Source organism: Rhinolophus sinicus, linkage group LG04 (genome assembly GCF_036562045.2).
Source record: "Rhinolophus sinicus isolate RSC01 linkage group LG04, ASM3656204v1, whole genome shotgun sequence".
In the NCBI taxonomy this organism is placed as follows: Eukaryota; Metazoa; Chordata; class Mammalia; order Chiroptera; family Rhinolophidae; genus Rhinolophus; species Rhinolophus sinicus.
This window is the reverse complement of record NC_133754.1, coordinates 184,949,485-185,195,312: the sequence shown is the minus strand read 5'-3', so window position 1 is coordinate 185,195,312 and position 245,828 is coordinate 184,949,485. Positions and strand designations below refer to the sequence as shown.

General features: G+C 52.2%; 2 protein-coding genes across 15 annotated transcripts; one reads left to right on the top strand and one right to left on the bottom strand.

The window, feature by feature from the left end:
• Window positions 1-81,785: 81,785 nt before the first annotated feature.
• Window positions 81,786-215,004, top strand: RAPGEF1 (Rap guanine nucleotide exchange factor 1). 13 transcript variants are annotated; one of them, XM_074331226.1, is made up of 28 exons: window positions 81,798-81,925; window positions 107,208-107,285; window positions 146,783-146,922; window positions 147,506-147,619; window positions 152,101-152,279; window positions 156,480-156,636; window positions 167,909-167,997; window positions 168,621-168,773; window positions 169,251-169,374; window positions 169,815-170,004; window positions 171,132-171,632; window positions 176,831-177,033; window positions 181,201-181,359; window positions 193,267-193,539; window positions 194,389-194,481; window positions 196,166-196,254; window positions 198,718-198,829; window positions 200,578-200,653; window positions 203,429-203,513; window positions 205,378-205,470; window positions 206,370-206,555; window positions 207,316-207,400; window positions 207,541-207,635; window positions 208,841-208,919; window positions 209,027-209,128; window positions 210,384-210,481; window positions 211,656-211,784; window positions 212,387-215,004. In XM_074331226.1, the coding sequence occupies exons 1-28, from the start codon at window positions 81,865-81,867 to the stop codon at window positions 212,535-212,537; spliced, it is 3,894 nt and encodes a 1,297-aa protein (XP_074187327.1). In that variant the 5' UTR covers window positions 81,798-81,864; the 3' UTR covers window positions 212,538-215,004. The 13 variants fall into 13 exon arrangements, with proteins under 13 accessions (XP_074187329.1, XP_074187328.1, XP_074187331.1 ...); XM_074331228.1 differs by lacking the exon at window positions 107,208-107,285 and having other exon boundaries at window positions 81,786-81,925; window positions 181,204-181,359; XM_074331227.1 differs by lacking the exon at window positions 107,208-107,285 and having other exon boundaries at window positions 81,786-81,925.
• Window positions 215,005-228,298: 13,294 nt separating this feature from the next.
• PRRT1B (proline rich transmembrane protein 1B) lies at window positions 228,299-241,988 on the bottom strand. Of its 2 annotated transcripts, XM_074331223.1 has the most exons (5): window positions 241,798-241,988; window positions 233,512-233,580; window positions 232,894-233,372; window positions 231,943-232,086; window positions 228,299-230,913 (listed from the first exon to the last, which is right to left on the bottom strand). In XM_074331223.1, the coding sequence occupies exons 1-5, from the start codon at window positions 241,805-241,807 to the stop codon at window positions 230,764-230,766; spliced, it is 852 nt and encodes a 283-aa protein (XP_074187324.1). In that variant the 5' UTR covers window positions 241,808-241,988; the 3' UTR covers window positions 228,299-230,763. The 2 variants fall into 2 exon arrangements, with proteins under 2 accessions (XP_074187324.1, XP_074187325.1); XM_074331224.1 differs by lacking the exon at window positions 233,512-233,580 and having other exon boundaries at window positions 241,798-241,987.
• Between the last annotated feature and the right edge of the window lie 3,840 nt (window positions 241,989-245,828).

Below are 245,828 nucleotides of genomic sequence, written 5' to 3'. Positions count from 1 at the left end.
ATAAGTTAAACTTTATCATAGGTGTGTATGTATAGGAAAAAATGTAGTGTATATAGGGTTCATTACTATCTGCTGTTTCAGGCATCCCCTGGGGATCTTGGAACACGTCCCCCACGGATGGGGGGGGGGGCGACCATAATAACATTTTGTCTCATTGCTGCACACCTTTGTGAAGACATTTAAATGGCAAATGGACTGACCTGGGCAGGACTGCAGGTGCACATAGCTCATGCAAAGTGACAACAGTATGACCAGCAGTGACCAAGCGGAGCATGTGTAAATGACAAGGACGTTGTGACTGCCAGCTGGCTGTCAGCACACATAAGAGATGTTCACATGTGAAAAAATAGCCCTCTGTCAATTGATGAAACCATGCTAATGGTAAACCACGTTGTAAGAAAGCTACTTGGATTGTTAACTGTTTGAACCCTGATTGCCGCAAATCTAAGAGGGTCCCCCGGTACCAGCGGTTTCTCTGACTCTTGTTTTCAGTAGAGTTCAGAGCCTTGGGCAGGCAGTAGCATCTACTTAGAATTTAATGGCTTTCTTTTTGTGTGTCATCTTTAGTGATAACCTTCTATTTGTGGCAAATGACACCTGTTCCCTGTTTATGGCGGTGATACAAAGTTTCCATTTTAAACAAATGTATTGAGGCAAAAAGGTGAGCCCATGGAAGAAAACTATTAAATAAAGAATAGTGCAGGTAGAGTGTGGCCGTAGCAAAAAGTGTGACCTGGGTAGGCCAGTGACTGGTGGGGACACGCGGGCCAAGGCCTGAACTCTGGCCCCTGTTCCCAGTTGCAGGAGACAAGCCCCTCTCCCTCTTTGGAACCCCATTCCGTCTTCTGTAAGATGCGAGGCTGATAGTCCAGTGATGGTGAGGGAGGAGGGCGGTGGGGCTTACAGGTGAAACAGGATTGTCTGTGAGATGCGAGGCACTGAGGCTGGACACTGAGTATGTGGGTGATGCCTGCTGTTCTGTTTTTTTAACTTTCCCTAAAAAGGCGGGTAAAAATACAAGGGTTGGGCCGGTCAGCCTTCAGGCCTTCCCATCGCTGACAACCTCATTCTTCAGTCCTGAGAGGAGAAAGCCGAGAGGGAATGCTCTGAGGTCTGGAAAGGTGAGAGGGCGTGAGGGGTGATGGACTGCTTTGCCAAATCTCCAAATGCTTGGTGCTGAAAGGGGCAGACGTGAGGGAGACTGGCTTTGTGTGCCCACCACTAAAGTCCAGAGAATGTATTGACCTGAAGTGGGCAGAAACAGAAACTGCAGGTGGGCTGGGCTCAGTCCCAAGGGGGTAGGCTGTAAGTGACGCCAGAGGCCTGCTATGCTGTGAGCACGGTCGCCGAGCCCCGGAATCATCGTTTGGTGCCTCCCGCAGAAAGGGCCGTGGCCGGCCATGCATGTGCCATCCAAACGTCATCTCAGGGCCAGACGATGAGGTTCTGTGTAACTCATTACCCTGCCACTCAGCACCTGCTCTGTGCCAGGCGCTTCACATGTGTCGCATTCCATCCCAGATGGACACATGGTGTTTTCCCTGTTGTACCTGAAGAGGCACCTGGAGGGGGACACACAGCCGTAAACCCAGGGGCTGCCCCGTCCCCAGAGCAGAGGGACTCATGCCCGCTCTGCCAAGGTGTTCACACCCAGAACTGCCCGAGCCGCCCTCTCGGCCCAGACTTGGCAGCTCTGTCCTGCCAATGCGTCTCTGCCCCGGAAAGCAGTGATGCATTTGCCCTGTCCCTTCTGCTGGCCAGGTGACTGTGACTTAGCAGGACAACTGGTCGGAACCAACAGAAGGGAATGAGGAAGTCCGTGAAAGGCTGTCCACATTTCTTTCCTGAACTAAACTGGGAAGTGGCCTTTAGGTACCGAGTGATGCTTTTACAATTCACACCACTGACGGAAAGCTGCAGGCATGAAATGATGACCTTTGCGTGTTAATGTGCAAAGTTGGCGTCACATTTAGAGTGTCAGAGTGTGGGCCTGATCCTAAGTCGAGAGCCTTTTAAGGTCACCCCAGCTAGGAGGGGGAGGGACGTCAACTTCAGCCACCAGGCTGCTCGCCAGGGCTGGAGCCTCCACCAGCTTGAAGGGCGGGAGGCATCGCTGGGCGTTCTGGTCCAGAGCAGAGGACACAGTGTGATGACGCCCCTTGCTTCTCTGTGCCCCCCTTGCTTCTGTATCCTCGCTGGCATGCTGAACGAGACTCGGTGAGCTTTCATTGTCCTGCGTTGGGCAGGAAAAGGGTGGGCCACTTCCGTGCCACTTGCCCACTGCGTGACATGTGCCTCAGAGGTGAGCCCAGGCAGAGGTCTGTGAACAAGCCTGCCAGCCTCCAGCCCTCCAGTGCGTCTGCTCAGGAATAATTAGGCTTCACTTTCTAGAACAGGCAGGTTTCTTTCCCCGTCTCTGCCAGCCTTCCCCCACCGCCCCACCCTCCTGCCCTCATCCCCAACCCAGCTCCTTAAATTAGTGGAAAAGAAGCTCAAAGAATCACTTTTGAGTTAAATTTCAAATTGCAAGTTGGCTGCTCCCTATTATTAATACTTGGAGAGAGAAACCTTAAAGTTCGTGGGCACATCCCAGGTAAAGCACCATCCTGGCAGCTCTAAGATGATTAGTTGCTCAGGAACACCTCCTGCCTGTCTCGGTGCTAATTGAGTCTGAAATTTCAGCTGGAGATCAGCCATCCTCGGGGACAGTGATGGTGTGAGCTGTGGTTTGGCGCCAACTGAACAGGCAGGTTCTGCCGGCAGCAGGCTCCGTCTGTGTCACGCTTCCCGCATCCCATAGTGACAAAACAGTGGAGTGTCCCTCAGGGCAAGAAGGTATGGGGGAGCGGGGAGGACAGTCAGAGGCCACGAGCTTGGGAGCCAGCCTGGGACGCCTGCAAGCTTTGTCAGCCCCCACTTTGCAGAGTACACTCGTGTGCATTGTTACCGAATGCGTAGCTCATGGTCATCTGATTCTCAGCTCTCATCTCAATCAGAGGCTTGTTCTCTTCATTATAAAAGGAATACATGTGTTCCCTTTATAGAAAATTGGGTAATGTGGATAAGCAGAGCAAAGAAAATAACATCCATAATTCCCACTAGCAAGAGATAATTACCAGAGAGCTTTGGTGTGTGTCCTTCCAGACCTTCATATGGACGTATTTGTGTGCATACATTGCTTGTAAAAAAGAAGGTCAGACTGTGTACTGTTTTGAAAACTGCTTTTTCCCCCCTACCCCACTGGGCAAAGATTAAGCTGCTCTAACACAGAGGCCCCAAAATGCAGTGGCTTAAAGGATATAGACACTTACTTCTCTTCCACTTAAGAGCTCCAGAGGGAGTGGTTCAGATCAGAGGCCTGCTCTGCTCCATGCGATCACGCAGGGATCTGTCCCTTCTATCCCGTTGCACCGCCATGTGACCGAGGTGTGATCTGCACTGTGGAAGCTGAGTCACAGGCACCTTCCGAGTTTTTAAAAGGGAAACATGCACGGGTGTTTTACGACCAGACCCCACACGGGCACGTGTCAGTTCCACTTGATCTTCCTTAGCAAGACCGTAGTCACATGGCAGGCCTAGCTGCAAGGGCTGCTGGGGAATGTGGTCTCCAACCGGGCAGCTGTGGGTCTAATGGAAATCCACTGTGGAGGAGACGAGAACGTGTTCTGATGGATGACCGACAGCCTCCACCACACGACGTGGCGCGAACTCCTTCCTCGGGAGGGTGTGGCAGTGACGCAGCCCTCAGGCTTCTGTTTCTTTATTCCGTCCGTCCTTGGGTTTTATGTTACCATGGCCTTCCACTGTTTGATGATCATAACTTAGGCAATGAATCTCGTCTTGGATTTTTTAGGTGTTTTAGGTGTTTATTTTTAAATAATTACAGATTCATAGGAAGTTGCGAAGACATGTAGAGGGAGGGCCTGGGAGCCCTTCACCAGCTTCGCACAGCTTTAGCACAATCCCCAAACTGGGAAGCTGACACCGGTACAATGAACAGAGCTAATGCAGACTTCATCAGCTACGCACGCTCTCATTTATGTGCCTGTGTGTGTGTGTCTGCGTGTGGCTCAATATCACGGGTGTAGCTTCGTGGAACCACCACCACCAGCAAGATATCCAGCTGTACCGTCACTGCAAGGCCTCCTCACACTACCTCTGTGTAGCGACACACATCCTCTCCCCACCCCTCACTCCTGCAACTGCTAATCTGTCCTCCATCTCCACAGTCATTTTATTTCACGAATCACACGGTGTGCATCCTTTTGAGGTTGGCTTCTATCGCTCAGCGTGATTTCCTCGAGGTTCTTCCAAGTCATTGCGTGTATCAGTAATCCATTCCTTTTCATTGCTGAGTAATATTCCATGGTATGTATCCCCTCACTCTGTTTAATCACTAATCCGTTGGAGGATGTTTGGTTGTTTGTGATTTGTGGCAAAGCCGTTAGGAGCACTCATGTACATGTTTCTACGTGAAAATAAGTTTTCACTTCTGTGGGATATATATGCCCATGAGTGTACTTGCTGTCTCATATAGTAAGTCCATTGGTAGTTTTACAAGGAAATGCCAAGCTGTCGTTTTACAGTCATGCCTGCAGTGTATGAGGGGTCCAGCTTCTCCACGTCTTTACCAGCATTTGGTTCTGTCACTGTTTCTGATTTTAGCCATTCTGGTAGGTGTGGAGTGACAGCTCATTTTGGTTTTTGTTTCTATTTCTCTAATGGCTAATGATCTTTTCATGTGCTTGGTTATCATTTGTGTGTTGTTTTAGGTGAAATGTCTGTGCGTGTCTTTTGTCCATTTTCTAATTGGATTGTATTTTTAATGCTGAGTCCTAGAGTTCTTTGTATATTCTGCATATAAATCCTTTGTCAGGCAGGTGATGTGCACATATTTTCTCCCGATTGTAGCTTGTCTTTTCATCTTCTTAATGGGGTCTTTCTCAGAGTGGATGTGTTTATCACCTTTTTCATTTATGGATTGTGCTTCTGTTGTTCCATCTAACTGTTGGGTTTTAGATGAACTCTGCCCTGCTGGTAAAGCATTGTGTGCATGTGTATTATCCCCTCCCTCCCTCTCCCTCCTCCCTCCCTCTCACTCTCTCCTCTCTCTCTCCCTCTCCTTCCCTCCTTCTCCATCCTCTCTTTCTCCCTCCTCCCTCTCTCCTCCCTCTCCCTCCTCCCTTGCTCCCTTCAGTGTGACTAAAACATCGGGTGGGTGAGAGGCCCTGGAGAGCTCACTGCTGGGCCATGGTCAGGGGAAGTTTTTTGTTTTCTGTCCGGCTGAAGTTTACCGTTTTCACACTGTCTAGCATGAATAGCATCGTGACTTGAATGTCACAGTTTACGTGGCTCATTCCACGTGATTTAACTCCTGTTGTGCGCTGTCGTCGTCATCTCCCCCTCCCCCACCCTGTACTCAAGGTCAATGTCTTATTTTGACCTGAGACATCGTTTTTGATTCTGGCTGAACGTATCCTGACTTCAGGACTTGCAGAGTCTGCTGTCTGCCTTCCAATAGCCACACTTCCGTTCCGCCTTCCTAAGAGAGCTCCTTGTTTGAGCCTGGGATAAAGACTTCATATCCCAACTCCTTTACAATTGGGAGTGGCCGTTGACCTATGACTCAGGTTATGTACAGCTGCTGGGTGGTGTTCTTAAGGGGGTGGTGAGAGGAGGGAGTTCTCTTCTGCCCCTGCCTCCTTCCTGCTGGCCGAAGTGTGGGTGTGACGGCTGGCCTCACGCAGCCCTCCTGGACCATGAGGCAGAGGCCACAGGCTGAGTGTGGTGGGGCAGCGAGGTAGAGCTCTGGCTCTCTGGTCACTTGGATATCCATCCCTGGTCTTCGTATATGTGCAAGAAGACTAGGCTATCTCATTTAAGCCACCACTGTTCTGGGTTTTCTGTCACATACAGCTGAATTTGACCCTAATGGGCACAAGGATACCCGATGGAAGTTGGGTTTGTACAACAATCCTCCATCTGAGCTTGTGTTCCTGTTCCTTTCTCTCACCTTGCTGAGGAGCTAATTGGGAGTTCCAGTTAATTGTCGTTTTCTGTTCTTGGGTGCGGTGTTTGCCTTGGTGACACCCACGGCCCCGCGATGCTTAGCGCGCTCCCTGCCTGTGTCAGGTTGGCCGCCTTCCCCAAGATCATTAACACCCCAGTTTCACCAGCCTCCTCGGAGACCCACGTGATCTCCGTTTCTGCTGCTGTTTAACACTGCTGAAGGTTATTGAATCCATCTTTAGTCAAGAAAAGCAATTTAATTAGCGTGTTCCTGCCTCGTGCAGAGAAAGTGGCGGCTCACGTGCTCTAAGTTGTAGTCAGCCCCGTGGCGCCCCGTCTCCTCCTGGCCGATTTAATTTCTGGGCCTGTGCGGGACAAATAGAACAGGCTCGCTTTCTCATTGTCTCCTCCCTGTCCCCTCATACATTTTTCATCTCAGCACAGCACTCCCGAAACTCCTTCTGCCGTGTGAACGGTATTGATTGGCTGAGTAAGCCGTCAAGTCGCAGCAAACAGCCTTAACTTTTTAACTCCGGGCCCCGCTTCTCTGCCTTTCCTTGTACCACGTGTTCCTCTCTTACCTGTTAACTGGCAGAGGGTTTCTCCACATCCTACCCACCACTAACCTTTCTTCTGTGGGTTTCGGATAATCGGAAGATGAACTTACAAGAAACCAGGTCCTCGATTTAGATGCGACTTCCCCTGAGTAGACTACCTTGGGGTTTTGGGGGGTTTTGTTATCAAGCCCTAAAGGTCTCCTCTTTCAAGGACCTGTTTAAAACCAAACTCTGTATTCGTTATCTATTGCTATGGAACAGATCCCCCGAATCTTGGGGGTTTGAGGAACAGACTTTTACCGTCTCACAGTTTCTGGGGGTCGGAGATTCAGGAGTATCTGTTTTCGCCTAATGGTTCCACCTCAGAGTCTGGAAGTTGCAGTCAGATGGCAGATGCCATCATCAGAAGACGACTGAGGTGGGGGACATGCTTCCACACCCGCGTGGCTCCCGAAATGGGCGCTTCCACAAGACTTCTCGTGTCTGGCTGGCATGGCAGCGTGCCCCCCTAGGGTGAGGGGTCCCAGAGAACAACAGGACCCCACAGTGCCTTTTCCGACCTGGTCTCACATGCCATCTCTTCTGCTCTTTTTCTCGTCATTAGAAGGAGTCACTGAGTCGGGGAGGGAATTACACCCCACAGTGGGAAGGGCACGTCAGGAACTTGGGGACATAGTCACATATCACACTCTACTTCCGGACGCAAATGGACGTGCAAAATATATTCACCCTCTCCCGACACCCCCAAAAGTCATCCCATCACAGCATCAGCTCAAAGTCCTGATCTCGTCGTCTAGGTGAGGCTGAGGCCCCCCGAGGTGGTTCCTTAGGTGCCGCTCCTTGAGGGCTGTGCCTCTACCTGAAGACCTGTAAGAGCACAGTAGTGTGGCCTTATGTCCACCCTGTAAAACCCACCCAGTTGTCCCTTCGCTCCTCCGGTGGCCTGGGAGCAGGAAAGGGAGATGGGTGCCAGGTGTGGAGGGAGTAAGTCACCAGGGGAGGAGCTTGCTGCTGAGCATGCCCCGGAGTGATGTCAGTGTGCGTGGATCAGACCCCACCAGCTGTCCCCCAACTCCCCGGAGGGGCCGATTCAGGCTGGAACAGGGAGACGCCTGTGCTGCCAGAGGAGTTGGACTTGGTGGATTTCTGCCGCTCCCTGCCCCATGGACGGCACAGCGCGGCTGCCGCTTGCCCTCTCTGAGGCCCTCCTGAGGTCCGCGTGAAGGGAGGGCGCTCCTGTTCCGGAAATGGAGCCAGAGACGGGGGGTATCCTGTGCAGGCCTCCTGCCGTCCCCGAGGCCGCCGGCGTGTTCTGGACCACCCACGTTTTCCTACAGAAAAATAGCAACGGGGCTTTGCCATGGGTCTGCCCATGACCAGCGGCTGCTCCCCGGGGTCTCACCGGAAGCATCTTTTCCTACCCTGAGGCGGTTCCCCCAAACCCACACAGATGCGTCCCGTAACCACGTCTGCGTCTGTGGCTCTTCTCTCCCAGGTGCGTGCAGCCCGGAGCAGTCCCTGCCCTCCAGCCCCCTGAGCAACCACGGATGGTTCTCCGACCATCACCCAGCAAGATCGTTCACAGCCAATTTCAAGGGAGGGCTGAGTGGAATTTACTTAAAGCACCAGGTCCACTTAACATAGCTTCCGCCAGGCGCTTAGCAGCAAAGTTCTTTGATTTTTGCATTCGCGGCCTTTCTCACCATTACTAAATACCAAGATATTCTGGTCCCAGTTCCAACTCCCCCAAGCCCTGATTCATGCAGTTGTGTGAGCCGGGGAGTATGAGCTGCCACCCGTGAACTTGGATGGGCGGCATCAGCGACAGGAGCGCCAGGCGAGAAGCTGGCATTTGAGCTCAGGGAAAATTTGGCTCTGCAAACATCGCCATCACCCAAAGTGAGACATCAAATGCCACACGTGTGACCAATGACATCACCTCCCATTTAAACCATTTCTTTTTTTTATTTTCTTACCTCAATGTATGTACATTTCTAACTGCCCATTCTGGCTCCTGGGCTATTAGGGTCTCAGCCATTTTTAGGCAGCTGCCCAGGCCCTCCCCTTCCCAGATTTTTTACCCGCTTTTTGGACATGTCACCTTGTTTTGGCCTTTGGTGTTTCATTTCCACCCAATTTTGAATTCATCTACTTGTCTTCCAGCCTGATATTTGAGTTGAGAAGGGCTTGATGATGGTGATGGTGATGGTGATGATGGTGGTGGTGGTGGCGGTGGCGGTGGCGGTGGTGGCGGTGGCAGTGGTGGCGGCGGCGGCGGTGGCGGCGGCGGCGGTGGCGGCGGTGGCGGTGGTGGTGGTGGTGATGCTGGCGGTGGTGGCGGTGGCGGTGATGGCGGTGGCTATGGTGGCAGTGGCGATGGTGGCGGTGGTGGTGGCGGTGGCGGTGGCGGTGGCGGTGGTGTAATAGGACATTCTTGGAGGGCTTGCCGTGTACCTGGCACTATGTGAAGCCTTGCTGCAGGCTGACTTCTCTGGAAGCAGGTGCTGAGATGAGCTGCAAGATGTTGGTTAGCAATCAGCATGTGTGAAGGGGCGCAGGAGGAAGCAGGACTGGGCAAAGGGAGTAGCTGAACCCTGATCCTGATGGGGTCTCAGCCAGCCCAGCGGGGAGCTCGGGACGAGCACTCTGTCCATGTGTCCCACGTTGGTCCAAGCGGCGGGACCTTGATGCCCCTGCTTCTCTCACTCACTGGATGCTGACTCTCCCTGAAGGACATGGCCTGGGTGAGGAGGGTCCCTGCAGCACAGGCCCACCCTGGAGGAGCTGAGAGCTGGCGCCTGTCTGCTGACCACACTCCTGCAGCCGGGGGCAGGTCCTTGCTGCAGATGATGTGGGCAGCACCTCTCCATGTTCACTCCAGGCCCTTTGTCTGCATGGTGCCCTGAGGTGCTTCTGCAAATGACACAGCAAGCTCAGAGAGGTTGTCACTGGCCAAGGTCACACAGCTCTGGGGCTGCTGCATATCTTCCTGGCTGCAGGGCCCAGGTTCATAACCACCACCATGTTGCCTCTCAGACTGAATACGTGGGATTTTGAGGATGCGATTGAGGTGCTTGCCGTGCATCATCCTTAGAAGCAGACACTGTGCTCTGTGAGCTCCTGGCTCCCCCGGGAGAGCAGTTTCAGTGTCCTGAGTTTCCCTTCCCACAGAACAGGCCAGCCAGTGACACCCCCTTCCTTCCTGGGTCACGTCTTCGTTCTGCTACAAAAGCTGGGATCCTAGGTCCCTCTCTGCTGCCGCTTCTGGGACAGGTGTCACGTGGGTCTTCATCTTGCCTCTAGCTGTCAGACCTTGGGAAGGAGGGAAGGACCAGTCATTCAGGGCCCCTAGGTACCAAGATGTGGGGTTTGCTGAGACCATCAGGAAACACGACTGAAGAGGCCAAACCACGAGAAATGATCCCGAGGCTGTCCCCGGGGCCACCAGCCACCACTGGGGTGGGCATCACATCTGTAGGCTCATTTCCTGCCCCTCCAGCCACCCGCTGTTTATTACAGGATGTGAGTTGTTACGGTGATGGGAGGAGGCTGTGCCTGGGAAAAACAGTGTCACATAAATCTGTGCGAACTTGATGCTCTGGCCTGGGCCCTGGCGAGCGCAGTAAACGGGAATGGGTGCTTTGTGGGTTGCGTGGGAGCGGGGGTTCACTACCCGGCTCAGGGACCCCAGGCTGTGAGTCCTGGAAGGACTCGGCCCTTCCTCTCACCTCCTGCCCCGCTCTTCCCCACCTCTGCCACTCTAACAGCTAGGGCAGGGCTTGTGCCTGACTCAGCCAATCGGAGGTTCTGGACTTGGGGTGAAATGGAGCAAAGATTCAGGGCGAATTGAGAGCGGGCATCTGGCAGCCCCAGCGTCAGTCCAGGGTGTCGGAGGCAGCAGCCTGCCCAGCTGTTCCTGGGGCGGCCGGGCTGTGGTTCCAGCTGCCCCACCAGCCTCGGCTCCTGCCATTCTCTATGCCTGTGGGTTCTGGGAGCTTCCCACACCCCTCCAATCCCACCCTTTTCTGTGTAAGATGCCAAAGTCAGTTTCGGCAGTTACAACCAGGAGCACCAGCCGTCTGAAAGCAGGCACTCCTTGGGGGACGCCGGACACACACGCCTGGACTTTCTTACCTAAATCAGCTGCTCGGGCCAGAAGTTCCCTGTCGAGAGAGGCACGCCAGCGCAGGCTGGGAGACTCCTGGACAGGTTTGAGACCTAGATTTTGTGCAGATTGAACAAACGTGTTTGATACGCGTTAGCTGCTATTGTTTTAGTGTTGCTATTGGTTGCGGCTCTGACAGTAATTGGGTATCAGTGTAAAGCAAAGCACCCCCACTGTTAGCCCAACCCAGTTTTGGTTTCCAGGCTGAAGAGGGGTCGTCCTTCAGAGGGAAAGAGGAGCGGGGCATATGGCAAAATCAGCCCGGAGTCCCCACTGTGCCTGCCTTACGGAGTGGACAGGACTGGAAATCTTTAAATCTTGGGTGACCTCGAGAAGGTGACAGCCAGAACGAGCCCTGGGGATAGAGGGGACCATCTGAATCAGGGGTCCATGGACCCCAAGGGTCTCTCTCAGCTCCAAGGCTCTGTGACAAACAAGATGGCATTGTCAGCAAACTTGTGTGATATGGGGGGAAGGTCTACATCCTCCATCAAAGGGGTCCAGGACCCAGAAGGTTCCACACCCCTGGGATGAGAGAAGAGCTGCATCTTCTCTAACGGGAAAACATGGCTGTTCCAAACAGAAAGGTTCGCTTTTACACTTTGAAAAGCTGAAGGTCGAGAAGTGCGAATCCTTTAGTCTTGAACACACTTTCACACGTTCTTCAGAAGCCCCAGCTGGTTTCTCTTCAGGCCTTTCTGGGGTTTCCGCCCCTTTCTGGAGAAACCTCAGCCCTTGACAGATGACGGGCCCTCTCCAGCCTGACACAGCCTTTCTTCTAGTGAAGTCTTCAGCTAAAAATACCTTCGTTTGTAAGGACTGCCTTTCCCTCTGGAGCCTGCGTTTCTCTCAAAGCTTCTTCTGACAAGTCTGCTAACTGGTATATTGATCCCCCTCTGGCTGGAGGAGGGCCGGGTGACACCTTTCATCTGCCCTGGGGCCACTGGGCTTGCGGCATTCAGACAGGACTGGAAATCTTTAGGTGATCAAAGGCGGCTCATGCTTGCGAGGGGGGCAGTGAGAAGAAGGTGGCAGCCAGAGGAGGCCTGGAAGAGAGGGAGGCAGCCAGTGTCGTGGGGGAGATGGGAGATGCACCCTGGGCAGCAGTGGTCAGGGTGAGCGAGGATCCCCTGGGGCCAGACAGGGGACTCACAGCTCACCTCTCATCAAGGGATGAGAACCCTTGATGTCAAAGAATGGACAAAATACTCAAGATGGGATGTGGCCATCACACAAGAATTAAAGCATTAAGAAGAGTAGGAGGTCCGCAAATGTTTTTCCTTCTGCCTGAAGCCACCTTGTTTTCATCTTCCTGTCCAGTGTTGCCCTCAGCTTCTGGTGATGCATTGAACTATTGGTCCCGATTCCTCCCCTCCTGGCAGCAGTACTGTGTGTCCTCACCCAGGCCATGGCCGCGTGGTGGGTGCAGTGGACTTCCTCCACCTTCTGACCTTGGACATGGCCATGGGACTGGCTTCGGCCCGTGGATATTAGCAGACCCACCGTGAGCACAGGCTTGAATTGTGCTTACACAGTGGGGCTCGCCTCTTGGGCTTGGGTGATCTACCTTGAGAAGAGCTGCTCCCAGAATAAACGCAGTAAAGCGGACCTGGATCCACCCAGCCAGACAGCCAGAAGCAGAGTCAGATGAGTGAGATAACCCAGGTCAGCCTGCCTGGAGGAGACTCCTCACTGTACCACTTACCACCTGTCCGTTATATCAGGCCAGCTACTTAGATGTCCTAGGCCTCACCTATAATATGTGCCTGATATTATAATAGCATCTCACAAATTAGCTAAGGTAACACCAGCACCCAGACAAATGCCAAAATATTAATGACATAACATAATAGAAATTTATTTCTCATTTATTGTTCTGGGTATCTATTGCTTTATTTAAAAAAAAAAAAAACTATTTTGAAAACTGTGGCTTAGAACAGCAACCATTTATTAAATCTCATGGTTTTGTGGGCCAGGGAGCAGGCAGAGTTTGGCTGGGTGATCTATATTCTATGTGGCATTGATTGACATTACTCATGGTATTCATCTGGTGACAGAGCTTGTCTGGAGGGTTCAAGATGGCTTTACTCACCAGCCTTCCTTAGTATAGATGCCTGGAAGGCTGGCCTCTACTGGCCTTCTCCCTCTCCATGGGGTCTGTGGGCCTCCCCATGTGGTCTCGGGTTCTTTCCTTATAGTCTCCGTGTGATCCCTTGAGCATGGTGGACACTGTTCACACAGTGGTTCAGAGCTTCAAGAGTGTGCGCTGTAAGAGACAGGAAGTGGAGTGGGCCCAGAGATGCACTGGTATCATTTCCACCATTTTCTAGTGGTTGAAGCAGTAACAAGCCACTCACTTAAGGGGAGGGGATATAGCCACTCCTTTCGGTGGGAGAAGTTCTCAGAATTTGTGACTATCTTTAATCAACTACACTCATCAAAGTGCAGTCAGCAGCCAGCTCTGCTCCACACAGTGACTCAGGGACCCAGCCACAAGGGGCTCCATACAGTGACTCAGAGACCCAGGCTAAAAGGTACTCTGCTATTTTCTATATGTAGCTTCCAACATTGCCCTGGTGTCAACATCCAGCTGGCAAATGCTGGAAAGAGAAAGCAGGGAGTTCACAAGGAGGGTTTCATGAGCCAGACCCAGTAGTGACATATATCACTTTCACACACATTCCATGACCAATTCAGCACATGACTCCATGGATCTGCAAGAGAGGCTAGGAAATGTCATCCAGCTATGTGCTGAGAGGAAACGGAGCGACTTGGCCAGTCCACCAGTCTCCTCCCAAGGTTGTGTGAGGAGTAAATGGCTGAATACATGAAAAGGGTGCCTGGCACACTGTCCGCAGCCCTGCGTGGCCCTCCTCCACACCTCTAAACGCATCTGCATACGCACAGGCCATGCATCATGGTCCGCATCACTCCATGGTTTGTTGGGACCTGGGGGTATCTGCCCACCCCTGGCATCTTCAAAGGGGAGCATCTCCCTGTGCATGCCCCCCCTTTGTATCTCACAGCCCCCCCCCCTTGGTCACAGCTGAGGGGACAGAGTGGCCAGGCCCCTGCTGGTCACTGACCCGCAAAGTGACCTGGTATGAGAAGCTTTGCCTAGATTGACTAGAACAACCAGAGAGAGAAAAGTTGAAAAGAGGCAGAGAAAGGTGGCCATGAGGTGGTGTGTGGGACCGGGAAAGGCCAGGAGCAAGCTTGAGCAACAAGGAATCAGAAACTGCAACAAAGTAGAAACTGAGCTACAGACAAAAGCTCTAGAGAAGATGGTAAAGACACAGGTGGTAGCAGTTCTGATAAGGAGACCAAGAGACAGTGGAGACATGCTCATGGCACCCCAAGAATGTGAAGACCTGGCCACTGTCTGAGAAGCCATCTTACATCCCACCCTGGGCATGAGCCCTGCAAGGTCGCTTGGTCCTTATGAACCAAGAGCAATGAACTGGGTGTGGTTGTGGCTGGAGGGGTCCTCGCCCTTGCTCAGGCCTTGGCAAACTTTCTGTAAAGAGCCTGATAGTAAATGTTTACAGTTTTGCACACTTCTGTCGAAACTGCTCACCTGCAATCATCATGCAAAAGCAGCCATAGACAATGTATAAACAAACGGACATGGCTGTGTGCCAATAAAGCTTATGGACACTGAAATTTTCATATCATAAAAGTTTCACAGGCCTAGAAATATTAATTTTCTTTTGGTTGGTGTTTACTACTGTTTTAAAATGCGAAAGCATTCTTAGTTCATGGGCTATACAAAAGCAGGCATTGGGCCAGATTCTGCCTGTAGTTGCCTGGCCCCTGCTGTTAGTTCCTAAGGGCCGAGGGTGCCATTTTGTTTGGTCAAGGCACCTGAACCCCCTTCCTGAGTCTGCAGAGGCCTCCCCCTTAGGAGGCAGAGCCTACCTTCCACCTTCAAAGCTAAACATAGCAGATGTGGCCCAGACTCAGCCATTGGCAGCACCCACCCCGACTTCGACCGGGGCAATTGATGAGAAGCGAGGACCTGATGATGGGTGATGGGTGATGACACTCCAGAGGCAGGTGTGATGGTGTCCAGATGGCAGTGGTAGTGAGGGGCACCCACATCACATGCTTAGCGCCTTCAGTGTCTTCAGTAAACCATTGCTCCTCGCTGTGGTTCTTCCAAGCTCCTAGAAAGACCCTTCTAATGAACTCATTCTGCTTAAATCAGCAAGAAACAATTTCTGTTGCTTACAAATAAGAACCCTGTCGGTTGTTGGAATTTCTCTTCATGGCCTTCTCTAGTGAATTCCCAGGGCAATAAAATGTGCTATAAAGTTCTTTTTTTAATAAGATTTTTAAAAGGCATTGTATTAAATAATACATGTTCATTATTTTAAAAGGCAACAAATAAAAAATACCACAAAGAAGAAATAAAATTCCCTCATCATCACAGCACTCAGAAGCATAGTTTCCATTTTGATAGAAAGCCTTCCAGATAGAGACGGATCTTTTGCTTCCCAAATATCAGGTTATATTATTATATACCTTGTTGTAACTGGCTGTTTTACTCACCAGCATCCTGTGAGCATCTTTGAACGTTAATAAGCTTATGTTTATATCTTTTTAAATAACTGCCTAGTGTTTCATCATATACGTGTACCCCAGTTCACCCCACCAGTCCCCCATTAGGGGACATGTAGGTTGTTTTCAGTTTTTCATTACTAGAAACAGTGCTTGGATGAGATAATATTACAGACTGAATTGTGTCCCCCCACCCCCAAAATTCATATGTTGAAGTCCTAACCTCCGTTGTCTCAGGATGTGACTACTGGGAGATGGGTCTTTACAGAAGTGATTATGGTAAAATGAGGTCAGGTCAGATGGGTGGGCCTTAATCCGATAGGATCGGTGTCCTTATAAGGAGGAGATTAGGGCACAGGCAGACATACTGATGGAGAACTACATGAGGACACAGCATGAAGGTGGCCGTTGGCAAGCCAAGGAGAGAGGCCTCAGGTGATACCAAAACTGCTGACCCCTTGGTATTGGAGTTCCCGCCCCCAGAACTGAGAACATCAATTTCTGTTAAAGCTGCCCAGTCTCTGGGACTTTGTTATGGCAACCCTGGCAAGTGAATACAGTATGCTTTTAGCCAAAACTTTGAGTACATTTTCAACTTTTCCTTAGGCTAGAATCACGAATATGGGATTATTCAATCAAAGCATATGCACACTTTAAAGACTTTTAATTTCAAAATAATGATAGACTTACAGGAAGTTGCAGAAATAGTATGGAGTCCTGTGTAGCCTTCTGCCAGCTTCCCCCAGTGGTGGCATCTTGCATAACTACAGTGCAATACCCAAACCAGGAAATTGGCACTGGTACAATGCTGTGAATACGCGACAGGCTTTATTCAGTACAGTGGTAGGTCTTGTGTATCTTTCCATAGATGAATCCCTCAGTATTTGATTTGCTTATGCTATTGCAAATGTTATTTTCTATTTTGTTTCCATTTTGTTTGTTTCTGACATAAGGCAACTGAGTATACAGACTTTGTTTCCAGCAATCATGCTAAATTCATTTATTAATTCTGGTGGTTTGTTGTAGATTCTATTGGAATTCCAATGTATATGATGCTATCATCTATAACTAATGAGTTTTTTTCTCCCTTCTGTCTTTATACTTTTTTTCTTGCTTTATTGCATTGGTTAGTGGTACCAGGACAGTGTTAGAAGAAAAGTGACGATAGTGTGAAACCTGGTTTCACTTCCAGTCTCAGGCTTGGGGAAGGGAAGTTTCCTGTAATCTACCATTAAGTAGACTTGAGCTGTAGGTTTTTAGTATCTATCTTTTATTGAGTTAAGGATGTTCCCTTCTAGTTCTGGTTTTCTAGAAGCTCTTTTTCATGGATGGTATTGAATTCCAGCAAATAATTTTTCCGCATCCATGAAGTTGATCATATTTTTTTCCCCCTTTGTTATGTTATGATTGATTTTTGAATGTCAAGCCAACCTTGCATTCCTGAAATAAATCCCACTTAGTTGTGATATTGTTTTCTTTGGTTTGCTAATATTGTGTTAAGTATTTTTGTATCTATTTTCATGAGAACAATTAATCCATAATATTCCTTCACTGTAATGTCCGTGTCAAGATTTAGTATTAAGGTTATGCTAGCCTCATTAAATAACTGGGGAAGTGTCCCTTCCTTCTGTATTCTCTTGGAGATTTTGTGTAAGTTTGGGGCTATTTTTTCGTTAAATGGTTAGTAGAATTCACCAGTGAAGCCATCTGGAAATTATTTTGTCAGATAGTTTTAATTTTTGATTCAGTTTCTTTAATAGATAACTGTTTTTTCTTGTGACAGTTCTGATAACTTGTGTTTTAAAAATATTTGCCTGTCTCAGTTAACTTTCAAATTTATCAGCATGAAGCTCTTCCTGATGTCTTCTCCAACTCAGTTAAAACATTAGACCTCCCTCCATATGATTCCATAGGTTTCTGTATGATTATCAATATTACTGCATAATATCTCTGCCATGGCACTTGGCAAATTATATCTGCATGTCATGTATTCGCGTATGTGTCTGTCTTTGTCACCTCCCCTGCCCCCCACTGAGCTGTGCACCCCCCCGCCCCCTCCCATAGCAGGGACCAGATGGAGCTCACTAACTAGATGGGACCCATCATAGGCACTGCTGAACTGGAGCCAAAGTGAATGGTTGAACTTCAGGATTTCATGGGCAGCCCCCCACTGGCTGCCGACGCGACTGACTGCTATTGAATGAGTCTCAGATCTCTTTGAAACGAAGCTTCCCAGTGCTGTTCGCATTGAAGTACCTAAGGCCTCCCCAGGTCCACCCAGCCAGAGAAAGTCATTGATAGATTAGTTTGAATGAAGATTAATCAATAATTTATGCTGATGTTTTTCCTCATGCAGCAGGGAGGCCTGTTTTGATATAATTTGACAGGGTCAGGCACACCTTGGTTTAATTAAACCTGATACAGATAATTAAAAGGAAAAAAATGCCGACCAAGCCACCGGCGATTGGTTTCACAAGACGGACTCAATCTGCAATCGATGCAGAGGGAACGAGAAGCAGGTGGGGGTGTGGAAGGAAAGTCCAGATTCAGCAGTGCCTCTGCGTGGCAGCCCTGACACAGCACGGCAGATGCAAATACCCTCATTGGCATCTCCTCATAATGCGGCCTTTAGGAAGCAAGCCGTCCGCACGCGATGATGGATGGCTTTGCTGGCAGGAGCGAGCGCCATGTCTGGAAGCCAGCATTGCTGAGGCCTCCCTGGGAGGGGCTGGAATGCTGAAACTGACTTCCTCGGAGCAGCCATCAAAAGAAGCAAGTAGAAATTAATGACTGTTGTCTTCCCAACCAAAGGGAGAGTCTTAGAACCTGGTGGAGAAACGTCATCAGGGTGAGCTTCTCGGCGGCACTTTCCGAGTTGTCTACCCCCCAGGTTCTGAGCAGGATTCCCCTCCGCCCTTTTGTTCTGTTCTGTTAGAGATCCCAGCAGAATCTTGTCCAAACCCTTGGGGATCTTGGAAAGCTCCTAATGAAACTTTCTTTCAGTTTCACTTATATCCCCTCTGTCCCGTGGACATGGTATGAATCTTTGAGGAATCAGGCCTGCAGTAAACTCAAGTAACCGTGCAATCCAGAATGGTATCTCTGCCTGGGGCCACTGAGATTTGTTGCTGGGTCAGGGAAGTCATCCAACGTCCTCTTCCCAGACGACAACTTCTGGGAAGAACTCAGGGTGTCTTCAGTGCCACCCAACAAGTTTGCTAGACGTGGCCAGACATGTCTCTGAGCCAGAAGTCAGATACACCTCAGGTAGCAAATGAGTAGCACACAGAGCTCCCTCCCATTGCTGTGTCCATAGCAGACATTGCTAATCCATTCCTGCATGTTCTCGTGATGGTGAACTCAGCCCTTCCTGCCCACGTAAACCAGAGGAAGTTCCAAGTAGTCGGGGAGGGGCAGAGGAGGTGAGCACGCATTTCCCTAGGGCCCCTGTCCAGACTTTGGCCCAGAGACATGCTGCATTGGGTAGGGCGGGAGGGAGCTGGGAGCAGGAAGGTTTCTGCCAAGGTTCACGTTTGGTATTCTGGAAGGAGATCACCTGCCACCCTGGGTAACCCCGTCAGAGGAAACCGAGCAGCATGGTGTGGCTGGGAAGGACCTAGTGAGCTTTCCTTGGTCACCTGCAGCTCCCGGCTGGCCCAGACGTGCTACAGAGGCCCCCACACGCCTGAAGGTAGCTCCAAAGGGGATGAGGACCCTGCAACAGAGGCCGCAGTGGTTGGTGGAGGCCAGGGGTCACATGGAGGACATGGAGGTCCCAGTCATGCCTGCTCGCCAGCATCCATCCCACCTTCTTTGCAGGCAGCACCTGAGGTTGCTTTGGGGCCCTCCCAGGCACAGACACATTTATGCCGTCTTGGGGCTGTCATTGGAGGCACCCCCTCTCCTGGCCCAGGGCCCCTGCAGCTGCCTCCCACCACCCCCTTCCACCACCAGCTTCTTCACTTTAGCTTTTTTGTTTGTCTGTTTCTCAATTTAATTTTGTTATTGTGGCAAAATATGCATAACATACGATTTACCATTATAACCATCTTTAAGTGTATAGTTCAGGGGCGTTAGGTATATTTACACGCTGTGCAGCCATCCCCACTGTCCATCCACAAAACTCTTCATTTTCCCAAACTGAAACTCTGTCCCCACTAAACACTCCCCATCACCACCCCAGCCCATGGCACCCACCGTTCTACTTTCTGTCTCCATGGATTTGTCTACTCTAGGGACCTCATATAAGTGGGATTACACAATATTTGCCCTATTGTGTCTGGCTTATTTCACTCAGCATAATGTTCTCATGGTCCATCCATGCGATAGCAAGAGTCAGGATTTGCTTCCTCTTTAGGGCTGAATAACATTCCATGGTGTAGATGGACCACAGTTTGTTTATCCATCATCTGTCAGTGGACACGTGGGTTGCTTCTGCCTTTTGGCCATTATGAATGACGCTGCTGTGGACATGGGTATACAAATGTCTGTTTGAGTCCCTGCTTTCAGTTGTTTTGGGTATGTTCCCAGGAGTGGAATTGCTGGGTCATATGGGAATTGTGTTTAATTTTTTGAGGAACCACCATACTGTTTTCCACAACAGCTGGACCAATTTACATTCCCATCGGCAATGCACAAGGGTTCCAATTTCTCCACATCCTCACCAACACTTACTAGTGGTTTTTTTTAAATAATTGCCATCCTAGTAGGGGTGAGATGTTCACCATTGCTTTTGATTCTGTGAGCCCCCATTTCCTCCCACAAATTCTTTTTTATTCTTCCTGATCGTCGCCTGAGCTGCTTTCTGTTGCTTAGAACCCAATACCCCTGCCTGATCAGGAGGGGAGACTGTCACATGCGTCTCAACCACAGGACCGTAAGGAATTCATGGGAGCTGGCACTCTTAGCAGCGGCAGCCCCTCTTGTGTGCAGGGCCCCAGAGGAGGAGTGGGGGCTATGCACATGCTCAGAAGACCCCTGTTCTAAAGGAGCACAAGGCTATTTGGAGAAGCAGCTGTGTGCCAGGAAAGTGATTCAGCCCACATTTGGTGAGCACGAGGGTCTTGCCAGGCACTGGGGTGATAAGGGTACAGATTTAGACCTGGTTCCTCCCATAGTGAAATCCACACTGTAGCCAGGGAGGTGAAGCAGCTAAAAGTGGCCTCGCAGACAGTGCCCCCCAGAGGGATGGAGCGCCGAGGGGCCAGAGCACAGCTGGGCAGCCTGGCATGGAAGAAGGTGGTCTCTGAGTCACCCAGTGACCCAGATGCTGATCTGGACCCAGCTGGCCACTCCCTCGTGTGGGACCCTGGGAAGGTCACTTCCTCTGAGTTTTACTTTCCTCATCTGCTAAACAGGAACATCCCGTCCAACCCAGAGCAGTTGGAACGTGGGGACCGTGGGCTGCCGCAGCGAGCCACGCGAGCCACCAGTGGTGCTCTTCCGGTGTCCGATGAGAGAGTCCCAGGGCCCAGCTGTGCCCTGAGAGGAGGAGGTCATGATAGCCGTCAGACCCGGGCAGTCCTGTCCCTACTGTACCTCGCGCTGCTGTGTCTCCTGCTGAAGGGGGTTAAGTGGTGGCCCCTGAAAGATGTGTCCACCCGGAATCTCAGAGTCAGCCTTATTTGGAATAAGAATCTTTGCAGACATAGTAAAGAAGGACCACAAGGTCTTCTTGAAGGAGGGTAGGGCCTAAATCCAGTGACAGGTGTCCTTATAAAAAGAGGAAAGACCAGGTACAGGGACACAAAGGGGAGACGGCCGTGTGAAGACAGACACAGACTGAAGCGATGCATCCTGGGAGTGCCGGTGGCCACCAGGAGCCAGGAGAGGGGCACGGAGCAGACCCACCCTCAGAGCCTCCGCAAGGACCAGCTCTGGTCTCTGATACTGTGAATCGACCTCTGTTGCCATAAGCCATGCAGTTGTGGTCATTTGTCATGGCAGCCATAGGACACTCCTGAGCGCCCTCCGGGTCCATGCCCCAGCCTTCCAGCCTCTCCCAGGGGCAGTGGTGCCCAGCGGCCACCCCCCACCACCACTCCCCTGGCTTTGCCCTCTCCTGCCCTGGCCTCCTCCACTCGTCCAGCTGTCGGGGCCTCCTTGTTCAGAGGCCAGGCCGCTGTCCCCCGTGGCCCACTTGCCTGGACCGGGATGGGGGCCTGGGCAGGGAAGACCATCTCGTCAGCTCCACAGGAAGCTTGTGATGTTGTGGCCGAAACAGACCCAACCCAAGGTGTCCTTCTCATGACAAACACGGTGCTGACATTAATTATTCACGAAGAGCATCTTGGAAGGTGCTCAAAACACACGGGCCGGTGCTTTTTGTTGTTTCCCCTCCCCTGCCTTTAAAGACACGTGTCAAATCTGCGCCTGGCAGAGAAACAGAGATGGGCATCTGGGGAGGGCGGGGAGCAGAGTTCCCACGGGGCTCCACCCGCTCCCGGCCACGGGCTCCCAGCGCGGCCCCATGGCCTGGTATCTGCACCCAGAAAGGGCTGTGGACTGGCCACTGGGACCTTTGATTCGTCCCTGACTGGGTGCTGACGGATTGATCTGGCACCATCCATAATTCATGAGCCCCCGGGCAGCTGTGAATTCCGAGCAGGACGTTTCCCCAGTGCAGACCAAGCTGGTCTGCAGAGAAGGGTTTGGGGAACTGGGTGTGGGAGTTGGGGGCTTGTTCCTCTTCTGTCCCCCACTACTGCCACCCCCAGGAGATGCTAACGGAACTGGGGTGCTGAGCACCTGTCCACGGTCTGCCCTCTCAGAGATAAGGACGATGGGGTGTATGCCCCATTGTCCCCTCCCGTCAGGCTGAGCGTTCTTCCAGATGGCCTGCAGCGTAGGGGCTGCACCCCTGAGGGGCCCCTCAGGCCACAGTTCTGCACACACGACCAGCTGGCTGACCTTGGGCAGCTCACTCAGCCTGCCTGGGCCATGCCCTGCCCCTGTAGAAGCAGTGTTAATAGGCTGTTCCGAAAAGGCGCTTCCCCCTACAGGCGAGCATGTCGGCTGTCAGCTGTCACTGTTGGAGGTGATTCTTCTAGCGAATCTCACTGTAGTTTTCACTTGGCACCCTGGGGGGGCTGCCCCACTTCTTGGGGTGTGGCCACAGGCAGGATCTCAGGAGCTACTTCACGCCGGGACTGGATGCACAGACCAGAATCCAAACTAAACAGGAACAGACCCACCAGCAGGTGGAAAAAGCCTTTCAGTCTCACGGAGTCTGGAGATGGGTTCCCAAGCCCAGCGCCCTCCGAACCACCTTAGACTTTATCAGGAGAGCCCTGGGCCTCCCAGGGATTCCTCCTCGGGGTCGGGGTGGCCGGGAATCCATGCAGTCTTCCCAATCATGACCCAAGTGGCCGCTGCCTGGCCAGAAATGGCTTCTTCAGAGGCCACCGCCAGATTCTCTACAGAGGACGTTCCTACTGGAGTCTGGCTTGAGGCGTTTTTGCAAAAACAATTAGATTGTCCTTGTTTTCCCAGTATTTCTATTTGGTTGGAGGATATTGATTTTTCTCCCCCTCATGGTATTTCAAATTGCGCAAATAATACACATAAATGTTTGTTTTCTTTGTGCTTTTCTGTACTTAAAATTTTTTAACATTAAAAAAAGTAATATAGATCTCATGCCAAAAAAGACGTGGAAAATAGAAAATCAGAAAGAAAGCTATCCATCAGTCCCTCCATCCAGAGGTATGGCCGTGAGAGAGTGAGTTGGTCTGGCCTTCCCAGGACTGTGCTGACTGAACAGACACCCTATTTTATTGTGTTATGTGTTTACTGTGGTAAAATCTGCATAACACAATTTACCATTCGAACCATTTTTAGGTGCACAGCTCAGGGACATTACATCCATTCACACTTGTGCAGCCACCACCACCGTCCATCCAGAACTTTCTCATCTTTCCAAACTGAAACTCTGTCTCCATCAAACATGAACTTCCCAGCCCACTCCCCAGCCCCCGGCACCCTCCGTTCTACTTCCTGTCATATGAACTTGACCACTCTAGGGAGCCCACATAAGTGGGATCATGTGGTGTTTGCCCTTCTGTGTCTGGCTTATTTCACTCAGCAGTGTCCTCAGGGTTCATCCATGTTGTAGCAGGCGTCAGGATTTCCTTCCATTTTAAGGTCAAGAGACATCTCCTACTTAGGAAATAAAATGGCGCTGTGTGGTACCGACTGCGCTGTACCCACTTCTTTTCACACAACATTACATTCTCCCATCAGAAACTGACACGTACCTTCCTTCTTTCCCCATCCCACCCCCCCACACACACACACCGTTACACACTCCTGGAAACAGCCCTGCCTTGGGAGCATGAAGCCCCGTTCTTCTATGTTGGTCCCCAAGACCACCCCCAGGATCGGTGACTCACTAGAAAGGCTGACAGGACTCAGCATATCGTTTATTACAGCGAAAGGACACAAAGCAAAATCGGCAAGGGGAAAAGTGGCCAGGACAAAATCCAGAGGAAGCCAGACACGAGCTTCACATAGGACGCGCTTAACTCCCAAAACGTGCTGTGACAACACATGTGAAGTGTCATCCACCCGAGGAGTTTCATGGGCACCAGTGCCCAGGTGTTTATTGGAGGCTGGTCATATAGGCGCCCCTGCCTAGCACGTGCCAAAAACCCAGACTCCCCAACGGAAAGCAGGTGTTCAGCATAAACCATGTGGTCTGCCAACGGTTTTGGCACAGCGAGCTTTACTTATCCTTTAGGGAATGGTGGGAGCTCCCCCAAATCCGAGTTCCAATGCCAATCCAAGGCCCACCTTGCAGCAAGCCTTTCAGAGGCCAGTTGTCTCAGGCCGGCTGCGGTAACTCTTCTGCACACACACACACCAACGTCCAGGATTTGAAAAGTCCAAGAGTTAAAACAACAATGCCTACTACTTGGCCCCCGTGGGCCCCGCTCCACAGGCCCACTGAGGGGCGGAACAGCTAGCTGCATGCTTACCCGGCTGGGTAGGGCTGGGACGGTCGTCGTGCTATTCCTGTGAGTTAGCCGTGGATTTGGAAGCAGGGAGAAGTCTAGTGAGGACACGCAAGACCTCCACCCTGAAAACCACAGCATGTTACTGAGGGGCGGGCGGGGTCTAAACAAGCACAGGCAGACCTCCTTCACTGTGCTTTGCGTGTTTTACAAGTTGCAGGCCTGTGGCAGCCCTGCGTCCAGCAAGTCTGTCACTGCCCATTTTGCAACAGCACTTGCCCACTTCGTGTCTGTGTCCCATGTTGGTATTTTACTCTCACAGTGTTTAAAACTTTTCCGTTATTATTATATTTGTTACGGTGATCTGTGATCAGGGATCTTTGTCAAGGCTCATGATGGTGAGCGTTTTTTAGCAGTAAGGTGGTTTTTAATTCAGGTAGTACATTGTTTCTTTAGATAAAATGCTATCGCACATTTAATAGACTACAGGACAGGGTAAACATACCTTTTATAAGCACTGGGAATTCAAAATATTCATGTGACTCAATTAATTGCGATACCCGCTTTGTTGTGGTCTGGATCCGAACCTATAGTTATCTCCGTGGCCTGCCTGTAGAGGAATATAACACGTTCATGAAATGGAAAACTGCAATACTGTAAATACGTATTTCCCCCAATTAATATCCAAACTCAGTGCAATCCCAATCAAAATCCCAGCAGGTTTCTTTGTGGTGAAAATTGACAAGCTGATATACAATTTCTACGGAAAGGCAAAGGGCCCAGAAGACCTTGAAAACAAAGGGAACAGCTGGAGGACGAACACTTCCAGATATCAGACCGATTATGAAGCCATAGCAATAAGGATGGTGTGGGTTGGACACAAGGTTAGACAAACAGGCCTATGGATCAGAGATTCCAGAAACAGGAGCCGGTCCCCACAACACGGTGAAGAAAGGCAGCTCCTGTGTGTTACACTTAGAAGTAAACAGAAATTGGCGTTGTGGGGAGATGGGCATGGCTGTGGTTACCATCGCCCACCAGGCCCCATCTTCTTGATTTGACATTGTGACCTCTGACTGGCAACCTCTGAGTCACCTTCACCCTTCCCCATGAGGCCTCCAGGAGAATGTATTTGTTCCCAACTGCAGTGCAGAATCGTGCCAACAAGCCAGTCAGTACCATGCTGCCAATGGATCACTGTGCCCCCGTCATCTGCCGCATTATAACGTTCTGGCAATTCTGAAAGTCTGAAACCTCCTGAGACCCAGTGCTGGCTCAGGGGCCACGTCCAAGACCAGGAGTCCAAGAGGGACCAAGGGAAGGAATTGGTAAGACCCTGACCCTGCCTCTAGCTTCCTTCCTGACCCGGGGCTGCAACCAAAGCCAGGGCAGCCCTCCTTCCTTCCCCACCACCCCCAAATATGGGTCAGAAGCAGAGGCTTTAGAAGCCAGAGGTGCTCATCCCAGCTCTGCCTCTCACTGGCTGTGTGACCTCAGGCAACTTATGTACCCTCTCTGGACCTCCATCCCTCACCTGCAGCATGAGACTTATAGCACCCATTGATGGGCTTGTGCAGAAATTAACTGGCATCACTTAGCACAGAGCTGGCACAAGGTCAGCCCCAGCACATGGCGCCTTGCACTTACTGTCACTTAATGTCATTATTGTCTTTCTTACTCTTTCCACTTCTAGATATCACCAGTCTGGATGAGGACTGTGAACTCGCCTTTCCTCGGACCTGCGAGGTAACGCCAACTAAAGTAGAAAACTGGTGTCTGAGATGAACTTGCTTTTAACCAGCCGGATCAGCACAGCTGACCAGGTGCAGCGAGCGATGTGTTCACTCACGCGTTCCTTTCAGTCTCCAACACACATGAAATCCACACTCGCTATTCAAGGACCTGGGCGGCCTCCCGACACCCACAGCGGGTCGGTGAGGAGCACCTCCGCAGGCTTCATAGAGGAAAATTTATTATCGAGGTCTTGAGATACAGAAGCAGCCCGAGGGTGTGGTTCGGGAGCCAAAGGCAGCTGCATTTCACTTGGCGCTTATGAAAATGATGCAGTAGATTCCGAATGGCCCTCCTCGTGTTCAGATCCCAGGGGACTTCTTCCAGGATAATACGGACCAGCTCCAAAAGCTGTTCTCTGGAAAGGTCGATTAAAAACCCCAGCATCCTCCCTGCTGCAGTTCAGGCTAAAACCCGAAGTACAGAAAGCTTTGAGCACCCAGGGCATCACCGCTAATGACCGATAGGCCCACTGCTCAGCTTCCCAGAGGCTGTCACTGTGCCATAGGTCCCTGTGAAGTCCTAGAGACTGCAGCTCTAGGACCAGTGGGCCTGTACAGCCCCAGGGAAATTAAAGTGACTTCTCAACTGCCAGGGCAGGAAGGTGTCTGTCGCCTCCAGGCCAGTGAGTGCAATCCATCATGGAAACGAGGCAGGCAGGCTGCAGCTCCCTTGCCCACACCCCTGGCAGACATTGCTAATCGATCCCAGTGCCCTTTCCCACAAAGCACAAGCTTGGTTTCTGAATCCTCTTCGCTCAGGGCTCCAGGCAGCCAGACCGACTGTTGGGAGCTGGCCAGTGAAATGTCTGCCATCCCCAGTCCGGGCAAAGGAACCTGGTTTCCAGCCCCAGATCGGCCCGATTAGCCATGATCCCTCGAGACAGTCATTGAACTCACTGGCCTCTGTTTTCTGGTCTGTAAAATGGGGGTGAGTGCAGGAGAGGGACTGGTCGTCCACCAGGCTTCAAAGGCCCCCCCCTCCCCTGGTGTGCAGGGAGCACTTGAGAGCCCGCTGCCACCACTGCTGCGTGGCCCCGGGCCACATCCAGGCCTCTGTGCCTCCCGAGCTGTGATCATAAAATGGGAACAGGGCCAGGCCACCTCCCTCACTCATGCTTATTATTGGCCAAGGCGAGGTCTCTCCTTCCTCCAACCCCCATCCCTGTTGCTTTTCATCCTCATCTCGCTGGTCTGTGGGCACGGGCAATGGGGACCGAGACACTTGCTCCCCCAGCTCTGCCCTCATGGTGCTCCCTCCAGGCCAGGTCCCACTCAGCCCTCCCTCCACCTGTGGGCAGTGGCGGGCTCCCTCCTGCTGGGTGTCGGCCGGATGCGCCCTGCACCGTTCCTGGTCTGAAAGTGCAGGAGACATCTGCAGCTGATGACTTCCCGATGCCTGTGCCCAAGAGTGCTTGGCAGCTGCCTCTGGGTCAGGGCCAGGAGCTCCCGCACGGACTAGCAGGCTGGCCAGGTCACTGCTCCTGCAGGCAGATCCTGGAAAATTCCTCCCCTTCCAAGATGCTGGGTATCAGAGCTTCCCCCACCCACCTCCATTCCCTGATGCTTTGGTCGCCTGGACTCACATTCTCACTGGCCAGACCCTCAGTCACAGGACTGCAGGGGCAGCCCTGGGAGGGGTAGCTTGGCTTTTGGAGAAACAGGTTCTGGGATTGGCCTCGCCGGGCCCCCACTCTCTCTGGGAGCCAGTCCAAGGTTCAAATATCAGGTGTGTCCTCAAAAAAATCAGACTGGTAGGAGCCTCAAGCCGCGTTCCCTCGGCCATGTTGTTGGAGAGACAAGGGTTTGGGTCTAATGAATTTGTGGAACACACTGCCAGCCCTGGTACTGAAAATAAGGACGAGAGCCGCGGTGACCGAGCACAGGGCCCAGGTTACCGGCTTCCCAGGAGGCCCATAACCCTAAGCACAGCCCCATGGGATAGGAATTCTCACGGGTCCTCACCACACCTCCCAGAGGACAAAACTCAGAGGGGTTGAGAGGCTCGTCCATGGTCACACAGCCAAGGAGTGGAGAAACGGGGCCTGAGTGCCTTACCTTTGGGGACACTGGCTCCTCCTCACTCTCCTTCCTCGCACCATCTGTCTTCACCAGAAGCCATGAACTCATGGGCAGAGCAGCCTCGGCCTGAAAACGTCCTGCCACAAATGCCAGTCCTCAACTGTCACCATTGGGGCCCAATTCTTTTGGCTGCTGGCTTCTCTTGTAGCCATACTTCCTCCTGCTGGGGTGAACCCTTTGCGTGACTTCCCTGCAGCAGGAAGGGGATAGGGATCCTTTCCTAAGATTAGAGAGAAGTCTTCTGCTTCTAGAAGGCAGGTGACGGGGCCAGAAACCCCCCGGGAAAGGCTCCCAGTGCAGGGAATCTGTGGGCAGGAAGAAGGGACCTGAGACGCTGAACACCCTGTTTTGTGCCAGGCCCTTGGAGGGCCGTCTCCTGCACCGCGCGGATTATTGCCTCCAATGTACAGCTGAGGAGACTGAGTCTGCAGCAGTCACGTGAGCCGCTCGAGACGTGCTGCTGGTTAATGTCCCCGCTGGACACGTCACCGCGTATGGTGAGGGGAGAAGAGCAGCTTTGGGGGAGCCCCGGGCTCCCCAGGAAGAGCTCCTGGCAGGCGTGGGCAGGCGTGGGCAGCTGTGCCCAGGAAGGGCTTGATGTCCTGCGAGGAGCACAATGCCCCGTGTCCTTCCTGAAGGCTCTGCTGGCCTTAGGACCGGGAGTGGCCAGTGGGTAGTGACGGCAGCTGCTCGCAGAGTCTTAGGGCCGGAGTGGAGCCACTGCCACCAACTCTTCCTGCAGCCCGATGCCATCCGGGTCTCCACAGCCCCCTCCCGCAGCTCGCGGCAGCTGCCGCGTCAGACGGCTTTAGAGCAGCCAGGAGAGCTGCTGGGCAAGAGTGATCGGGTGTCCAGGCCTGTAGGGTCGCTGGGCGCTGCTGCCCACCGAGCCCACCCTGTGCCAGGCTCTGTGCAGAGGGCTCCTTGCCCTGCGTCATCTCATTGACTCCCCCCACTGGCCTCTACAAGGAACAGATGACAGAGAGGTTGTGTGACTTATTCAAGGCCACTGCTAAGCCAGTCAGTGGCAGAATGGAAAGTTGAACCCCTGGCTGGGTCTAGAAACTCTCTCTAAAGCATTGAATTCTCTTGTCAGGAATTCTGGCCACTCAAGTCGCCTTGGCCTTTGCTATGGCAGCGTCCGGAACGGTTTGGAGTCGCTCTCCTTTGAGAAAGGGTTTGTGAGAGCGCCTGTGAGCCTAGCCTTGTGCTGGCCCCTGGGGATAAAACGGTGACCGCGAGAGTATAGTCCGGCTCCAGGGACCCTGGCAGTCAGGCCCATCTCCGGTCACGAGACAAACAGTCCCAGTAATTAGGGTGCCATTTTAAACTGGGAGTCACGCTCTGATGGAAAGTGGTGAGAGTGCAGGGTGAAGGGCCCCGGGTTGCCCTGAGGTCAGGGAAGGCAGGAGACATCATGTCTGGAATCAAGAGATGGGTCAGCAGCTGGGGGAGGGGAGGGGAGAGCCGTGGGGCAGAAGGACCTGTGGTGATGGAGGATTCAGGGAGTCACCGGCCTGAGTGGCTGCAGGCAGCCGGGGGGACAGGGGCCTGTGGGACAGGAGACAGGCCCCGGGACCAGGCGGCCGGGCTGTCATAGAGCATGGGGAGGGTCGGAAGCAATGGTGTCACCGGAGGTTTGGGGTGGGGGAGGGGCGGCAGGATGAGCTCATTGATTAACTGATTGTTCTGCTAGGGCTTTCCCCTGATAGAAGTGACCGCCACGTCCTGTGGCCCTCTGCCCACTTCCTTTGTTGACAGCTGGTGTTTCTGCTACCAGGGGCCCCTTCTTGGTAGTTCCCTGTGCAGCTGCGGCCTGGGACAGGCCCCTTGCTGTCTCCTTATTGCTGTAAAGCTCTGTCTGAGCAAAGCTCCTGGGCACTGTGGCAACTCCTCCCCCTAAAGGAATCTGCTTGCTCTTTGCTGAAGTCTGGCCTCTGGGTGGCGCCTGTCCTCATGAGCGTCGCATCTTCATACACACAGCCTCCCACGGAGAAGGCAGGGTACAACCCAGCAGCAAGCGTGCCTCCCCAAACCCACCCCCCACTCATAGCCGTGCAGCAGTTTGCCTGGCCTCAGGGATCCCAGGGACTTGTGCAGTCCCACCAGCTGGGGTGTGGATGCCTTCCCAGAGCCTCCCCACTCCCCCGCAAGAGACTGAAAACCCACAGGTGACCAGTTCCAGGGATGTGCTGCCTCCCTCCCTGGGCACTTGATCACCATCCATCATTATTAATGACAGATGTCAAGCCCTGTCTTCAGGGGGCCTGGAGCTCTGTAGGGGAGATGTCCAGAGCAAGAAAAGCTGACATCACGATGGGCCATGTGCTAAAACTGCAACAGGCCCAAAGCGCTGTGGGAGCCTCCATGCCAACCTCGAACAACTTGGTGAAAACATGCCTTTCTGATATTTAGCCGATACTCGTCTCCTGGTCACTTTCTGCCTCCTGACACTCATTCAAACAGCGTCCAGGCTCCTTGGCTGCAGGATTCTTGATTCATTCTGGAGCTGGGACCCACAAGGGCAGGCAAGAGGCCTCTCTGCCACCGAGGGAAAAACAGAACACTCAACAAAACTGGTCGTCAAGCAGATCCACACTAAGCTACTTTGGGTTTTTGAATTGGCCAAGGGCCTAGAATCCGACTGGCAGGGATGGAGCAGACAGATGGGATCCTATATGAAGCTACTGACTCATTCAACTTAGAAAGTGAAGAAAACCTTATTAGTCAATGTTTCCAAGGGCCGAGACTTTGCAGGAAGCCTTCTCCGGCCCAGCCAGCTGGGGCTGCCTCCCTGGCTGGCACCGCCTGGCACCACCGGGCCCTGTTGGAGGCTCCTGTCTCCCAGCATCTCCACCAGGTACCAGCTGGCCCCATTCTTGTCCCCAAGAGCTGCTGCTTCCTGAGTCCCAGGGGTTGCTCTCTGCCCACCAGCAGCCTGGACGAGGCCGGGGGTTCCCACAGCCCTCCTCACAGTCCCATCCCTGAGGTGAGAGTGACCTGTTCCAGACTGAAGTGTAGCCCCCAAAAATCCATGTCGGAGTCCTACCGTGTTTCCCCAAAAATAAGCCCTAGCTGGACTATCAGCTCTAATGCGTCTTTTGGAGCAAAAACTAATATAAGACCCAGTCTTATGTTATACATTATATTATATAAGACCGGGTCTTATAGTAAAATATGACCAGGTCTTATATTAATTTTTGCTCCAAAAGACGCATTAGAGCTGATTGTCTGGCTAGGTCTTATTTTCGGGGAAACGGTAACCCCAAGTACCTCAGTATGTAACCTTATTTGGAGACAGGTCTTTATAGAGGTAACAGAGTTACAGTGAGGTCTCATTAGGGTGGCCCTAGTCCAACATGACGTCCTTACGAAAAGGGGAAACTTGGACCCAGAGACATGCACAGAGGGGAGATGATGTGAAGACACAGGGAGAAGACGGCCATCTGTAAGCCAAGGAGAGAGGCCTGGAACAGATCCTTTTCCTAGGGCCCTCGGGAGGAACCAACCCTGCTGACACCTTGATCTTGAACTTCTGGCCTCAGAACTGAGGCAATAAACACCTGTTGTTTAAGGCTCCCACCTGGTTTGCAGTACTTGGTTACAGCAATCCCACCAAACCTACACGTGACTGGACAGAGCACGGGAGCACGTCGAGTACGAAATGCCTCACGTCGCCTGACACCAGCACACCTGCCATGTCCCAGGCCCTGAGTGGCACCATGCATGGCACCCACACAAATAAGACATGTTCCCTGCGGTTACAGAGCTTACAGTGATGCTTTATATTTGTTTTCGAAGAATGTGCCTTCAGAAGGTCAGTAAGCAAAGCATATGTATTATAAGGCATCATATAATCACATGCCAGAGCAAACACATGCCAGGCTTCCTTCCACCCAGTAACTGTTGAGTGCCTACTCCGTGCCACATGTCAGTTACCTCATTTAAGCCCGTCAAGCGTCCTCTTAGGGTAGTTGATATCCCATTTCAGCGATGAGGAAGGTGAGGCTCAGAGGTGGTGAGCTTGCAGAAAGTGGTGACAAAGCTGCTCAGTGACCGAGTGGGATGCAAATGTGACCAGAAGCCGGAAGCCGGTGCTCAGACCGCACAGCATGCTTCCTGTCTAGACCCAGGGCACCTTCTGAGGACCAGCAGAGTGAACCCCGCCCAGAGCCTGGGCTCTGGGGTCCCCCCCAACCTCTCCCAGGGCACACAGTGTTTCAGATTTGTTCTATATGAAAAACTTGCGATTTTTACAGCCACCGAGCAAATAGAACTGTGGCTTCGTTTTACATGGTATACAGCTAGTTTTACGTATTCTCGACAGTTTCAAGATCCTTTTCCTCTGGGGGTTGGGAGGGGAACATGTGGGTAAACCAGCGACCCTACCCTTTTGGCTCAAAAGTCCCAAGTCCTGTGGTGAGAGTTATATCAAGGTTGGTGGAGACCCTGGACCTTCTGGCCCCACCCTGCTTCTTCCCTCCCGGCCACACACCATAGCTGGCTGCTTCTGTCTACAGGACAATGAGCCTCCCGGAAGGAGAGTTCAGCTTAAGGTCTAGTCGGGCAGAGGGACTAGGAGGGTGGGGAGATGGTGGAGAGCGCACCTGCCCCCATTCAGGCAAAGCTTTTCTAGGAAGCATTGCATTCAATCTCCCCATTTAGAAGAGAGGAAGACTGAGACTTCCTTTGGTTGCAGTGGGAGGTCCTGGCTCAGGCCAGGTGAGGGGCCTCCTGCCCAGAGGTCTAGGTGACCCTCTCACCCACCCCCTGGGCACTGGGAAGCCTCAGCTCCCCATCCCCCACCTGGCCCCTCCTCTTACTTGGTTCCCATTACCCAGCATGCCTGCTGATCCACTCAGGTCAGAGCTGGCAGCTGGAGGCCAGGCAGAGGGGTCACTGCTAACTATATGCTAATGACAGCAGGGACCAATCAATCTCCCTCTTAATCAGGCAATCAATGCACACTACAGGTGTGTCCAATCCTGGCCTGCAACAGAGGGAGGGCAGGGAGGGGAGGGGAGGGGCGGGGCAGGGAAGGGAGGGGGAAGGCAGGGCGCAGCTCCCAGCCCACCCTCCTCTCCACCCCAGAGAGATTCTGCTGCAAATTGAAATCACTGCTCAGGAAAGAACCAAGGGGGAAAGAAAGAAAAAAGGCGGCATCTTTTTAATCAACTCTCAGAGCTGCAGCTGCTAATGAATTCAAGGTTCCTGGGAACCCCAGGGCAAGTCTGGGTGGAGAGAAGCCAAAAGACTTCCACCCTCTGCTGCACTCTTGCCCCACGGCTCCCTCTCAGCAGGCGGGAGGGTGAACGGATTTAAACCTCCGACTGGGGGACCTCAAGGTCTGCAGGTCCCATCTCACCTTTTAGAGCTGGAAGGCTCTCACAAGGTCATGTCCAGGACAGGGCTTTTTCACTGAAGAGGGGGGCGCTCCTCTGTCAGGCTCCCTGTCAGCCTCGCTTTAGAAGGACTATTCTTAAAAGAGGTGCCAGCTTTGCAGGCCATAGTGCCCTGAATTCTCACAGTGCCCTCCTGGAACCTAATTGCTCTGCTTATCCCCATTTTATAGACCAGAAAATCAAGGCTCAGTCGGGATCATGGTGGGGGCAGGGCAAGGGACACAGGGCACACAGCCTCTTGGCCTCCAGATTCTCTTCCCAGAGCCCACAGTGCCTCCTGCGCCACGGTCCACACCCTCTGCCCAGTATTCTGAGTTGCCCTGAGGCCTCCCCACTATCTGCTGCACCTTTTCCCCTTTCACAGATTAGCTTTGGGTTCAGATGCTAAGTGACTATAAAGTTCCTGTGGGGGCAGAGTCCCAGAAAGTAGTTTCCAGGCTCTCGGCCTCACATGGAAAGGTGCTGGCTCAGGTAGTAAATGGCCAACTGTGATTGCATGGCCAGCAGCTGTGGCTAGTTGACCGTCAGCTGTAACCAGTGAGCCATTGGCCACAATATAACTGCTGTGGCTATGCTAGCAGAAGAGAGGAGAGAGGAAGAACGGGGGCTAGCAAGAAGATGGCGGCTGGGCTGGCAAGCGTGGATGGCGGTTTGCGGACAGTGTGGATCCAGCCTCCAGTGAGAGTATAGTGCCGCCAAAGAGAATATAGTGGTATGACTCCCCCATCTATGGCTCCGTGGGTGTTCCTTTTTGGCCTCACCATATCCTGCGTTCTTGTATGGGGAGTGGGAGCAGAGACCCCGCAGACCACCCCGCACGACAAATGGCGCAGCGAGCAGGGTCTCGCGCACGACAGTTCCTTTATTTTCAAAGTGTGAAGGCGCCGCCTTATGGGAGTTGGGTCTTGTTCTGTGTTGTTCCCTACCAGCTGTGTGATTGTAAAGAAGTTGCTGGCTGTCTCTGGACTCAGCAAGCAATGTGTGGCACAGCCCCTTGCCCTCTGTGAGGACTTTCCTGTGCCACACTTACCCCTTTCAACTGATGGGTCACCTAAGACCCGGAGAGGTTAACTGACTTGTCGGTCACCCAGCAAACCCATGACAGCACAGCCATTTGAACAGGTTTCTGCACCGACATGCCGCCATACAACACCCAAGAGTCCCGTCCTCTTCTGCCTGTTCTCTCTGCCACCTCCAGAGCGCCAGATCGGGAAGCAAACTAATAAGCTGGTCTGAGAAGGAACGGTAAAGGAGGCTGATTATGGAATTCATGGCCTGGGAAACGTATTCCCAGAGCAGCTCATTTCAAAACTTCTGCTGTTAAGAGCCCTGTGCCATGGAAACTCTGGGGGGGACACAGGTTCAAGGCCACGCCCATGGAGCGGAAAACATGGGCTTCATTTGCCTCTTCATACACCACCACCTGCCTGGCGCCATCTGTCATGACCTGCCTTCCCAAGAGGCACTGTCTCTGCACAACTACAGCCGGGGCCTTGGCACCCAAGCGGGGGCTGCCCTCAGCCCTGAACGCCAGCTTTCAGGAGAAGCTTCCGTCAGAGGGCTGGGGTTGTAAAGGAGAGAGGGCTCCTGGCCCCTGAGCCCAGGGAACACCTGGCCTTGGGGGAGGGGCCAAAGCGCTAGAACTGCACCGTCCAAGATGGCAGCCTACAGCCACGTGTCACTTAAGATCAACTAATCAAATGTGAGTCAAATTTCAGTTTATTTCAGTTAACTGAAGTTTAATAGCCAGCTCCGCAGAAGCACTAGCCACATTTCAAGTGCTGAGCCACATGTCAGAAACCAGGCCGAGCCTGAGAGCTGCCACCCCAGCTGTCCGGTGCAGACATAGGGCAGCAGAAGGTTCAGTTGGACAGGCTGTCACCTGGGGACATGGGATTCCCTCTCCGTGGGCCTACTTCACTCTCCTCTCTTAGCTGGATCCTTCTGTTTGCCGCTCTGGTCCATGGCCCAACATGGCCACCGCAGCCTTTCACCGACCCTCTCAGCTGTCCCACCACCCAGTTCCTCTTAGATCCGAATCCCAGGAGAGAAACCACGGCCGGCTCAGCCCCACCTGCCTGCGAGCACTGGGTCCCTTACGTGGGCTGCTCTGCCCAGGGTGTCAGGGCTGTGCCTGGGAGCCAGGGCTGCGGGCAGGTGGTTTCTTCAGAGGGACATGGTTCCCGGGGCCGGAACCCTGAGAGTGAGAGCAAGAGAGAAGCGACACAGTGTACAGAAGTGCCACTCCAGGGCGGGGATTTGCCTCTCTGCTGGAGATCCTGTATTAGCAGCAACTGTAGAATATGGGTACTCTTGATTACATTTCACAGATAAGAGACTGAAGCATGGGGGAAAGAGAGTTAAGTTATCTGTGTAGGATTGCACAGCCAGTAATGGACAAATCATCAAGGTCAAGGTCCCCAAGGTGATTGTCCTGAGAGCAAGCCCGGCAGGCTGGCACCAGCGCGGGCTTCCCTCTCCCCACTGTCACGTCTCCTTATTGCTTTATCCTGCCACAAGGAGAGAAGGACCCCCACCACTCTGTAAAAGGAACCTCACCCAGGTCACACAGTTCAAGGTCACCAGTCTGAGTGACTGTGGTCCTGCATGAACCCACACCAGGAGACCAGCCTGCTTCCCAGGGTGTGCAGGGCACAGAGTGGAGAAATGGACTGGCAGCCATGTTCCTGCAGAATTGTAGCTGCTGGGACTGTGTATATCCAGGGCAGACTGCCTGCTGTAGCAAACAGCCCCCAGACCTCAGTGGCTCAATGTGGTGAAGGGTTCTTTCTTGCTTGCGTCACAGTCTAGTAGAGGTTATTGGAAAAGGGAGCCCATGCTCCATGCAGTCATCCAGGGACCCAGGCTCCTCCCAACCATGCCCCAGAGCAGGAGCCAGCAAGCTTTCTCTATAAAGGGCCAGAGAGTAAGTATTTTGCAGGCCATACAGTGGCAACTACTCAGTTCTGCAATTGTAGCATGAAAGCAGCCAGAGACAACACAGACAGGAATGACCATGTTCCAATTGAACTTTATTTACAAAAACAGATGGAGGGCTAGATTTTACCTGTGGGCGGTAGCTCTCTGACCCCACCCTAGAGCCTTGGTGTCCCTCACTGGACTCTGTACATCGGATAAGATCAGGAAAGAGAGAGCTATGGGGGATCACGCATGAGGTTTTGGGGGCCAGGCCTGGAAGTGGCATTCATCGCTCCCACCCACATCCCATTGGCCAGAACGCAGTGGCATGGCCCCATCTCATTGCTAGGGAAACTGGGAAATGCAGTTCTCTGTCCAGGAGAAACAGGCTAGAAGAGTCTTTCTTTCAGTGGGCCTCCTGCCCCTGGTTTATACTACAATCACACACAGATACGAGACCTCCCTCCTTAATCTTTGAAAGCTTTGACAGCAAGAATGTTTTTCCAGCACACTCCTGGACCTATTCCTCTAGTCCGAACATAGAGTCCTGGGAGGGCTGGAAATCCCCAGAATAGACAAAGTGGTTCCCTCTGAGCCCCTCTCGGGGACACCATTAACCTGTAGCAGGTAGAATAAGAGTTACTGACATCCGCCGCCTTCATCTCTGACCTTCATCTCTGGTCAGCGCACTCATTCAGCAGTTATTATTGGACATTGGGGATATAAACATAAGCAAGACTTGGCTGACCCGCCTTCATTCACCCAAAACCTCTGTTCTTTTTTTTGTATTAATTTAGCTTCTTTATTAGCCCTTGAGATGGGCTAGGAGCAGGGTTAGTGGCTTCGTGTCATTCTCATTTCATCTCCCCAACAGTCCTGGAAGGAAGTCTGTGGTAGATTGTAAAAATGGAACTAAGGTTTTACCCCCTCACTTTGCCATGTGACTTCGTAGTTCTCCTCCACTCTCACTCTGGAATCCTCAGGGCACTGCCACTTTCTCTGGGAACAGCCACACTTCCTGGACACAGCCAGGGCTTCTCAGGGCACCACCACTCTCTGTGGGCACAGCCACACTTCCTGGACACAGCCAGGGCTCTCAGGGCACCGCCACTCTCTCTGGGAACAGCCCGACTTCCTGGGCACAGCCAGGGTACCTTCAGGGCTCTACTACTCTCTCTGGGAACAGCCCGACTTCCTGGGCACAGCCAGGGTATCTTCAGGGCTCAGCCAGACCTCTCAGCGCACTGCCACTCTCTCTGTGCCTCTCAGGGTACCCTGCTGGAACAACAGCGACTCACAATCAAGGTGCTTACATATTCTCAATGGCGGCCAGTCAAGAGACAAAAGCAAATATCCCCCAGTTCCACTAACAACAGTTCCCAAACAAACAGTCAAGCGGTCCATTAAATTAGGGATGGAAGGCAATTCCCCATAGTCCATAGTCATTCACCAGGGCTGTCCTGGGGGTGAGGGACGACCTTGACCTCACCCTCATCTCCCACGGAGGACTCAGCAAGCGTTACCTCCTGGGACTATAAGTCCTGCATCCGGGCTGCCTGAGCAGGAACTTCCCCGGCCCACAGGGCTGCAACGACCTTCGCTTTCTCCGGCCTGTGCTGGTTGGGGAACCGTCCACATCTTTCCACCTCTCCACGGGGCTCCATCTCTCCAGCAGCTGCATGGCTTTTCCTGTGCTGGTGGGAGAACCGTCCACGTCCTCCCACCCCTCCACGGGGGTCCAGCTCTCCGGCAGCTGCTCCTCCTGGTCTTCCTCAGACTGGGTGTTCACATGCACAAACTGCTCCACCGTCCTTTGGAGAGCTTTGGCCGGCACCATATCCTGCCGACTACGCCATGTGTCATGCAGGAGACCCTGCTCGCTGCGCCATTTGTCGTGCGGGGTGGCCTGCGGGGTCTCTGCTCCCGCTCCCCATACAAGAACGCAGGATATGGTGAGGCCAAAAAGGAACACCCACGGAGCCATAGGTAGGGGAGTCATACCACTTTATTCTCTCTGGCGGCACTATACTCTCACTGGAGGCTGGATACACACTGTCCGCAAACCGCCATCCACGCTTGCCAGCCCAGCCGCCATTTCCTTGCTAGCCCCATCCTTCTTCCCTTTCTCTTCTTTAGCCACAGCAGTTATATTGTGGCCAATGGCTCACTGGTTACAGCTGACGGCCAACTAGCCACAGCTGATGGCCATGCAATCACAGTTGGCCATTTACTACCTGAGCCAGCACCTTCTATGTGAGGCCGAGAGCCTGGAAACTACTCTCTGGGGCTCCGCCCCCACAGACGTGGTTCCCGGGGCCGGAACCCTGAGAGTGAGAGCAAGAGAGAAGCGACACAGTGTACAGAAGTGCCACTCCAGGGCGGGGATTTGCCTCTCTGCTGGAGATCCTGTATTAGCAGCAACTGTAGAATATGGGTGCTCTTGATTACATTTCACAGATAAGAGACTGAAGCATGGGGGAAAGAGAGTTAAGTTATCTGTGTAGGATTGCACAGCCAGTAATGGACAAACCATCAAGGTCAAGGTCCCCAAGGTGATTGTCCTGAGAGCAAGCCCGGCAGGCTGGCACCAGCGCGGGCTTCCCTCTCCCCACTGTCACGTCTCCTTATTGCTTTATCCTGCCACAAGGAGAGAAGGACCCCCACCACTCTGTAAAAGGAACCTCACCCAGGTCACACAGTTCAAGGTCACCAGTCTGAGTGACTGTGGTCCTGCATGAACCCACGCCAGGAGACCAGCCTGCTTCCCAGGGTGTGCAGGGCACAGAGTGGAGAAATGGACTGGCAGCCATGTTCCTGCAGAATTGTAGCTGCTGGGACTGTGTATATCCAGGGCAGACTGCCTGCTGTAGCAAACAGCCCCCAGACCTCAGTGGCTCAATGTGGTGAAGGGTTCTTTCTTGCTTGCGTCACAGTCTAGTAGAGGTTATTGGAAAAGGGAGCCCATGCTCCATGCAGTCATCCAGGGACCCAGGCTCCTCCCAACCATGCCCCAGAGCAGGAGCCAGCAAGCTTTCTCTATAAAGGGCCAGAGAGTAAGTATTTTGCAGGCCATACAGTGGCAACTACTCAGTTCTGCAATTGTAGTATGAAAGCAGCCAGAGACAACACAGACAGGAATGACCATGTTCCAACTGAACTTTATTTACAAAAACAGATGGAGGGCTAGATTTTACCTGTGGGCGGTAGCTCTCTGACCCCACCCTAGAGCCTTGGTGTCCCTCACTGGACTCTGTACATCGGATAAGATCAGGAAAGAGAGCTATGGGGGATCACGCATGAGGCTTTGGGGGCCAGGCCTGGAAGTGGCATTCATCGCTCCCACCCACATCCCATTGGCCAGAACACAGTGGCATGGCCCCATCTCATTGCTAGGGAAACTGGGAAATGCAGTTCTCTGTCCAGGAGAAACAGGCTAGAAGAGTCTTTCTTTCAGTGGGCCTCCTGCCCCTGGTTTATACTACAATCACACACAGATACGAGACCTCCCTCCTTAATCTTTGGAAGCTTTGACAGCAAGAATGTTTTTCCAGCACACTCCTGGACCTATTCCTCTAGTGCGAACATAGAGTCCTGGGAGGGCTGGAAATCCCCAGAATGGACAAAGTGGTTCCCTCTGAGCCCCTCTCGGGGACACCATTAACCTGCAGCAGGTAGAATAAGAGTTACTGACATCCGCCGCCTTCATCTCGGACCTTCATCTCTGGTCAGCGCACTCACTCAGCAGTTGTTATTGGACACTGGGGATATAAACATAAGCAAGACTTGGCTGACCCGCCTTCATTCACCCAAAACCTCTGTTCTTTTTTTTTTTCTTCTTTTTTTTGGTATTAATTTAGCTTCTTTATTAGCCCTTGATATGGGCTAGGAGCAGGGTTAGTGGCTTCGTGTCATTCTCAGTTCATCTCCCCAACAGTCCTGGAAGGAAGTCTGTGGTAGATTGTAAAAATGGAACTAAGGTTTTACCCCCTCACTTTGCCATGTGACTTCGTAGTTCTCCTCCACTCTCACTCTGGAATCCTCCAAGAGGCATCCTTTGGCCAAAGACATGTTAGCAACCTGTGCAAGCAGAGCTCCCAAATCACTCATGTGATCGGTTTGCGCTCACTTTTGCCCTCTGTCATTGCCATGAAAACACGCATGGGCTCTCCTGATGGAGACTGAAAGATACAGTGCCCAGCCAAGTCTCCTGAGGCACCCCAGCCAACAGCAAGCTGACCCCCAGGTATGGGAGTGAGCCCAGCCAAAGTCTGGGCTTGTTGCATGCCACTGAGATTTTGGGGTGGTTTGTTACGCAGCATTATTGTAGACATAGATAATTGGCACACTCTTATGTCCATTTTGAAGATGGAAAAACTGAGGTAGGAGATGTTAAGTACTTTGCTCAAAGTCTTACAGCTGGTAAATGGCAGGGCCTGGATTTGCCCCTGTATCTCACTAACCACTATACTCACCACCAGACACAAGCTCCATGAAAGTCAAAGCTTTTGTCTGAAGGTTTGACAACTGCTTGCTCCCCTCAACTGTAATGCTATCAGGCAATATAGTAGGTGCCAGGATTTGTTGAATGAGTGAGTGAAATAATCCTGCTTTCAGTGGTAACAACTGGAGCCCTTCTTGCTCTCAGGAAGCACCCGGGGCATTGACTGCCCTACAGCGGGGAGAAGAGGAAGCCTCTGACCCAGCAGTCAGAATCCCCCTTCAACAGGAGCCAGAAATCAAGGCTGACAACAGGGACACATTACCACTCACTCATGCACTTTGTTCTCTGGCAGACCCAGGGGAGCCAGGGGCGGAATCAAAGGATGAGGAGAGAAGGGTTCTTTAGAAAGCCCTGGGTTTTTGATATGCTGACAGCACCTTTGGGAAAGATGTAGAGAAGAGGGTGCAGAGGGACGGGGAGGCTCAGTGCAGGGAGGCTGCTACATGCTACAGGCCAAGATGAGACCAGCTGAGGCCAAAGAACTGCCCAGAGGGACATCCTGGCGGGGGGCGGGGGTGGAGGGAGAGAAGCTTGACCAGGTCCCTTCACAAGCTTCCTAGGTGCCCAGTTCACCCCAACCTTGCAACTCTGGGGGCTCCCCAGAGAGCCCGCCATCCCCTAGCAGAGGAAGCAGTGTTTTCTCGTTGGCTGGAGTTCACACGCATACACACAATTGATTTCCAGTTACCTTATTTTTTCCATTGTGCACCATACTCCAATACCTTTATGATCTCATCATGTTCTGCTTCTGTTCCTTATTGGCATTGCTGTGTCTCTAATTGAAAAGAGATGCAGACGTACGTAGGCGTGTGTGCACCCACCACCAAACACACATGCATGCACTGAAACCCATCCTGCTGGACCGGCTTGGCTCCCTGGGTGGCCTCATACTATCTGGCAGCCTAACAAAGCAAAGCAGCCACCAGATAAGTGGTGTCTGTGGTGTGGTGTCTCCGGAAAAGTCCAGAGCCCTAGTCCCAGATGACCCTCTGGTCTCCGGGAGTCCATGCAGCTTTCAGAATTCTCCAGGGTCTTTCTGAAAGCAGAGAAGCTGGTGCCACCTATTGGCTGGACCCCCAGGAGAGAGGGGGAGCTAGGCCACTGAGTCCTTTTCTAATTCTCTCTGCAGAAGCTTCTATTACAGGCTGACAGTGTCAGCATGCCTTGTATTTATGACTGGTGAACCCGGTACTCATAATGCATAATGCATAGCATGCAGTGGGCCCTCAATAAATGTTTGTGGAAATTAATGTAATTCCTAAGGGACGAGCATGTTCTTAGAGGCGGGGGAAGATTGCAGCGCTCTCTGCTCCATCCGGTAAAAAAGCTCACTGTCCCTGATTCTTGTAGCATTGGGGAGTATAGTTACACCATAAGTAAACAGCAGAACTGGGCTGGTTTCAGTGCGGTTTTTATTTATGGGTCATTTCTATGAGTCAGATGGACTGGCAATTAAGAGCTGGACTCTGAGGTCCGACAGACCTTTGTTTGAACCCTGGCTCTGGTGTCTGTATGGCTTCGGGCAAGTTACTCGGTTCCTGTGCGCCTCCCATTATAATGGTGATAATAATTGGACCTGCTTCAAAGAGTTAGTGTGTTTTCCGTGAGATAAAGCGTGGAAAGTGCCAGCGCAGCGCTCGCGTTAGTGGTCATTCCTGGTGTTTGACGGTGGCGGTGCTGCTGCTGGCTGTTGTTCACGCGCAGTCCAGGGTTGGTTCTCCAGGACAGAGGTGAAAGAAAGCAAGAATCAGGTCCTCTGAGACCCCACAGCTGGGTTCGGGAGGAAGACGAAGCTCGTGGAGAGGAGCTAGAGAAGCACTGCTGGCTGAACTTGGTTCTAAGTTCGGTGAGAGGTCAGAGGAGTGAGAGAGCCGAGTGGATCAAGTGGTCAAGAGAGGCTTCCTGGAGGAGGAGACACTGAAGATGGGCCTTGAAGGATGTGAGGGGTGGGCAGCTGATGAGCTGCTGAGGGGGCCAAAGGCCTGGGCTGAAAGGAGCAGAGTGTGTGCAAAGAGCTACCAGACAAGAGGAAGGAGGGGGAGCACAGACCTCGGGTCTGGCGACGTGGGATGAGTTTGGCTTTCTCCATAAGGATGGCATCGTAAGCCCAGTGGGTGGGGAAGAGGTGCCCAAGTTCCTACAGGAGGGAGCTGTTGTGAAAACGGAAGTACCCGCCTCCAGGAGTCCGGTAGTGGTGTGTCTGCCCAGCAGCTTTTGTCTGCTGTCACTTCCCATTCTCTGTCCCTTCCACCCCACCCACCACTTCTTTTGTCTCCTGGCCCAAAATGCCTGAAAGAAGGTGGACAGGCTTTGACTGAGCCCAAGCATAGGTGAGACAGCTGGGCCTCCAGCGGGGCTTCCAGCTGCGGCATTGGTTCAGCACCATAGACAGCACCCCGGGGACTGCTCTGCCACCACGTTGGGCTCAAAATGCCAGTGATTTCCGTGTCCTCATAAAAGCCCCCCTCTCCTCTGGGAGCTGGTAATGGCTCTCCTCCTGTACCCACTCTCAGACCTTCACTCTTGGCTTATTTTGTATCTCATGTTCTCAAGGCGTCGTTCAGTCTCCTAAGGGGTCAACCTGATACATCTGCTTCCTTCATTCCAGAAAGGTTTTCCGAGTGTCCTGCCTGTGCTGGGCAGTGTACTCACACGAGGTCCAGGCTTGTCCGCCGATGGGAATGGGCTGCAGAAGGCCTCTGTGGTGTCAGCTAATGTGCGTTTTCCCCAAGGTCGCCAGAGAAGCAACTCCCAAGAAGGGAATGTCGGGAAAGCCAGGCCATGGAAGGGCAGTTGCAGCCTCCCAGTACCCTGCGCGTTACTGGTCAATGCGAAAACATTCATGCTGTGAGTTCACACTGCTGTTGAGTGTCACTGGCTCTGCGGCAGCCATGGAGGCGGCACTGACGCACCTGGAAACCCTGGGAGGCAGTGCTGTGATACCCTCACTCGACAAGCAGGCCGTGCTCCCCACGCCACACAGTGACGAGTAGCGGAACAGCCTGGGCCCAGGTTTCTGACTCCTTAGCCGCCCTTTCTCCCCTCCATCTCTATAGAACCAACCTCCGATAGTCCTGTTAGGTTGAATTGTCATTTTCGTAGGTCAAGAAATAGTTGAGTATCAGAAATAACACATGGCTCATCTTACTATTTTCTCCTTTGAGAATATCCCTTCCCCTGCCAGGTATCTGCTGTCCCAACAGATTCCAGGCCGCTGGGTCTGGCCAGCAGTGACCTTCCCACCGTGGGCAGGCTGGGAGAGCTTGCTCTGTGGGGGAACTGTCTGCTCAGAGTTGGCTCCACAGAACCAGCCCGACTGTGTGATCCTGGCAGCAGCTAATGAACACAGGTCACAATGTGAAAGAACCCTTGACCCAGGAGGCTGTGTGGCGTGAGCTTGCGGCTCTACCAGAACATTTCTGGAGGGGAATTAATGATGAATCTCGGCAGAGTCACCAGTGGTGGGGAGGAGTGAGGAAAGTGGTGGGGCTTGGGGTGGGTTCCCTCTCAGCAGGCTGTGGGTTCAATAGGGTCCCCCAAATGCATGCCCACTTGGAACCTCAGAATGTGACCTTATTTGGAATAAGGGTCTTTGCAGGTGTAAGTAGGCTCAAGTATCTTAAATGAGACCTCCTGGGTGAGGGTGGGCCCACAGTCCAATGGCAGTGAGCTTGTAAGAAACCGAAAAGAAGGAAAGATGCGCAGAGAAGACGCTGATGTGGAGACGGAGGCAGAGATTGGAAGGCCGCAGCCACAGCCAAGGAATGTCTAGGTTATCAGACACCACCGGAAACTAGGAGACAGGCAAGGAACAAGTGATCTCTCAACGTTTCTAGAGGGAACCCACTCTGCCGACACCTTGATTTGGGGCTTTGAGCCTCCAGAATTGGGAGAGAATCAATTTATGGATTTTTTTTAAGCCACCCAGTTTGGTGGCAATTTGTTACAGCAGCCCTAGGGAACCAATTCAAGGCTCTGTCCTGCTCTAGAAAGTCAGACAGTCCCTGGAGAAAGTGACATGTGATCAGAGACGTGAAGGATGTATAGGAGTTAGTGGCCAAGAGCATCCCATAGCATGTGCAAAGGCCCTGAGCAAGAAGGAGGGCCTGAGGGAGGGACCCAGAGAGCTGGTGTGCTGGGGCGCAGGGGACGAGGTGAGGCCAGCTGTGTCTGGAGACATGAGCAGAGCAGACCCAGAGGAACGAGCATGGGCCCTGAGAGAAGCAGGATGTGCTTCAAGCTGGAGTCTGACAGACCTTCGCCCCATGGGGTCAAAGCCTTGCTGGTCTGCCCTTCGCACACTCGAGGTGCTGGATGAATATTAGATGTTGGGTTCTGTTGTGTGTGTGTGTTTGGGGAGTGCAGTTGGCCACGCGTCTGCTCGTAGTGTGCATGCCAGCTCCCAGGACAGCCTGTCACACCTGCTCCCAAACTGTCTCCAGCCTGTAGCTGCAGCTTCATTTAGCCCTTTCAACACGTTGCCTGGAAGCCCCTCCCGCTCCTGCATCCGTCCTGGTCCTTGGTCCGTGTGAGACAACCCCGGCCCCGAGTTCCTGCCACCCCCTCCAAATTCCTGTCCCCCAGCTCCTCACATTAACAGGGGACTTTCTCTCCTTTGGTCATCCTCAGACTGAATTCAAATAGCATTGCCACGGAGCCCTGTCAGATGTGCCCAAGGAATCCCGAGTCTCCGGTGACTTCATTAGCTCCAATGCCTTGAGTCATTGGAGCTGCAGTGCTTTCTTGTTGCAGCCCCTCCCTCCCGCAGAGGGGGCCTCATTAGCTGGGAAATATGAACCACTTAGTAGTTCCATTAACTTGGTGCTTCCAACCCTTTCATCTCTGCCTTTCTTTCCACTCTGCCCTTTCACCTGATTCTCCGGGCTCCACTCATTAGCCAGAGGTGCCTCCGGGAGGCCACTTTCCCCCTCGCCTCCATGTCTCTCTGTGTCCCCCCTTCCTTACCTCCCCTTCCATTTCTGAACAAAAGGGCTTGGACATCTTGAACCAGGACTCTCTTCTGTAGTGAATCCAGGATGCCCCTGACACGGCGACGTCAGGACCCCCCACACACACCACCCTGGCACCCAGACATCTCTGGGAGTGGCTGAAGTGGGCGTCACGTGTGCCCTGCGCCAGTCTGTCAGCTGCAGTCGCCCCCTGGGGTCTTGCAGGGCTCCTGACCATCTGCTTTCCTGCCCACACACCTGCCTGGAGACCCCTCCTCCCGCCTGCCTCAGAAGAACAGCAGTGCCCCGCCAAGGGGGCCGCTGTTGGGGGCTTCCAGACCTCCCATTCCCAGGGACACAGGACACTCCCCTGGGCCCCTGACTCCACAGCAGCATAGGAGAGGGCAGCCTGCACCAAAGGTCACCTGCTCACCCCGCCACTGCCCCCATCACCACCACCGGAGCTGGACACCCCTCCTACGCCCACTACGCAGGGTTTGCGTTCAGCCCTGAAAACCCTGAGTGAGCAGCTAATTCAGAAGGCCCTGTGCTCAAGAGTTTGGGGAGAGTCTCCAGGCTCCTCTCCCTCAGGCAGTTTGGGGCAGACACACAACGGTCACCACATACCTACTTTGGGGCTCTCTTAGCACGTGAGGTCACTGTGGAGTTTAGTGTGATGGAATGGTGGGTCTGAGTTAGAAAGGCCTGGGTTAGCATCTTGCCTCTGCTGCTTACAAACCTTGGGCAAATTGCTTCACCTCTCTGGACCTCAGTTTTGTCATCTGTAAAATGGGGGAATAATAGCACCCACTCCACTGCGTTGCTGTAAGAATGGGATGAGGTCCTCATGTAGGACCACAGCTCAGTGCCCAGCATGCAGCGCGCTTTGCTGTGACCGCTGCTATCACAGTAGCCTTCGTGGAAAATGGGGGTAGGAGTGTGCCTGTGGACAAGAAGGAGGGGGAAGGTTGTGACCGGCACTGGAGCTGAGCGTCTGAGGACCTGGAGTCTGCATTAGATGAGGAGCATTTGTGTCCCAGGTCGTGGACCAACGGGGGAGGGTGGGCAAGTCTGAGTGTGGCAGCCTGAGTGTGCCCTCCTCTGTTGCACATTTATTGAGCTCCTGGTAGGTCGGGGACCAGTGCTGTCAGAATGCACAAGTTCAAGGGGCGCCATTCACAATGAACTTGAGGGGAAGGGCCTCCCCTGGTGTTGTGCTACACAGCAGCCTGCCTGGGCTGTGCTGGCTGGGCCCTGCTGGCTGGGACACAGCGATGGGCAGACTGGCCCCCAAGCTCACAGAGAGCCAGGGCTGTGTGTAGGAAGAACACAAGATCCATGACCCGTGGCGGCGACCCACAGCCTGTTTCCCAAGGGTTGGGCCCTCAGGGTCTGCAGGGATGGCTGTTCTTCCTGTGTTTTGGTTGGGAGGTCCCAGTGGGTCAGGGAAGTAGCAAGCAAGCTTGCCTACCCCTCACTTACCCACATCTCTGTGAGGCCAATTAAACCACATGCTAATCACCTACACAGGGGACAGCCGAACCGGGGTTGATGTGATCCATTGTGGAGAGGGGGAGCTGTCATCCCAAATCTGGCTTTCACACCCGCTCCTTCCAGGATAGGTATGCTTGGAAGGGGCACGGGAAGCTGAGCTTCACAAGGGATCGCTAAACTGCTACAGAGTCTGGGCACCCATCCATCCATCCATCCATCCATCCATCCATCCATCCATCCATCCATCCATCATACATCCTCCCATTCATCAAATGCTAATGGGGGCTCCTCTGTGCCAGGCGTTGGGACAGACTACTACATGGGCTCAGTTCTAGCAGGGGAGGTAGATAGAAATAAGTGAATTGGAGAGAATGTTAGAGAGTGGTCCATGCCAGGGAGAGGAGTAGAGTAGGGCTGATGGGTCAGGAGGGTGGGACATTGTGGTGGTGAATGTGTTGGAGAGAGTGACTAGGGCAGGTCTCTGAGAATCGAGGTTCTAGCAAAGTCTCAAAGGAGGTGAGGGAGTACGCTGGCAGGATGGGGGTGAGGGCATCCGGGAGAGGGGGCAACGGCCCTCCTGGCTTCACGTATTGTGCCCTGGGGCTGCGGTAACAAAGCACCACAAACTGGGCTGTTCAACACAACAGACACTCATCCTCAGCCCAGGAGGCCAGAGGCCCAAAATGCAGGTGTGGACAGGTTGCTTCCTGCCAGCGGTGCTGGGGAGAATATGGCTTGTCCTCTCTCCTGGCTTCTAGGGGCTCCAGACGTCCTGTGGCTTTTAGACGCATCACTCCAGCCGCGGCCTCTGTCCTCAGGTGACCATCTCCCCTGTATCTCTGTGTCTTCTCTGTTGTGGGTGCTCACTCACGGGTTCTGAAAGAATTCATGAGGCACAAAGAAATAGAAGTCAGAAAGTTTATTTGAGAAGCGAAACACCGGCAGAGGAGTTGCCTGGGCCAGAGTCTGGGTTAGACAGCTGCAGCGGGTTTCTGTTTAGCTGGGGTTTTATATTCTCTAACCAGAATGTAATTTGCTTCGGCCTGTAGTGGAATCTTCTGTTGTGTTCAGCTTTGCCCGTTGGGGTGAGGGAAGGGGTGGTTCAACTTGTTATGCAGCTGTTGTGTCAACTCAAGTTGGAGCCAAAAGGCTGCCCCCTAGGCTTCCCAGGGGCTGGCCTGCCTCAAGGATAGGAGTGGATGTCATACAGATGCAAAACCCTCTCCCAACTCACCAGCCAGGAATGCACACCACCGGAAGTCAACAGAACCATTGAAACCGGTATGCACAGTACATATATAGTAAGCAGAGTCATTGAGGTGTGCTGGGAGGGAAGCGAAGCAAAGAAAAACTTTCAGAAAGTCCCAGGCCAAACCACACTGTTAAATTGAATTACACCAGAGGTTTAAAAGTCAAAATAGAAGCTATAGGGTCACCATTACATTCTCTTCTTATAAGGAGTTTAGGGTCCGTCCTAATCCAGCGTGACATCGTCTGATCTAATTACACCTGCAAAGACTTAATTTCCAAACAAGGTCACACCCACGAATGCTGGGGGAGGGCTTGGACATACCTTTTGGGGGCCACAGTTCAACCCGCAGCCCTTCGGTTGTCTTGAGTGAGGCTTCAGCCTGAGACTGGCCTTGGGGCAAGCTGAGCCTCCTGAACCCCTGGCCACCCTGCAGTCATGAGGAAGTGGTGAGGATGAGGGTAACAAAATTCCTGTTCCTCCTGGTCCTGTGCTAAGTGGCCACATGGACTCAGAGTTCTCAACAGCCTGTGAGGCAGGGCCCGTTCCTGCACCCACAAAGCTCGGGAGACCCTGCCTTCCCTCCCCTTCCCTCCTGGACACAAGGCCCTCCTGGGCGCTGACCCCCCATGCTGACAGCCCGACCACGTCCTGCATCCCCAACGGCTTGTTGGAGATACCATGCCCACCCCATGATTGTTGCCCCTGTGCCTGGAATGCCCTCTTCTCAGCCCCTCTCCGTCTCCTGGATAATGCCAAGTTGTACTTTCCAACTCCATTCGTCACCCACTGGACAGGCTAAAAGCAAGAACTGACAACACCAAATGTTGGCGAGGGTGTGGAGCATCTAGAACGTCTGTGCACTCCGTGGGAGTGTACAGTGGTTCACACTTCGGAGAGTACAGTCTTGACACATGTGTATGCCTGTAAACTCCATGTCCACCTCCTGTTTATATTGATCTGTTAAATCCACAGATCTGTACACTCAGTTTCTGGTATATCTGTGTCACTCTCTCTCTCTGAGCTGTCCTGAGCTCGTGGGAAGGTGTACACACCCGTTAACTCACCGGTCCTCAGGGTCCCCGTGGGCTGAGAGGTCAGCAGCCTCTGCCAGTCCCTCCCCCCAGGCTTGCCCACACCCAAATGCCCCCTGCCACCTCCTCCTTCTTGCCTTGCTGCTCCCTCCCAGCGTAAGGTGTCACATAGAGCTCAGAGATCCTGAGGTTAGGCTCTGGCTCAGTGTTCAATTTCTGGCTCTGCTATGGGACTGTGAGCAAGTCACTTAGTCTCTCCAGGCCTCACTTTGCTCCTCTGTGAAATGGGGTGATATTAGTGCCTGCCTTATCGTGTTGGGATGTCAGAGGGGCAGGCACGGTTTTGCATATGACACACGGAGCTGGGTGCTTGAGGGGAACTGGCCAGCCAGGCAGCCCCTGCATGCGCCAGGATTGCGTGAATTCAGTGGGTCGCCCTGCCAAAGAGTGAGTGAGTCCATCCCCACCCAACCCCCTGCACCTGGGCACCCCCAGGGGCCTTTTCAGCAGGCAAAGAGCACTTTCAGCTCAGACTAAATAGCCCTGGGCTCTTCTGAAAATGAGGCTCCCGCTGGAATCCCAAATACCAGGGAGGAGCTGTCAGCCAGCGGGAGGGGGAGATGCGGAGATGTCAAAGGGCCCAAATTTTCCGTTACAAGATGAATAAGGCGCTAAGGTACAGCTCCGTGACTGTACTCAACACTACCGTTACATACTTGAAAGTTGCTAAACGTACATCTTAAATGTTCTCACCACCAAAAAGTGGTAATTATGTGACAGGATGGAGGTGTTAGCTAAGCTATGGTGGTAATCATTTTGCAATTTATAAGTCTATCACTTTACACCTTAAATTTACACAACGTTATATCTTTTTTTTCCCTTAAATATACACAATATTATATCTTTTTAAAAATAAATTTTATTGGGTAGTAGTGGGGAACAGTGTTTCTCCAGGGCCCATCAGCTCCAAGTCATTGTCCTTCAATCTAGTTGTGGAGGGCGCAGCTCACTGGCCCATCTGGGAATCGAACTGGCAACCCTGTCATTCAGAGCTCGCGCTCTAACCAACTGAGGCACTTGGCCGCCCCACACAATGTTATATCTTAATTATTTCTCAGTAAAGCTGGGAAAAAATTAGCAGAACGTAATTTGTTAATAGAAGGCAATTATTTAAATGTTTTAAAAGATTTACATTTCAGAAAAAGGAAGGGAGGGAGAGAGGGAAGGAGGGGAAGGAAGGAAGGGAGGAAGGAAGGAAGGAAGGAAGGAAGGAAGGAAGGAAGGAAGGAAGGAAGGAAGGAAGGAAAAAAGGAAGGAAGGAAGAAAGAAAAATCAGAGATTGCAGAAATCCCCCCTGACTGCAGGGGAATAGGCAGAAATGAGAACCATAAAAAAGTAAATAGCCAAATGCAGCATGTGAACATCAGTTCTGGAAAGAAGAGGAGAACCATCCTGAATGTGGCAGAGCTCATCTCTCTTTCCCAGTGCGGACAACAGCCCGAAGGCCATCATCACTCTACCAGAGCCCTCAGCCCAGGGCCTGGCCCCAGGCACACCTGGCTCTGAGGAGGGACCAAGGCCCACACACCTGGTTCCTGGCCAGGCTCCGCCCCTTCCTGAAAGCAGTGTGACCTTGAGTAAGTCATGAAGCATCTCTGAAGTGTTTGCCTATTTTGCTCCCAAGGCCCTCCCCAGGGCCAGCACAAGAGGTGCTTGGTACAGACTTGGCATAGAATGAAGGACAGTCCCAGCTGGACTGCGTTCTGTGCTGACAGGGCGAGTGGGGAAACTGAGGCACGGAGGAGCTGCTTAGCGTGACTTCAGTCATAAGAGAAGCACAGAGATGTGGCCCCAGGTTTCACCCCAGAGGCTCAGGGCAAAGTCCCCACGGGCATTTGTTTTCTCTCTCCTGTGTCTACATCACGTCTATTTACCTGCCTCAGAATCATGCATGAAATACACGTTCGGAAGAAATTAAGAAATACAGGAAAATACGAAGAAGAGAGAAACATCACCCACAATCCCGCCACCCAAAGCTGCCCTGGGGTGCAACCATGCTTCCTCAGAGCCCTGCCATGCACGTGCTACTGTATGCCCTGGTGGCACGAGTTACATAAGCGGGATAAACCCCACCCTGGCTTGGGCCCAGACTGTTCCCACAGCAATAATTATGCACATCTTTTTACCTGGATCAAAATGCACCTCCGACGTCCTTTTTACTGGCTGTGTAATACTCGTGGTGTGGAGAGATCCTAATTTAATCAGTAAATCCCCAGTTGGGGTAGAGATCATTTGATCAGTGTTTCTCAGATAGAAACACTGGAAGCAAGTGTCTCTGGCAGGCAGGCATCCTTCTCTGAAACACCCCGGGTGACAGGTGCATGCTTTGCCCGAGGCAGCCTTGTCCCACTGTCAGATGGCTCCAAGGTGAGGGAATCCTTCCCGAGGTGGAGCCCAAGTCTGTCCCCCCAGAACGTGCCCATGTCGATGTCAGTTCTGCACTTGGGGTGACACAGTGTGTTTACCCCTTGGCGTCGGCCTCCTCGTCCCCACTCCAAAGCCACCCGGCATTTTCCCAGCCCACTGCATGCCTGCCCTTTCCACTCGCTCAGTTTGAGAGAAGGGCGCCTTCCTCACCCACCTTAGAAAGCCTCCCAGGTGGGTGTGAGGTTTGCAGGTTTAGAAGTTAAGGGTCCTGGCTTTAGAGCCAGACAGACTTGGGTTCAAATCCCAGCTCCACCACGTCCTGGCTGTGTGACCTGGGAAGGTATGTGACTTGTCTCAGCCTCACTTTCCTCATCTGTAAAATGGGTTTGATAACAGTCCCGACCTCATGGGAATATCACAAGGATTTCCCGGTGCTGTCCTTGTAGACCACTTAGTTCAGGACCAGCTCCTGGTAAGGACGTAATAAATGCAGGTAATGATATTCTAGATGGTGGGCAGTTCTTGTCCGTGAGGATCCTGGGGACAGGCTCAGTGGGGCTGTGGGGGCCTCACCCAGAGTCCCAGCCCTGACACCCCCTTCTGGCTGTCAAAGGCCTGGGACGAGCTCGTCTCTCACAGAGGGGAGGACCCCAGTGCGGCTCGGGGAGGACGGAGGGTTACAGACATGGAGAGCAATCAATACATTATTTAACAGTGAGAATGCAAATGAGAAATTAACGAAGGCATCCCTCTGCCCCTGCCCCCCTCTCCCGTCCCTCAGCCCCCACTCTTTCTTGAGTACGCGATTGCTGACAAATTCTCTAGAAAATATCAAAACAGCCTCAGGCTGGAACCTGCCACAGCGATGCACCATTATTTATTATTGATGCAAAACCTTGACAAGTTCTCTTTTTAAGGAAAGCGAGCAGGGGAGAGAGCTGCAATCTGTGTTTAAAGGGACAGACTCCCATTTACCCTCCCCAGGGCTGGTGGCCACAGGAGCACCCGCACTGCCTCCACATCCTAGCCAGGCAGGCAGGAGAAAAAGATGGAGACTTGAAGAGAGCAGCAGATGGGGAGGGGCACATGCCTCAGTTTCCTTTTGTGTGCATCTTCCACAGCCCGCAGTTAATGGCATGGCCTGTGGACGTTGGGGCGGTGTCACGATGAGGCCAGAGAGCTCTGACTCCTGCCTTAGGCAGTGGATGGGAGGCATGTCTGAGGCAGAGGGCTGTCTGCAATGACCCAGCCTCTCACCACAGCAAGACCCTAAGAGCCATTCTGCAAAGTTGAGCAAGTTCAAAGCTGGTGATTTAAACTTTTTTAATGTGAGAAATACCTCAATCACCCAGAAATCACTGAACAACTTGAATAGTCTAGAATATTGAAAAGAATCAAAAAAAGGAAGCTAAAAAATCCTCTGAAGGAGCTGTTTCAAGGTCACAGAACCCAAGCGTTCAAGTTCACGCATTTGACCCACAGGAGAGTTCCTCCGGCCCCATTACTCTTATTTTAGACTCGTTTCCAACAAATTCTAGCTTTTTTTTTCTTGTCTCCTAGCAGGTTTGAAATGGTGACACTTGGAAAGGGTGAGGGGGACACTGTGACGACAAGACCTGTAAACAGCACAACTGGACAAGGGGGTGTGATGGTGTGATAAGTAGAAGCAGGAAGGAAGAGGCAAAGCGCTGGGGCAAGTGCCCTCACGGGACTCCGGTTTGGCAAAGGAGTCATATGTCAAGCAAGTGGAACGCACTCAAATTTAAAGCAGTTAGAAAAAGCATTTCACAGAAATGGCATCTTTGAGAAATGAGAGCTTACAGACTCATTGAGAATTTCAGAGCTTATCATCCAGGGGTCACGACTGCGAATGCTTTTGTGAGCAGCCAGGTCATATAAATGAAAGAAACAGGAGGGGTGTGGCAATAGGGAGTGGTGGTGACTGTGGCAGGCGAGGGACCAGAGCCCTGGTCTAAACAGACAGCAGGCCCTGAGCTCTGGTCACCCCAGCGATGGAGCAGGGGGGCGCACCGTTGTCAGATCTCCCCATTTTTCAAAAGAAGGTATAAATCGAATTTTAGGATGCAATCTCCAATTTTCAAACATTGACAACTAATTCTTATTTTCCAAAAGAGTGTGCTGTCAGACAAAGCCTGTCTGTATGCTGAGCCCAGCCTGGAGCCAGTCTGCAACCTCTCATCTTGCTGATGAGGAAACTGAGGCCTGGAGAGGTTCAGTGACAGACGTGACCCGCTGCCCGGGTCAGTGGCTTTTAAACAGTTTGGTGCCTTTTCTGAATCAAGCAAGGGGGCTTGGGCCTGGGGCTCATCACAACAGTGGCAGCGTGTCAGGCTGGTGCTAGGCCTGTACACGCTCCGTCTGGTGAGACTTCAGGGAAGCCCTCTGCTCCTGCCGTCGATGCGGCAATGCAGGCTCAGAGGAGTCAAGCGATGTCCTAGGGCCACACAGCTGCACAAGTGGCAGAGCCGGACTGGGGGCCTGACCTGGAGGCAGGAGCATCCCATCCTAGGGGCCTGCGCTGCAGCACTTCACTCTACGAGGGAAATAAAGGGTGGGGGGCAAATACCAAGTGAGATCGTTGTTCTACTGCTTTCCTGTTGCTGCTCTGACTACCACAAACTCAGTGGCTTGCCTCACAGCTCTGGAGGTCAGAAGTCCTAAAATCAAGGTGTCAGCAGGGCTGGCTCCTTCTGGAGGCTCCAGGAGAGTCTGTTCCTTGTTTTTTTTAGCTTCCAGAGGCCATCTGCATGCCTTGGCTCCTGGCCCCTTCTTCCTTCTGAAAGCCAATTTCTCTCTGTCTCTGCCCTTTGCTTCTGTCATCACTTTTCTTTCTCTCCCTCCCTCTTATAAGGACCTTTATGATGACATTGGGCCCACCCGATAACTCACGATGCTCCTTAACTTATTCCGACCTGCAGTGAGTGTCCCTTTGCCATGTCAAGTAACATACTCACAGGTCCCGGGAAGTAGGACACGGACATCTTTGGGGTAGCATTGCCCTATGCCCACAGCTGTCTTCCCTGCAAAGACATGCTGGCCACCACTGAGTGGAGGGCAGGGCAGGGGAGGAGACCAGCGGAGGAGGGCTCAGGAGAGGCCGGGGCCGAGGGGCTGGTACCTCCCATCCTGCTGGCCTCACGCCCGGGGAGAGGGGCTGGGACCTGGAATCCGGCGTCATGGCTCCAGGTCCTCATCTCATTCTGGCTTCGTGGCCCCGGAGAGCTCTGAGAACTCGGAGTCGCCCCTCAGCCGGTGAGCCAATCAGTGGGGTTCCTCGCCAGCTCATCCATTCACTTCATGCCACACACATTGCTCCAGCCCCTCTGGGCCAGGCCCCGTGCCAGGCACTCGGGCGCAGCTGTAAGAGGCAGATGGGACCCAGGCTCGTGAGAACTGTTGGTGTGGCGGGTCTTACGCACATGATCGTGTGATTACAGGTAGGAGAAAGTGCTTCGGGGACATGGACTACCTGAGAAATGAGAGGCTTCGTATGGTGCGTCTTCTGGGGGCTGACGGTCTCTCCTTGAAGAGGTAACAGAAGGAGCTGGAGGAGAGGTGGGATCTCAGAGACGCACCGCGTGCTTCCCCGAGTACAGCGGCCGCGGTGAGGCTCCGCCTTTGACTGACGCACTCGTGTTCTGGGCCGTGAGGGGCTCACTCCCCTCCCTCAGTTGGGCTCTCTCCATGTTTTGGTTCATCTCTTACCTCTCAGTCTGACCATTGGTACCACTTCTCCCAGGGAGAGGCCACTGGCTCTGGGAGCACCTCCTTCACGGGCCTGCTGCCGCAGCTGGGACCCAGGACGGGGTGGGGGGCCCGGCACCAGCTCCTGGGGACAGCGCAGAGCAGGCCCCAGCTCCTCCAGGAGCCCAGGGTCTGGGAACCAGCCAGAGCCCCTTCCACTCTGTGCGAGCCCCATGCCCTGTGCTTGATGGTGGACATGCCCTGGGGAGGTCCCACCCCGTCCCTGAGCCCCTGGCTGCCCATCTGAAAATGGGCCGGGTGGCCCAGCCTGCGTCCAGCTGCTCCACCCTTAAGGCCCTCATTCACGTTCTAAGGGGCCCTCGGGGTTCTCAGGCTGTCTTCCTGGACTGGCTAGCACGCACTTGGGGCACAGAGCAGACGCCCCGCAGGAATGTTGGCGGGAACAGCCAGTGAGCTGCTGCAGGGAGCCTGGGCCTCACTGGAGTTCTCAAATGATGCTCGCGGCTGCGCTGGCACCAACCCCGTGGCTGCGGCCCAAGGCTGCAGGCACCCGGCAGCAAAGTGCCATCCTGCCACGCCGTGGGGGACTCGGACACTCTGCCCTTGTGCGGGCAGGGACACAGCTAGGCCGGCTTGGGACTCCCAGGGCTGGAGCCTTCGCTGGATTCCGAAAGGGCTCCCCACTGGCTGCAGGTTCTCACCCCCCACCCTCCCCACCCCCACCCCCACCCCCACACTTACTAACCAGTGACCTTGGGCAAGTGGCATAAACCTCCTCTAGCCTCCATCTTCTCTTCTGCAAAGGGGGGCACCTGCCTCGCAGCGTCTTTGTGGGGCTAAATGAGATAATAGGCTCGAGTCCCATGTTTAGCCTGCAGTCAGTGCTCGAGAAATGAATGGCGCCTATTAAAATCATTTAACTGCGTTTCAAGGCGGGGCTGCTGCTGACTGGCTGGGCCGTGGGGAGTCCCTCCCCTGGAGGAGCTGGGAGGGGTCCCTGTCAAGCTCACACTCTCTGACCTGTACCAGCTGTTACTTACCTATCACTCCTCTAACCGTCACTAGGCTGCAGGCTTCTGGAAGGCAGGGCCAGCCTGGCCCTGGCTGCCCAGCACACAGTCAGCCCCCGTCAGGACTGGCAGGCAGAGCTGTGCCTTGGGGAGGGGAGCTGGCGCTGCATGGCCATGGCAGAGGCAGGCAATGCCACCCACCATGAAGGGAGGGCGTGGCAGGGAGGCGGCCTCAGGCCCCAGCACGAAGGTCACCCTTTCTCCCAGGTCACAGGTCATTCCTCTGGCAAGTTCAGGGCCCAACTTTCAGAGGAGCCAGAAAAGCTCGCTGCATTTAGGAGCTTATGGAGAGTTTGCTGTTGCTTCTGAAACATCCCTCTGCCGGCATTGATCCTCCTTTGAAAGGTGTTTGCTTCAACAGAGCATGGGGGGGGTGGGGGGGTGAGAGAGAAGAGGACTCAATCGGGCACAATGTGACATCCGTGGGCAGGAGGCTGGGCTCCCTGGGTCTCCAGTCCCGTGACCAAGCCCTGCCATTTGCAAGAGTTTTGCCTCCAGGAAAGATGGCTGAGTTCAAAAAGGGTGAAACCTGAAACCTCCCAGCTTTTCCCTGGGGCCTGTTGTCCAGCCCGTGTCTCCTCCTGGCCACCATTTGGTCTGGCCTCTCCCAGGAGAAGCTGGGGTGGCCGCAGAGACACAGCAAACAGTCTGGGCCCGGCAAGGACCTCTTTCTCAGGGTCTCCTGAGACCTGGCAGTGGCCGCAGCCGTCCTCTGGTCAGGGCTGCTTGACTCCTCGCTCTGCACCCTTCCACCACCACTGTCCGGACTGCCTGGACCCCCAAAACCTGGGGTTGGCCCTTGTACCTCTCTGTGTCTCAGGGGATGGAGTCATCTGTAAAACGGGGCTTTCATGAAGCCGCAGAGTGAATCAACGGGGCCCCAGGGAACAGCAGAGGACGCTGCATGTAAAGAACAAGACTTGGCCACAGGGGGACACGAAGTCTCCAGGGTGCCTCCCAGAGACCAGGAGCAGGAGGCAGCCACGCCTAGCACAGGGCAGAATTGGAGACCTGGAAACCAAGCCACAGGCCCTGGCTCTTTCCTTCACTGAGCCTGGCACAGGTACCCAGGGCACTGTCTCCACTGCCAACCAGGCACTGACCACACTGGCTTGTAACCGCCCACCCTCATGGACCAGCTGACCGGGAGCTCTCGGTTAGTATTAGTTTCCCGTGGCTGCCGTGACAAATCACTCCAAACTGAAAACAGCTGAACATGTATTCTTTCAGCGTTCTGGGACCAGAAGTTCAAGAGCAGTCTCACTGGGCTGAAATCAAGGTTTTGGCCATGGTCTTTGGGAGGCTCCTGGGAGAACACATTCCCTGCTCCTTCAGCTTCCGGTGGCCGCCTGCTTGTGGCGCAGCACTGCCGTCTCTGCGTCCGTCTCTACATCCTCCTCCGTGTGTCTAATCTCCCTCCGCCTGCCTCTTAGGAGGACACTGGGGTGACATTTAGCGCCCCCCCAGGAAACCCCGTGACCTCCTCATCTCCTGGTCCTTAACTTAATCGCATCTACAGAGACCTGTTTTCCCAATAAGATAACATTTGTTCTTTTGCCGTAAAAGGTAATATTTCCAGGTCCCGGGGATTGGGGAGTGAATATACCCCGGGGAGTCATGTTTTTCAGCCAGCCCCAGGGACCGGGTCTTGTTCACAGCTGGACTGCCTGTGCTCACCAGGGCGCCTGGTACAGTGCCTGGCTCAGTAAACACCTGTTGCTGAGGTGAATCGAGTCAGTATTAGGCGGGGGTGGCAAAGGGTTGTCCCCCTGGCCAGACGACAGGGCAGGAATCACAGACACGTGATGCTGGAGCAAGCATTTGATCCAACCTCTTCACTGCTCTCCTCTCTTGAAGCCCAGAGCAGTAGCTACAGGCCCCACTGCAGAGCTGACCTGTGCCCAAGGTACCGTGTTTCCCCGAAAATAAGACCTAGCCGAGCCATCAGCTCTAATGCGTCTTTTGGAGCAAAAATTAATATAAGACCTGGGCTTATTTATACAGGGTCTTATATTAATTTTTGCTCCAAAAGACGCATTTAGAGCTGATGGCCCGGCTAGGTCTTATTTTCGGGGAAACACGGTACCAGAGGGCAGGTTTCTGATGCGGGGGCTCCATGTCAGCTGCACGAGCCTCACAATTTTGCCAGCAAGAGGCGACAGAGCCCCGTTCCCCATGGGCACCACCGGTGCTGGCAGTGGGAAAGGGGTCAGCAGAGCCTTCCATGGCCACTCATGCCAGCCTCCCGGCCACGCTGTCTTCTCAACCGCCTTTTTGTGATTTGACTTTGAATATTGACTGTACCCGCTGCTGGCATTCCTATTTTTCAGTCAGGCTTTTGTTTGGACAATCCTCCCGCAGGCAGCCTGGAGTGACATTCACATCCTGCCAGCCCCACCAGAGGGTCTCCTGGCCACGGAGACAAGCAGGAAAGAAAGTCAGGACCCCGGGGAGACCCCGATCGATGGGGGTCTTTCTTCTGGCGCAGCGGTGGCCTAGCTGCTCCAGGCAGAGGCAGGGAAGGGCTCCATCACCTCTGAGCAGCTGTGGCTATGCAGACCGGGAAAGGAGCCGGACCCCGCAGAGGGACAGGCCAGTGCAGAGAGCTGGATGGCAGCTCAGGCCAGGCTGCAGGGCTGAAACAGGCATGGGCCAGGGACCTGGAGGCTGGGTGTGTCGGCCTCATAGGGCAGTACTCGCTGCCCAGTGCCCTCAGGAGAAAGCCAGGCCCCTGCCACACCCAGCTGCCTATGGTACTGAGTGTAGGCTCCAGGCTCTGTAGTCTGGGAGGCCTGGGTTAACTCCGTGGGCAAGCTGCTCCACCCCTGGGTCTCAGTTACCACGTGAGTAAAATGGGAGAACAACAGTACATTCTGGTAGGCTGCGGGAGGGAAGATTGAGATGATGAAAAAACCTGTCTTGTTGGAAGGGCCCAGTTAGCAGTCATTACTGTCACAATACCATCTCCAGTGTTGCTGCCTGTTACTCTCCCACTTGCACTCCACACTCTGTTCAGCCAGATAGAACTTCCCTCTGCTTCTGGAAGCTTCCATGCTCTTTCGCACCTCCAGGCTTGTGTACGTGGTATGGAATTCTTCATCTTATCTAGCTTCTAGGTCTCCATCTCAATGCCACCTCCTCCAGGAAGCACTCTTGGGTTGAGCTCTCTGTGGCATGCTCCACGGCACCCGTGCTTTCTGCGTCCCAGCACTCCCCACGGTGGAGTCTCCATTTGATTGTCTCTCCCACTGGGCTGGGAGGTCCCTAGAGTGGGAGCCTCTGTCTTGTTCACCAGGTGCCTGAATGAATAAAGTTGCACGTGGCAAATGAATAAGGTTCACAAACCAAGGAGCTCTGTCCCAAGTGTCGGGGGTCATTATGACCGAGGAGGGGCTGACAGCAGGTGATGAAATAATCAGACAAAAAGTCCTTGGAGCCTGAGAGGGGGCGATGATAACTTACCTGCTTGGCATTTTCAGGGGCAGAGGAGACCCGCCTTGGAAAATGTGGTCTGTTCCCAGAGACTCGAGAGGCTGCCTTGCCATGGAAAAGAGGAGACTCCAGGCCCAGCAAACCGGCATCAAATCCCAGCTCTCCCACTTCCTCCTCCAAGGCTGACAGACTCCATTCGATAAAAATACAGACCACGGAGGATGTTTGACAGAATTCAATGTGATGTTTCAATACTCAGCACAGAGTGTGGCACAAAGCATGTGATCCATTTTTTAAAAGCAGCAAATGTTAATATTTTGAAAGATACTATAAATACAAACCTTGTTTTACATATTCTCCCTCAGACTGTTTAGCTGAGCCCCAATACCCAGTTCATAATCCCTTCCCCATGACACTACCTTCAATATAATGTTTTCAATTTATAATTTATCGGGGTTTTTTTCCCCTGAGACAGACATCTCCAAGTTTTGATCTAGAGAATACAATCAACAAAATTAATATTTAAGTCTAGAAAAATCTAAATTTGGTGACTGATGTCAGGGATTTGAATTAACAGGAAGATTTTCAGGTTCCAGGCTCTGCTTGGGGCGTTGTATTTTACACGATTCCCCCGGGCTAAGCAGGGCAGGAAGACACCTCCCCCACCCACCTCCCTGCCTGATGCCCGACAAGGAAGTGACAGTTACCAGCCAGGGCTGTCGTGAGCGGCTGGGACTCTCTTGTCCCCTCCGTAGGCTGTCATTCTAGGGGTCAGAGCCCCTCCCCACGGAGCCCCACCTGGCCCCAGAATCCTCACCACCCACAGCCCCCCAGGCAGCCAGTTCTCAGTCCATCTTCCAGACCCGCTAGACGGGACGCTCCACGCTGTCAGCGTCTGTCCATTTTGTCCGAAGCACATCCCCAGAGCGTGGCTAGAACGGTGCTGGCCCTGGCTGGTGTGGGATAAACAGGTGAATCGGAGGCGGCCAGCAGGGTGGACGGAGCCGTTTGCCACGCCTGCGCAGTGGTGATTTGCCATGACGTCATCGTTACTGCCAATAGATTCTGTACTTCTTCTCTTTGGGTTTTGCTACACGTGCCTACTTATGAAAACTGACGTTTAAGCAAACCCTTAGCAACCTGGGATGTCCTTCAGCAGGTGAATGGATAAGCAAAGTGTGGGCCACCTGACAGTGGTATTACTCTGAGCTACCGACGTGGACTTCAGATGAATATTACTAAGGAAAGAAGCCGACCCAAAAAGGCTGCAGACTATAGGATTCCAGCTACATGACACTGAAAAAAGCAAAACTGTGGACACAGTGAAAAGACCAGTGGTTGTCGGCATTAGACGGGAGGGAGGGTTTCTAGGGCATTGGAGCTGTCTGTGAGCTACCGGAAGGAGGGAGACATCAGTACACATTTGTCCAACCCCCTGACGCGCAACACCAAGGGTGAACCCCAGTGAAAACTGTGGACTTTGGGTGACAGTGATGTGTTGATGTACGGTCGTTCCTTGTAGCACATGTAGCCGTCTGGTGGGAGGTTTTGGTCATGAGGGAGGCTGGGCGTGGAGGCACATGAGACATCTCTGTGCTTGCTGCTGAGCATACCGTGAACCTAAAACGGCTCTAAAAAATAAAGTCTATGTTTTAATCTCGTTTTTGTTCTTGTTTTCTAGCCCAAGTTGGAAAACTTGTAAGAACACTTACCACATCTGTGGAATCTGAACAAATTCCCTAAGTCCACGAGCATTTTGGTAACGGTCCCGGGATGCCCTATGGCTGCCCCCTCTCCCCTTTTTAAAGTGCTTCTCATCATTCAAAATATGAAAAGGTAGAAACAGAAAACCAGTCTCCAATGTGGATCTCCAGCTCTGACCTCCCTGGGAGGCCACCCCTTGGGGCTTCATTCCAGCTCTGTGCAGGGGGTCCCCAGCACCGGTGCCCCCACTCGGTAGGTCCCTCTTCGCATCATGTCACATTGCCTGAGTGACACATATCTGCTTACTTGTTTTCTCCACCAGCTTTATTGAAGTATAAGTGACATGTGTATAAGGAAAGTGTTCTGTTCGATACTTTGAGACATGCACACACATCCGTGAAACCATCCCTACCATCAAGATCGTGAATGTGCCTATTTGCAGCTGAACTGTGTCCTTCCAAAAACACGTGTGTCGGAGCCCTAACCCCCAGGACCTCAGAACGTGACTGGATGTGGAGGCAGGGTCTTCACAGAGGTAATTAAGTTAAAATGAGGTCACGAGGGTGTCCCTCATCCAACATGACTTGTGTCCTTATGAGAAGAGGAGATTGGGATACAGTCACACACAGAGAGACCCCCGGCGTGAAGGCCGCCAGCTACAAGCCAAGCAGTGAGGCCTCAGAGGGAACCAGCCCTGCCGCCATCTTGATCTTGGACTTCCAGCCCCAAAGACGAAATGAACTTCTGTTGTTAAGCCTTCCCTACTGCCTCCAGTTTGTGGTTATTACGGCAGCCCAGCAAACTAGTACCATACCCCTCACCCCCAAAATCCCCTCTGCTCCTGTTGTGGTCCCTCCCAGCCCTCAACATCCCAGACAGCTTTCTGTCACTGTAGATTAGTTTGCATTTTCTAGAATTTGACATGACGAAATTCCCCATATGTATCTTTTGTTACCTGACTTCTTTCACGCAGCATAATTTTACTCTTCTGCATTATCAGTAGTTCACCCCCTTTTTTTTGCCAAGCACTAGCTAGTGAAGTGATATGCCATAGTTTTCAAATCTGTGATGGAGAAAAACGGAGGAAAAGTCTACCCGTCCGTGAACAGATGAATGCATATTTACTTGTGTTTAATCTTTATCTCCCACTCGGAGTGGACACTCCTTGAGAGCAGACCCTGTTTATGGCCATTCCCACAGTGTCCAGGGGCAGAGTCGGTCCTTGGTAAACAGTGACACCTGCATTTATGACGTCAAGGCTCACTGCTGTGGAGGGGACATCCCCTGACACCTGCTGCAGGCCGACCTCTGTCCCTGGGACACGGCCTCCACGAGCATCAGGCTGAGCCTTTGCTCAGTCTCCTGCACACGTCCCTCCCCGCAGATGGGAGGCTCATCGACTCGGATTCCCCCTGCCCACCGTCATTCCCTCCATCCCTGGAGAGCCCAGTCCTGGGCTGGACACAGGATTTATCCTTCTCGGGAGCTTTCCTGGCAGTTCCTGTCCACCAGGAGTTCTCCCGTCGCTCGTGCCCCGCCCTGTGGCCTGGCTGCTCAGCGAGACTCACAGTCAATGTTCTCGTTTATTCAGCTACATTCATTGGGCACCTGCGGTCAGCGCTCCGCTGGGGGCTGGGCCGACGCACACAGAACCCGCAGTCCAGTCAGAGGCTGAAAGTAAATGAATCACGTACCGTCAGCCCCACAGAGATCTGCTATCCGTACCCCGAGGGGCAAGGGTCCTGAGGCCGGGGAGATGGGTGGGGTAACTTAAATTCCTTTGGGGGCTCTCTGAGGGGTGACCATCGAGCGAGCAGGGCTAGAGGAAGGACAACAGTTGGCCTGTCACCATATTTGAAGGCGTGTGGCCCCAGAGAGCGGCCAGCACTAAGAGGGGGGCCCCCAGGGGAGAGGGCAGCTCGGACATGGCCTTGAGGGCCAGGACACAGGTGTGGATCTTACTCTATACCCCCTTCTCCCATTGTTCCTGCTGCATTTCACAGCAGCGCCCAAAGCCAAGGCCACAGTTCTTTTGGGGGGGTGTTGACACGCTTAGTTTTCTTACAACCCCGACCCCAGTGCTCCTAACACTGCAGGGTCCGAGTTAGGCAGATAATGGATGTTTCTGGGGTGATTGATTGATGGTGAGGATTGACCATCTCATTCTCATGCAGGGCAGGGAGACTTGGGCGTGAGGGCACTGCGTCCTTGGACGGCGTATCTGAAGAAGGGCCCGGTAGAAAGCGTGACACTCACCTTCAGAGCTGCGCTGTGGTTGAGGGTGGAAGAGAGTTTGTTGCAAAGTGGTGCTTTTTGCCACCCACTCTGTCCCCAATGGGATAGGGGTGTGAAAAATGCTCTCAGCTGTGCTGGGGTCTGAGTTCACCTTCTTTCTCAGAAACCTGGAAAACTGCTCGGAATGTGGAGTTTATTCAAATAAGATGGGTTTATCTCTGCATCCAAAAGAGAAGGTTGGAAGCACAGACCAGAAAACAGTGATGAAAAAACAAGGCATGTGTACAGGGTGCTGTTTGTCCTTTTTTGTCATGGGAAACAGCTCTGTCCCTTCTCACTTACTAATAACAACCTCTCTTCTACCGGACCCGGTGCCCATCCTTGGAATGCCACAGTCTTCTGGTTGCTGCTTCCTTTGAGAAATACCACAGATCGGGGCTGGGGAAGGGCCAGGTCAATAATATTAAAGAGTGGTCGTGTGGGGAACCCCTGAGGGAAAGGTCAGGATGCCAATCCAGACCGAGAAAACTGAGGAAGAACATGATGGGAGCGAGTGAGGTGATCGAAATTGGGCCAGAAATCGGTAGAACAGAGACGTCAGAGAAAAGCTGGGAATACCAGAACTGGACGTGAGGGTAGGGTGCCTGAAATGCAAGGGAAAAAAATCATCAAACAAGGGAGTCTGCACCCAATAGGAGAAGGGTAATTTGAACTCACCAGCTCAAAATATGAACAGGTTCAAGAAAGGTTTTCATAAAATATTTAGAAGTAGGAGGGACCTCGGGAATTATACAGTCTAGTGGTTTTAAACATTTTTCTTGGTTAATTTTAGCATCTGGACTCTTTTCAATGAATAAAATATGCAAAGCACATAAGAGCTGCTCTGGCAGGAGTGGGGAAGAGGGCCTCACCCCACGGGACACCCCACCCCACCGCCCCTTGGACCCCCAAGGCCTTTGGGGCACCTCCCAGGGGTGTTGATGGAAAAGCACTGACGTCCTTCTACCTCCTCCCACAACAGGGAAAGAAGCAGAGTTTGAGGGGGTGAAGGGAGCCCAGAACGATGCAGCTGATGTCACTGACTCCCGCCAGGATACCAGTGGCACCCATGTCACCTGGGGCGCTGACAGCCACCTGTGCGCACGGAGCCTCCTGCCTTACAAATGGCCCAGTAACTGTGACCAGGACTCTGTGGCCAGACGGCGTGGGCAGGGGCCGGGGAACCCCAGCCGGGCTCCGGAAACTTGGATGGGTCAGCGTGCCTCTCTGTTTCCTCGTCTGTCCAGTGGGAAACATGACAGTAGCCGTCGTGGTGGGCCGTGGTGTGAAGGAAGGAGCCGAGTGCATGCCAGCAAGGGGCAGGACACCGAGCACTAGGGGGTGATGGATGTCACCGTCATTCCCTCTTAGCCGAGCCAGGCGCTTAGGAGGATTGTAGGAGAGAATGGTCCCGAAGCACCAGCTGGTGTCCAGGACAGACCGTGCTTCTTGTTGTAATTGTTGCTACTGTTACATTATCACTAGAATTAAGCCCCGCGATAGACCCACAGAGTGAGTGAGGTGTTGCTGTTGCCATCTTATAGGTGTGGAAACTGAGGGGTTGAATGGATTTCCCACGGCCCCAGAGCTAGTGAGTGACAGAAGCCAAGTGGCCCTTGGGTTTCCTCCCCAGGGCTCAGCCCACCACGCCGGGGCGTGAGGTGGGGAGAAGGGTGGGGAGACAAGTCCACAGGCCGCAGGGAGGTCAACTGCTCCCCTCTCAGTTCCTCTCCCGGCACCGCGGGTGGAGCCGCTGTCCCCACTGTCCTGCGGGGCTGTGCTGCCCTCTAGTGGCTCCGAAGGACTCTGGCCCCCAGCCAGGCCGTCCAGAGGGCCCGTCGTTGCCGGCCAATGTTTCATCCTAGCTCACTGCATCCTAGAGCTGCGGAGATTTCTCACATCGCCATGCTGTGTGGGACGGGCCACATGATAACCCCCACCCAGGACCGATGTCAGCCACTGCCTGAGCAACCCACAGACCTTACCAGCATGGGGGAGAGGGTGAGTCTAGAAAGCATGCTGGGTTAAGGGGCAGCATGGAATCCTTGTTTCGGTGTCTCGGTGCAGGTGTGCAGGTGTGTGTGTGTGTGTAGACCACATGGAGGCAGCATTAGTAGGTGACAAGGGAAACAGAAAGATGGAATTCCAACACATACTGTGTCCTTCGTCCCCTGCAGATCCAAAGCAACACTTAAATGGAGTTTGGGGAAATGCTGGAACTCCTTCCAGGTGTGTTTTGCAACTACCTAAAAGCCAAAAGACAGGCAGGAGTGTAAATTGGGGAAAATATTTGGCGATACCTACTAAAGTTAAGTATATGTGTCCCCTAAGACACAGTAATTCCACTCCTGGGTGTGTACCTGGAAGTCTGGAAACACACACACTTGCATCCACCAAAACACAGGCGCGAGAACGCTGGCGACTGCTTTAGTCAGAATCGCCCCAAACTGGAAACAACCCGTACCCACCGACATCGGGATGGGTGACCGTGTGGCGGCAGGCCAGCCTGTCGCCCACAGTGAAGCACAAGGCAGCAGTGAAAACCCAACTGTGTGCAACAGCATAAGTGAATCTCGTGGACATAATGCTGAGAAAAAGACAGACACGACATTGAACCAAGTCTCATAGACATAATGAGCAGTGGAAAGGCCCGAACTTTCCACTTTATATGAAGTTCCAAAGCAGGCCAAGTGAATCTATGCTCGTAGGGGTCAGAATAGTGGTTCCGTCCAGGGTGGGGTGTGGGAGGTTCTGGTTTAGGAAGGGCATGGAGGAGCCTGGGGTGCGAGTGCACTGAAAATGTCCTCGGTTTTGTCTGGGTGGTGGCACACACGTAAGGATTCATCAAGCTGTGCACTTGAGATTATCTTGCTCTCTCATATGTCTGTTAAACCTTAAACATCTAGAAATAAAGTGAAAGCTGTCTAGCAGGTGGGAGGTGGCAGGCGCCTTGCAGGCCAGTGGTGAGCGGGACTCTGAGCACACGTGCACTTGAGGGGGGGGGCCTCCCTGAGAAGGTCCATGTGAAGCGCAGGCACCGAGAAGGACGCAGGGGCGCTGGCTTCTGTCACTGTTCCCCCAACCCCAGAGGACCCTTCTAGACGACTTCCTTTCTTGGAATGTACTTAGTTGATTTCCTAGTTCAAAGCTGCCAGATGGGAATGTGGCTTTTTTTTGTTCCCTTTTTTCTGGCTTATCTCTGTTTTTACTTTTTTTCTTTCTACAATGAAAGTATTAAAGCTTTGGTGAGTGCAGAAACGGGTTTGTGGATTTTGCGGGAAGGCACGTTCGGTCGTGGGGGACTAAGAGCATCCAAGTCCCGCGGGCTAGGAAAAGGGTGGGGGCTTTTGAGCCCTTTGGCCCAATCTGCCTCTGCCAGCTTCATCTGTCTAGGCGGTAGCAGCCTTTTTATTCATGCAAATGCAACATTGTAGTGTGCGTTCATGACTCATCGTGTTATGTGGTTTGTCCAGTGCTTAACTAAGTAACTCTCCCTCGGTAGGCGTTATAACAAGTTAGAAGGCTCAGAGCGGCTTTGGTGACAGTCCCTTCCGATGGCCACCGGTGGGAGTCAGGAGCTCTACTTTGCTGTCCTGGCCCTTCCTTGACTAGATGATATTCCTCGAATCACCTCGCTTACTTGGACCTCCCTCGCCCTGTCCTTTCTTTGAAGAAGGCTTTGAGCCATAGTAAAAGCATTTATGAGAGTGCTCAGTATTGTTACGCCCACTTTACACCTAAGGACACAGGCTTAAGAGCATTTAAATAACCTGGCCAGGACCACCCAACCCAAGTGACAGCACCGGCAGTCACAGCCAGAGCTCTGTGGCCCAGAATGGAGTTTACCACCAAGCTGATATCCCCTGGCGCTGACTGCTCGGGTCTCTTAGTTTGCATTCTGGCCATGGCAGACTTGTTCCCTTCTAGGAAACGAGAGGTCATGTTTATTTTTCAGAGCAGCAAAAGTGAGGATGAAAAGGATTTCAAGAAGGCTTCTCAGATGAAGATTAAAGGAAATGTTACAGCAAAACTAAGAATGGTTGGTCTTTCTTAAGCCTAGAGCACTGTCTTTTTGTTTTAAAAAACAGGCTAAGGGATGAGTTGATGTATTTGTCTCTTAGAAATTTGGTAAATAAAGAAGGCATACCTTTGTTTCTTATTCTGACACCCGGGGTGGTATGTAAACATGTAATATAATGTTTATCCAGATTTTTATTAGCTGTGCCCTTTCTTAACTTAAAAGTGCGGATTAGTGAGGAGAGATGCCGGTTGTTTGAGTCAAAGGTTGAACCTGTCAGAGAAAGTGTAAATTGACACAATCTTTCCAGAGGACAATATGGCAACACGTGTCAACATTTCACATAGGCATATTTCCTGACCCAGAAATATCACTTCTCACCAAGTTATATACACAAGGATGGGCATAATAACATGACTTGTTATGGTGAAAATTAGGAACAATGTACACTGACAATATGGAGTTTGTCCAATAAAAGATGACATATCCACCTGGTAAAGCACAGACAGCTTTTAGAACCAAGGATGCAGAAAATGATGACAGTGGTTGCTCGTGGGGTGGGGTTGGGGGCACCTACTTTTCTTTGGCCAAATACTTTAGTGATTTAAAAAAATGTTTTAATTTGAGATAATTGTCGATTTACATGCAGTTGTAAGAAATAATACAAAGAAATCCCAGGGCCCTGTTACCCAATGGCAACATTTTGCAAAACTATGGAACAAAATCTCAACTACGAAGCATTTCCACTGCCACAACTATCCTCACGTTTTCTTTGTAGTTACAACCCCTTGTTTCCTGCTCCCACCCCCTTTAACTGCTGGCAGCCACTAAATGTGTTCTCCACCATCGTAATTATTTTATTCCACGAATGTTACATACATGGGATCACACAACATATCACTTTGCGGGATTGGCTTTTTTTATTGAATAATTCTCAGCAGACTCATCCAGGTTGTTGAGTGTGTCAGTTGTTCGTTTTTTTCATTATTGCTGTTAGTGAGTAGTATTTCCTGGCACGCACGTACCACAGTCTATTTAACCATCCCCTGGAGAAGAACATCTGGGCATTTCCGGTTTCTGACCATTATGAATAAAATTGCTATAAACATTGGTGTACAGTTTTTCTGTGTAAACACACATTTTCATTTCTCTGGGATACATGCCCAGGGGTGCAACTGCTGGATGGCACGATGGTGGCATGTTTCATTTTTTTAAGAAACTGCCAAATGGTTTTCCAGAGGGCTATCGCTTGTTACTTTCCCACCAGCAAGGTGTTGCCCGCCATTTTCCTTGTATCCTCACCAGAATGTGGTGGTCTCACTATTTTTTATTTTCAGCCTTTCTGAAAGGTAGGTCGTGGGATCTCAGTGCGGTTTCGATTGGCGTTTCCCTGATGGGTAACGTGTTGGGCGTCTTTTCACGTGCTTCTCGCCATCTGTATGTCCTCATTGGTGAAATGTCTCTTCATGCCTTTTGCCCATGTGCTAATTGGGTTGCTTGGGGGTTTTATTAATGTTGAGCTTGGAGAGTTCTTTATATCGTCTAGATAGTAGTCTGTTATCAGATGTGTGGCTTGCAAATATTTTCTCTCAGTCTGTAGTTTGTCTTTTCTGTCTCTTAAAAGATCCTTTAGATCCAAATGCTTTTCTACTTTTTCCCCAGAAGTGTACTTTGTCATTTGACATTTGAGTCTGATCCACTTTAAGCTAATTTTTCTGTAAGGTGTGAGACTGAAGGTCGTCCATATTGAGGACCATTTGTTTGAAAGGCTATCTTCCCTCCACCAAATTCTTTTTGCACCTTTGTCAAAAATCAGTGGAGCATACTTGTGGGGAATCTATTTCTGGGTTCTCTATTCATGTGCATTTGCTATCTATCAAAAATTAATGTGAAGATATAGATCCATCCTTATTGATATGGAAAAATGTCCATAATTTATTGAGTAGAAACAAAATCTTAAAAAAGTGCTATTTAGTATCATCTGATTTTTGTAAAATATTTTTTTAAAAAGAGTGTGCTTGGGCCGGCCCGGTGGCTCAGGTGATTGGTGCTCCATGCTCCTATCTCCGAAGGCTGCCGGTTCGATTCCCACATGGGCCAGTGGGCTCTCAACTACAAGGTTGCCGGTTCAACTCCTCGAGTCCTGCAAGGGATGGTGGGCAGCGCCCCCTGCAACTAAAAGTTGAACACAGCACCTTGAGCTGAGCTGCCGCTGAACTCCCAGATGGCTCAGTTGGTTGGAGCGCGTCCTCTCAACCACAAGGTTGCCGGTTCGACTCCCGCAAGGGATGGTGGGCTGTGCCCCCTGCAACTAGAAACAGCAACTGGATCTGGAGCCAAACGGCACTCTCCACAACTAAGATTGAAAGGACAACAACTTGACTTGGAAAAAAAAGTCCTGGAAATACACACTGTTCCCCAATAAAGTCCTGCTTAAAAATAAATAAATAAATAAAATAAAAAGGATGTGCTTCTGTATGTGCACATGGGGCCAACTCCTAGGAAAGGCCCTGAAATAGTGTTTTCCAGAGTGTTTCTGGGGGATCCCTGGAGGACTCCAAGGGGGAGACCGAGTTAAACAAAGCTGAGTTCAGGTCTGCTGCCTCGATGACGGGCCATGACCTTCGGTGAGTAGAAGGCAGCTGTTCTCAGGACTTGTGACTGGACTTCCCGTTGTCCCCAAGGAGCATTTCTGAAAGCTACTGATCAGTGTTTTCCTTTGGGAAACTGGCCTAAGGGCTTTCTGCCAAAATAGTAACAGTGGTGATAACAGAAATGTGAGATTTAGGGTGGTTTTTCCTTTCTCTTTTCTCTTTCCTATTAGCTGAAATTTTTTTTTTTACAACAAACAAGTGTTCATTTTATAAACAGAAAAGGTAATAAAGATGTTTGGGTGGGGGTGGGGACAGCAGGTGTCTGAGGACTAGAATGAGGACGCAGATAGCAGCCAGCTTGCAATCCTGGCAAGAAAGCCGGGCTGGCAGGACCCCTGGGAGGATGGGAGAAGCAGAAATTTCACACAGCACTGCCCGCTCACTGACAAGAGGGAAGGGGAGGGAGATGGGGGCCCGAGTGTGATGTCCTTGGGGAGACCTTGCTATGCAGACAAGGAGGCAGCTGGGAGCCGCTGGGAGGAGCTGGTCCTGATGCCACCTGTGGTGGTGGCGGGGGGAGGGGCGTGAGTATGAAGGCACGCCTCACGCGGGAGGCTGGGGTCTGTGACACCTCTGAGACTTGTAGAATAGTGTTTGATTGAGTCAGCTTTGTACAAGAGACTCCTGCTAATTATATCCACAGACCACTCTTTTCTCATTTATTTATGTTTATACCCTGCCGTGTTCTGGGGGTTCTGATTTAAGAATGGCTCACAAGGTTCATAAAATAAGACATGATAGTGCAAAAATAAAAGCAGGTGGAAGAAGAAAGGAGAGTGAGGATGGCCACCAAGTGGAGCCAGTGACAAGGCTTCCTCTTGGTCTGTTTGTCATAATCCAGGTGAACAGGACAGCAGGCACCCTGTGGACGAGGGAGGCCGAGCATGAGCTGCAGCGGCCAGGGCCCGCCATGGGCCCAGCCTCCGTCCTGGGTCAGCTCTCAGTACGTAGATATTGAGGGATATGCATTTGACACTGAAAGGTCAGAACTACCTCCAGTTTCCATTGGTGACACTCAGGTGTCTGAATCGCTGTGGGGACAGAGCTGAGATTTCCCAGGATTGAGATTTCTGTGGCTGGGAGACCAGGTTCTCTTGGGAAAAAACTTTAAGGAGAGAGAAAGCCAATCTCAGAAGTTGACTTTCCCTCACATCCATTAGGGTGGCTATTACCGAAAAACAGAAAACAACAAGTGTTGAAGAGGACGTACAGAAATTGGAACTCTTGTGCACTGTTGGTGGGAATGTGAAATGGTGCCACTGCTATGAAAAACAGTATGACAATCCCTCAAAAAATTAGACATAGAGTTACCATATGATCCAGCAGTTCTACTCCTGGGTGTACACCCAGAAGAGCGGAAAACAGGGTATCAAAGAGATACTTGTACACCCATGTTCACAGCAGCATTGTTACAACAGCCAAAAGGTGGAAGCAACTCGTATGGTGTCCATAACGGATAAATGGGTCAACAATATGGAATATACATACACACAAACAATGGAATGTTATTCAACCTTGATAAGGAAGGACATTCTGACACATGTTGCAACATGGATGGCCCCTGAGGACATTACGCTGAGTGAAATAAGCCAGTCACAAAAGGACAGATGCTGTGTAATCCCACTTATATGAGGTCCCTACAGTAGACAAATCCATAGAGACAGGAAGTGGATGGTGGGGGAGGGGACGGGGAGTTGGTGTTTAGTGAGGACAGAGTTTCAGTTTGGGAAGATGAGAAAGTTCTGGATGGACGGTGGTGGCGGTTGCACAACAGTGTGAATGGACTTCATGCCCCTGAGCTGTGCACCTCAAAATGGAGAAGATGGTAACTTTTATATTATATGTATGTAACCAGAATTTGAAAATTTTAAGAAGACTTGGCTTCCTAAAGGAGGCCGTGTGCTGGGAACTGTGAGCCCAGCTACCCGCTGTCCCGGGGGGTGGGGGGGTAGGGGGGGCTGCCAGAGAAAGCGAGGTGGTCACTGGACCCCTGAAATAGGGATCGCCAAGAAGACAGTTTGTGCTAACAGGCCCCTGCTCTGCTGGCTGCCGAGGGACACTCGGGTCTCCCTGCTGCCAATTGTTCCTGCCCCAGAGAACCAACCACCTGACATCACAGTATTTACTCAGCAAGTACTCATGAAGCACCCACTATGTGCCAGGACTTGTGCACTCTCTCTTTGTGTGTCTTACATTCATTCTCTTAGGGGGAGATGCCCCCAAAAGCAAACAAGAAATTATAGAGTTGAGATATGACCAGAAAGTACACCCCGTAGGATTCCATTATGTAGCAGCCTAGAAAATGCAAACTAAGCCAGAGTGACAGGAGGCAGGTCAGGGGTTGCCTGGTGCGGGTGGGGGTGAAGGCTCAGCTGCCAAGGGCCGAGGGGCCCCTGTGAGTGATGCAAACGTCCTGTGTCTGGCCTGTTGGTGGTGGGTACGTCTGTCAAAACTCAGCACACTGTACACTTTAAATGGCTGCGGCTTACTGTGCAGAAATTGTACTTTGCTGGGTAAAATACGGTTTTAGTTGAGAGGTAAGCTGCAAATTGGTGGGTCCCTCAAAGGTCGCATTTCAGGTGAGGCCTGAAGGATGAGAAGGGGTCATCTCGGCAAGGATGGAGGCGGGGAGGAAGGAGGAGTGTCCTAGGCAAACGGAACAGAATTTGCAAAGGTGCAGAGCCCAGCACCCCAGGTGTCTGAGGACAAGCAGAGGGTCTTGTGTGGCCTGGGAGGCTTGGGGAAGGAGATATGGGGTTGAAGGCAAGGGTGGGGGTTGTACTTTGTGCCGAGGGTGATGGGGAGCCTTTTCATCTGGACATTGACAACATCGGGTTAGGCCTGGGAAGATCTCTCTGGCTACAGTGCAGAGAACAAATTGTGAGAGGACAGAATGAAGGTGGGGGCACTTAGGGCGCTGTCAGAGTAATCGGACAGGAGATGGTCGCTGTCCAGAGTGGGAGTGCGGACAGCTGCAGCGGGGGCCGAGGGGAGAGGAGAGCGGTCGACACTCATAATTGAGTGAATGGGCATTGAGAGAGAGCAGAGGCAAGATGAACTGGGCTTCTGAACTGGGCAACCCATGGCAGGAGGTGACATTCCCTGAGTAGGAGACTCTAGAGGAGAAGCCGGAGTAGGGTCTGAAATGTTGGGTCCATGTTTGGACATTTTGAGTCTGAGCTGCCTCCAAGACAGCCAAGGGGAGGTGAACAGCAGGCCATGGGGTACAGAGCATGGGAGGAACTCAGCTGGAGACATGGGGAGGCGCACAGACGGCGCTGGAACCACGGTGGCCAGGGCCGATCAATTTTCCAGGGATGCTCGCAACACCATCTCCATCCCACATGGTCCTTTTCAGGGAGCTCGCCATGCTCCCACCAAGAGGTGCGGTCCATTGCTCCACCCCCTCAGATCTGGGTGGATCCGTAGGCTGCTCTGACCAGTAGGACATAGGCATGGAAGGTCTGACCAATAGCCTGCTTGGAAGGGATGCTCAGCCGTTTCCAGGAGTGGCCTCTGACTGTCCTGGTAGCTTCTGTTTCCCGCCTCTCAGAGGCCAGCCACCATGTCCAAAGTGCATCTTTCCCAAGACCTGTATTCCGTGAGAGACCCAAGCCGCGTGGAGAGGCCCTGGAGGATGAGGTGCCACCTGGAGACAGAGGGAGGTCAAGGAGCACTGAGACCCCAACGCGTGTCTGAAGAAGCCAATTGATAAGAATCCCACCCCCGCCCCTGGCGGATGCCACCAGGATCAGACACAGGCTGCCTAGGTGAGCTATTGCTGGCACCCAGGCACTGCACAGGTTTAAGCCAGGTTTGGACATAGTCTGTCATTCAGCAATACAGAAAATCAAGCAAGACAGCAGCAAATGGGCTCACTTAGGAGACAGGCAGAGGAATGAGGGATCCAGATGCAGCTCTGCGAATAATCCCAGAGCCAAGACAATATTGCTTCTTCTCCATTCTTACTCCACTCTTTCCTTCTAGCTGGAAGGAGCTCGGCTAGCATAACACTCCTGGCCTCTCTGCCCCTGCAGCCCTGGGAGAAGGAGTGGCCTACCTGGCTGGTGAGTTGGGAAGGAGAAAGCAGAAACCTGTGAGTCAGCCCCCTGCTTGCTCTTCCTCTGGAGCAGGCGGCCTCGGGAAGCAGAGTCTGCTCTGCTCCCCCACACCGAGCATTACAGAGGTAGCCCCACGGCTGTCTGCTTAGCGCCCCTCTCCGGCGCTCTGTCCTGTGAACTCTGGCAACCTTGGTCTCCCCACACTCTCAGCTCTGTCTTCGTAACTCGGGGCGTCTGCCAGGCTCTGCCTCGGTGCCCCTTCCTGCACCACAGGATGGAAACCCTCTCTAGGCATTAAACTGGGACAATTGTAAGGCTCATTTGTACCCATCTCTCAGGGATCACTGTCATTCATTCGTTCATTATTTAACTTTGATCACTTTATGAGGTAGGTACTCATATCCCCATTTTACAGGCATTAGTATTACCCCTATTAGATGGGTAAATTGAGGCTTAGAGAGGTTGTGACTCATACAGGTTGCTTAGCAAATAGCAAGACCAGAACTTGGACCTGGTTCTTTCTTTTGTCAAGGATCTTAAGTCTCTATTACCTCTCCAAGTACGTACCGTAATTATTCCAGTTCATTCTCCACTGCCCAAGTTGCCATATTTCTGGGTCCTACGGAAATACTAGCATGAATGCACACACCATACCAACCTTGACATTTATTGCAATTTTGTTTACACTATTAAAAAACTGGAAACAATGTAAGTGCCCATTAGAAAGGAAACGATTAAATACATTTTGATACATCCATACAATGGAATGCTATACAACTGTTAAAATGTATCAGATTTATATGTATTGGCATGAAAGATGTCGTATGAATCTATCTCTACATAATGAACAAATATATTTAATGAAAAATGCAAGTTGTAGACTGCATTGGACAGGAAGGGCTAGCTGCTATACAAATCCCGTGCAGCTCCATTTCTTGCTCATGTCACAGTCCCACAGGCCTGTGCAGGTCCATGGGAAGGGGTGATGCTCCCAGCCTCCTTCCATCTTCAACACATCGTTACAGCAGAAATAGGAGAGAGAGAGCAGAGGATCTAGTATGGGGGATTTTTATGGTCTGGGCACGGAAGTGGCGGTCATCATTTCAGCCAACATTTCACAGGCCACATGGCCACACCTCACTGCAAGGGGAGGCTGGGAGATGTCACCCAGCTGTGTGCCCAACAAATGGGCTTGGTAAACCTTTAGCCAACTTCTGTCATGCAAACTGATATCTACCATTTAAACCCACTCATACTCAAAAACAAACACACAAACAAAAACTCATCAATGTGTGCATGGATATATTTTTAATAGGACAAAGTCTGGAAGGACATACAATAAACTGTTACCTCTCATGAGCGAAAGGGAGACTTTTGTTTTTATTTTATTTCTCTCTCTCTTTTTTAATGATAGCACATAGAGTCTGTGATTAACACTTAAAGATTTGTAAAGTGATAGATAGCATGTTGCTTTTCAAAAATGACTGGAAGCAAATGGAGTTTAGAATTCCAAATGTTCACTAGGGGGCAGAAGAGATGCGTGTGTGTCTGTGTGTGTCTATGTGTGTGTGTGTGTGTGTACACGCGCGCACGCGCCGCCTGTTTGCTAATTACTGTTTACTACATTTCTTGCACAATTTCCTCATTCAACAGGCCATCTGTAACGTTTACCAAACTGTTTGAGGAAAGGACAGGACCCAGGCCTCTTGCAGGCTTCAGCTGGGGGCTCAGCCACCCCTTTCACCAGATCCTGGAGGCTATGGTCACCTTATGTGTCAGTACTGAAAATACGTCTGTTCACACGGGCCTTTGAGTACCCAGAGCCAGCAGTCTGTTAAACGGCCTGAATGCCCCCTGGTGAGAGAGAAGCCAAAGGTACCTGGAAGCCAGCCTGCTGCCTGCTCTGCTGGGGTCAGTCTGGGAGTCGTGGAGCGATGACCCCGCCATCTCTCCCCACCTTTTTGAGAATGTCCGTGGACATTTCCCCAGTTCAAGATGAAGCCATTTGGGAGGCTGGGGTGTGGGGTAATGCGGGGCCCGCGTGCTCACAAGAAGGAATCATGACGAAAATCTCAGTGGAAACAAAGTCATTAGTGCCATTTAAAGTCACGGAAACATTTGTTTCCTCTATTTGGACTTTCCTGATGCTCCGAATTAAAATGAATACCCCACAACCAGACAGCAGGATGTACCCCCCCCCCCGCCCCCTCGCTGGGATGATTGTCATGGCGGCAGGTGGGCCTCAGAGAGGGTTGATCTGACCGAGAGTTCCCTCCCCAACTCCCCTGAAGCTCCTGGAGACCAGGACCCAGGTCCCGTTCACCTTTGCTTCCTAGTACACTGAGGACGTACAATCTATGTGAATGGAAGGGAGTGGAATGGAATTGACCTGAATTGAACGGAATGGAATGGAATCGAATCAAATCAGATTGAATTGAACTGAACAAAAATCAAGCATCATGTAAAATACTGTGGGGCATGGAAAGATAAGTTTGGGTTACAGAAGTTGTAGTATAGTGGTTAAAATGTGGGCCTGGAGCAGGCTGACTGCTTACTGTTTTTATGTTACTCAGGGGGGTTAAAATTCCCTGAGATGATGGAAGCGTCTGCCCTCCTTCACTGAGAACCGGACCCACAGGGCTCCCCAGCAGCTGTGTGTGTGCTGTGTAATCCCAGCCGCCTGACCAGTCCCCGACTGGACCCGGGCTGGACCCCTGACTAGAGCTGGGTCAATCAGACCATCTCTCTTGGAAGTGGGGTTTGGGGGTGAGCCTCCTTTGTGGGTCTGATGTGTTGTTGGCTGAGATGGAAAAGGAAGGGACCCGGGGGTGGGGTGTCCCTTCCTCTCCCACCTCAGTTCAGACCCAGGGGAGGTATTGTGTTTCTTGCCCTTCCGTTCAACCCATGAGACACCCCCATGCTTTTCAATAAATTCCTCTTTTTGCCAAGCCATTAGTAGATTGGTATCTGAAACACGTGACCAAACACTCCCTGACCTAGGCCCCATCCTCCCAGGGCTACGGAGCACACGCAGCCTCGTTACCATTACTGCTATAATTAATGGACCCCACCTCCTCTTCTGATCTGCAATAAAGATGTAATGAAGCGATTATCTGTGTCCTCAGGGAACTGACTGGTCGGAGTTCAGGCAGGTACCTGTGAACCTACTGCCAACAATCCAAACTGAGGGGAGCCCTGGGCCACCAGCCTCTCTTTGGCTGTGTCTACTGGAGTCTTCCCGAACTGAACTGCTGCTGTCCCAATAGCTGAATGTCTGCGAATGCCAAGAGGAGGGCGTGGCCTGTTTGGAAAGGGCCGTGTCTCTAATAGGCTCTCTGAGCAAGCTCCTGGCCACCCAGTGTCCCTTCCACCAGTCTGGAGAGCCGTGTCGTGGTCATCTGGTTTGTCCTTCCCTGGGATGTTGGGGGTCGGCCGGCAGCACCCAGGCAAGTACTGACCGAGCTCGCCCCCCCCCCCACCCGCCCCGTGTTGGAGTTGGTGCTACAGTACACAAGCCAGACATGGTTCTTGAACGAATCACGCTCTTCATTTTCTGTATCTTGTCACATTTGACATCTTTAAAATCTTGCTGGCCGGGGAGAGGCTGGTCCATCCCTAGAGACAGTTTCCAGCCAAGTCTGTAGCCCCAGCCATCTCCAAGACCCTATCTCCAGCCCTCAATCACACCAGCGCCAGGTGACTAGACACCACTGCTACTACCCAGAGCCCATTGGAATTATGCACACCGGTCAGTCCTCAACTGTTTACTCGGCCCTGCCTTGCCTTCCCCAAGTTCTCCATCCGGCGCTGTCGGTAAGGCGTGCCCCTCCTCTCGGGGAATGTAAGTAAGGAATTCTTTCAGCAGCATTGGCCTCCCCTTGTCGTCACTCAGTCACCTCCATAAATTATAATCTACTGGGTGCAGATGAGACAGTCCCTGCCTGCATACACCAGGCAGTGTCATGAAGGGGACAGACATTAAATGGATACAGGAAATGGAAGAGCTGCTGGGAGGTGTGTGCTATGAAGGAGAAACGTAGGATGCTGCAAGGTTCCCCACTGGCTAAGATGCCGCCATGGACGGCCTTGGGTTTTTGCCTCTGCATCTCTTCCCCTGATGCTTTCAGCATCCACCGTTTCCCAGTTCCAGCTGCTGGTTCTAAGGCATCCACGGCCGAGCTTCCTTGCAATTGGCACAATTCCCAGGTCTGGCCAATGTTCGTATTCTGTCCCCTTGCCTGCAATCGTTGGCTTGGAGATAGCCATGGGACTCAAACGAGGCTAATGAGAGTTTGCTGGTCCCAACCCTGCCACTGTGTAGACGGATGACGTGAGAAGAGAGCTGAGCCAGTGGAGCACTGTCGTCGTTTCTGGGCCTATAGGGAGCAGCGTTGTTCCTGGCTGTGTCCCTGGTTTTCTAGTGTGATGACCAACAAAGTCCCCGTTTGCCCTGCCCAAGCTGAGCTGGGTTTCTGACAGTGAAATCAAGCATCCTGACCAGTACAGGGAGCTGGACCCTCTGGGAAAGGACTCCCTGCAGAAGTGACAATTAAATGGAGAAGCAAAAGATGACTAGGAGGCAGCCAGGTAGAGGGGAGGGGAGAGAATATTCTAGACAGAAAGAGCAGTATGAGAGAAGGACCCATGGTGGGAAGAGCAAAGCTTTGGGGATTTGTTCGCCTTGTTACCTTGTGTGTGTAAGCACCATGATCAATGAGCTTTATTAAACAAGGTCCATGACCTTTATTCATAGTAATGTCCATTTGTAAAGTACTTTATTGTTTGAAAAATCCCTTGTCATTTGATACGTCCTGATTTATTAAATAGAGTTGGTTGTACTTTTATCAACCCCTGGCTGGGCCTAGAGGCCCAGCTTTGCACTTAGGATTTTGGACCTAAAATACTGGCCCTGCTGAGCTCAGAAGCTGGAAGAATTGGGGGCAGCTTTGGGAGTGTTGGGGAGGTGGGTCTGGGAGCAAGGGCCACTTCTGCTGGGCGGTGAAGCTGCCAAGAAAGCTGAGCAATGCCTCTGGCTCAGGGCCGCCATCCTTCAGCTCGCAAAGAGAAATGGATTTGTCAGTCTCTGCTTTGCCTTTCACCCCAAGAGGGCTGGAACCGACGACTCTGGAAATTTGGCTGCCATCTACGGCCAGCTCTCAGTTACAGAATCGGGGAACCCACCAGGGTGTGGGAGATGCAAATCGGAATTTCTTGCAACACCAACCATCTTTTCCTTCTCCCGGCGCCTCTCCCAAATCCTGCCCTTATCACCAGATTATTTACTTTACCCGTTTTGAGGGAAGCAGGAGGGGAAAGTAGTGGAGTTGTTACTTCTTTGTGTTCCATCTTGGGTCAAGAACAGTGAGCAGGGGATGAGAGATTTTCCCACACGTGAATATCCCTTGTGTAACTACAATTTGTTGTTACTTATACTTGCATTATCTCATTTATTTTGACGCCTCAGGTTATGAACTCTTTGGAGGGGAGAATCAACTGTGGCCAGTGGGACCCACAGCACCTAACAAAATGAGTAGCCCCCGCACGGTCTTTGATTCTTAAATCAGTGACTTTTACTGAACTCACCACTATGCTAGAAGCGCCACAGCTGAACTACAGGCTGGAGGATGCCTCGGTCCCCATCCAGGAGTAGAATGAGTAGGGCAGACAGGGGCGCTGTGTCCTAGTGGGTTGGGCCCAGACCTTGGCATGGAGACTCTGGGCCTCTGGGGACACTGAGCCCTGCCTGGGTCACGCCCAGACCTAGCCAGGTGGCTTCTGCCCTCAGGGGGTGCTGAGTCCCAGATGAGGTGGGGAGGTCAGGTTAGGCTGAACTCCTGGCCAGGTCAGCCCTGGCCTGGAGCTTCTGGGATGGCCTGGAGCGCTGAGTCCCGGGTGGGGTCAGGCCTAGGCCTGGCCATGTAACTCCACTAGCAGGGGCTGCTAAAATCCAGGACATAGGAGGAGGGATGGGTCCTGTGTCTTGGCATATTCTACGGGCCAGCATGGGGCTCTGAATCCTGGGTGGGTCAGTCTTAGGTTCTGTCATGGAGGCTAGAGTTTGGAAGGGGTACTGTGTCCCCGGTCAGGGAAGCATGCCAGGCTCTGGGCAGGGGAGGGCACTGAACCCTGGGCAGAGGGTGTCAGTCCCAGGCGCTGGTGTGGAGACTACAGGCCAGCAGAGGGTGCTGTGTCTGCGGTGGGAGAGTCAGGACAGTCTCCCAGCTGGCAGGGGGTGCTGCGTCCTGGTTGGGGTTAGTCTCAGGCCTTGGCTTGGAGACTCTGGCCTGCAGAGGATGCTGAGTCATGGATGATGGTGGAGTGGGGAGTGGGGTGTCAGTCCCAGGAGCTGGGGTGGAGGCTCTGCCCCGCAGGGTTGCTGGTGGGGCCGTCGTTCCTCGCCCTGGTGTGGAGACTCCGGGCCCGCAGGGGGCGCTGCGTCCCGGTCGGGAGGCGCAGGCCGGCTCCGGGCCGGCAGGGGGCGCTGGTCTCGTGGCGGCGCGGCGGATGCCCGGCAGGTGGCGCTCTGGCCGCGGCCCAGGCCCGGCGGGCGGCGGCGGCGGCGGCGGCGGCGCGGCGCCGGCTCGCGGGCCCCTGGAAGCGGCGGCGGCGGCGGCGGCGGCGGTGACGGCGGGACCGGAGGAGGCGGGGCGCGCGCAGCTGGCGGCTGGCGGCAGGAGCGGCGGCGGCTCCGGGCGGGCTGGAGCGCCGCGGGCCGAGCGCACAGGCCGCGGCCGGCGGAGCCCGCCATGCCGGCGCGGGTCTGAGGCGCGGCCAGCCAGGGCCGAGGCTAGCGGCGGCCGCGCCGGCCGGGGGCCCTGCAGCGGCCCGGCCCGGGCCCGATGAGCGGCGGCCTCGGCCTCCGGCGCAGCCCAGACATGTCCGGCAAGATCGAGAAAGCAGGTGAGGCGCGGCGGCCGGCGGTCCGGGCCGAGACCCCGGCCCGCGCCTGTGCCCGCGGGCGGCCGGCTTCACGGGGCGCGGGCCTGCGGGGGCGCCGGGGGCAGAAGTGAAACCGCGGCCGGGCCTGCTCGGGGCGCTGCCGGCCTCGCCTCCGGGGCCGTTTCGGGCGGCGGGCGGGCGGCGGGGGCCGCGCCGCGGGAAGTTTCGGACAACGGCTCGGACCTGGGGAGGCGACGCGGAGCCCTGGCCGCGTGTCCGAGTGGCGGCGACGTCCCGACCCCCGCCGGCGGTCTTTTCCACGGAGGGTCGAGCCGAGCCATAAAATGTCATGTCTACGAGCCCGACTTTGCGTTTAACCCGAGTGTCCACTCCGGTGGCTCCCAGGGGAGCGGGCGGGTGCGCGGCATCTCAGGGCTCGGCCGGGGTTCCCCCTGGGGTCCCGCTGAGGAGGCGCGGGCAGCGGGCGTGGGGCGCCGGCGGGGCTTGGGGCGCGTTGTGCGTCTCCCCGCACGTCTGTCCCTTTGTGTCCTCGGCGTCTGGGGGCTTCCGAGTACCCGGCGTGTGTCTGCTGGGGACAGTCTCCGAGGTGCAGCCCGGCCGTGCAGCTGGGCCGGGGTGAGTGGCCGGCAGCACCTGGCGCGCACCCTGGGGTCCGGGGGAGGCGGCTGCTGGAGGAGCAGCGCGGCGCGGCGTGGAGCCCTGCACGAAGGGCGCGCACCCGGCTGCCCCGAGGGTGGGTGGCATCGGCTTTGGAAGTCGTTTCTGTTTGCCAGGTTGAACCAGGATACTTTTCTGAGATGCGTCCCAGCAGGGGACCCAGAGGTCGCCTACGTTGCAGGCTGCAGTTTAAGCGCAGGAAGGACATTTTTGTAGCTTTTCAGGAGGGTTTTCTATATCCAGCTCTGTGCCGAGCAGAGCATCTTAAATGTAGGGCCCATTAGATGCTTGCAGCGTGTCTGTGAGACAGAGTATGGTTCTGGTTTTCAGGCTCGGGCCGTCCAGTGAGTTCCTGCAGGCCCCTCAGCGCGAGGGCGGCAGGCCGGGCATCGGAGGGCGGCAGGCCGGGCACTGGGGGGCGGCAGGCCGGGCACCGGAGGGCGGCAGGCCGGGCACTGGGGGGCGGCAGGCCGGGCACCGGAGGGCGGCAGGCCGGGCACCGGAGGGCGGCAGGCCGGGCATCGGAGCCGGCCCTCAAGAAGCCCAGTGCCTCCCTGGGGGGCAGGGTCCTGGCTTTCAGGTGCTGCTTCCTGGGTGCTCGTCTCACTGTTGTTCAGCCCCAGGGCCTTGACCACTGGCCACGAGTTGCATCCCTGCACATGTGCTGTTCCAGAAATATCTTGGGTTAATCTGTGAAGCATTTCTCAAGAACCCTTTGTGTCTCAAAGTGGTAGTCTTGGGAAACTTGGGGAATTTATTTTAAAAATAACATTGGCAGGGTACTGTTTGATTATTAGGATATGTTTGTTGTCAAAAACTTGACAACAGTGGAAAAGTAATAGGAGTGAAATGAAAAGCACCTGCCATCCCACGAGCTACTTTTGCAGAGCTCAGACCTCTCAGGAGGCGTTGAATTTTCATTTGCGTTCGTTATTCTTGGAGAGAGGAGGCCTAAGGCCAGTTTGTGTCCTTGGGCCTTCCCTGGACACCTCCTGCTAGGGGCTGTAGTCGGTGCAAAGAGCAGGAAGGGCCTGCCTTTGGAGAAGCTTGTCAGAGGGTGGGAGAGCCTGACCTAGCGTAACTCCTGGGCTGCCAGGCCGCACGCTGCTCTAACAGCCGTCAGGGCCCCCATCAGAGGGAGTGGGGAAGGCTCTGGACAGGACAGTGTTTGTGCTTAGCTCTGCGGAGAGAGGGTAAGGGAACCCCAGGTGGAGGTGGAGGTGGGGAAAGAGGGCAGAGTGGAAGGGGCTGACCAGCAGGCGCTCGGGACTCTCAGGAGGAGGGTGCATTTGGTGAGAGACGGCTAAGCCAGCAAGTTGTGAGAGGTCGGCAAGACCAGGGCTGGCCCGTCATGTGGAGCTCGCAGGAGGTCCGGCCTTCTGGTGTACGTCTTTTGCTGTGATTCACACACAACTGTCAGGAGATTGGAACATTCCTGGAGTGAAGGGTACACCTTCCTGGTGGTTTCTGCTGGTCATTATGCGTGGACTTCACTTTGCATTTCGACGAGCTTTCCCATTGGGGTTTTCTAAATGGGCCTGCTGAGTGTTTCATTCAAAGGAAGGGTCCTTAGGTGAAGTGGGACCCTGTTAGCAAGTGAATAGTCTGGTGAATCAGGAGACTGACTACCAGTAAACAGTCATTGTTACCGGGCTTTGCTAGTTTCTGTTCACTTGAAGCATCAGAATTGCTTACACGTGTTCACAATCTCTTCTCTGGACGTACAAGGAGGCACACTTGGGCTTCTCAGGGTTTAAGGAATCCAAGGGCTTTTGAGTATAAAAGGAAACTCCTTTGCCCGTCCTACAGCCCCGAGACTCTCGCACATTCTCCTGTCCTGATCCGTCCTTGGGGAGCAGCGGCCTCTTCGGGGGAGACCTGTTTGAGTCTGCCATGCTGCTCTTCAGCCCAGTAAATTATTCAGCAGCGCCTGGCTCCGGGTGGGGCCTGCGGGTCACGCAGACGGCCCTCCTGTGAGGCCTGGCCTTTCACAGGGACACAGAAAGGCAGGCCTCAGCCGTGCTGCTCCCGGGTCCCTGCTCCGGGCCTGATGGGGGACCAAGACGGGCTGGGTTCCAGAGGGTGGCAGACGGTCACTTGCCAGCTGGTTGGGGCCTGACCGGAGGAGGAGGGTTGAATTTGGAGGGCCAGGAAGGAGGTTGGGGTGGAGAGGGGCTTTTCTAGACTCCTTGGTGTCGTGCAGAGATAATGAGGAGATAGAGTGAGGGAGCCGGATGGATTAGGGGCCCCCTTGGGTGAGCTTGTGGGCACAACTGGCAAGGAGAGGCTAAGAGGGACCTGTTCTGGGGACCGGCATCAGGGGGAGATGTGTGCGGCTGCCCAGAGGCCCCTTTGGGGGCCAGTGGGCATGGTTGTGGTGCACCAGTTACGGTGCGTCTCAGCTGGCTCACGTTCACTCCCAGCAAACACGTGGCCGTGGGAGAGCTGATACCCACGTGTTCCTGGAGCTTGCGGACCTCTCTTGCTGTGAGTGAAGGTGACAGGCTGGTGGCTGTGGGCTGGATGCAGTCCCGAGGTATGTTGTGTTTGATCCACAAGTGCTCTTGAAGAGAAAAGGAAGAATTGGTGGTCAATATTTAAAACTCAGGAAATCACTCACCAATCTCAGGTTTCTGGTTCTCTTGAAAAAAACGAGAAGCTCTGGTAACTCTGAGTCCTCGTTCCTACAAGGCAGCTGTGGGCTGGCCCCCCACGCCCCGTGCCAGCCACATCACCCACTCCTGTTCCCCACTCGGACGGCTGCACTTGAGTTTACGTCCCCCTTCCTTGTTCACACTTGTTTGCTTTTCATCGGGACTTTGAAAGCTTTGCCCCATTATTTCATTGATTCGTTCCTTGATTGTCAGGCACTGTACGAGGCTCTGGGGAGCCAGTGGTGAACGCGGCAGAGAGTTGGGGGCACGGGCCGCTAGGAGGGATCACATTGGGCTTATGGTGGAGGGGGGTCGGAACCACCTCCACGAGGGATTGAGATCGAAAGTGAGGCATAGAGGCCGAGCCCAGTGAGCTGGGCGCAGCAGTGGGCGTACGGAGAAGGTGGCTTCAGTTTTGTTGGCTGTACTCATCAGAGCCTCAATTATTTGCTCATTCATTCCTTCCTTCCTTCATTCGCTCACTCGGTTCATTCATCAGATAGTTTATCCAGGCCCTTCTGAGGGGTTGGGGTTCTGGTCTTTGCCAGAAATCCTTGCCTCCTCAGCCTTCCCTTCTGTCCGGTGCAGACAATCAAAGTAGATGTCACAAAGGTGTGAATTGCACCGTTTTTGCTTTAACTCTCTCCCCCTGCTCTGTGTTCCCAGCGAACCAGTCTGTCTCGGGGTTTCATCACTTACGAACCCTCTGGCCAGCCCTGCAGGCTCCCTGCAAGGAGCAGGTGAAGGGGTGAAGGGGCGCAGGCTCGCCCAGCGCACCCACTGCCCAAGGGGGGAGGACATGTCTGAAGATGCTTTTATCATAAGTTAAGAAGAAAATTTACATTGAATGACTGTTTTCGTAGTAACTTTTGTTCTTGTGAATTTTCTGAGAACAGATAAAAAGCACCAGTATTGTCACATGAGGCTGCACATTTTTTGGCCTAGGAAAGAGTCCTTGTGGATCAGCAGTCACTGTATTTTGATCAATTTGAAACTCCTCTCAAATTTTACACTTCCTTTTTTTCCCCCCATTAGCAGTCTTTGTGGTCAAACTGTATCCAGTAGACAAACACAACATTTGTGTGGCACCTGGCAGTTACTCATTCACCGGCTCGTGCTGCACATACTGAGTCCCTCCTTGTTGGCAAACATTATGTGACGCCTCTCCCTGGCACAGCGCCCGCAGGAGGCTGCCCCTCCCGGGGTCACAGTCCAGGGTAGCAGCAAAACAGTCTGGAACATTCTGCAGTTTCCAATAGTTGCCGAATGCGTTGATGGGTGACCTCATTTCACGCAACTCTCACAATAGTCCTGAGGGCCGGCACAGGGCCGTAATCCCCATTCTGCACCTGAGGGCAGCTGAGGCCCAGGGAAGTCTGGTGGCTTGCCGAGGGCAGCCCTCGCGCAGGGAAGCGGGAAGGCTCAGCCTCCGACTCCCTGCTGCCCATTTCTGCCTTTACAGAGCGCAGCTCAGCCTCGCCTGTTGCTGGAGATACAGTAGCTTCCTATCTTCATTCTTGTTCATGCTGGTTTTCTTTTCTGATCTTCCTCCTCCCACCTCCCCCAAAAAAGAAAAAAAATCAGTGAAATTGAGGTCGGCCCAATGTGGTCTTTAGGCTGCACATGATGCTACTCATATGAATACCCTCAGCACTACTGTAAGGAGGTAAGAGCGCAAACAGGCTGCGTGTGTTTTTAAACACCAGCCACAGCAACCCCCAATGTTTCCTGGTCCCCGAGCAGCTGTTGGCCGAGGTGGTTTGAATGGGATTCCTTGTAGCCAACAGACCTGATAGGAGGCCTGTAAATAAATATGAGTCATGTATAAACTTGCAGAAAAATCATTTCCCAAATTAGCCCGGATTGGAGAATGCCTTGAACGCAGGGCTGGTCTTGCCTCCGTCCAGCTGAATGTGTCCCCGTTGCCATAATAAGATGACGCACTGGAAAGAGTAGCGGCCTGGTAACGCTGGCAGCTACTGCACCCACACGGCCTGCAACTGGGCGTCTGGCTGCCGGGACAGGTGTTGCTCTCTCCACCCACCTTGCCCCAAAGGCTGTTCCATGATTCAAAAAACAAAACCCACACTTTGTAAATTACTAAGGGATCTGTCGCCCTAGTTTGTGGTCCGTTGTTTTAGACCATTTGACTAATCGTCTGAGACCTGGCGTTGTTGTTGAGCGACTCTTTCCCCTTTCTGGGTCTCATGTTCTCCCCTAGAGCCATAAAGAGGAGGGACTCGAGTGCTTCCCCATTTTGTGTGGTTTTAAAGCAGCAGGTCCCTTTTTACCTACGAAGGACATCAGAGAATGGGTAATGGGGGCCACTCTGGGCTCAGTGAGTCCTCCCCGCTCAGCGATGGTCCCTCAGGCTCCTCCTTGGTCCTCCACCGAACACAGTGTGAAAACCCACTTCCTGGATGCGCTCAGCCTCCTCTACCCAACCCACTTCCTCCAGACCCTGCTTTCTCTTCCTCCAGCAGCCAGCAAATTCCATGGGAAGGCCTCAAATAAACACTCTGGGTACAGTGATATTGTGGAGCTCATTCAGAAACCAAAGCCCCGATTTCCTCTCTGCAAGTTACAAATCAACAAATACAGTCTTAACTGACCGCTGGCTCCTGAGGGAGGGTGCACGTCTGGTCCACCGTCCCATCGCTGCACCACGAACATAGTAGGTGCTCAATAACTACTTACTAATAGAAGGAGTGAATTTACTTCATATTATCACAAAATGAACTTAGGTTTCTGATTCCACGTCTCAAAATTGTCTTGAAATGGAGCTGATTCTGAGTTGCAAATCGCCTGTCAGGATGTCTCATGGTGACCTGGGAGCACGGGTCCTCTGCTCGGGGTGGTTAGTCGGGGCCTGTGTGACCCACGTGCACTGATCAGTGCAGTCTCCCAAAAATGGACGAGGACGCAGAGCTCCAGGTCCCAGCGCGCTGGCGACAGCCCTGGGCCCCGACACTGCAGCTGTGGGCAGCGCACCTTCCCCGACTGTGTAAATCCGGCGTGGGGGGAGGGGTGCAGGGCTGAAGCCCTCTTGGACGCGCATTTGTATCGAACAGTTGTAAGTTAGCCCTCGCCTCTCCCTGTTACTTTTCTCAGTTGGCCTCTGAGTGTCACTTACGGTGGGACAGGATCCCTGTTCCACCTGCTCTCTGTTGATGGAATGACTGTACAGCACACGCTGTCTCTGAGGGGCTGCGAGAGGGGGGCTGTTGGGGTTCTTCTGGTCCCCCCTTTCTTCTTTGTCAAGGGCTCAGGCAGCTCCTCCTCCTTTGCGAGCGAAGAGGCAGTGAGGAGACGTACCTCATGGATTAGAAACCTGGGACCTGTTGGTCCCAGCTCCTCTGTGTCCCCACTTTTTTCTTCCAGTCTGTCATTTGGAAGGTGGATGCTCGTTCTATGAGCCTGAGTCCTGACCTGCAGTCTGGTCTGCGTCCCCTTAAAGCGCCGTCACCGTTTCCTCACAGCCTACACCTTCCTTTCCCAGCAGAGCCTTCTTGCTTTTCACTGGCTTGCTGGCACCACACTCGTTTTACTGCAAATCCAATTTTGTCCTGCCTTTAAAGCACAGAAGAAATGGAGCTGCCAAGCGTAGGATGACGTGTGGCGCTTCCTGGGGCTGGGGACAAAGGGGCGGAGCTCAGGCATGTGCTCGTAGCTCTTCAAAAGTTAATGCCCTTGGTGTGGACTTGACGTCGGGGCTCCCAGACGCCCTGTTCACAGTGGCGGCAGCTCACGGTGTCCCTGAGCAGGACAGTGGTTCTGGCAGCCTGGGAGAAGGAGGGCGGCGGAAGTCCAGCGGAATGCGATGGCTCAGAATAGGCACTTAGCGGACCCCAAACAAGCAAACAAACAACACAAAAACCAAACAACCTCTCGTTGGAAACAGTGGTTGTATTTATTTGCTCGTAATGGGTAATCACATGGCCCTCTCTCCTTCGAGTGACTGGTTGTGACTAAATAGATGGATGATTGTGCCTGGGCCATGGAATAGGCTTCTCTTAAAGCCACCCCCCTTTCCTTTCAGTGAAAAATACACATACTAGTCATGGCTGACTTTCCGTCGGCGCTTGCCGCGGGCCGGTACCAGGCTCTGTCCTGGGTGTTTTCTGTGCGTGGCCTCGCAGCCCTCGCAGCAGGAGGTTCTCATTCTCAGAGGAGGAGACTGGGACACGGAGCCCCTCTTCTGTGTGTGGGACCCTGAGGCCCCGACCAGTAGAGATTGGCCTGTGGTCGTATTCCCAGTGGGGCCAAGCTAGGGCTAAAGCCCTGTCATCACTTCTCACTTATCCATGTTTTCAGTGGCTCGTTCCACTTGGGTAAAAATGAGCCTCCACATTTCCGAGGACCCCTCTACCATGGGAGGCGGCTGCTACACGAAAAGCGCCCCTTGATACCCCTGGCGGGGATGCCTCCCGGCCGCCTGGCTGCAGCTCCCTGGAGGGCCACGACGCCTGCTTCCTGCTGGGTGACCTTGGGCACATTGCTTGATCTTTCTGGGCCTCTGGTGCCTCTGTTGTATTCTGACATGTGACAGACCCATCCCAGAGCCCTTTCTAACACCGATTCTGTGTGCGTGTCGTCTGCGGTGTACAAGGGGCAGTCGGGCTGCACTGGGATGTTCTGTTGTTTTTTCATGGCACTCGTGTTGCTTGGCACTGAACTATTCATCATCACAATAAAACTTACCCAGTCCTTCAGAGCTTTCAGAATACGTACAGACATGAGGGCTTTTGCTGCTGTTTTAGGTTTTGTTCTTTTGTTTGGTTAGCATAAGGTGCTGGAATGGCGCAGCATTTTTTCCCAGTGAGGAGGGTGACAGCTAACGGTTGTTGAGTGCTTCCTACGTGCCAGGCCCTGTGCTGGGAGCTTTGCCTGCAGACACCTGTGTGAGTTAATTAGCTCTATTCGTATAAGAGAAATGGCAGGTATTGTGCCTGTCTGACAGCGGAGGAAAGGGAGGCAGCAGGAGGGGAAGGTCATGGGCCGAGTGAGAAATAGAGCGAGTCGGGGAACTCGGATTCCCTCTGCCTCCTCGGTGTGCGTCCCCTGGTCCCCAGGACAGTCCTGGGCTGGTGCTGGTCCACTACCGAGCTGGCTGGAGGCCCCCTCATTGTCTGGTTGGAGCCTGTGCTGGCCTTCCCCTGGGGCTTTCCAGCCTCTGCACCACCGTTAAGATGACTCCACAGTCTGTCCATAGAGTTATGATTTATGAAGCACCTCTGGTTTCTCAGTTGCAGCGGCGGCCTAAAAAGTGCATTTGCTGAAAAGATTGTATAGGAACCCGCTTTGGATGTGAACAGTGGAAAGTGGCCCTTAGTTAAAATAGCTCCACCCACCCACCTACCCACCCACTCGTCTGTCCATTCACACAACATTGGCTGCGAGTGTGCTGAGTGCCAAGCAGCCTGCCAGGGCGGTGGAGGGTGCTGAGAAGATGAAAGGCATCTGTGCCCTTAGGGAGTTGACAGTCTGGCCACCGCCTGTTCTGTGTGCAGGAGACTTTGATCTAGGCTTTCGTACTTTCCTTGAAGCTCATCCACGTTGGAGGCAGCTTGAGCGCAGGCTGGAGGGCAGGAGACCTGCCTGGGGGCCCTGGGTGGGGACTGAGAGTGTGGGCTGCCGAGTCCCAGAGCTGTGCGTTTGGATCCCAGTGGTCCGTGGAACAGTGTGGACTGTTGGGCAAGTCGCTTTGCCTGTCGAAGCCTCAGTTCCTTATGTGTAAAATGAAGACAATCCTAACAGTGCCTGCCCCGTGGTGCTGGGAGGATTTGAGGAGACATGCACAGGAAGCATCTGGAAACGTAAGACTCGGTGAACTTAGCGTTTGTTCCTACCGAATGTCCCTTGCTGCTCTGAAGTCACCATTTCTTTAAAAATGGACATATGGTAAGTGAAATTCAGACCTCAGCACTTACAGAATGGGAGGTCTCTGGTTATGGAGGTACAGTTGACCCTTGAACAATGCAGGTTTGTACTGCACAGGTCCACTTATGGGGTGTGATCGAAAAATACGGTGAATGTTTAAAAAATGTTATTACAGCAATTACACATGGCCATTATCCCACTCAAAATACTCCCCCCCCCACTTCAAACACACTTACCCCATCGTTCTTGCCACTTTCTGAAGCAGCTCTGGAAATCCTCTTTCGTGAGCGTTTTACTTCATCCTCCATCATGACAGCGCTCCGTGTGACACTTCACTTCTGGTACAGCAATTTCTGTCAGATACAAACATTACAGTGTGTCCTCATCCACCTTATTCACCAGATCTGGCACCGGGCGACCTCTGGCTCCTCCCCAAAGTCAAAATGATTCAGGACATCGAGGCAGCCACAACAGCGCAACTGAAGACACTCACGAAAGAGGACTTCCAGAACTGCTACCAAAAGTGGCACAAACAATAGGATAAATGTGTTCGAAGTGGGGGGGGGAGTATTTTGAGGGGGAATAATGGCAGTGTGTATTTTACTGTAATAAAGTTTTTAATTTAAATATTCACCGTATTTTTTTTATCATACCATGTCATATATGCAGATTTTTCTTTTTGCAGGATTTTTTTCAATAAATGTAGTCATGCGCCACCTAAAGATGGAGATGTGTGAGGGATGTGTTGTTAGGTGATTTTGTCGTAGTGCAACCATCACAGAGTGTGCTTTCGCAAACCTAGCTGGTCTGGAGCACTACACACCCAGGCTGTGTGGGACACCAGCGTTGTCTGTGCGGTTTGTCATTGACCGAAATGTCATGAGGCGTCACATGACTGTACTGTCACTGTATTTTCTCTTATGATTTTCCTAATAGCCTTTTCTCTAGCTTACTTTATTGTAAGAATACAGTGTAGAGTACATATAACATTCAAAATGTGTGTTAATTGACTTCATGTTATTGGTGATGCTTCTGGTCAGCAGTCGGCTATTAGTAGTTAAGTTTTTGCAGTCAGTATACTGTTACGCTCGGATTTTCGATTATACAGGGTGGGGAGTCCATGCCCCTAACCCCTGTGTTGTTCAAGGGTCAACTGTATTTCCTTTCAGGTCTCTCTCTCTTACATTTGAGAAAGTGGAATTCCAGGGAATGGATTTTTGCAACTAAATAGTGAACCTCCACAGAGATCATTTATGGGAAGAGAATGGCATTTCATTTCAGCTGCACATGTGGCCCCAGCGTGTGGAGGTAGCGGGAGGACAGTCCTGAAATATTCTTTTTAAGTCTGTCTGAAGGCAATGGCCTGTGCTCATGGTGGCGGCATGTCTCAGAGCCAGAGCAGAGCTGGTCGCTGACAGGTGTATTTTTGCTCCATCCCAAGAGATACCGCCTCAGTTCCTCTTTGCAGAGGTGCCTCTCAGGATTAGTGCGCCGTCTTTGTTCAGCACTGAAGGTGAAATGACCACAGTACGCGGCTTTTGCCCTGGGACACTTAACAAACCAGCAGCCATTCAAGGTCCTCGCGTATAAGTAGCTTACAAAGTGTGTGGGACGCCACAAGTGGGGTGATTTTAGACCCTTTATTTTCCCCCCATGATTAATGTTAAGATAAATTCAGAAACCCTAACGCATTGTTCTGAATCTTCCTTAACCTGTGCTCTCATGGGCTTCTCTGCTGTTTGAAAGTAAATGTGTGTAGTCTCTGCAAGTTTGTCAGTGCAGCTACCGTGTTTCCCCGAAAATAAGACCTAGCTGGAGAGTCAGCTGAGCTGTAATGCGCCTTTTGGAGCAAAAATTAATATGAGACCCTGGTCTTATGTTATATGAAACCCGATCTTATAGTAAAATAAGACCGGGTCTCATATTAATTTTTGCTGCAAAAGACGCAGTAGAGCTGATTGTCCGGCTAGGTCTTATTTTCGGGGAAACAGAGTAGCTCAAAACACAGGGCTGTTTACACAGAGACCAAAGCCCAGTCAACCTTTTTCATTTCCTTTAATCATTTGGTCCTGGAGCTACAGAACCTCTCACTTAATTAGCATAACAACACTAATTTGTGCTTCTGCCTCAGCTTGTCCACAGCACCTTACAAATATTCTCTGAGCTCATCAGAAAACCAAAAGCGCAGATCAAAAGCATGCTTTCTTTCTTGCATGATCTATCCTTTTTTTTCCCCTGCTCGCGAGGAGCTGTCTCTATTAATTACCCTAAACGTGCAAGGTTGTAGAGTGCACTTTTCAGATTTGACCGAGATGGGAATTGGGCCTGGGAGCCAGACTGCGTTTCAGCCCCGTGTGGCCGAGTCCAAAGTTCCATGGTCCCAGCTTGGGGGGTGCAGTGCCCTGGACTGAGCTCACCCTGGGGCACATGTGAGTCTGTCGCCAAGAACGCTCGGAACTGTGGCACCTTTGGGCGATGGAGAGCGAGCTGGCTCGAGTGTCTGGCACCGCCCCAGACCCACTGTGTCCTCTGAGGCCGTGCCCCGTCCCTCCCTGGGCCTGGAACCTGGAGCAGTGTTCCTGAGCGCTTTCAAGAGCCTGAGGGCTTCGTAGGATCTGCTGGAAGCTCCTGGGACTCTGTCCCCAGGGAGAAAGATGCATTTATGTGTCTCTATGGTTCTACCAACTCTGAATTCCTGCTACTGTGTGATAAATAATAATTTGCAAACACCCCACGTCTTGGAAAGCTCAGATGGAATCTTAGGTATCTGAAATGATCAGGATTTAGTTTCTCCTGATTCATTTAGACTTGGGTTCAAGTGACAGCCAATAATTATACATTCCTGGAGCTTTATAAGGATTTCATGAGACGATGTTTATCAACTGCTTAGCATAGTGCCTGTGTGAATCCAAGGAGAAGCCTTTCCCCTTCTGCATGGGAATCTTTAAAAACGTACCTACAGTAAAACTGACCCTTTTTTGGCTGTACAGTTCTCTGAATTTTAACTCAGCTGTAGATTTGTGTAACCACTACCACAGTCAGGACTGAGACCGAGTCCATCACCCCAGGGGGGAAAAAACTTGCTATCCCTTGGTAGTCAGACCCTTTCCCCACCCCTGGCTCCTGGCAAGCATTAATCTGTTTTCCATTCCTATAGTTTTGCCTTTTCCAGAATGTCATAGAGTGTGCAACTTGTGGAAATGGGCCTCTTTTTCTCAGGACGCTGCCCCTGAGATCCACGAAGTTGTTGTTTTCCTATTGGCAGTTTGTTCCTTTTCATAGCTGAGTGGTATTTCACTATGTGGACATAATCACGTTTATCTGCATAGAATTTGACCTTGGTTAACTAGCGCTGTTTCTTGGAAATGGATAAAGATGGCATTTGACCAACAAAAACAGCCCAGCGTAAAAACTTGACTAGACATCTCCAGAGAAGACACACAAATGGCCAATAAACACATGAAACAATGCCCAACATCAGTAGTCGTTAGGGAAATGCAAATCAGAACCACAGGGAGATCCTGCCTCACACCCATTGGTGGCTACTTAAACACACACACAGAAAATGACAAGTGTTAGAGAGGACGGGTAGAAATTGGAGCCCTTGTGCACTGTTGGTAGGAATGGAAAATGGTGCCGCCACTATGGAAAACGGTATGGCGGTTCCTCAGAAAATTAAAAACAGATCTACCACATGATGCAGCAATTCTACTTCTGAGTACACACCAAAGAGAAATGAAAGCAGGGACTCAAACAGATATTTATTTGTGCACTCAAGTTCATGGCAGCATTAGTCACAGTGGCCAGAAAGTGGAAGCAACCCAGGTGTCCATTGATGGGTGATGGGTAGAGAAATTGTGGTCCGTACACACGAGTACAATGAGTGTTCTCCAGCCTTAGGAAGGAAGGAAAGCCTGCCACCTGCCACAGCCTGGGGGGACCTCGAGGACATTATCACAAGTGAAATATGCCAGCCACCCAAGGACAAACACGGCACTGCTCTGGCATGAGATACCTAAGAGTAATCAAAACCACAGGGACAGAAGTAAGTAGCGTGGCGCTTGCCAGGGGCTGAGGGAAGGGAGAATGGGGAATCATTGTTTAACGTTTAATTAATGTTTAAGTTCCGTTTTGCAAGACGGAGAGTTCTGTGGTTGGATGGCAGTGACAGTAACACAACAGTCTGGAGGTACTTACTACCACTGAACTGTGCACTGAAAATGGTTAACATGGTAAATGTTATGTTATGTGTATTTTACCACGATTTGTAAAAATGTACCATGGATAACATTTTTCAATATTTACATAATCATTTAATCTTACATATCTTAATACAATAAACTACTCGTATATTAAAACAGTAAGAACATAATGGCACATGGCAGCTATTACCGGGCACTGATGCTTGTGGTAAAATGACCTCTGGTTTAGTTAATTATGCTGGGGGCGCTGCAGATGGGTCACAAGTGTGATGATGGGACACCATACTTAGCGCCTCCTTGAATGAAGTCACTCTTGTCATTAAGCACGTCCCTCGAGGGCGCCTATTGGCTGCTGTGGGGCGGGAAGCTTTAAGCAGGGTGGATCCCAAATCCACCGAATTGACCTTGGACCCCAGCTTCTCGGCTGTGCTGGGCCCCGTCAAGGACCCTCACAGAGGGGACTGCCCAGCGCTGCCCTCTGGCAGCCTTTGCTTCCGGCCTGTATCCGTCTCCAGAGATCAGTGCCAGGAGTGCTGCAGCTTGGCACCGAGGGGGTGCTTGGTGCGTGGCAGCTGTTAATGAAGACTGTGAGTCCTTGGGCTTCCGGGGGAGACTGCCTAGACCCCACCGTCAGCACTCACTCAGAGCTGACGTCACAGGTGGCATTTACTCCAGCACTGCTTGGCAGGGTTCCAGGCTATGGCCACGTTCATGAGAAGGTATCATTGACATGGGGGAGGGGCGGAGAGGTTGATCTCTGGAGAAGCAAGATCAAGGCTTTCTCTCAAGATTTACAGGCCGAGCGAGCAGACGGCCCTGCCTGGTCGAGATTGTCCCGGGAGTGTCATTACCACCCCTCTATGAATCTGGGATGGTAGGCGGTTACTGTTTTGTTTTGTTTTGTTTTTTTGATACCATGGCACCCACACATGTAAGACATGTTATTGATTTAATACTTCTCAGGAAACAAAGAAAATGGAATACATTAGCAAGGTGGATATACACTGCTTCCAGAAGTTAAACTGAAGAAATACGCATCTTAGCATCAGGGACTACAGTATGAAACGTGGATTCATTCTTCCAGCTGGTTTCTTGAGCACCTGCTGTGTGCGGTTGGCGGCGGGAGGTGCTGGGGACATGGGGACCAATGAGCCAATGCTCCTGCTCTCGTGGTGCTCGCTGCGATGTGCCTGAGCTGTCTCCCCCAAGCGGGGCCCGGCCTTTGATTGTATTGTAGAGCCCGACTCTGGAGTTTGGCTTCTAACGGAGCTCTGTGCTAGCCTCAGCTGCATGTCTGGACCCCAGAGGAGAATTATTTTGAGGACCACTGTTCATACATAGACTGACAGGTGGGGTGATAATCACGCAGCCCAGCTTTCTCCTGCAGGCGTGGCATCATTGCTAATAGCGCCCTGCCCGTCACTCTCACAAGTGCCTTGGTTTGGATGAGAAAACACCGAGGGAGGGATCGTGTACAACTACCGAGTTCCACAAATTCATGTTGGTGAGAGTCTCGCTTTGCCGGGAGAGCTAACTCAGGACTGTGCGGCCTGCCCAGCGCAGGCCCAGCCCACAGAGGCCGCAGGGGGCCCCGAGTGTGGGTTTGGTCCCATTCCCCTGTGGGCATCTGCCACTCTGTGTGCTCTGCTCACTCAGCTCATGGAAGCATCAAAATCTGGGACAGTTTGGTTTAAACAACAATAAACATACATACAACAACCAAGTTTTTCCTTAGGATCAAACGTTGTTTTCCTTAGCATAGAAATTAACCTGATCTTAAATTCATTTTCCTTGAAATGGCTGGAAAGGAGATGAGTGTTTGTGTCACGTCTTATAGAGAAAGTTGGAAAAACAATTAATTATATAGGAACTCTAGTCTGGGTTAAGTGGGACAGAGATTTTGTTTTTCTTGTTGCTATAGAAAAAAGTGTGGATGAGGGTCGAATTTTTGTAAGAAGTTTCTTTTTTATTCAAGGGATATAGTTGATGTTTAGAAAAAACAGCCGGAAAGACAGGTTAGGGAGCTTTGTGTGTATGACAGATTGGTAACTTGCAGCCTGTTGTGTTAGCAGGATTGATGGCAGGGTCATCTGGGGCCAGGTGGCCCGTGTCCTGAGGACCTGCTGGGTAGCCCAGATGCCGCCCGCCTTCTCCAGTGGGTCTCAAGCTTGGCACCCGCTTCTGACTCAGGAGTCTGGGCTTGGGCTGAGAATTGGCATTTCCAACAAGTTCCCAGGTGCCGCTGCTACAGGTGGGGTGGGCGAGTGGGGTGGGGGGTAACGTGTGCAGCGGAGCCTAGGGCTTGCCCTACAAAGTAGCCCTTGGAGGGGCGGAGCGGGAGGAGGGGTGGTAGCAGGGAGGGTGTAAACACAGCTTCGTGCCCTGCAGCCAGCAGCCCTGCTGCTCAGACTGAGGCTCATCAGCACCGCACCCAGGTGACAGTGGCCTCATGTGACAAGGACAAGAGTAGGCCCAGAGGGTTCATGTGAGTGGCAAAGCTGGCGTGTGGGGGAGCTGGGCTGAAGCCGCTCCCCAGAACTGAAGCAAACCCTCCTGAAGTGGTTCAGTGGCCCTCAGACTAAAGACGATGTGAAAACAAGCCCACGGGAGTGAGAAGAGAAGGACGGTGTTGTCACTTCTGCTGCCAGTGCTCGTGGGAGCAGCATGATCCAGATGAGGGGAGGCAGCGGCCTGCTTAATTAGCTCGGACAGGAAGGCGGCCGGAAGAGGAGCAGTTGTGGAGAAAACTCTCTGATGAAGCGGAAACTAAATGCATATTGTGCCTTGGGATATTAGCTAATTAATTAGGTTGATGTATCAGCCATCACGATTAGCAGGACGTTTTATTTTTTTTTTAACTTTTTTTTTTTTTTTAGATTTTTCCTCAGGAAGGGGAATAGGACTTTATTGGGGAACAGTGTGTACTTCCAGGCCTTTTTTCCAAGTCAAGTTGTTGTCCTTTCAGTCTTAGTTGTGGAGGGCGCAGCTCAGCTCCCAGTCCAGTTGCTGTTGTTAGTTGCAGGGGGCACAGCCCACCATCCCTTGCAGGAGTCAAACCAGCAACCTTGTGGTTGAGAAGACACGCTCCAACCCTCTGAGCCATCCGGGAGGCAGCTCAGCTCAAGGTGCCGTGTTCAATCTTAGTTGCAGGGGGCGGAGACCACCATCCCTTGCGGGAGTCGAACCGGCAACCTTGTGGTTGAGAGCCCACTGGCCCATGTGGGAATCGAACTGTCAGCCTTAGGAGTTAGGAGCATGGAGCTCCAACTGCCTGAGCCACCGGGCCGGCCTCTAGCAGGACATTTTAAAACTTAGCATTTAGAACTTGAAGACCAAAGTCTAAAATTTAAATTGTTTCAAGTTGTACAGTATTCACTTTAGTACTTTGAAAACATGGTGGTAAATGTTTACAAGCATCTTCTGAATTGTCCTCACGTGTGAGTGTTCTCGTAATGTGTGGACACATCCACCTCAGCCCGCCTTTTCTGCATCCTCTCTCTCTTCCAAACTCTCTCAACGTTGGGACGTCCTACGGCTGAGTCCTCTGATCTCTTCCTAGGTGGTCTAGTCCCTTGTCTTGAAATGCCGTCTAAATACTGGCCATCCCCAGATGTGTAGTAAGGCCCTGAACTCGCCCCGGCGCCAAGGACTGCCCACGCACACCTCCACGTGAGGTCGTGAGCGTTCACACGTGCCGTGGTTCTCCCCCTCGCCCCTGCCTGCCTGGCTCCGCATCACCGAAAATAATGCCGTTTTGACCTAGATGTTCAGGCTCGGAAACCCTGGAATCACCCCCGACTGCTCTCACAGCCCACATCCGATCCATCAGTAAGTCCTCAGATATAGCCGGACTTCGATCACTGTCAGTGCCTCTGCTGACACTTCCTCCAGGCCACTGCCATCGTCCCCGGACCTCACGGTACCCTCCTTGCTGGCTTCTTGGTTTTCATTCTTGCCTCAAAATTGCGTAGTCTTCATTCAACCCCCAGTGTGTGAATTAGATCAAATTAGACCTGTTCAAAATCATCCAAGTGGTTTTCCGTTACATGGGGAATAAAATCCAGTCTTCCCCGTGGCCTGTGGCAGGCACCCTGTACTCTGACCCTGCCTCGTTCTTACCACTGTCCCCGGCTGCTGTCTGTCAGCCACACGGGCTTTTGAGCTTCTCCTCCAGGTGTCCTTGGAATATTCAGGGGCACCCCTGCCTTCCCTCTACCTGGAACGGTCATTCCCCGGGTGCTGTAGCAGTACGTCTCTGAGAGCCGTCGTCAGGAGCCTGGGTTCAGCTAGGCCCCCTCCCGCTGCTTACTGGTGTGTGTGACCGTGGGGAAGTCGCTCACCCCTCCTGCTCTTAAAAATCAGTTTTCTCATTGACAGAACGGAGCGGTGTAGGGTCGTGAGTTCACGTGTGGGGAGCCCTTAGGTCCTAAGTGGGGACGAGCTGTTCTGGGTGCGTGTAGCCCCCTGACTCCTTTCGGGTCTCTCTTCACACGGCACCCCAGGGAGGCCGTCTCTAACCATGGCCCCAAGTAGCACTGGCAGCACTTTTCTCTCCACACTGTCCCCTAGCCCCAGCCTTTTGTTTTGTTTTTAACGCGGTGTTTACTTGCTCCTTTTATATGATCTTCACCCTTGTTAGGCAGTAAGCTCCTTGTCAGCTGCTGTTTCACCAGAGCCCGGAAGGGGACCTGGCACAGCGTTGGAGCTCACTGTGCGTGGATGAAAGCACACATTGGCTGTGGGCTCAGCCTCCTAACGGAGAGGGGTGTGCGTCCTAGGAAGCTCGGACAGCACAGCTAGTTAGAGGCCATAATTCGTCAGTTGCTTAGTCAGGTTGGGTGAGGGTCTCTGGAGGGTAGGAGCTGTAAAGCGCAGGAGGCAACATCCTGGAGGCGCTGGGGGTGGGTGCGAGGGGTGGGAGCCTTTCCCCAGCGAGGGCCTACTCTTCGGACACTGTCGTGGCCCCAGCAGAGTAGAGATTGCGGGGCCCCTTGATGGTTGCCCATAGAGTCTGCTGGACCGTTGCTTAGCTGGAGAGGAGGGAGGTGAGATGCAGGCAGGCAGGCAGGCAGGAGTGGGCTTGGGCATGGTATCGAGTCTGGCCCAAGAAAAGGCCCCTGAGTGGGGAATGTGGGGAGGGAAGGTGGGAAAGGTCGCTTGGGGGGCTAGACTCCCAAAGGCCTCGAATGCCGGTCCCGGCACTGGAGCCGTCCCCCTGTAGGTCTTCCAGGAAGCATCAAAAGTTTAAGTGTTTGCCACACATATTTAGACATTCCCGCGAGGAATCTGAATATCATGAAATATGTGGCAGAGGAGAAAATCACTATTTTTGTTCACTTAAAAAAAATAGTTCCTGTCTCTCAATTCCAGGTGGAATTGATAAAATTAGAGGCACGGGCTTTCTCCCTCTCATGTCTGCAGGCTAGATTTAGGTCTTGGCCAGTGCTGACTTTGAAAAGAACAACAAATAAATAGCTTCTTCAGAAGGCTGCATGCTGACTTAGCAGCGAGGGCTCTGCCTGGTGTGGCCTTCCTTTAGTGAGGGGACCAGCCTTGGCCTCTAGTCCCCAAAAACCCAGACACTGTCTCATGGGGCTGCCTTGGAATTTGAGGGGCTGGTTTATCTGAGCCCCATAAGGTGCAGGTGAGGTTAGACCCCAAGAAAGACTGACTGGCTGACCTCACAGTTGTTTCTGTGGAGTGTCCCTTCTGGGCCTACCTGGCCAGGGAAACAGAGCTGCCTTGTTTGGGCCACAGTGTCAATATTCAGGGAGGAGGAGCTCGTTGTTGTTGTTGACACACCCCTGCCAGAGGAAAACGAGCTGTGGAAAAACACCAGACCGGGAGTCAGTGTGTGGGTTCTCTGGCCTGTGTGGAGCCTTGGGGAGATGTCTTTCCCTCCCTGGGCTTCAGTTTCCTCATTTCAGAGCGAGAGGGTTGGACTAGCCTCTGTGGTTCTTAACCTTTCGGAACTCTTTGAAACTTGGATCAAACGCCACGGACTTCTTGGAAGAACGAACACACGCGGTTTGGCCAGCGCGGGAGGAGCCCCCGATGCCCATGAGACGAGGCCTGGCCTCCAGGCCCTGCCCCCGTCGGCCCCACCGCCCCCATTCACGGATGTCCAGCTACGCAGGGCCTTTGCACATGCTGCTCCCGCCCAGAATGCTCTTCACCCCTTCGCTTGGTCACCTCCTTGGTCAGCGTCCCTCGAGCCTCACCCTTGCCTGACCCCCAGATTAGATGAGGTCACCCTGCTAGACGTGCTCCCCTCGCCTGATCACGGGGGTAACTGAGTGATTCTTGTGCGTGTTTAAATCGTACTTGCCGCAGCCGTGACATTCCGAGACTCATAAGTGCGTCTGTGAGTGTGTCCTAGAGAAGCCCCGTCTGTGCTTCCTGTGACACGCTCACTGTGGGAGAGGTGCCTTTGCCTTCGATGATTTCCTCCGGGGCTGGCCAGGGAAGTCACTTCAAAGCAGGGTCTTTTCGGTGTCAGAAGACTGGCCCCGACTCTCTGCCTCTGCTCTGCTGGGCCTGACCTCCAGGCTGGTTCTCCTTTGTTTATGTTCTGGACTGGGCTGGAGCTCCCACTTGGAACATTCCCACAGTGCTTGGCGCTTCCTCGTATTGTTGTGCTTTTCTCTGGAGGGGAAGTGACCAACATCAGACTTTCCTCCCAGCAGACAAATTCAACGCACAGAGCCTGTGTCAGCTACTGGGCACGGCCGGAGAGCCCTCTGGGGTCTGCGGACACATTACGGGGATCTGAGCCCTCATTTCTGTCTTAATCTGCCCCAAGAAGTGAGCTGCGCCTCGCAGGGCTCCCTGACTCAGTTTCTGGTGAAGCCAGCAGTGTCTTGCGTGGAGGAGAGGGCTCTCCGTAAAATGTTCCAGACGCCGGCAGCCACAGTGTTACCCCCGCTATACATCACTTTCCACAGTCAAAGTATTACCGCGCTGCAAGTGCAATTGTGTTTTATCTGCACGGAGGGAATGAGCTATTTGCCGGAACGTTGCAGTGGCTCTTACTGTGATGTGGGGGGGGAAATCCCTTGCAAGGGTAAAGATTTTTCTTTATTGTATCTACCATTGGATGTTCATATATAATGAAATAATAATAAATAGCAACAGTAGCTATGCTTTTACCAGTATCTGCTGTGTGAGAGCGCTTTTTAAACATCACAATTAACCTTTAAACTGCCCTGTGAAGTAGGAGGCAGAGCAGTGCACGTTTTACCCAGGTGCAAGTCAGGTCCCGGAAGTTCAGCTCCTGTCCCAAAGGTGCCCTGCTGGGACGTGCCGCATGGAGATTCCACCCAGGGTAGCCGCCCTTGAAAGCCAGCACCTTCCCACTGCTCTCCTACGTCCTCTGGTCACAAGCAAGCGGCTCGCAGATTCCTAGCCGAGGAGAAGAATTCTAAGTGTGTTGTGGCCTTGACGCCCCCATGCCATCCGTGCAAGGGGGCGGGGTTGCTGGAGAAGGCGACCGTGCCCGTCTGTCTCCTGAGGCCCCACCACCGTTCTGTGAGTTCGTCATTTGGGGCTTGTGACAGTGATGCCTCCAGGGGGAACGTGACATCGCGGTCAAATACAGGCTGATTGAAAGTAGTACACATGTCACAGCATCCTGGAAGCATCTGTGGGGGACACGGGCGTGCGTTGTATCAGTCGTGAGAGCGTTGTCCCAGGGTCTCCCTGCCCCCTGGGGACTGTGAGCGTGTTCACCTTTGGGGATGACTCTGAAAGACATTTTCCACACTGGGAATCGGTGAGGCTTTCTTCAGAACAGGCTGTTCTGTGGGTCTTCCTCACCCCCAACCAGTACACATTTGAATCATTTTGGGAGGCCAGGATCGCCTGAGAAGCGGCTGGACCATGGGGTCCTCCTTTCAAAGCTGTTCTCTCAAGGAAATTTCTCCTTTGTTTGGAAGGTTCATTGGTAAATTAGCTGGGATGCATTTTCTCATGGAAACAGTTAGGAATGTGGGCGCCCCCAGCTAAGAAATGGCAGGCCTGGCCCGGAACCCCGCTTCCCCAGCTGTGTGTGCCCGGGCCTATGAGGCGCTGACCCAAACATGGTTCCTGACCTCAGGGGCTTTACAGGCTAACGGGGGAAAAAGGTACAGGTGAGCCTCCAAGGCCGCGGAACAGCCTGAGCTGAGGGCTGGGGAGGGGGATGAAACAGGGCTCCGCAGACCAATGCCTGGCTCTTGCCGAGAGGAGAGTTTATTTATGAATTAAAAAGTCTGGTTAACGCATTCTAGGGGGTCAGGGTAACTGAGTGTGTGTGTGTGTGTGTGTGTGTGTGTGTGTGTGTGTGTGTCAGAGACAGAGAGAGAGAGAGAGAGAGAGAGAGAGAATTCTCATTTATCCACCCATTTGTTTGTTCAGCAGAGAGTTATTAAGCACCTACTGTGTGCCGGTATTCTGCTAGCCCTGGGCGGCGTCTGTGCCGAGCATTTGGTAAGTCATTGCCAAGTGTTCCTAAGTTAGAACTTTCTTTAGGTGAAAGGAGCCGTTAAGATGCAGGTTTGTAAGTAGAGGCTTTCTGATCTATTGTGCTTTTGCAAATATACTGAACTTTGTGTCTTATGGAAGAAATGAGATGGGATGTCATATCTGGCGTGGGAAACTTGCTGAAGGAAAATTGTTATAGTGCTTAGAAGGAGACTGAAGTATCTTCTGACTGTATCCAAAGGGTGGGTGCTTGTGGATGGGGGGCGCTGAGTTGAAATTGGACGTTGTACCAGCTGTTATGTTTCTGTGGCCCCCTCTGGTGTGGTGGGGCTTTAGGCCTTTGATCTTTGCTGTTCGTGGTTGCAGTTGGATTTAAGAGCTCGGCACTGCGGTGAGGGAGGGGGGGGCTGGCAGTGGCCCTCACGCATCTGCTGGCTTTCCTGCCCCTTCACCGGAGGAGTGAAATAGACATGTGCTCTGCTTCCCCAAGTTAGGAATCTGGGCTCTGTCTTTGTAAATGTGGTTTCTGTGTTATTGTAAATCAAAAGGTGAGGCCTTAAGTGCATGCGGAGATTTGGATTTGGCCTCGTTCATTTTCAGGCCCCTGCAAGATTATTTCTCTCTCCTCAGGACAAGCAGGGCAGGTCCCGTGATGGCTGTGGGCCTGGCACGTGTGACAACACGCTGAGCAGTCGTGTCGCTTCAAGCCAGTCTCTCTGTGGGTCTTTGGGGAATATTGTCTTCAAATTTTACTCTAGTTCTAGAATTTGTTCCTATATTGTACCATCGGACCCCAATAGAACGGAATTCCCTTTGTGTGCCTTTGGCTAGATTGACTGAAGCCAGAAATCGGCTTTCTGAGCTAATACAGTTCCACAGTCTAAGATTATAAAAGTTTTGACGGTAAATGTTTACCAAAGGATTCCTAAGCGTCGGGCAGCATGTAAGCACTTCCATAAACGTTTTCTTTTATTTGATCCTCATTACAGCTGAGGAGCTGGGCCTGAATTATGCCCATTTGACAGATGAGGAAACTGAGACTCCTGTGTTCAGTTGGTAAAGCAAGTGGCAGAGCTGGGACTTGAACCAGGTGGTTGGGCCTCTGGGGCATTCTCTACGGGCTTTTCTGACCTCACACTCAGGGATGGAAGTCAAGGACAGCTTTCCATCTACCTTGACATTTTCTTCCTTTTTACTAAAAGGTGTATGATTTCACACCCTTCTTTTGTCCCAGGAAACCTATTGTTCACAGTTTAGGTGGTACGCCACTTTCTCCACAAAAGTTATTTATTTTCCAGCTGGAGTGGAAGATTGGAGCTTGAGGTTATAAACCCTTAGCTGTGTTTGTCCTCTTGTCCCTTCGCCTTTGGAAACTGAGGTTTAGCTTGCATTGTGATGTTTGCTTGTTTTCCCTGGGAAACAACAGTACTAACAATGACATCAGTGTGTGTTCTTGGAGGGAACTCTTTTCTGATGCACACGGGTCTGAGAGTGAGAACCTTAAAGAGAAGGTGTGACATTAGAGTCTGTGACAGTGTTTCTCGCAGCACACCCAGAACTGGTCCATTTTGAACTTTCAGCTTTTTGATCACCTGATTCCCCACTCCTCCCCCAAGGAAGAGCAGTACTGAAAGTGTTTGGAAATACAGTTCATTCTTGGTGGCGGCTGCCCTCCGATGAGTAATTGTGTGGAAGGAGGGCCGAGGAAAGAGCTTAATATAGACCATTACTGAGACCCACCGGTAGGGTGACGGCAGCCTTTTCTTCTGATTTCCTCCTCTGGAGCTGAACAAGTTTGAAAGGCGGGAGGCAAAGACCTTTCAGGGTAGAATTCAAGTTTTTCTTGTAAGCGTTTGCAGGGCTTGCTGCCCGGTGGCTGGGATGTCCCGGGATGAATCCCCTTTTAGCTGGTGACGCGGTCCTTGGTCGCTGTTCAGCAGAGACACTTGGCCTTCGACGGGCCCAGTGACCCTCTGGCTTTAGAATGGGCAACAGTGTTGAAAAGCAGAAGCCCCTGAGACGAAGCCACCTGTGCCCCTGGAGACAAGGTAAGAGGCTCTCAGCTTCCTCTCCAGGAGGAAGGGAGGCGGCGGCCTTGGTTGGGGTATTTTGGCTCAAAACCAGAGCTAAAGTGCTCAGAGAAACACAGCTTCCAGATTAGAAAGGCTTGCATTTCAACATAGTTTAAAGAAAATTAACTGAGAGGTCTAAGGAATCGAATGATTTCTATCTCAGTAGGGTGGTGTGGCTTGGCTGAGAATTTATTTAGTTCAGGTTGAGGTTTTTATTCACTGCAACATGTGGCTATTGGTTGAAAATTTTTCGTTTTAAAAAATATTCCAAATAAAAAGTTTTATATCCAGGAGTTTGAATCTTTTGTGACAGTTTGGTTTCCAGAATGTCATTAATAGCTTTTACATACATAGACCCTTTTCTTCCAAAGAGTTCAAAGTGCCTTGTATAGAAAGCCTCGTGTGTCTGTGTCCTGGACGCTTGTGCTGTGGAGCAGCAGTGGGTATTAGCACAGACTCCGTGTCTGTCGCGCTTGTGTTGGTGTCAGCTTGGGGGGCAGGAGGCCGGCGAGACCCCAGAGCAGGGCTGCGGCGCTCTGGGAACTGCGGGCCTTGTAACCGTGTCCCAGGGCAGCCTGCTCTTCCGGTTCCTCAGCTGACTTTTCTCACTGTTATTAACCCGGCACATCAGCAGTTGGCAGACCCACGAGGCATGTCAGACTGTCAGACTCTTTTACCTCCACTTGGCAAAAGAAGTGCAGGTTGCACTTGACCTGGTTGCAGGCTAGGCTGGTCGCAGCCGTGTGTGGCTGCGTGTTGGTGGACAGAAAACACAAACTGGAAGGAAATGCATGGACATGTTAACAGTCGGTGTCTTTGTGGTCAGCATGAATACTTTCTTTTTGAAAGGGAAATGTAGGTGGGGGTGCTCATGGACTGGCCAGTGGCAGCCCCTCTGACTTTCTATCAGTCAGTCATTGTCCAACAAATTACTTTGAGAAAGGTGCCCTTGGTGGTCCTTGATCCGATCCTGGTCTGAACAGGACAGCGAGGACACGGGCCAGCTCGGGAAATGTGAATATCAGCTGGGTAGTAGGTAGCGTTTGGGACCATTGCGTATTTTATTACCTGTGGTATGGTGAGGAGTTATGCAGGAGCATGTCCTTTTTTGGATAGTCATGCTGAAGTATTAAGGAGTGAACGGTTATGCTGCCTATAATTTCACTCTAAAATGATTCAGGTCAAAATAAATAAAATGATTCCGGTCAATGAGGAAATACATTCATGTGCGGACATACAGAGAAGCAAAATAGGATGAGTTTAACAAGGGTTAGAACCCAGGTAATGGCTATATGAGGTTTGTTATGTATTCTAATGCACTTTTACTCTTTTTTTTTTTTTTTTGAAAAATAAATAGAAACCAGGTGCTGTTTAGGACCTCATAGTACAGTGCCTCTTGGAGGAATGCGTCTTAGCAGACATGGGCAGGACAGAGGTGAGTCGGAATGCGACGCTGCTTTAGCGCCACGGGGGATGGCATCTCCAGCCACCATAACAGCACTGGTTCTGACCCACAGCACCGCTCTGCACCAGGAGTTTAATATATTTACTGACTTTTGGATTGTTTCTGGTTTTCCTTGAGAGAATAGGTAAGGGTTCAAACTGCTTCAAATTTCCACTGCAAGTAGCTGGAACTACAGGCAGAAGTAAAGAAAGCTTTGTGTTTTATTTTGTTACTCTATTCGGTTGTGTTCAGTGATTTCAATGAGAGCTGTTGTAGGACCAGCGCTGAGCAGGAGGCCTTGGCCAGTGCAGGGCTTTGTTTGCGGAGGTGAGACCCGGGGACGGCAGTTTGCCTCCCACCCCTGAGCCTGTGGAAGCCCTGCCAGGCGCCCGCAGTAGAAGAGTGTCCTTTGGTTCCTCACAGTGTATCTGTTTGTCTGTCTTTGTCTCTAAAGGTTGTTTACACTGTGGAAATGCTATGTTAGAGCATGTGCAGGAACTGGGTTAGTGGATCCACCCTGACCGCCCCCACACGTGGGTGGCTGATGCCTCCAGGGCAGGTAGCGTGCTGTCCGGGTCTGCTGCAGGGGCACGTCCTCTGCGCACTTGCTACAGGCAGCTGGGACGGCCCCAGCTGCCCCTGACTGCTGCCCAAGCAAGTCTGTCGCCTGCAATGGCTGAGCCAGACCGGTCATGCTTAGGAAGGTCAAGCGCAGAACACCATCTGAAGGGAAACGTAAAGGGAATCATTGTCTGCCCTTTAGGTCACTCACATTTCGGTTGCTAAGTCGTACACCTGGAAAGTTGAAAAACTGAAGTGGCAGAAACACGAACCTCACCCCCTCTGCCTGCTGTGCCCCTAAAGAGCGTTTTCCACCCAGCAGAGAAACGTCTCTGATGATTTAAACAGTGCGGGACGTGCCCTGTCTGAGGACCAACATTATACTCTGACTCTCACAGTCCTCGTCTTTCTTGCAGCTCTCAGAAGCCAACCCCTAAGGAAAAAACAGTGCTTTTCTTTTGGTTTTGACAGCAGTGGGGACTTGCACGATTGATAAATCTGAGTCGTCTGTCTTAGTGAAGTTCTAGCAGGCTGCCATGCAAAGCTAGCACGGGAGCAGGACGAGGCAGGCAGCGGCTGCCGGGGTCTGAGCGCGCCTGCCAGAGCTCCGCACCCAACCTGTGTCCGCCTGGGACAGTGAAGTGTGTCATCCCGCATGGCCTCGTTCCCTCACGGCCCTCTCGCCAGGGGCCTCCCGACGAGCGTGCGTCTTAGCTGTGTTACTGCTCACCTACAGCCCGCAGCACGGGGCTTGGCTCTTACCGACCTGCTTGCTGCCGGATCAGAGCCGCCTAGCGCTGCAGGGAGTCCCCTGGTCCTGTGCTCCTCACCAGCAGGTGTGGGGCACTTGGTCTCCTCGTGGAAGTACTCGCTCTGTGCCTTTCTCTGCCTGAGGTAGAGATGTGGGGGATGGAAGTAAGTGCCCCTTCCTCTAGCCCACGGCAATTCTGGATTCACTGAGAGCACATTTATTCATGCTTGTTCACACTGCGAAAGATCGGTTCACAAAAGGACCCAACATCAGTCAACATTTAGTTGATTCATTGACCCAGACACCTGAGAAGACTATCACCCCCTCTGGCCGCCCCAGAAATAATTTGAAGGCTGCTTACAGTGGTCGTTTTGGCTTTGGGGGTTACAGCACAGGCAGAAGTTTCCTTGGGAATTAAAAAGTGCAGCAGTAATTGTAAATTGAATGGTTACTTCCTTCAGAAACCCCAGCAGCTCGGGCCATACCAGCCTAGTAAATGGAAATGCTAATGATTTGCATGTTTGTACACAGTTGACTGTGAGCCAGCAATATTAACCTCCCTAGTGGAAGAGCTGACTATAAAATAAAAGTGTGGGGTTTGCAGTACAGGGAAGGAGACTGGCTGGCTGGGGTGGGTGGGGGGTCTACAGCCAAGGATTTGCATAATTTCCCCAGGCTCCCTGGTTCCTGTGCTGCAGGGGCAGATTTAGAATTGTTTGGATTCCCTGTCGGCCAGGTGTTCAGACTTGCCTCTGCAAGCTCGGTGGCGAAGAAGCATCTGGGGCCGCCGGACCCCGCATGCCACGTCCTCAGTGTCATGGCTTTTCTGGCCAAAGCTGCAGCCGGGCCTGTGCCTCCATCCATTTTCTGGTCTCTATTCCATTGGTTTGGCCCTGTCGTCATGTCTGGTATCAGCCTCTCAGGCAGTACTCACTCCACAGTGTGCGGGCTGGGTGCTGTACTCCAGCCCCCCCCACCCCGGGGTCCCCACCTTCCTGCTGAGTGGAGCGACCCACACGGCTTCACGCTTGCAAGCCTGTGTCCTGGTCTCTACCTGAGATTAATCCCAGCGCCCACCTCGAAGGACTGTGGCAAGAATCAGAGAGATGATTTGTGTAAAGGGGTGACAGCCGTTAGCATCCAGGAAGCGCTCCATGAATACTAGTAATTCTTACCATACACTGCGTCGTGGAAGGAAGCCTGGCTGGGCCAGGTCCTGGACGAGGCTTGTGGGCCTGGCTCTGTCCCAGGCCTAGCTAGCGGTGTGCGTTTGGGTAGTCCCACCTGTTTCCTTGTCTCCATTGAAGGGATCACGTGGCAGAGGACCTCAGAGGTGCCCCTGTGGGCTGTGAACCAGTGGCTGTCAGACTGGCCGCTCGCTTGTCTGCAAGCGGCCCCGGTTTTGCTGGCCCGCGTCACAGGGGCTTTTCGTGGTGTGGAATTTCTTTGAAAACAACCATTGCAGAACCAGACATAACTGAGCTCGTCCTAGCTAAGTGGGGTAGCCAACTGACCGGGACACCCCATTTTCCCATTCTGAGTACGGTAGTGTTGAAATGTTTTCCCCATAATTACGTAGTGGTTAACAGCATGGAATCCTTGCTGGTCTTCCTAGCTTGCTGGTCTTCGGTGAGTTACTTAGCTTCTGGGCCTCAGTTTCCTCATCGTTAAATAGTACCTACCTCATGAGGTGCTGAAAAATGCTTAGAACCGTGCCTGGCACATAGTAAGTGTCCAGTGAGTGTTTATTATTGTTGTTATTTTTAGGTTACATACGAAGAAATTATATTTGATTTTCATTGGAAAGATGTTACATTATGAAAGAAAAAAATTGGAAGAAATCGACAAGATGCAAAGGAGAAAATGCATGTTAAGTGTCTGAATCTAAAGAACCTGAAACATAGTGAGTGAGCAGACGTATTAGCTGTCGCTTGTCTATTTTCCAGAGTGGCTGCACGTGCGTGCATATTTTTCATATAGTTATAATCACGTACAAATTTTTTTCTTTGACTTCATGCCTCTGTGTGGTCTTCACGGCTCCTATAGTGACTGTGAAAGGCCATTGCATTGATGTTCCATAACTTAGCAAGTTACCTGCTGCTGGGTATTGAAAGCATCTCCCCTTTTTCACTGTTATAGGTAAGGCAACTATAAATAGCTTTCGTCATATATAATTGTGATTCCACTGGATGGTTTCCTTAGGATAAGTTCCCAATCCAGGAACACAGCTTTAAGGTCCTTGCCGTGTTGTTTTCCTAGAGGGATATACCTGTTAACATCTTCTGCGCGATGCCTAAATGTGTCAGTTAGCCACAACCCTTCGGTGCTGAGCACTAGCATTTGGAAATTGTTTCTCTTGTAAAACTTAAACTATGTTCATTCACGCTATAGTGATGAGTTACCGGGTGGCATAGGACTCAGAGAAGGGGCATGGGAAAGTCAGAAGTCGTTTTCAGTGCTGTCTTTTTTTTCCCCCCCAGAATTTTTTTTCCCATGGTCCTTTGCGTTAGTCTTGGCTCAATTGCATTGAGGTGCTGAGTTTCTTAGAAAAGAGGCGTGCGACTGGCTGTATTTAAGGCTAGCCGCTTACCACCACAACTTTGGTCTTCTGCCTCCAAGGGAGTAATGATTATTAAGTACTTTAGTTTCCTTACGTGAAAGGGACAGATGGAGCCCAGAGGTGATATTAACATTGTTAGTGTAACGCTTACTGTTAGGCAGCATGACTGATGTCCCAATGCGACGAGTGACCCAACCCTGCCTCTTTACCACTTCTGCTGAAGGCTGAGTCGTTACCGTTTCCCCAGCTGCTTGTACATGATGGCTGCACCCACTCAATTGCTGTTGAAATATATTGCTATTAAACAGCTTATTGCAAGGGTGGTTTGGCTGAGCAAGCGCAGACCATCAGCGTGTTAGAGTGAATGCGATGGACAGAGACGACGTCTCCGCCTCTTTGTTGGCGAGGAGGTTCCAAACCGGGTTTGGATGTGACATAAGTAGGCGTCCGGGTAAAAGCAGACGTTTTCAAAGCAAAGGTTACTTAACATGCTTATGGAATCACAGCCTTGAGCTAGAAGGGAACCGTAAAAATCTTCTAAATTTTACCAGTGAAGAAACAGGCTTAAGAGAAATGAAGTAACTTGTCCCACAGCTAGTTTGTGGCTGTGTGTCTCCTGTGGTAGGATAGTAATATAACAATGAAACAATTATGTATATAATAACAATAGAAAACAATTCAGCATACATATTGTGATTATATATTTTATATATGTAACATTATGCAATACAATCTGTTCAATTCACTGTATATACAATACATTTTGTATATTGTATCTATCCTGTAGAGTGTGTAATACACAGTAATACATGTAATGATTATATGTTGGGATATGATATCACAATAAAGCTGATGGCTTCCTGTATGCCAAGCGTGGTACTGGAAGATCTCTGTACATTTCGGGCTCTCATAGTCGGTTTTTTGTTAAAGATCAGATGTAGGAAATGGAAATCATGAATGTGAAGGAATTTTTCTCATGAGAAATGTGGGGTGTTGTTCTGGGTGTGGGTAAGAAAAGGGAAGGAAACTTCGCTTTGTCATCAGATATTTCCAAATTTAGAACAATATCTATCCCTGCCATTGGCTTTAGGATATGCATTACCCTGGGAACGTGCGTGACATCCATTTCCGTGTTTGGCTATTTCTTTTCCAGCTGCATAGAGGGTGTCACTGTTATTTAATAGCAGTGGCCAGTGGCTACTTTGTATATAGTTACCTCTTGGCGATCGCCTTTAGGGCACTGGATTTTGGAGGTCACTTCATGCTGAAATACTCAGGTGACTGTTTCTAGGGAACTTGTGGTCCCCGGCAGAGGAATTTCCCCCCAGATGGTTCATCTGTGTCAGGGGAAGGCAGACGTCTTAAAGGGCCAGGTAGTGAATGTTGTAGGCTTTGCAGGGCCAAGGGGCAAAATCACGTAGGTAGGTACTTAACCAGCTGAAATGAAACCACTGGCACATGTGAACCCCATTCTTCGCTCGCAGGCCCTGAACAGGCAGCCGGCACGCACTGCCCGCAGGCGGAGGTGTTTACACTGCAGGCAGCAGTTTGCGAAGCCCTGATCTACGGTGTCTTTTTGGTTCCTCTGCTCTCTGCTCTGGAACTCAGAGGCAAGTCCCTCATCAGTTTCCAGAAACATCTTCAAATGTTCAGGCCAGGCAAGGACTCACCTTCCAGATGTCTCATTTTTTCAGTTGAGATTACCTAGCTGAGCCCCACATTTGGGTCTTTATAAGCATAGTTCTCGTCATCATGACAAGACAGATGACGGGAGGTTTGAGGAACCTGGTGCTACTGAACGTACAGGCCTTAAATCGTCTTCCTTGACCATGAAATGGGACACTGCGCTGCAGAAACTCCATACTTTCTATAGTCATTAATTCATTGATGGAAGGACGCTCATTCATTCAACAAGCGTTTCCTGCCTGGGTCCTAGGTCAGGCAGGGCTCTAGGCCCCAGGGGCACCTAACGGACAACGAAGCGCTCGCTGCCCTGTGAGGTGTGCAGTGCACGTACATAAACAAGTAAAGTGTATAGTCTGTTGGATGATGGGCATCATATAGAGAAGAAGGTGGGAAGGGGCTAGGAGCCCCAGGCCGCGCTTGTTAGGTTTACAGAGGATAGGAAGGGAGGGGTGCTCGCGGTGAGGAGTTGGGGGGAGACCACTGCAGCTGTCTGAGCGGGAGCACGGCCAGCTAGGCTGGAGAGCCCGAGATGGGAGCGGCCGGCTTGTCAGGAAGACCGTGAGGCCAGTGTGGCCGGAGTCGCGTGGACGTGGGAGAGACAGAAGCAGTGAGCTCAGGGAGTAGCAGCTCGTGGAGGGCCCTGCAGTGGTTGGGGTTTGAAGGGACAGCCGCTGGGGTTTGCTGAGCGGTGGAGTGTGGGCTGCGAGAGGGAAGAGGTGGAGGAGGGGTCCAGTGTTTGGCCTGCGCATCCTGTCCGCACCAGCGAGGAGAGCCGTGGGGCAGATCGGGGACGGTCAGGATTGTGCGTGGTGCAGGTGGGGTCGCTTAGAGATCTGGAAGCAGGTGGCCATTGGGCGAGTGTAAGAATCTGGTGTTCAGAGAAGAAGTCAAGGCCTCTTTGAGTCTTTGACGTGTGCGTACGGGCTGGGTGAGACTGCCAAGGAACAGTGAGCGAGAGGAGAGGGGCCGAGACTGAGCCCAGGGCTCCGCGTGAGGACCCTGGGGAGTTGCCGTCCACCCTCCAGCCAGGGAGGAGGAAACGCGGGAGGCTGGTGTCCTAGGAGCCAAGTGCAGAAAGGGTTCCGAGCAGGAGGGAGCAGTGGTGACAGACCAGGCCGACTGGAGCCAAGTCACGAGTGCCGAGAACTAACCATGGGACTTAGTCACCTGGTGAGAACCTCAACAAGAAGTGTCAGTGCCATGCTGGGCACGAGACAGGGTTTCCGAGAGCGGGCAGAGGACTGAACTCAGCGTGGATGAGTCTTGGAGGAGTTTTGCTGCCAGACGCAGCCAAGACAAAGTGGTAGTTAGTTGTTGAGGGCAGTGGGGCCAGGGAAAGCTGTGGCAAAGGGGCACCGGTGGCATGGCTGGACGCTGATGGGACCCATCAGTGGGGAAGGAAAAGCTGACGGCTGGAGAATTACTGGACAGGAGAGGAGGAATCGTCCCTGTTTGTCCCCGAGTCCTGCTCTCGGCGGCAGTGAGTACTAACAGATCACCCAGGTATTAGTGACTTAAAATGACAGTTACTTAGCTCATGCTTCTGCAGGTGGCAGTTTAGGCCGGGGTCCCTCGTGTGTCTGTAGTCAGCTGCGAGGGGCTCATCTCTGTGCCCCCAGCACGCTAGCCCGGGGTCCCTCCCCTGGAAGCTGGCAGGTTGCCTTGAGTGTGGCCTGCAGGGCCTCCTGAGGCCCAGAGTGAGAACTGACAGTGTCACCTCCACCTCATGTCACTGGGGAAACCAAGTCCCAAGCCGCCCCGATTCCAGGAGAAGGGAGCGAGTCACGCCCTCCGCCCTGGATGGGAGGTGCCGACAGTTACCTGGCAAAGAGCTGTGGGGGCGGGAGGGGGTTGATGACTTGGGCCCTTTTTGCAAAGAGCCTCCACAGCTGTCTGAGCTGAGCGTCTGCACGGGATCCTCATGGGAGTTCTGTCTGGCCGGTAGCGTTGCCTTCGTCCCGCAGATGGGGACACAGGTCTGTGAGGGTCCGTTCCCTGCTCCCCATCACACAGCTGGCACCCAGACCTTGGTCTCCCCGATGTCCAGATCCCTTCCTGCTCTGTTCTGCTTCCTGATAGTCTTGGTTCACAAGAGCGGACGAGCGTGTCGCCTCGTCTCTTTCCTTGTTAGGCCAGGGAGTCATAGTTTTGTAGATGATTGTTATCTCCTAATTAGAAAGGACCGAGGGAGGTGATTGCCCTGTTGTGGTTGGCATGTCTGCGGTGGGGGATTGCACAACTCTGGATTAGAATCCCACTGGGGTCACTGGACCGTATGTAATTGGGACCTGTTGACACAGATTCATGTGTCTACTTTCATCTGGACCCTCAATGCATCTGACAGTCTCTCTCGTCGTTGGTCAGCTGACTCTCCTGTTCCTCGAAGCAGCCTGACCACACACGGGTCGTCATCACTGTCTGCAAGGTCCCCTCCAGGCTGCTGACTTTCTGTGTCTGCCTTTATCCCTTCCACTCGCTTCCTGTCCCTGACATGAGGGCACCCTGCCTCTAGTCCCAGGTTAGCCCCTGTGCTAGTTTACTCCTCTCCCCAGGACCTGTCATAATCCACATCTGTCTCCTCAGCCAGCGGGACTTCAAGCTTTCCAAGAGCAGAGTCCAAAAGCAGGAAACTTACAGCATTAGCACCAGGGAGCTTTGGCTCTGCCAGTGGTTGTGTGGCCTTGGGCAAGTCATTTCCCTGCATGTTCATGAATCTGAGAAGAGCGGGCAAGTTGAGCCATCTCAGAGACCAGTTGGGGAGCGCGAGGTCGCTATGTCCCCGTAGGAAGACCTGGGCCTGGAGCTCAGTTGTGTGCGCTGAGGCTGCCAGCGCGCCCTGCCTGGGCCCTGCCCTCTCTCTGTGTATCCACAGCCCTCGGGTTTGTTGCTGGAGCAGCAGCACTCTCTGCCCTTCCGCCATTCCAGTGGCAAACCTGTTGACCCCAAAGCTCAAGCAGCTGCCCTTCACTTAGCTCATTAGGAAAGCAGTTGGAGAGATGGCTGGCCTGGGCGCTGATGGCAGTCTCAGAAAAGATCATGTCTGCTTGGAGAGCAGAGACTACAGCGAACATATTTTTCCAAGCTGTCAGGTGCAGGGAGCAGGTAGTGAGTGAGCAGTCAGGTTAGACCCAGCACTGCCTTGCCTGTGGGCAGCCCGGGGGCTTTGCCCTTCTGGAAGTGCCTGGGCTGGGATCCCAGCTCGCTGAGTGGGAGGGAGGGCTGCTGTCTGTGTGATGCTTTTAGCCGGCTGCTGCTCAGGCGTGAGGTTCAGGACACAGCTGGCCCTTGTCCTTACATACTTGGCTGCAAGAAGAAAGAGGCCTGCTACTATGTATCCTGTAACCTGGCGAAATTACTTACTTCCTGTTAGCCTCAGTAGGCTGTTCTGTACAATGAAGGCAGCTAATAACACCTCCCTCATAGAGTGGGGGTGGTGAGGGGTACCTGGCAGTTAGCGTTCCAGCTGCGATTCTGACCATGCTGTCAAAGTCACGTCTCGTGTGTGTTAAGTCATCCAGTCGAGATTTTTCGTACTTTCATGGATACTGTGGATACTTTAAAGCCCTGACCGACCTGGTAGTATTTCTCACTCGTAGTCATCCATTCACCGAGTTTGTATTGATCAAGCACCTACACGGGGAGGCTCCGTTGGTTATTTTCTTTCTGCTCAGGTGATGACGACCTGTTCGTTTCTTAGTGGCTGACATTATAGTATCCAGAGCTGCCATTTGCTGAGCACCTGTTCAGTGGAGGTGCTTACCTGGGGTTCGTGCCAAAATCAGGGCACGAGGGAAGCATTGCATGGTCAAAATTACCCTCGACATCTCAAATCAACCGCAACAGTCTACCTGAGGGGCTCACCGAACTTCTTCTGTGAAGAAGATACAGTAGATATTTCAGGCTTTGCAAGCTGCCCATGGTCTCTCACATGCTCTTCAGTGCCTTTTTCGTAGCCCTTTAAGATGTCAAAACCATTGTCAGTTCTGGGCTGTGGACAAACAGGCGTTGGCCTGCGTGAACAACTTGTGGTAGGCAGGCCCAGGGCAGCCCCGGGGTCCCCCTGGTATTCACCAGCCCAGCTGGAGGCTCCCCCATTTGTATCAGGCTTGATCGGGTGACCAGTAGAAGTGATGGATGGTCTGACCTTTCTGACTCTGGTGGCTCTTCCTTCCTGCCTCTCTTGGGTCCTCTGCTATGGGGGGAGAGGACACAAGGCGAGGAGCTGGGGCGTCCTGCTAACGGCACAGTGTGGTGAGCCCGGAAACGCTCCTGCAGCCCCCAGCAGGCCTCAGGTGTGCGGCCTGGCCTCACCTGAAGTGCCGCTCCATCAGAGCCCCTGACGTGCAGACACTCTGCCTCTGGTCCCAGGTTAGTCCTGTCTGGCTCATGTAAATCCTTCCATCTTTAGGTAACTGACATCCTAGCAGGGACAGCGGGAACGGTGAGGGATTCGACAGAACGCCTGTCTGAGTACGGAGCTGAATCGGCTCCTCTTTAATATCAGGCGTTTGTCCCGAGAGCCATGTCAACAGGTCTGACTGTGGCTGGGGTGGTAAGTTACTGCGAGTACGACGCGGCTCCTCTGGGGGCCTCACGTCCAGGTCAGCTCGTGATCCCCACAGCAGCTCGCAGAGGTCACTGTCGGGGCGCCCGAGCTTCAGGCCTCGCTGGCGCCCCGCTGCGCTGTGGTCAGTGAGGATTTCCGCCCCACACCCCACAGCTCCGGGTGGCTTTGCTCTCTGCAGTGCTACCCAGAGGACCCTCTGTACTTAGTGGCTCATCCAGGGCGGCTGGCCGTGGAATGATGAGCTGGGCCGGTGGGCACTGGCTCAGGGATTCGATCCAGGACTCAGGGGACAGTCTAATCACTGGTGGGCATTTGGGCTCGAGAGGCTTACAGAAGCGGAGGTTGGCAGCCATGACGTGCTCCCAGATCGAGGAAGTCGTAAGTCCGGAGAAGCACATTCATGCATTTATTCAACAAATAATTGATTTTTTCAGTCACTTATGTTACGGAGCTCCATCCCTGTGGGGCTTACATCTCTAGTGGGGAAACTAGCCAATAAACACCACACGCTGCTGAATTATAAAGAATGTGAGAAGGTGGTAAGTGCTGGTGGGAGCAGAATCGGGCATCCGCGTTCCAGGCCCGAGGGGTCAGAGTGCAGAGTGAGAGGGCATTAGGGGCGGCCTCACTGAGGGTGAGGGAGTTGGCTCAGCAGCCTGCTCTGGGACAGGCATTGCAGGCAGGGGCTGGGGCCGTGTGTTCAGGGAAGAGTGAGGAGGCTGGCGTGACGGGAACAGACAGCAAGATCCTCTCGGCCTCGAGGGCCGCTGCAAGGGCTTTGCCTCTGGTCAGGAGAGAGGCAGCAGGGAAATATCTGCCTGGAGTGTTACTAGGTCACTCTGTCATGTGCATCGGGGGCTGAAAGGGAGCCAAAGCAGAGGCAGGAGCCCCCTGGGAGCAGAGCAGCAATCCAGGGAGGGGCCGTGCAGATGGCGGAAGGTGCTTGGTTGGACCTGACCGTATTCTGAAGATTAGAGCCCACAGGCTTTCCTGGCTGCTTGGGTGAGGGTCGTAGGAGAACAGGAGGGGTCAAGGATGGCGCCAAGGTCTTGGGCCTGCGCACCTCGCTGAGGCTGGAGTTGCCATCAGTGCAGATGGGAGACTGGGGGGAGGTCAGAGTTCAATCACAAGTGCCTGGTACCTGCAGGTGGAAACACTGAGGGGAGAGTCAGTTAAGTCCTCAAAGGAGAAAGACCTGCACTAGAGGTACACTTCTGGGGGTCTCGGTGGGAAGACTGGAGCTGGAGCTGTCAGAGCGGGTGAGCCCCCAGAGGGCGTGGCCTCGGGGACGGTGGGGCTGGGACAGGTGAGCGATGGGGGAGCGCTGCTTCTCAGGCCGCCTTCCGTTCTTACCCTTGGTGGTGGTTGCACGTTTCGCTTTCCTTGGAATCCCAGGAGTCTCCTTACATTCTTACTTACCTTCAGCCTTCCTTCTCACTTGAACATGTTTTCCCTGGGTGTCTGTTTCTTGCCACTGAAAGAGCTGGGCTAAAAAGGTGGTATCATCCCCCTTGCCAGGGAGGAACTGGGTTCAGGGCTTAACCTTGGTCAAGGTTCTACCAAGTGGCCCAGCTGGGGTTAGTCGCCACTTCCCTCTGGCTCCTAAGTGTGTGGGATCCCTTTGTCCTTCCGGAGCTGTGGGTGGCTTTTGTGCTGTGGGTGGTGATAGTGTCATTTGAATGGTTTAAATTGTCTCCTGCAAGTTAGGAGACGGGTGAGGCCCCCAGACTGAGACTGTCATTGCTTGAGTTTTAAATCTCAGGGGTCCGAAGTGTTGGGCTGGTAGTTCACTGATTAATTTCTTTTTTCATTTTCTATCAAATATTTGAGTACCTGCTATATATGTGTCAGATACTATGAGGCACAGATCTTTTCAAACCTGAGTTCCCCAACTGAACTACAGCACAGGCTTATTTAAGTGGTGATTTTGTAAGATTTTTCAGGGGTGGTACGTACATAGCTGGAGTCGTTTTAGATACACAGGAGAGAAGTTAATTCATTACATGCACTGGATGCCTTAGGGTCATAGACTTCATTCTCTTCTGTCATGCTCCTTAGCTAAGGAAGGCAGAAACCAAAATAACCCCCAAGCAGATACATGATTACAGACTGATAAGTACTATGAACATCAGAGCTGAGATGGTTAAGTCAGAGTTAACCAGGTGAAGTGAGGTGGGCCTGTGGGAAGGGGGTGCAGTACGTCTAGGTGAGGAAATGATGTCTAAAGGCCCTGAGGCGATGATGGGGGTGAGAGGGGCCGCAGCAGTGGGTGATGGCCAGTGTCCCTGTCTTTTGAAAGCCTGGAGTTTAAGAGCATTGACAAGCTGAAAAGCCTTTAAGTGTTTTAAGTGGAGTGTGTGTGTGTGTGTGTGTGTGTGTGTGTGAGAGAGAGAGAGAGACAGAGAGACAGAGAGACAGAGAGACAGAGATTATATCTGTGCTTGGAAAAGATCCCCCTGACTTCGGTGGAGAATGCATCAGAGAAGCAGAGAATGAACTCAGAGGCTGAGTTACTCCTCGGGGCAGATGGTGGCAACATGGACGAGGGTCGTGGCAGTGGGACAGTCACTGGATACGTGGAAGGTGAAATGGACAGGACGTAGTAGTGGGTGGGGCCTGGGGATGACAGGGGTTTCTGCTCGTTGTATGGGGTGGTCACCTCCCCCTGCGATAAGAAGTACAGGATGGAGCCTGTTACTTGGTTTAGAACAGTGAATTGTGGTTCTTTGAGGGCTTTTCTGTTTTTGTTAACCACAGGACTCACAACTGTTGCTGCTGGTATTTGCATACTTAGTTCTCCCTGAAGTTCTTTACTTGGGGCCTGGGGCTTTCACAGGCCGTGACGAGGGGCTGGTGCCCCAAGTCCATCTTGAGAAGGCTTCCTTGTGCCTGGCATGGCACCTCCAGCCCGTCTCCCCTGGGCAGCTCTGCCCAGGAAGACACCTGCACGTGTCCTGATCTTCAGAGGGGTGAGAGACCCGCTTGTGGCGCATTTTTCTTTCTTTCCACGGGCACTTGGGTTGCTAATGAGATTGTTTTCCGTTTGGGGGTCCTAGGAAGCCTCTGTCCGTGAGTGACTGACAGGCTCTGTCAGAACTGCTGTGTCCGTGTGCTCAGAGGGGTGGGGGGTGCTAACGCTCGCCCCAGGCAGCCAGCGGGGTGCTGTTACCATCCAGCAGCCGGGACCTGGGAGGACTGAGTATCAACCCTGACATGTTACCGCTCTATTTGTGTGAAAATGAACTTCTTTTAAGACACAGGATGGAGACTCGGGGGCTGGGTGGCATGGAGGGACAGAAGGCCCCTGTGTGGCTTTCGGGGTTTGGCAGCCACGTCTGAGCTTGTCATCCTCGGCACAGCCCGGGGCTGCGCACACCCTGACTTCTGAGCAGGGTCCCAGGAGGCTGCTTGTACAAATGCCTGAGGTCCTTCTGCGAGTCTCCTTTGCTTCTAGTTAAAAAGCCGAGGACCAGCTTATTCTTGAGGCACGTAAAAAAAAAAAAAGAAATTGAAAAGAAACACACTCAGTCGAGAACAACAGCCTCACGGGGAGGGCTGAGTAGAATTCCCTGTGCAGGTTATCAGACGGCCACTGAGAAATGATTGGCTGTGAATTGACGCCAGCGGCCAGCAATCCGGTTGAACATAACTAATACTGTTGGTAATTGTGTTACCCTTACGTTGTTTCTGAACCTCAGCAGTTGAAATGTTCAGCTTATTTTCTATCTTCCTTTCACCCGAACACCGTCTGTAGTTTGCCTAATCATAGTACAGCTGTGTAATTACACGGAAGTGCAATGAATGAAAAGTATTGGGGCTGAGAAAGCGTGTACTGGGCCTCATCTGTTACCTCCCTCAGCAAGTGTTAACGAGGGCTTTCTGTGAGTCTAGCACTGAGTAAAACGGACTCTGGTGTCTCACTGCCGTGCCCCGTGGGAGGAGGGCGGTCCACTTCACCTGCAGCCCAGAGGGCTGCTTTTCATGCGGGGTCTCCGGCCTGGTTACCCAGTCTCGGAGGTCAAGGAAGGTGAGGGCGAGAAAACAGTGGTCTCAGCAGAAGGAGCCCAGCATAGTCTAGCCTGTGGAGGGCAACTTGACTTGGATTCCAGGGCTGATTTGACAGTTCTTTTTGTTGCTGCCCGGTTGTGTAGTCGCGTTGCATTTTATAGAGGCGCAGGGCTTGGGTTTGAATAAAAGTCCATAAGGCAACAATTGTATATGGTCGAGGTTACCCTTGAAAATCCCTGTTGGAGACCAACAAAGTCAGTGTTCCTTTCAGCGGTGAAACAGAATGCTGTTTCGTTGCAACAGGGTCAGCAAACCGCCACCCACCACCCGATGGCCAATCCCATGCTCGGCTCCCTGTTTCTGTAAATAAAATTTCATTGGAACAGAGCCACGCCCATCATTTACATATAGTTTGTGCTGCTTTTTCAGGAAGCAGACACTGTCCCCCACCAAGCTGAAAACATCTACTCTTGCTCTGTAAAGAAACCATTTGCTGACCCTGCTTCAGAGCAAATGGAGGAAGCATAGGGACCGTGTTGTAAAAAGAAAATTGTTATCTTCCAACACCCGAATCCTATTAGTGAAGTGAGATGTTCACCACAGGAGGCAGGAGAGAAGTGAGGAAGCAGTCATTTCACCTCTCATCTTACCTCCCCTGGGGTCATGTGCTCATTAGCGAATGGAGAGTGATTAGCCTAAAATATCGATCCTCCTTTCCTTTCCTGCTCCCCGCCTGTCTGTGTCTGCTTTCAAGGGCACATAATGGAGTCCATCTCAGTCTTTGTACTGCCGTGGTGGGCTGATGAGAAAAGAGCAGGGGCCTTAACATGCAGGACGGGGCTTTTCTACCACCTGGAAGCTAAGACGATGTCAGGGTGATTTCAGTACAGAAAAGGGGTAAGAACGTTTCTGAGACACACATTTGCCAGTTAAGCACCCCGAACCCCAAACCCTGCCCTGGCGCGCTCCACGCCATGTTGATGTTGTGACAGGTAATGAAATCTCAAGAAACCGTTGTCCGTGTGTTTACCCGTGATCTGGTTCATCTACGTGTTTGGGAGGTTTCCGTTTTATTTGCATTGAATTGGAAATTCGATTTCGCTTTACAGTAGTTGTGTCGGAGCTCAAGGCACATGGCAGACAGACTCTCAGGTGGCCCTGGTGGTTGCTGTCTCCTGCTGTTCACACCCTTGTCCAGTCCTGCGTGTGGACAGACCCGTGACTGACTCGCTTCGAACCAACAGAAGCTGGCAGAGCTGATGGGCTGTCCTTCCCCGATTACGTTTTGACATGGGGACTGTCTTGCTAGCAGACAGTCTGGAGACACCCTCCACTGCTAGTTTTGGAGAAGAGGGAGACTCCCTGTGTCCAGGAGCTGAGGGCAGCCCCCAGCCAGCAAGAGGCCATGTTACAGCGGCAAGGAAATTAATTCTGCCAGCCATGGGGGGTGGGAGGGGGAGGGGAGGGGCACAGACCTTCCCTGCCCTGCTCAAGCCTGCTCGTGAGACCCCAGCCCCGCCGATAGCGTGATCGCAGCCTTGCAGGGAAGCTGTCTGACCCACAGGAACTGGGGGACAAGAACTGCATGTTTTCGTTACACAGCAAATAGAAAACTAATACAGAGCATGAGAAGCTTCCAGCAGTTCTTACCGGTTCATGGTTAACATGAAACTCCAAGCTAACCCTGAGAAGTTATCCTTGAGTTGTCGCTTCACTTGACCAGACGGGAATATGAATGGTAGCTTGTATACAAGTATTGGGTTAAATGTACTGAAGCTGCTAACTGCACTGCTGTGACTAAAAGAATGTCCCTCTCCCTAGGAGCCACTCCCTGAAGTCCTTACGGGACAGACGCACCACAATGAAGAAAACTCAGATGGTTCAGAAATAACATTGTATATGTGTGTGTGTATAGGACCCCCCCCCCCCCGCGTTTTAAAAGTTAAATCAGAGGTCTTTCCTCTTAGGGTAGACTAGCATATTACTTTTTGTTTTTGCTTTTGCATGTCCTGTGTTTACCTTCTGAAGCAAACTGGAATGCTAACAATGTCCCTCGGTGTTCATTATTTTGTGCCTAAGCAGAAGAGGCTGGCACATGTAGGACCTCTCTGATGTGGTTCCTTGTGTCAAAAAGCTTGATTCTCTGGTACACGCGTATTCTCTCATTTGTACTCACTACAGCCCTTTGGGGCGGGTGATGCCCATTTTGCTAATGAGGATGTTAAATGAATGGTCCAGGTTTTCAGAGCCAGTTAGTGGTGGAGCCAGGCTTAACGGCACTGGGTCCACAGCCCCGTCCCCACTTGGCTACTGCAGAATTTCAGCCCAAGAGAACTTCCCACCTGTCTCCCTTCTGACTGAGCCCCGGAAGCTTGAGCTTCCCAGGACGCTGGCTTCCAGAGCGTTATAATCCACCTTCCCGGCAGCAGCGTGCGTGCCCCCTTCTTGCCAGGAATGAGTTCCCTGTCTTTGACCTGCCCTCTTTTTCCGATGCTTGGGGCCAGGTTGGGGATGGCGTTTTTGTTCACCCCATCCCGTCAGTCTGCTTCTCCTGGCTTTCGGATGTGTCGGTGCCTGCCGGCCTCTGTCGTCCTGCTGCTACCCTTCTAGACCGTATCCAGTTTTACTCTTAGAAAGCCAGGGAAATGGTAAAACCAAACCAGCCTCCCTGTCTCATCTTGGCTGTATGTTTGAATGGTGGGCTCTTTGAAGAAAGACCTTCTGAGGAGGAAGTGGGCTGCCTGGTTCTCCTCCACCAGCCCCACCCCCGCCCTGGGGGCTGGTCTCCAGGCATGTGATTGGGTTTTCTTTTGCACCCCGAGTTCCTGCTAACACCTGTGGGCTCGGATGTGTGTCAGCCTTAATCATCAGTGCTCTGACCGCACTGAGTTTAGGCCTCAGACCCCGTGTTGGCTTGACTGACATCTCATTTCTGCCAGAAATGGCTGGGGAAAACCCCTGTTTCCATGAAGTTCTGGAAGGGTGGCTTCTGTATTAGGTCGTGTCTCCTGAAAACAACACACAGGCTGTGTTAACAGCTTAGGTTACCTGACAGATGTCTTCATGGTGCAGAGTTGCTGGGCTATGGGTTTTTTCTTAATAGAGAGCAGATAGTGAGTGGTTATCTGAAGAACATTACAGGTCTTATAAAACTAGGATTGAAGACCCAGTTTGCAGTGTTACTGTCACGCAGGGTGTCATGCGGGGTCTCAGCTCCCGCTCCCCACATAAGAACGCAGGACATGGTGAGGCTGAAAAGGAACACCCACGGAGACATAGATAGGGGAGTCAGACCACGGTATTCTCGCTGGGGGCTGAGTTGGAGACACAGGAAGCGGGAGCCACACCACCCGCAACCTGCCATCCACTTCTCTCTGCCAACCAACCCCACTCGCTAACTGCAATCCGTGCTTGCAGGCTCAGCCACCATCTTCTTGCTAGCCCCCCATCTGCTGCTAGCGTAGTCACAGCAGTTACATTAGTGGCCAATGGCTCACTGGTTACAGCTGATGGTCAACTAGCCACAGTTGATGGCCATTTACTACCCGAGTGAGCACCTTTCCACGTGAGGGCGAGAGCCTGGAAACTGCACTCCTGGCTCTGTCCCCACAGTTTTACATCCTCCTTGAAATTCCTTCTAGAATGTTGTCCTGGGAAATGGAACCCTCTTCTGTTGAGTTCATGTATTTTCTTTGATGGGCAAAATTAACCCATCTTGTTTACCTTTTCACCTTTGCTACTAGAAAACTTAGGACCAAATGGCCATGGCTAAGTTGCAGTAAATCTTGTGTTCAAGCTTCTGATTCTGTTCTCTTTTAAACTCTTATTTGGTATGTGTTCAGTGTGGCCTAAATAAATACCCACCATTAAGGAAGAAATGGAACTTTGCACATTAGTTCTGTGGTTTGCTTTGACCCTGCTTCTGAGCAGAAGCAGCAGAGTGTGTTGTGTTAATTATTAGGTACATGTTTTAACTAATGTAGACAAGAGCTTGTTGACCTGTGCCCTGAATGAGAACTCTGAATTCTTCTACCCAAAGGAGTCAAGTCCCATGATGTCATTTTGATTGAGGACAATTCCTCCTGACCTGGAGTGGATCTGGGGGACCAGACTCTCTCCTGCAGGAGTGTTAGCGACAAGCTCTGTGGCACATGGGTTACTCATTGACCTTCTGGCCGTGTTTCGTTTGTCCTCCCTGGTCACTTGGACAGAGAGGAGAGGAGGAAAAGCTCTTGGCAGATGCTGTGAGCTGGGCCTTTAGGCACAGGGAGGCTCATTTTAGTTGTTTTTACCGTTACAGTCGTTGGTTGCGTCTTTCCTCTTAGGGTAGAGCATTTTAGATTTTGTTTTTGCATCTGCATTTCCTGTGTATACCTCCTGAAGCAAAATGGACTGCTAAAAATGTCACTCGGTGTTTATTTTGTGCCTAGAATAACATTCAAAACTTGTGAGCACTGACTCACTCAAATAGTTCTGGGAGGAAAGAAAGGTTATCTGTTGCTTTTCTCTGCATTTCCTCCTAGAAGTTTTCCAGTTGATTTTCTGTGCTTATTTCAATTGGACGCATCATCTGCTTCTTTCACCCATGTGATGCAGTAACATTTTATGTGCTGGCACCTTGCGTCTCGGCTTGTATGCAGAACGCCTTATTTGTCAAAGTGCAGTAAGTTTTGGAGAAAGATCATGGTGAAAGAGGCAAGTCGCTGCTCATCCAGTAAACAGCGAGCAAGTAAGCTGTGTGCATGTCCATTGTCATGAAGAGCTTACACTTGTGTACCTGTCACAAAGTGGACTTGGACTTGGTCCCCAGGGGTCCCCAGTGCCTAGCACACAGCAGACACATTGTAAATATTTGCGGGATAAACGAAGTCAGTACAGTAAGTCCCCACTTAATGTCATCGCTAGTCCTGCGACTTTAAGTGAAACAACATTTAAGGAAAACAGTTTTACCCTGGGCTCACTGATGTAAACCAGAATTAAGTTCCTGCGGCATCTCATTAATGTTATAACGAAGCAATGGTGAGCGAAACAACGTATTCGAGGATTTGCTGTATTCTGATGTCCCTCAGTTGGCGAAGCTGTGGTGACCACATGCCCCGGTTTCTTTCTTGGGATTGAGTCCCAGGTAATTGACAACCCTGGGACAGAACGAGAGGACAAGGCGTGTTGTTCCAGGTATTTGGTAGTTACCTCTGCACACGTGCCCTGAACCAACTGCCCATGCGTGACCTGACGACATCTGCTACCCATCAAAGGAAGTGGTTTGTCTGGAGCCAAGTAAAGTCCTCCCGCTGTTTCCACATGCGCCCCTGAAGTCTCCTGAGTATCTCGGAGAGCTCAGCACAGCCCTCGCTTTGTCAGCTGTGGATGGGACACTGCCTCAAGGGGCGCCAGCTACCTGCACAGGTGGCCTCCATAAGGTATAGTGAGTGGGTACTAAGGTCACGGGGGAGGCGCGCTCTCCACAGACCCGGGAATGCCTGGCTCTTTGACTCAGAGCCCTGCTCTTTCCTGTGGCTGAGCTTCTAAGAATCCCTGTGGGCAGCCAGGCTCGGAGCAGAAGCTGTTCAGTTGGGCAGGAAGAGGTTTTGTAGGCACTGCCCACTCACACTTTTCTCTTTCATTTCCTGCCCATTGTGCTCTCGGCACCCGTCATCCTAGCTCCACCTTCCTCGCACCTTCCCACGCTAAAAAGCATGGTTACTGGTGACACTCACAGAAGACACTTTCATGTCATGATTAAGAGAGTGAGCTTGTAGTCACAATGAGCCGCATCTGAGTTCAGGTCGTTTCCCAGTCGCTGTGTGACTTTGGGCCTAGTTATTTTCTCTGAGCCTTAGTTTCTTCATTGGTACAATGGCCATTAAAATTGTGTCTGCCTGTCAGGCCTGGCATAGTAAGTGCTTAGTAAACCCTGGGCTGTTTTAGGAGAGTGTACGTGGGGTAGGTCAGGTTCTGGGCGGTACTTTACACTTGACCAACAGTGGTTGGAAATGCCTCTCTCCCCCCACTTCCTGTGCTCTCGGCAGCATAAGGACAGGACAGCTGCACGCGTGGGTTTTGTCTTGTGCTCATTTCTCTAAGGCAGAGTTGGGGGGATTCATGTTGTCAGAACATCAAAACCACCAGAACACTGGAAGGAACATGGCGTCAGGGTGGCTGGCCTCTCACCCTGTGGGGCACGTCGTTTAGGTTTCCGATCGACTCTCTCATAGCAGGGATGAAAGCACACGCATACCCTGGGCTACACCCCCCACTGGAAAATGGACTTCCCAGCACCATGGGAGGCTGTCACCCCCGCACTCCAGCAGCGCCCACCTCCTGGCCTCAGGGCCCTGCTGCTCTTGCCACTCCCTCAGGCTGCCCTACTGATCTCCGTCAGACCTCCTGAGTCACCTTGACCTTGCTGGCTGGCCCAGGCCTTCCAAACATGCTCTTCCTCTGCCAGGAGACTTTTCCTCAGTCCACAGCCCAACCCCCTCCAGAAAGAAAATGAAAATCTGGCCACTTGCAGTCAGCCTTTGAGGCTTCTGTGCAAACCAGTTTCCTTGCGGGGTCAAGTGCGGTTGCCCCGTGAAAAGGGCCCCTTCTTGGCTGCCACCACTTCTCGGTCTTACTGCCCACTCCACCAGCATTCCCTGCACCTCTCGCAGAAACTACTTGCCCTTGAACCCTTTTCTTAGTCTGCCTCTGGGGAAACCCCTACCAGGCAAGGGTCAAGCATTCACCAGCCTCCCCAGGTTTGGTTAGGCCCCACTTTTGTAGCCGTCATCCTCATAATGGTGGGTTTCGGGTCTTTCTTCCCCGCTCCTTCTAAGTGTTGGTGCCGGGTCTGACGGACTCACTGCTGCAGCCCAGGCACCGAGCATTGAGGGGCTTGAAAGGGGCTGTGTGCCATGTAACTGAACAGGCATCTCCTGCGCAGGTGTCCATTGTCCGTTTTCTCCTGAGAGGAGTAAGGGAATGTGACCGGTCTCCCCTGGCGGCCGGCAGCCAGCTCGGATTGGACTGCACTTGTGGGGAGCCCTTCAGCCTAGGGCCTTGTGGGAGCCAGTGTTGGGGGACATTCACATTCACCTGACTGGGCAGCAGCCGGCTGCTACTACCTCTCCCCGCTCCTGCCACACCCAGGCCAGAGGGACGTCAGGGCCCTTTCCACCCAGGCTGCAGCCCTGGAAGGGAAGCATCGGGCAGAACGAGTGTGTATTCCTGAACCACGCGTGGAGCGCTAGATGGCTTTGTACCTGGGGGGCGGGGCCACAGTGGGACCCTGGTGTAGCCCCAGGTGTGAGCTCGGGTTTACCAGGCTGACTTCTTTGGTAAAAGGTCAGAGTGTCGAAGCCAAACAGTGTTCTGCTAGATTGTGCAGAGGCGGCTGCCTGTTGCAGCAGTTGGAGCCGGCCTTTCCATGGTTGGCTTTGGCTCATCGCTCTCAAGTGAATGTTGGAGATAAAGTCGCAAAGGCCTGTGGGAAGGAAGCCGCCAGACTTTGAGCTTCAGGACACACAGTTCTGTGCTAATATTTTTGTTTTGATGAAAAATTTAAAAACACTACTCTCAGCCACCACAAAGATACAAAAATATTATCACAAAGAAACTAAATATATTTTGATTCCTGCTCCGTGGTGATGCTTCAATTTGTAAAGAGAGTTGGAACCAAAAACACTTAAAAAATGTGTCAAACTCTGTGCAGACTGTACCCTCATTTACAGATTCAATCCACTGACTTTTATGCATTTTTTCAAACACATCCACTGGCTTATTAGTAAGACACACTTAATTCTGAGGACACTGCCTGGCAGACACCAGTTGCGGAACAGAAACTGTCTTTTAGGAGATTTAAGTCATGATGAGTTCCTGATGGGCCCAGGCTTCCTGGAAGAAAATGAAGTGACACATTTTTCTCCATAGTTACTTGGTGCTTCTTAGAAATGTTTGGTTGAACGCCATTGACTTACCCCTGCCCTCCCCTTTCCTTGTAAAGAAGGGGTTTTTGTAGACCCCACACAGTGGGGGATGGGAACATCCTGTTTGCCACCAGATCTGGGGGGAGCCGTGCTTCACGATGCTGGCTCCTCGGCAGATACCTTTCCTTCTCAGTTGATTTTGTTTTCCTATCTAGAAAATTCAAGGCTTTTCATCTTACATGTAAAATGTGGTTGTCATCTTAGAATGTGCTCGAAAGAGTTTAAAGATACTTCCCTTTCCACTGAGGAGACAGTTCATTCATGGGTTGGGGTCAGCGTGGAATAAAGACCGTGGCCCTCCAGCCTCGGGGCTGCCCCTGAGCAGAGCGGGGTCCACCGGGGCCCAGCAGCATGGCGGCTCCTCATCCAGCCCTAAATCGGGACCCTCTGACACCTCAGCTCCTCCCCTAACTTCTGTGTGTTTTGTCCAGCTTTCTTTCTTCTGATTGCAAATATGAATGAACATGCACAGTTGTCTCGCGTATGCTTTCTCAGACCAGACACCCTGTCAGTGACCCTCCTCCTTACCCTCTGGAGAATCTCTGCCTTAGAGCAGTTACTTGAGGGCAAAAGCCACACTTTTTTCCAGAACAAAGTACATGCTAAAACATACTACAGTCAGATATAACAAGCAGGGCGGTAAGTAGGGCAAGAGCAGAGAGTAATCACTGTGGCCCACCTGTCCTGGGTGAAATGCGTGGTCACAAGCACTCTGCACACAGTGGGTCTTCAGGAAATACTGGCTTGCTTGTGCTCTGAGCCTTGTACTAAAAGAGACCCGGTTCAGCCAAATTTCCTTGCTGGGGGTGGCTGGTTAGGTTTGGCAGCTGGGGCTAGAGCTTCCTTCCTGCGCTTCTCCTGCATCTCTCAGGAAGAAAACCCTTTATTTCTTCAGCATTTGCATCGCTCTGCTGTGTGGAGCCCTGAGTGGATGTCTTTCCTTCCTTATAAGCTTGTAAACCAGTTGAGGGCCTGCATTTCCCTCCATCCCCTGCACCCACGGCAGTTGGCACTCAGCCACGTGGTGCCACGTGTGGGCAGCCGGGGCCTGCACGCAGGTTTTAACGTTGTTTCAGTGGGAAAGTGCATTCTGGTTCCTAACAGCCGGCTTTGAGAAGACAGGTCCCTGCCCTCTGCCGCCTGCTCCCCTGTGTGGCCCATGCGGGTCCTTCATCCCTGGCAGGCGGCTGAGATGGAGGCCGCCTCCAGGTGGAAGACTCGGTCCATTAAAAAGAACTTCAGTTCTAGAAGATGTAAAGGATACAACTTCTGAGGGAGAACACGGGAAAATGAGATTCCTTCTCGAAAAATGACAGTTTTCTGCTCTGAGGATTCTAAAATGAAGCAGTGGGTTTTTCCTAACGGCACTCCCAGGGGTAGGTGGGCTTTGGGAGACTTCTGAACGAGTTTGGAGAAGTTAGAGGAAAGCTCTTTGGCTGAGTCCCAGACCCAGGACGGGGCTGGAGCCCTGGCTCCTGAAGAACTGTCTTTTTCCAACGTGTGTTGCAAGGCCATTGTGTCACTGATCACAGGCTGTGAAGGGATGAATTCCAGGAGGACCGGGCACCTTTCTGACTTCAGAGCGCCCCCTCCCAACACTTCCTAGCCAAGTGCTGGCAGCTCCAGCCACCGCTGAAATACAGGTTCTCCTGCAACCTGTTGCTTTTTGGGTTGTTTAAAAAGAGTGTCTTGGGGCGGACGGTGGCTCAGTTGGTTAGAGCATGAGCTCTGGGCAACGGGGCTGCCAATTCGATTCCCACATGGGCCAGCAAGCTGCGCCCTCCACAACTAGAATGAAGTCAATGAGCTGCCGCTCAGCTCCCGGGTGGCCAGATGGCTTGGTTGGAACAGTTGGAGTGCGGGCTCTCCACCACAAGGTTGTCAGTTCAATTCCTCGACTCCTGCAAGGGATGGTGGGCTCCGCCCCCTGCAACTAAGATTGAACACGGCACCTTGAGCTGAGCTGCCTCCCGGATGGCTCAGTTGGTTGGGGCGCGTCCTCTTAACCACAAGGTTGCCGGTTCGACTCCCGCAAGGGATGGTGGGCTGCGCCCCCTGCAACTAGCAACGGCAACTGGACCTGGAGCTGAGCTGCGCCCTCCACAACTAAGATTGAAAGGACAACTTGACTGGAAAAGTCCTGGAAGTACTCACTGTTCCCCAATAAAGTCCTGTTCCCCTTCTCTAATAAGAAATCTTAAAAAAAAAAAAAAGTGTCTTGGTTCTATCCATAATGCTACCTCAAGTGGAGAGAGCCCGTGGACGTAACCTTGGCCTCTCCCCCAGGCTGGAGACTCTGCCTGAGATCTCACCACTGCCAGTATTTGTAGCTCAGGCGCTAGCACAGCCAGGAGGTTGCTGCGAGTGAGCCGTCCTGGTCCTGGCCTTTCCGAGAAAGGTGTGGTTCACTTTTACAGGCAGGCCTGGCCTGGCAGTCTTTTCTCTGCTCCTGTGGTGACTCGCTTCCCTGTTGATCAAAGCTGTGAACACTCTAATAAACGGCATCCTTACGAGGCTTTGGCTTCAGAAAGAGGAAGAGGAGCCGATGCTAAGACGTGCCGTCTGAGTCGGAAGCCGGGGGTGGGCACACAGCCGAGCACAGAGCCCTGCACCTCGGGGCCCCTGGCTTGTTATAAATGGAACCCTGCTCCGGAGGGAGTAAGAAAATTCCCGCAGTGACAAGAGGACACGAGCCTCCTTCCTGTGGGCCTGTTTTCTGCTTTATTTGAGCATCTTACTCACGTCTCCCTTTACTAAGTCTTAGGACCCTGTGTGGCTAGCGTGTGAAGCTGCACTGGGTTCAGATCCAAAGGCTGTCACTTCCTTCTCAGCCTGTTTTCCTACCTTGCAGTGTCACTGTGAGTTTTCAGTGAGATCGGCCTGTAAAGTACCTGGGTATGCTGGGTACTTTCTGCAAGAAATGGTCCCAGCTCCCGCTGGGTCACTGCTGCTGGCAGCGCCACGCGTGTTACTCTCTACCTCATACGCTGCCTCGTGCCCGGGACCCATACATATGACTGGAAATTGATTGAATTTCGGGCTCTGTGCCAGTGACATTCTGGCTTAGACTAAACAGCATGACTTTAGATTTTAGTCCCAGAATTTCAAGGGCCCTTGGAGCCTCCGGTGGGTGGTCAGGCCATCTGTGGCTGTAAGTCATTCGCGAGCCAGGAGTAGGTGGGTGTCACCAGCACTGGAGTGGGCTCCCTTTTATTCTGGGCCTCCGTGCGCGTTCACTTCCTGCGCTGCCATTGTCTCGTGAGGAGGAGAAATGACTGGGGGCTAGTTGAGACTCTCAGCTATTACTGAGGAAGGAGTCCTGGGTCCTGAGCTTGGTCAGTTCAGGGCCCGCTTCCTCTGTCAGGGGACGCGGGATCCTTTCAGGCTCACATGCTGGGAGCACAGAGCCCGTCACTCACTTGGCACCTGGCAGGGGCAGGTACCTTGGAGTACCACCTTGGCCAGTACCTTGGAGAGACTGAGGTTGACCAGTGCTTGATTCTGACGTGCAGAGCAGAGTGGGATTTGTGTTTTGCCCCAGGCGGGTCTGAACTGCCGTACATAATAGATGTCCGTGCCAGAACGGGCCCCCTGGCCACGCACATATTTGAGAGACTGGAGCAGAGGGCTGGGGTCTGTGAAGACACGCTCGGCTCTGTTCCAGAGAAAGCTGCGGCCTTCGGTTGCCTGAGAACCCTCGCTACCTGTCCTCTACCCCACCCTTGCCCACCCCAGCCTGGCCCGGAGGCAGAAGTGTGCCTTTAGAGAAGTGGCCATTTTCAGATCCCTCTGTGTCCTCAGAGATTTCCAAAACAAGCACCTGTTTGCTAACTCAGACACCACCTTCATTGGTCCCCATGTGCAAGGCACAAAGCCTGGAGCTGTTCCTGTAAGCTCAGCCCTTCCTCCCCTGCCCTGAGTGGCAGCCTGGGTTTTCTTCCAAAGAGCCCGGGCCCCAGGGCACATCTGCTGGCACCGGGAGGCCCGCCCCCCAGCAGGGCTGTGAGCAGCTGCAGAGCCCCTGCCCTCGCGGGGCAGGTCTCCATGCCAGGGCTCCTCACTCTGGGTGGTGAGGAGGGTTTCCTGGCTCTCCCCCACGACACTGGGGCTCCTTCCTCTTTCTGACACCGGCACTTACAAATGCTTGGCACATAAATATTCATGGCTGGAGTGAGTGAACGCAGACGCTATGTTACCTGCGCTGCAACCGTTTGCCTGAGGTGATAGGGAAGGGGAGGGGCTTGACAGGTGGCCCTGTCCCTTCACTTCCTCACATTCTGCCCTGGGAGCTCTTTCTGCAGTGTCCCAAGCTGCGCGCGGGCAATGGTGGTTCCCAGCTCCTCTCCCTGTTGCCTGGGAAATAAATGAATCTGTGCTCACTAACAAATGAAAATGTGTTTTCCTCTGGAAGCCCAGAGGGTGGCCTGACAAATAATGAGTTCCTCGAGTCCCTGAGCGGGGCGAGCAGCTGAGGCCGACAGAGTTGCTGTGTGCGCGCAGCCTCCGCCACCCACAAGCGCTGGCTGGTGCACCCCATCAGGTGTCCTGACCCCAGATAAACAGGCTTTCCTGCCCCCACGTGCTGCTTTGCTGGTGACATGACGCTGAAGACGATGCTTTGCGGCCCTTGAGGAGCATTGTTTGCATTCTGAGCCAGACCAGTCCCAACAGGCCCGTTCCTCTGAGGGCCGGAGGCAGCTCCAAACAGCCCACTTAAAGGATAAAGGTCAGTGCTGCTCTGCTTCCTGTTGTGGCCGGGATCCTGAGTGATGGACGCCCTTTGGGCCCGCCTTCTTTCTGCTGGTTTGTGTCCTCAGAAGAAACTTGTATTTCCCTTCCGTACCTCTTCTGGTCATCAGAAACAATGTTCCACAGACATGACGAATTCACGTCTCTGGAAGTCTGTGATATCTGTGCCTCTAAGAATCTCTAGGTCGGTTCCAAACAGTAATAGAAAAGAACTACTTCGTTGGGAGTTGGCCACTCTGGGGACAGGCTGGCCTTGTGTGGTTCACGGCCCACGTTAGGGCTGCGGTTGTCATGTCTGTGATGTGTGTGACGAATGTGGGGTGGTGGGGTGGTGCTGGGGCCCTGTGACTTGGTTTCCTTGTCTGTCAGGTGGTAATAAGAACACTTTCCCTCCAGTGTTACGAGGATCAGGGATAACACGTGACCTCTCCACATAGGGCTGGGCTTTTGGGACGTTTATAAACAGGAGCTATGACTTAGCCCCTTCACTAGGCTCTGCGTCCCCAAGGCTCCCTTAACTCCCTCAGGGACTGTCTGTCTGTCTTCTGTGAGTGCTTTATAACAGGAGTAAATCTTGGGAAAACTCGCTGTGTGGGTTTATTCACAGCACTGTCTAAAGGCAGGGGTCCTTCCCACGAGATGTCTCCATGCTTCTTCTCATGTAAAAGTGGATTTGCTGGAGGCTGTGGCTTCCGTTTCTATCCTATAAGATACTTTAGTTACTTAGTGGTCCTCTTTTTTTTTTCCCCCCATGTTGCTAGGAGTTGAGAGGCAGTGGAGCTTCAGGTAAAGCTGGATCTAGCAGCCCAGACAATATCACCAAGAATCCAGCTTCTCTCCTCATCTCTGTTCTACTTTTATTTTAAATACAACTTTTTTATTCAAGTATAACATGTAGGAAAGTGCTCAAATCATAAGAGTACCCCCCACTCAGTGAATTAGCTCCTCTTTTTAAATTATAGTGTGTTAAAAAATAAGGATTATCCTCTCGAAACGGTGGCATTTATCTCAGAAACATTTGTGCAGCACAGACAGACATCATCTACTCAGTGTTTACTGAATGTCAGGGCTGCAGTGAGTTTACATGCAGTGCTTCACAACATTCTTGCCGCAGCCCAGTGAGGTCGGATGAATGTCCCCATTTTACGAGTGAGCAAAGCAAGGTCCCAGAGGGCAAAATTGTCCAGTCACACACATGGAGGGGGCTTCGCTCACATCAGAGTAATTTCCGGGCTGTGCTCGGCCATGTGTGAGGGTCACACACATCTTTGGGCCACATCACAGTAGGAGGTGTCGTTGCTACCGTGTGTGTCTGTGGTTCCTGCCACCAACCAGTTGCTTTGTTGGAAAGCTGTGGTTGTCAGAAGTTTCTTCTGTTGAAACAGAGGCCGCCTCCTGCGCTCCACTCACCTCCCAGCCTTGCCCAGTGACGGTTCCCCGTCCACTGACCCTCTACCCTGGGTTTTAGTTAGATGAGAGGCAGCCGTGCCCACGTGGGAAGGGGTCATGGACCCTTGAGCCCAGCTTAAGGGTGAGCAGGTCCCCACTGTCTACCCCTCCAGGGAGAGGCGAGGCGGCCTTATAGACCCAGTGGCACAGCCCTGAAGCCGTCAGATCAGCCCTTCCAAGGTGCTGTGTTTCAGGAGGCAGGGGACCAGCGGTTGTAGGTGCGGCCTCCTCAGCAGGAAGGGAGGCCCAGGCCACAGCTGGCCAGTAGGCGTCCACCCAAGACATGCTGGGTGTTTGACATACACACCAGATTTTGGAGACTTCATATGAAAGAAAAATAAGAGGAAATGTCTCATCAGTAGTTTTTATTTAATTACATGGTGAAATGATAATATTGTGGCTAAATTGGGTTAATTAAAAAATATTTTTAAACTACATTTGGTTCATGTTGTGTTTCTGGTGGACAATACTGGCCCAGCGTCCATTGTCTTCTAGCGACCTAGGAGGGGAGGGGGAAGGTACGGTTTTCTCTTGTCTTTCCCCGGAAGTGGCTTGAACAGCATTCTCTTAGCCCAGGTACCCCAAACGGCAGCACCCCACCAAAGAAACTCCTTGACTGAGTCGTCCCTGGCTCGTGTATTGGCACTCCTTAGAGAATTATATGGAAAGTCCATATAAACTGTTCCAGCCTACGTCACTTATCAGATATTACTCTCTGGTGTGGGTCGAATGTGGTAGTTGTCAGTTTTACAGAATTTGTTCATTGATGCTTTGTCTGTGTGTTCACTAACAAGCACTTAAGTACTTTTTTTTAAAGATTTTATTGGGGAAGGGGAACAGGACTTTATTGGGGAACAGTGTGTACTTCCAGGCCTTTTTTCCAAGTCAAGTTGTTGTCCTTTCAATCTTAGTTGTGGAGGGCACAGCTCAGCGGCAGGTCCAGTTGCCATTGCTAGTTGCAGGGGGCACAGCCCACCATCCCTTGCGGGAGTCGAACCAGCAACCTTGTGGTTGAGAGGACGCGCTCCAACCAACTGAGCCATCCGGGAGCTCAGCGGCAGCTCAGCTCAAGGTGCCCAGTTCAATCTTAGTTGCAGGGGGCGCTGCCCACCATCCCTTGAGGGACTCGAGGAATTAAACCGGCAACCTTGTGGTTGAGAGCCCACTGGCCCATGTGGGAATCGAACCGGCAGCCTTCGGAGTTAGGAGCATGGAGCTCTAACCGCCTGAGCCACCGGGCCGGCCCATTAAGTACTTATTTTCAGCGTGCAGGAATTGGGCTGGTGCCAGATTCCAAAATGAGTAAGATTTGATCGTCATCATGGTCTGAAGGGACCAATGAGGAGAATCTCTTTTCTGCCCTGAATTCTGAAAGTTGGAAAAATAGACATTAAGAGACATAATAGCCAAAATATTACCTTGCTTTCTGATAAAGATCTGTTTGAAGGATAAAGCTTGCTCTGAGGGCCAGATGAGCTTCCTACATGTTGAGTCCCAGGATGAGACAATATTTACCCATCCATCCGGTCCTAGTCACTTGTCAGGCCTCCCCCGTGGGGGCCTTCAGAGGACAGGTTTCCAGTGGATGGGCTTACTCCCAAAGGTGTGGGGGGAGGTGCTGGCGGGTCGGGTTGGGAGTGGCGCGTCACGTGGGACCTGCAGACCGCTGAAGGGCTTTGCTTTTTACTGAGTGAGAATGGAGGGTTTCAATCAGAGGGGCAACGTAATAGGACTTAACTTTAATGAGGGTCATTCTGGTTGCTGGGTTGAGAAGACTAGAAAATCAGTTAAAAAGCGATTGTCGGGGTCTAGGCGAGAAGGGATGGTGACTCTGGCCAGGGTAACAGTGGGGCAGGTCTTGATCGTGGTGAGTTTCCGAATGTAATGTTATAGAAGAACTAACAGAATGTGCTGAAGGATTGCATGGTGGGCATCAGCAAAAGAACAGAGTCAAGAATTTTGGCCTGAACTATTGGAAGCGTGAAATGCCTGTTTACCAAGACATGGGGACAGCAGATTTGGGAAGGGAGTGTCAGGAATTCAGTTTTGGACTTGTGTTTGATCTGCCTGTTAGAATCACCGAGAGCTCGTGTGTAGAAGGAGGCCACTCAACAACAAAGTGACCTGGACCTCTTCTCTCTGTGCACACGTCCCCAGGGTTCTCCTCTAGTCTCTCGGCTTCCTGTGTTGTCTTTATGCCGACAGGTAGCAAACATATACTCCAGCCTCCCTCTGTCCCCCTAACGCAGACTGTCTAGCCCACTCCCTGATATCGGGGGAGGAGGGTTCCTTGGCGCGATACAGGCCCGGCACAGATGAGACGCTCAGATCCTGACTGAGTGAATACTGGTTTTCATTCTGAGACTAACCTCATGAGTAGCTGCTATTACCATTGTGCAGAAATGCATCGGTTCAGTCTTGGGCAAAATGAATTGTAGGGCACAGTTGTATTTACATTAAGTTCTTTGAAGTTTCCATACAGTGAGGAAAAGGAGATCAGAAAACGTTCATTTACTGGAGATTGCAGGTCCTGAGAATATTTACATGTATGTCGGCTCTTTTATTATTTTTACGGAGGTGAAAGAAAAGCTTCCTGAGATATCCACAGATTCTTCCTGAGATAGTCAATGCAGAGTTCTTTGGGAAGACACTCCTTCTGGGCTATTCATGGTTAAATACATTAATTTCAAGAAACAGCATTTTCTTAAATGACGAATGCTCAGCTAATCTGGCCCATGTAAGTCATGAAGGCCCTTTTCTTTAGAAGAGCCTTGCACCTTACGTCTAGTTTATTTCAGATGTTTATTGAAGTATACCGTGTATCAGATAAGTACCTCTGTCTTAGGTGTGCAGCTGGCAGAATTTTCACAAATCGACCACACCAGTGTAACCGGTCAAAAAAACAGACGACAAAGCTCCCTCCCTCGTGTCCCCTGCCAGTTGCCATCCACCCTCAAGCATAACCCCGACCTTGACTCCCAAAATCATACATGACTTTTGCCTGTTTTTGTATTTATATAATTGGAATCATCCAAAATACACGTTTCTGTATCTGTCTTCTGTCTGCATCTGTGAGAGTCATTCACATTGTTGTGTGTGGGTGCAGATTATTCCTTTTGATGCTACATAGTACGACTCAGTGTGACAGCACACAGTTTATCCACTCCTGTCAGCGGGCGTGTGGTGGTCCTCCTTTGAATGTTCTGGAGCGTGTGTTTGGGTGTGCTCACGCCCACTGGGGGAGGGAGCCCCAGCCACAGGGAGCGTCCGTTCAGGGCCGCCGGGTTCCGCTTGGCCGCAGAGGCTGGCGAGGCCCAGAGGTCTTCACCCTCGCCAGTGCCGTGCTTCCTGTGCTGTCTTTGTCGCCATTCCAGTGCGTGTGGTGTCATCGCTTTATGGCTTTACTTTACCATTGTTGGTGACGGATGGAGGTGAGCACCCTGTCGTCTGTTTATTGGCCACGTGGCTATCGTCTTTTGTGAAGGTTCAGTTGTGAACCTTTCACATCTTTACCAGTTGTGTGAGGAAAACGGGAATGGTGGTTCTGTTCTGTCAAGCAGCCCAAATCCAAGGTGCTGAGACCCGGTCTCTTCCAGAGGAGGCGGGGCCCCCACGGCCGCACCTCCTTCCCTCACGCATGCCACTCGAGCCTCATTTTGTGGCTGCATGTGGCCTGGGGCAGCTGGACAGATCGTCTCGTGTTCAGTGCTCATACCCTTGACCTAACAATTCCACTTCTAGAGGCACGTAGCCTGCTCACAGAATCGTGTCTCGACAGAAAACAAACACACCCCAAAGCCATCCCGGCTCCTTGTACGGGTGCCCAGGGAGGTCAGCATGAGGGTGTTGCGTTGTTTGAAGGGCAAGGCAGACGCCATCGGTCAGGGGACAGGTGACACTGTTGTGGCCTGCCTTTCAGCAGCGCAGTATCCATGCCCACATGGCAGACAGCCCACGTGATGATAAGGGAAAGATGTATTTCAGCTCTGCCATACGTGGAGTGACGAGGGATTTCCACTCTCTAGGTTGTATATTTTGGTAGTGCTTGGATATTTTGAATGAGGTGGTTGTCCTTTTGTTGCTACCAAAGCAAAAAGGACACCCTTACTGTTTGTATCAGCACCCATGGCAATGTGGTTGTCAGTAGACTCCCCGAGAAACGAGAAATATGAACAGATTTTCATGTCAGAAGAGCCTGTGGTGCTGCAAAACTCCAAATATTTCCCTCTGTTTTAACATGAATAGTTGTATATGAAGACAGAGGAATTCAAAATGGAAAGTGTTGGGCAAAAATGAAACATTAGGTTGCTGTCTATTCTACGAGGCTGGGGTTGTTTGTCGCTTCTGCCTTAGTAAGTGGTGGCAGAGGCCTGGAGTGTTGTCAGATGATAGTGACGGCTGCCATTTGGGGAGCATTTGGTATTTGTCAGGTCCTCAGCCGCACGCTTCACACATAGCGTCATGCTCAGTCGTCACAAGTCGGGGAGATCACGCTTGTTTTGTAGATGAGGAACCTTCGGCTCAGAGAAGTGAAAAGTTTGTTCACGTACGTGGCTGCGCTCAGGTCACAGCACAGCCTGCCGTGCCCCCCACCTGCTCAGGACGGACTCTTGTCTTTACATTAGTCTGTAAAACTCTAGAGAAATAAGGACCCGAGCCCCTTGTGTTTACAAAAGTTCTTCCACCTGTCGTCCTGTCACTTCTCCGCTCTAGTTGTCCTTTCTGGTATTTGGGAAACAGGGACGTGGCTGAGCAAGTGGAACTGGACAGGCAGGAGCCTCTCTCAGTTGTGTGGCACTTCTGCACCAGGGCGCCCCGCGTGGGTAAGGGGAAACTGACAGCCACTGTGTTATGAAGGTTGGCACTGCCTCAGAGCGTCATCCAGCGTGACCCTGACTTTGAGATGCCTGTATGGCTGATACTGAGAGACTCCCCCTGCCCCCATCCAGGGCAAAATTAAGCCCTGACAGAAACCACTGCTAAGTTGGGATCCCAGCTGCTGTACAAGTGACATCTGAAAGGCCAGTTGATACGCACATTTGTCAGACGCAGGCAGAGAGCATTGTTAGGCCTGGCCACGGGGCAAGTTACAAATTTAAGGATGAAATGCACCTGGCAGACTCCTTGGGCAGAACTCGGTTGGCTTCGGTGTGTTTCTGGTTTTTGGTGGGATGTGATTCTGTGAGCAGGCCACATGCCTGTCCTTCAGCCCGTCCTCTTCCTGTCTGAAAGCCAGATATGCCCCTGTGACAGTTGCCCCAGAAAGTGTCTGTTCTTAAGTACCCTCGTGGTCACTTATGCAGAAATTGTGAGGCCACCCTTTCTCTGGAAGAAATGACTAGCAGATTAGTCACTGGGAGTTCCCGGCCTTCTTGGTGTGAAGGCCACACCCGCTGAACAGAGGTCTGAGGCTTTGTTTTCTGAAGGTCAATCAGTGACCTTTGACGTTGCTCTCACAGACCTGATAGGTCCCAGTAAGGTACTATGGCATTGCCACATGAAGGGAGGCTTTCGTTTCCTTGGGTTAGGCTTGGCCATGTGGCAAGTGTGCACGTGTGGCGATCCCATGTGACGGTGGGGCCGGGACCTTGCTAGGGGGCCTGCAGGGTGGATGTGCCACTTTGGAGACTCGTCTGGCAAATATACTCTGCGATTGGCAATTCCAGTCGTAGAAAACTCACACGTGTTCCAGGAACATCTCTAAAAACACACATGTACAGAATCTGAAATGTACTGAGCGTTCATAGTAGCGTTGTTTCAAAAGTTGGAAACAAATGTCCCCTGACAGGAGAGTGGGTTAATAACAGTGGGGTTATGAGATACAGGACTGTCGCAGGGCTGGGCGTGAAAGCACTGAGTTACTTCAGCACGGGTCATGTCAGGCCTCTGGAGAGAAAAGGCAAGGGCACGTGTTTACAGGGTTCTACCACTGATACGTAGTGTTTACCCTGTGCTGCCATTTATCACAAACCCGCGTGTTAAACTAGACTTACAGATACAAACTCAGAGAAAGGAAGGGATGATAAGCACAAACATCAGAATCATGGTTGCCTGTTGCTGGGTCTATTGGGGTGTAACCCCATCGTCCTTCTGGGAGCATCTGTAAATGTAGGTATGAAATCTTTCCAACTTTTGTCTTAATTTCAGTACCAGAACATCTCTAAAAACACACATGTACAGAATCTGAAGTGTAACTTCCTACGTGGAGTCCAAGTAGTAAGAGGGGGGCTGGTAAAGCCACCTGGCACTGTGCGGTCGTGTGGGGCACCCCCTGGCATTGCCCTCTTTCCCAGACGATTGATATGCATGAGGGACACGAGGAGAGGGGCAGGAAGAGGGAAAGAGGTGCTGTTGCCAAGAGTGCCTGAGAGAGCTGCCCCTCGCTCCCTTCCGCCCTCTGTCACCGGTCACCACTGGGCTTCCTCAGCACTCACGTGCAGTCACCTGTAGTGCTACCCCGTAGTTTCAAGGAAAAGGTGACAGGCAACCTCCAAGCCAATATCTGTCCTGGTTGGTGTCCTTGATTTCCAGAGGGACGAGGTTCGTGGTCATTACAAAGAGTGTGCTTTCCCCACTTGATTTATCCCACCGTGAGCTAGCGCCGGCTGTTTTGAGGCTATTACGTGCTCTGAGGAGACATGTCTTGGTAGGTACTTCCTCTAAACGCTGATGTTGCGTCCCAGCTGTGCCCCAAGACAGAATTCTGGGCTGTGGCTGGCGAGCAGAGGTAGAGAGTGAGTGCTCTGGTGGGCTTCCTGGGTTCAGTTTGCTGTCAGGCGGAGATGTCCAGTCGGCCCCTGGGTCACAATCGGGGCTGCCCTGCACGCGCATGTCCCTGAGAGGGTTTGGGGGCCTCCAGACCTACTCCCCTAGTTCGGCCCTTGGTTGTGATGACAGACATGTGAATCTGGACAGCCCCTCAGCCCCACGGCTGCCCACGCAGCAACTCAGGGCAGCAGACTGGAGGAGGCGGAAGTCGGCTGGCCCAGCCCGTGTCTCTGGAGATCTCTGGCCACCAAAGCAAATGAACGGAACCGTGCATCCTGCCTAGACTTCCCCATTTGGGTCTGCTTTCGTAGCCCCGCTTCCACTGTTACGTGCCAGGGTGGAAGTCACACAGGTTAGTCCATTGCTCTAGCATCCCGTCTGCCTGGTGAGGGACGTGCTGTGACTTTAGGGCAGAAGGAGGGGCACGGGGGCAGCAATAAGGGCACCGCAGAAGCAGGCGCCAGAGAGGGAAACGGAAACAGGCTAGGGCCCGACTGAGGGTCCTGGCCTGTGCTAGAGGGAGAGGACAGAGGGCTCTCGTAAGGCCCTCCGTTACTCGGGGCGGCGAGTGAAACGCCTGACAGCTCCGTAAGCAGCTGGCAAATCGGAATTCAGAGTTAGATCAGCTTGCTCCCCTTCCAGACCAGGTGGTTAGTTAGGTGAGGTCCCTACGTCGAGCAGGGACCGTGGGCCTGCCCTGGGATAAGTACCTTATTCCATCATCCACAGGCAGCGTCCATCTCACCTGCATCATGTCAGCCACCTCAAGGACAATGTCATCAGCCCCATTTTCCAGACAAGGAGACTTAAGACTTAGAGAGGTGACTTTGAAGTATTTTAATCCAAACAGTGTGACTACAAAGCTCACCCTTTTAACCACCATGTGATCGAAGAGACCAGTCACGTGATTTTGAGGTATAAAGAAGGCCGTGTACACTGTAGAGAGGACCCACCGTGCTTGCGTGGGGAAGGCGAAGCCGCGGGGCTGAGGGAGCTGGAAAAGTCCTTCCACCCAGTTGACCCACGTTGGCTCCCGGGAATGACCGCAACCAATAAAGGCTGGTGTGAGCTCTCGCAGTGAGGAGAGTCCACGTTTGGGGCCTGAGAAGGGCCTCCTGCAGCTCTGGCCAGCAGGCAGACCAGACCGCCGTGGAGCCCTGTGGGCGTGGCTGCACGTGTGAACGCGGGTCTGGCCCGGGCTCTTCTTTGTGGTCCAAAGTACAGTGGGCTCCTAGGCCATTGCAACGAGCAGGTGCCGTCCCTGGTCCTGCCTGCTGCCTGGGAGGTCTTTGACAAAGGAATTGACCTTCAGCCCTGTGAAGTCACCTGTCACCATGTAGACACGGTGACAGGCCTGTGTGTCATTTCTTTGGAAGGGTTTTTATTACTAAATTGCTAGAAAAAATGGAAAGGGAGAGGGAGTGCTTTTTATTTTTAAAACTACAGATACTTTTAGTTTCATTGCACAGGATTGTGTTCCGTTCCCTACCTTTCAACCAAGTCAAGTATTGTGAATTTCTGTTGCCAAAAAAAGCATTTCTTTTTGTGGAGTATGTTTCGATCGGTTGATTCATTGAATGAATGTTTCCTGAGCATCTTCTGTGATGCAGATACTGTGTTAGCACTGGGGATGCAGGAATGGCCACGGTAGGCCCAGCATTCCCGGGAGGAGACAAACACATAAAGTAGTCAGGTGGTTTCAGACTCTGGGAAGCGCTGTGGTAAGTGGCGAGATGAAGGACGCCTGCTCGGTGGGTTTTGTTTAAACAGCTTCATGGAGATAGAATTCACATACACAATTGATGCATCTCAAGTGTAGAAGTCAGGTTTTTATAGAATTCACTGGGTTGTACAGCCATCACCAGATTCTGACTTTGGAACGTTTTTGTTTCCTGCTACAGGAAACCTTGTACTCTTTAGCGATCACTCTCCAGCCCTCTCCACGGCCCGCAGCTTTAGGCGACCACTGATCCACTTTGTAAATCTGCCCATCCGGGACATGTCAAATGAATGGGATTATACAGCATCTGGTCTTCGTGTCTGGCTTCTTTCAGTATAACATGGACAAGATTCATCCATGTTGTAGCAGGTGTCAGGAGACTTCATTTCTTCCCATTGCCGACAATGTTCCACTGCGTGGATACGCAACGTTTATGTACCACTCATGAACATTTGGCCGTTGGAGTTGTTAGCGCCTTTTGGTTATTATAAATAATGCGTCTGTGAACTTGCGTGTGCAAGTCACACGGCTGTGCGTTTTCATTTCTCTTGGGTGTGTGCCTAGGAATAGGATTGCTGGGCCACAGGGTAACTGTGTTTGATCTTGAGAGGACCTGCCAGATGTTTTCAAAAGCAGCTGCACCGTTGCACATTTCCAGCAGCGGTGTATGAGGTTCCGCTTTCCCCACACATCACCGGCACTTGGTGTTACCTGACTTTCCATTATACTTGATGGGTTTGAAGTGGTGATTGATGATAACGGTAATTTGCATTTTTCTGATGACTAATGATGTTGAGCATCTTTTCATGTGCTTGTCGTTTGTATTCTTTGAAGAAATGTCTATTCAGATCCTTTACCCATTTTTAATTGGGTTATTTGTCTTTTATTATTGAATTGTAAGTTCTTAAAAAAAATTTCCTGTGTACAAATCCCTATCAGGTATATAATTTGCAAATATTTTTTTCCATTCTATAGCTTTGTCTTCACTTTCTTGATGGTATCTATTGCAGCCCAAGCGTTTTATTTTATTTTTTATTGAGGTATAATTGACATATTGGCCTCAAGTATACAATGAAATGATTCGATATTTGTATATAACGCAAAATGGTAACCACAAAAAGTCTAATTAAAAAGTTTTTAATTTTGAAGAAGTCCAATTTATTTTTTTCTTTTGTCACTTGTGCTTTTCATATTGTATCTAAGAAATCATTGCCAAATCCAAGGTCAAAAAGATTTTATCCCTATACATTTTCTTCTAAGAGCTCTAGCTATAGTTTTACATTTACGTCTTTGATCCATTTTGAGTTAATTTTTGTATACGGCGTGAGGTAAGGGCTCTAATTCATTCTTTTGCATGTGACTATCCAGTTGTCCCAGCACCATTTGTTGAAAAGAATATTCGTTCCCCCATTGTATGGTTTTGACACCCTTGTCAAAATCAGTTAGCCGTAGACACATGGGTTTATTTCTGGACTGTGAATTCAACTCTGTTGTTTTCCATACCTGTCCTCATACCAGTACCATGCTGTCTTGATCACCACAGCTTTTTAGTAGTAAGTTTTAAAATCTGGAGGTGTGAATCTGCCAACTTGATTCTTTTTCTAGATTGTTTTGACTATTCTGGGTCCCTTGTATTTCCCTACTAATACTAGGATTAGATTGTCAGTTTCTAAAGACAACAACAACAAAAAGGCAGCTGGGTTTCTAATCGGGATCATGTTAATCTGTAGGTCAGTTTAGGCAGCACTGCCATGTTGACAGTAGTAAGTTGTTTTGGTCCATGAACATGGCATGTCTTTCCATTTATTTAGATCATCTCTAATTTCTTTCAACAATGTTTTGTGGTTTTCAGTGTATAAGCCTTATACTTCTTAAATTAAATTTATGTCTAAGTATTTTATTCTTCTTGATGATATTGTAAATTGAAGCTTTTTAAAATGTCATTGGGAATGTTCACTGCTATTGTATATAAACGCATTTGATTTTTGTATATTGCTCTTGTATCCTGTGACCTTACCTAATTTATTAGTACTAATAGATTTTTAGTGGATTGCTTGGGATTTTCCACATACAAGATCGTGTCATGTACACATAGAGATAGTTTTATATCTCCCTTTCCGATCTGGATGGCTTTTATTGGAATACGGGAGTGGGAGTAGTGAGAATGGCATCCCAGGCTCGTTCCTGATCGCAGAGAGAACCCACCCAGTGTTTCGCTATGTCCCAGTGGGTTCTGAACACCCTCGTTCTATCTCAGGCTGCACTGCTGACTCTGATGCCTTGCCCATGTCACTTGTTGCAGTTCCTAAGCCCCAAAATGAGGAAGTTGATTTGAAAGGGCCTTCCTTTCCAGTTCATCACCTTCACTTCTGTGATTCTTCTTGGGTAATCTTTCTTCTTCGCTTGGGTTAGACCATGATACAGACTCTATAAGGACACTTGGAAATATTAATACTTGCCAGTTCTTTTTCCGCACCCATTTTGACTACCTTTGACTTCTACGATTCTGCACAACCTAACCTAGACCGAAGTTGCAGAAATTGAAACATGTAGGCAGGAATGTTTTAAGGAATCCATATTTCCTTTTCTTCGTAACTCTGAACAGCCAGGGGAAAAGGTTTGTTTGGGGACCATGCTCATTTGCACAGAAGGTCACTGAACTTCACTCTATGTCTAACGCTCAACACCCTCTTTGTTTTCAGACTCTCAGCGTTCTCATCTCTCCTCCTTCACCATGAAACTGATGGACAAATTCCACTCACCCAAAATCAAGAGAACACCATCAAAGAAGGGAAAACCAGCTGAGGTGTCTGTGAAAATCCTGGAGAAGCCTGTGAACAAAGTAAGCTGCCTGTCTTGGAGTTTCTCCTGGCCTCTGCTTCGAGCAGTATGAGTTTGTGCTTTCTGTTTTTTTGTTTGTTTTTTTAAAGTTCACTCCCTGGGGATTGAGCTTTCAGCACAGCATACCTATTCCATAGCGTTCTAGGTGGGTCTCCAGCTTTCTCGTGATAGAGGAACCTTTAGGGTGGTGAGTGTTTCTCATGTTAATCAGTCGAGTTCCTTTGGGTAGAACGGTTCTCCTTTTCCAGATGTGTCATCTTCTGGGCATTTAAAACAGCCCAGCGTATCACGTTCACACCCCAGAATGCCTCTCTGCCCCAGAGAGCCCCACGCGGCCCTGGCACACGCACACACATACGGGGAAGTTTGTGACGTCCAGCACGTCCATCATTCTGCTTTAAGGCTCATGCTCTGAAACACGCAAAATCCTTGAAACCCAGCCAGAGATCCTCAAGCACTAGGAACCTCAGCAGGGCCGGTCAAGCCAGATATGTTGAAACAGCTGTTGATTTTCATCAACCCCTCCCTTCAGCCTAAAACGGCCATTACAAGCTCTGTAGGAATCCAGGTTTCCTCTCTTCCAGGAGGCAACAGACAGATTTCTACCAGAGGGCTACCCTATCCCCTTGGATCTGGAGCAGCAGGCAGTAGAGGTTATGTCCACCAGTGCTGTGGCTTCCAGGTCTCAAAGGCAGAAGGTCAGTGTGATGTTAAGAACATGGGGTTTGCCTTGCCTTCTCCTGCAGGACCCTGGCCCGTGGTCTCGGGGATGGAATAACCTCTGTTGCAGTATCATTGTGTTCAGCTGGGTGGCAACTGTGGGCTTCATTGTTCAGGAAACAGTCCAGGGGACCTTGGGGGCAAGGAAGAGCTTGTCCCAGCCCCCACGGGGAGTCCTCCACGGTGAAAGCTCGGGGATCCTCTCTGGGGTTGGTTTGGGTGTGCTGCTTGGGTCCAGCGGGTTCTGGGGCAAGTGGGTGAGGCTCATCTCTCAAGACCAGCTGTTCCTTCCTCGAGCTGCTAAGATGATCTGAGTAGCTGAGAAAGGGAAGGGCATCTGGAGTGTGAGGAGACCTGTTAGACTGGCGAGGCGGCCACCGAGCCAAGTGCCCTGAGAGCCAGGGCCACCTGTGTCTGAGCACATGCTCAGGGCTTCACACTCGTCCTCTTACTCAGCCCTCATGGGCAACACTGGCAGGGGAGACATGTTTGCAGGAAAGGAAACGGAGAGATACTAACATCTGGCCAAAGTCACCCAGAAAAAGGGTGGCGAAGCGGAGATTTGAAGAAGGCCATCTGACATCCAACTCAAAAACTCACGACGCTACGTTTCCTGCTTATGAAAGCCAGTTTGTTTCTGAATATCTCAGCAGTCCAAATGTGAAGCCCCACCCATCACTAAACATCAAAACAAAATGGAACTTAGCAATGTGAAATACAAACAAGCCCTGTAGACAGGTAGGTGCTCTAGCAATGACCCGAAGTGTAGTTGGTGGCAGTGCTGTTGTCACAGCTATGAGTTTGATGCCACTGGCAGCTATGCCACTGCCCTGTTACGGAAGCACACAATCCGTGAATTTTGCACTTTTTTTTTTTTTTTTTAATGTTGACCAACAAGATATCTTAAAATTCTAGTTAAAAGTGGAGAAAATGAAGGTTTTAAATCTAGAAGTCTTTTATTGAAGATTCAGAATTTTTCCTGCCCCATCTGTTAACAAAAGGAGGCTGAAGAGCAAGAGGGAAATACTCAATGTTTGCCAGATTGATCCCACTCCAGACTGGAGTGGAGGGATAAGTAGAAGGTTCAGTCTGTGCCACAATTATTGTTTTATTACGATCTGTTTAGCAACCTCCTGGAGCTGAGTTTAATATTAAGTCCAAGCCGAGTGTCACTTGTCATGTAACACTCCTCCGGGCCGTCCAGAGTAAAATGATTTCCTAACACTTGTGCTCTGCTAGTGAACTCTGATAAGAAACTGTTTCAGTCACTCAGTTCTTAGAATTCCTCTTCCCCCTTTCTTCATTATCCCAAGAGAAGTCATGGGGGGACATTCGATGCTAAAGCGTCCTGTACTTAGTGGGGGTTCCTGCAAACTGCAGGGGGCAATGCCAATATTTGGAGACATTTCTGGTTGTCACAACTAGGAAGGCAAAGCAGGTCCTACTGGATCTGGTGGATAGAGGCCAGGAATGCTCTGAGCATCCTGCCAACCTAGGACAGCTCCCACTCCAAATAGTCCCGGGGACCCAAAATGTCACTGATGCACAGCTGCAAAGCCCTGTTCTGCAGCAAGGAGCTGCAGGCCTGACCTTTAGCCCAGGAAGGGTGTCGCCAGTTTTTGGTCATTGCCCTTTAAGAAGGGCTGAATTACTGTGCTGTGCCCCAGGTCACCTGCCTGAGACAGAGGGAGTACACATGTGTTGTTTGCTGGAGGCCCACAGACAGAACCGGAAGTGCTGGGGGGACCTGCCAACGTGTGTGAACTTCGAACTCTGTCGGAGAAATCTCACAATAAGTCTGACATTTGCTATTAATCATTACTTGTTCGCTCTCTTACTGCTTAGAGAATATTTCCATACACATTCTCGTTTTATCCCAGTTTATGTGCATGGCTTTCCCTGTTTAAATACATGGGAAATTGCAGCTCAGGCGGTAGAAGTACAGATTCAGATTCACCGCCAGTTTTCTGAGGGTCTCTCTGTGCCCAGGCCCTGTCCTGGGTGGGGTCACGTGCTCTTATTTGCTCCTCCATAACCATGTGCAAAAACTTTCAGCATTCCTAATATACAGAAAGTTTGGGCACTGGCCCACGTTTTCTTAATCCAAACCTGTTTTTCCCTTACATTTCGTGAACTGCTTCCATGTGCATTCTCACTCAGACCCCACATCAACCTCTTTCGGTCCCCAGGGCAGGTCTTCTTCTCCCCGTTGTGCAGATGAGGAGCCGGACGCCCATTGGGCCCAGGCCCAGCCGTGGCTTCTGGTCTAGGCCCTCCCAGCACCGCTGCCCTCACATGGTTGCCTGGTTTGTTTGGGCCGATGGTGGCACCACCTGCTCCCCCACAGCGGGGCTTCCCAGGAGACGGCATGTGCCTCTGCGGGGTTGTGCGGCTGCACTATATCAGCAAAGCCAAGGCCTCGGGTCCTGGTTGTAGTGAGTGTTCAGTCTAGTGTCCTGTTGTCAGCTCTTCTGACTGCTGGCTGCGTTTTGCAAGAAGCCACAGTTAGCAGCTAAAGGGCTAGGAGAATGCACAATGCTCAGAGGCCATTAATTCTGGGAGTGGAATTTGCTGGAGAGCTCATGGATGAAACCTGACTCTGCTAAATTGTCGCTCCTTTACTAGGAGCCCAAGGCAGCCTGGCTCTTCAGTGGGTCATTTGAGCTCTCTGCAAATGACAGGAAAATTCTCTTTTTGCCATAATGTGCCTTGCCCCTTTGGGATGCCTCCCTTCTCCAGGTTAGCCCCTTTCTCCAACCCAGCGAGCCTGATTCCACCTTTCTTTAAATGTTCCCTCTTCCTCCCCACATTTTGTCACCACTGGCCCCTAACACGTGCTGCTATGCTGGATGGCAGTCTTGTGGTCACAGGCCTCTCGCCAGACTGGCTGACCGTGATTTTAGTCGCATTGGATGTCTGCAGGCTCCCCGACTCCTCCATATGCAGGCTCCTCCTGGGCTCTGGTAGGTGTGGCAAAGCGGAGCGCTCCTGTCCCTAAGGTGGAGAAAAAAGTGCCAGACCTCTCGGAACAGACAGGAAATAAACAAGTATGTCGGGCAGTGCACAGAGAAGAGCGGAGTTTGGTAAAGAGGCTACAGTGATGGGGGTGCGGGCGCCCTTTCTCCCCTGGAGAATCCTCCTGGTGGTCTGCACACGGCCTTTGGGGAAGTACTCCGTTGAGAGAAATTGAATCGGTCTTTGAACGTTGTCTGACTAAAGGACTTACTTCTTGATCCCATTTACATATTTTTCTTTTGATAGTCCCATGAAATAAATAGCTCCACTATTGAATGTTTTCATTTAAAATGACGTTCTCCATCATTTTAGAAGCAAAGAGGTAGTGTTCAGAATCCTAATCCCTTTTATTGTATATTATTTATTTATCTATAGATTATCGTGTGTATCAACTTTTTCTAGAAATGACCCTCTGCCCGCAGTTGCTTTTATTATACCATATTCTCTGCGTCTCAGCCCACAGATGGCGCTTGTCCTCATACACACCACTCTTAATTCACACTGGCTGTGTCATCAGCTTTCCTGGAGCAGATCACCCGTTGGGGGCTGCCCATTTTATCGATGGTCCTCGATTCCCCCTTCCCTGCCAGCCAGCCGGGGCCCGGTCGTTGATGTGAGGGCTGGCATAGGGAAAGGAACAAAGCAGTGTGCACCCCCACTGGCTGTGCGTCCCGGGCATCCCTCAGTGAGGGGCAGAGGAGTTGGGTGCGGGATCTGAGTCCTGGGGGTGCAGGGCTCTGTTGCCTTTTCCTCCTCGGTGGGCTTTCCTCCAGGGTACTTTCCTGTGAGCATTCGCTGCTCAGGTCGTGATTGAATCATTGCCATCTGCTCTGCTTCTTCACCTTTTCACCCCCGAGCACGCGCCCCTTCTAACCTCGGGGTCTCCGGGTCCTGCGGGAGAACCACACCATTTCTTTGAGAGATGGCTGCATCTTGACGGGGGGTGTGGGGATCTAGTGAAGACTCCTGGCAGGAGGGCTTCTGAACACTGAGGCCTGACCAGTCTTACTGAGTCCCTTAGGCCTTCGTCATTGAAGGGCCCAGGTCACTTGATTTGATTTATTGGATAGATATGTACCATGGGACTTACTGTTGGTTCTCTAAGCTTCCTACAGCCATCAGCAAATTAGTCCTCACTACACACCTTTAATGAGATTAGCGATGGCATCTCAGTGTGAGAGAGGAGAAGTGGATTTTCAAGACCTCAGGGAATTCAGGAATATCTAAAGAGCCGTCTTGGTCCGAGCCCCCTTCTTCCTTCATGTTTAGCCTCTGTGTCCTGATCGCAATTCTTAGATAAATAATTTGGCTTGGTTTCTGCAGCAAGAAGCCTTTCCCTTGGCATCATTCTCAAGATAGTTTACAGGAATTTTGATCTCACTGTTTTCAAAAGAGCTCCCGTTAATCTCTCCCCTCCGTCCTTATGCTGAACATTTCCTTGCAGAACCTGAGCTGGCTGGAGGAGAAGGAGAAGGAGGTAGTGAGCGCGTTGCGCTACTTTAAGACCATCGTGGACAAGATGGCCATTGATAAGAAGGTGCTGGAAATGCTTCCGGGCTCCGCCAGCAAGGTGCTGGAGGCCATCCTTCCACTGGTGCAGAGCGACCCCCGAATCCAGCACAGGTGAGTTGCTCTGAAGTCCTGGGCGGCGTCTGGGTTTGGGGGCACTTCAGACCCAGGGTTTCTGGGAACAGTGAAGTGTCGGGAGGAAAAGGAGCCTTCTCTCCAACCCCCGCGGACACCCCCTGATGCTCTCCCAAGGGTGAGGTCATTGTCACTTAGGAGACCTCGACACTGAGGACGGTCTCTTCCTTCCATCAGGAGGGACGTAGCCGTGGTGTGCGTCGTGGTCGTTTCTTGTATGAGCTCATTGGCAATAGTGACATGGTCAGGACGCATTTCTTCTACTAGCCTGTTAACCACAGGTTATTACTATGACATTTAATCCTGCCAACATCTAGCCTATTGAGACCTCAGTTGCTTAGAGGATTAGGGCAGAAGAGATGGAGAAGAGCCCTTTAGAGTTTGCACGAGGGGGACACTGAACTGTCAAGCCAGGGTGTCCCAAACAGCACCACAGTTCCCGGGAAGCCAGGTATGGGGGTGGAGTCGGCCCTCATCCCGGGACGCTTCTGCTGGGCAATGCTTTTATTGCTCAAGTGCATGTTCCTCTTAAAGGTGAGCAGGCAGATTGCCCCAGATTTATTATTGAGTACAGAGAGAAAAGCAGTATCATATGTAATCTTAAGAGAAAGCCTAGTGGGAGCTTTTCCTTGAGAGGCTGTCAGATGCCTGCTGGCTTTGTTTTTCCTCCCTGCCTGCTACCTGTTCAGGATAAACTCATCTCGGTTTCAGTTCCTGGAGATGGTTCAGTATTCACACAGCCCCATGAGGCTGAGCTTTCGTGAACTGCTTTCAGAATTTGGCAATGAAGTGCATAGGTTTCTTTTTCTGGGAGAGAAAGCAAATGGTCTTTATTTCCAAGAAGCTCTCTGCCTTGGGGCTTCCACCCTGGACTGTCAGCTGCCCCTGTAGATGGTGGGCGTTCGGCTGGCAGCTCACTGGTGCTAGTTGGTAGGGAGATACAGGGTCCATATGGCTTGGCCCCGCAGGTGTCCTCACTGTTCCGAGCCTTGCTGCCGTCATACAGGAAGAGCGTCTGAGGAAATGAGTCTCTTTAGTGCCCTGTTCAGTGCTTTGTGTGCTGGTTTCGAGAGCCTTGAGGCCGAGGACTACCGTGTTTCCCCGAAAATGAGACGTAGCCGGACCATCAGCTCTAATGTGTCTTTTGAAGCAAAAGTTAATATAAGACCGGGTCTTATATATATTATAACATTATATTATATTTTATATCTTATATATTACATGATATAAGACCGGGTCTCATATTACTTTTTGCTCCAAAAGACGCATTAGAGCTGACGGACCGGCCAGGTCTTGTTTTTGGGGAAACACTAGACGCCTTGCTGACAGTTAACCCAGGGCCCAGCTTGTGGAAGGGCCCAGTGCTGTCCTCCTCTGTAGGAATGCGCCTGACATTAGGCTAGTCAGCTGTGTAGATGGCTTTTTGTAAGACGCTCTCATGGACCTCTCCCACGGGATGGTCCCACCACGGCAGAGTTAACATCAGCTCCCTCACCTCTGATGAAGTGCCAGTCTTACAGTGCCAGGAGGAGCTCTGCTGGCCTGGAAGGGGGGGAGTTGCAAGGCTCTGATTCCTGCAGGAGGAGATGCGGGAGGCGGACCCCGGGGAAGGATTGGCCATGCAGGCAGGAGCGCAAGGGCAGCAAAGGTGCCGAGGCAGCCAGGCCCAGGGTGCTCTGCTCCCCGACCAGAGATGCAGCAGTCACGGGAGGGAGCCGCGCGTGGGCCCTCGAGGGGAGGCGCACGCAGAGCGGGAACAGTGGGAAGAGGGCAGATGGGATTCACCCGCCTCGGTCAGGTGCTGAATGGCGTTGGCAGAGTCCAGGACAGTCACTGTCACAGAACCCTGTGACTAACTGTTGGTAGTGTGTCGCTACCAGGATTGTCGCTTTGTGGAGTGTGGGCCAGCAGCTTTGCCGGGGAAATGGCTTTCTAGACATGCCAGCCCTGGAAGAATCGGCCAAGTAATATGAGAACAGTTTGAGGGTATCTTTTGTTTGTGGGGAGGTTTTGTAATTGTTTTATAGCTGACAAAAATTATTTAATGTTTATAACAATCTCCTAGAGGGAAAAGGAAATGCCTGGGTGTGGCTGTAAGAAATGATTTTTTTTTTCCTGGTAGTCTTTTGGCATTTAAGGGATTTTCCTCTTGAAATTCTCCCAAAGAGCCAAGATTTTTATTGATCTCCCTGAGATGATCAAAAATGCTTCCTGAAATGTTTCTTTTAGCTTCTTTTCATCGTCTCCTTGCCCCCAGTGCAGTTTGTATGCTGGGAGGAGCTTTCCTGCCTTCCGCTCAGAGCCCTTCTGCAGTCTGGGTCCTGGCGGGCAGGCTTTTTGCCACCCTCCCCCAGGTTGCCAGGATGGTGGTGAGCTGGCCTTTGGACAAGCAGCTGGCTACTCAGTGTGAGCAATGAATGGAGGATTCTCCTGCACAGCGAGCGCGATCACCCAGGATCCAGGCCTGCCTGCGGTGTAGACAGCTTGCATTATCATAGTACAGGGCCCGCCTGCCTTCCTCCCTTCCTCCCTTCCTCCCTTCCTTCCTTCCTTCCTTTCTTCCTTCCTTCCCTCCTTCCCTCCTTGACACAGAGGGATGTTCTGCATCCAAGCAAATGATGTGAAAGGCAGACACAACTGCCCAATTCTTCAGGCGTTATCAGGGAAATATTACCATTCAAGGCAGGTAGGAAGTAAGTGTTCTATTGAAGTGCCCCCGCTTCACCTAGTTGTTGCCAGTAGTTTGAGTAGTGCTCTGGCAGCAGCCCCAGGACACCCGGCCTGCCAGGACCCAGGAGGCAGTCATTAGAAGTACCCTCCCCGGTCAGGGTGAGTCAGCTAGGATCCAGCCCCCAGGAGAGACTGCACTTTGTTTTCCCCTCAGTCCTCTGTCCTAAGAGGGTAAGGCCAACACCACATACTTTTCACTCGTGTTTTCCTCCGAAGCAGCTAGACCTGGCTTTGTCAGGCTCCTTTTGTAAACTTTGCTTCTTGCTAATGGGGCTCCAGGAGGCTGCTTTGGCTCTGCGTGACTCTCCTGTTGGAACATGCAGAGTGGAATGACTGCTACGTGGGATTTTCGCTCTCCTGGGAGCACGTTGTCCTCACCTGGTTCTGCAGAGCTTCCCGTTAGTGTTGTTTGAGCCAGGCTTTTGTGTTAAATAGCTTTGTTTTTAGAACCTGTTGTAATCATGTCTTAACAATATTATATGTACTTTTCTCAAAATGATATCTTTGACTCCTAAATGTCTCCCTCGTTTTTCTTTCTTTTCCTTTTTAATTTTTTGAGTAGAAGAGGGGGCAGCCAACAGGTTTTCTGTATTTTTGCTCTTCTGCCATTGTAATATGTAATATTTAAAGTGGAAAAATAATCCTGTCTGTAATTCCTACAGAAAAATTTTCTATAGCTATTTAAAAATATGTCAAAGATGTAAAAATTCTTCATTTTGGGCCCCCACTACACCAGCGAGGCACCCAGAAATCCTGGGGGCTTCTGTTCGTATGCGCTGGCCTCAGTGTATCTGCGCCCACCCCCACCCTCCCAGGTATCCTCGCCTCCAATTTGTCATCGTTCTGGAAACACTCTTCATTAGTGCGGTCCCCTGGCCTCTCGGCCATGGTTGTGGCACCGAGGGAGGCGAAGCTGAACCTGCGGCAGAGGACTTCTAGTAAATTGCAGATCTGTTTGTGCTCATGTTTTAAAGGCTGTTCCTGTAAAGGACCCTGCCTGCTCGAGTGCCACAAACCTGTTGGCTCCTTATGACACATCGGACAGGAATTTTAGTCTAACTCCAGGCAACAAGTGTATGATGCTTTGCCCCAGTCCAGTGGTTAGCTAGGAGGAGGGGAGGGGTGGTACCCCGCAGAGACATCATCAGAATCTTGGGGAATGTAAAGTTTGCAAAAGCGGATTCATTTTCATGATGGAGTTTTTATGTTAGAGTTGGGAAATGAAAAAAAATGGCAAGACTAGAAGGCTTCGCACGGTTTTGTTGGCTGTGGGGAGGCAGGTTCAGGGAGGGAGGGTTCGTTTATCAAAAGGTGCAGATTTCACAGAAAGAAAGATTGGGAAACATGCCCTAGTCACTGACAAACTGGTCCTGTGCTAAACGGATATCCTCAAGTGATTCATGCCATAGACTTTTAATATTCTCCTTAAAAATCTTCCCTTCCCTCCAGCTCAGCCCTCTCCTCCTGCTATAGCCGAGTGTACCAAAGTCTCGCCAACCTCATTCGCTGGTCTGACCAAGTGATGCTAGAAGGTGTGAACTCAGAAGATAAAGAGATGGTGACAACTGTGAGGGGCGTCATCAAGGCTGTGCTGGACGGAGTGAAGGTATGGACATGGGTTGCAGACATCCCAGGCGGGGACTTAGAGCAGTCTCCCTGCTGGACTTTTATCACACAAGAACTTGTTCCTAAACTTAACGCGTTAGAATGAAAGTCTTCCAGCGTCCCTGGTGTTGGGACGCTGCTCTGGCCGTTACGGAGTCCATTCTCTGGTACAAACAGCTCTCACAGCAATATAGGGCTTTGGAGTACGCGGCCCAAGAGTTGGAAAAGCTGCCGGAGCAGTCAGCCTTTACTGAGCGTTGTAGTAAATCTTCAGTGAGTCTTTATGTGAAACTCTGGCTCTGCGTGCTTGTCAGCTAGACAAAATGGAACGAAAATTGTGTTTTCATTGACTCTTAGCAGAACTCCCAGCTTGTCAACTGCCAGCTTTCCGTGTTCTGAAAACTTCTGGGATTCCTGGTGGGAATCAGGATTGAGATGAGTAAGGAGTGAAACTGTCTGTAGTTGAAGGCCCTCATGTGGTCTGTGAATTTACTTCCCAGGAGAGTCAGAGGTGGCACAGCAGGAAGCTGCGTCCTAGGTAAGGAGGGACTCCAAGGCCAGAGAGGGCCTGGGATTGTTGAGAGAAGAAATCCTAGTGGATGAGGAGCAAGGCAGAAAGAACACAGGGCACGAGCCGGGTGGGGCCTGCCGGTCAGGACCGGGGCTGTGCGCAGGGGCAGAGGACCCTGCTCTTACGTGAGGCCATCTAATGCAGCGGGAAGAGGGTGGCCTTGGGGCCCGCTAGGTTTGACTCCCGAGTTCACCACTTGTCTGTGAACTTGAGCAACTCACTCAAGGGCTCTGGACCTTTGTTAACTCATCTATAAACAAGGTATTAGGTAGGTGCAAAAGTAATTGCGGTTTTTGCAATTATTTTTAACCTTTAAACTGCAATTACTTTTGCACCAACCTCATACAATGGTGGTGCCCTGTATTGTAGTGTTGTAGGAGGGATTAAATTAGTTACCACAGGCTGTCTTAGAACACTCCTGTCACACCCTAAGCACTCAGACCTGAGCTGCCTTCCATTACTGACGCTGTGGTCGAGGCGTAGGCCTGCACAGGTCTCTTGGCGTGAAAAAACTGTGTCGTCCTCCCTTCTAGACCCTTCAGTCCAAACTTATAGCTGAGACACTTGCCCAGGTAAAACATCATTTCTTTCCCAGGCAGCCATGCTGCCAGATTTCTGAAGACTGCTTCCTGGGATTCACATTTGCCACAAGCTCTGGAAAGTGGAGTGAGGACCCCCAAAGGGTAAACGTCTCAGAGCGAGGCTAAGAAGGCTTTGCTTACTGTTACCGCATTACCACTGCCCTGGCACGTGCTCCTGGCTGAGGAAGCTGGTGGCGCGCCACCTCCAGCACCGTGTAGGGCTGCTGTGTCTGCTGGGACCTTGTTGAGTTCATTTAGACGGAGGCTTGACTAGACAGCAACATTTCTTCTGCTGGCTCCCAGGTTCTCCTCGTTTCCCAGAGTTCCTAGGCCATACGTTACCTGTTTTGGCCAGTGAGACTCAAGGGTGTAGCCCAGTGGCTGTCGTGTAAGACCTTATGGCACATTCTGGCTTTTGGGGTGCAGTCACATACATTACCCCATTCCATCTTCCCAGCAGCTCTTTGAAGTCAAGGCCAGAATGAGACACGACCTGGGTCACACTTCATCAGCAGTCGGTGTGCTTCTGGCTCACCCACTCCTTGCTCTTCCTATCTGGGCTTCTGGAAATGCCATTTACTGAAAGTTGTTATTTTGCAGGTGACATTGTTAAGGTTTCCTCCTACCAAATTGATTATGATGAGATGTTCAAAACAAGTGAGAACGTCCAACATAGGAGAGATTGTTTTGATGTATAGCTTTGTGACATGCCCAAGTAGATTTTCCTTATGGAATCATGAAAGCTCTACTGTATCAGTTGAAAGAGAAATTTCTCTTGATTTTTCATGTTGACCAAGATGAGACGGAGGGCAAGGAACCTATAAATTACAAACCTTCAGTGTCTGAAAGCAAAGAACTTTTCCACAGTTGTTTTAAAAACATTTCAGCCAGAACAGAGATTCTTCAGGTGAGGGCCTCTATAAATTTGGTTTTGTTTCATTTATCCGACAAGCACTTACAGAGATCCTTCTGGTGCCGGCAGTGTGACAGAATTGGGGATACAGTGATAATAAGCAAAGCCCACGGGGCCTGCCTGATGGAGCTTACAGTCTAAGGCGGGGAAAGACAGCAAATAAGAACGTGTAATTCTATCATTGTAAGTAAGACTGGTGCTATGAAGAAAAAATGGCACGTGGTATTACTTGGGTGTACAGGTGACCTTCCTTTTTCAGGATGGTCAGAGACGCTTTCCAGAAAGGCACAGACTAAAGCCTGAAGGACGAGCAGGCATTGGCCTTGTTACTGGAAGCTTCTCATCGTTGAGCTCAGTCAAAGCAGCAGGGACCCTTGACTGCCGTGTTGGCGTTTGTTGCCGAGGTCTAAGAGGAATGCAGCTACTATTTGTTACCCACTCAGTGCTTGTAACCGCTCTCCGAGGCAGGTACACTCGCCCCTTCCCAGCTGTGGGAACTGAGGCTCCGGCTGATCAGTAGTCAGTGGCAAGGTCAAGACTCACAGCCAGACCGGCTGCCCCCCCCACTCCTGTACACCCACAGTGCCCTCAGCCGCCGCCCACAAGGAGGGGGTCGTGGGCCGCCGAGGGGTTCGTGTGCTCCCACCTCCAAGCCAGCGGCTGCCGGCCTCTCTTGCTGTCCCCTTAGAATCCCACGTGGGAGTGATGTGACAGCCTCAGTCCGCTGGGAGGGCGGGGCTGTGCATTCATGAGGGTGTCGTCATCCCACTTAGAGGAGAAATGTTGGCACCGAGGTTCTTTCAACTGACTCACCATTTTTCAAGTAACTCTGTTGTTGAATGGAATTTTCTTTTTTCTTAAGGACTGAAGTGTTTTAAAAACAGGATTACTTTGTTTTTGTCCCTGAATGGGTAGCACCATTTATTACTTAAACCCCCACGTAAATGTCACTTGTTAGCTCTGTAACCTTGGGCAAGTTATGTCTCCAAGTTTCAAGTAGGTTTTTAAATATTTACCCTGCAGATTTGAAGAAAGATTAAGTGAAATAATGTATATAAAGTACCTAGTAAGTGCGGGGTGCCCCGTAAATGGTGGGTAAGTACTGCTAACTGTGGAAACAGCTCATTTCTGGAACAGCTCACATTTACCAACTTGACAATGATTGTGACCCTTTTCCATGGAACTTTGTAAGGCTCAGGTAAAGGATAAACTTCTGTTACGATCTCATCTGCTCTGGTCAAGTGCTCAACCCGGGCAGCCTGAGGCTCAGAGATGAGAGAGCTTCTCCAAGGGAGGAGGTGAAAGGCCTTTACTTTCCTGAATCTCTGCGAAGCACCCCAGCCTGGCTTTCGGGAGACAGAGCTCGTCAAGGTCAAACACGTACCCCAGTCTGTCCTTTTGAAACCAACACCCAGCTCTTCCTCCTAACTTGACCATTTAAATTGCAGCTTTTCTTCTGATCTCAGATTTACAACTTTGTACCCATCTCCCTGGGCTCTGCTCTGCCCTCTTCGCAGACTCTCGGGGTCTCCACTCTCCGGCCTCGAGCCTCTTTCCCTGGCCTCCAACTACACTGCCCCCCGGCGCCATCCACACACATTTCTTTTTTTATTTAAAAAAGAAAAGCTTTACACTGACAAACTTGGGGGAAAACTCAAAATACTTGTAGTTCTGTCACCGCCCAAAATTGAGCTTCTGTACGTTTACTTTGTGTAACACGAATATTTTGGAAGAAATGTTTTTCTGCCTATATCAGTTGGGATTAGGTTTAACAGAATTTTAAAATACAGAACTTTACTTCGGTTTCATATATAAGAAGCCCTGAGAAAAGCAGCCAAGGCTAGTGTGACATTTTCACAAAATGGCCAGGGCGAGGTCTTTTCCCCTTGCTTTCCTGCCATCCTTAGCACATGGATTCCACCTCATGGTCTAAGGTGGCTGCTCAGTCTCCATCCATTAGGCCTACCTTCCAGCCAGCAAGGAGAAGGAGAGAATAGGAAGCTGTGCCGTCTCCATTCACGGTGCTTCCTCCCTAGGCCTCACAGAACTTTCACCTACATCCTACTGGCCAGAACTTGGACACGTGCCCAGAAGAAAGAACAGATACTGTGGGGCAATAGCTGTCTGCCATGCTGACATTTCAAATAAGCCATCTCTTTTTATGCCTCATTCAGCCCATTTTTAAGTTGTTGGATGAAAAGTTTCAAACATTCACCAAGAAGAGAACAGTGACGACGCCCATCACATGGTCCCACACTTGTCCTCTCACGGCCAGTCTTGTTTCTTCTGTCCCTCTCCCTACTCCCTTGGCTGGTTTGCAAGCAAATTCCAGACGACATGTCGTCTCCTCGGTCAGTGACTTAGGACATGGCTCCAGAACAAGGCCAGCTTTCTCTGTGAAGGGCCAGATAGTAAATATTTTAGGCTCTCGGGCTCCATGCAGTCTCTGCTGCATGTTGGTCTCAGTCGCACATTCTTTGTTTGATTCTTTACATTTCGTTTTCTTGAACAAAGCCTGCTTTCCTTGAGGGCCTTACAAAAGCAAGCCCTGAGCTACATTTGGCCTGCAGGTAGTTTGCTGCTTTTCAACAGCTTTCAATTCAGGATCCAAAGGCAGTCCATCCACTCACTGCAATTTGTTCATCTGTGTGTATCCCCTCCGTGGTATTTTCTGCTCGCAACCTACTTGCTTTTCTAGAAAGGGTCATCGTTCCTAAATGTCTCCCACAGTCTGGATTTTGCTGATTCCATCTGTGCGGTGCTGTTTAACGTATTCCTCCGTCCCTGGGATTTCCTGTAAAACCAGAGGCTGAATCAGATTGGGGTTTCTTGCATTTAGCAGAATTCTCCCCAGGTGGGGCGCCTGCGTGTGTCCTTCAGAAGGCACCTTCTCCTCTGGGTGTTAACAGCTATTGCTGGTTATTGCCTAGACCCATTCACTAGAGGTCGCAAAATGATGACATTCTCATTCTTTCTGCTATTCTTACATCTTACTGAGGGGAATACATCTAACAGAGAGCCTTCCCCTTCTCAGTTTATGATTATCCTGAATTGCAGTCCTCGGAGGAAAGGTGGAGTCAGTGCTTAATTTCTTCCTTTACTTACCAGATATCAAAATAACGAGGTTTCCTAGCATTTTCTAACAAGACCAAGGGATTGAGTTTTTTAAAATATCCTTTGGAACTCATGAATTTAAGTACCCTTAGGTTTTAGTCCCTGCACTTACTGTCCTTAATAATGCCAAGGTCCCATCTCCACACAGGGAACGCTGCAGGTCGTTTCCTGAGTTCATTGTGACATGACCCTAGAAGCCTTGGATTGTTTTCTCACTTGTAGGATGAAAAGACCTTGTGGGCTCACCCTGTGCTTGCTTGCTTATTTATTTATTTATTTGTATAGGTGATGGCTTTATGGAGGTATAATTCCCATACCGTGTGGTTCCGCCATAGACAACGTACAATTTAATGATTTCTAGCATATTCACAGAGCTGTGCAGCCATCACCACAGTCAATTTTAGAACATTTTCGTCACCTCAGAAAGTAACCGCATACCATTTGTGCTCCCCCTCGCCCGTGTCTCCCCCTCCCTGCCCTTCATAGCTAGGCAGCCACTCATCTGCTGTCTGTGTATAGATTTGCCTGCCCTGGACGTTTCATATAAATGGAGTCATATACTGTGTAGCCTTTTGTGACTGGCTCTGGTCACTCAGCATCACGTTTTCAGAGTTGGTCCACGTCGCAGCGAGTGTCAGAACTTCACCCCTTTTTATGGCTGAGTAACATTCTGTTGTGTGGATGGACCACATATTATTTATTCATGGACATTTGAGTTGTTTCCATCTTTTGGCAACTGTGAATACTCTGCTGTGAACATCTGTGCACAAGTTTTTGTGTGGACATGTTTGCATTTCTCTTGGGTATCCACGTAGGGGTACGATTGCCAGGTCGTATAGACCACTTTGTAAAGCAGCTGCTTCCTTTTGCATCATCCTCCCAGCAGTAGATGAGGTTCCAGTTTCTCCACATTCTCACCAAGCTCTGCCACTGTCGGTCAGTCTTTGTGCTGCCGTCCCGGTGGCTGTGAAGTGGTAACTCCCTGTGGTTTGGCTTTGCTTTTCTCTAATGGGTGATAATGGCGGGCGTCTTTCCTGTGTTTCTTGGCCGTTTGTATATCTTTGGAGAAATGTTTCTTCAAATCCTTTGCCCATTTTTTAATTAGGTTATTTGTGGTTTTATTACTGAGTTATAATGTAAGTCATCTTGTACATTTCTTACCACAGACCTGAAAGCAGCCATCCCTTTAAGGAAACCTGGTTCCTTTTAGTGGAAAATGGTATTTAGAGTCCACTCTCCAAGGCTCAAGTTTTTTCATTGCTCCTGGTTGGTCCCGTGTTTCGTTTCTTTAAAACAGTACATCTTGAGTTTATACTAGTACATCCAATTCACATTCAGAACCACCAGGGTTTTTACTTAAACTCTTCAAACTTGTATCTGAATTTTCCCCCTCCCACGCTGAAAATCCCAGTTTCAACAGTCTCAGCATAACGACTCACTTGGTTTTTCCCACATTACAAACGCAACAGTCTCAGCATAACAGCACCTGCTACTTCCGTCAGTGTGATTATTAAGACGTTATTAAACATGTTCCAGAATTATTTTTGACCTTCAGGTTACCCGTCATTTTGCAGTCATTTGAAGCAGCTCTTTGTGTGGCTGCACAGTTAGACCCTGTTAGTCACCATGAAGCTGAGTAATTACCACGTGTAGTGGGTTAAGTGTTCCTGCTTTAAAGAGGAGGAGGAAGAGCAAAAGAAAGAGAGGGGAAAAGAAAGCGAAGAGGACAGTTTGTTGTACGTAGTAGGCATTTTCCTCTAGGCGTCGTATGCGATAGACTTTGGTAAGTCAAACAACGCAGGACACCTCTGGTTCAGTTTCGTACATTCAGGGTTTGGGGGTATTTTTTGTTGTTGTTTTGTGTTTTAAAAGAATAGGGTGTCTTACTTAAAGTAAGACATCTCTCATTCCGCCAATCCCCCCTCCCCAGCCTATTTTCTGAGCAGCTCACAAAGGATTTTTTCTGGCAAACGTGCTAGCGTGAAGACTACACCAATCACTTCCTGCTTTTTCACTCTCGAGGGCGTTGGGCTGCAGAAGCACGTTCTGTCCCAGCCAGGAGTCTGGCTTCAGGGGCCCACATGTGCTGTCTCGCTCTGCTTGCTCCACTTAGTGACAAGGCTGAGAGGAGGTCTGTCAGTTATCCATGAGCTCCTGCAGGGCCTTTTGGGGGGGCTCCTGCAGGCGTGTATTGCTGGCATTGTAGTGTCTTGCCCCAACTACCCAATTTTATTATGTTGGATGCAAAGGTGCCCAGTTTTTAAATTGTGCCCCTCCCCCCGCACGTCCCCAGCCCGGCACTGCCTCTCTGTGGGTCTCTGCGGCGTCCCACTTGGGGGGCGCATCCGAGACCTCCCCTGGCTGCCTTGGGACCAGGCATCAACCTCCAGGAGTCGCTTGGCACCCCTGTCCAGAGCCTGCACTGCGTTTTGCCTCTTTGTGAGTGTGGATGAGAAAGAAGTCACTTCCTCTCTTCTGTCACTGCCTCTCACCCACTTTGGATGTGGGCAGGGAAGGTCCCTTTTTGTCACCATAAAAAATCACACTGGTTCAGGCCACCCCTGTTACAGGAAACTCCCCACCGGCCTGTATTCAATGTCCTGAGCGAAGAACATGTCTCAGAACAGCTAAGCGGTACAAGGGTTGTGTCATGGCCACAAGCACGTCTCCCTGGGCTCTGGTCCCCGAGATTCACAGGGCCTGAAAGTGACAGAGGGTAGGCAGCGATGGGGCATGAGCAGGAGCGTCAGGCCCTGGGTTGACAAATGGTTGGTGTACTTTCAGTGAAAGCATGTTTTCCCTCTGCGTGAACCTGGAGGACACCGGCCATGATGTGGCATCCTTGGGGACCTTTGTGGTGGGGGCAGCATGGCAGTGAGTCTCGGGACATTGGTGTTGGCCATGGGCACCTCACAGGGGCCCCTCCGCCAGGCAGGGGCCTTGTCTTAGTGCCAAGGAAGGAAATGGGAACGGATAGGGCACCAGGGCTGTACTTTGATTGGTTGAAGGTCATTTAAGGTGGAAGCATCTCTGATCATTTTCAAGAGCAATAAAATGCACATGGAAATAAAGTATTGTGTATTTATTTAGAAAGGCACTTTTCCAAATACCTTTTGGCTTTTGAAAACTGCTTTTTGGTGAACTGGCAGTTGTCTTGCTTATGGTCACTGGTTCTGGACACACAGTTTGGTGCCGTCTTTCTCAGTATTTTCCTAACCTGTGGATTGAAAAGTGTGACATCCTATCGGGAACCCTGCCTTCAACAGGAGGAGTCGGTCATTTCCGAAGGAGAGCGGGGTGTTGGCACGGTAGCTGGATACGTGTACATTCTGAGGGTTCTCTTCTGTCTGTGATGAAGGCAGGCTGAGACTACACCTTCTGGCTGATTTCTTTGGGCCGGAAGCTGGGTGGTGGGTACACAAAGCTGCCCCCCTTTTCACTTTCTTCCAGTCCAGGCCAGCTCACTGGTGGAGGGAGAGCGGCTGAGCGTGACGTCATTTTGGAATTCGGATGCGTGCTTGCACATGTCCCTGTCATTCCATGATGCTTTTGTCATCGTTAGTTAGTTGAGTTCACCCAGTTACCGCTCCAGAGAGATGACATTCTAATTATAATTGCTCATGAATCAGTAAAGAATTAGTGGAAGTTTTTCCTATGTCAGCAGATGCACGCAGGCAGACTGCTCACTCTGCCTTTTGCCCTGCTTGTAAAGAAGAGCGAGCGTGAAGGTGGGGCTTCCAGGGCACTTTGCCTGGCCCTCTGACTTCCTCTGAGGCCACGATGCTCTTCTGTGTGACGTGCTTTTAGCACAAGCTGCCTCTCCCATCGTCCTCCAGGCGACGGGTGCAGCCTGCACATCTCCTGCTGTCTCTCCTAGTCACCTGGTCTCATCTCCGTCCTCTGTGATCCCCAGCTAGGTAGCTGTTCCTGCAATATTTGTGAGATTTTATTTAACTTTTACGGTGTGATAACAGGAAAATTCTAACCTTTCTTCTGCCAACACTTGATTCTACACGTTTCTTTAAGAGTAGGTATCAACTGTGAGAGGGGGGTGACACTGGTTCTGGTTATATGAAGTATGTCTTTATTGATTGATTTTTTAAATTAGTATTTCAGAAGTAACACATACCTACCCATTGTAGAAAATTTCGAAAGAGCAGAGAAACAAAAACAAGAAAATAAGGAGTGTTTCATGGCCACATTTTTTGCTATATGTGTGTTCTTGGTTTGGTTTTATTTCCAAAACGTACTATATATACACCAGTGTACCACCTGGCTATTTTTCCACTTAACGTTGTATTACATTTTCTCTTCATGCTGTCATATGTTCTTGTTGTGAGTTGGTTTTTAATGGCAATATAACGGTCCATTATTTGGTTCTAGCATACTATGTAATCAGTACCTAGCACTGAATATTTAATTATGGAATAGGGAATAGTCTAATTTTATTACATATGATGCTGTGATCACCATCCTTTGTGGCTTAATTTTTACACACATCCATGACATTTTCCTTGGGCTAAATTATTATTTAAAAAATGCAAATATTTAAGGCTTTTGATATGTACTGAGAAGTCATCCTCTAGAAAGGCTGTCCAAAGCATTATTCCCATCCACCATGTCTGGAAGTTCCTATTTTATTACCGTCTAAACTAGAGACTCTCTAATGATTGATGATCGGTGTTTACATTTGCGGGTTTCTTCTTTGATGTTTCTTTTGGTGTGTTCATCTTCTTTCTAAACAAATCCTTGCTCTAGGAAGGCTCTCTCTTTGCCTTACCGCGTCTGTTGTGATTCCTGTGTGTGGCGTTTTGAGTTTGGGAGGCTTTGCAGGGACACGTCACGTGATTGCCCACTTGTACCCATAGCCGCCTCCTCTGTAACTTGCTAAATAGACATTCATGCTGAGAGCCTGAACTCCGGCTACGTGTGGGTCCTCCTGAGATGTCCATCCACAGGAGAGTGGACAGAGAAAGTGGGGTTCACCCGTACAACTTAGCAGTGAGAAGGACAGACCCCTCAGGCACAGGCGCACAGAGCTGTGGGTGTTACGCTGTGCGACAGAGTAGGTTAGTGGTTGCCTGGGTCTGGGAGGGCGACGGGAAGGGAGGAGTGACTGGGAATACTATTTCTTTGGGACGTGAGGAAAAGTCCTAAAATTGATTGTGTTGATGGTGACACAACTCTGTGACCAGACTAAAAGCCACCGAACTGCCTCTGAATGGCTGGGTTTTACAGCATGTGAGTTACATTGTCCACATAGCTGTTCCGAGAAAGACAACGGCGCGAGGGAGCGTGCGCTGGGTGCTTCCAATGGACGTATGTCACGTTCTAGGCAAAAGTGATGTGAGAACCACGGGTGAAAAAGTGGCTGGGGTGGGGCAGATTGTCCCTGGAGAGCGGTGGAAATGTCCTGCATTTTTGAGTGGTGCTTCTCGCGGTGCACGCCATCATCAGGGCTCATCAGACAGACGGGGGAAGTGCATTCTGACTGAGAAAGCAAGTGAGCCCGATACTATCTCCTCCTCATCCTCCACCTTTTCTTTTGAAAAAGTAGTTTTAAGGTTATTTCTCTGCTGGCTAATATGCCCTTAACGTTCTGTCTGTTGACAAAAGATCCCAGCCAGTCACCTCAGGACCCCAGCTGCCGCCACACCCGTAACCGGCTCACTTTCGGAACCCACCCTCCCAGAGCCAGAGGTGCAATGGGGGCAGCGTCCTGCATGCTGCAGAGAACTGGCGTTATGCTTCCCCCCAAAGCGCCTGGCAGTCTGTGCTACCGGGAATTTCATTTGTGTGATGAACTTAGTCATTTTGACACAGCGGGGTTTGTCATTTCCCCCTTCTAAGAGGAAGTACCTTGATTCATTTGAACTTTCTCGACAGGCTGTGAAGGTATTTTTGGAGGGCAGGGACATTTTGGGAAGTCAGACAGATTACCTCAGTGAAATAACGCTTGCATTTATGGTGTGTGGGAAAGCTGGAGGCACAGAAACGAGACTGGAGAACAGGCCACTGACCCATATCGTCGTGCACACTCAACAGTGAGGAACTTTCCTCGGGCCTCATTGCTTTTCTCTTGTGTGGGGTGTAGGAGCTGGTCAGACTCACCATTGAGAAGCAGGGGCACCCATCTCCAACAAGCCCAGTGAAACCCAGCTCCCCCGCCTGCAAACCCGATGGGTAAGTGCTGACTCAACCCTCGCGTCCCTGTGGTCACATTGCCTCTGCCCTTAAATGGGCACTCAGTCGAGCAGTCCATGCCAGGTAGACCGTTTGAGGCCCACATTCCCATTTCAGTGAGTTCTGCTCTGTGCCTGTTATGTTAGAGTGTGGGTAGCTCACACGTGCTTTGGTGTTTCCTGGTCTCGAGGTACATAGCCACCGTGACTCCTTCTAAGGGTGGGATAGGTGTGCACAGTGACCCCACCTCGTGCTTCTCCTGACCACCTTCCCTTCGGAATTGGAAAGAACTGTGAAGGTTGGGTTTTGGAAATTTGGCTTAAGAGCATTTGTCCTTATCTGCTACAGTCCCCAAGTGCAAATGTAAAACATAAATTTAGAGCAATTTAGAGAGCCTTTCGATCATGTCGTCTAAGGGTTCCTTTTACAGGCGAGGAAACTGGGATACAGTCAGGACTTGGCCCATCTCCTGTCTTTTGTTGGTGATCAAACCCAACTGGCAACCCTGCCTGTGCTGTGGAGTACAGGGTGCATGTCCAGTGCTCTGCCCAGGCCCCCCACCTGGTCATTTTCCCACCCGTGTTCTGGAACCTTCTGTAACCCCAGTGCTTTTCATTTCTCAGCCAGTCTGAGCTCCCCCTGACAGATCGAGAGATGGAAATTCTAAACAAGACAACCGGCATGTTACAGCCACCCGAGCTACTCCCAGACTCTACTGATGAAGAGGTCGCACCCCCCAAACCCCCCTTACCTGGTATTCGGGTGGTGGATAATAGGTAACTTTCTATTTTTCTAGCACCCTCCTCTGTTTATGACATAATATGATGAGTGGATGGGTAGAATGAGCTGGAAAGAAGCCAGTACCAGTAGGGTAAGAACTGGGAGCCCAGCCCCTTGCTTGTTAGAAACCTTGGAAGTTTGACCTTCCTCGTGGGGCATCTCTGGAGGACGTGAGTCCAGCCCCAGCGCCCTCCCTGGCCACACACTCCCAGAAGTCCCAACGGCTTGCCTTGTAGCCTTAGCTAAGCAAAAACTGGTCCAGTTTATTGTGGAAGGAAAAGAAAGGGTTTTACTGATACTAGTTTTTTTTGGCACTGACAGGATTATTTTGGCAGAAGGGGAGTGGGATGGGAGTGGAAAGTGTAAAAAGTAGGTGTGAAGTGTTTAATAATGAATAATTCTGTACCCTCCTATCTGTTTAAAGAGTTTTGTTTGGGTTGTTTGGTATGACGGGCTTTCTCCATCTATTTCAGTCCCCCACCAGCGTTGCCACCGAAGAAAAGGCAGTCGGCTCCCTCTCCCACCCGAGTGGCCATCGTGGCCCCCATGAGTCGGGCCACCAGTGGCTCTAGTTTGCCCGTTGGAATTAATAGACAGGTAATGCAGCCCCACCTGGAAAGGCGGGGGCAGCTTTGGGTCTGGGAAGTCCATTCCTTCAACCCCGTGTGTTAGAGGATGTCTGTCGGGCGGGTTGAAGTTTCCTTAGTCGTTCTTCTCTCTGCAGGACACGGTAGAAGTTCCCATGTGGGGCTGGGGCTGGGGCTGGGGCTGGGCATGGCAGGCTGGAGCCCAGAGCTGTCTCCCCAGTACCTGAGCTCGGCTCCGAGGCCCTCCCCAACCACACACTCCTGTGCTCCCAAGGGCTGCTGTCTGCCGCTGACAGGCGTTACTGCTCCCGTCAGAGACTTGGGCCTTTGCAGCAGCTTTCCAGGCTGGCAGCATTTCCTTCTCTAAGTAAATGGACCAGCTCCCTCTCCCTTGGTCTCTGCCACCATTTCTCAGAAGTGACTTGGCTCGTTGTTGTTTTTCCGCTCCAGGACTTTGACGTGGACTGTTACGCACAGAGGCGCCTGTCGGGGGGCAGCCACTCGTACGGCGGGGAGTCCCCCCGCCTGTCCCCCTGCAGCAGCATCGGCAAGCTCAGCAAGTCGGACGAGCAGCTGTCCTCCCTGGACAGGGACAGGGACAGCGGGCAGTGCTCCCGGAACACAAGCTGTGAAACACTAGGTGGGCTGCGGGCCTCATGGTCACTACGGTCCCATCATTTCTGGTGGCTTCTTTGAGGTCGTACTGTGATGCCAGTCACTGGCTACGTGACCTTGGCCGAGTCATTCAGAATCTGGGCCTCGGTGTCTTCATCTGCGCAATGAAGGTGCCAATATCTGTCTCTCTAGGAGGTTGAAAGTTTAAATGAAATAACGAGGCCAGGCCACATAGGAGACACTCAAATGGTAGCTGTTGTTACGGTGAATCTGTCAGTGTGTAATCTGACTCCCTTTGCCAACATTGAGGGCCATCTGTGCTCAGAGCTACAGATGAAGGGGCGAGCCCCTGACAACTTTTGACAGAGGATGAGGGCAGGTGAGCAGCACAGGCTGAGCCCTCGTTGGCGCTGGCCACGTGCGGTGAGGGCTGGATGCGAGTCTGAAAGGCAGTTTGGCACGAGGCTTAGAGAGCAAAGCTGTTCGTGTCCCATAAACTAGATATTTCACTTCTGTGAGTTTATCTTAAGCACATTATCAGAGATTTATAGCAAGATTTCTGTCCAAGGATGTAATCTCAGCATCATTAAGAGTAGTGATAAACAAGAAATAATCTGACTACTCAGTGGTAGAAAACCAGACAAATTATGCTACGTCCATTTGACGGAATCATACATAGCTAATAAAAAATCAATTGTGATCTAGCGATCAATCAGCGGGCAGAGTGCTAGAGCACCTACATAGTATTTTCTGAATTTGGTTTAAAAACAAAGAATCCTGTGGCGGGGAAAGACTTCAAAGGACACACATTAAATCATAAACAGAGATTATAGTTAGATTATGGGATTGTGGATGATTTTTGACATTTTTTCCCCCACATTTTCGACAGTGGTCACGTATTTTCTTTTTAAGCAATTCAAAAGATACAGGAAAGGACAAAGAATAGAATAGCAAGCAGCCGTATTCCCATCTGTTTTTATTTTCATAAGGGAGACAAATGAAGAATATCAGTAAAGCAAGGGCCTTCTAGGTGAGGTGGGAGACACGGTTGTGTCCCACCCTGAAGGCCAGGGCTGGGCCCAGGCAGGGGGTGGCCATTTCCTTCTGCGGGGTCTTGTGCCTGACGATGCGTCTTTCCTGTCTTGAACGCAGATCAGTATGACCCCGACTACGAATTCCTCCAGGAAGACCTCTCGAACGTGGACCAGATACCTCAGCAAGTGGCCTGTAACCTTAGCCCGCTGCCGGAGTCCTTGGGGGAGTCGGGGTCTCCGTTTCTTAGCCATCCTTTCCAGTTGCCTGTTGGCAGCTGTCCCCAGCTGGAGGGGCCCTTGGCCCCGGGGCAGCCGACAGACACGCCGCCTGCCCTCCCCGAGAAGAAGCGCAGGAGCGCTGCCTCCCAGACCGCGGACAGCTCCGGCTGCAGGGTGTCCTACGAGCGGCACCCGTCCCAGTACGACAACATCTCCGAGGAGGACCTGCAGACCCCTGCCGCGGCCCAGGCCGGCCCCTTCACGCCCTTTGCTGCTATTCTCCCCTTTCAGCAAGGAGGTTCCTCAGCCTCCGTCGAATTTGTGGGTGATTTCACTGCTCCCGAATCAACGGGTGACCCCGAAAAACCGCCTCCTCTTCCAGAGAAGAAAAACAAACACAGTAAGCTTTTGTTGAGCTTTTGTCAGGAAGCACATTTTGTAACCTAAAGTGGTGGTGTGTTTTATTTAAGCATTAGACCAGAATCAAGCCAGTGGCCTCATAAGTTCATAAAAGATAGGACCCCAGGTACGTGCGTGGGCACTTCTGGGAGCTCCATTTTGCCAATATTGGTGATGGTTTTTAAAGCCTGTTAAGCTGACCTCTCCTCATGGCCTCGGTTAAATCTGGTCTCCACAGACCCCAGGTGTTTGGCCTCTTGTAGCTAGGCGGCAGTCAGGTGACCTTCTGGCCCGAGCGCATTGTGACGGAGGGAAACGAGTGTCCTGGCATTCAGGACAGTATTACAGCAACAACTGGGTAAGGCAAGGTGGACATGTGAATTTGAGTAGAGCTTGCTGCCACCCCAGCTGGGTGTTCTCGGAGTCCCCGATAGTGTGCTGGGTGTGATGAGAGAGACCCTGGTGCCACTGTCTCCTGTTTGCTCTGAAATGTCACATAATGACTTGGAACCTGAGGTGGCCTCAGGACACCTCTTGGACCAGATCTTGTAATACATGACGTTATTGAGGCCCAAGGGTGGAGCTGACGTTCTGGATTTTCGTATTTTGAATATTTTCCAACTGTAAATTTGCCATCGAATTCCAAAGTGGCGTTCTACTTGATCGTGTTTTCTGCTAGCTCCTCCGCTGCTCCCCGTTGCCTCTGTCTCTGCCCCCTGCCCTCTCCCCACATCACTGGCACGGTTCTACTTGTTTTTCCTTGGCGGACCGGCTGTCCCCATTTGGATGTGTGTCGCCACATCAGCCCCACCCCCAGGGTTCCTGGCCTCAGGTGAAGCAGCCTGCAGAGAACTTCTCCAAACTTGACTTTGAATCTCCCTTCCAAATTCCCTAGTGAGAACATCTGATTGGCCCTCCTAGGGCAGGCCACTCTCAAAGGGGAGACCTGGCCCGGTTAAACACAGCAGCACTGCCCCAAGGGACAGCTGGGTGGGCCGTGCAAGGAGGCAGCCCCCCAGGACCTAACGTGTTCCCCTGCTCCTCATCCTCATGGGGTGTCGCCCAGCTTGTGTAATGGCCTCAGCGGTGCAGTCCCCCAACTCGAAGGGAGAGCTGGCTCTGTGAGGCTAATGATGTCATTGCCATCTGTCGCGTTCGTTGGCTCGTTAGGAACCAGGGCGCTTGAGGAGGGAGCTACAAATGGCAGTGCCAGAAATGTCTCCTTCTGTGCCTCTGCCTCTGCACCGGCAAGTGTTTCAAGAGCTGCTGCCCTCCCCCACACCCCCCTCACCTTACCCTGACTTGAGCAGCTTGGTGCTCTGGGCTCACACCCTCCCCTCCCTTCCCCACCCTCCCCCTCCCCTCCCCTCCCCTCAGTGTCTGAACCCAGAATTCAGGGCAGGACTACATCCTGCAAACCGCGCATGCGTGTGCTGCCTGGCCCAGGAGCCAGGAGCCACCTCTGCCGGCCTTTAGAACAGGTGCAGGGCGGCAGTCCTGAGGGCTGGAGAGAAGGGAAGGAAAGGGAGAGGCGGCCATTGTTTCCTTTAACAGCCGCAAGTCTCCAGGGGCTGAGGTGTTTTCTGTTAATTCAGGCTTGATCTCATCCATTGATGTCTGTAGCTCTTGTGCCTGCAAACCTTTAAAACCTGAGCTCCCGGTGCTACATGCCCTGGGCTAAGGCTTCACACACCCCACTGTACGAGTATTTGCTCCTTACTAGCTGGCCGGAAAGGTGTCATTCGCTCCCGTTTTATAGGTGAACAAAGCAGAGCTCAAAGAAGCTAAGCCTTGCCCCAGATCAAGATGTGGGCTTCAGAGCAGGGACCCTGCCCCCCACGCTGAGGAGCAAGGGAGCACCCTCCTTCATTGGGACCCCATCCAGGTTTCCGTGGTGACCCCCACCCAGCAGGTTGTCTTTTCCGTGCCCTCTGCAAGGACCCCAGACTCGAGGCTCTCCAAGGCTTGCCCTAATCTCAAGTTCACCCTTTACCCTCGGAGAATTCCGGTCTGACTGTGACCCTGGAAACTCCTCTCAAAGCTGCTTTGCGGGGAGAACATCGTCATCATTCTGCTGTTTGGCGGATGCTGACAAAGCTCATCCATGCACAGTCCCCGTGTCACCGAGCAGCCTCTGATGTCCTGAGGGTCCCCAGCCCCCCTTGCCCGACAAGCTGCCTCGCGGGCGCAGCAGGCTGCCGCGCGGGTCTGCTCGCAGAGCCCTAGTGCGGGTCTGCCTTGGAACTGGACTGGCCCTCGGTTCCCGAAGTTGTGAACGTCTCTGCTGTTTCTCTGTGCGTGGTTTGCCGTTCTCTGCAAGGACTCCAGCGTTAGGAGAGCACGTCCTACTGAAGCTTCCTGCTGTGGTTGTGTTCAGTCTTAGGGGGCAGTGGGCCGGCGTTTGGGGTCACCCTCTAGCCTTTCATCTTCCTCCGGCCCCAGTGGTGGTGGTTGTGCAGCAGTAAGAAGAAGGCATGTGGGACCTGACGAGGGCTGTGAGCTGCATTTTCAGCAGCAACAGCCAGCCTGGCGGGGGGACCATCCTTTCCTGCCCGCCTTTTATGGCCAGGTCCCATCAGGGCTTGCTGGTTGGAGCTAAGACATTCTTACTGAGTCTTTTAAATAGAGAAGGTGACTTTGAGCACCCTCCTTCAGTGCAGGGTGCCAGAAAGACAAACCTAGAGACAGGCATTTCCTGTCTTCCTAGACCCCAAATGAGGAAGACAAGAGCAAGGTCACGTCCCTACCCTCATCTGCCATCCTCAACAAAGTGTCTCTGTCCGTTAGTTTGCTGCCTGGGTTGGGACTCCAGTTAAGCCCCCAACTTTGTGGTTATTTGAAAATACAGAATTAAGCCCTGCCTAAGTGTCCTGGCCATTTTTCTTGGTATCTGAATGTCAGCTCCACCAAGGCAGGTGCATATGGCACTTGGGAGGTGAACCACAGGGAAAGCTCCCACTCAGGATGGTGACTTACATCCCTGCCATCCCCGTGCCAGCCACACATGGACTTCAGTTCCTTTGCTTCCAGACCTGAGGCCTTTTCCCTCCAGCTGTCGTTGTCCTTGCACCGCTTCGAGTGTGTGCAGCAGCGCGTGTAAGCCAGGCTGCTGACGCGCGTTCCCAGGTGCAGGGGCATAACCATGCCTTCCCCTCCACACTGTGGCGCACACATGTGTCTAGGAAATACCTCGACACCTGGGCGCTTCCTCCACCACCTGGAGAAGGGGAAGGCGGGGCAGGATTTCAGAGCTGCCTTCACCTAGGCTTTGCTGTGGGGAATGTCAAGTGCGGATCCGCTTTACAAAGGTGCGTGGGGCTTGGAGAAAGGGCGTCTGCTCCAGCCCAGCCTTCACAGCTCCGTAAGTTTGCCAGGTGACTGGGCAGTCAGCTCCAAACTGGCATTTCTCCCAGAACCCTCTGCAGTTTTCAGAAGGGCCAGGCTCTGCAGGTGGGACTCTGACCACTGACCCCAAAAGTCAGGATGAAAGTGTGCATGGATGCCCCCATGTGAGGGCGGAGGGACCTGCCTCTGGGAGAAGGTGCCTGCAAGGATGAGGTCACTGAGACATGACAGCCAAGTCTTTGTTCTCTGACTTCTCACTTCTGGGACGGTGAGGTCTCTGTGGGTGCTGCCTGCTGCGCAGCACAGGCAAGGGAGCCTGCCCCTGGGCGGGCGTCAGGGGCGCAGGCAGCTCCACCGTTGGGCGGCAGCAGTGTCAACGGCTGGGGTTTCTAGGAGGGTTTTTATAGACAGGGTGCATTTGTTGGAATTCGAGCACTTTTCTACTGTTTGTCTTCTCCCGAGGGTGTTTCTAGCCCTGCAGCTGGAAGGGGGGAACTGAGTGTGGTCACTGCTATTTCTTGCACACCCAGTGGTACTTTACAAGTACCAGGGGCTAAGTCACCAGGTAGGGACACGTGTTCCATTCATTCATTCATTCATTCATTCATTCTACACATGTTTGCGGACGCCTACTGTATGTCAGGCACCAGTGTCTTAGCAGTGGACAGGACGTGTGGCCTGCCCTCCTAGAGCTTCGACTCTCGAGTGAGAGGCAGTAAATCCTGTTTCATCTCCTTTGAAAATATGCCCTGAACCAGACCGCTCTCACTCCCTCCACCCCCCACCCCCCCACGGCTGCCCCACATCGTCCTCTTAAGACAGAGCAGCTCCAGGCACAGCCCACAGGAACCCTTCTGTGGGGTCCCGCCAGTTCCGCCTCAGCCTCCTTCCTGGCCCCTCCCTGATCGCCTCGCTTCCTTCTCTCCCCTGGCCAGCTGTGCTCTGCCCGCCTGTACCCCCGTCCCCTTTGGGTCTTTGCCTGGCCTGTAGCCTTGGTGTGGAAGACTTCCCCACCCCCCACTTGGCTCAGCCACAGTCTAGGGAAGCACCCATTGCCACCCCACCTCACTGTTCCCCACAGGATGCGTTTCTCCCCTAACGTTCACCCCACCCCGGTCTGTTTTCTGTTGGGGAGAGCAGGCTGAGCCCCACAAGGCAGAGGATTTGTTTCGCTGGCCTCTGTGTAATCCCGTCTAACACATAGTAGGTGCTCAGGAAAAATTAGATGAGTAGAAAAAGCCCCCAGACAGCGGCTGACCCACTGGGGAGAGCTAAGAAGGGGACGAATGAGGAGCAGGTTGGGAGCCTGAGCCAGCCTGCTGAGGAGGGAAGGAGTGGGGCTGAGCAGGTGGGGAAGTGCAGAGAACAGCATGCGTGGGAATCCCGAGGGCGGTCCAGGAACTGAAAGGAGGGGCTGAGCAGGGGCTGAGTGAGAGGAACTGGAAGTGGTGCGTTGGGGCGCCCAGCTGTGCCCCTCGAGTGCGCCTGGAAACCCCCGAGGGCTTCTCAGCAAGGGGGTGAAGTGCCCCGTATGCTTTTTTAAAAACAGACTTTATTTCTTAGAGCAGTTTGAGGTTCGCAGCATCACTGAGTGGAAAGTAGTTTTCCCATAGATCCCTGCCCCCCACGCTCTGCCTCCCCACTGTCACGATCTCCACCAGAGTGCCATGTTTGTTACGGTCAGTGAGCCTGCACTGACCCGTCATTGTCGCCCAGAGTCCATAGTTGACAGGACTCACCCCTAGTGCTTCGTGCTCTCTGGTGTGGGGTGCTAGTGGTTTCTTGGCCCACCGGGCTGCTGGGAGGAGGGGAGCAGAGCGCCAGGGGCTGCCACTTGCCCTCTCTGTCCCGCAGTGCTGGCCTACATGCAGCTGCTCGAAGACTACTCGGAGCCGCAGCCCTCCATGTTCTACCAGACGCCGCAGAACGAGCACATCTACCAGCAGAAGAACAAGCACCTGATGGAGGTGTACGGCTTCAACGACTCCTTCAGCAGTGGGGACGCCCCGCAGGAGCTGGCGCCGCCCCCCGCCCTGCCCCCCAAGCAGCGGCAGCTGGTAAGCTCCCCCCCACACTGCCCCAGTGACCACCGACTCTCCCGTCCTGAAGGGCCGCTAGGAACCAGAACCTCGTCCTCCGCCAGGCCAGGGCCCCGGGCTGCTGGTGACCTCGCCACACCCCACTTCCCCCACCCAGCACACTCATGGGCAGCCGGCCTCCTGCTCTGCCATCCCCCCACCCTGGGGGCCATGGCGCCTTTCTTTTCCAGAGCAGCCCGTGCAGCTGGGACTGGCTTGTACTCAGAAAGTTTGTTTTCTCTGCTGACAGTCTCTTCATTTTTTTGCTCTCTTCTCTGGCTCCAGTATAGACCTCCCAGAAAGGAGGGACTCAATCAAAGCACAGGGCACGGTCTGTGTAGGGCCATCTGTGGACTTGATTTACATAATGGGCCTAACTATATAGCGTGACTTACGTCCACCCCGGCCAGAGATGCCCCAGTGAAAACAAGCTCTATTGAGGCAGGACGGCTTTAAACAGAGCCACTTTGTAATTCAGGCACGGCACCCTTCCTCCTCTGAAAATACACCTCTCCAGTAAGGACTCCATGTAGGTGATGCAGCTCGAGTCAGCACGGGGCAGGCTGTCCTGCGGGCAACCTGGGACATTCTGGGGCCACAAGGGGGGTACCTGTCGGGGGACGTGCCTCTAGGCCTTTCTGCTGCAAGCTTACTACCCAAGTGTGTTCTGCTCAGCCGTTAGAATCCATTGAGACATGCTCCCCAGGAGGAGTATGCCCCAAAGGGGGAGGCTTTTTCAGAGCTGCATGTGCTATTTTGCTCATATGCTGGCCAGTCTGGTAGCGTTTGAACCAAAGAGGGGACCAGTGTGGTAGCGGGGCCATCTTTTATCCACTGTGCTGCTCTGACTTTCCTGGGACACTGCTGCTGCCTGGAGAGCAAAGGTCCCTGGGTTACTCCGTGCAGCCCTCTGGGGCTCAGCAGTTCTGTGATGGCACCGCGAGCTGTCGCCCAGCCCCGGGAGCCCCTGAGCCCTCCTGAGTCATGAGCACAGGGGCTGAGCAGGCAGAACCACCGCCAGCCGCTTGGGAGACAGCCCGTCTCGTAGAAGAAAGGCCGAGCTTGGAGCTGGGAGTCCTGGGTTCCAGTCCTGCCACTAAGTAGCTGTGTCTCATGAGTTACACTTGGTCTCAGTTCTTCACCTGCCCTGAATGTGAATGTAAATTGCTCTGAAAATGTTTCAGAAAGAGATTTTTACCACCAAAATATAAATGCCTGCCTCAGGGACCCCCTAACTAAACTGTTTGGTTAAACAGCTGAACCAGATCTCATTGAGGTTTGAGATGCTCTCACTGCCTCCTGCGGTCATCCACAGGTTCCCACTGGCTGTCCTTGGGCATCTTCCCGGTCCCATGGAGCCCCAGGCCTCCACGTATTTGGGGACAGATCCCTGGTGAGCATGCTTGGAGCCAGGCTGTCTGAGAGAGCTCTCTGGACCTTGTACCACGCTGGCAAGGCGGGAGTGAGGGGACCCCCCCCCCCAGGAAGAGGCCTGCCTGGGGTCCTGTGAGCTGGGCAGACACCCTACAGAGCATATCCCCGTGTAAGCACTGGGGCTTTCCTGGGGCTTCATACCACACCCCTCATCATCCCATTTTCAGTAAATTGAGGCTGAGAGCGCTGGAGAGGCTTCCTCAAAGCCCACTGCCAGAGTGGAGGATGTGGGGACAGAGCCCAGTATGACTGAAGCCCAGGCTCACCTGTGCCTGTGCCGGCTGCTTGACACACCCTCTCAAGTGCACGCGCAGGAAATGTCATCCCATTTTACCAACAGAAATGGGAGCAATAATTAATGACTTATGCTGTTGGCTCGTGTACACTGTGAAAGGCACAATTCTACCATGTTTCCCCAAAATTAAGACCTAGGCAGACAATCAGCTCTAATGAGTCATTAAGAGAAAAAATTAAAATAAGATCTGGTATCATATATCATATATCATATCATATATTATATAAGACTGGATTTTATATTATAGTAAAATAAGACCGGGTCTTACATTAATTTTTGCTCCAAAAGATGCATTAGAGCTGTTTGTCTGCCTAGGTCTTATTTTCCGGAAAACACGGTAAGCTCTTTGCAAATAGATAGCCCTGTACAATGTTATCCCCACTTTACAGATGAAAGGCCTTAGGCCCAGAGAGCTTCAAGTAATGCCCAAGGTCAAACAGGTGACAAGTGGCTGGGCCCCGATTCAAAGCCAGGCAGCCTGGCTCCCAGTCTGCACTCTACTGTCGCGTGAATAACTACGAGGTGTGATCAAGAGCTACGGTGAGTGTTTAAATAAAAAAAAAATGTGTTACAGTAAAAGACACATTGCCATTAATGCCCCTCTGTTTGAATACACTTATCCCATCATTCTTACCACTTTCTGAAGCAGTTCCAGAAGTCCTCTTTCGTGAGTGTCTTTAGTTGCACTGTCGTGGCTGCCTCGATGTCCTGAATCATTTTGACTTTGGGGAAGAGCCAGAAATTGCAGTGTCAGATTTGGTGAATAAGGTGGATGAGGACACACCATAATGTTTTTATTTGGCAGAAATTGCCATATACCAGAAGCGAAATGTGACACAGAGCCTTTCCTTTGTGATCACAAAATATGGTGAATGCTGCTGCTGAATCCATCCAACAGAAAGGCAAGGACCTTCAATGTGGAAAGAAGCATGTTGAACCTTAGTAACAGTGAGTGACATGTTTCAACTTGTTTGGTGCAGTCAGTCAGGTGTGAGCTATGGTTGAGAGAAGGTGTGGTTTTTTTTGTTTTTTGTTTTTAATTTAGTAATAATTGGAGAGTGCACAGAAAATCATGAACACTTTTTTTTGTTTTTTTTTCTTTCTTTTTTTTTTTGTTTTATTGGGGAAGGGGAACAGGACTTTATTGGGGAACAGTGTGTACTTCCAGGCCTTTTTTCCAAGTCAAGTTGTTGTCGTTTCAATCTTAGTTGTGGAGTGTGCCATTCAGCTTCAAGTTGTTGTCCTTTTCAATCTTAGTTGTGGAGTGTGCTGTTCAGCTTCAAGTTGTTGTCCTTTCAGTCTTAGTTGTGGAGGGTGTCGTTCAGCTTCAAGTTGTTGTCTTTTCAGTCTTAGTTGTGGAGGGCGCAGCTCAGCTCCAGGTCCAGTTGCTGTTTTCTAGTTGCAGGGGGGCGCAGCCCACCATCCCTTGCAGGAGTCGAATTGGCAACCTTTGTGGTTGAGAGGACGCACTCCAACCAACAGAGCCATCAGGGAGCTCAGCGGCAGCTCAGCTCAAGGTGCCGTGTTCAATCTTAGTTGCAAGGGGCCAAGCCCACCATCCCTTGCGGGACTTGAGGTGTTGAACCGGCAACCTTGTGGTTGAGAGTCCACTGGCCCATGTGGGAATCGAACCGGCAGCCTCCGGACTTAGGAGCATGGAGCTCTAACCGCCTGAGCCACCGGACCGGCCCCGAGAAGGTGTGTTTTAAAGTGTGCTGTAAATCATCCTTCATCATGACAACACTCCATGTCCATTGCGCCCCTGGTATATGGCAGTTTCTGTCAAATAAAAGCATTACGATATGTCCTCATCCACCTATTCACCAGATCTGGGATCGTGTGACTCCTGGCTTTTCCCCAAAGTCAAAATGATTCAGGACATTGAGGCAGCTACGACAGCGCAACTAAAGACACAAAAGAGGACTTCCAGAACTGCTTCAGACAGTGGCAAGAACGATGGGATAAGGGTGTTCGAAGTGACGGAGAGTATTTTGAGGGGATTAATAGCGATGTGTCTTTTACTGTAATAAATTTTTTTGTATTTAAATGTTCACCATATTGTTTGATCACAGCTCGTACATGATCTATACCCACAGAGGAGGAACCTGAGGCCCTTAATAAGTGGAGGGACCGGGGCTCAAACTCGGCCTCCTTGCGCCTCAGCACTACTTCCAGTGGATGTAACTTGTATGAAAGTAAGCTTTAACTCTATCGTGGGGAAGTGAAGGAGGCCCCCTCCCGTCCAGGGAGCCGGCGGCAGGTATCTGTGACCCCTGACCTGAGCCAAGAAGCCGTCCATCCCTCTCCAGAATGTCCGGCAGATTCGGTAGCAGCCTGCTTGGCCTTTCACGTACACGCCTGACTGTTGTCTGCTTTTCTCTCTCCTTCCCTGTCTTCTCTCTCGTCCCTCTGTCCAGCAGGCCTCCTATGCTGCTTCTTCCTTCTCCTCTGTCTCCTACTGTGTCCAGCAAACTAAAGTGGCCTTCACCCCCGAGGACGGCAGTGCCACTCAGGGCATCAGTGTGTCCGTCTCTAACTCCTTTCTCAGCCGGCATGGCACCTTACCTGTGCCCTCGGTGAGTCAGTCGCTCCCTGCCGCTCTTTCCGTGCAAACCGGGGAACGCGGTCTCCCATTTGTAGCCTGTGTGTCCCGACGTGTGTGCTGCTGCCCATGGCTGGATCTGCCCTTCTGCAGATCCCCCACTGGGTGGGAACAGTATGCAGGCTGCTTCTCTGTGGCCTTAAGGACTGTGCACTGGGGGGGGGGGGGGGGAACGATGTCAATGGCCACACTTGGTGCATTATCAACTCAGGCACAAACTGGCAGGCAGGTTTTGGCCTTTTTATTCTGGCCTCCCCTTGGGCCTTGGGTCAGCCCTTTCAAGTGTTCTGTGGTTAAAAAGAGATATTCCTCACATGGGAAGCAAGGCCATGGAAAGTAGGCCTTTCCTGGGTGGGCCGAGTTGGAGTTGGAGGGCTGGGTCACTAGTTAGCTTTTGCTGTGTAACAAGCCACCCCAAGACTTGGTGGCTTAAAACCACGGGAACCATTTGTCGTTGCTTAGGACACAGGTTAGCAGGGTGATTGTGCTGACCTGGCCCGGGCGTAGCTGATTTTGGCTGGAGTTGTTAACATCTCTGGCACCTCAGTGGGGACAATTGGGCTGATTTGGCTCAGACCCTCGTGCTCTGTCAGCCTCCATCAGGCCAGCCTGGGCCTGTTCACAAGGCAGCTGGCAGGGGTCCAAGGAAACAAATGGAAGCACGCAAGGTATCAGAAAGCCTCGGCTCAGAATCGGCCTCTGTCGCTTCCATTATAGTCCCAAGGTTAAATCACAAGGCCAGCCCAGATTCTGCAAATAGAGGGATACACTCTGGCCCTTGGTGGGAGTTGCTGCTAAATCCCATGGCAAGGGGGCTCGGATCCAGGAGGGGCGTAGTTGTAGCCATTTCTGTAAGCAGCTCACTTTGGAAACTTCAGAGGAACACTGACACTTCAGGAGGCAGTATCCGTCTGTTGTCCTTTGCTGGGATCTGCCTCTGTCCAGAAACCGGAACAGCCGCCATTCCCCTTGAATGTGTGTAAATGAAACAGCAGCAGGGCCACGTTTAGGTTGCATTTAAAATTGGTTTGTCCTTGCGTGATTCGTGTATCCTCCCAGGCTCCGTTTCTTTCCTCAGGAGGACACTTTTACTTGCCTCTTGCTTTGTGAGCCTCAGTGAGGAGTAAGTGAAATCATAGGAAGCTGCCAGGCACATAGGAAGCGTAGGGAGGTACTGCTGCTGGAGCCTCATGTTGGGTCTGTTCTAATGCAGAACGTGAGAGCTCGGGCAGGCCGCTTCACCTGCTGGACTGCCCTCTCCCCTCTAAACCGACGAGGTGGCCCTGGTGACTTGCAGAGGCCTATCCAAGCCCAGGGTCCTAGTGTGGGCACGTCGTTTCCATCTTTGGGAACCACCCAGGGGCCAGGTGAAGGTGGCCCTGCTGTGGTGAGCACCTTGGGTACAGTCTTCTTTGGTGCCAGGACCTAACTTTTCAGAGCCCCAGCAATGCTCTAGGAAGGCTGAGCACCCTTCGGCGTGCCCCTCCCGGCCCTGGCGCACAGACGCCCTCTGTTTGCTCAGCAGGCACTCGGGCAAGCTCTTTTCACCAATCGTGAAAACTTGGCCTTCAGACAATCCTAGCTCTTGGCTGTATTTTTTGCCTCTATGAACAGAAAGTAAGTGTGCGTTATCTCAAGAATATCTGCAGTATCCCTTTTGAGCAGTTTGAGGTTACAGAACTGTCAGTTAACTGGACTGTGTGCCACAGAATTAAAATTTGAGGGCGTTTTAATTAAGTTTGGGTACAAGAATGTCAGGGACAGGGAGTCTATGAGGCATCGGGCGTCGGAAATGCTGCGTTCTCGGCACTGGCTCCGCAAAGGAGCCCAAGGGGACAGAGCTGGGGAGGTGCTTTGTTTCATTAAAGGAAGAGCACCCCCGGCTTCTAGCGCCATTAAGGGCATTTGACATCTGAAAACTGAAACCCCAGAGAAGTGAGTTCTCCTCACGTGGCCTCTGCTTCTTTCTAAGATAAGCCCCACGGAGGGTGGAGGGCAAGGCATTGCTATCAGAGCAGCCCTTTATTCTCAAATCTCTTCACTCCATTGTTCTTGGGCCTGTCATCAGTCCGACAGGTAATTCCGAAGGGGTGCCACTTAGAATACAGTTGTCACACCTCACACTGTTCTTGGCCCGGTGACCTGTTACTTCTACTGGAAGACTCAAACTATCTAAAGGCATCCTTCCAAGGGAATTGAGAGCAGTGAACCTGAACTGACCGATTTAAATTGAAGTGGGTGCTGAAATGCATTCTCGTTCACTCCCCACAGTCCTGGGGTGAGTTCGGTCCAACAGGCCAAAGCCTATCTTAATGTGGATCAGGCAGCAGGAAGGATCCAGGGCCCAGGGGACGGCCCCGTCACCCTGGGACAAAGGGGAAGAGCATAAAGGATTCTTGCGCAGGGACACCGCGGCATGCAAGTCACCGATGGGTGGTGGCACCGTGACAGGGTCAGGCGAGCTTCTTGGGGGAGGTGGCACTTGAGCTGTGGCTTAAGGACAGTTAGGATGTCAGGGACCTAAAGGTCAGGGAAAGCAAGTCAAAAGATGTCTCACACTGAGGGACCTGCCTGAGGATGGGCTGGAAAGCCTCGCATGCATTCTGGAAGGATTGAGGTCATGGGACAGCAGCTGAAGGACAGTGACAGTAACCATCCCTTCCACGTGTCCTCCATCGCCCTACACCTGAATGGAAATGTGTGCTTCCCGAGTGCAGCCCTCGGGGGCTCAGCTCAGGCCAGGCTTTTGCTGTCCCCACTGCCTGCTGCTTGTCCCCGGGGTTTTCTGCTCCTGCGCGCTGCCCACCCTCCTCTTGGCAGACTCCCTCTGGGTCTGCTGGGCCTTCTTGTCCCATGAGGTGTTAGGCCCAGTCCAGAGACGTCCTCTCCTGCTTGGCATGTGCCGTAATCCTAGTAGATGTAAACATCTGGCTCCTGGAGCATGCAGACCAGTTTGATAGGACAAGGTGTTTGGGGACATGGCGAGTGACCAAGGCAGCAAAGATGTGGAGAGCTGGGTGCCGTCTCCCCGGGGGCCGGGAGGCGGCTCCAGGGTTCTGTTCCAATTCCGCTGGGCCTCAGTGTGCCTGCCCCACGGGGCACCGGTAGGTGTTTGAGTGATGGGCCCTCCTGCACACAGCTCCCCGACATGCTGCTGAGGCCCCCTTCCTGTCCCCGATTCTCCCTCGGTTGCTTGTACCCCTGGGCTGCCTGCCCACTCCAGGCCTGGTCTCAACGGCGTCAGCCCTTCCCAGGAGTCGTCTGCTTCTCACGGCCCTTCTCTGGCTGGTGTTTTCTCTGGTTCTGAACCGTGGTAGACAAATCTTAAAACAGGCTTAAAAGTTGGACCGGACCCATGTTCATTTGCACCTGACCAGAATGTTATTGAGAATCTCTCAGTAACCGCTAGGGTTGCTGGGGCCTCTGAGGCATCGCACTGAGAACGTTAGAAAAACCGCCTTCCTCCATCCCCTGAGCTGTTCCTGGTGTGTCCTTCCTTTGCTAATGCAAGTTACGCGTGTTCACCTTCCCCCAGAGACCTAGTCAGATGCTAGAAATCTGCTGAAATGTTTCTTTACCATCTTGGTTTTTACTGAGGAATGAAATCCAGAATGCTCCTGGGTATGTAAAAGGGCTGCACGACCCAGGTTTGGAGAAGCACTTGAGAAATATCCATAACTGTCATTTGCTTAAAAAACTCTTCAGGGTAAGAAAATCAAGTGTGCATCATCTCCAGGACTTCAGTTAGGAGAGGGGACCGGTGGAGGGGACCGTGGAGGGACACGGCTGGTGTCCCATTCTGGGCATGGTGCTTCTCTGACGTGCTGGGCCCAGGGCGTCGTCCATGAGCACAGAGGCTGTCAGCAGGAGGCCTGCACTTCGTGGGCTCTGGGTGTCCTTGCCACTCCGTCCCCTCACGCAGCAAATGAGGTTCCACTAGTGCATCTGTCACTCACGGGCTCCTCAACTCCTGGCCACCAGCCAGCCCTGGGCAGTCACCCAGCAGCCATCAGAGACGCTGGGCACTGACGGGTCTGAGGGCCAGACAGGAAGGAGAAAAGGAAGGAGGCAGAGAGGAAAGGAGATGATGGACTCGGAGAGGAAGGAGTGTCTGTCTGGGGAGTGCACAGGCCGCTTGGCACAGCACGGTGTGTCCACCTGTGGAAACAAACCCCCACTTTCCTTGTCCCTGTCCCTTGCTTCTTGATGTCATCTTCACACCGGTTTCCTGCCCTGGTTAGAGCCAGCTCTCTTGGAGAGGCGTGTCCCTGGGCACCACTGGTGGCTCTGGGCTGCATCTCTCTTGGCGGGACTGTGTGCCATCGGCCTGCCTGGCCGTCCGCTAAGCATCAGGAATGCAAGGGCTGTGCTGCCATCGAGTGTGGGGGCCTCTGAGTCCCCCCGCCCCCACCCCAGTGCACTGCTGACGTTTGTCCTCGGCCGCCTATGGTTCGGGCATCGTGTGGCCATCGTGTGGGTGTTTCCGATCACTTGAAGTCGCAGACTCGCAGCTTCTGCCCAGAGTATAGTCTACAGGTTGGTGTCTCCTCGCTGGGCTCTGGGCTCCCTGGCACAAGGAAGCCATCCCCACACGCCTCACGTGACAGGTGCTCAGTCGGTGTTCGTTTGGGCTCATCTGGCCACACCCCTCTGCTCCCGTACCTGTAATTTCTGTGTTTCCGCCATCACGAGTTGCCCAAGCAAGAAACGAGGTGTCGTCTTGTCTTTCCTCCCCCGCCGGCACGCACACCACCTTTCCACGTGACACACACACCCGTCACCACACCCTGAGCTGGCCCGCTTCTCTCCAGCCCGTGGCCACTCCCTGCGGCCCCGGCACTGTCGCAGTGGCCTCCTTCCTGGCCCTCCTGCCACCAGCGCCAGTTCCCCTCCTTCCCCTTCTAAGCACTACAGTTAGACGGAAGTGTCACCTTGTCAGTGCAGAACCAGGTCCAGCATTCGCCCCAGTCTCCTGCCCACCCATCCCTGTGCCCAGGACGTGTGGACCCTCTACTTTCTCCTGGCTCTGCCCCCTCGTCACTCCTACACCCTGTGCTTCTCTCTTCTGGCCCTGCCTCCCTGGCGTCGCCCATCCTTTTCCACATGTGTTTTCTCCTTACTTGCTGTGTGGACCTCAGCATGCCAGCCCCTACTCACTAGGCCTCCATTTCTTCATCTATCCGGGGGGGGCATGAAATTGTGGGGATTAAAGGGAAAACACATGTAAAAAATGTAATGTAGTACAAGACGCACAACCAGCATTTACTAAAAAGGGAGGTGTTAGAACAGTATTATCACATTAGGAGGTGGTTTCTCTCTTTCTTTTGTAATGTCCAGGTTCTTTTTCTCAAGGTTGTAAGTCCTGGAAGGGCAGGGACTGGCCTTTTTATACGCTTGTAGCCTGGGCACATATCTTGGCGCCGAGCCAGCAGGTGGCATGTGCTCTGTGACACTGAACTGACCCGGAGGATCTGGCTTCACCCGAAAGCAGAGAGCAGGGAGCTCTAGCCCGGGCCCTCTGCCCCATCATGGCACCCATCTTTCCCTGCTCCCCAGCGTCTCGTAGGAACAGCCTGATGGTGACGCGTCACATGACAGTCTCTCCGTTACCATGAGTCAGACGCACTGGTCCCAGGCTGTCACCAAGAAGTCTGTTTCTTCCTCATTTGCCTTCTCTGCTGACCCAGGAGGTTGTGGCTGTGGGCTGTCTGGCCCGAGAGCTTCACAAGCAGTTGCTGTCTGCTGGGTTCCTTGGTGTTGTATTGTCTGCCCTCTGCCTTTCCGACCTTCCTACCTGACCCAGGGTGCCTGGGAGGCCAACTCTGCCTCTACAGTGTGACATCCGCATCCGATCTCACTTTGAGCCTTGACACGGCCTTGCAGAAGGACGTATCAGCAGACCAGCACCCCTCCTGGGCTTCCAGGACCCTCAGGGGAGAGTGTAGAGCCTGCCTTTGTAGGAATCCCCGGCCCTGAGGAGATGTTTACCGCCTGAGCCCAGGGGCGAGCTGGTCTGGCCTGTTGCAGCCAGCGAGGGCCATGAAAGGAGGCAGGACTCAAGGTCCACGCGTTGGGGGTTCGCAAGGCAAGCAGTGACTCCCCTTCTGCGCTCACTTCTGAAGACTTCCTGGCTCCTCTGTTGATGCTCGTGGCATCTCAGGTGGTCAGTGCTGTCAGCCCAGCTTCAGACACAGGAATGCTCCAGGTGTACTTCTGGCTCCAGCCAGGACAGTCCAGCTGGTCAGGTCCTTGTGAGGGTCCTGTGGTGACATGAAGGTTAGGGTGCTGTCCACACACATTCGTGTTTTCAAGCTACCTGTCTGCTTGTCAAGGGCCCTTCCCACTGCCCTGTGATGGGATGCTTCTTCCCCCGCTCCAGAGACGGACAAACCAGAATAGAGACGCTGAACCATTTGTTCAGCATCTTAAGAGCTATGGTTGGAATCCGGAACCCCATGGTGAAAAAGAGTGGTAGGTTGGCCTTTAGGAAGTGCTTTATTGCCCATAAATCAGTACTGGGACCGGGGAAGGCTAGGTGAAAGAAGAGTCCACACAAGCCAGCCGTCGAGAGGCGTGCTTTTGCCTTCGAGCTCTGACACAGGGTAGCTACGGGCTCTAAATAGAGTTCTAAGAATAAGTGTAAATTAGAGTCCCTGTCATGCTGTTGAAATCCAAACTGAGTAAAAATAAAAATAGTCCAGTCCGATTTCTAGAACTAAATTCAAATCATTTTTTAATCTGGAGTAAGTCTTTCTATAAAGAGTTGATGCTGTTAAGGTCAGCAATTAGTGACTCCACAGAGCGCCTCGCAGTGAGCTGTAGGTTTTTGCAGGAGTATAATTCGCCGTGGAACCATTGGCCAAAAATGTCGTGTTTTCAAGGAAGATCCTGTGATCTATGTTGTGAAAAGACATCACATGAGAAGAAGAGTAATGTCTGCTTTTACCTGTCCTACTTCCTAAAATCCTGCCACGCACATTTTTGTTCTTTCACATCCTTTGTTACGAAATACACGTTAGAATGCTCAAGTGGTTTTAAAAGAGAGACTCCACCAAGAAGTTTATTTAGAAAGAAATGTTTCGGACCCAGCGTGATGCTGCTGTTGCCTTTCTTTGTAAGATGAACGCTCTCATCGTGCACACAAAAGGACTGCCCGAAGCGCCTCCCCTGCCAGGGGTGCAAGGACGTCAGGGCAGGCGTTTGCTGCTTCAGCCTCAGAACCGCCACTTGGCTTTGGAAAGTCATCTTCCAACATTTACGTAAAATCTATTTTGTTATGTGCGTCAGAAAAGGAAGGTGCCTCTGGGCCTAGCTGAGACCCAAAGGATGGCTTTCATAAACATAGTTCTTTGGGACCAGGAAGGAGAGAGGCGGCAAAGCCAACAGCCTTTTCTCCAGATTGCCGCGTGGAGTGACAGTGTCTTCGAGAGTCCTTCCTGGGGACCCAGGAGTGATGATGTCCCATCTCTGGGATCCAGATCAGACGTGCCTGTGTCCAGACCTTCCCTCCCCAGAGACAGTGTGGAGTGCTGTGCAGCAGCTCGAAGGCCGCCTTCCTTCCCAGAGCCGGAACTCAGGCCCCGCCTGCTGGCAGTGGCAACCCCCTCCGAGCCCAGGACCGGTGCGGAGCTGTGGTCCCAGTGCATCTCCGCAGGGGAAGGAAACCCAAACCACACTAGAACAACAGCGTCCCTTAACATCATGTGTGTTTTCTCACAAATGATGGATAAAAATTTAAGCCCGAAAACCAGCTGTCCAATAACTTACCTGTTTTTCTAAGTAGCGTCCAAGAACACTGAAGCCATAAGCCTCGCTTGAGCTAAGAGTAGCAGTAATGATGGTTCTCTGGCAACTTCTGTTCTTCCCAAACACTTCACCACGACAGCGAGTCCATTCACGCAAATGTCTGCGTCTCCCTGCCCTTGGCAGTGTGGAAGGTTCTCATAGCTTGGAGCTCAGGTCACCACGGAGCAGCCCTTCCGATCAGGGTCCTTGGGCCGTGGCCCTAGCCCGCAGCTGCTGGCACGCCGCCTGCCTCCTCGGGCACTCCAGTCTTCCTGGTAATCAGAGGAATCCAGTGGAATGGAATGCTGTAGTGAAGCAGTGTTTCATTTAAAGATCTGCTTTCTTGCCAGCACAGTGCAGGGCCCGTCCCTCGTCATGTTTCTTGCCAGGAATATAATGGAGAGAAAGTGTCTGAAAACGGGTGCCTGACCAGCTTTGGGTGCCTTTGCTTTTTAGCGTGTGAATGGCCGCACACTAACATACAGGGTCGTCGGGCTTACTCATCCTTAACTCCCGGAAGACCTGGCGGTTCTTTCAGGTGTGTGTTTTCAAGGGTGGGTTGCAGGTTCCAGCGTGTGTCATGAGGCAGGTCTTCTCTGCATCCCTGGCTTTGTAGTATATCAGGCCTCAGCTCACAGCCCTCTGCACGCTGGTCGGCACAGAACACTCAGCTGAGGAGGTCTCCGAGCGGAATTCAGCTGTCTCCTGCAGAGCTGTGGGATGGCATGGTTAGGGACGGTCACATGCTCAGAACCCTCACTGAGTGTGAGACAGGCCATCCCCACACCACCTCCTAGGAGCTGAGCCGTGGGCTCCCAGACACGTGGCCTGCCCTTGCAGCCTGTGTCTCCATCTTTGCAATAAGCATCATCACAGCACTTCGTGTCGATTACATGACATGATTCATGCAGCACCCCTGGCCCCTCATCTGACCGCAGGCAGCACTCAGTAAGAGTGGCTGTCACTGTCATCACCATGAGACAGCCCTCGGTGGCACTTGGATGGTGTGGTCGGGGTTGACACTGGGGGCAACGCACCCCTCTCCTGCCTGCTCTCCTTCTCAGGAGCTTGCTCTGGCACTCCCAGGTCTTTTGCAGAAACCGGCAGTCTCCAGACAGGCAGCTCCTCTTATTATAAAATCCTCAGCCCAAACAGTCCTTCTCTGGCTATAAATAGAAATTCCTGCTGCGGAGAGTGCAGCCGCTCTGTCAGAGGCACAGCCGGGCATCAGCCAGATCTTAAAATAAACTCCAGGCTCTGCTGAAGTTGGCTTTCTGTTCAGTGGCCAACTCTGCCTTTCTCCCTGCTCGTATGAATAAATATGATCTTAAAGGGCCTGGAAATATTTCTCTGGGGAAGCAATAGAGACCAGACTTGTTGACAATGGGATGATAATGAGCCCCGATGTGGCCCTCCCATCTGCAGAGCGACTGCAGCGGCTGGAGAGGCACCGAGCTTTCTGGTGATTAGAGAGCAGTCCCTTGCGTCTCCCCACCCCCTCGAAGGTACTTTTTCAAGCTTGGCTCTTGTCCCAGCACGAAGGACTGACTGCATAACTTGAATACCAGCACTGCTCCCAGGCTTGGAGCCCCTGAGGGAGGAGAGCGGGAGGGAGGGGAAGGGCGGGGCAGCCGAGCCGCTTTGTCCAGGAGGAGCCCGACCTCCTTCCCTTCTCCTTGGTGGCTGCCCCTGGTGGCGTCCCTGAGCCTCCTTCCCGGTTACCCATTGTGGCCCTGCCCCGAGCGGAGTGGGTGAAGCTTGTCTGTTACCTTCCACACTCAACACCGACACGCTGCCATGATCAGACAGGATTCTGGGCACTTCTATCATAATGATTAGAAGCCATTCCTAAGGATTCTTTCATTTGTAAATATGTATTAGACTCCTATTAAATGCCTCAGCTCTTGTTGTGTGGAGTAGTTGCCAGATACCAATTTGGAAGGGCAAGGGAGGATGCTGACACGGATGGCAGTGCTTGTCACATGCCAGTGCTGTGCCCAGGACTCACCAGGCATCACCATTAAATCCACACACAGCCTGGGACAGAAGTGCTGCTGTTTTCATCCCCGTTTTAAAGGGGAAGAAACTGAGGTTCGAGAACTTTAAGTCCCTTGCCCAGGTTCACAGGAGTAGAAAGAGAGAGGTCAGGTCTGTGTGACTTGAAAATGTGCCCTCTTAGCGACTGCCCTTGTGCCAGCTCCCAGGAAAGGCCCCCACAGCGTGGGAGCCCACCACCCTGAACTTGTCAAATCTAAACCTGTTTAAAACGCCATGTGATCAGTTAGGGAGATCCTACCGAGCTTAGTGTCTCTTGTGATTACACACAGGAACCATGTATGTGGGGGGGGGGGCTCAGTTACTGTAGGGCCTGCTTCCGTGCTAAGAGAGATGACGGGGAGGGCGTCAATGGGGCCAGCATCAGGACTCTAGAAAGAGTTGGCCTTGGACTGAGTCCATCCTGGCTGCTAGAACAAAAGACTGGGTGGCTAATAAACAACAGAAATTTTATCTCAGTTCTGGAGGCTACAAGTCCAAGGTCAGGGTGCCAGCAGGGTCGGATCGGGGCCCCCTTCCGTGTCTCAGACTTTGCATTGTAACCTCACCTGGCAGAAGGGCCAGCCTCTCTCTCTCGAGCCTCTTGAGGGCACTAACACTCAGTCTCCACAGCCACTGGACCGAGAGCAGCGGAGCTGGGGTGCTGAGCCAGTGGTCCTCTCAGCTACCTTCTCTAGAAAGAAGGCGTGTGAACAGAAATTCACTTCCAGCAAGAATTGAAGTCTTTAGTGTCAGTTGGTCAAACACACATGGCACTTCTACTAATTCATTTGACTGTACCAGGGTTGGCCTTGAGTTTGTGAATTAGGTGGGGAAATAAAACGTGTAAGAATGAGTAGGTACCTAGGACCGGTGTCTGGGATACAAACCAGCAGGCACTGGAGCTCACGGTGGGTAAGGGGGCCGTGGCCTCCCGAGGAGGGAGAAAGACCCTGCAACCCGTCGGTGCAGCGAGGGGCCCGGCAGGGCAGAGGGAGAGCTTCCCTGTGCCTGGAGCCGCCCCAGCTTCCGTCCAGGTTCAAGTGTAGCTTTGAAAAACCACGGAAAGAGTTCATTTAAATTTCGTTTCTTCCTCCTCTTCCTTGTCTGTAGGTTCTAAAAATCCTATGCCAAAATGCAGAGAACATTTGCCTAAGTGATGTGCACGTTTGTGTTCCTTTGACCTTGGTCAGCTTCTGGCATCCTTCGTTGGCAAATGAGCCTGGCAAGGACTTCCAACGTGGTCCCTTCCACATGTTCCTCTCCCATTTCCCTGGGACAGCAGCGTGCTGGCAGGCCCTTTGCGGGACGTGGTGACATGTCATATTAGCCTGGTGACCAGTGGTCTCAGAGATCCTCTGTTCGTCCCTCTCAGCAGAGCTCAGGCCCGGGGGTGCTGGCTGGCTCCGAGGACTGTGGGTGCGCATGGTCACATCTCAGACTTGGGGGCTCCATGGGGACATAAGAGGCATTGCAAGATCACTTTGTTTATTTTAAAAAGTAAGAAAACAACCAAAAGATTGGTCAGGAAGGGAAACGAACTCAAAGAAATTTGTAGTGTTGGGATAGCACACTTCTGACAATTCTTAAGGCTTATGCCCTTCCCTTCCAAAAGGATTTGAGGTGGATTGCAGTGTTTCAGAGGCTGTAGTGTTTGGCTTTCAAGGAGTAAATCCAAAGAGTTTTACCTAGAAGGTTCATTACGAGTAAATATGTCCAGGTGTCTGACCGTACATGTTGAATTTAGCCACAAGGATCCTGAAAAGACAAAAGGCACAGACAGACTGGCTTGTGTGACGGTGCGTGCAGCGTGCTCTCCTTTGGGGGCAGCCTTCTCTGCAGACAGTGAGGGTGACACCAGCCCGTCCTCAGGCATTCTCAAGGGTGCGTCCGGGCCGGGGACCTGAGCCAGAAGGTCGGTTTGGCCCGTCAGCGGCCCTTGGTACAATTACTGTGAACAGCCTGTCAGAGCTCGGCTCAGTTAATCTAATCATTTTTCTTTTGTCTGTTTTCTTCTTCCCATCCTATTGTTTTGTGTTTGTTCTCCACTTTGATTCTGTAGTATAAATCTGTGTTTAGGTCCTACTCCCAGGATTTCGTGCCTCACAACCAAGCTTCCGTTCAACCTTTCCTTCCGTCTACCTCCTCTTCCTCTCCACATTTCCCACCTGTCCACCAGTCTCAGAGCTCTGACTTAGCGGTGCCCGCCGTAGCCAGGCCGCCTCCCAGCACCGTGGACGGGCCTCTTTCATCTTCTCAGGAGAGCAGCTTGCATGGGAACTCTGTCTGCCTTGCTTCCGAAACCTCTTTCACTGACTCGCCCCAGACGCCTTCGGTGAGAACTCAGCACACGCACCCCCCTGCATGTGGGGCTGCACGTTTGGAGAAAGCTCCTCCCTTCCCCGGTTGGCAGGTCTGTTGCTGGCCTGCGCCCATCAGCAGCATGGATGGGTTGGGGTCTGTGGAAGGTCACAGGGTGAAGTGGGAAGCGGTAGCCCACCTGTTCCCAGACAGAAATGAAACCTGCTGTGCAAACTTCCCAACAAACCAGGGTTCTGAGTGTCCACAAGTGGATTGGTGACCATTTAGAGACTCAGTTCCCGTAAACATAAGAGAAAATGCTGCGAGTTTTCTGTTTGGTCGGTGGTTTCAGAGAAGGTACAGAGATCCAAGGCAGTTGCGTGTGTAGTTGCGTGCGGTGCTGAGGACGCGGGGCCTGCTTTCCCGCCCGCTAAGCTGACTGCAGACCTCCATCCGAGCCAGGGAAGTGCTGCCTAGCAGGTCGGAGTGAACAAGGACAGTGGGTGGGCCAGAGCAGATGCAGGCAAGCAGGTCTTGATGTGTCGCTTCTTTCCCTCCACGGTTGCCTCCCACCATGCTGGGGACCCCACAGTCCCCCTACAGCAGAGCGGGGAGGAGTGTGCCTCCCCAGGACAGTTTGGATGGTCCTGGACATCTTGGAGAAGATGCAGCAGGAACCGTAGGTCCCCGGGAACACAGCAAGAGGTGGCCAAGGCGGCTTTGTTCTCTGATCCTGGGCAGGGCTGCCCAGCAGAAGCGAGTACACACCGTCCGTCCATCGCCGGCTTCCCTTTCTCATGAGGGGCACGTCCTGGTCTCTGAGCCGTAAGGGCTGTGGGAGGGCCTGTCACATGTACCTTTCCTCTTATCCTGTCTCCCCCAGAGTGAAAACGCCAGTGAGGAGGCTGGTGAGGGTGAATACGTCAGTCTGTACTCCTCTGGCCAGAGCAGCGAGGAGCTGGCTGAGTCTCGAGGAGTAAGTAAGCTCGGGGCTGCCTGGTGCGTGTGGCCTGCGGCAGGGCTCAGCCCAGCTCGTCTGCCTGAGCCTCCCAGTCACTAGCAGACTGGGCCCCGCAGCCTGACCAGAGCCAGCTCGGCTCCGCAGGGAGAGGACATGGCTTCTGGTGGCGGTCTTCCCTTGGCTTTTGCTTCGGTGTGTGGGGCGCTCGTGTGCCTGGCCGACGGGTCTTCTGGACATGTAGGGAGCAGCCTGCTGGTGGCCTGGCCGTGTATGGCGTGCTTTCCGGGGTCCGCCCTGCCCCCTCTTCTGGTGCTGGCACCCGTCCTCCTGCCCCCTCCCCAGCATGCCCTCCGTCCCTCTGCTAACTGCTTGCCAGGAAGCTGTGAGTGCAGCTAGCCCCTCCCTCCTGAGATGGGGACAACTACCTGACACTGTCACCCTTGTGTACTGCTGGGTGACAGTCGAGGCTCAGCAGCCGAGCAGTCAGCTTTCTGGGTTTTGCTGCAGCAAAACGTGAGCAAGTTCAAAAGCTTCAAAAACAACCCCCCCCCCCGCCCTCCTGAGCGGGACGGGACATGTCTTGAGGTGATCCTCCCTGGTGATCAACTCGAAGAGCCCGGCCCGTGAGCAGCGTGGTCAGTGCTGTTAAGACGGCCCCCCAAGGGGGTGCCCACAGGGTCCTTGACAAGACCCACTTCAGGTGTTTGCATGTTGTGGGACGAGGGCCTCGCTCCAGTGGGATCTGAGGCAGTGTGGGGGAGCTGAGCTGTTTCTCCCCTGGAGCTCCCACCTCCCCTGTGCCCTCTGGTCACTTCTGCCCCCGGAAACATCCACTTTAGCCTCCGCACACTCACGTGTGTCCTGGGCTGGCCACCCATGACCCCCCCGTGCCCGTGATCATGGTCAGTGCTGACCGCGTCACTTCAGACACTCCATGACGACGGCCCACGTATTCTTGCTGCCCTCATTGCCCGTCGTGGCCTTGGTGGCAGACCAGGGATGTCAGAGCGCCGTGTTGTCACCCAGTGGGGTGGGCCCAGGTCCGCAGGAAGAAGTGAGGCCGCCGGAAAAGAGGGAGGTTGCACTTCTGCACATGAGCAGCCGGACCCTTTGGAAGCATAACTGCGAGGCTGCCGAGCCCTGCAGCTGTGACGAATGTTTTTACTAGGAAGTCCCAAAGGTCTGCTGCCCACCTATAGGCCCAGTGGTTAAGGACACAGCCTTGGGAGGTAGACACCTGGTGTGAGTCGAGGCTGCAGCCTTGTAGCTGTGTGTTCTTGGGCAGGGCCCTTTGCTTCTCGCAGCCTCTGTCTCTCTGTGTGTGAATGGACACAATGCCAGTTAACGGCTAGGGTTTCGGTGTGAGCCAGGCGAGAAGAGGCGTGCGTGCAAGGCCCATAGCACAGGGCCGAGCCAGTTTGCAGAGTGGCAGCGCCTGGGATGTTCTTTCTTCCAGGAGGCGGCTAGTATGGCTTCATCTCGGTTGGCAGCTGTTACTCTTCCCAGAGGCAAGATGCTAGTCTGAAGAGGGCCTTGTGCTTTCTGTGTGATGAACCACGTTCGTGGGTAGCTTGTTCACATCTTGGATCGCTCCGTAGGAACTTCCGCTCCAAAGCCACTCATAGTCAGGAGTACTGGGAAAGCACACCAGCCTCAGCGTGGCGCCTGTTACAGACCCAGCACCGACTTCTCGTTTTAGGAATCACCAGCTGTGAAAGACGGACATCCCAGAGACCCCTCTTCGGTCAGCAGTGCACCTGGGAAGGAAAGCAGGGACGGCGGAGAAAGGTAGGAGGTGACCCAATGGGGCCAGCACGCTGAAAGTAGTGGGTCCACCTGGTGGGAACAGCCTGGGTTGCCCTGCCAGCCAGCACGCCAGGCCTGCTGGTGCCTTATGCCCACGCTCTTTCCTTTCTGCTGAGTCTCAAAATTATGCATGCTCAGGGTAGAAAATGTGGAAAGTACAGAAAAGTGCGAGTAAACAGAAAAAATCACTCATAACACACCCCTCAAAGGCCTTCGTTCTAGCAGACAGTCTGCCTTTACTTCTTGATTATCTGCACACATATATCCACCTTACAAATTGCCCACAACAGTCTGTTCTTTTTCAAATCCTAGGCCAATCTCTTCCAAGTTCAAGTGCAATGAGGAAGTGTTAAATATTCTCCCCCGGAAAAAAACTTCTTTTGTGAGTTTCTAGAGACACGTGTATATTGTGTTCTTAAACCATTTGAAAGTAAGTTACAGATGTGACCCTCGGTCCCTAAATACTCCAGCATGCCTCCTAAAAGATTTTAAAAGCCTACCTGATTACAATTCCATTATCACACCTAAGAAAATGAATAACCAATTCCCTCATATCAATTCCCTAATTCTCCCTAAAATGTTCTTTATAGCTTATTTTATTAGAACCACGATCATTCAGGAGTCATCATTGCCTTTAGTTGTGTGTCTCTTTAATCTCTTGTAACATTTTCCAGTGTTAGCATAAGTCAAACCTGACCAGGTGGAGAAATAGGCAGTAAATTCCTCTACTACCCCCTTAGAAACGTAACGTGTCGGACCTGCAAATGGGCGTTGTCACCTGCACCTTCACGATGGCGTCACCTTCTTTGTGAAATGAAGCTTCTCCTCCCTCTTTAGGCCGATGTTCAGCTACCTCTGGGGTCCTGGGCGCAAAGCTACACCAGAGCCAGTTGTCATTGTCAGGCCCCAGTATAAGTGGTGGAAGAGGCGGGAAAAACAGCGGGAGACGGTAGAGAAAACTTGGAAAGCATTTCTGGGGGCCTGCTACCGATGGCCGCCCCCGGCCTGCTCTGGGCCACTGCTCGTGTGCTCCACGTTGCGTCCGTCTAAGTCGTCTGCCAGCCAGGGTTTCCCCAAGTCTTAAGCAAGGGTGATACTATGTTGCCCTGAAAATAAGACCTAGCCAGACAGTCAGCTCTAATGTGTCTTTTGGAGCAACAATTAATATAAGACCTGGTTTTATGTTATATTAAAATAAGACCCGGTATTATATTATATTGTTATATTAATTATATAAAAACCAGTCTTATTTTACTATAAGTGAAATTTCTGCTCCAAAAGACACATTAGAGCTGATTGTTGAGCTAGGTCTTATTTTCGGGGAAACACGGTAGGTTTTCTAGTTTAACACCTAGTGGCAACGGGTGTCTGTGCCAGGCATCGGCAGCTCCTGGATCCTTCTCTAGCTGCCCTGGGCCCAAGAGTGCCATTTTCAGTTCCCGATGGCCCTTGTGCAGAAGCGCAGGATGACCACATTGGCTGGTTAGAAATAGTCAGGGGATGTTCTCTTTCCATAAAAGCCAAACCACAGACTGGACATTGATGACGGTTCTTCCCAGGACCACGCGCGCATGGTTGTGCTCTGGCCCATCTGTGTGGTCTCACTGAAGACACAAACTTCTATGGCTTAGATACTTAGGGTTAAAAATATGGCCTGTCACCATAAGCGCGGCCAATGCCTCTGAGGATCCATCATGAGATTCATAAATATAAATCGGAATATGGGAGAAAACTCCAGGGGAAAGGAAGGTGGCTGCAGACCCGGCACCCGTCTGCCCCTGGAATGCCCCTGCCGCCCACATTCTCCCTCTGTTGGGGGGTTCTCTCCTCCCCCTTCACTGGCAAACTCCTGCTCAGCTCTTCAGTCTCAGCTTGTCTGTCCTGTCGTCAGGGGGCTTCCCTGCGCTTCAGACGAGGCCGGGCCCCCAGCTTGTTTCAACGTCGGTCTCTCCTGCTGGACCAGTGCCCCTGGGACGAGGGCCGGCCGGCTGGGTTCATGCTTCTCCTCAGTCCCATGGAGAGGTGGCCTTGGCAAAGTCTTGCGGAACTCGCTCTCCCGCCCGGCCTGCCTGTTGCTGCCCCTCCTTGAGAACTGGCTGGACATGCCGCGGGCTTTGACAGAGTGACTGAGACCATTAGTTACTTCAGTAGCTCAGGGGCACCTTCTTGATCTTTTTGCTTAATCCCTTCAGTTTACAGATGGATTGTCCAGAGAGAACAGGAAATGTCCTGAGGTCACACAGCTCATCAGTAGCAGAGCTAGAAATCCAGTCCTTCTGGCTTCCGGCCATGGCTGAGGCCTCCCGGGGTGGGGGCTTGACACTGCAGCTGTGACAGGCGGCCTTGCTCAGGGGCACAGTTCTGACAGGCAGGTCCCATGCACAGGGCTGCACTGTCCCAGCCTCCAGGGCCTCCACTTGCAACACAAACCACTTCTCCCTCCAGGGCGTCGAAGTCACCAGATGCTCCAGAATCAGCCCCGTCGGAGGAGGAAGTGGACGAGCTGTCCCTCATCGACCACAACGAAATCATGGCAAGGCTGACACTCAAGCAAGAGGTAAGCCCTTCGCAGGCCTTAATTTTGCAGAGTCTGACCCACAGTGAGGGTGAGGGGGCTTCGAGGGAGAGGTGGCCTTGACGTGTGTCAAGCAGAAAGACCCCAGTGAGGCTCTGGCCCTCCAGCCGCCTGCCACGCTATTTGTCCTGGCCCACCGCCGGTGCCACCAGGTGCTATAAGGTCCTGGACGCGTGGATGAGTTCCAGGAGAAGGTGTACTGTCCCCTTCTGTGATACGGCCAGCGAGTGATCATGGGCAAGTGACAGAATGTCTCTAAGCTCCAGATGGATGGTTTGTGAGAACGAAACCCACGGAAGGTTCTCAGCGCCCGGCCTGTGTGTGCGGGGCCCTCATGAGCACCACACGTTATTGTGTTGTTGCTGGTAGGAGAGCCGCACCGCGGTCTCAGCAGGGGACACACAGCTGATGAGGATTTCAGGCTTCCCCCGTCCTTGTTGAGAGAGCCTCTCGGTAAAGACACCACCCAAGCTTGTCAAATGAAAGAGGCGCTAACTTGAGAGAGCCTTTCGCCTCCCTCTTCCGTGCAGTTCTGGAAACACAGAGGAGTAGCTTAATAAGATGGAAGTGACCGTTCCTGGGCCCCAACTCGATGGCAGCACACACAGATGCACGGACAAGCAGGCAGACACTGCCCTTGGTGCACTGCTGGGCCGGGTGGAGCCAAGGAGGCAGGGCTGGGGGCATTTGGCTCTGGTGCAGAGGGAGGTGAGGGTTCATACCTGTGCCAAAAATTTCTTCTGAAAAATCAGGTCATGGGCATAGGTGACCACCCCCCTCATACCTGGAAATCCCAGGTGTTCAGGACGATGGCGAACACTGAGGCCCTGGAGAGGCAGGTGTGTCTGCAAGAATGAGGGCTGTAGACCGAGCAGGTTCACCGTCCCTGGATGTGTGCCCTTCAGAATCATGGACCAGGGGGTATTGGGGCCCCTGGCCAGGCCTTGGTGCTCTGTGGCCTGGGCTTCCACTCTGGGCCCTAGTGGCCCTGGTGACAGCTCTTTTGGGCTCCAAGCTAGACATGTGGGTTAAATCCTCTGTTTGCCCACAGAAATAAGGCTTTTTCCTTAAGTGGCAGGCAGCAGTCGTTGGTCATAGAAGCAGAGTAAGGTAAAATTAAATGTCTTTGTGACACTTCACAGTCCTCTAAGAAGGGCTCCCTGGAAGGACCTGTGACATTACAAGTGACCTGTCCTTCCACCTGAGGAAACAGATGTAATCTGAGGGCAGCTTGCTGCAGTTTTAGGAACATGAACGTGCTTGGAGACCGTCCTGCTGCCCCGGTTACCTGGGAGACACTGCTGGCGGACCTGCCTGCCCCCCACGGGTCCCACGGGTCCCACTGGCCCCAGTCTGAGAACTTCCCTCCTCATGCCTCTGACCCACGGGTTGGTGAACGGGAACAGGAATGATGCCGTGTCCCCTGACCTAGTTGTGTCCTCAGCACTGCTCTGGCGCCCCTGGTGTGTGGCAGCCCCTGGGCCACCCACCTCCCGGATGAGTTCCGCTCCGTGCCTGTCTGCCGAGCACGGAGCGGTGGGCAGGCTGGACGGGCATGCCCGGCCTTGGCAACTCGGCCACGCCGTTCCCGGGCTCAGAGAGCACAGGGAAAGGGGGCCTGAGACCTCTGCGGGCAGGTCTTTGTCGTCTCACCCCTGCCGGTGACTTCGGAAAGCGACTTCTCACAGCCACGTGCTGCCTCATGCCCTCCTGTGCTACTGTCATTGCAGGGTGACGACGGGCCAGACGTCCGTGGGGGGTCTGGGGATATCTTACTGGTCCACGCCACGGAGACGGACAGGAAAGGTATGGCAGGGCCCTCGCAGTGGCCTCGTCTGTGTCAGAAGTCCCCCCCCGCCCCGCCCTCTCGTGTCCTCTCCTCTCCCCTGTCCTATTCTGTCCTCTCCACCAGCCCTTAGCAGGTCAGACGGCGGTGCTGCTGGGTCACATAGGGAAAGCCCACCCTCGGGGACCAGTGAGCCTTGTTCAGAGCCAGGCCTCTGCTTCTCGGCCCCCTCGGCGAGTGTCCTCTGTTGGTGCAAGGTGGTGATGACCCCCGGGACCCACAGCTCGTGGGGGGGGCAAGTTTCCAGGGCAGAGTCGGCACCTAGCGGGCTCTGCAGATGCCCCCCGAGCAATGACGCATTAGTAGTGGTAGTAAGAGACCTCGCGGGCAGCCTTCTGTGCTTTTCCTGGTGTCCGAGCCAGGACTCCCTCCAGACTGCTGGGTGGGCTCCATTCATGCACTCCCCTGGGAGACGCCTGGGGAGCGTGTGTTCTCTCCAGGAGCCTTCAGTCGTACAGCAGGGGCGTCGCCATCACGGGCCAGGGTTCTCTACCCTCAGTGTCCTGATCCTCTGAGGGTCTGCAGAAGCGGGGACCCTCCTATTGGGGGACGCTGAGCTATCAGAAGAGCTGTTGTTCCAAGTGGTGTTCTGCAAGGGCAACGAGACTGGGAAGAAGGTGCCCGGGACCTCGGACAGGACAGGGGCAGTGCTCGCGCCCCACAGCTGGACCAGGCCTCTCGCCACACTGCTTTTCACATTTTAAAAATTATTAAAAGGATAGTGTAATAGCAGCAGTGTTAAAGTAAGGTGTGCAAGGAGTTAAAACACCCCAATCTTGAAACCCTACACCACAAATTTTCATTTTTATAAGTCACCAAGTACCTATGTTTTTACAGCAAATTCCCCGAAGTATGTTACACAGAATGATTCTGGGAATTTTTAAATTAGGAAAGTAGTACAAAAATAATGTTTACGTTGCAGAAAATTGGAAAAATAGAGAAAAAGAAGAAATGGCTCCCACAAACGCACCACAACCATTGCCTTGCCATCCAGGGTTTCTTCACCCCTGGTGTTGTCTGCCCGGGGCAGAGCCCAGTCCTGGAGACTTTGAGGTGGAACTCCGGCTGTGCCATTCGCAGGCTCGGGCGGCCACTGGCCCAAGCCTCGCTCCTCAGCCCCCGTGACCCAGCTTTTGGGGGTTCACAGTGCCCAGTGGGTGTGGAGGGAATGAGCTAACGTGAACCATGCCTGCACATGGGAAGTGCGCCTCTCAGCCTTACAGCAGCCATTGCTCTACTTCTCTGCAGTAAACCGTCCTCTGTGCCGGCCAGGTCAGAGCTCCGGCCTCAGCCGGCCACTAGGAACGGTTTTCATTTTTACCCAAAGGTAAAGGGCTGAAATGGTAGCTGGCTCCATTCCTCGGCTCTGAGCAGTGAATTCCGTTGTCCTGCCAGGAGCAGCCAGCTGTAGCCAAGGGCAGAGGGCGCCCCGCGTCAGGGCAGCCCGAGAACCTCTAGTCTGTGCCGATTGCCTGGCAGAGGGTGTCTGTGGGCAGCTGGCTTCTGCCTGATTTTATGCAGAGTCTGAGGCTCCCGGGAACCAGTCACTTGTACCTGGGATGGGTTGTTGAGGCAGAAGCCCTGGGCCACACAGCCGGCTCCACAGGTGGCTTTGGACTAGGAGGCCCGCGCTCAGGCGTGCAGCATGGATCCAGCCTTCCAGAAGCAGGCGTTGGCGTGTGCTGGGCCCATCTGCTTTCTTACGCAGACCCTCTGAACAAAAGCCCAAACATAACAGTGAGCTTGGGGGCCCAGGGAGAAGCCTGAACGTGATGCCGGTGGACCCGGCCGTGATTCCAGCCTTTGAGCCTCCCTCATGACACCTGCCCTTCCAGCTGAGCACCCCTCCCCATGCAGACCCCAGATGCAGGGGTAGGTGTTGCTTTTCCTCTTCTTTGTCCCAGGTGGTGATCACAAAGGCAGGGGCAGGAGGCAGGTCAGCCAAGCCTGCACTGCTCAGCTGCAGAAGTGGGGATCCCTGAGGTTTTTCCACTCAGCGAGATGAATGAGAAAAGATAGGGGAAGGCGGTCCATGTCCACAAAAGAAAATTCACATAGTGTGTGCACACGCGCCCAGCCTTGCAGCGAGGAGCACAGCTTTGCAGCTGAATCAGGCCTTGCGTCCTCAGCTCCAGCTCCGAGGAGCTCTGGCGTTCACAGGCCCGGCCAGGTCGTTCGCCTTGGGGAGCACCTGCGTGTAAAATACTCCTCTCCTTCTTCTTTTGTGTCACAGAGTACGTGGTTAGGAGGGTGCATCCCAACTGCAAATAAACGGGGCGGTTGTGATTCTGGAAAGGTCAGGAGTCCCTGGCTAGAACCAGCCCCTCTAGAGTGGGAGCTGCCAGCCCACGTGCCCCCGACTGCCAGAGGCAGGCTCCTCCTAGTTGGCCTTGCCCTTCCCTGGCACCCGAGCATGCCCACTTGCGTGTTCTAGTAGTGTGCCGAGCTCTGCCCCTTCAACCTTTCCTTAGGTCTCCGTATATGGAAATGACCAAGTTTTTGTTTCTGGGCCCTGCCATCTAAAAGTAATACCTATGATTTAGCTTCAGAATCCTGCTGACGAATGAGTTACTTTCTCTCTGCCCATGATGACTAAGACCCTTTGGATCACCAAGTCTTGGCACAGACCAGAAGCCCTCAGTGTCTGATGGGAGGCACGTGCTGCAGCAGGCAGCGTGCTGCCCGTCTGTGCTCTGCCAGTGCAGGCGTCACTAATCAACTGCTCTTCCCTCTAGACCTGGTGTTGTACTGCGAGGCCTTCCTAACCACCTACAGGACCTTCATCACCCCCGAGGAGCTCATCAAGAAGCTGCAGTACAGATATCCTTCCGGCCCCCAACCCTGGCCCACACCTCACACACTCAGCCTTCCTTCCACAGCTCCTCTCCAGGGGAAAGTGGGGTCTTCCTGCCCACTCAGCCACCCCGTGGTGGGCAGCGGGTGGGGCTGCTCAGCCCTGCTCTGCCATGTCCTATCTGGGACCTCAGGCCAGCCTTCCTCTTTGAGCCTCTTGCCCGTCTGTGACAGGGCTGAAGTGAGATTCTGTGAAGTGCCTGGAACAGAGAGTGTGCTGCCTGGCAGAGTTGTGATCACTGGGTGATTCTGACCCAGACCTGACGGGCTTTGAGAGGGAAGGAACGAACAGGCCCCTGCAGAGCCCCAGGTTGTCAGCACTTCTGGACTGAGCTCCTGGGTGTTGACGCAGGGTGCGGAGGTACAAAGGGTGCGGGGTTTGAGGGAACCAAGACAGGCAGCCTCCGGCAGACCTGGCAGTGGACAGAAAGCTCGTCCACGACACACTCGGCTCCTGCCTCTTGCCCACATCTGCCCCGCGAGCTGGCCCTTTCATATGTCACTGCCTGCAGCGATGGCTCGGGGCCACCCGGGGTCTAGAAGGCCCTACGCTTGGTGCCTCTTTGTCAGGTCCAAACCTGCCCATCCTGTCGAGGTTAGCCTGAAGCTGCTGCTCCCAGAGTGGCCCAGCCCAGGGTCCCCTGTACTGGGCCACCTCCCCGTGTCACAGCCCATGACTGCCATCTGCTGGACAGCTGCTGTCACAGGCAGGAAGTGTGGAGTCCCTGCTCCCCTTCCTTCCTTCCCGTGAGCCCTAGGCTTCCCCACCTGCCTCCTGTCCCTCCAGACCCTGCCGGCTGCTCTCCCCCGGCCCCATGGCCCCCGTTTACAGAGACAGGTTCTCCAGCCTCACAGGTTCAGTCGCTCGCAGGCCTGGCTCCGCAAATGACAGTAACTCACGCTTGTGGGGATCCTGCCAGTGTCGGGCGCGCTGCTCATAAGCTCGTGCCCCTGTAACCCCACCAGCTATGTGGCTGTTTTACGTCCAGGTTGTTACTGCGTTACGGGCAATGCCGTTATGCTGTTTCCTGTATGTACTTAAGGAAACTGAGGCTCAGAGAGGCTGTGACCCATGTGGCTGTTTGGTGAGAGAGCGGCCACTATGCACACGCACACGCACACACACATCTCTGACCCCAGAGCTTAGCTTCTCAGCACCTCCCCTGCTCAGCCACTTCCAGCGTGTTAATGGAAACGTTACAGCTTCAAGACCCTGGGCACAGCTGGCTAGTGAGCCCTGTGCTGCGGGCCCTGGGGACTGTCCCTGGTGTCTGACTCCCTCCTGAGCTCTCATGCCTCGCTGGGCAGGATGGAGTCAGAGGGTCTAGAGAGTTGGTTAACACGAGGACGGCAGGAACGTGGTCTCGGGAGGAGCCAGGTGCTGTGGGGAAGGAGCCTCTGTGCTGCAGGGGGCCTCTGAAGCTGCGGGAAGACGGAGGGGAACTCGTCAGGAGAGGAGGAACACAGCTCTGCACCTACCCGGGAGGTGGCGGGGTGGTTTGTGACCAACGCTCCCTGCCGAGGCTCAGCAGGGCAGCCCTGGGCTGTTCAGGAAGTGGCAGGAACCTCGGGTTGAACCGACAGAAGGGCAGGACTGGGCCATGCATAGGACGGTTCTGCAGGAGGGAGAAGGTGGAGAGCAGTCGGGTCTGGCTGAGTCCTGCTTGGTAGCCCTGCCACCCTGCACAAGCCCTGTGCCTTCCCCGAGCCCCCAGGCTTCTTGGCACCCCGACAGCACTCAGTCAGTGGTAGCTGGAAGGAGGCAGCCCTCCCGCCCACATCACCCGTCCCTGTGTGTGTGACCCAGCTGTTTCTTTAACCCGTGCCCCACGTACGAGAAGTTCTCTCCCTTCGCCGACACGTTCAAGAAGCGCGTCAGCAAGAACACGTTCTTCGTGCTGGTGCGGGTGGTGGATGAGCTCTGGTGAGTGCTTGTGCCTAGGGGTCCCTGCCCGGTGCATGTGTCTCTGCTGAGATCGGCGTATCCCCCAGGGTATGTGCCCACAGAGCCTGCCCACAGCCCTGGACAGAGCTCACTCCCTCCTGCTTTCCCCTCGGGGGAAGGGACCCGGCCCCTTAAACCAGCCCCAGCCCCACCCCGATTTCCCCAGGGGCCCCACCCTTCCTGCACATAGCTTAGGCCTAGTGCACAGTGGGCCGTGCTGTTAGCCACCAGGGCGGGGCCCTCTGCTGCCCTCCTCAGCTCCACGCGCCCCTAACATGTGCGGCACTGTCCATGTCCATTCATTGAACAAATGCACCTCCAGCCAGGCCCTCCCCCGGGTTGTGGAGGAAACCTCCCAGATACTGCCTTCAAGGCGTTTCCCTTCTGGGGGCCAGCCTGAGTCCCTTCTGGGGGGGACCAGACTGAGTCAGTCCCTTCATCCAGGAAGGGCAGCCTGAGACAGTGACTGCACAGCTGTGCAACCTCCAGGCGAGGCGAGTGCTGTGCAGGGGAAGTTCTGGGGTGTCTAGTCTGAGGGGCCAGGACCTCTTGGGGACTTCTCACCCCATGGACCCAGGAGCTCTTCCAGGACTGGACTTGCCTCCCTAGCCCAGGCCCCAGCGTTGTCCAGCGCCAGCAAACGTTTGCTGGGAGAATGGTGGTCACTTGTTACCAGTGGGCCCACCCTTGGCACTTGTACGGATCCAGGCAGCCGTCCCAAGGCCTTTCCTCTCGCTCTCTTCCCATAAGAGGTTTCCCAGCTCTGCTGATGGATACCACTGGCCTTTGGGTATCTGGAGGTGGCTTCTGGACCCAGTGGCAGCAGTCCTCTTCCTGTCCTGGGTTCCCGTCCTCACCTTGTGGCCTTGGCCCTTTAGCCTAGTGGAGTTGACGGAAGAGATCTTGAAGCTGCTGATGGAACTGGTCTTCCGCTTGGTGTGCAGCGGGGAGCTCAGCCTGGCCCGCGTGCTCCGGAAGAACATCCTGGACAAGGTGGACCAGAAGAAGCTGCTCCGGTGTGCCAACTCCGACCAGCCCCTGGCAGCCAGGGGGGTAGCAGCCAGGTGCGTCGCCAGCTGTCCGTCGGTGGTTTCTCCAGCCCCTGCCTCTGCCTTCCACGTCCCCATGGCCCCTCCCAGCCCTACAGCCTCCAGTCCTGGTTCTGCCCAGACCAGGGACAAGGTGCATCCAGGAACCCCGTGGGTTCCCTGGGGGCTGGGCCTCCTCTCCACGTTATGTTGTGTGACGAGGAAGAGGGGCACCAGGGCATGCGGGGCTTACCAGGACGAGAGACAAACGAGTGGGTTTCGGGCTGTGGTTGGTCAGCTTACTTTTCTGTCCGGCACTAAAACGGCAGCTGTTAACTCTCGCCCAGCCCGCTGTGCAGCCAGCCCCGAACGTTCCTCAATCTGCATGCACGTCCGACCCTGTTGCCTGCCCCTTAGCCCCAGCCGTAGACCTTTGTTGATTCGTCACCTCCTTGTTAGTGAGTGTTCAGCCTGCGTTCATAGGGTGTCATCTCTGTTCCCACTGGGCCCTGGAAGTGGGGTCAGGCAGTGAGTTCTGGGCAGCCGAGCTGTCCCTGGGCTCACAAGGGACCCACCTGGCAGAGGCAGGACAGGGAGGCTGCCGCCGTGGTCCCAGGGAGGACCATGGTCTGCTCCTGACTGGCCACCCACCTGCCTGGTGGCCTCTGCATTGCTGCTGTGAAGCACGGCCGGCACCTGCCCGTCCCGCAGCCGGTGCCAAGGCCTGCAGTGCTCGCCTGCCCAGCTCCCACCGTGTCTGCCCACTCACCACCCGGCTCGTGCTTCTGTCTTCCAGGCCGGGGACCTTGCATGACTTCCACAGTCATGAAATCGCCGAGCAGCTGACACTGCTAGATGCCGAGCTCTTTTATAAAATAGAGGTACGGCTTTGAGCGGGGCTTGGGGGAGGGCTCTCCCCGGCCCGGGTGAGCCGCTGCGGCCTGTCCCTGAACGAGAGGAACTGAACCATCGCAGGAAAGCCAGAGGGCTCTGGCTCCATCCAGTTTACTTCCTTTTCCAGATTCCTGAGGTTTTGCTTTGGGCAAAAGAGCAGAATGAGGAGAAGAGCCCCAACTTGACCCAGTTCACGGAGCATTTCAACAACATGTCCTACTGGTGAGAGAGGAGGCCGCAGTGCGTGGCCCCAGTTGTCACGGCCGCACCTGCACGGGCTGTGCCGTGGGTGGTGGCCAGGGCGAGGTGTTAAGTTTTCCATCCTGCACTGGGCATTGCCAGTCTCCCCACTGCCAGGCCAGCGGCCTCAGGGCTGACACTGACATGACGCTGCCCCCGCCTAGAAGAGAACAGCCAAGGAGTGGGGCCTATTAATACTTTGATGTCGCCTCTAATTCTTAAAGCGACGTGGAGCCCATGTGTTCTTCTAATACACAGCAGAGCTGTGGGCTCTTCACGATGACACAGGTGTCCCCACAGGCTCTCGGGATCAAGAAGATGGTTGGAGGGTGGAAGCGTGTGGCCGGCCCCACCCTACACAGTCCACCACTGCCACGAGGGGGAGGGGTCTGATATTTTCAGTGCTGCAAGGACCGCCTGTCGGAGAAGAACTGGGTCAGCTCCCTTTTCCTGTCCCTGCTTGTCTCCCAGCACAGCCAGTGGTCAGGCAGCCAGCATAGGACGTAGCGGTTTCTGGGGCTGACGGGTGTGTACATGGCCCCAGACCTGGCCCCTTGCTGGGCACAGAAGGCTCTGGCCACACCCCTGGGGGGCTGCCTAGGGGGGGCGGGTGGGTCCTGCAGAGCCCCAGTCCCCAAGGTGTATCTGCAGGTGCCCTTTACAGGGGCAGCAGCGGCAAAGCACAGGTGGCACTTCCTCTGAGTGGCTGGCAGTGGTTTCTGGGAAACCACAGGGTGGAGGTCACCGTGAGGTCCATGTGCGAGGCTGGCCTTTGGCTTTGGCGGCACTGAGGTTCTGCAAGGTACCCTCGTGTCTAGCAAGGTGGCCCCTTAACCCACATGCCTGCTCCTCTCTCGAGCTGGTTTCCAGCCTCTGTGGTGCTCAGGGTCGGGAAAGCTCTGCTTTGATCCTCCAGAGCCCCCACCTGCGTGGCTGCAGGTGCCCGTCCTGGTGTGGGCACTGGCCACCAGATCTCACTGTGGCTTCTTGCCTGCCCCTGGGGCACCCTGAGCTCCTTGAGAGCAGAGACGAGGGCTACGCTTGGAGCCCTGCCAGCCCAGGGCACTCGGTAGGCACGGGCTCATGGCCAGCGGGTTGGTGTCCACGTCCCATCTGCCCAGGACCTCCCAGGGGCCTGAGGGAGACCGGTCAGCTCAGCCGTCTCCTCTTCCCCTTGGTCCATGCAGGGTCCGGTCAATTATCATGTTACAGGAGAAGGCCCAGGACCGGGAGCGGCTGCTCTTGAAGTTCATCAAGATCATGAAGGTAAACGTGGCCCCCCAGAACCCGCTCCCTCAGACGCTGCCCCGGAGCGGGACGCCCCAGGCCGCCCACCCCGCACCCGCCCTCACAGCCACCCCTCCTCCCTGCAGCATTTACGGAAGCTGAACAACTTCAACTCCTACCTGGCCATCCTCTCGGCGCTGGACTCGGCGCCCATCCGCAGGCTGGAGTGGCAGAAGCAGACCTCAGAGGTGAGCGGCCGTGACAGGACGCACTCGGGACAGGACCGGAGCCCTGGGCTGGGGTCCCCGCTCTGCCACCTACCTGCTGTGTGGCTGGGACAGCCCCCACCTTAGTTTCCTGCCTCTGCGCTGCAGCCATTGGGCCGTCAGAGGCTTCGTGGTTGGTGCTGGGGTCATTCCATCCCAGCGTCCTGTCGCTCCACGGGCGCTTGCCGGGCTCCCCGCTCCACCGGCTCCTTCCTTCACCTCATGCTCCTAGACGGGCTCCTTTGGGCTGGGGCCACATTAGATGTAGGGGGTGTACTGTGAGCAGGCCAGACAGCCTCCTGGGCAGCCTTCTTCAGAGCAAGTGCTAAAGGGAATGGGACGGGGTGCTGAGCGAGCGTGTGGCCCGGTGGTCCAGCCTGGGGTCAGGGATCCCCCCTGAGGAAGGGTGGGTCACACCACGACCTGAGTAGCGGGGGTTTCTGGGGAAGGGGGTGGAATTCCCATCAGAGGACACAGGAATGCACCGACCGGCAGAGCTGGGGGCAGGTGGGAGCGTGGCGCCCTCTAACAGCTGGACGGGCCAGCATGGCCACACAGCCGAAGGACCAGCTCTGAGCACGCAGGCCTTGGGGGGCCTGGCGAGGAACTGGATCTCTGCCCTCGTGTGGGAGCCGCTCTTCAGAAGGGCTGAGCATTGGCTGGGCCACCCGAGGGCCGTCTCACAGGGGGATATAAAGGGGCAGTTTGAAAACAGTGCTGTTAGGAGAAGTGGGACATTTCCCACCTGTCGCTCCAGGAAAGCATGAGAGGTCCTGAGTAGACAAGAAAGCTTCTTGGAGGAGGTGACACCCCTTAGGGTGAGAGGCACCTAACAGGAGGAGAGGCAGGTAAATGGCGGTCCAGGCAGGGACAGGAACCCCACTCTGCGTGCGGGAGCAGTGAGGTGAGGTCACCTGCCAGCCTGGTGGACTTGCCCTTGAGAGCAGAGAGGAACAGAGGAAGGCTCGGAGGGGGCAATGACACGGGCAGTGTGTGCTCGAGAAGCTCGCTGGGCTGCAGCACAGGCAGAGCCAGGAGGGGCCCGAGCTCCAGGTCCTGTCCACACAGGGGGCGCTGACGAGGGAGAGAGTCCTGAGCGGCCCCAGAAGGCCTGGCCCCGCAGCCGGGGCAGGGCCCGGGTCTGGTTCTGGCTTTGTATGTGTGGGCACCCTCGAGCGTTGGCAGAGGGTGGGTGAGGGGGGCCAGGGCTCACAGACTCCGCATCCCTCCTGCCCAGGGCCTGGCTGAGTACTGCACGCTGATTGACAGCTCGTCCTCCTTCCGCGCCTACCGGGCTGCCCTCTCGGAGGTAGAGCCGCCATGCATCCCGTACCTGTGAGTAAAGCGCTGCCGGGGTCTGCCCCTCACTTGCCCTGGGGATGATACGTTGGGCTCCCTGAGAGAAACCCTCACTTAAACGGTTCCAACTAAGACATTTGTGCTTCTGTTTTCACTTTGCGTTGTGTGGCGAGTACATTTTACCTTTAAGCAGAAAAGAGGGATCCAGTGGAAACGGTTCTCTTTCCGTCTCCCAGTCCTGCTCCTATTTCCTTCCCTGCTCTGCCAGCGCGTTCAGGCGTGTGCACAGACGGTAGCTTCCCTGTTCCCTGCCAGTGGCATCATGCTGTACCCAGCAGTCCTCACACCTGGCTGTATGTTACAACCACCTGAGGGACAGAGCACCTGGCATAAGGAAGCTGAGAGCATGTCCCTGGCATGGAGTAAACAGCTGTTTCCTGGGCGAGGGTCCCGTGGTCACGTAGCGTGGGAAATCGCAGGAGACTCAGAGCTGAGCAGGCCCTTTGTGGCAGGTGTTGGCAGAGCCCTCAGTGTGCTCGGGGACTTCGGGAGTCTCCAGAGGGGGTGGAAGAGCTGGCACTGGCACCGTGCTGGCCGAGTGTTTGATGGGACCTCCCTCAGGCACACAGATCGGACGTCCATGCCCTCTCCTTGCTTCCTAGCCTTTTGATCCTCGCTTGGTGCGGACGCACTTTGCCATCAGCCTCTGAGGGGTCGGCGGGGCCCCTCGCTGGCCCTCCCTGGGTGGAAAAAGTACCCGATCGCTCGTCGTCTGCCTTTGGAAGCACCTTTATGCACCTGTTAACGAAGAGGGGATCTGTGTCCCACCCCACCCCCCAGTGTGGGGTTTTGTTGTCTTTTCCTGTTCATTTATGAATTTCACATTAGCAGACCCACAGCTCTACCAGCGTTCGCTGCAGCTGTCAGTCCTGAACTGTCCCCTGCGGGGCCTCTGGCTGCGGGGGCATCTGAGGCTCCTCCAGGCCTGGGCTGGCTTTCCCAGGGACCCAGAGTCTGGGAGGCAGGAGTCCACACTGGAAAAATCACACATCTCAGGAGTGCTCGTGGTTCTGGGAGCTGCTCGGGCACAGCCCACAGGCCTGGACCTAGCTGGGCGCTGGCTCATCCAGCTGGCTCAGCCGACTGGCCGTACACCAGCCGCCCTCTGAGTCACTCTCCAGAGGGTAACTGGGCTTCTCCATCGTCCTAGGGGGCTCATCCTGCAGGACCTCACCTTCGTTCACCTGGGAAACCCAGACTACATTGACGGGAAGGTGAATTTTTCCAAACGGTGGCAGCAGTTCAACATCCTGGACAGCATGCGGTGCTTCCAACAGGCGTGAGTGCTCCTGCCTGGGGCGGGGGGGGGGGAGAGAAAGGGGGGCCCTTTCTGAACCCCCGGCCCCTGGGGCCTGAGCGGAGATGGGAGGTGACAGAGGACCAGTGGGGATTCCACACAGGCTCCCTGAGTCTGTCAGAAAGCCAGGAGAAAGTGCGTGTCAGGGTCTCCGCAGTGTGGTCCTGGGCCTGCACCCAGCTTGCCCTCCCGCCTCCCTCCCGCAGCGGGTGCTGGCCTTGCTGCAAGGAGGAGGTTGCCAGCCCTGGCCCACCTGATCCTGGGCAGTGGGGGCGGGCCCAGACATCAGAGCCCACCCACGGGGGGCCACGCCACGCCCTGAGGCCCGAGGAGCGGAGCGGGGTCTCCCTGGGGCACCTGTGGGGAGCACAGCTGCAGGGGTGCTTCTTGGGCAGACCTCGAAGGAGCAGAGGGCACACCCTAGGGTCATTGGTGCTCTGCGTGCTGGGGGCCGTCCCTGCGGAATGGGCAGCGGCAGCCCTGCATTACCCATTCGCTGTGAGTTGCATGGATCACCTCCCAGAGGTCACGGCTGCTTGGCCCACGCTGGCTCTCACGGGCTGCCCGCCCCCCCCCCCCCACAGGCATTACGACATCCGGAGAAACGATGACATCATTAACTTCTTCAACGACTTCAGTGACCACCTGGCCGAGGAGGCCCTATGGGAACTCTCTCTGAAAATCAAACCCAGGAACATAACAAGGAGAAAAACAGACCGGGAAGAGAAGACCTAGGAGCAGGTGCCATGAGCAAGGAGAAGGCTCACGAGAGGCTCAGAGGGCCGCTCTGAGACCGGAAGGGACTTTGGACCTGTTATGGGGCAGCAGCAAGTGTCCCGGCCTCAGAGCCATAGGCCCAGCCAGGCGGGAGCCCGAAGCTGCGGCATAGCCCACGGCCCACAGTGGAGCCAGCAGGCAGGCCTCGTTGCTGACTTGTGAACCGGTGGTTTTCTCTTTTACTTTTGGTTTCTGCTTTCCGTCGTCTTCCCCTCGCCCTCCCCCACCCCCTGCAGCCTGGGAGCAGTAGAGCCATGTCACCAGCAAACCAGGGGACAGCGGGAATCTTTGCCCCTCCCTGGGTCTGCTGAGATGACACACGAGTGGAAGCTCAAGGACCCTTTGGGAGGTGACTTTGAATGAAGGGGACATGTAGTTGGGTGGGCAGAGCGCACAGGACACTGGGGGCGGCTCCTTGTACTTCCCAGGGCCTGCCTGGTAAAGTGGAGGAGAGAGCGCTGCTCGAAGGGCCCAGAAAGGTACGACAGGCCTTCAGCGGCCCTGCAGCCAGCACTCCTGTCGCGTTACTGGCCCTCGGCGCTGCCTGCGGCCCGCTGGCACCCGGGGCCTCCCTGGCCCAGCCATGAGCAGTGACTAGCATTGTGTGCCAGCTTTCGGCCCCTTCAGCTCCCCACCCCACCCCCCGCTGGCCCTCCCCATTATCTGGCCTTGTGGGGAGCTGGGAAGAAGAAGGAGGGCAAGGGAGGACTTTACCATCCAGGAAGTATGTTCTCCCTGTGCTGGGGCCAGAGGGGAGGGTGGAGGGCGTGTCTGCCCTGGGGGAGGCCGGTGGCCCCTCCTCTGTCACTTGCTGTGTGCCTTAAGCTCCGTCTCCTGTCCCCTTGCTCCTGCCCCAGGGCTCCCCTCCTCCCTTGCTCTGGGGCTCCTCTCGCTGTCAGACCTGTGCTGCCCCTCTCCCTCAAGGGGCCGTGCCCCCCACCAGCGGCAGGCTTGTTCTCCTCTGCAAAGTGTCTTCAGGAGCAGGTGCTCTTTCCAGCCTTGTTCAAACCCACTCTTGCTACTGAGGTCAACAATCTGAGGCGGAGTCTGTAGGGTCCCCACACGGGTGCCCAGCTAGAGCCCCCCATGCCCTCTGGGCTCCGTGCCAGCCAGACATGAGCCTACGGGCAGGGTGCCCGGCAAAACCCGAATGGCTGTCCCCACGTCCTGCTGTGCAGAGTGGAGCACTCACTTCTTGGGTTGGGACTCGGTCCAGCAACCACCAGGATCTCTCTGTGCTTAGCCCAGAACAAAGAAGGGAAGTAGCAAGCAACACCTCATTCTGTAGGTTTTCTCTTGAAAGAAACAACTCTGTCACTATGGGTCCTTCATGGCTATTTGAGCAGCTTTTATCAAGAAGAACATTGGGGCTGGTCTTTTTCCTTTTTGTTTGTCTTGTCTCTAGAGGGGAGCAGTCTATGAAATGTCAGTTACGGTCCCCCTGCCGGCGGTGCTGCGGTGGCAGGCCGGAACACGTCACTTTATTATTTAAAGAGTGTGTGTGCAGAGTCACTGTTTATTAACAGTAGTGTGTGTGGGGCTGGGGTTAGTTTGTGCCTGATTTTTGAAGTCCTCTCATTTCAGTCTCCTCCTCCCGGCCTCGCCCAGCTCTGTTGAATGCTGCTGTGTGTGCTTGGGGGGGCCGCTGTGCACTCAGGCCCATAGGGTGTGGGAACTGGGGTCCCCCTGCGTTTCAGAGCCCCCGGGGACCTCCCTCCATAGCACAGTGTTTCAGCCTCGGAAACCCAGCTGCTGGCAGAAGGATCATGTCTGCGGCCTGTCCGCCTTGGTCTCAGCCATGAGCCGGCTGTAGGGGGGAGTGGGGACACCACCTTCCCCCCCATTCACAACAGACCCTGCACCCACACATCACGCCCCAGCCCTGCCCACCCGTGCCCTCCAGGAGCCCTCAGCGGTCTGAGCAGAGGTGCCAGGCACCAAGCGAGCAGTGTGGGTGGACGACGGGCCAGCGTGTCTGGTGGCCCTGCGTGAGGACAGCAGGTGCAGTGTGTGTTTTCACATTGGCTGACGGGCTTCCCCACGCCGCGCCTCCTGAAAAGCCTCTTGGCTCTGGGAGTCGCTGAACCCAGAGCTACAGCCTGGCGGGGATGTGGCGGGGGGACGGGGGGGTGGGGGGCGTGTGTCTTTACGACAGACAGACACAATCAGGACAATTTGGTTCCCTGCAGAGAGAGCCAGGGCTCCCCTGCAAGTGGGGGAGGAGCCAGGGAGAGGGCAGGCACGTGCCATGTCTGAACTGAACCCCAATTCTGAGAAGCGCCTCCCTCCGCCAGCCCCACACCTCCCAATGTTACATTGTAATATATATTCCCCACTAACCTGGCTGATAGTGGCATCTTCCTGCAGACATTTCGCACCTGTAACTTTTATATGAAAGGAAAATAAACAAAGATGAAAGCTGTAACCGTGCGCGTGTGCCACGTGTCTGAGTGACAGTTCAAGCTGCTTCCTTTTCCTAAGAGGATGTGTCCCCACACTAACCCCTTTTAGAAGCCCTGGGTCCCTCCCCTATCGCTGAGGGTGCCCCCAGGGGGCCTAGGACCCCACATGCTTAACCAGTGACCGAGGAGGCTCAGCTCCAGGTCCGACCATGGGTGGCACAAAGCCAGGCTTCTGGGGCGCAGTGGCCACCTGGAGTGGTGTCCCTCCAGCAGGAGGAGAGTGACCCCACACATTCGTTCCCTTGCTCGCTGGGGCTGCGTTATTAGGAAGCAGGCGAGGTGGGGATCGGGTCATTCTAGCCGCAATAGCTGGCGGCAGGCTGGAGGGATGTGGCCCTTGGCTAATAAGGCCTTTCTTTGGCCCTGGCTCTGCAGCTGAGAAGCCAAATGACCTTGGGTAGGTGGTCCCTTACCTGTTCCCGTTTCTCCAGCTGGAAGTGGGGGAAATACCAAATTCTACCTCATAAGATCTCTGAAGGCTCGGCGAGTTAATCCCTGGAACAGTGTCTGGTGGCTGTCCCTCTGTCATTTACTGAGCAGGTATTGGGTACTGAGCACTTTGCAAACATCTTAACCTCATTCAGGCCTTCTTAATTTAAAACTCACACAAGTTAAATATTGCAACCATGACAAGTGCTACAAAGAAGAGGTACTTGACATGAAACTAAATCTGGTTTGAAATCCACTCACAAACATCAGGTCCAAACAGACTTAACAGGTTATTTATGTGAAACAAACAGGTAGCTTCAGCATTACACAAACGCCCCTGAGAACAGAAAAAGGGAAACACTTCTCAACTCATTTACGAATGGAATACAGCCTTGACACCAAATCCAGACAAGGACAGTTCAAGAAAATTACAGACAAATACTGATGTAAAAATTCTAAAGTACTCTTAGCAACCCCAGTGCTCCTGACCAAGGCAGGGCTTGTGCGCAAGTACAAGGATGGACTGCCACCAGTGACTTGGGAAGTGTACTTGACCCCATATGCTAGGCCCCCATCGGGGAGCCCCTACCTCGTGCACTTCTTCCTGAGCGCAAGGAAGGCTGCGCCCCAGCCCCTTGCAGGTAGGCCCCTGAGATCTGAAGAGCAGGCAGGTGGCACCTTGGGCTCGGGACTCAAGAATGGGGGTGTGTGCTCCCATGCTCAGCCCTCCCCACCGAGATGCAGATTCCAGGGCCTGACATGGCAGAGCCCCAAGCGGAGGAAGCTCAGGCAGGGATCACCCCACTGTCCCCCACTGGGCTACATGGATGAAAAATGAACTTGTGCCAAGCTACTGAGACTTCAGGGTTTATAAACATCCACAACATGGCCTTGTGCCTCCTGAATGCACGTTGCCAGGTCAGAGGAGGGTGCCCCGTAATCACCTCCAGGGGCAGAAAGGCCTTTGTTTAAAATGCAACACTGATTCGTCATTTTTATTTCAAAAAATTCTTAGTTAACCAGAAATTAAAAACTTCCTCAATCTGATAATGCTTACCTTCCAAAATCCTATGCAAACATTGTACTTACTGGTGAAATATTCAAAGCATTCCCCTTAAAATTTTAACAAGGTAAGGACCCCACTACAAACATGTCTGTTCATTGTTGTACTGGAAATCCTAGCCAAAGCTGCAACAAGATAACTATGAGATTATTAAGAAAATCTACCAAGGGGGTTAGCTGTCTAATCAGCTACATTAAACATGTCCCTACGTACAATAAAAAATTAGGAAACACGGCTGGCCCGGTGGCTCAGGTGGTTAGAGCTCCATGCTCCTAACTCCGAAGGCCAGTGGGCTCTCAACCACAAGGTTGTCAGTTCAACTCCTCAACTCCCGCAAGGGATGGTGGGCAGCGCCCCCTGCAACTAAGATTGAACACGGCACCTTGAGCTGAGCTGCCGCTGAGCTCCGGATGGCTCAGTTGGTTGGAGCGGTCCTCTCAACCACAAGGTTGCCGGTTCGACTCCCGTAAGGGAAGGTGGGCTGTGCCCCCTGCAACTAGCAACGGCAAGTGGACCTGGAGCTGAGCTGCACCCTCCACAACTAAGACTGAAAGGACAACTTGACTTGGAAAAAACACCTGGAAGTACACACTGTTTCCCAATAAAGTCCTGTTAAAAAAAAAATTAGGTAACATAATTTCTAAAGGATCCCATTTTTACAGGCATCACAAGTCTTAAGGTACTAGGATTCAACCCAACAAAAAGAAGTGAGAGACCTGTATAGAAAAAAAGGATAATCCAACAAGAGAATACAACATTTGTAAATATTTATGTACCAAACATTAAACACCTAAATTTATAAAGCAAATATCAACAGACCTAAAGGGAGCAATAGATAGCAAGACAATAATAGCAGGGGACTTGACTATCCCATTTACATCAATGGCTATATCATCCAGTCACAAAAGTCAGTGAGAGCGGACGGGTGGCTCAGTTGGTTTGAGCGTGAGCTCTAGGCAATGGGGCTTCCGGTTCGATTCCCACATGGGCCAGCAAGCTGCGTCCTCTGTAACTAGAATGAAGTCAATGAGCTGCCACTCACCTCCTGGGTGGCCAGATGGCTCAGTTGGTTGGAGCGCGTCCTCTCAACCACAAGGTTGCTGGTTCGACTCCCACACGGGATGGTGGGCTGCACCCGCTGCAACTAACAACAGCAACTGGAGCTGGAGCTGAGCTGCGCCCTCCACAACTAAGACTGAAAGAACAACTTGACTTGGAAAAGTCCCAGAAGTATACACTGTTCCCCAATAAAATCCTGTTCCCCAATAACGATCTTTAAAAAAAAGAAGTCAATAAGGAAACATTGGCCTTAAATGATACATTATACCAGATGGACTTAACTGATAATATACAGAACATTCCATCCAAAAATCAACAATACACATTCTTCTCAAGCACACAGGGAACATTCCCCTGGATAAATCCCATGTTAGGCCACAAGACAAATCTTAATAAATTTAAGAAGATTGAAATCACATCAAGCATCTTTTCTGACACTACAGTATGAAACTAGATAGAAATCAATTACAGGAAAATTCACAGTAGGTCAGAGATTCAGCAGTATGCTACTGAACAACAAATGGGTCAAAGAAAAAATCAAAAGAAATTAAAAAACATCTTGAAACAAATGGAAATACAGCATATCAACAGTTATGGGCTACAACAAAAGGGAAGTTCATAGCAATAAATGCCTACATCAAGAAACAAAAATCTCTTGGGGCCGGCCCAGTGGCTCAGGCATTTGGAGCACCGTGCTCCTAACGCTGAAAGGCCACCGGTTCGATTCCCACATGGGCCAGTGAGTTACACCCTCTACAGCTAAGATTGAGAACAATAGCTCTCCCTGGAGCAGGGCTGCCGTGAGCATCCAGAGGCTGGTGTGTGCTGCCACGGGCTGCTGTGTGCTGCTGCCTGCTACCCTGTGCTGCCATGAGTGGCTGGCAGCCAGCATGAGTGGCCGGCAGCCGTCCTCAGCAGCCAGCAGCTGACGTGAGCTGCTGTGAGTGGCCGACTAATGACCAGTGACCAACTGCCTCAGCCAGGGGGAGCGCAAGCCTCATAATACCAGCATGGGCCAGGGAGCTGTGTCCTACACAACTAGACTGAGAAACAACGGCTTGAACCAGAGTGGGGCGGTGGGGCGGGGGGGAGGCAGAAGAAAAGGGGGGGAAAAAACCAACTTAACTTTACACCTCAAGGAACTAGAAAAAGAACAAAGCCCAAAGTTAGTACAGGGGAGGAAATAAAGATCAGAAGCAGGAATAAATGAAATAGAGACTAAAAAGACAATAGGAAAGGTCAATGAAACGAAGAGCTGATTCTTTGAAAAGATAAAATTGACAAACCTTTAGCTAGACTCACAAAAAAAGAAAACTCAAAATCAGAAATGAAAGATGTTACAATTGAAACCACAGAAATGCCCAAGGATCATGAGACCACAATGAACAATTAGACGCAAGCAAATTGGACAACCTACAAGAAATGGACAAATTCCTAGAAACCTGCAACTACCAAGACTGAAACATGAAGAAATAGAAAATCTGAACAGACCAAATATTAATAAGGAGATTAAAGCAGTAATCAAAAACCTCCCAACGAACAAATGTCCAGGACCATATGGCTTCACTGGTGAATTCTACCAAACATTCAAATTTAGAATTAATATCAATCCTTCTTAGACTCTTCCAAAAAACAGAAGCAGAGGGAAAATTTCCAAACTCATTTTACAAAGCCGGCATTACCTGATACCAACAGCAGACAAGGATGCCACAAGAAAGAAAATTATAGGCCAATTCCCTGATGAACACAGATGCAAAAATCCTCAATAAAATATCAGCAAACGGAATTCAACAATATGTTAAAAGGATCATAAACTACGATCAAGGGGGATTTATTCCAGGGGTGCAAGGATGGTTTAACGTCCACATCAATCAATATGATACACCCATATTAACAAAATGAAGGATAAAAATCATATGATCATCTCAGATGCAGAAATAGCATTTGACAAAAATCAACATCTATTTATGATTAAAAACTCAACAAAGTGAGTATAGAGGGAACATACCTCAACATATTAAAGGCCATATATGACATAATTAGCCACATGCAAAAGAATGAAACCGGACCACGCTCTTACACCACACACAAAAATCAGCTCAAAATGGGTTAAAGACTTGAATGTAAGACCTGAGACCATAGAACTCCTACAAGAAAACACAGACAGGAAGCTCCTTGAATCGGCCTTGGCGATGACTGTTTGGATTTCACACCAAACGCAAAGGCATCAAAAGCAAAAGTAAGTGGGACAACATGAAACTAAAAAGCTTCTGCAACAGCAAAGGAAATTATCAATAAAATGAAAGGCAATATTGGGAGAAAATATTTGGGAATCAAATATCTGATAAGTGGTTAATATTCAAAATATAGTTCTGAAAACTCATACAACTCAATAGCACAAAACCTCAAACAATCTGATTAAAAAATAGGCAAAGGATCTGAACAGACATTTTTACAAAGAACACATCCAGGTGGCTAACGAGTACATGAAAAGATGCTAAATGTCACTCATTCAGGGAAATGCAGATCAAAACCACAGTGAGGTGTCACCTCGCACCTGTCAGGATGGCTTTTCTCAACAAGACAAGGACTGACAAGTGTTGATGAGAAAAACGGGACCCGGTGCACTGTTGGCGGGAATGTATGTTGGTGCAGCCAGTATGGAAAAACAGTATGGAGGCTCCTCCAAAAATTAAAAATAGAGCTACCATACGACCCAGCAGTTCCACTTCTGGGTATTTATCTGAAGAAAATGAAAACACTAATTCAAAAAGATACCTGCACCTCTCCACCCCATGTTCATTGCAGTGTTAGTTACAATAGTTAAGACATGGAAACAACCTAAGTGTTCCCCGACGGATGAGTGAATAAAGAAGTGTGGTGCGGGCAGACGGGTGGCTCACTTGGTTTTAGCGCGAGCTCTGGGCAACGGGGCTGCCAGTTCCATTCCCACATGGGCCAGCGAGCTGCGCCCTCCGCAACTAGAATGAAGTCAATGAGCTGCCGCTCAGCTCCCGGGTGGCCAGATGGCTCAGTTGGTTGAAGCGCAGGGTCTCAACTACAAGGTTGCCGGTTCGACTCCTGCGAGGGTTGGTGGGCTGTGCCCCCTGCAACTAACAACGACAACTGGACCTGGAGCTGAACTGTGCCCTCCACAACTAAGATTGAAAGGACAACAACTTGACTTGGAAAAAGTCCCGGAAGTACACACCCAATAAACAGGACCCCAATAAAGTCCTGTTCCCTTTCCCCAATAAAAATCTTTAAAAAATAAAAAAGAAATGTGGTGTGTATATACAACAAATATTATTCAACCATAAAATAGAATGAAATCTTGCCGTTTGCAACATGGATGGACCTTGAGGGCATTATGCTAAGTGAACTAAGTCAGAGAAAGACAAATACTGTGTGAGCTCACTTATATCTGGAATCTGAAAGGAAAAAACTGCTCAGAGAGAGCAGATGGGTGGTCACCTGAGGCAGAGGGTGGGGGGTGGGCAAGATGGGTGAAAGGTGTCAAAGCGTACAAATTTCCAGTTATAAAATGAGTCCTAAGGATTTCATGGATAGCATATGACTATAGTTAATACTGTATTGCATATTTGAAGGCTGTTAAGAGAGTAAATCTTAAAAATTGTCATCAGAGGAAACAATGGTAACAATTATGAGGGAGTTAACTAGACTTACTGTGGTGATTTTTTTGCAACATATACAATTATCAAATTACACTGTATACGTGAAACTAATATATGTCAGTTATACCTCAATTTAAAAAATAAAACTGTCGTGCTGTAGACCCTGCTCGCTGCGCCATGTGTCGTGCGGGGCGGCCTGTGGGGTCTCATCTCCTGCTCCCCACATAAGAACGCAGGACACGGTGAGGCCAAAAAGGAACACCCACGGAGCCATAGATGGGGCGTCATACCACTATAGTCTCGCTGGCGGCTGGGTTGGAGACAGGAAACAGGAGCCACACAATTCTCAACCCTCACTGCGCCGCTTGCCAGCCAGCCACCATCTTCTTGCTAGCCCCCATTTTCTGCTAGCGTAGCCACAGCAGTTATATTAGTGGCCAATGGCTCACTGGTTACAGCTGACGGCCAACTAGCCACAGCTGATGGCCATCCCATCACATTGATGGCCATTTACTACCTGAGCCAGCACCTGTCTATGTGAGGCCGAGAGCCTGGAAACTACTTTCTGGGGCTCTGCCCCCACAAAACTTCATTAAAAAGTGAGAAGCTCTACAGCACTTGTGACAAAAGTTGAGATAAACAAAACGCCCAGAACTCACACAAGGGGGTCACCTCCAGGTTACGGGGACCTAGGCATCCTGGGCCTCTCGGGCTGGGCCGGCTTCCCGTCATGTCAGTCCCTGAAAGTGCACTGCCCGTGCCCAGCGCACCCGCCAGGAGCACGTGTGCGGCCTCACTGGAGTTGCTTAACCAGCCGCGGCCTCGCTGTGCCTTTAATGTTGCAGATACAATAAAAAACCGGACACAAGGAGGTGAGAAGCAGGAACAGAAAAAGGGCAGAAACAACCAACAGAATCCGACCCCCGGAGCCTGGGACGTGCACTTAGCAGGTGTCGGTGTGGGGGCACAGTGCTTACCCTGTCCCAGGAGTAAGTCAGGGTTGAGGCTTTGGGCAAACAAGGGGGAAATATAAGAGGACAAATGGGAGTTCTAGAACCAAAAAATACATTAACTGATACTAAGGGCTCAGTGAATATGTTTAACAGAATTAGTGAGATAGATTAGGGGCTACAAGCAGAATGAAGCATGAAGGGGACAGTGTGGACAGAAACAGGAACGAGACATGGGGCTGAGGAGCCCTAAGTGTGATTGGAGGAGAGAGACTGGAGCAGACAGGGTGTAATAGCGCAAGCGGCAGCGTTATTCGTCAGCAGTGACAGCAGTCTGGCTGTCCGTCAGCTACTAAAAGGATAAACCAAACGTCGTATTTCCACACAATTGAACACTGTTTTGCAATAAAAAGGAATGAACTGACAATGTACAACATGGATGAATCTCAAAAACATGTGAGCAAAGCAGGATGCGAGAAACTACACCCTGCACGCTTCTGTTTATCTAAAATGTGCAGGAAAAGCAAATCTAAAGATGGAAAAAGGATTGCAAACAGGCACGAGGAATCTGGGTTGGGAGTATGTGGGGACAGAGTCCCAGAGAGCAGTTTCCAGGCTCTTGGCCTCACATGGAAAGGTGCTGGCTCGGGTAGTAGATGGCCATCAGCTGTGACTAGTTGGCCATCAGCTGTAACCAGTGAGCCATTGGCCACTGATATAACTGCCGTGGCTGAGCCTGCAAGCGGATTGCAGTTAGCAAGTGGGTTGGTTGGCAGAGAAGTGGACGGCGGGTTGCAGGTCGTGTGGCTCCTGCTTCCTGTGTCTCCAACCCAGCCACCAGCGAGAATATAGTGATACGACTCCGCTATCTATAGCTCCGTGGGTGTTCCTTTTTGGCCTCACCATATCCTGTGTTCTTGTGCGGGGAGTGGGAGCTGAGACTCCGCATGACACCCTGCATGACAGTGTCAGAGATTTTTTAAAGTGATCATGGTGCGGGTTGCATAACTGTACATTTACACTAAAAAATGAGTGAGTTTTATCTTGTCAATTATACCTCAGTAAGTTTTCCAAAATTGTGCCTTATTGATGTCTTGCTCCTGATGTCACAGTCCACCCTTTCTTTGCTGCTCTGCGGAGCGTTTCCCCTTTGCAGCGAGCACAGGGTTTGGTCAGCGGAGAGCAGTGGGGGAACGCTGCCAACAGTGAAAGCAGTTCTAAGTAGTTCCACGTAGTGCCCGGTTCTTTGTTCTGACCGCACGGCTGCTGGGGGCGGGTGTGGAGACATCCAGCAGTGGTCAGCCCCAGGCAGGCACCCCCCACACACACTGTGCACTCTCTCGGCCAGCTTGCAGCCCAGCCTTGGCCTGGCCACCATCTCACTGTGGTCCCCCAGGCATGGATACTGCACACCCCAGGCCCTGTGCCACCCTGTTGGCAAGCAGGCTCCCAACTCCTCTCCCACCCTCCAGCCTCAGCCCACCTGTCCCTCCACGGGATCGCTGCTGCTCACCCAGCTCCGAACCAGCTCTGGTCTGGGCAACCCAGTGAGGCTGTCTGCCCCGCAATGGGCCGGAACCACAGCTCCTCCATGAGTTCTGAGTCCCAGCCTTGGGGACGCGGGCCCTCTCGCTTTTGCCTTCCTTGGGCATTCACCGTCAGCCCTAGGGCAACTTCAGCATTCTTTTTTTACCCTCAGAGTACGCCCCTCTCAGAGTTAATCACTCTTTCCATTAATCGCTCTCTGTTCAAATGACTCCACACTTTACATCCTGATGGGTGCTTGACTGAAACACATTAAGCCCAAGATTCAAGGAGCCTACGAACCCCAAGCAGGCTCATTAAAAATGAATGCACATCAGAGCACGGCATAGTGAAACTTCCGAAAACCAAAGATAAAAAGAATGTCTTTAAGCAGGCAAAGGACATATTACCTCCAAAGGTACAGAAATTAGACTCCTCAGCAGAAGCAACTGGGACAGAAATCGGTGAACAATACCTCCACTGCTGAAAGAAAATAAGCGCCAAGCAAACGTCTCCATTCTCTCAAAATGTCTTTCAAGAATGAAGGTATCGCCAAACAAAAACAATTCATCACAAGCAGACCTACACTAAGGGAAGACAAAACAGTGTTTTCAGGCAGAAGGAAATTAATCCCAAGTGGGAGGTCAAACATGAGAGAACAACAAGAGCAGTTATTGTGTGGATAAACCCAAACCGCATCAACTGTGTAATGATGTCTTATGAGGTTTAAAATACAAAGAATTAAAATCCCTAACAATGGTGTCAGGCTCAGGAAGGAGATAAGGGGAGAGTATTCTTGAATTAGTTCCTGAATCATCTAGGAAGAAGACAAAAGTACTAAAAGCATTGGACTTCGAGAAGTCCAGAATGCAAGTTGCCATCTCCAGGGAACCACTAATAGTAAAAGAACGTCTGATTGCCAAGCTAATAGGAAGAAATGGAATAAAAAATAATCGCTCTAAAAGAAGTCGAGAAAGGAGAGAGAGAGAAGCCTACACTGGTAGAATCAGTAGAAAGCAAATAGATAGAGGAACCCTAATATAGTTTTTAAACATTAAATAAATGGAGCAAATTCTCCAGTTGAAAAAACAGTCTATCAGACTATTTTTTTAAATGTATGTGCCGTTAACAAGATGTATCTATCTAAAATCTGAAGGTGCAGAAAGATTCAAAGTAAAAATATGGAAAAAGATATACTCTGCAAATACAGCACTGCAAAAAGTAAGCATTGCTACATTAAAGTCTGAAAAAGCTGACTTGAAGGGAAAAAGCATTCCTAGAGTTACACAGACACAGTTGAAAATAGGTAAAGTACATTCCACCAAAATATGTAACAATTTCTAAATTTGTATGCATCTAATTACATAGCCTCAAAATATGTAAAGCAAAGGCAACAGAACCACAAGGAGAAATGGACAAATCTGTGATCCTCGTGGGAAGTTTTAACATGCCTCTCTCAGAAACGTAAGAAAACTCTAATCTTACACGCTTCCAAAAAGAAAAAAGAAAAAAAAGGACAAGCATTTCCCAACTCTGGTGGTGAGGCCAACATAACTCAGATACCATAACAAAACTGAAAATTACAGACCAATTTCACTCATGAGCACAGATGCAAAAACCCTAACCAAAATATTAAACGGAATCTAATAATATATAAAGAGGACAATACATCCTGCTCATGATGGGTTCATTCCAGGAATGAAAAGTTACTTTAACATTTGAAAATCAGTGTTGTCACCACATTAGCAGAATAATTCTCAGTAGCTATATAACAGTAATTTAATAAAATTCAATATCTATGCATGATTTCTTATAAACTCTTAGCAGACTAGGACTAGAAAAGTTAATTCCTTAATCTGAAAAAGGATATCTTTTTTTTTAAGAGGTAGAATGTTGAAAGCCTTCCTTCTGAGACATGAAACGATAAGGTTGCCCAGTGCAGCCCTTCTCTCCGGCTTTGTACTGGGGGACGGGGGTGGGGGGCGGGTGGGAGGGGGGTAGGCAGGGGGCCAGCGCAGGAAGTCAGGAGAAACACACAAAAGGGGTCAGGATTGGAAAGGGAGACAAGAATCATTACACAGAGATAATATTGTGTAAATAGAAAACTCAACAGACTCTACAGATAAATTATCAGAGTTAATAAGTTTAGAAGATTGCTGCATACAGTCAGTAATCAGGAATCAATTATATTTCTGTATACTAGCAAGTAACAAATAATAAAAATGATCATATTTATAATAGCATCAAAAAATCAAATACCCAGGCATACTACAAAATACAGAGGGTGCCGAAAAAATTGATACACATTTTAAGAAAGGAAAAAACTGTATTAAAATTATAATATTCAATATATACCGATAACAAAAGATGAATCCAAGTCACATTTGACGTCTGCAATTACAAGAGGTGCTCAAAGTGGTTCCCATCAGCGTACTTTTAATATAGTTTTTTCCTTAATTACAATGTGTATACATTTTTTGGGCACCCTCTGTATGTACAACATTTCTGCACAAAAACTAGAAAATCAAAGGAAATTTATAAAAGACCTAAACAAATAAGGGAATTCACCATGTTTGTTGGAAAATAGCCTGTAAAGATGTCAATTGTGCCCAAATTCATAGTTTTAAAGCAATCAGTCAAAATCCCAGCCCGTATTTTGGTGAAAATCGACAACATTCTAAAATTTATTATCAATACAAATGATTTTAAATGGCCAAGACTCTTCCAGTTGGTACAAGGACTTGACCTCCCCAATGTCAAGGCAGGTCCCTATTCAGCACAGTAAGGTATTGTGACAGTGGCACAAGAACAGACAAACGGACCCTTGGAATAGTCCAGCTGGCTGGCAGATCTCAACGTGAAAATAAACCAATAAAGCTTCTAGATCTTGTAGAAGACAATACAAGAAAATATCTTCATGACCTTAGGAGTAGGGACATTTTTTCTTAAGCCACAAACGCATTATCATCCATAAAGGAAAAGATGGATTTGAATATACTAAAACTGAGAATTTTTCATCAGATGACACCACTAAGCATGAAAAGGGAAGTTACAAAGTGGGCAAGGATATATGCAATACCTGTATCTAACACAGGATCGCCTAGAATACATCAAGGACGGCTCTAAACTGACACGAAAAGACGATTCAGCACAGAAATGGGCACAAGACTTGAACAGGCCCATCAACAGAGAGCTGTCCAAGGAGACAAAAGGCTCAAACATCACCAGTCCTCAGAGAAACACAAATTAAAGCTACACTGAAATACCGCCCCAGTTTTAACCACCAGAAGTACTCAAACTGACAGATACCAAGGGTCGGTGAGTACGTGGACCAACTGGACCACCGTCCATTGCCACACCGTCCCAGGGGGTTGTAAAGTTAACATAGGAAAGCCTGTCCTGACCACTCTCAGGTCCCACACCTCTGTGCCACATCCGTGTTCCCAGACACACCTATTTCAACATCTCTGAAGTCAGGAGGCCCCTAATCAGAGTTTTCTCTCAGTTGCACTCGACGTCTCAGATTTGCCCCAGCTCCCCGGCTCATGGCACGTTAGCACACTCGGTCACCATGCGTACTAGCTGATGTGTGTGTGTCTCCCACAGCGGCCTGGAAGCCTCGGGAACACACACTGTCTTCTTCACTACTGCGAATCCTAAAACTGGAATTGCTCAGTCAAAAGGCGTGCACACTTTTTCCAGTTATTTCTTTAATTATACAACACATGAATACATCCGTATTTTTAAATTCAGCAATGTATTGCACAACCCCTCCTGGTCCCATTCCCTCCCCGCAGGCTGCCACTAGCAGCAGTTGGGAATACATCCTTCTAGACTTCTTTGAACATACATGCATATAAATACACAGTACATACGTTATTAATAGATACCATCAGTCTCCTTTCCACAAAGATTGTGGCTACACACCCACCAGTAATAGGTGAAAAGGTCAGTGTCCAGTCCTTCAACTGGGGGTGTATTAAACCTTTCTAATTTTTTCCCAACCTGATAGTAATTCAACTCCTGGTTAAATCTGTACTTTTCTGATACAGAACTGAAATCTATCAGTCTTTCCCTCTGGTTTTCCAGATTTGAAAAGGCCTTCCCTTTCCCTACTGCCCCAAAACCCTGAAGTTATACAGATACTCTCCTAAGTTTTCTTCTACTGGTAGAGCTTTATTCTAAGCTCTTTAATCCACCTGGAATTTATTTTTGCATACGAGAATAATTTTTTCCAACCAATTAGCCAACTCTGGTTATTTTGAGCCTTCCGTGACTCACTCAATTAAAATCCCACTGTGATCAGATACTAACTTCCCATACAAACTTAGAATGTTTCCTGGGATTTCTGTTGTTTTTCACTGATCTCTGTGGAAAAGCCATGCTGTCTTCCTTATTGTAGCTTCATGCTAAGTTTTAATATCTGGTGAAGAAGGTCCACCCTCATTCAACTTTTTCAAAACATTACTAGCAATTTTTACACACCTTCCTTCCATATTGATTTTGAAAACATTTTTGTCATCGTTTTTAAAACTTAGTTTTCTTGTTGCAATTCAATGAAATCGCTTTGAGAAGGCTATTTTTATGATATCACATCTTCCTATCCAGATATTTTGTTCAGGTTTTTTTTTGGTTGGTTTTTTTTTTTTGGTTTTTGATAATTTTAAAAAATTGCTTTCTTTACTTCACTTGGATCCAGATTATTCTTATTATATTTATTCCTAATTATACTGTTTTTATCAGTATGAGCGGAATTTTTTAATTCTTCCACTTTTAACTGATTATTACTATTGACTATTGTATATTTATTTTGTGTCCAACTATTTTACTGAGTTCTCCTATTAGTTCTATTTTTTTTTCATTGACTCTTGGATATTCTAGCTAGAAAATCATTTTGTCTGTTCTAATTTTCATACTACAAATTTCACTTTGTTGTTTTTTCACATTTGCTAGAACCTTAAAACAACGTTGAATAATAGTGACACCAGAGGCCTTTGTGGGTTGATCCTGGTTATAATGGTTTTTAAGGTTTTACTAATTTCCCACTGAAATGTGCCATCTGCTGTTGGTTCATGCACTGGGAGCTCATTAAAAATGCAGAACTGAGATCCCATTTACTGAATCAGAATCTGCATTTTAATATTTCCCAGGTGTTTCGTCTATAAAGTTTAAGGAACACTGGCCTAGAGGACCTTTTTCTATTCTGATTTCACTTCAGAGTTTAGGAAGAATATTTGTGGCTACTGGATTCTACCAAATACCTTTTGGCATCTATTGATCCCTAAAAAATTATTTCCTCCTTTTTTGTAGCTATCATGCATTTCCGTTTTTGACATCCTGATTCTGGACCAGCCATGCGTCGTAGAACAGGAGGCCACTGCTCCATCTCCAAGCACTATCTCTCATCACTTACTTCCTTATCCGTGTCTCTCCAGCTCCCTGGTGCCACGGCCAAGGCTGCAAGCAGCTCACAGTGGGTGCTCAGAAAGCACCTGATTTAACTTGCGCTGTCGCTCTCTTATGGCTCAGCCCCCCTCAGGCCCCCCTTCCTCCTCTCTCTCGAAGCAGATGGTTTTTAATCTTATTGAGTCACAAACCCCTTTGAGAACCTGGTGAAAGCTCTAGACCCCTCTCCAGGATTCCCGTCTGCTGGTTGGGAGGTTGCTGGCAGTCCTGAAGCTCACGATAAGGCCCTTACTCCCTGCTCTCCCATCACCTTTGGCTGTGGAAGACCCCACAGAAACCCCCAGCATCAGCACCCAGCAGCTGCGTTCCCCAGGTGCTCACCACAAGCCAGGCACTGGTTCTCTCACTGAGACCCCATACCTCCAGGCGACAGGTTGTACCCCAGTTTACAGATGAGAAAAACCCAATTTCCTTGAGAAACAAACTCTGAAGGCAAGGACTTCTTGGGGACTGGACAAGCCAAGACAGTCGTTGTCAGTCACAACGCCCCTTCTGGAAGTTTCCTTCCTCTGCAGATGGTTCTGAACCTTGTTATAAAACCGAGAGCGCTCTCAAGACCACAGCTGACCGGACTGGGGTGCCAGGAGTCTGACACAAGGCTTTGTAGGTTGTCCAGCAGCCTCTGGAATGGCCTGCGTGACAGTGCTGCCGAAACTCAGGGTGGCCCTCTCCACATGGGGTCCCAACTGATCCTCCATCTTTGGGCAGTAAAGCTGGGGACGGAGTGAGCAGAAAATGCAGATGGAATGGGGCAGAGCTGAAACACCCATGGAAAGATGGAGAAGTAGAGGTAGAAGCCAGGAGGCAGCGAAGACGGAAGAGAAGTTGCTAGTAAAGCAGGCCCAGGAGAAGCGGGTCTCGGGAGAGGCGGCATGCATCTCGGAGGGGCTGCCAGAGCCGTGTGTGAGGGGATGCATCTCGAGGGCAGGCGCAGGAGCCTGGCTGTGGACGGACGGATGCCGCTTGCCCTGGGAGTGAGCTGGGAGTGAGCTTGGAGGCTCTGCCCAGGGTTTATTGACCAGACATAGTGGCCTCGGTTTCTAGATGTGGGGCCAGCATGAGAGAGCCTGTTCTGGGATGGGGCAGGGCGCAGAAGAACCTGCCGGGAGCTACCAAGGAGGGGGGAGGCCCTCCCAGCAGCACCACAGGGAGAAGAGACTGGCAGCTCTGCCCTGCAATCGCTGAGCTAGGCTGGGGTGGAGGGACGCCGGTGTTTGCAGTGTCCCTCTTGATGGCTCTGAGGACAGTGGGAGCTCTGGTCCCTCTGGTGGTCTCCCAGGGGGGAGGTGAAGGCAAGGGCCCCGGGGCCTGGCCAGCACAGTCGCAGGAAGACCTAGGAGGAGGCACTGCAGAAATGGGGCTCCAGGGGGCCCCCAGCCCACACCTCAGATTAGGACACCGCCCAAGGCCACCTGCAGGGGCTGAGGCCCAGCCACAGGTGTGCTGTAGGCTGCAAATTCCACCCTCTTCTGGCCCTGGGCCCCCTCTGTAGGCAACAGATGGCTACCAGCAGGGATCCAAGTCCACAGACAGGGTCTGGCCAGATTGGGTGTCCCTGGGCAGGGTGTCCTGGCCTCCCTGAAGGAGGAGCAGCCCTCAAGGGAGGTAGAGAGCCACGACCACGTAGATGACCCAGCTGGTGGACACGAAGACCCCGAAGAGGAGGCTGAAGAGCACAAGCGAGCGGGCCTTGCGTGAGGCCTCCTCAGCCTGGGCCAGGTCCCCCCTGCTCAGGGCCGCGCGGGTCTGCAACGAGACAGGGGTGGGGGCTGAGGGTGAGCAGACATGGAGCACCCACTCCCTTGCGTGCAGGTACCAGCAGGGCCAGGCCCCATGCACAGACTGGAAGACTGACCCCCGCCCCGGCCACAGCTCGTAACCGAGCGGGAGCGATGGAAGCGATGGCTGCTGGCTCCTGGGCCCCTGCCACGGGCCTGGCACCATCGACTCCTGCGGACCCATCTCCTACAACCCTCACAACACTCCTGAGGTTGGTGTCATTGTTGCCCCCACTTTGCCGATGAGGAACAAAGGCTCAGAGAGGTTAAGTGATCCACTCAAGGTCACACAGCTGGTGGTAGAGCCAGAATTCACAGGCAGAGTCCCACCTCTGCACTGTCCTGAGAGCTGCCTTCTCCCCCAGTCCTGGCTGGCTTATGACTGGGGACCTTGACCAGTGTGGGTAAGTCAGGGCTGTGTCCAGGTCAGCCTCGGGCAGACGCCCCCCAGAGGCTTGTGTGCTCTGTCTACTAGCATGTCCTCACACTGGTGTCACTGAGTCCCCCGAGCAGGGGAAATGGTCAGGAGGAGCTCAAGACGGTAGGTGAATGGATGGACGGATGGATGGATGGACTAGAGGATGGTGGGTAGATGGATGGATGGATAAATGGGTGGGTGAGTGGGTGATTGGACTGATAGGTATCTAGATGGCTAGAGGTGGATGGATGTCCATTACACAAAAGGCCCCCCTGGGTGGGCAGTTCCTTGGGCCTCCTCAATCATTCACATCTCCCTTGTGAATTGCTTTCTAGAGCAGATCTTTCTAGAGCAGGTCTTGAGTGGTAAGGGGCAGAGGCAGAAGGGGGGAGGAAGTGTCCATCCGAGAGGGGCTGGGCCCCACGGACTGCTGGCACATTTCCCAATCCCTGCCTCCCTCTTGAGGGAAGAAACCCCAGGGCCCCAGATGCTGGGAAGGGGCAGTGCTGAACCCCCGCCCCCTGGCACCGGCAGCTGCCTGCTGGGAGGGCTGTACCCAGGGGACCCCACGACCCCTACCTCATGGGAGTAGACGATGGCGATGAGCCCGGTGAGCAGGCAGCAGAAGAGGGTCACGAGCACGGACTCCATCATGTAGTCCTTGGGCAGCGGCCTGTGCTCCACCGTGGCGGAGGCTGGCATGCCGGCCATGGGGTTGTTGTACTGCGGGGGCAGAGGCCACGGAGCCGTGAGGGAGCCATGGAGCCCGCCCCGCCCCCAGACGCCCGAGTAAGGACAGCGCCAGCGAGGATCACTCCGCCCACCCCCAACCCCCACCCAGTGAGGCTGCAGGTCACCAAGGGGTCAGGTCAAGACCCCCCCTTCTGCTCTCTCTCTCCACACCCCAGCCTGTCACTCAGCCGCCAGGAATCCTCTCTAAATTGCTCAGTGCAGGGTCCAGCCACCACTGTGTCTCCGTCCTCACTGGGCTCCGGTTCTGGGGAGCGGAGCTCCAAGCTCTCCACCCAAGGCGTTTTGTTGTAAAAATTTCATCAAATCATCTCCCACCCAAAGGCCCTGGGCCCCTCACAATGGATCCCACCTACCTATCGTCTCCTCCCCACGAAGCTGAACAAACCACCGTCCTTCCCAGACGCCCAGGTTCGGCTACTTCCACACCTGTGCTGTGTCCTCTGGCAAGAGTGCCGTTCCTTCTCTGCCTGAATTCTCCTATTCGTCCCTCAGAACCCAGCTCAAATGCCCCCCACTTCTGGGAAGCCTCCTGGGCTCCCCCACTCCCCAGGCTGAGGTAACCCTTTCGTTTTCCTCTGGGCACAGAAGCCCCTCTGCTGGAGTCGCTTAGTGACCTCTGATTGCTGCCAAACTGTCCCACCCGAGGGAGGTGGGGGGGAGGGCGAGAGGGGCATGAGTAAGTGGGGTTACGGGGTGAGTAGGGGGTAAGGTGGGCATGGAGCAGGCACCGAGCTGAGCGAGGGAGGGGTGGCCGCATGCTGGGGGTGCCCCACTCACCACAGGGAACGACGCGAAGAGCGGCGCGGGGGCCGAGCCGGGGTAGAGGGGCGTGGCGGACGGCGGTGGGTACAGGGCCTGGGGCGACGGCCCCGGCTGGAAGAGGACCGGCCCCTGCGGGAAGGGCGGGTAGAGCAGATGCACCGCCTTGGGGTCGGGTGGCGCGTAGGGTGGGGGTTCGCCCACGAAGCCGATGTTGGGGACGCCCCCAGCCACCACCTTGGGCCCCTGCCTGGCCTCGCCCATGGCCTGGGCCTGGGCGGGGGCTGCCGCCGAGGCCTCAGCCTGGGAGTCGGCGGGGGGGTCCTCCTGTGACGGGGCTCTGCCCCCGTCCATGGCCGCTTCCTCCGGTGGCTCTCCATCCTCATCCAGGAGCTGCGGGCGGCGCGGGAGCTGCGGGAGCTGCGGGAGCTGTGGGAGCTTCGGGCTCCGGGGGTCCTCAGCGGCCACGGGACCACTGCCCCCTTTCGTGTCCGCTCCTAGGAAGAAATGGCAGGTTCCTGAGCCCCAAGAGGCCACCGAGCCCAGTGGGACTCCTCCCTCTAAGCCCCGAAACAGCCCCTCCAAGGAGAAAGTCGCAAAGACCTTGCCAATCCTGACCCCTTCCACACCACACACCTGTGGGCATCGTGGGGCTGGGGGTGACAGCCTGCGCTGGAGCCTCTCCAAGCCGGGTCCTTGAAGAATCTTTACCCAAAGTGCAAAGACAGGACAAGAAAACTGAGGCTCAGAGAGGTGAAGTGCCTTGCTGGTGGTCACACAGCCAGTGGGTGTCCAGCCTGGACAGTCTGCAGGTCTTCCCCTGCCCGGTGGGCCCTTGGTCCAGATTGCTACTACTGGGAGGTAGTCCTGCCCCACTGCCCTGCTGCGGCAGCAGATTGGCCCAAGAAAGGACCATCGACCCAGGGAAGCCCCCTGGGAGGCTGGTCTGTGACACAGTCCAGTGGGGACTGCTTTCAGGAGATGAGCTGAGCCAATCAGATTCTTGGCTTGGGAGCTGGGGAAGGTGGGATGCTCAGGAGTTCTCAGACCCCAACTGAGTGACCTCAGAGAGACAGGAGGTCACTAAGGGTCAAGTGCCTACAGGGGCAGAGAGGAAACAAAACCTGAATGAGGGTGGGGAGGGGCAGAGAGAGGAGAGCAGCAGTGGGTAGAGAGAAGCCTTCCCAGCAGCTTGAAGCCGGGGCTCAGAGGCCCTCAGCTGCTCAGCTGCCTTCCAGCCTTGCCTTGGCCTCCAGCATTCACACGATAAGCCCTGGAGGCACCTGAACAGGACTCAACAACCCTGAAGGTCTGCCTGCACCTCCTGAGAGTATTCTGACAGCTGACCACCTCTAGGCCTCAGGCAGGTACTGGAGGAAGGGCCTGGACGAGAGTCCTGGGTGGACCCCCTGGACCTGAGTGGGCATTCAAGGCCCCACAGAAGGGGTGGGCAGCCCTGGGCCTAGCTTTGGAAGTTCATTTCCTAAGTGTCCTTAGGGTTATAGAAAGCAGAGAAATAAGTAAAACAGACACAACAGTGACAATTCAGGTGATGGTGGAAGAGACTTGCTGAAATCCCCCCTCTCAGCCCCACCCCAACCCCCACTCCTCCCAGGCCCTGCTGAGCTGGTCCATGGAGGAGGGATCCCCAGTGGCAAGGAGTGCTGAGCTCCCAAGGGCGCCCCACTCCATCTTCTCACAGCAGCCAGGGGCTCACTCAGGGCCTGTGCTCCTCACAGACCTGCCGTGTATGCTTCCATCTTTACCTGTGCTGTTCCATCTGTTTTTCCACCCCTTGAATCTGGACTAGGCCATGTGACCTGCTTCGTCCAATGGAACATTGATAAACATTGTGCAAGCAGAGGCTTTAAAAACCTATCTCTCCAGGTTTCCAGGGGCTGGGAAGGGATGAGGAGTTAGTGTTTAATGGGGACAGAGTTTCTATTTCAGAAGATGAGAAAGTTCTGGAGATGATGGTGGTGATGGTGGCACAACAACGTGAATGTACTTAATGCCACTGAACTGTACACTTAAAAATGGTTAAGATGGTAAATCTTAGGTATATTTTATCAGTTTTTAAAAAGCCTATCTCTCCTGCTGATTAAAACTGAAAACTTTAGACAAAATATTAAAGGAAATTACCCAAAGCCACTGAAAAGTGAACAAAAGCAGGCAGTGGAATGGAGTCAAAACTCAGAGAAGCAACCTTCAAGGAGTATTTCCCATTTGCCTCTCTTGTTTCCCTCAAAGTTTGAAGATCCAGCCCCAGAGCGACATGGTGGAGGAGCAGATGGGCAGCTAAACTCCACTAGAAACCCTGTAATTCTGGCCAGAGAAACCAGGAAAGGGCCCTTGTAGAATGGAAGAGTGGGGGACATCCTGAAGAGAAAGGCATGGCAGAGGGGGCTCCCCTAGTTTTGTATGGGAAATGGGGTGACCAGTGCATCTCAGTTTGCCCAGGACTGTCTCAGATTTACTACTGACAATCGCACATCCTGGAAAAACCCTCAGTCCCAAACAAACTGTGATGGTTAGTCACTCAAGAATGGATCCATACAAGTCTTGGGTTCACCTCCCACCTACATGTAGGGGACAGACCTAAACTAGCATAAGACAGACATTGAAAATTGGACCACCAAAACAGTCAAAAAACAATTAACAAAATGACAGTAAGTACATATATCAATATTATTTTCAATGTAAATGAACTAAATCATCTAACCAAAAGACATAGAGAGCCTAAATGGATAAAGAAACAAGATCAATCAACGTGCTGTCTGTAAGAGACTCCCTTTAAATGTTGGGACACACTCAGACTGAACGTGAAGGGATGAAAAAACATGTCATGTGAATGGAAACCAAAAGAAAGCTGGGGTAGCTATACTTATATCAGATAAAATGGACTTTAAAATAAAGACTGTAATAAGACACAAAGAATAGTCCTACATAATGATAAAGAAGTCAATCCAACAAGAGTATACATTTATAAATATTTATGCACCCAACATAGAAACACCTAAATATACATGGTAAGTATGAACAGACCTAAAGAGAGAAATGGACAGCAAGACAGTAATAGCAGGGAACTTTACTACCCAACTTACATCAATGGATACATCATCCAGACAGAAAAGTCAATAAGGAAACATTGGCCTTAAATGATACATTATACCAGATGGATTAAACAGATATATACAGAACCAAAAGAATACACATTCTTCTCAAGCGCACAGGGAACATTCTCCAGGATAAATCATATGTTTGAACACAAAACGAGTCTTAAAAATTTTAGGAAGATTGAAGTCATATCAAGCATCTTTTCAGACCCAGTGGTATGAAACTAGAAATCAATCACAGGAAAACTGGAAATTTTACAATAGGTCGGAGATTAAGCAGCATGCTACTGAACAACAAATGGGTCAAAGAAGAAATAAAAAAAATACCTTGCGACAAATGAAAGGGGAAATACAGCATACCAACACTTATGGGATGCAGCAAAAGCAGTTCTAAGAGGGAAGTTCATAGCAATAAATGCCTACATCAAGAAACAAAAATCTCAACCAATCTAACTTTACACCTCAAGGAACTAGAAAAAGAACAAAGCCCAAAGTTAGTAGAGGGGAGGGAATAAAGATCAGAAGCAGGAATAAATAAAATAGAGACTAAAAAGACAATAGGAAAGGTCAATGAAATGAAGAGCTGATTCTTTGAAAAGATAAACAAAATTGACAAATCTTTAGCTATACTCACAAAAAAAGAGACAGAAAACTCAAAATCAGAAATGAAAGAGATCTTACAACTGATACCACAGAAATGCCCAAGTATCATGAGACCATAATGAACAATTAGACACCAACAAAATTGGACAACCTACAAGAAATGAACAAATTCCTAGAAACCTACAACTACCAAGACTGAAACATGAAGAAATAGAAACTCTGAACAGACCAATTACTAATAAGGAGATTGAAACAGTAATCAAAAACCTCCCAACAGGGCCGGCCCAGTGGCTCAGGCGATTGGAGCCCTATGCTCCTAACACCAAAGGCTGCTGGTTCGATTCCCACATGGGCCAGTGGGCTGTCAACCACAAGGTTGCCAGTTCAACTCCTTGAGTCCCGCAAGGGATGGTGGGCTGCGCCCCCTGCAACTAGCAATGGCAACTGGACCGGAGCTGAGCTGCGCCCTCCACAACTAGATTGAAGGACAACGACTTGGAGCTGATGGGCCCTGGAGAAACACACTGTCCCCCAATAAAAAATTTAAAAAAAAGACATTACTAAGAAAACACGAAGATATGTCAGAGTGTGAGTAAATATTCATAACACATTATCATATCAGACAAAGGAGTTATATCAACAGTGTATAAAGAACTCTTCCAACTCAATAACTCAAATATCCCAATGAGAAAGTGGATGAAATATTTGTAAACACTTCACCAAAGAAGATATCTGAATGCCCAATAAGCACATACAAAAATGCTCAATGTCATTAGTCACCAGAAATGCCATCAAAATTAGAAATGCCAATTAAAAGCACAAGATATCACTACATACCAACTAGAATGGGGGGGAAACCCCAAAACCAGACCGTAGCATGCTTTGGCAAGTATATAAAACACATGGGACTCTTAGACACCTGGTAGAAAAGCAGAGTAACACAACCACTTTGGGAAACAGTCTGACAGTTTCTTAATATGTTAAACATACGCTTACCATATGACCCAACAATTCCACTCATAGGTATTTACCCAAGAGAAATAAAAACATATGACCACACAAAGACTCGTGTGCCAATGTTTATAGCAGCTCTATTTGTAATAGTCCAAATTGGAAATAACACACACAGCCATTAACAGATGAAAGAATAAACGAAAGCACCTTTGCTCTGTCCATACGAGGGACTATGTCTATGGTGGGCAGCCTTACAATGGCCCCCAAGGAGCCCTGCCTCTCAACATGTAATCCTCTCCCCTTGATGTGGGCTGGACTTCATGACTTGCTAATGAAGAGAATATGGCAGAAGATGTGAGGTGTCACTTCTGAGATTAGGTTTTAAAAAGACTGTGGCTTCTTCTCAGTTGCTCTCTCTCTTTCTATGTCCAGTAACTCCAAGAAAAAACGAGCTTCCATGTTGCAAGGAGTCACGTGAAGAGGCCCATGTGATGTGGCCTGGTGTGGCATGGGCCTTAGTCCAACAGCCCAGATGGAATTGAGACCACCCCCCACCCAGGCCAACAACCCATGAGGAACTGAAACCTGCCGACACCCAGGTGACTGAGTTTGGAGGCAGACATTTCAGCCTCTGTGAGGTCTTGAGGTGATCACATCCTGGCTGATGGCTGGACTGTACCTTCCTGAGAAACCTCGAGCTAAGCCACACCAGACCCCTCTGACCCACACTGTGGGGTACTAAATGTATTGTTCTAAGCCTGAATTTTGAGTTCTTTGTTATGCAGCAATAGATAATTGATACAACTCCTCAGCAATAAAAAAGAACCAACTCTCAATACACACAATAATGTAAATGAATTTCTAAATCATTATGCCGAGGAGAAGCCAGTCAAAAAGAGAGTACATGCTATATGATTCCATTTATATAAAATTCTAGAAAATGCAATATAAAGAAAGCCAATCAGTAGTTGTCAGGAATGGAGGTGGAAGGCAGGCACAAAGGGCACAGGGAAACTTCGGGGAATGGTGAAGAGGTGGATTTTGATGTGACAGCTTCACGGAAGCATAATGTGTCAAAACTGATCAAAACGCACATGTTAAATATGGACAGTGTGCTGTTCTTCAATTACACTCCAAATACAGTTCAATCATTCTTTAAAAAAAATTTTTTTAAAGCACTTGCACATCTGGGCTTGTTCTTGCTGCTGAGAACCTTTCTGCCACCATTGGGAGGAGTCAGCACAAGCCCCCTGAACAGGTCACAAGCTCCCAGCCAACAGTCTGCTGATCCCCAGGCAACCAGCCCCCCGTGAGCTGGACTTGACAAGCAGAACCACCCCACTGACCTACAAAATCACGAGAAATAACTCTTGCGGTTTTAAGCCACTATGTTTTGGGGTGGTTTGTTATACAGCAAAAGCCCATTGGTAACTGATACAAAGTTTCCTTGGCAGCCAGTGCCAGGCACATTGGCAGTGCCCAGAATCAGGACAGGAGGTTGGGGAGGAGGCCGTGGCTGAATAAAAGGAGAGACAATGATGGCCTGAGCCAGAACGAAGGCACGGGGCCAGAAGTGATGTGGACCAATGGACGGACTCAGGCAGCATTGAGGAGGGTACCCCAGCCTGACAGCACATGGGGACGCGGAGGGGAAAGAGTCGTCAAGACTACTGAGAGGGCAGAGCGAACCTCTCTCATCTCCGGCTCAGCGTTTGGGGCTGGGCTGGGCTGGTGGGGCTGGGATGAGGTTCTCTCTTATCTTCAGGAGGCTGAGCTCAGGGGCCAGGCCTCCTGCGGGGCTTCACCCACCCTGTGCCTCTTCAGTTTCCTCACCCTTCAAAACAACACCTGGAGGGGGGTATTGTGGAGATTAAATGAGCATTCACCCGTAAAGTGAAGTGCTTAGGCCGCTATGAGCGCTGCTCCACTAACACTGGCTGCCGCTATCTGAAGTTAGGAAGGTGAGAAAAGGGAACGGTGTTCTGGCCAGTTTGGGCCATCTGGGGGGGGGGGGGGGGCAAGGAATGAGAGCAGCTGGGAAGTGAGCTCCACACTGAAAGTCAGAACGTCTGTGACTGTTAAGTTTGATCCAAAGAGCTGGGCTCTTCCAGGCAGACCCTGGCGGGGGCTGAGGGGTTGCTGAGCCAAGTGGGAGGTGGGCGTGGCCTAAATATCCCAGGGCGGGGGCAGCCAGACTCCCGCCCCTGTAGAGACCTGGTTAGATGCTTCCAGGATTTCCAGGGCATCCCCCAACCCCACCCACCAGCCAAGGGCTGGAGTTTTAAATAATGAAGGCAGCAGCAGCACCATGGCCGCCTGGGGTGGGGGTGGGGGCGGGGGGGATGAGAGCCGGTGCTTGCTGTCCAAGCGGGGTGGGGGGGTGGGGGGGGCCTTCCAGTGCCACTGGCTCACTTCCTTATGAAGCTCTCAGCCAAAACCCACCTTCCCTGCCACGCAAAGCCCCAAATCCCCCTCCGAATATGCGACTACGCAGAGGCACCAGCCAGCCAGCCAAGCTGTCAGTCGCACACGTTTGGACCTGCGTCCAAGGCCCAGAAACACAATTCTGTACACAAACCCTGCGACAACACCGCGATCTGAGCACATTCAGGTGTCTGCGCCACTGCTGAGCATGTGGCTGAAGCGTTGTGGGTAAGGGGTCCGGGTGACTAGCAGTGACAGCGCGATCAGCAGCAGCTCCCACTATTAGGCATTAACTACGCGTGCACAGAACGTACAGTTGCCTTAACATCGAACCAGCACGGCCAACGCGTGAACTCGGGCTGTGTGACCTTACAGGCATGTGGCATAGATGCTCCGTGCCTCTGTTTCCTCCTCCATAAAATGAGGATAATAATGGTAACAACCATTCAGAAGTGGTAACAGTGAACCTGTGACCAGGCCCTGTTCTGAGGGCTTTGTTATAGTATCTGTCATCCTCGGTGCGCTTTTCTTTTCCTATCCCCATTTCACAGACGCCAGAACTGAGGCTCCTAGCAGGTAACCCGAGCCTCGGCTGGCAGGTCCACTCGATGCCGGTCCCTACGGGATGCTGGCACGGGATGCTGGCACAGGAATGCCCCCGGGGCCGCCGAGCCCTTGCCCCAGTTATAGAAACAAAAACCACATCTTCCCTGGGCCCCGCCAGGGCAAATACCTGGCCCGATGGCGCGGAGATAGGGCTACAGAGTAAATAAATGTGCTGGCGGGGCTGCCAGGGCCGCGGCCCGTGGTTCTCGGGTTCTCGACACCCGAGCCTCCGCGGGACATTCCGGCGAAAAGGTGGGGGAGGTGCTCGAGGGTCGCAGGTGGTGGCGGCGCTTAGAGCCAGGCCGGGCCCCGCCCCTCCTCGCAGCTGTAACCCCTGCGAGCGAGCCGGGGGGCAGAAGAAATCTAGGTGCCTCCCCGCTGGTTGTCGTTGGGGGCCAGGCAGGGCTCTGCACCACCCCGGTCTCCCGCCGCCACCGCCACCCTCGTACCTCCCCGCGGGCCTGGGACTCCTGGGGACAGGGACGGGGGTTGGGGGAGGGTCTCGGTTCACTGCCCACCCCGCCCCTTCCAGGGCCCGGTTCCGGTGGGGGCCGTCGTGGGTCCTTGAATGAATCTTTCGGCGGTCCCGCCCTTCTCTCCCCATCTCTCCGGCTCGGCCCTCCCCCACCACACCTCACCCTCCTCTCGCGGTCCCTCGCGGTCGGCGGGGTCTCTTGCTGTCTGTGTCTCCCTTCCCTGGCCCTGTCTCTGCCCCCAGGGTCGCCCCCTACCCCCGCTCTAAGGACTTCAGCCTGGACAGAGGGGTGAACATCGTCACCAGAGGAAGGACAGGGCGTGGGGGAGGGGAGTGGAAAATGCTCCCCAAATTTCCACTGCTCTAGCCCCTGCTGCCTGCTCTGGGGTGGGAAAAGGTGGGGCTGCAGGGACCCCGGGGCCACGCCAAAGGCGGCCCCTCCCAGCTCTCCTGCAGGGGCACCCATAGAGCTTAATGGGGACATGTCCCAAGCTGCCTGAACTTCCCACGGCAGCCTCCTGGTCTCCCCAGTTCGGGGTGGGGGTGGGGGTGGGGGTGGGGGGTGCGGTGTCCCAGAGTAGGGCTAGGTTGGGGCCACGCAGAAAGAGCCTCCGGAGCCAGGCCGGGCGCGCCCCCACCTTCCCGCCCCTCGGTCCGCAGCCCCGCCACGGGGACCCTCGGAGCCCGGGTCGGGGGGGTGGGAGGGGAGGCGCGCAGCGTGCACCCGGTGCCCCGCTCCCTTACCTGCGTCCATGGCGCGGGCCGGCGGCCGGGCAAGCAGGGCGGCGCGGCTACCGGCACCCAGCGCCTCCCGCCGCCGTCGGGCCCGGCTCCGCTTTCGCCGCCGGCTCGGGTTTCCTGGTGCCGGCAGCTCGGCCGGTTAATAATTGACCGCCTGGGTTACCCACGCTGTGTCAACAGGTGGCTCCCGCGCGCCCTAGCGCGGGGCCCCAACCTGCGTGCCCCCCACCCACCCACCCGCCCCGCAGAGAGGGGAAGGTCGCAGTGGAGTTGGATGCGGTGGGAGGAGGGCAGAAGCCGGGCAAAGTTGGGAAAGGGCAGGGCTAAGCCTGCAAATGCGCACGGGGCCAGGAAGGCCAGTGTGAGACGATGGAGAAGTAGTGGAGGCTTGGCCACACCGGACAGCACAGCTGCATGTATTTGGGACATGCACTAGAGTGACACTTTTGGGAAAGTGTCACTCTAGAAATCAATAACGACATCCGTATGCAAAATAATAGGACCAGCAGATCCTAGTTGCAGAATCCCAACTAATAACAGTAGAAGGAATGAGGGAAGTAGAAAATCACCATTAGGTCATCGCAGTAATAGTCGCCACGGGCAAGAGCCACTAGTGGGTGAAAATGGTTTAAAGAGAAACAGAATGTTTGCTAAGTCTCAAAGTACCTCCTGCAAAATATTAATACTTAGGACGTACAAAGGGAAAACCAGCAAGTGTCCTGTGGAGAATCCTGAGGTCCCGCCTGACCCGTGGTCAGGGCTGGCATCACTAGTAACACACAAGGCCATCATGTACACCTGGCGTGTGGCCCTGAGGGGGCACCTCTCATCTGCAGCACGCCTCCCAAGAACGCAGAAAGCCAATCACACGGACACCTCAGGCAAACCTATGGTGAGGGGCACTCTCTGGCGGAAACAGTGCAGTGTCTTTATTTTTCACCGTTAGAATTTTCATTTGGCTCTTAAAATGCACGTTTTTTCCCCCATAATATTTTTTCTGTTGTTATGCACTCTATTCTGTGTACCTTCCCTTCAAGTGGTTTTAAAGACTTTTTGTTTGAAAATAATTTCAAACTCAGAGAAAAGCTACAAGAGTAGTGCAAGTGACTATGTCGTTCCTAGCATACCGTATTTTGCCGTGTATAATGCACATTTTTTTGCCCAAATTTGTAAGTGAAAAATAGGGCTGCGCATTATACATGGGTAGTGCTAATTTCGTATCTATATAAATGTTTTTAATTCTTTTATTTATGCTTATAAGTTAAAAGTGTAACTCTAGGGCAGCTGGTTAGCTCAGTTGGTTAGAGCTCGATGCTCTTAACAACAAGGTTGCTGGTTCGATCCCCACATGGGCCACTGTGAGCTGCACCCTCCACAACTAGATTGAAACAACTACTTGACTTGGAGCTGATGAGTCCTGGAAAAACACACTTAAAATAAATAAAAGTTAAAAAAAAAGTGTCACTCTAGAAATCAATAACGACATCCGTATGCAAAATAATACCCCGGAATACTATACTCGGTTTTATTGAACTTAAGACGAACTTGCAATGACAAAGAGTTCTTGGCGTTCTGTGATGCATAAATCGTAAATTTGTTACCAGTACATAAAATTTCTTGTACCTTGTATCTGTTCTCGTGTTTTGTAATTATTTGTTACATAAAATTTCTTGTACCACAATATGTTAAAAAATAAATGCTAAAATTCCTTTGTAATACCAAAAAAAAGTACCTAAACGTAAACAAATAAAAATTTGAATTAAAAAATTATAACGAAAGGTTTTTTACCTCTGAAAGTTTGGGCTGAAAACGTGAGTGCGCATCATACATGGAAAAATACGGTATATTTATTTATTTTTTTGTCAGTACAGAATCCGGTCCAGGATTATGTGTTGCATTTATTGGGCACATCTTCAGACACTTTTATAGACCCATTTTAACATCCTTTCCAAACAGGTGTCTCATCTCGTTTCTGAGATGGGCTTTGGCTCATTGTCGTCCCTGCTGACTGTTTATTCTTCAGGTGGCAGACTTACTCATGGCTTTTGTAATCTTGGTGAGGTCGTCTTCAGCAGCAGCTATCTTCTAAAGGTGACCTGCGGGTGCCACGCATGTGCTCTGAGCTGTGAAATAGTTTGGCATTTGTCCCTATGAATCCTTTTGGAAGTCACCAGCTGTGACTGGGGTTTTTAAGTCTCTGCCTGGTTTCTGCACCATGTGGGTGGCCACGTGCAGTGCAGGTCCAGGGCCCCGCTTTCTTAGGGGAAGATTCTCTTTCTCCCCAGAGCCATTGGTTAGTGGTTTGCTTCAGAAGGACAGTCCCTTTCAGGCTCCAGCTGCATGCAGAGGGTCAGTCCCAGAACCCTGCTGCTGTGTGCCGGGCTGTGGCTGCCCCTGGTCTGTGACTCCCACCTGGTCTGGGTCCCTTTATGGGCAACTGAGTGTCAACCACTAGCTATGAGGACCTTCTTCATTCAACGGCCTGGATATCGTTGAATGTGGTTGGATTTCTCTTTCTTGTGTGGGAACGGGGAGATTGGGCACTTTTCTGTGTCTGGGGTGCATACTGAGTAAATATAGCGTGTTGAGAATGTGGTGTGCTGACTTCCGGCATCGACTAGCTCGGCTCTCTTGACTGGAAGTCCACTTACAGCCACAAGCCTCGGGCAAGCCAGGTAATGGCTCTGCTCGTCAATTTCCCCATCAGAAACCTGGTACCCACATCGCAGCATTTATTAGAACCAAAACCAAAGGGAGACCAGCCTTGAAAATTCCTTGAGCAGGCAAAGCCAGTTCAGTCATACATAGCTGAATTTAGCTGATTTTGCAAGACTACCTTGACCTGGGTTATTTCTTGCTTTTACCTCTGAAAATCAGAAGCCAAACTTAAACTGTTTCTCAAAGTTGATAAGAGGTAGCCACCAATCACTTCCCTATCACTTAGGAAACTTCTAACATTGTAACTAACCAATGTGAAGCATGAACAGTCACTCTAGAAGCTGCTTTCCAACAGCACCTTGGAGTTTCATTCCATGTTTTGGTTTGAGCACTCCCAACTGCGAACTGACTGGTGTGTGCTCAATAAACGTTTACTAATTACTACATCAGTGATTGGTTGGTTTTACTCTCTGAACTTTTGACAGGTTGTGAGGCTTTATTGCTGTTAAGATATGTAACCAACCTTGTTTCACTTTACGCTATCCAGCCACAGCCGTATCAAACCAGAAGAGCAAACCCCAGAATACAAAACTATGGTTTTCCTGGGGGTGGGGTTATGGGTGGTTCTAGTTTTACTAGAGTGTATGTTTGCGTGTATGCTTTTCCTGAAATGAACATGGATTACTTCTGCAGTTAGGAAAGCGGCGGGAAGTGCTACTTAAAACATCGGGCATCTGGTCAACTCTGTAAGTGCTGAATGCCAGCTTGTGTTCAATAAAAGCTTAGAGACACAATTGGAGTTTTTGCAGGTGGTTAGTTTGGCTAAGGGGATGGGGGAGGGGGACAGCCTGTATTTCTGATGCTCCTGTGAACTTGGGGTAGGGGACGGTGAAGACCAGAGGCAGAGAATCCCAGAGGGGAGTCATGGTCACTCTTACAAGTTTCTGCTCCACCTGGTTCTGAGACAGTCAAACCCCAAGAGTGACAAGTCTCAACCCCATGCCTCCTTCAGCAACATCAAATGCTTACTGTCCATGACGGAGAGGGTCAACCGAACAAGCCAGCCACTGCCCGGCCCTCATGGCACTTTTGCTCTCTGGACAAACATCAGGAAGGTGCTTGCAGAATCAACTACTTAATTGTAGCTTAATTGTTGGGTGCTTTCCAGGAGAAATGTCAGAGCCACTGAGAACATAGACCAAGCTGGCCTGGCCCAGGTAGGCAAGGTCTGGAACATTTTGGGGGAAGGGATGCTGGGAAGAGTCAGCTGGCATATGTGGAGTCTGAGAGGAATGGTGTCCAGGCCTGGGGCTTGGAGGGAGTGTGTGAGAGTTAGAGGAGAGGTGTGTGGGGGTGGAGTGGGAGGGTGGGGGGGA

Coding starts and splice junctions, on each gene's coding strand:
- RAPGEF1 (XM_074331226.1), top strand. CDS start 81,865: ATGAGCGGCGGCCTCGGCCTCCGGCGCAGCCCAGACATGTCCGGCAAG. Junction 152,280..156,479: donor GACCCCCGAATCCAGCACAG/GTGAGTTGCTCT, acceptor CCTTCCCTCCAG/CTCAGCCCTCTCCTCCTGCT. Junction 207,636..208,840: donor TTCAACAACATGTCCTACTG/GTGAGAGAGGAG, acceptor TGGTCCATGCAG/GGTCCGGTCAATTATCATGT.
- PRRT1B (XM_074331223.1), bottom strand. Junction 233,373..233,511: donor CAGCCCCACGATGCCCACAG/GTGTGTGGTGTG, acceptor ATTTCTTCCTAG/GAGCGGACACGAAAGGGGGC. Junction 232,087..232,893: donor TCTTCGCGTCGTTCCCTGTG/GTGAGTGGGGCA, acceptor CTGCCCCCGCAG/TACAACAACCCCATGGCCGG.